This window comes from Sarcophilus harrisii, chromosome 2, assembly GCF_902635505.1.
Source record: "Sarcophilus harrisii chromosome 2, mSarHar1.11, whole genome shotgun sequence".
In the NCBI taxonomy this organism is placed as follows: domain Eukaryota; kingdom Metazoa; phylum Chordata; class Mammalia; order Dasyuromorphia; family Dasyuridae; genus Sarcophilus; species Sarcophilus harrisii.
Window position 1 is genome coordinate 335,845,337 of NC_045427.1, and position 212,319 is coordinate 336,057,655.

General features: G+C 33.6%; 2 protein-coding genes across 6 annotated transcripts; one reads left to right on the plus strand and one right to left on the minus strand.

Annotated features, from left to right (window-relative positions):
• Nucleotides 1–41,602: 41,602 nt before the first annotated feature.
• Nucleotides 41,603–144,965, plus strand: ATL1 (atlastin GTPase 1). 3 transcript variants are annotated; one of them, XM_031952922.1, is made up of 15 exons: nt 41,603–41,793; nt 57,747–57,816; nt 74,075–74,322; nt 90,552–90,686; nt 91,705–91,809; nt 93,825–93,875; nt 99,435–99,491; nt 113,960–114,052; nt 119,677–119,815; nt 123,667–123,794; nt 127,378–127,434; nt 127,658–127,729; nt 128,322–128,753; nt 134,509–134,523; nt 144,090–144,965. In XM_031952922.1, the coding sequence occupies exons 3-15, from the start codon at nt 74,158–74,160 to the stop codon at nt 144,198–144,200; spliced, it is 1,560 nt and encodes a 519-aa protein (XP_031808782.1). In that variant the 5' UTR covers nt 41,603–41,793; nt 57,747–57,816; nt 74,075–74,157; the 3' UTR covers nt 144,201–144,965. The 3 variants fall into 3 exon arrangements, with proteins under 3 accessions (XP_031808782.1, XP_031808780.1, XP_023358998.1); XM_031952920.1 differs by lacking the exon at nt 57,747–57,816; XM_023503230.2 differs by lacking the exons at nt 57,747–57,816; nt 134,509–134,523.
• SAV1 (salvador family WW domain containing protein 1) lies at nt 144,563–199,408 on the minus strand. Of its 3 annotated transcripts, XM_012549253.3 has the most exons (6): nt 198,913–199,408; nt 192,471–192,914; nt 178,092–178,359; nt 176,490–176,633; nt 172,436–172,486; nt 146,962–147,096 (listed from the first exon to the last, which is right to left on the minus strand). In XM_012549253.3, the coding sequence occupies exons 1-5, from the start codon at nt 199,004–199,006 to the stop codon at nt 172,441–172,443; spliced, it is 996 nt and encodes a 331-aa protein (XP_012404707.1). In that variant the 5' UTR covers nt 199,007–199,408; the 3' UTR covers nt 146,962–147,096; nt 172,436–172,440. The 3 variants fall into 3 exon arrangements, with proteins under 3 accessions (XP_003756463.1, XP_031808783.1, XP_012404707.1); XM_003756415.4 differs by lacking the exon at nt 172,436–172,486 and having other exon boundaries at nt 144,563–147,096; XM_031952923.1 differs by lacking the exons at nt 172,436–172,486; nt 198,913–199,408 and adding an exon at nt 198,339–198,906 and having other exon boundaries at nt 144,563–147,096.
• Between the last annotated feature and the right edge of the window lie 12,911 nt (nt 199,409–212,319).

Consider the following 212,319-nt stretch of genomic DNA (forward strand, 5'->3'; position numbering starts at 1 on the left):
CTCTATCCACCTGGTTTGAACAGGCCTGGCCCAATCTTTTGCTTTGGTTAGTCAGCCAGCTTGGAGATAGAGACAAATGAATTTTACTCTGCTGAATTATTTAGATGATCGTCTTTACTACAGAATAAAACATTGATGAGGCTACTTTTGAAGTGCTTTATTTTGGTAATCCTATTGCCCAAAAGAAGCTGGTGAGATTTTCAGGTGGAGCCTGCCTCGGAGGCTGGGGGAAGGGGCAAAAGAATGGAGGGGCATGAAGACAAATATGGGGGGAAAGAGAGAAGGAATTTACAAAAATTAATAAATAATCAATCCACCTCTGCCAGTCCTAGACAACATGTCAGCAAAACTACATGCTCCATGAAAATGATTATGTACATTGAGCAAGCAAAATAAAAACACAGTTTTTGTCCATTAACAGATCTATTAATCTAATACTATTTGAGAGTAAAGGAATAGACTAAATCCTCATGTAAAAATATATGCTTCTTTCAGAACATAAATTCTCTTTACCATATAAACACATCCTGTTTTTAAATTCCAGCACCTTTCCATAAAAATTAAAAAAAAAAAACTAAGTTACATCAAAATTCAATTTCAAATCAAAATGTTCAGGTAATAATTTTCAACTAATAGGAGATCTTGTCGACTTCTTCAACACACACACACACACACACACACACACACACACACACACATACACACACCGAAAGACAGACATACCTCAAAGGGTTATTGGCAGAAATAGGGCAGATATCAAACATTTCATTGATGCTGTTCTCATCTATGTATTTTTGTTAACAAACTGATCATGGCATCCATATCGTCATAATCTAATTAGCTTACTCTGAATTAAAGCACCCTGTTTTAATCTTTTGCAGATTCAAAATGCTTAGTTCTCTAAAACAGCATTTAGGGTGGAGCTTAACCATCTTCCCTTTGCTTTCGCAGATAGGTTGTGTTCATGTATAGATTGATTTTCCATGTTACAGAAATGTTGTAGTGGTATATAATAAATCAGTCTCTTGAACATTCCACCCATTCCTTACAAATCTCAAAACATTAATAAAGTAACCTGCAATGCAGATAAGACATTGGAAACAAAATCATAAGGGAAAATGGTAAAGGTAGTGGTTTTCTTATTACCTGGTGCCTCTAGGGGGGAAAGAGGATCGTAATAATACTTTCTCTCCTTGGGTACAATAACAGCAAGGTGGTTCCAGGTGGTTTTCAGCGTTTTCTTCAGGTATTGTTGGTCAATCCTCTGTCCTTTGCCATAGCTCAACATCCGCATCCTAAGGAAGGGAAAGGACTGCAGCTGTCTCTGCCGCCGACGCCCGCAGCTGCAGCAGCCGCCTGCTGCCGCCTTTGCTGCCTTCAGGTTAGTTAGGTGGTAATCCGAACAGATAGCCCCAAAGAAAGGAGCGGTTCAGCGTCTAGGGAGCAGGCCAAGAAGGGCGGCTGCACAAGCACATTCACACACAAGCACGCACGCACACACTCACTAACATGCACATACACATACACATGAGCGCGCGCACACACACTCTCACATACACTCATACACATACGCGCGCTCACGAAGCACAGAACTGCATAGAGGAGGGAGGAAGCACTGCTGCTCTCCTGCACAATCCTCTTCCGTGCACATACAGAATCACAGCAGAATTAAGCGTCTGGAATACATAACATTTTGTTCACGTTTCCCAAATCCATGTAATCCTAGAGCCAGGGACATTTGGGGGGCGGGAGAAAGGAAAGAGAATTGTGTGTAAACGTTTATAAAAGCAATTTTGAATGCAATATTCAAGACCTCCAGTTTAAAATGGCTGAATTTTTGGCAGCAAATTTTGTGAAAAACAATGTACGTCTTTCTAAATAAAACCATGTAAGTAAATAATGTAGGAAACAAACTGGGTCAAAAGATCCTCGATTCGTCTTAAAATAAATCTGTATTGTATTCTTTCAATCCTCGGTATAAAGCTGTCAATTCACACACACATAGCTCCGCAGCAGATGCTAGAGTCTGTGATGCCAAAAGAATCTAGATATTATCTGATTTTCCCCATAATCCAAGCATCTGTCCGAATAGTCGATTTAAAGTACTTGTTTTGGATCAGGCTAATCAACAATATCTATAGATATGTACATACACACAGCTATTTTGGGAAAACTGAAGGTCAGGCAAAGGGAAGATTATTAATATCTTAAGATTTCTTTTCTTTTGTATGCTTCCAAAAGATTTTTCTTGTCTGCTCCACCCCGATGCAATTGTACTTTCATTTTTTTTCCTGATATAACTGACCTTTTCAAAATACGTGGGTTGCGTTCATAACCTCAAATTCTCAGAAAGATCTCCAGTGATCTGTCTAGAGAGAAGCCATTCACAAGCACCAAGAAAGGAAAGGGAAAAAAAAAATTCGCCCAAACCTCCGATATGTCTGCACCAATTCTCCACCTTCCCACACTCAGCCTACACACAACGCCTCTCCTGCTTTCTCCCGTTCTTAAAGCGAGTAGGTGTCTAAAGCTGAGCTTCCCCAGCCCTTGGCAAAGAAGAAAGCTTGCTGCAAGATGCTCCTTTTAGTTTCTTGGTCTACGCTGGATGTCCGAGCCATCCTCCTCCCTGTGGCGCACTCAAGCAGCTGCAGCTTTAGCGGGCTGAGCCAGAAAAACTGTGTTCCTCTCTGCAGCATGAAGGCGGTTTTGCAGACTAGCGTGCTACAATTAAGAGCCCCAGCTCAGTCCCAGAAGTTGTCTTCTCTGCAGTAAAGGAGGTGAAGCAAGTGACCAAGTGGTGGAAATGGGAGGAGTAAAATCAAATCTCAACTGCATTAGCCCTTTTTTAGTTTGCATCCCTCCTTCCTCCCCTCCACCCTTATGCTGGGAATGTTAAAAGTGCCAAATTCTAATCTCTAAATCCTTAGAAGAGTGGCGTGAAAGTATTAGAGGATAGAGCAGAGCGGGTAAAATAAACATGTACTCCCATTGTCATTTCTTTTCAATTCCTTAGGAAAGAAATTATTATTACTATTACTGCCCTTCGGTAAAGTAATGTTGCTCCACCAGGGTAATGCAGGGTATCAGTATCAACAAAAGGAACAAAGGAGCGGAAACTGGGATTGAAAGAGAAGAGGAACGTAAGAGCAAGCACGCAGAAATATTCTAGTTTTCTCTCTTTTTTTCCCTTTAAAAACTAGAAGGGATTCCCCCAGTTTCGATACATCACAGATACCCTGCTGTTTCAAAAAAAAAAAAAAAAAAGAAAGAAAGAAAGAAAGAAAAGAAAAGAAAAGAAAGAAAAAGATAAAGCTGGTATAGTAAAATAAGGTCATATGACCGAGGATAGAAAGATTAAATGTTGGAAGTGCTCCTTAGACGATGGTCAGGTTGCAGTTAGCAACAAATAAGGGATGGAAAGATGTACGTGAGTTGAAGGCTCTATCTGGTACGAAAGAAGAACCGCGGAGACTGTATGGAATTCCAAGGTACAGACACTTCATTTACCCCCACTTTTCCTTTTCCTCTTCTCTTCTTGAAATCACACCTTCCTTCAAATGAAATTTACAAAAGCTAAAATTAAGAAAGCTTAAGCAAAAGAAGGGGAAAAAAATACTCGCGGGTCATTCATTTCGCTATGGGATAGAAAGAAGTCCATCTTGTTTGCTTCAACCAGGCTCTTCAAGGTTTAAAATTTTCCCTCTTCTATTTCTCCCCAACAGGTTCACAAAGGAGACGAACTGTTTGTTGATCGTCCTGCCAGTGAACATGCCACTAAATTCGAAAGACTATAGTAGAATATGGGTTTGAAAATCCGGCTAGAGTCAAAGTTGAGACTTGACTCTTCAGATACGCTCCTTTGAATGGGGTCAGCTCTTCATTTTACAGGTTATTTATTTATTTTATTTATTTATCCCGTTATTTCTCGCAGTTAAGGAATCCTCTACCAGTCTTCTTTCTTCTCACCCATGGGGGGAAAAAACCAAGATGCAATTTTCACAGCTGTCCCTTTCGGTATAGAATGAAATAAATAAGATATAAATAATAAGTATATAATATAAATAATAAGATATAGAATGAGATAAATATGACTGTCTTAAATAGAGAACAATGAACTCTACTTTTGCCCTACTTTGTCCCAAACTCTCTAATCCATCTTCACAATCCAATCCCATTTTTGGTTCATATTGGTGAGTAGCGAAGATGACCAATCTTAAGTTACTTTGCAGAAGTCTAGGATTAGAAAGATATGGGTCTAAGAGAAGGGAGTGAAGGAGAAGAGCGTGGGAATACCAAAAAGATTAAGTTGTAGGGAAGCCTTACCCATCCCACCATTCCACTCTATTAGTCAAGCTGGCTTGCAGAAAGGGAGTCTGCAACTAAAAAAAAATCTAAAGAGAAAAGCTAAACTCTCCACTAAGAAACTGTCTCCGTAAAGAACTCCGGAAAGAATGAGGAAGGCTTTTCCCTGCAGCAGTCTCAGAAATCCCTTGGTAACAACACTTGTTTCCAGTTTGCTTTTACTGGAGAACTCTAAACTGAATTGAGAGCAGTCCTCCTAGAACCAGTGGGAAAGTGGGGACTCGAGCCTCAGGAAAACGAGACAATGAAGTCAGAGAATATTTCCTTCTTTATTTATTTTAAATTTAGCTACTTCCAAGATTTCTTCTGGAGGTGACAAAGCTGGGTCAAAATATTCATCCTATTAGTTCAGAGCACACACTTCCCAGCATTTTGAAAAGAAGAAAGCTATGATGTTGAATAGTATAGTGTCTCATTTGTAACCTTCCTAGCTGGAGTAGATGAATAACAGAGGGCCAAGAGGAAAAAGACTGTAATCAGAAAAAACAAGAGATATATTAAATCTGAAGTCTTAGTTTCCTTTTATGTATTTATTTTTCCAATTTTTGTTTTGATAAAAAACAATGTGGGTGCTATTGGTCAGCTGGGCTTGAGAATAGGAAAACTTTTCAGACTATCTTGCTTATTGTAACCACAAAAAATATGAAAAATTATAAATATGTACACATATATACATTCATAGTCTGAGGGGATCAATGATGAGGATTTGTGGTCGTAGGATTTTCTTATTTTTACTTAAGGATTACTATAATTAAAATCTGGTTTTACTGTTTTCTCCTTTAATCAAAAATAACCCTGTGAAAAATGTCCTCTATATTACAGGTGAGGAAGCTGAGGCTAAGTTATCTGCTCAGGATCTCCTTGCTAATGAATATCTAAAGTAGGTTTAAAATTCAGAGATCTTTGACTCCTTGCTGAGCCATGCTACAACATAGAGTTGCCAAATGACTAAGAAAACCTGAGACAGAGCATGACTTTCTAGGAACGTAGATTGGTGAGGTATTTGGAAGGTATAAATCTGAAGGAAATTTTTGAAATGTTTAGTAATCTCACAAACAATTTCATGTTTTAATATTTTAAGTATCAACCTCCTAGGTGAGCAGAAAGTGATTAGTTTTCCTTTTTTAAACCTTTGTTAATGAATTAATGAATCTTTTGTATTTTAAGCCTTTGTTTGTGGTGAAGGAAATAAAGATCTTATACTTGATATCTACTTCTTTGTACTTAGAGTAACTTTTAAAAAGTGAATCTGTTAATTTTTCAGGGAGAAACTCTAGACTGGAATCAAGTCTCAACTTTGTTTTAGAGATTTTCCTCAGAATGCTACTGTGGAGCAAGTCAAAATGCAAAAAGGAGGGTGAGTAACATTAATTTTAATAATAATACTATCAGCTCCAAATTATGTAACCACATATTGCAGATCAATGAAGAAAATTTGTTAAAACAACTTCATTCTTAAACCCAGATTGTATTAAATAAGAACAAAAAGTAAACTCTACTTAAATCTGAAGAGCAGAAACCTGAAGACATTGAAAATGTTCACTTAACACAAGCACAAAGAGATGCTCACATAAAAATGAAATAAAAACCAAAAATAGTGCTGACATCTAGGAATGATTTCGAAAAGGAAATGGCACACTTATACTGCAATTTTAAAAGGCCTTTTTTTTAATTTGTTGTCATGAATTCAAATAATAAACCAATCATGCCAAAACAGAGATATTTTTAAAAGCTATTATCAATTATAATCATAATGAACAAATACATTCTACTACAATATGTAAAAATGTGAAAACTTTTAGAGACTAAACTGAACAGAAATATAGCTTAAAATTTATAAAAGCAAATAGATACTTTAGGATAAATACCTATTCTTGGGGGAAAGAGATAAAAGAGAAATTGGACATTACTTTTGACAAATTAAGCATCTATCCAGCTGCTTTCCAGGAAGACATGGATTGTGCTTGTTTCAGTTTTTTGTTCTCTTCAGGTTTTGGTAAGGCTATTTTTTGGGAATCCTGAGGTTCCCTATTCATTTCTGGTGTCAGCAGCCCAAGATTTGGTAATCAATGGCAATGACAATAACTAGGTAAATTAAGTCGTGATGGCAATGATAAAAGCAGAAATGAAAAAAAAGAAGAAGAAAAAGAGTGTCTTGATCCTACTTGCCTTCTAATGGCCGATTATCCTCTTCTTCCCTCCTTGCACTTCATAAAGTTTCTCTTCATTTTCTGCCTATTCAAACAGTAGAAATTGTGTTTCCTGAGTCATATATAAATAGTAAAAATAGGTGTCCTATTGTACCTTAAATCTTTTTTCATTTGTATTAGAACTGAATTTTAAATAAAAGAAGATAAAAGAAGGAATCAAAACCAAAACAGATTGACTAAATGTGCATGTATGACATCATTATATTTTGTGGCAGGAATTTCATACAATAAGATCTCTTTTATGTCCTAAATGACCAGATTACGTCACTGGTCAACCAATGACATAAAAAGGAATACCCATATTTGGTCAGGATCACTAGTAGACATGTCTTCTACCACAAGAACTCTCTGAAAATGACAAGAAGAAAAGTAATTCATCTTTTGGAAACTTTCTTCAACCAATTCAAAGTATTATTTGGACTTGAAGAGTACAAAAAGCCTTTATTTGTGCCAAAAAATAATAGAAGTGTTTGACCTTGAATATGGACATCAAATTGGAACTAATGGATTAATATATTTACAAATATTTTGGTTTTCTCTGGCTTGTCATGCAGTTATTCCAGAGTATAATGCTAAGGGAAAATCTCTAAAACAAAGCCAAGATGAGAGGATTATCCTAATTCCTTCACTTGTATAAATTAGCCAAATTTTTCCATGATAGATATTGAAATCATCCTGCAAATTTAGCCACTTAAAAGAACATCACTTATTACCAAGTTACAAAATAGCTATGTTCCAGTTACTTTTTCCAGTTGGATGGTAGGAAATGATATGCATCTAAAATAAGGGATAATCACTGAGATGAATCAATTTAGGATATCCTCACTGCTTATCCTTATCAAATGTCCAATAAGCAACATAAACTTTGATCTTGACATTTGAACAAAATTATTGTTGAAAAGACTTTGTGAAAATGAATGCAGACAAGATTAGAAGGGAAGCAATAAACTGGGAAAACATTTTTACATTCAAAGGTTCTAATAAAGGCCTCATTTCTAAAATATTTAGAGAATTGACTCAACTTTATAAGAATTCAAGCCATTCTCCTACTGATAAATGGTCAAAGAATATGAACAGACAATTTTCAGATGAAGAAATTGAAACTATTTGTAGTCATATGAAAAAGTGCTCCAAATTGATCAGAGAAATGCAAATTAAGACAACTCTGAGATACCACTACACACCTGTTAGATTGGCTAAGATAAGAGGAAAAGATAATGATGAATGTTGGAGGGGGTGTGGGAAAACTGGGACATTGATAAATTGTTGGTGGAACTGTGAACAGATCCAACCATTCTGGAGAGCAATTGGAACTATGCTCAAAAAGTTCAAATTGTGCATACCCTTTGACCCAGCTGTGTTACTACTGGGCTTATATCCCAAAGAAATCTTAAAGAATGGAAAGGGACCTATATGTGCAGGAATGTTTATGACAGCCCTCTTTGTAGTGGCCAGAAACTAGAAACAGAATGTACATCATGAATGTCCAATGAATGTTGGAGAATGGCTGAATAAGCTATGGTATATGAATGTATAACTGTATAAATATGTATACATATATTGGATTTAACATATATTTTAACATATTTAACATGTATTGGTCTACCTGTCATTTAAGGGAGGGGGTGGGGGGAAGGAGGGGATAAGTTGGAACAGAAAGCTTTGCAAGGGTCAATGTTGAAAAAATTACCCATGCATATGTTTTGTAAATAAAAAGCTTTAATAAAAAATAAAATAAATATAATAATTTTTTTAAAGAGTTTGTGAGCTCTTAGGAAAATAGAGTTCTTATTTTGACTCCACATAGTAGAAAGGATACATATTCTTTTCAAGGACAGATCTTGAAGAGAGAAAAAATACTTTTGGAAGAAGCCAAAATGTAGAGGAACTTATCACTCTAGACAATTGGAAAAATTTTCCCTTGAATGAATTTGGTAGTCCCTCTGTCTTTTGAGCTGAGATATCTAACGTCCAGCATATTCTAATTGTATAACTTCTTTGATTTCTATTTGCTAACAGCTTGGATAAGTGGATTCATGTGCTATTCACTATTGTAATGGCTTTTGTACAATTGACACTTAATGGGAAAAATAAAGTTTTCAGAGAGTGCACAAGAAAAATAGCTTACATCTAAAATTTTCCTTTAAACTAACATTAAGGGGAAATTTCACAGCAAAGATACCGTAATGGTTTGCATTGTCTTCTCCACCTCATTTGGCAGATGTGGAAACTAAGGTAAATAGGGTTAAGTGACTTGCCAAAGGTCATACAGCTAGTAATTGTCCAAGACTCAGATTTTCCAGATTCCAGTTCTGGCTCTATATCTACTACATTATCTAGTTGCCCCATTTGGACCAGGCTCCAGGCTCCAATTTCTTACTCCCCTCTTTTCAGGGATCAAAATATCCCCTGAAGAGGAGTTGGCAATATTCCAGAGACATTTATTTACACATGCAAATACATACTCCTCATAAATAGCCTGCATTTTGACAAACTCTTATAAACATATAATTTATAAGGGAAACAATACACACACACACACACACACACACACACACACACATACACACACATATTTACAAATGATTCTCTGAATACTTCATTTCATTCCAATATTACTAAATTACTAGGGCTGGCCTGAATCAAACCCAGCTAAGAACACTATAAAATCAGAAGTCTCCACTGATTTATAAACATAGGGAATATCTATTTTTTCTTTGCATAAACAACTCTCTTCTATATCTTCAGCTTTCCATTGTCTTTTAATTTTTTTCAATTTTGAGTTCAGAATTCTCTTCCTCCCTTCTCCTCTAGCTAACATTTCTAGTAGAATAATGAATAATAGTGGTAATAGAGGACATCCTCATTTGGTCCCTGATTTTTTTGGAAGGCATTTAGCACATCCCCATCATAGATTATGCTCTAGATAGACACTACTCATGATATTAAGGAAAAATTATTTTATTCTTATGCTTTCTAGTATTTTAAGAATAAATATTGTAGTTTGTCAGTTTTTCTGAATCTATTAAGATGATAAAATTTTTGTTTTTTATAATTTTGCCCTGATATAAATCCCACCTGATCATAGTGTATGATTTTGCTATCTTTGTTATCTTTTGCTATAATCTTCTGGATGGTATTTTATTTAAAATTTTTGCATCTCAAAGAATATGAACAATTTTTAGATGAAGAAATTAAAGGTATCTACTCATATGAAAAAATGCTCTAAATCTCTATTGATTAGAGAAATACAAATTTAAACAACTCTGAGATACTACCTCACACCTATAAAATTGGTTAAGATAACAGGAAAAGACAATGATAAATGTTGGAGAAGATGTGCATTGTTGGTGGAGTTGTGAAATGATCCAACCATTCTGTAGAGCAATTTGGAACTATACTCAAAAGGCTGTAAAATTGTGCATACCCTTTGATGCAGCTACTTACTGGGTCACTTCTGGTACTACATCCCAAAGAGATCATTAAAGAGGGGGAAATGATCTACATGTATAAAACTGTTTACAACAACTCTTTTGGGGGTAGCAAAGAAATGGGAAATGAGTAAATGTCCATCAAGTGAGGAATGACTGAATAAGTTATGGTATATGAAAGTAATTGAATATTGTTCTATTCGATTTTGTTCTATTAAAAATGATCAACAGACTGATTTTATAAATGCCTAAAAAGATTTACATGAATTGTTCCTGAAACATACTGGGTTGTAGTTTATTCTTTGTTCTCAAAGAGGAACATAACATCAGGGCAGTGATGCCATGACATGCAAATGAATTGGATTTAAATTATAAATTGCTGTGCAAGGTCACCTGCGTCATTTCCCCTCCAGAACCATCTGTGTCCAGTGGCAAGATAGATCTGGAGATCTAGACATGGCCCTGAATGTAATGGGAGACCTTAGCCTTTTTAAGCTAATGTTTTTAACAGGTCTCAATAGGACTAAGGCTATACCCATTCAGTGGTTAAGGCTAGATAACAATTGAGTGGTTTGGACATGAAGGGTGGTTTCATAAGCAAATTAGTAGAGCATGGAAGAAATAAGCTATAAGACCTATTGATAGAATAAGATTTAATGATGAAAAAAGACAGAGTTTGTGGAAAATAAAATGTACAATTTTGATCACATAAAATGCAGACATTTTTGCACAAATAAAACCAAAATAGCTAAAATTTGAAGAAAAATTGGGAAGTTGGCGGGAAGGGGAATTTGAAGCAAGTTTCTCTGATAAAGATCTCATTTCTAAAATATATAGAAAACTGAGTTAAAGTTATAGTAACAACAACCATTCCTCAGTTGATTAATGATTGATAGACATGAACAGACTTCATAAAAAGAAATCATTTATCAGTACTCATAAAAAATAGCATAAATCAGTATTAAGAAAAACAAATTAAAACAAGCAGAACCAGGAAAATGTTGTGCACAGCAACAGTAAGATCAACTATGATAAACTTAGTTCTCAGCAGTTCAGTGATCCAAGGCAATCCAATAAACTTTGAATGAAAAACAACATCCAATCCAGAGTAAGAACTATAGAGATTGAATGTAAATCAACACATGCTATGTTCAGTTTTTTATTTCTTCTGATTCTGTTTTTCCCTTTTTTTCTGATTTTTCTCTCTCAACATGAGTCATATGAAAATATGTAAAGAATGAATGTACATGAATAAGCAAAAAAAATGCTGTTTTACATGTAACTGGGGAAAATAGTTTTTTTTTTTAATGAAAAAAATTTGCATGACTATTCTTTAGGAAAATGAATCTATATCTGTGTATTTCTCATTTTTATTCTTTCTAGGATGAGAATCATGTTCCTGTCATGAAAACAATTTTTGGTAGGATTCCTTCTTTGCCTGTTTTTCCAAATAGTTTATATAGTATTGGAATTTTTTATGTTTGATAGAATACACTTGTGAATCCATCTTTGGGGCCTCTTTATGCCATTTTTTTTTTCCCTCGGACAGGTTATTTTAATATTCTATTTCCTCTTTTATTAATCTTACCAATTTGTATTTTTGTAAATATTCACTCATTTCATTTAGAGTGTCAGATTTATTTGGCATATAATTGGACAAAATAGTTCATAATAATTGCTTTAATTCTATCTTTTTTTATTCTGGTAATTTGGCTTCGTTTTTTTCTTTTTGGTTTTGTTCTTTTAAAATCAAATAAACTGATGGTTTATCTTGTTTGTTGTTTCTTTCCAAAAAACCGGGTCCTAGTTTTATTTAGTAGTTCCATAGTTTTCTTATTCAATTTTATTTTTTTATTATCAGAATTTCCATTTTGGTCTTTTTGGGGGGATTTTAAATTTGTTCTTTTTTGTTTTTGTTTTTGTTACGTGGCCAATTATTGACTTTTGTCTATTTTATTGATTTTTCACTGTTATGGCTATATTCCATGAATTTTGATACATTGATTCATTGTTGCCATTTTCTTTAATGAAATTATTGATTTTATTCTATGATTTGTTCTTTGATCTACTCATTCTTTGAGATTAGTTTCTAATTAATTTTAATCCCTCTTTCCATGATCCTTAATTGAATGTAATTTTTTATTGTGTTATAGTCTGAGAAGAATGCATTTAATATTTCAGCTTTTCTGTATTTTGGTTGTAAGGTGTTGGGTTTTCTTTATGTCCAAATATATAGCAAAATTTTCTGAAAGTGTCAGGTTTCTATGAACTTGATATAAGGTATGCTGCTTTCTACTCTATTCAATTTTCTCCAGAGGCCTAGTGTTTCTAATTTTTCTAAAATTCTATTCATTTCTTTATCTTATTTCTTATTTATTTTATTGTTGGTTCTATCTAGTTTGGAGAGGAGGAAATTGAGGTGTCCCCATCAGTATAATTTTGCTATTTTCTCCTATAATTGAGTGATATGTGATGAAGTCTTCTCAGGGGTAAATAGATTTTTATGCCAGAAAAGTATCTCTCATTCGGAAGGGCACAGCATATACTGTACCTTGCCTTATAAATCAACTGGTTTTTGACAGCTAAAGACCAAAACTAAAAAATTATCAAAACCTCCAGATTTGAAGGGAAGGGGGTCATTACCTCACCACCTGGTGAGATATGTTATAAAAAGCATTATTTTCTTTGCTTTTGTGCTGGGGTGGAATTCCATGAATAAAGTGTATCTCCTGAGACCTAGCAGATGGGTTAAAGAAGAAGAGAGGAAGGATAATTTGTGACACTACCTATGGTGCTTGGAGATTGTCCTTTCTCAAGAAAGCTAATAAACTTTCCTTTTCACTGTATTTATCCTAAGGTTCTGGAAATATTGGCAAGAATCTTCACAACCCACACATAATTAATTTTAACTTTTCCTGTAAGAATTTGGACATTCCAAGATTTGGTATATATATATATATATATATATATATATATATATATATATATATATATATATTTAGTAGGGTGCATATACATTTAATAGTATCACAGTTTCATTATTTATGGTACCTTTTAGCAAAATGTAATTTCTCTGCCTATCTTTTTTACTTAAGTCTATTTTACTTTTTCTTTGTTTGAGATCATGATTGCTACCCGTGCTTTTTTTAATCTCAACTGAAGTATAATAGATTCTATTCCAACCCTTATCTTCACTCTCTGTTTTTCTGGTTCAAGTATGTCCCTTTTCCCTCCTATTTGTCTGTTGCTTAAGAGAGATTTCTATATTCAACCAAGTGTATATATTATCTCTTTGAAAGTGAGATGTACACATTGCCTGTCATTACCATCCATTTTCCTTGACACTGTACAAGCTCTTCCTTCTATGTCTCTTCTTTGTGAGATAATTTTCCCCATTCTCCCTTTTCTCTGAATGTATTTCTCTTTCTCACCCCTTCCTTTTTGAAAGATCATTCTATAATAATCAACTCATACTACTGCCATCTGTTTCCACATAGTCCTTGCAACTGCCCTAATAATGATTAAAAAAAATTCTTAGGCATTACATGCATAATTTTCCCATAAAGAAATGTGGACAGTTTAGCAATATTAAGTCTCTTAGATTTCTCTTTCATGCTTACCTTTTTATTCTCTTGAATAATGTGTTTGAATTTTCTACTTGGCTGTCTATGTGTGTTTGTGTTTGTTTTTTCATCAGGAATGCTTGACATCCTTTCATTAAATATCCAAGTTTTCCCCTGAAATATTTTGCTCAGTTTTGCTGGGCAAATTATTTTTTATTTTAATCCTACTTTCTTTATAATTTCTTCCAGAATATTATTTCTATATATTATTATGTATATATAATATTGCATATGTTATGTGTAATATTATATATTATTTCTATATATTAAAACCAACCACATAAATTTTGGATATATAGTGAATACCTGATAACTGACACATATCAATATTGAGGTTGCATCATTAAACCACCCTGCTCTCCTGTGGACACAAGTATGAGTACTATTTTTTACCTTGGAACTTTGACCTAGAAGTGCATATGAGCAAAGAAATAGGGTTCTGCACCCCATGTTAGCAAAGAGAGCCCAATAATCTCTTTCTGATAAGTTGTCCTATTCTCTTACCTTCTCTGGTCTGAAAGTTCCTGATGTTGCTGCTGATATTGCTGCAGCTCCTTTTAAGACCTACTGCTAGTGCTATTTACCTGCATGTGCTCTGAGGCAGTCCCACAGATTTTTCTGGATGATCTCCTAAATTGCCTTGGATTGGAAAAATGTCACACCAGAAACTTTTTGTTTTGTTTTGTTTTTGTTGTTGTTACTTTTGTTTATAATTAAAATAGAAAGACAGAAAAGGAAAATTTTTTAAAAATTGTCACGTGCCCATGTGAATATCAGAGGTTTCAAAAAATATAACAAATAATTTCTGTTTCAAAAAATCCTACATAACAATAAAAGATTATATATTCATAACTGCCCATCTTTTCTTTGATTCCTAACACGTTATTCAAAAGAATAACCTCTCTGTGGTGCACTTTTTAGCTTTATTCTTTTTTTCCCCTTCTACCTTCCCCATGTCCCCAAGCAGGCTACAGTTAATCACTGGTATATTTATATATGTGTGTGTGTGTGTGTGTGTGTGTGTGTGCATATATATACATACACATACATATATATTCACCCACATACAAATCTCTACTATCACACATGCATACATATATATATATATGTATTTACACATATGTAAGCATGCATCTAAAGCAATATTTACATGACTGACATATAATGTAAATTTCTCTTGATTAAATCTTTAAGTTTGACTTTGTCTGAGATCAATACTTAATTAGTATATATCCCAGTCCTACTTTTTTTCTAATGAATTCTTTATTATATCCTGATCTTTATTATAGTATTTGTGCATATCTCTTATTTCTTGTTTTTGCTAAGGACTTCTATTTTAATTCTACTCCTTAACTTGCCTTGCTAATACTTAATTCACCCATGGATCACTCTCTTATCTTCATCCCTCTCTTTATCCCTTTTCCATAAATCTCCATACCTTGTCCCATTGCCAAAAATCTACACATCTTTCTATAGCCCCCCCCCCATTTTATTCTCTTCTTCTTTTATTTTTTTAATAGATTTTGAAGGGTGCAAGGTGTATATATATTTATATATGCATACATGTATGTATATATGTATTGTTTCCTATTTTACACATTTCTGATGTGCGTGATGTGAGTAAGTTTTCAGGACTACCAACTCTCTTCCCCCCTCTGTATCTATTCTTTCTCTGCACCTCATTCATATAGCATAATTACTATTTTTATCTTTTCTTATACAGTTTTGCATTTTAAAGTCAGATCATTCTTAACTCTGCCCCAATCTTTCCTTTGAGCTACTCAATTATTGATGTCAATCTTAAATATATGGTATATATTTCCACAAAACAAACATAAATAATTTGTCCTTGAAATTAATCTTGAATGTTGTCTCTTATATGTTAAATTTTCTATTGAATTCTTTGATTGAGACAAAGTCCTAAAAATCTGCAAGTTTATTGAATGCCTACTTTTTTTCATTCAATATTATGGTAGTTTTTATGGATATGATATTTTTGGCCACAGGCCTACTAATTTTGATTGTTGATATATGTTATTACAAGCCTTCTGGTCTTTTATAGTAGTTAATGATAAATCCTGTACAATTCTGATTATAGTTCCAATTTATTTGAATTGTTTTTGCTGTTTATTTCTTATAGAATTTTCTCTTTGATTTAGGGGTTTTGAAATTTAGCAATATTATTTCTATGTGTTTTTCACAAAGGATCTCTTTACTTTTACCTCATGTTCTATCATTCCAGGACAATTTTTTTTATTATTTCTTCCATTATTGTGTTGAAATTGGTTTTTTGGTCATAACTTTCAGATAGTCCAATAATTCTTCTATTTTCTCTTCTTGATCTGTTTTTAATATCTTTTGTTTTTTTTATAAGATATTTCACATTTTATTCTTTTTTTAAAAAAAATTCTTTATATTTTGTTTGGTAATCTCTTGGTCTTTTATGCTTCACTGCCTTCCCCTTCTCCTTCTAATTTTCAAAGAATTATTTTAGAATCATACTCCTCTTAGAGACTAAAAAAATGATTGCCCAACTTCAAGGCTGTCCTAAGACATGTCTGTCTTTCACTTCAGCTTGCACACTAGAGGTGCAGGAATAGCTCTCAAACACCTTGCTCCTTCCTTTCTGCAAAAGTGAATCAGAACTGTGATTATATTTACTTGTGCCATATGTGGGTCACATCTACACATTTAGGAATCGCTTCTCCATACACACTCACACACACACATCTTATATATAAGCTACAAAATATTATATCATTATATATCAAACCATTATGAATTGATATTTTATTGTCTTCTCAAATTTTAATCTTGTTGTTGTTTTGTCTCAGTCATTTCCAACTCTTCGTGACCCCATTTGGAGTTTTCTTGGTAAAAGTACTGGAGTGGTTAAGTCACTTGTCTAAGGTCACACATTTAGTAAGTGTCTGAGACCAGATTTGAACTCAGTTCCTCCTAATTCCAGCATTGGCACTCTGTTGAGCAACATAGTTTCCCCCGAGGGCAGAAATAATTATTATACATAATTTATATGCATAAGATAAAAAAGTAAAACAGGCAAATTATTTTTATTAATTTTCCTGTAGTCGATCAGGTACTTTGCATTTAAGATTCTGTAAGAAATTGTCTATCAGAAAAGAAAAAAAAATTTGTAGGAAATCCCTTTACTCAATTGTACGCTTTTCAGTGTTCAGATTCTGAATTTCCCCATCATTTTCATCAAAGCAATTTTGATGTTTGCTAATGTTCTGGTCCAAATAAATAAATGCAGGGTAGTAAAACAAACCTCTGAATGCCAGCCACTTCCTTTCTGCTCCACTATTGCCAACTTAGTGTTGACTCAACTTTTCTTCCAAGTTAGCCACAAATTGTTTTTGCCCAGAGAAGTGTCCTAATCTATTGATATTGAGTTTTGGAATCACAGCTTTGGTTGAATATGAATATTTAGCATAGAGAGACTAAGTTTATGACCAGCCCAACACTCTGAATCATTCATCGCCTTCTTCACTTTCACATCCTGTCTGTCTCTTCTCCTAATAATGATATAGTCTATTAAAAGTCGGTATTTGCTGGAAGGGTACATTCACAAAGTTTGCATTTAGGTAAATTAAATATAGTGTTGATAATAAAAAAAAAATCATGAGTTGCACAAGTCTTCAGACATAAGTGACCGTTGCTGCTGTTGTTTCTGACTCCATTCCTCCCAAGAAATGCATGAATATTCCATATCTGGTAGTCTCTGTTTACTCTTACATTAAAATCAATGTCTTAATGTTGAGTCTCCAGGTCTTCATAAAAAAAATGTTTCTTATACTTCATCAGGGTTTACCATGGTGGAAGTATATGCACTGATGATGATGGCATGGCATTTTCCTGCAAGTGGCAATCACATTATTATGAGCCTGTCATTCACTCCTTTTGGTAAACATTCAAGCTTAACTGAATTTAGTTTTAGTTGCAAAATCTGTACCAACTTCACAGCCTTCCCTTGCACTGCAACCAACTTGAGGGAAAAAAATGTGTATCCAGCTCTGATTTGAGTAACCTGACCTTTGCCTGAAAGTCTGGTTTCACTTAGGGCTGCTATTTGGATGTGACACCTACTGAGTTCTCTCACAAGAGTTGTTCATCTTTCAGGTTTATTGGATTTCATGTTGTTCATAAACGTGTACACATTCCATGTATTGATGATAAATGGAGTCATTTTTGTAAAACTTCTCTACATTTTTGTATGGTTCAACCACAGGATAAGATCTGAGCCCCTCCATGATAAGCAGGCCAGGATAAAGTGAAGCAGACAATTTTAGGGCAAATTTTTCTAGGCTCATTCCCACTCTCACGTGATAAGTAGGGCTGTCTTTTTAAAAGTCTGCCCAGACTCACAGGGAGCTGCTGAATCCCACTGCTCCTTCAGTCTGTGAGAAGAAGATCCTAAAGTCTAGGAGGCCTCTGTGCAGGGTTGTGACTACAGCTCCCATTGGCTTTGTATGTGCAGCTTCATTACTTGCCTGTCACCACAGAATTTTGGCATAGATAAAGATAGTAAAAATGGTATGGTAATATCTTTGGATTAATGCATAAATGTATTTAAGTAAGACAGAGTTTCATGGAATCATTAGCTCTGCTAATTAGCTCTCTTCCAAAGTCATCAAAGTCCATTGGCAAAACAAAATTAACTGCTGGTGGCTCAAGATGCAGCAAATAATTTTGGCATCTTTGATATCCAAGCAGTCTCTAAACACTCCATAATACTAGCTTCATCCACTTTCATGGCCATTAAAATAAATTGTTTTCATCTATCCATTATAGCAGGGGAAGTCTTTACATGATTGGGGTAAACACCTCCTAACTCACCAAAGAGTTTGAGACCCTTTGATTGTCCTCAACCCAATTTAGCCCATCTACTGAAATGGTTTACCATTATATATGCTTTAGCTTCACTACGAGTTAGGGTTCAATGGCAGGTGGATACCAAAAAGAGATAAGCAATCTTTGAAAGGGGGTTGGCAACCCTCACACCAGAAGTGCTAATCTTTCCTGAACACACTCTATATCGACATCTTCATACCATTTACCAGAAGTCTGGTCTAACTAATCTATTACATTGATGAAAAAAATAACATGTGATTCCCTTTAAGGCATCAGATATCATCAACCTTCTTCACTGACCACACAGGATTATTTTAAGGGAACCTAGAGTCATGAGGTACAACTACTGTCCTTTATCATTAAGTTCAGCAAACTAGTTAGCCAAAAATTGAATCAAATTCCAAGCTTTTGCAGACTCCTTCAGGAAACATGTTCTGTTTGCCTCAAGCTAACTGTGTCAAGAAGCTCAAGATATGCCTACAGAAGAGATATGCCTACAGAAGAGATTTCAAAGCATGAGTGAAAAGTTATCTTGTAACAATTCCATTTGGGTCAAAGATCACATTTGTGTATTTCAGGCAACATTATTGTACATCGTATTGCTTTCTTCTTAGGAAATTTTTATAAAAGTTTTCTTACAGGCATTTCTAGAGGAAGATACAGGTATTAGAGATCACGGAATAGATCAATAAAGCGAAATCACTGCAATAGCAATTAGTATTGTAAGACAGTTTTTTTCAAAACTTCCCAAATTTGATCCTGGCAACCAAACTCAAATATCTTAGTCCGATATCTTTTTATGTTTAATCTCTCCAGATTTTCCCCTAACCACCTAATACAATTCAGGTGCTGAGTAATATTTAAGTGTTTAATCAAATACATATGTACAAAATTCAATTAAATTCCATTTAAACAACAGCTTTCTTATTCTATTAACTTGGATTTAGCTGTGTATTTTATGAAGTTTTCTGCTCCTGGGAAATATTTTCCCTTGAATATTCCATGTCTTTGACCATTATCCATGAAGAATCTAGTGAAAAGAAAGAAGAACATGTAACAAAATTAGTACTATTCCTTCAAGTCTGAGACTAAAGTCACAACAGATTGACTTAATAGTATGATCACAGGTAAAAGTCATAGGATGTCTTTTGGAAAAACTAGTCAAGCAACAAAATTCTATACATCCTTCACAGCAGTCTCAGAACAACCATATTTTAAAATATTCTTCACATAAAGATTATAATATACCTTTCTTTTGGTTCTTCTAGGACATACTGTTAGTAAGTTTTAGATATAAGAATATTAGGTCAAGAATTAATAAAACAGAATATGAAAAATGAAAAATAGAACAGAACATGAAGCATCTTATAAGAAAAACGAAACATCTGGAGAATATATCTACAACAGAAAATATAAGAATAATTGGACTACCTGAAAGTTGTGACCAAAGAAAGAACTTTGACAAAATAGTGCAAGAAATAATGAAAAAGAATTTGTCCTGGAGAGATAGAACACAAGGGGAAAGTAGAAGTAGAAAAATGTCCACCTCAAAGAGATACTTTGTAGAAAATACATAGTAATATTATTGCCAAATTTTGAAGCCCTCAGATCAAAGAGAAAATTTTGCAAGAAATAAGAAAAAAACAATTCAGATATGCTGGAGCTACAATTAGAATTATACAAGAACTTATCAGCAACCACAATAAAAGACTGTAGGTCCTGGAATCATATGTACTAGCAATCAAAAGAACTAAATCTATAGCTAAAAATATCATATCCAGCAAAATTATCCATAATATTGAATGGAAAAAATGAATTTCTGAGTGTGTGTAGATATATATGAATGTTGTTTTATATATGTATGTAAATAGATATATGTATATGTGTGTGAGTCTTTGAATGGGCAGGAATGTATATGTATATATGTGTATGTGTGTGTAGATATGCATATATATATATATATATATATATGTATGTATGCTTAACTATAGTTAAGGCTATAGCCTGCTTAAGGGGCAAGGGGAGGGGATGAGAAAAGGAGTGGGGAAAGAATAAAGTATAAAAGTATACAGCAGAGAACAAAAGAACAGATTACAAAGAAGCAAAGACAAGATGGACACTCATGAATATAACTTCTTCTACTATTATATATCCTTTCTTGAACTGGATATTTATTGTTATATATTTTGAAACCTCCTTTAATGTTCTACTAGGCACATAACAATGTTCTGTTTTGTTTTGTTTTGTTTTTTTCTTTTTTCTATCCTTTTTTAAAAATAAACAGAAATTAATAAAATGAGAATGCTCCCTCAAGTATTACTTATTCAATATCATACTAAACAAATTACCAAAGAATTAATTTATAGAGCTAGGGGGAAAATGATAACAAAATTCATGTAGAGGAACAAAAGGTCAATAATATTAAGGGAATCAATTTTTAGATAGAAGGAAGGGGTTTAGCTGTGCCAGATCTCAAACTGTACTGCAAAGCTACAATCAAATTAGTACTTGAATATATACTATATATATATAGTGATATAGGTGATCATTGGAACAAATAAATTACACAATTTATTTTTTTTTATTTAATAGCCTTTTATTTACAGGTTATATGCATGGGTAACTTTACAGCATTAACAATTGCCAAACCTCTTGTTCCAATTTTTCACCTCTTACCCCCCACTCCCTCCCCCAGATGGCAGGATGATCAGTAGATGTTAAATATATTAAAATATAAATTAGATACACAATAAGTATACATGACCAAACCGTTATTTTGCTGTACAAAAAGAATCAGACTCTGAAATATTGTACAATTAGCTTGAATTACACAATTTATACAGAAGCAAATAGGCACAATAGTATTGTGTTTATAAAAATAGTTTGACAGAAACCAAGCAGGTTAATGCATACTTCATTATTGTACACTAAAATTCATACTGTATACTAAAATAAGCTCCAAATGAGTATACAGCTTTGACATCATGAGGCAAATAGTGGTGCATAACATAAAGGATTGGATCTGGAGTCAGAAAGATCTGAACTTAAAACCAGTCTTAGACTCTTACTACCTTGGTGACCTTGGGCAATTCATTTGACCTCCCAGTAACTGTAAAATGGGGATAACAATGGCACTTACCTCACAAGGAAGATCATTGTGAGAATCAGATGACATAATATTTCCAAAGAATTCGGTACATTGTCTTGCACAGAATAAGTACTACATAACAATATTATTATTTAAATTAGTGGAACATGAGAAAAATTATCTGTCAGATCTATGGATAAAGGAAAAAGTCATAAATAAATAAAAGAAATAGAAGTTCACGTGAGATAAAATAAATAATTTTGATTGCATAAATTCAAAAAGATTTACACAAACAAAATCAAGGTAGCTACAATTAGAAAGACAAATTCTCTCAAATAGAGAAGAGAGATTTTTGCTGCATGTTTCTCTAATAAAAGTTATATAGGAAAGTATTTCAATTTAGAAGAATAAGTCATTGTGGAATTAATAAGTGGTCAAGGATGTAAATGATCAGTTTTCAAAAGTAGGCATGCAAACAGTCAATAACAATATGAAAAATTCTCTGAATCAGTGGTATCAGACTAAAATAAAAATAAAACCCATTAAATTGATCATAAGAATATTTGAAGACCTCATATTGACTTAGAACAGAACTTCTTAAACTTTTTCTACTCACAACCCTTTTTCACCCAAGAAATTTTTATATGACCTGGGATATACAAAATAGGTATACAAATTGAACATTTCCTGACAACAAATCATAATTCTGTGACCCCCACCTTTATTTATCAGCTCTCATATGAGGTTAAAAAATCACAGTTTAAGAAGCTGAGACTTAGAAAAACACATACTAACATTATCTATGTTTTGCTACATTTTTATTTATTTTATTAAATATTATCTAATTACATTTTAATCTAGTTCTGGCCACATTTTGGAGTATTGTGGGCTGCATATGGAATAGAGTGGCCACATGTTTGAAATCTCTATTGTAAATCATTAATAATTACATAAATGCAAATTAAAACTACTCTGGTATATCACCACACACCAATAAGATTGGAAAAGTTGTCCAAAAAAAAAAAGGAAAAGGAAAAACATGAAAGAGAGCTGTGTGAAAATAAGTACATTAGTATAGTGTTAGATACTGGCAGAGATGTGAACTAGTTAAATTATTCTAGAAAGTAATTTGCTATTAAGTTATCAAGAAATAACCAATAACAGATCTATATACCAAAGAGATCAAAGACAGAGGAAAAGGACCAATCTGTACAAAAATATTTATTTCAGCTATTTTTGTGGTGGCAAGAAATTGGAAACTTAAGGAATTCTTGTCAACTGGGGAATGAGGGAAAAAGTTATGATTTATGAAGGAATATGATGGAATATTATTGTGCCATAAGAAACTAAGAGGATGTTTTCACAGAAGCCCTGGAAGACTTTTAAAAACTTTATGAAAACCAGGATAACTTTTCATATAATAATGACAATATTCTAAAAAATAATTTAATAACTCAGATTAGCACAATGACTAAACACATTATCTCTATTTAGAGAACTCAAACTCAGAGTTCATATTCAAATATATTTTCTTTCATTTCTTCAGGGGTGAAGAGTGTGAAACAGCTAATATGGGGATTCATCTTGTACAACTATACATATTGGTAATGCATTTTTCTTTTCTTGCCTTCTCAATGGTGGTGGAAAAGAAGGAAGTGAATTTGAAACTAAAAATAAAATTGAATTTAAGAAATAAGAATTTAAAATGTTTCAAAGAAAGAGGCAGTGATAAGAAAATGATAATGATAATTCTGAAGATAATAACACAAATGAAATCACAATACAGTCAACAAATTATACTGTAAAATATCATTATTTTAAAAACATTCATTTTAATATGCTCATTTGATATTTTCTAATTAAATTGACTTGAAAAATATCAAAGAACTAGCTGTGTGATACTGGACAAGTCACTTAACCCCGATTGCCTCAGCAAAAAAAAAAAAAAAAAAAATGAAAACAATTTCAATAATGTACAAATATTACTGACCTAAGAAATTTGCCAACTTTATTTATAAGAAAATTCAGCATCTAATTATTTTTACAGTGTTGTTTGATGTAAAGCACTGTGCTAAAGGCTTCTACAAATATCTAATTTGATCATCTCAACAACTTTGCAAGGTACATTATTATTGTACCCATTGTGTGGGCTGTTTGAGAGGACTAGCACTACCACTATCAGGAATATTTATTAACATTTTAGGTCTATTTAATTCATCCAACTTTTACCTGGGGCTCCAAGAAGATGAAGCCTGCATAGCAGCCAGCCTTAAGTACTAGATTGAGAATAACAGACCTTTAGAAGGATGTCTATCTCAAGCACGTGTAGATTTTTCCCTGGTAGAGAATAGTAGATAAAAACAATTTGTTCCAATAGATATGAAAGCAACTGAAATAGGTGCTGTGGAGCTTTTAGAGCTTGGTCCAGCATTGAGAATGTCAAGGTCATCTGGGTGCAAGCCAGGCCATCTCCAGTCACCTTGAATTTTATCCTGCCGCTGGACTTCAATGACTCAGGAAGAGAGAGAGTGAAACTGATGATTTTATGCAGCTCTTCCTCATTTAAATACACTTCACTCACAAATCAAGATATCACCTGTGATGGCATTAGTTTTCTTTGAAAACAAAGAACAAATAACTACATTATATACCCACTTTACAGTTGAAGAAACTTAGACAAACAGAGGTTAAGTGACTGGCCCAGGAAATATAGCTATTAAGTGTCTGAGGTCAAATTTGAACTCAAGTCTTCCAATCCTAGTGCTGAGTTCTCTAAAGGGCCATTATCATCTTGAAAGTAAGTATATTATATACCAAATTCCTTCTACCAGAAATTATATGATATTATCTATTTAAAAAATAAACAAAGCTACAGCAATGTTTTCTTATCAATATACAAAACAAATAATTTCTTCTTTTAGAAGCACTTGTTACCCAAAAAAAAAAAAAAAGTATTCAAACACATTTTATACAAATTAATTATATACATATTTATTACACTAGGTGTCACTATTTCACAATTTACAGTTAGAATCTGAAAGCCTGAGAATTAAAAAACAAAATGAAAAATAAGGAAGACTTTCTTTTACTTCTCTTCCCAACTAACAAACAGAAAGAGCTACTCTTTCAAACTCCAACTACTTCCCAGGCCCTTTTAGTGAGTCAGACACACAGGTCACACACAAAAATTTAAAACATGAGCTTCTTAATGTGTTAGGGAATATAGATTCTACATTCCCTTTTAAATGAAGGAGAATGAAAAAAGTGAACAAATTATTTGAAATATATTTCTAGTTAAAGAAAGATTTTCTAACAATGGGAATTTTCTCATGTAGAAGGTCAGGGATTAAGGTTCCCAGTCTTCCATGTGACTAAAATTGTCAGGGTTGTCTTGCTGCATACTTAGAACAAACAAAAAGATATTAAAATGCACATGACTGTGTAGACTTTTCTTGTAATCTATACCAAGGAACTAATATCCATATCCAGGGCATGTTATCTTTAGTGTTCAGTTATAATGCCTAATGCACCTAAATAGTCATTTATTTTTGTGCTTCTCTTATAATACAACACAACCAAGATACTAATTTTCTGCTTCAAAGCCTATCATCAGTCTTCCCTGATTCCTAGATGATACTTGCTGGTTCTTTTAGGACAAATGGATTTATAATTTCTTTTTTGGTACTATCACAAACCTAATTCTATGTTTCCCTCTTTGTTCCCTAGATTAGCATAACTTAAGATATATTCCAAATGACTCTTAAATTCTGTATGATATAACTAAGTACTCCATGAGAAAATATGATCTAGTGGTATTTTCTCCTATAATGCATTAAATAAGTTTCATGTTGTAGTAGTTTATCTACTAAAGGCCCAGCCTTAGATTCAAGAAGTCTTCAAAGTTTCTAAATGCATTAAGAAACTGTATGAGCATGAACAGTTTACCTAATCTCCTAACAAGTCTCAAGACTACAAATCTAGAACTATCTATAAAGGGAGTGTCCATACTAGGAATCCCCCATACAAATAAAATCATAAGTTTAAATTGCTTTCATTTCACGAAATGTGGAAATTATATGTCAGCTACAATAAACCTAGTTACATATGGATAAGTTCATTGTCAGTAGACAGATTGCCTTATGATGAATTTTTCATTTATGGCTAACAAGGAAAAAATATGGGACTTATTGTTTCCACTTTTTCATTGAATGTGACAGCATGACAGAAAACTTTGAAAAGGATGCTAACCAGTAGAACAGATTAGGTACACAATTTAGAGAAGCAAAGAAATCTAGCGCCTTAGTATTTTCATTTCCTCTTGCCTTCCTCATTTCTTCCCAATTTTTTTTAATTTTAATTCCTTAAAATTAATTTATGCACTTTCAGTTTCAAATTCAGTTTTAAGACTGTCTATAAATGTTAAATTGCATACTATACAATATAACATAAATATTAAATTGCTATTCCAAATGTGTTTGATGATTTATAAGTGGAAATAAAGGAGGTATTAAATAATATTAATCTTAATGCTCTAGCCATATGAAAAGACAAAATGAAAAAAATGCAGGTAAATTAAAGAAAGTTCTCTTTGAAATGACCTTGAAGAGAAAAAAAATTATGGAATTTATTTTATAGTGCATCTAAGGAAATATAAAACATAATTTCATTAGATATTTATTTATATCTATTATAATGCTTATAGTAACCATTTACAAAAACATTGCCATAAAAATAATTGCATCTCTTTCACAAATACCTACTATCAATTATAAAGCAGAAAAATTCCATCGTAAACTTTATAAAATTCTCAAAATTAACTAAATATTTTTTATTTTCAATTTTGCTTAATTTTAATTTTTAATTTTTAATTTCATGTTTAATTTTCAGAATTTCTATTTTTATATTTAGAGTTTATAATTTGTGGTTTCCTAGCATTTGTAATGAACTGCATTCCCAGTTCATTAATATCATTCACTTTTTTTCTCTTGTTTCTAATAAAACTGACTCAACTTTATAAGAAGACAAGCCATTGTCCAACTGATAAATAGTAAAAGGATATGAATTAACAATTTTCAGATGAAGAAACGGAAACCACTTCTAGTCATATGAAAAAATGTTTTAAATCACCATTAAACAGAGAAATTCAAACTAAGACAATTCTCAGATTGTCTGAGAGGATAGCAAAAAATAATGATAAATATTGGAGGGGAGGTGGGAAAACTGGGACACTAATAATCCCAAATTTGAGAACAGGATGTGTGGAAATCATGTTTTATATAATTTCCCCAATTACATATAAAAAAAAATTTAACAATTATTGGAATTGGGTTTTTGTTCTGAGTGTCTAATTCTATCCCCCCCTCTCCCCTTCTGAAATGACAAGAAATTTGATATACATATGCAATCATATAAAACATTTTTGATATTTGTCATTTTGTGGAAAGAAAGACAAAGAAAAGAAAGAAAGGGAAAAAAAAGGAAAATGGGATGTTTTGATATGTATTCAGATGACATCAGTTCCTTCTCTGGAGGCATTTTTTTCATCTTGAGTCCTTTGGGATTGTCTTGAATTATTGTATTGCTGAAAATAGTTAAGTCATTTTCAGTTGTTCATCATATAGTACTGTTGTTATTGTGTACAATATTCTCCTGGTCTGTGTAGAGACAAACTATGGTTCATAAATTTCCCAGAAAACTACAAAACTAGAAAGAAGAAAGAATAAAATTTTTATATCTTTTTTATTATTATTATAGTTTTTTATTGACAAAACATATTCATGGGTAATTTTTCAACATTGACCTTTGCAAACACTTCTGTTCCAACTTTTCCCCTCCTTCCCTCCACCTCCTTCCCTAATTATCCTACCCATAATTATGAAATGTGTTTTCTAAGCAAGGGACCCATAAGCAAAATGAATATGTTCTATGATAGATAGTTTTGGTGGTAATTGCTGCATTCCTGGATTTAACTAGCATTGCAATACCATATCTTAAGCAGATCTCACCTATAGTACAAACAAGTCTCTTTTTTTTTTTTTTTTTTTTTTTTTTTTTTTTAATTTAATAGCCTTTTATTTACAGGATATATACATGGGTAACTTTACAGCATTAACAATTGCCAAACCTCTTGTTCCAATTTTTCACCTCTTACCCCCCCCCCTCCCCTAGATGGCAGGATGACCAGTAGATGTTAAATATATTAAAATATAACTTAGATACACAATAAGTATATATGACCAAAACATTATTTTGCTGTACAAAAGAATCAGACTCTGAATTATTGTACAATTAGCTTCGAAGGAAATCAAAAATGCAGGTGTGCATAAATATAGGGATTGGGAATTCAATGTAATGGTTTTAGTCATCTCCCAGAGTTCTTTTTCTGGGTATAGCTAGTTCAGTTCATTACTGCTCCATTAGAAATGATTTGGTTGATCTCGTTGCTGAGGATGGCCTGATCCATCAGAACTGGTCATCATCTAGTATTTGTTGAAGTATATAATGATCTCCTGGTCCTGCTCATTTCACTCAGCATCAGTTCGTGTAAGTCTCTCCAGGCCTTTCTGAAATCATCCTGTTGGTCATTTCTTACAGAACAGTAATATTCCATAATTTTCATATACCACAATTTATTCAGCCATTCTCCAACTGATGGACATCCATTCAGTTTCCAGTTTCTAGCCACTACAAAAAGGGCTGCCACAAACATTCGTGCACATACAGGTCCCTTTCCCTTCTTTATAATCTCTTTGGGATATAATCCCAGTAGTAACACTGCTGGATCAAAGGGTATGCACAGACAAACAAGTCTCTTGAGAGATAAGTGGATCAGCATAATAAAGATGCATGTTTAAAATCATTCTAGACTATACTTTATTAATCTCTAAAAAGTGGGCATTCATTTTGCATGAAAAAAATCATTGAGTAGAAGTCTCATCCTTAGAGGTATCAATATGGTGCTATGAGCACCACATTGGATTATCAGTGTATTCAACTTTTCAACCTCTACCACTCTCCTCAGGTAATCAAAGAGAGTGTTCAGTTCAGCAGAAGACAAATGATGTCTATTATGGGTGCTATCATATCACAAACAAATATTTATGTGAGAAGAGATTGACAAAATTCTTCCTTTGGTCTTGAACCCAAGAAGGGCTCCACTGATTGTCCACTCCTATCCCCTGTAGGACCCAGACTACATAAACAGATTGATTGATACTGCTAAAAATCAGGGTCAGTCAAAAAGTACTTATTAAGTACTTACTTTTTGCCATATACTGTACTAAATGCTGGAGATAAAAAGACAAAAATAGTCCCTGTTCTTGAGGTACTTACATGTGTGGGGTGGTGGTGATGGTAGTGGAGACAACATGTTAATTTTTAAAATCATGTTTATAATTATTATAGCTTTTTATCGACAAAACATATGCATGAGTAATTTTTCAACATGATCTCCTGGGTTACAAAGAATTTTAAATGACAAATAGAGAAATTAATATTTGATCCTAGAGATAATATTGAGTGTACAAGTAGGGGATGACATGGTCAAATCTGTGCTTGAGGGGAAAAAATTACTTTGTCAGCTGAGTGGAATATGGGTTTGCAGTAGGGGACACTTGAAACTAGAAGAATAATTAGATAGTCAATTGGGGAGTGACTAAATAAGTTGTGATATATGAATGTAATGGAATACTATTGCTCTATAAGAAATGATGAGCAGATAAATTTCAGAAAAAGCTGAAGACATGAATTTGATACTGAGTGAAGTGAGCAGAACCAGGAGAACACTGCATGTAGTAATGTGTGATGATTAAGAATGATAGATTTAGTTCTCAGGATTACAGTGATCCAAGACAATTCCTATAGACTTTAGATGGAAAAATCCAAAGAACAATGGAGACTGAATGAAGGTCAAAACATACTATTTCCTCCCTCCCCTGCCCTTTTTTTTTTTTGTTTGTTTTTAATCTTTCTCATGTTTTCCCCTTTAGATATGATTTTTTTCACATGACTAATATGGAAATATGTTTTAAATGATTGTTTATCTATAACTTATATCAAACTGCTTGCTTTCTTGGGAGGAAGAAAAGGGGGAGTGGGGAATTGGAACTCAAAATCTTACTAAAATGAATTTTGAAAACTATCTTTTATGTGAAATTGAAAAAATACTATTAAGTGGGGAAAAGAATTATGTGGTTCCCCACATAAGAATAAACATTTATTAAATACATATTTTTATTATAGCTTTTTATTTACAAGATATATGCATGGGTAATTTTTCAGCATTGACAATTGCAAAACCTTTTGTTACAATTTTTCCCCTCCGTCCCCCATCCCTTCCCCAGATGGCAGGTTGACCAATACATGTTATATATGCTAAAGTATATGTTAAATACAATATATGTATACATGTCCATACAGTTATTTTGCTGTACAAAAAAGAATCGGACTTTGAAATAGTGTACAATTAGCCTGTGAAGGAAATCAAAAATGCAGGCAGACAAAAATAGAGGGATTGGGAATTCTATGTAGTGGTTCATACTGATTTCCCAGAGTTCTTTCACTGGATGTAGCTGGTTCAATTCATTACTGCTCTATTGGAACTGATTGGTTCATCTCATTATCGAAGAGACCCACATCCATCAGAATTGATCATCATATAGTATTGTTGTTGAAGTACATAATGATCTCCTGATCCTGCTCATTTCACTCAGCATCAGTTCATGTAAGTCTCTCCAGGCCTTTCTGAAATCATCCTGCTGGTCATTTCTTACAGAACAATAATATTCCATAACATTCATACCCACAATTTATTCAGCCATTCTTCAACTGATGGGCATCCACTCAATTTCCATTTCTGGCCACTACAAAGAGAGCTGCCACAAACATTCTTGCACATACAGGTCCCTTTCCCTTCTTTAAGATTTTTTTGGGGATATAAGCCCAGTAGTAACACTGCTGGATCAAAGGGTATGCACAGTTTGATAGCTTTTTGAGCATAGTTCCAAATTGTTCTCCAGAATGGCTGGATGTATTCACAATTCCACCAACAATGTATCAGTGTCCCAGTTTTCCCATATCCCCTCCAATATTCCGTATTATCTTTCCCTGTCATTCTAGCCAATCTGATAGGTGTGTAGTGGTATCTCAGAGTTGTCTTAATTTGCAATTCTCTGATTAATAATGACTTGGAGCACCTTTTCATGTGGCTAGAAATAGTTTCAATTTCTTTGTGAATTGTCTGTTCATATCCTTTGACCATTTATCAATTGGAGAATGGTTTGATAGAAACAATTCTCTATATATTTTGGAAATGAGGTCTTTATCAGAACCTTTGACTGTAAAAATGTTTTATCAGTTTATTGCTTCCCTTCTAATCTTGTCTTTATTTGCTTTGTTTGTACAAAAACTTTTCAATTTGATATAATCAAAATTTCCTATTTTGTGATCAATAATGAGCTCTAGTTCTTCTTTGGTCATAAATTCCTTCCTCTTCTACAGGTCTGAGAGGTAAACTATCCTATGTTCTGATTTATTTACAATCTTATTCTTTATGCCTAGGTCATGAACCCATTTTGACCTTATCTTGGTGTACAGTGTTAAGTGTGGGTCAATGCTTAGTTTCTGCCATACTAATTTACAATTTTCCCAGCAGCTTTTGTCAAACAATGAGCTCTTATCCCAAAAGCTGGGGTCTTAGGGTTTGTCAAGCACTAGATTATTAAAGTTATTGACTATTTATTGTCCTTTGAACCTAATCTATTCCACTGATCAATCAATTGTGCCCAACTATTCATGATCCCACTTGGGGTTTTCTTGGAAAAGACATTGAAATGGATTGCCATTTCCTTCTCCAATTTATTTTATGGATGAGGAACTAAGGCAAATAGGGTTAACTGTCCTACCCTGGGTCAAAGAGTTAGTAAGTGTATGAAAACGTCTTTGAACTTGGGTCTTCCTGACCTGGCATTGTTCCCTCTAGCTGTTCAATATATGCTAAGCCCCTTGCAAAATGCTTCACAAATATCTCATTGGATCATCAAAAGGACTTACAGAGTAGGTGGTATTATTCCTATTTTTCAGTTAAGGAAACTGAGGCATGATGAGGTTAACTGACTTGCCTAGGGTCAGTCACATTGTTAGTAAGTATAAAGGCTGAAAAACTTAGGTTTTCTTCCCATTAGGCCCGTCACTTTATCTCCTTTTGTCAGCTAATAGTCTATCAATTTTATGTTTCATTAACTATTTTATAGTTTTTTATTTATGCACTTTTTGTTTTTAACTGTATTAATCTCTTCTTTATAAAAATTTTCATTTTATTGTTTAATTTTCTTTTAAGCATTTTTAATTACCTTTTTACTTGATGTGTTTTTTCTCTATTTAATGAAAGTATTTAAAGATAAAGATGTTTTCCTATGGACTTTTTGACTGAATACCCAAAAGTTTTAAAACATTGTTTGCCTTCATTGTTATTTTCTTTAATGAAGTTATATATTGTTTCTATAATTTGTTTGTTCATCTACCAATTCTTTTTATTTTATTTTTTCCAAATTTATTTTATTTGAAGAAACAAAATAAGCAAAAAGAAAAACAGAAAAGCAATACAAAACAAAATGAAACAAAACAAAGTAGAACATTATTGGGTGCCCAGCAGAATATCAGGGAGGATTTAAAATATATAACAATTTAATTTAATAATTAATACAAATTTAAGAAGGTATATATATATATATATATCAGTAGAAGAAATTATATTCATGACTGTCTATCTTTACTTCCTTGTAAATTGTTCTTTTGTTCTTCACTACACACCTTAATTACTTTATTCTTTTTCTCCCCTTTCATCCCCCCTTCACTCCCAAACATGCTATAATTAAGAAAGGATATATACATATATCCTTTCTTAATATATAATATTGTATAAATATTATATAATAATGTATAAATATATACACACATATATACACAAACACATAAATACACATATCTCCCTTTCATTCCCCCCTTCAACATTCATTTTTGTAAGATTTTGATTTAAATTTTTTTTTTATCTTTTTCTCCCTTCCCTTCCTTTTCCCCAAGGTAGCAAGCAATCTGATATAGATATGTGATCATTCACAATTAAGCTACAATTAAGAAAAGATTTATATATACATATATAGATATATACATACATATACACACTCATATCCACACCCACATACCTCAGATACATAAATGTCTTTTCTGTCCCTGCTAAATTTGTCATTAAATTCTGCTCCATTACTTAACCTCCCCCCATTCAGGGATCCTTCCCTTGTCTTCTTCTCTCACCCTTTATTTCTCCATCCATCCATCCCTCTCCCCACTATTATAGATTTTGGAGTGTGCTATACCCTTCATGATATATATATAGGAGACTGAATATGTAACAGAGCATATTATATTCATCTTTTTTGTTTGATTTTTCTTTCTCATGGTTTTTCACTTTTGTTCTCATTTTTTAACATAATTTATATGGAAATATGTTTTTTAAATGATCACATATCTATATCAGATTGCTTGCTACCTTGGGGAAAAGGGAGGGAAGGGAGAAAAAGATAAAAAAAAAATTTAAATCAAAATCTTACAAAAATGAATGTTGAAAACTATCTTTACATGTGATTAGAAAAAATAATATGCTATTAAAATATTTTTAAAGAGAAAGAAGCAAAAAAACACAAATTAAGACAATCTGAAGTACCACCTCACACCTATCAGATTGGTTAAAATGACAGAAAAAGAAAATGATAAATGTTGTAAGTAATGTGGGGAAACTGGGATACTAATGCATTGTTGGTGAAGTTGTAAATTGATCCAACCATTCCAAAGAGCAATTTGGAGATACTCCCAAAGGACTATCAAACTATGTGAGGTTTTTGATTCGATTTTGTGCCATCACCATTGAGTCTATAATCCAAAGAGGTCATAAAAAGGGAAAAGGACCCACATATGCAAAAATATTTATAGTAGCTTTTTTGTGGTGACAAGGAATTAAAAACTGAAGGGATGCCCATCAGTTGGGAAATGGATAAACAAGTTGTGGCAGATGAATTCAATGAAATACTAATTGTTCTAAAAAAATTTGATGAGCAAGCAAGTTTCAGAAAAACCTTGAAAGACCTTTCTGAACTGATGCTGAGTGAAATGAGAACTAAAACACTTTACACAGCAACAGCAACATTATGTGATAATCAATTATGATAGATTTAGCTCTTCTCAATAATAGAGTGATCTAGACTTCTAACAGACTATCCATATCCAGAGAAAGAACTATAGAGACTTAATGCAGATTGAAGCTTTCTATTTTCACTTTTTAAAATCTTTTCTCTCTTCGTTTTTCCCTTTTATTCTGATTATTTTTTCACAAAATGACTAATATGATAATATTTTCAGTTTGATTGTACATGTGTAACCTATATCAGTTTGCTTGCTATCTTAATGGAGGGAAGAATGAAAGGAGAGAGAGAAAAAAATTAAAACTCAAAATCTTACAGAGATAAATATTGAAAACTATCTTTATATGTAATTGGAAAAAATATATAATACTATTAAGAGAAAAATAAAATAACCGCAGACAATATAAAATATTTGAAAGTCTATCTGCCAAGACAAACCTAGGAACTATATGAATGTAACCATAAAGCAAATGAAGTCAGACCTAAACAATTAGAAAATATTAATTGCTCATGTTTGCTGAATTAATAAAATTAAAATTAAAATTCTATCTAAATTGATTTTCATATTCAGTGCCATACCAATCAATCCACAAAAAAATATGCCATACAGAAAAATAATAATAATAAAAAAATTTGTCAAGAACAAAACATTAAGAATATCAAGAAAATAAGTGAAAAAATGTGAAGGAAAGTAGCTTAGTTGTACCCTATCTCAAACTGCATTATAAAGTGGTAATCCTCAAAACAATAATATACTGGCTTGAAAATAGAGTACTGAAGCAGTGAAATAGTTTAAGTTTACAATAAACAACAGTAAATGACCATAGTAATTTAGTGTTTGATAAACCCTAATATACAAGCTTGGAGGATTATAACTTACTATTTGACAAAGACAGCTATGAAAAGTGGAAAACAGTTTTGTTAGAAACTAGTTATAGAGCAACATTTCACACAATATACTAAGATAAAGTCAAAATGGGCACATGATTTAGGCATAAAAGGTAATATCATAAGCAAAGGAGAGGAGTATGGAATAATTTACCTGTCAAACCTATAGGAAAAGAAAGAAAATGCTCTAATTCACTACTGATTAGAGAAATGCAAATTAAAACAATCTTGAAGTATCATTTCATCAGATTGGCAGATTTTAAAGAAAAGAAAAATGATAAATTTTGGAGGGAATGTGAAAAAATTGGGACACTAATACACAGATAGTAGAGTTGTAAACTGATTCAGCCATTCTGAAGAGCAACTTGGGACTATGCCCAAAGGATTATAAAAGCTGTGCATACCCTTTGACCCAGCAATGTCACTTATTGAGTCTAAATGCCAAAGAAATCAATAAAAAGGGAAAAGGATCCATTTGCACAAAAATATTATCTCTTTTGTTGGCAAGAATTTGAAGTTTAAAGAATGTTCATTGAGGAATGAATGGCTGAACAAGTTGTGGTATATAATTGTGGTGGAATACCATTATGCTATAAGAAGTGACAGGCAGTATTATTTGAGAAAAATCTGAAAAAAAAATTGCATGAACTGATGTAAAGTAAAATGAGCAGAATCAGGAAAACATTATACACAATTACAAGAATATTTTACAGCGATCAACTGTGAAGGACAGGTATTCCTATCAATATGATGATCCAAGACAATTCCAGAGTACTCATGATGAAAATTCTATCCTTCTCCAGACAAAGAACTGATGGAATCTGAAAGCTGATCAAAACATATTATTTTTCACTTTCTTTAGTTTTTCTTTTTTTTGTCTGCATTTTCTTTCACAACACGACTAATAAGGAAATATGGTTTTTATGATTATAAACCTATGTTTATAATCTATATCAAATTGCTTACATTTTAGGGAGAGGTTTGGGGAAGGAGAAAGAGAGAATTTGGAATTTAAAATTAAAAAAAAAAAAACCTTAAAAATTGTTTTTACATGCAATTGTGAAAGTATAAAATATTTTAAAAACAAGAATGACCAAGGCAAGAAAACAATCAGTGGGATCCAGAATAGGCTACAAACATGGAAAGATCTAAAAGTAGACTATCCAAAAGTCTCTCCTCTTGAGACCTTTTGACTATGACAGGTTAATGTTTCTGGTGATCTCTGGTCATAAAAATCAAATTGACTGCAGTCTTTGGGAGGGACCAAGAAGTGGCTAGAATAGCAATAGTTAAGCTTCTGGAACAACAACTTTCCCAAGGTGAAGACTTATTATGCCACTTTTTAAAAGTAGTTGCTATGGATCCAACCATTCTGAAGAACAATTTGGAACTATGCTCAAAGAGTTATCAAACTGTGCATACCCTTTGATCCAGCAGTGTTTCTACTGGGATTACATCCCAAAGAGATCTTAAAGAAGGGAAAGAAACTCACATGTGCAAAAATATTTGTGGCAGCCTTTTTTGTAGTGGTAAGAAACCGGAAATTGAGTGGATGCCCATCAGTGGGAGAATGGCTGAATAAGTTATGGTATATGAATGCTATGGAATATTATTGTTCTATAAGAAACGATCATCAGGATGATTTCAGAGAGGGATGGAGAGACTTACATGAACTGATGCCAAGTGAAATGAGCAGATCATCATTATACATTGCCACAAGATTATACAATGATCAATTCTGATGGATATAGCTCTCTTCAACAATGAGATGATTCAGACCAGTTCCAATGATCTTGTGATGAAGAGAGCCATTTCACACTTTTTGTTGTTGTTTGTTTGAATTTTATTTTCTTTCTCACGGTTTTCCTTTTTGATTTGATTCTTTTTGTGCAGCAAGATATTTTATAAATATGTATGTATATATTGAATTTAACATATATTTCTACCATGTTTAACATATATTGGACTACTTGTCATCCAAAGGAGTGGGTGGGGGAAGGAGAGGAAATTGGAACACAAGGTTTTGAAAGGGTTAATGTTGAAAAATTATGCATATATATGTTTTGAAAATAAAAAGCTTTAATAAAAATGCCAATTGCTTATGTGGTAATGGGATATAGTTGCTACTAAAGAGATAATGCAGAGTCTCATAATCACTCTTAGTTCATAATTGGGTCTATTGTGAATCTGGTGTTTCAAGACAATTTCTTTATAAAATGGACAGGAAAAGGGAGTCTGCAATTAAGAAATGGACATGTGATTTTTACACATTTTCTGAGAATCTCTGATATTAATAACCTTCACAAAAATTTGGCAACTATGCCAGAGACTGAGTCAAAACCCTGGAATCATGCCCTCTCTTCTGGCCCCAGGAGGCCCTCACCTATTCCTCAGGGGACTTGGCATTTGAAGGATTTTGTTTTTCCTGTTTGTTAATGTTTCCATCTACTACAAGAGGCACATAGAATTCAGCAGATACTAATGCAGTAATAATAAATTAATCAATAAATATTTATGAAATGTACCAGCCACATGCTAATGTCTAAAGATACAAATAGAGGCAAAAGACCATTCCTGTCCTCCAAGAGCTTACAACCTAATCAGGTAGACAACATGCAAACAAATATATACAAAACAAACTATAGGGGATAAATGGGAAGTAACAAGAGAAAAGGCACTAGAGTGATGAAGAGAACCATCTACACCCAGAGAGAGAACCATGGGAACAGAGTATGGAACACAACATAGCATTCTCACTCTTTCTGTTGTTATTTGCTTACATTTTGTTTTTGGCTTTCTCAGTTTTTCTTTTTCTTCCTTCTTAATCTGATTTTTCTTGCACAATAAGATAACTGTATAAATATGTATACACATATTGGATCTAGCATGTATTTCAACATATTTAACATGTATGGACTACTTGCCAGATAAGGTGGGGGGAAGAAGGGGAAATTTTACAACAAAAGGTTATGCAAGGGTCAGTGTTGGAAAAATTATCTATGCATAAGCTTTGTAAATAAAAAACTTTATTTAAAAAAAGAGAGAGGGAAGGCACTAGAATTAAAAGGATTTAGGGAAAACTTCCTGTAGACAGTGGAGTTGCATTTGGGACTTAAAGGAAGACCAAGTTTTAGTAGTCAGAGCAAATAAAGGAGAACATTCCAAGCATAAGGAAGTAACCAGAGAATGCCTGGATTGAAGAAAAGGACCATGAAGATGAGGAGGATGAAGAATTTGAACCGTCCAAAGCCATAAAATGGGAGCAGCACCAGACAAACAGGACTCTGAAGATTCTGAGGATGAGGATAGTGGTGAGGATGAAGAAGATAAAGATGACTCTGAAGAAGCTATACCTGCCAAAAGGAAGATTGCTTCTGTGAAAACTGCCCCTGGGTAGGCTGAAAAACTCAAGGAATCTGAGGAGAAGGAAGAAAGTGAAGATGAGGAAGAAAAAAGATAAGGAAGAGGAGGAAGAAAAGGACTTCAACTTAGAATTTTTTTTTTTAAAGGTGCAAAGGGGGCTATGGAAGACTGGGAAATTGGTAGAAATAAAGTAGCTCTGGACTGGACCAAGCCTTATAGCTTTGAAGGGTAAAGGAAGCATCATGGCAGCTGATGGTGGTTGTGGATGCTTCAGTGATCAAGAAAATAATAGAGGATATCAAGGAGGCTTTAATGGCAGAGGCCAAGGAAACTTTGGAGGTTGTAATTGTTTCTGAGAGGGTTGAAGAGGAAAAGGATATGACAACCCACAAAGGAAAGAAGATGAAATTTAAAAAGCTTCTTTCCATTCTTTTCCCCCCATCATTTTTGAAAGGGACTTTGGGGATTTTATCATGGCATCTAATCAGTGACAGAGCCTTCTGAGGACATTCAAAGTAAACATGCAGTCTGGAGGTCATCTTGGGGGGAAAAAAAGCCTAAATAATATTTCAAGGGAGAGAGTGTATTGGTTTTGGGTGGATGAACATGGGTGGGATGTGAGAGTTAAAATTATTGTCTGTGGGTTGTCCTGAATTTATAATGTTATATCCATGTACAAAATAATATTTTTCCTCATAAAAAAGAAAGAAAATGACTAGAGCTGAGAATGAAATGCCTTTTCAGAGGAACATGTCAGGGGGATCACTGTCTACTGAATTGAAGAGTACAAGTCAGGGGAAAGGATGTAAGAAGACTGGAAACATCAGTGGGTTTTGAATTTTGAAGGATTTTGAACACTTCATGAACCCAGAGCATTTTATATTTAATCCTAGAGACAAAAAAGAGCCACTGAAGTTTACTGAGCAGGTAACATTGTATACTCTAGTAACAGTGAATTAAGGGTCCTGACACAATCATTCCATTAACTTCTGTTCTAGTCTGCATGGGTGGCTTGTGAGAATGCCTTGAGGGATCAGGTAGAAAAGATTATCTACACTGACTCCTAAGCAGTGGTCATTGTTCTGTCCTGCGGAAAGCATTACTGAACAATCAAGAATTTTACCCTTTGGAATCAAGACCAGTCAAGGAATGTTTGCCGATAAATCCCATTGCATGCAATTGTTTGTAGGGTATGTTAACAACCATCAGTGATACCATATGCTAAACAATTAAGTTGGAGCTGTTATAAAATAATAGAGATTTTAGCATGAATATGGATGTTGTGCTGATAACATATCCATGAGAGCATGTGAGTTTGTAAGGACATGGAAGGATAAGGCATAAGGATATTCCTGCCCATCTGCCTTCTTTGTGCTAATCAAAACACCTAATGTGCGTATAGAAGAAAAGTGTTGTATCCTTTTTGCAAATGTTTGCTTGTTAGGGCAAAGTGATACTCCATTTGTTAATGCTCTATGACTTATAAGTACCTTGTTTCATCCCAATATCAAACTTGAACTCAAAGTGTACTGACATTAAACTTCACCTCTCAGTCCTCCTTAGAAGCTGCATTGAGTGCATAATCATCTGCAAACAACGAGTCAGACACCACCTCTCCCTCCACTTTGGTTTTGGCTTGTAGTCTTTACAAGTTGGTGAGATAACTGACCTTGATGCTACCTTTATCCTCACTGAAGGCATCTGACAACAATGCTGAAGCATGGAAGCAAGCACAAACCCCTGCTTCACTCCATTGGTGACTGAGAAAGTGCAAGAGCATTATCTACCATCCAAAACCCATGGAAGCATGTCATCATGAAACTGATATATAATACTGATGAATTTTTTTCAGGCAACCAAAACCCAAGGTATACAATGATAGATTTCCTTCTCTTCAAATGCCAATTCCAGATTGAACATTTATAGCAAATGCCAAATAAACCTAATTATCCACATTGATAACAAAACTAAAATCAGAAAAGATATATGTATGTATTTGTGTATGTTTATGTAGAAAGATATATAGAAGAACACCATATTCTCTCTTGTCTCGCTGTCTTACCAATTCCATCCCTCAGGCAATCATGGAGTACCAACCATTCTCCACCAATAAAGAGACTGTATAGCCAAGGGTTACCTAAAAAGCTATGTAAATATTTATTAATATTTAAGATGTATCTTTCCTATGATTCCCTTCATTCTACATTCTAACCTGAGCTATTAATCCAGGATCTTCATTAAATTTAGCCATTTTAGAAAACATAAAAGATTTTTCTGTTCATATTCCATATTCACATTCATACTCCAAAGAGAGTAAGAGATAATTGATCTGTATCTGAATAGTAAAATGCCCCATAATTATGGAATATCTTCAAAGGCAAATAATTCACATAAGTTAATTTAAACACTTTGATTTACGTACATATTGTGCTCTGATTTAAGTGATTAAATAGTCACCAAGAATTTTCTGAATTTGAAACTTTAACAATGCTGCTCTGATTACCTGTTTGTGTTTTCAAGTCTTTGTATTTTTTTAAATTGTAGTTTTCATCACAAGACTTCAGGCTGGAACATGAGCTAAAAACTCTTTAAAGGAAAAGATTATAGCATATTTCTTAATATCCTCAAAGCACAAAGATTTTTGTAAATTCTTGGATGAATAAACAATTTCTGTATTTTCCTTATCTTCCTACATGTTTTTAATTAATTTAGTCATCTTGAGGAGAAAAAAATTAACTTTCACTTCATTGGAGAATAATATGCCCATCTCTAAGTGGTAACTGGAGTTTCAGTTTCTTCTCATCTCAGGCCAGTAATATTTTATTCCAAGGAGATAATTTGCTCACATTCAAACTCTCCAAATTGAGCTATTTAATAAAAAAAAAATTCCCTTTTCACTAATTTTTGTGGTCTTTTTTAAGAAATAATTTTATCAGCCATTCCCATCTTTGTCTTGACAAGCTATATTCAAACTCTACAGTATTCTTTTATTTCAAAAAATGCCACTACAAATCTAGAAAAAAAATTCTCAAAACATTTTTAGGTGTTAAATGTTGAATTAGTAAGGATGTATGTGTTTTTCAAACTTCCTTTTATCCTTGTCCAAAGTAAATACAGTCTGGTTCTTAGGTAAAATAAATGTATGTAAATGTAAACTGAGGACCAAAAAAAGAATTAAAATGAAAGCAATTTGGCTTCATGATAAAGCATACAATATTTGAACTCTGTGAGCACGTTGCTTGGTTTTGTGTATTTGGATATTTGTGAAAGAGTTATTTGTATTTCTCTGAACATTCAATTTAATGAGTTTTATTAGCATTGTGTGAATGTTAGGAGAGTACTAGTTCTATGGATTTCTTGTTCAAGCAATGTGTGACATGAAAAGGAGAAATCACATTCAGGTGTACTTGTGTGTGTTTCACTGATAATGGTCAAATGCATCTTCTAATCACTCTAAGTATTGATATGAATTGGCATAGAAGAGCCTCATATTGGCGTTTGTGAGAACTCCAGCTAGTGATGTTGAGCTCCATTTCCATCCCTTTACATCTCCTCCCATTTCCTCTCAACCCCTCCCTACTAATGCGTTGCAACATCTTCAGACGCAGAGAACTGCATCCAACCAACGGTGACTCCCGAAGCTGCAACCTACAGTCCAGGGCACAGCCAGAGTTATCAGAAAGAAGACCGCCAGCAGCAGCAGCATCACCACTACTAGGTGTATCGCTATGGCCAAGAATCGCAGGGACAGAAACAGCTGGGGTAGGTAGCAAACAGTACTTTCTCCCTAAAGCCTTACATGGTCTCAGAATTTGTTATTTTCTAACCAGTGCTTCTAAAATGGAGAGGGAAGAAAACCAAAACCTCTCTTGGCTCCAGTTGTTGTATTACAAGGCTAGGCGAAAGCAGTTAAGAGCACCTGCTGATCGCCTTTTAAATGGACGAATTATGGCTGAGACTAAATCCTCTCCCGCTCTCCCTCCATTTCGGCATGGCCTAGTATAAGCTGCTGCTGCGTCTAGGTGTAAACCTACAGTTCATTCCTTCCCGTCCCAATGCAGTCCCAGCATTTGAACAAACGGCTCTTTCCCGGAGGTCTTATGAGATATGCGCGGGATGGACTAAAAGAAAAAAATCAATGGAGACTAAGGGAGTGGAGCGGTAATGGTGTCACTGATCAAAAAGAGATGAGGAATATTGCAGCAAGAGAGCAAGCAAGCAGACCCACTTTGGGCCTACAGCTTTCAGTGCACAGTCTAAGTCCTCTGAGCCTTAGCTCCCGGGGCTGCGGGATTTGGGGCGGGGTAGAGGAGGAGAAAGGAATGCAAGGGTACAGAACAAGGTTACTAAGCTTCTAACTGTAATGGCAAAATAAGAAGCTTGCAATCTATCATAGATTGGAGCCTATAGAGAAGAGAGAACGTTGCTAAATCTCAGGCAATCTATTCTGTTCCAGAATGTTTCCCCCAGGGGGTGAGGAGCTTTTAGAAAGGAAAAGAACAGCATCTTTCTTTCATTCCTGCTCCCCTCCCCCATCCCCCACCCCCTGGTCTGACACCCTGGTTTTAGACTGCTTTGTTTCGCGATTTTCCCCTGCAAGATACTGAGCTCGTGATTCAGAATCGGACTGGGAGGGGTGAAGGAGAGAGGAAGAAGCTTAGCGGGCTCCCTCTGTTAAAGGGTGGGCGGGACTCTCACAGGCAAACAGAGCCACTGCAGTGATGGCAGAGAAAGCCGAGCCCCACCCGATTGATGCTCCGGAAGCGGATAATGCAGTTTTGTTGCCGACCAAGAGTTCCTACCTTTCCTTTGAAGTACCTGATAAAGGCAGCTGCACTAATAGAGACAGCTGATTCCTATAAAGCACTGTAGCCTTATGTCACTATGACAACAAAGGAGAGTATTGTTTTGACTATCGGATAAAATTTTATTTTTAATTATGGAAAGTTCATCATTTTGACAGGAGACCTAAGTTTAAATTTATATTTATTATTAAATTATTAAATGTATACATGTGTGTGCGTATGAGTATATAATTATATTTGTATATATATGCATATATACATAAAAAAACTACATATATTTATATGCCTCATGTATCTTGTGCTTCTGATTTTCCTCATAGATACAACATATAACGTTCTACTTCTATAAATTGGGGCAAATCTGAAAGGAATGTACTGAAAGTCAATGTGTTGGGAAGGATCTCAGGAATATAATATGAAAACACTTGGGCCTAAGAATAACCAATTTTATCCTTAGAGAGTTCTTTTATTGCAGTAATAATTAAGCATCTTTCTAAACTGCTAAAAATCTAGTGGCTTTTTATCAATATTCATACACAAGAACATCGTGGATACCTTATTCTCCTTTGCTTCCAGGACACTAATCTTTCCCAGTTATCTATTTGCCCAGCTGGATCAGCATCCAGTTTGAAGCTTCCAGTAACAAGTATTCCTTCAGGCTCAGTCCTCAAGTTGTTTTCCTTTGTGGTCTCATTGGCTTTTGTAAATTAAATCATCATTTTTCTAGATTTATTTCACGTTACTATCTATTCCAAACTGAAATGCTTAGGTCCTTCGAAGTTGAATTCTTATTTTTTGTTTCTCATGTTTACCTTAAATTTCTTCCTCATGTGTGCCTCTTGAATCCTAAACTTCTTTCAAAGATCCATTCAGGCTCAACATCTTTTACAAAACCTTTCATATTTGTTCTATTAATTATTGCTGACTCCTATTCCTCAAATTATTCTGTATATAAATGTAAAATTTTCAATTTCATATCCCCAATGTCTGGTACTAGGGATTATGAGAGGGACTCGCTGCAATATTGCATTGGCATGGGGATCTTGATTTAGAAATTTCTTCTACCAGTGCAAATCAGTACCTTTTCTGCAACTTCTAGAGTTGCTGTGACACTAAATGATTTGTCCAGGATAACAGTTAATATACATCAGAAGCAGGACTTGAATATAGATAGGTCTCTCTGGCTCCATTGCCAGTTCTCTACTAACCAATTTTCTAATTAATAACTTGTGGTTGTTCAATTAAATTTTGTACAACTCTTTGTGACCCCATGGACCATAATACATATACATATGGGGTTTTCTTGGCAAAGAAAACTTTCTCCAGTGCTTCATTCACTGAGTCAACTTGTTGTCTCCTAATAGTAGTTAAGAGCTCCAGGCCTGGAGTTATTAAGAACTGATTTCAAATCTAGCTTCAGACACTTACTAGCAGTGTGACCCAGGATATGTCATTTAACCTCTTTGCCTCAGTTTTCTCAGCTGTAAAATTAGCTGAAGAAAATGGCAAACCACTCCACTATCTTTTCCAAGAAACCCCCAAAAGGGATTACCAGGAGTCAAACACAAGTGAAAAATAATTAAACAACAACAATTAATAATAACAATTATAATTATTAACTAATAATTAACTAATAGTTAACTGATGTACCAAATCTATACTAAGACTAATGTTGTTAATAATAATAGCTAGCATTTATATAGTTTCATTTTGTACCCAGTGCTTTACAAATAATGTCTTATTTAATCTTCAAAATAACCCTAGGAGGTAGATACTGTTATTATCTCCATTGTGTAGTTGAGGAAACCTAATCAAACAAAAATTATATGACTTGCCCATAGTCACATAAGTTTCTAAGGCTGCATTTTAATTTAGGTCTTCCTGTCTCTAGACCCACCTTGCTGCTTCCAATTCCATTACATGCTGCTTAACACTTGCAGGTGTTTAATAAATGTCCATTGAAATTAAATTAAGTTGCATTTATTTTTTCAAAAGATTTTGTTCCTTAAATGTTGAGTTCCTTTAGATAGTTTTGTTTCTTTGCAATGCATAAACCTTGTATAACATATGTTCTTATTCATGTGACATATGTTCTTGATACCATTGTGTTCCGCTAAATGTTTGGCTTAATGATTCTGTTTGTGGGCAGACTAGCCTTTTTTTCCTTTGCTATTTCCCAGAATATTATGTCTGAGCACTTCACTTCTGTTAAAAATTCCTTAACATAGCACAGTCTTACTTTCTTAGAAGAATTATTCAAGGCAGGCATATATGCTTAAGAACATGAATGTGCCCATGTATGCTAGATGAATTCATTTGTGTGTGTATATATATATGTGTGTGTGTGTGTGTGTGTATTTATATAAATAGCTGTGTGTATAGATTACTTGTACCCTATTTCAAAGTCCGATTCTTTTTGTGCAGCAAAATAACTGTATGGACATGTATACATATATTGTATTTAACATATACTTTAACATATTTAACATGTATTGGGCAACCTGCCATCTGGGGGAGGGGGCAGGGAGAAGGAGGGGGAAAATTGGAACAAAAGGTTTTGCAATTGTCAGTGCTGAAAAATTACCCATGCATTTATCTTGTAAATAAAAAACTATAATAAAAAAAGAAAAAAAAATACCCGTATGTAGATATGTATACACACATAAACAAAATATACAAACATTCTCTTAACAGTGAGGGCAACAACTGTTTTTAGAAATTTGTCCACGTCACAATGAGTTTATGCAACAAACACAGTAGGTGTCAGAGACACGATTTGAATCCAGAGTTTCCTGATATGAAGACAAGCTTTCTTATTCAGTAAGTCATACTTTCTCTAGTGTATATGTGTAAATGTGTAGATGTGCATACATTCCTAAATTTCTATTAGAATGATTATTCTTCAGCAACTGCTATAGACACAGAATAATAATTGTAGGATTTTGTCATGAAACCTTATGAAAATATTTATCCCCCATAATTGGTGCTGTTTTCAATTAAAAATAAGTGGGGTTTTTTTTGTTGTTGTTGTTTTTTGTACATCATGGTTATTTCTCAATTTATGCCCCCACTCTCACATTTAACTCTTCCTTGTAACAAAGAAAAATACTTAATAACAGTCATTATATTGAGATCAAAAACCATATGTAATGTTCTGTCCTTGTAGTCCTCCAAATCTCTGAAAGGATGAGATCTGCCTGTTTCATCATCTCTTTTGCAAGATAATGAATTTTCACTTATTCAGAGTTTAGCTTTCTTTTGGTAATATTTTAATTTTTTTTTCCATGCAACAAGCATTTACTTCAATCAGTCAACATTCACTTAATATACACTGTTCCAGGTACCATTCTAATTATTTGGGACATGAACACAAAAATAAAGCTTCTTGAGGAGCTTATGTTCTGTCAAGGAAAAAAGAGTGCACATATAGAAGCATATGCCATAAATATTGTTGGTAATTTGATATTTAACGCTTTATACAGAAAGGTACTACTCATAGCTAAGGGACAAGAAAAGACTTTATGTAGAAAATTACAGTTAAATTGACCGTTGAAGTTTTCTAAGAAACAGAGATTAGGAAGAAATGCATTTCAGGCATGGGTGACAACTTGTGCAGAGGAAAAAAATGTAGGATATCAGGTGTCAATAATCACAAGAAGAACAGTATAATTAGACCATAAAGTTCATGAAAGAGAATATTATAATTAGCTTGGAATGAATAGGTTGGCAATGGGTTGTGAAAGATTTTAAATACAGGATTCTGTATTTGATCCTAGAAGTAATAAAGAAGCACTGGAGTGTATTGAGTAGAAGAATGACACAGTCATATCTGTGCTTTAGGAATATGCTTTGGACAGTTGTGTGGAAATGAATTGGAGTGAATAGACATTTGAGGTAGATTTGAAACTTCTTGTTGTCATGTATATTATTCTGTTTTGTTCATATAAATATCATGTTTCTTGGGATTTTTCACACTTTTTCACTTCATATGGCATAGAACTGCTTCATCATACCTCAATCTTTGGGCACTTACTTTGTTTCCAGTTCTTTGATACCACAAATGCTACTATTTTGGTATTTATTAGATTTTCATTTCTATCTTAGGTCTCTCTTTTGGGCCCAGAATACTTATATTACAGTATACTTATGTACCTGACTTCTCACTGATCTTTCAAAATGAATTTTTCCACTTTTTTCTAGTCAATTTTGCCTGTTTAAAAGTGTGAGGTAAAGCTATGCCGTTATTTTAGTTTTTAATTTTCATGTTATTAATTATTCAGAGTATGTTTTCATACAATAATGTATGTATCTGCAATTTTCATTTTGAAAACAACTTATTTCCAATTGATAAATGATCAAAAGATATACTTTGTACGCAAAGGGTTATAAATTCATGCATATCCTTTGACTTAACAATACCAGTACTAGGTATAACCAAAAAAAGATTTTTTTAAAAAAAGAAAAAGATCTATATGTACAAAAATGTTTGTAGCAGCTCTCTTCTCAGGACAAAAACCTGTAAATTAAGGGCATGAGAATTAATTGGGTTCATTCAGTTGAATTGTGATATATGATTCTTGTGGTATATTATTGTTCTATGGGAAATAATGAGCAGAATGCTCTTAGGAAAAAAAAAAAAAAACCTGGAAAGTCCTTCATGAATTCAAGTAAAATGAAATGTATTCTATACAAAATATTAGCAACGTTCTGAGATGACCAGCTGTAAATGACTTTGCTCTTTCCAGCAGTACAGTGATCCACAACTACTCTAAAGGACTTATGATGAAAAATCCTATCCATACCAAGACAAGAAACTGTGTCTGAATACAGACTGAAGTATTCTCCTCTTTCTCTCTCTCTCTCTCTTTTCTCTCTGTCTCTCTGTCTCTGTCTCTCTCCTTCTGTATCTTTATTTTTCTTGAAGGTTTTTTTTTTTTTTTTTAATTAGGGTGAGAGATGTGTTTTTCCTTTCAAATATACAACAAAGTTATCATGTTTTTTAAAATAGATTTTTATTTACAAAACATATGCATGGGTAATTTTTCAACATTTACCCTTGCAAAACTTTCTGTTCCAAATTTCCCCTCCTCCCTACCTCCTTCCCTAGATGGCAGGTAGTCCAATACATGTTAAATATGTTAAAGTATATGTTAAATACAATATGTTCAACACAACTCGTAAGGAAATGTTTTGTGTAACTTCACATGTGATATCTTAATAAGGGTTGGGGGTGGGAATAAGGGAGAGAATCTGGAACTCAAAAGTTTTAAAAACAAATGTAAAAAATTGTTTTAAATATAACTGAAAAAATATTAAGTAAATAAAGATATAAAATAAAATAATGGAAGCACTGATAATGCAAGACAAATAGTATTTTAATTTCTTTAAATTTAAATTTTACAATAAAAAGATATGTACAAACATTAGTTCAGTTGCTATCTCTAGCCTAATTTGCCCATAGTTCTTAGGTGAATATGTTGAGCAGACCTATGAAGAAGCAAAAGATTCCTAAGAGAATGAGGTTCTATATATATCAAAGAGAGGAAGGAAAAATATTTTTTGAGTTCATTCAGATATAGCTTTCAAGCTTTCTATCCAGACATAGAAATAATAACTTAAGGAAAAAGTATGGGAAAGACACTGTATTCAGTCTGATTCCTGATTAATTAAATGAACTATAGTGGAAACCTAACATAATGGTGAAACCTCTGTCCCTTTGAATTCATGTTCCCTACAGATTCTGGGATTTCTGAAATTGTAAACAATATTTTCTTTTTTTTCTTTGTAAACAATATTTCCCTCCAGAAAACAGGTTTGGGGAACTTTTGGTTTAAATAAAAAATAAATTCAAAATTCAAAAAAAAAATTTAAAAGAAAAGTTGTTCTTTTGACCATTTATCTATTGGAGAATGGCCTTTGGTTAATTTGGTTAGATATCTTATTTTTATCAGTAATAGTTAATCCTTCCTTATATTTTCTTTTATTCTTTCTGTTTTGATTTTGTTTGTGCAAGAAAATTCTGTAATATGTAATAAAAACTGTTTTGCTATGTTCTCTTGCTGGTCAATAATTTTTCACCCTGGCTACAGTTATAAAATGTACCACCTTCTATTCTTCACTTATATCTTTATAATGTGACCTTTTATATTCAGGTCACATTTCCATTTGCAATATGCTATAAATTGCTAATCTAAACTGCCATTCAAACTGTTTTCCAATTTTTCCAGCAACTTTTCATCAGAGTTACTTGCCCAGTAATTTGTATCCTTAGATTCATCAAACACTGGGCTAATGTTTTTGATTGCTTCTGCTTATTTATCGAGTATATTCCACTTCTATGCTTTTTATATCCTAATTAGTACCAAATAGTTATTGATATTTTATTATAACAATATATGCCCTATAACCATAAGAAAGTTTAACATATTTAGAAAGATTTGGATATTGGTAAAGTTTTGAACCCAAATCAAATAGGCAAGAATATAGAGTGAGTTATTTCTTCACAGCTAGTATCCATACTGATGGAAGAAAAAACTATTGCTCTTCATTTTATTCCAGCTCTGCATGAGTGAAATGATAGAAGAGACACAAGTAATCTAAAAATCTAGAAAAGAGGCAGAATCCCTCCTCCCAAAAAGTCAAGACATATGAAAGACAGAAAATATTAAAAAATTTAAATATTCAAAAGGATTTAAAGGAGAAAGTTGATTTAAGTATAGTTCAGGAGAATGATGACAAAACCTCACATTTGTAAAATTATCAAAATATTTTTATAAATATCTCTTTTGAGCTACACAACTAACTGGTGAAATGGTCAGGGACAAGATGGGCATTAGTGTTATTTGACAGATGAGAAAACAGATCTAAAGCGCTTCTAACATAAGTAAAGAGACCTGTGCATGCGTGCTCTACTCTAGCAGCAACTTACTCTCAAAGTCAATTTTCTTATTCCCCTGGAAAGTCCATCTCTTTCTAAAAAACTATAGTTGGAAACACCCATCCCTCATTCCCTCAACTCACACCTATCTCTGAAAAAAAGAAAACATTAATAAACTTAAGCAACTTATATGAAGTCACATTGAGTATGATTGGAATTAGAATCCTGGTCTTTTGTACATTCTTTTCCTTTCCATTGCCTTTCTGTAGAGCATGGTGGTAAAAAACAGAATTTCCTAGAAGCCTAAATTAAGGTGGTAGTTATTGGAAAGATTTTGAATCAAGAGACTTGAATTTTTATCTAGTCCATGTCACTTGTTAGCTGAGTGACTTTGTGCAAACCATTTATTCTCTCTGGGCTTGATTTTCTTTATCTATACATAAAAATAAGAATCATTAGAAACTTACTATGAAGTTATACCCATATATAGGAACTCTTTTATACCCATATATAGGAACTCAAGAGAGAATCACAAAGTTTGGTTCATGACTAGAAATCAAAAAGTATAAAAAGTCATACTTTATATGTGCAGTGTACAATGTAAATTGAGTATGCAACAGTTATTTATTTCCTACACACAAAAGAAATGTTTAAGAAGGGGTCTTAGAAGCACAAACAAGCAATATTGTTATATTATCTTGGGAGGTTGAGACTTAAACACCAAAACAGAATGCAAGTTGTTGGGCTGACTGCTAAATTGTTTCACCTCAATTATACATTATCTCTGGACAACTGCTACAAAGTCCATGTCAATCTAGGACTAAGGTTTGTCCTCCTTTTCATGATCATTTTCTATAAGAAACATAGAGTGACAGAATATTCATCCTCCTACCAGTAAACTAGAACTGAGAAAAACAGAACCTTCATACAGCTCAAACTAACAAAGATACTCTATATCTGGATGTATCCATCTTGGTATTACTATTTGATCATCTATATTCAGGAAAAGGATAGAAAACAAAAGAGGCAGCTAAAGTCCCAAGGCCTAGGCTTGCCTACACCAATACTTCTGCTTAGCTGTCACATACTTTAAAATAACTGTATTGCCATGGTGAAAGAAGAATAGTCCCGACTCCAACCTCTAATAAGAAATACATGAAAGAAGAACTTGCTACCCATTCCAGAGAATCAAAGAGAAAGAAAAGTAGGGGGACACAAAAGAAGGAAGGAAAGAAAAAAAGAAAGGTATTTTTCCCTTTTAATTGTTATAGCATCCCAGCCTGCTATCTTTATCATACTTTTTGATGGGAAGAAACAAGGGACCAATGTTTTCTGCATTGTTTTAATCACTAATTTATTCAGTGTTGTGTTTCCTTCAATATTTCCAAGAGCTCTCTAAGAATACAATTCAACTCCTCTCCTCGTTGCATAAATTTGGACTAGATGATCTTTAAAATCCCTTCAGTTTATAAATTTTGCCCCTATCATGGTGTCTATGAGAGCAGATAAATACAATAGATTTCATTTTATTAAGTTATAACAATATAACTCAGTATAACAAGAATAAGAAAAATGATTATATAAAACTGAATTGTTATAATTTGTTTTCTAAAAGAAATGTTTTTAAGAAAACCATATGTTTATAATTTAACAAGATAGGAACAAAATTTCTATATATATTGATCATAACACCATCTAATCAATTGCTTTGCCCCTGGCCCATGTGATGAAGATAAGAGGCAACAGACAATAAGGTATTAATGTCTTAAATGAGGTTCAAAGAAGAGTTTTCACTTTGCCAAAATGTGGCAACATCTTGATTGAAATGTTTGGGTAGCTTGCCATTGAGTGGATGAAGATTATCTATACCCTAGTGTCATATAAAAAGCAAATTTATCAGCTACATAGTCAGCTAATACAAAAGATCTATAAAGAAGAAGATATTTGACAGTAAAGAAGAGAACCAAGAGAGAGTTATTCCACAGAGTTAGAAGTAGAGTTGCAGTGAGGAGTAGGTCCAACAAATCTAACAGAGGGAATTGTCCAGTTTACTGAAAAGGGAGAAGTATAAATACACCATAGAAAAACAAAGGACTGGAGTTCTGCAATAGTGGATAAATGAAGTGGTTCAAAGCCTTGTGTATTCCTCACTACAGTAAACTGGTGTTCACCCGTCTTCTTACTGATACTATTTATATCTGTAGGAAAGTATGCTTCAGAGTTATGTGGGGAGTGTTTGTAGTTACTGCTCTTACTACATCATCTTAGTAAATGCCTTTGCTTTGGGGTAATTGTATATGGTTATGCAAAATATAATACACTTACCTTGAATAATACACTTATTTCTGATGCACTTTCAGTTCATCACATCTCTGTAAAGGGGTTGGAGGTATGTTTCTCTATCAGTCTTTTGAAATCATAATTGGTTGTTACTTGATCAATGTTGTGAAGTCTTTCAAAATTATTTTCACTATTGTGTGTAATTCATATAAATTGTTCTCCTGGTTCTCCTTACTTCATGCTGCATAAATCATATATCTTCTCATGTTTCTCTAAATTCATCATATTCATCATTTCTTGCAGTACAATAATATTCTATTATATATTCATATATCACCATTTGTTTGTTGTTGTTCAATCATTTGATTGTGTTCTACTCTTTATAACCACAGAATCAAACCAAGAGAATGAGAATGGCCAAAGAGCTAATAGCTAAAGTTGTGTTTGCTAATGCTTTTTTAAAGCATCCATAGATCTGTCTACTTAGCCAAATGAAAAAGTTTCTCCTACCACATAGTTAGCAGAACATATCTAATTAAATAGGCATTCTAGTCTCTTACATATATTAAATAACACCAAAGTTGTTGTATGTATATGCCAGACTCCCATTACATTTTAAGGAGACTTTTTCCAATTTCTCCTGCTAAATTTTCCTAGAAGTATCCAAAAAGGTGGATGATTTTCATGAATCTATTCACAAAGCAGGTTATAAGTAATTACATAATTGTTTAATTTATTTTTTAGTTGAATGCTAGGGTTTTCCAAGGAAATCAACATAGAAAATTTTACTTTCCCTTTGTTTATACTTATTCCTTAAATCTTTTTCTTGCTTTTTTGCTGTAGCTAGCATTTCTAGAACTATTTAAAAAAAAAAAAAGTGATAACGCTAACAGTTTGTTTTATCCAGCCTAAACATTTTAAAAATCTATAGTTTTTCTCCAATACAGATAATGCTAGCTCTTGGCTTAAAATTGATTCTTTTTACCTTATTTAGAAAGTATAAAGTTGTTCCTCTGCCTTCAAATTTTTTTTCAACATACATGATATTATATTTTCTCAAAATTCTTTCCTACATTTATTGATCTGATATAAATTTTGTTTTCTTATTGATATTCTGTTATATTTATACTTCTATTAATTTGAACTAATCATGAATTCCTGATGTAAATCCAACCTAATCCTAGAGCATAATCTTTTTAATATGATCCTATAAATGTTTTTTACTTAATGTTTTTGCATTGAGATGTATTAGTCTATAGTTTTTTCTCTGATTTATTTAGATTGATAGAATTCCCTGCTTCACAATTTTTGCAGTATTGCTATTGCATTATTACTATTGGAATTGAAGCCGGTTGTGCTCCTTTTAAGAAACTGTATTTCCTTTTGATCTGTGATCCCTTTCAGAGTCTCAACCATTCCTGAGGAAGGCAAATCCCCCCCCAGATAAGTTATCTTTCCAGGATGCCAGGGCCTTTGATTCAATTAGAAATTCTGGTCAAAAAGCACCCCTTTGAAGTGTTGTGTTGTCAGTTTCAATAGGAGATCCAGGCTACCCCAGCCTCTACTGGGTCTGACCTGCTTGGGCTATCCCAGCCCCAACCAAGACACCCAATATAATAGCTTCCATCAATGAAGGTCTTTTGTAGATGGGCCTAGATAGCTCACTCAGCTATCAGGATCCTCCTGTCTACTGAGAACTGCAAAACTCCATTTCCCCAAAGATCTGCCACTAGAGAAGTCAGTCTCTTAGTAAACTGGTTTCTATCCAACAATAAACTTTCATTTTGCAACTAATAATTCAGAAACGAGTGAATTCTTTCACTCCTAAAACCTGTGGCCAATTTAAAGGGTATTTTTAACAACTCTCTTATAGCCAATAACCTCTAGACCACCAGGAATCTAGACCACTCAAATTGCATCAGAATGATTTTTGTTGTTGTTGACTATTTGATAGATTTCCACTTTAAAACTCATTTGGCCATGAATTATTCTTTTTTCCTTGAGAAGTTTATTTATAGCTAGTTATAATTTCTTTTTTTTTTTTTTTGAGATTTGATTATTTCAAATCTCTCTAGTCTATGATGTTAATTGGGGTATTTTATATTTTAAAATATATTCATCTGTTTCATTTAAGTTAGCAGTTTTATTGCTATATAATTAGGCAAAATAGTTGCTCATAATCCCTAGTTCTTCCTTGTGAATGTTCCATTTTAATTTTTATTTTGGTATCTGAGTTCCTCTCTTTTTAAAAAATAAAAATTAGGTTAGGTGATCGTTTTTTCATTTGACAAAATAGACAAAATAAATCGGAATCTTTTTTTTAATCTTAGCTATTTAATAATTTTTAATGTTCTATTTTGTTTAACTCTTTATTGATTTTCATAATTAGGATTTTTGAGGTGTTGCTTTTTTGGTATTTTTAAGTTCATTGATCTCTCTTTCCTCTCTTTTGCTAGTGGAAATGTTTAGAGATATAACATTTTCTTAAGGACGACCTTTGCTGTATCCTAAGTTTTGATATATTGTTGTCTTATTATTATTTTCTTTGAACAAATTATCCATTGTTTGTATGGTGAAAGTTGAGTTAAAGATCTTCACACATATACCAGACAATTTAAGAAATAAAAGCCAAGAGAGGACCCTAAAATTTTAAGGAACCTATTTATGAAAAATTAATACTTAGCTTTTGTTTTGCTTTTAGGATTATCTTTGCTATTTTATCTGCTTATGCTCTGGGTTCTTATTGAAAATTTTCAAACTTTTAATTTATTTCCCCAATATGTGAATGAAAGCATTCACTTTTAGAGGAGTTTTGTTGATATTTCATTTTACATTAGAAATTTTTTACATATTTTTCTCATTTTGTGAAAGATCTCATGTAACAAAGTAAAACAATTTATAATTAATAATGCATTAAATTCATCTGAAAGTTCATGCAATATTTTATATTTGTAGCATCTCCTTCCCATCACTCTAATTTTTAAAAATTAGCACCACTTAATATACCTTTACTCCTTTGAATAAAAAACAATTTTTAATTTATTCAGTCCTTTCTTAATTGATGGACTTTCTTTTAGTTTTCAGGTTTTTTTTGCTACGACAAGAATAGTTTGTATAAATATTTTTGTTCACACAGATCTTTTCCTCTTTCTTTGATCTATTTTGGGTTTCAACCTAGTAATCATAGTTGGGTCAAATTCAACACGTGCTGTTGAATAATTTTTTTTGTATTATTTTCCATTTTTGTCATCTTTGAGGCTCTGATAAATAATCAAATCTTAGACTTGCACTAATTTTCATTTCTCTTATTAGTTATTTGAAGCATTATTGTTTTAATATGACTGTAAATAGCCAGGCTTTCCCCCCTTGAATTGTACCTATTTTTATCCTTAGACCATCTATCAGTTGGGAAAGGGTTCTTTTTTCTTATAAATTTGAATGCAATTTTTATATGTTTTAGAAATAAAACCTTTATTAAATAACTTGTTGCAAAGATTTTCCCCACTAGTTTTCCTTTGACTTTATTGGATTTGTGTATAACCTTTTAAATTTTGCACAATCAAAATTATGCATTTCCATACATCTTTCATGGTTCTTTAAATCATGAATTTTTATTCGTATTCACATAACTGAATAGGTAATCTTTTTCATGCTTCTTTAATTCTTTATGATGTAAGAATTTTGTCTAGATTAGATAGTCACTTGATACATAAGGCTTATGTTAATATAAGGTATAAGTTACTGGACTCAATTTATTTTTGCAGGTTTGCACATATTTAACTATATCAGATCAGTTGTTCTTAAGGAGAAAACATTTGGAACACAAAATGTTACAAAAATTAATGTGGAATATTATCTTTGAGGCTGCTATATGGTATAGTGGATAGAGTACCATCCCTGGAGTCAAGAGGAACTGAGTTCAAATTTGACCCGAGACACCTAACAGTAGCTGTTGGGCAAGTCATTTTAACCTCAGGTAACTTGCTTTAAAAAAATTATCTTTACATATATTTAGAAAAACAAAATACCATTGAGAGAAAAAAATCTATTTTTGCTTTCCATTTTTCTCAGAAGTTGTTGTCAAAGAGTGAATTCTTTTTTCCCAGTAGCTAGAATCTTTGTGTTCATTGAATACTAAGGACCTGATTACAATTCCTTCTATATAGTTGTATACCTTTTCTGTTCCACTACTCAATGTTTTTTCTTTTATATTCAGTACCATATTGTTTTAAGAATTATTGATTTTAGTATATTTTAATATCTAGTTTACCCTTCTTGTAATTATTCCATTTGAGATCCTTGATCCCTTTTTTCATCCAAGTGAATTTCTATAAAGTTCTGTAAAGTAATTCTTTGTTACTTTGTTATACTGGCATTGAATAAATAAATTAATTTAAGTGATATTGAACTTTTTTACTACTTGGCTTAACCTGTACAAGACTAATTAATATTATTCTAATTGTTTAGACCTGTCATTATTTCTATAAACAGTTGTTTAGAAATATATTTATGTAGTTCTTGAGTATGGCTTGGAAGGTTAATTCTCAAGTAACCTTAAGTAATTTAAATGGACTTTTCGCTAATGCTTTTTGCTAAATTTTATTTGAATTATATAGTTAATGATTTATATGTATTTATTTTATATCCTGTAAAATCACTGTATTTTTTACTGTTTAAATTAATTTTACTTGATTCTTTGGGGTTAAATATACTACATATTACCTATAAAATTTGATAATTTTGTTTCTTTATCTGTGATTATTCCTTAGACTTCTTTTTCTCGTCATGTTAATAGTATGAATTTTCAATATTATGGTAAATAGGCATACTGGCATTTAACATACTTGTTTCATCCCTGACTTTAATGGACAGGATTCTAGTTTATTTACAATACAAATTATCTTGGGGATAGTGGATAGAGTTCAGGGCCTGGAATCAAGAAAACTAAATTCAAATTTGGCATTAGAGACTTACTAGCTGTATGGTCCTGGGCTATTTGCTTCAGTTGTTTCATCTGTAAAATGATCTAGAGGAGAAAATGACAAATCAATCTAGTAACTTTTGTCAGAAAACGCCAAATGGGGTCATCAAGAATCAGACACAACTAAATAACAATTACAAAATTTATTATTTTAAGAATAAGTCCATGTAGTCCTGGGTTTTTTAGTATTTAATAGTAATAATATTGTATTCTATCCATAATTGTTTCTGTATCTATTAATATAATCATGATATTTGTTGTTCATTTTCCTATTTTACTTTTTCCTAGTTAATATATTAAAACCATATCTGTGTCATAAAACTCATAAAAGTCATAACTCATTTCCATTGTTTTCAAAACCATTTTTCTTTGAATGATAAAATTCATTTGTGAATTCCTCTAATCATGGAGTTAATTTGTACTTAAAAGTCTATAAGATCTTCCTCTAAAAGAGGATAATATTTTTCATCATAATTTCTTTGGAATTGTCTTGAATCATTGCATTGGTCGGAATAGTCAAGTCACTCATTACAATATTACTATAGTATTCACCTTATTCTGCTTCCAATCATAAAAGTTTTCCCAGATTTTTCTCAAACCATCCTACTTGTCCTTTCACATAGCTCAATATTACAATTAAATGTCACAATTTGGTCAGCTGTTCCCCAGTTAATGAACATTTCCTCAGTTTCTAATTCTTTGCCCACAAAAAGAGGTGCTATAAATACTTTTGTACATTTATGTCGTTTTCCTTTTTTTCTGATGTCTTTAGGATACTACTCCCTTATATTAATGTTGATCAATGCTCCACCTAACTGAGGCCTGAAATCTGCTCTCCTCTGGTAGGCTTTTTAAATTTTCATTTATTTGTTTGTTTGTTTATTTAGGCAAACATTTAATATCTCTCACAACTACAGCTTTAATGTATTAATAATAATAATAAAAATTAATAACATCAACAACAACAACAACAACTCATAACAAATATGTAGTCCAGCTCCTTTTCAGGTCATAGGTTTGTTTTTCTTTTTTTTTTTTTTTATCATTTTCTTTTTTATTTTGGACTTGATGTAAAACACAAAATAAATATCATTTCCTTAACTAGTTTAAAACAAAAAAAGAAATCATCATCTCTTCTTTATATGGGTAATTAACACTATGTTTTCTGCAGTTTATTTCTACCTACCTTACCAATGTCCATTGCCTTTGGATGTCTTATAATTATGATTCCTTGGAGATTGTGGTATACATGATGCAGAAGAAGATTAAATTCATTAAGAATATGACATAATTTCCAAGAACAATTCAATACAACTTATTGTCTTCTTCCTACTTAATTCTGGTACTAGTTCAATATCCATCCAACTATCTTTCCAATATATATGCGCTAACAAATCCATCCAGTGGATTGTTCATTGACCAGTCATGATCTGAACAAGTATTCTTCATCTACTTGGAGTTTTTCAAATAGACAGTGTCTCTTTTTAGAAATTATGGCTATCATTTAGATAGTCGATATTCTACAGCTTTATGTAATCAGAATGTCATCCATAAACAGGAAAATCTGGAAGAACCCACCATTGGTAAGGAATCCCTCTCCCATTTAGAATCTAGGCTAGAAATCTTTCATGATAGTAAAAATATATTTGGCCACCAAACAAAGATGTCTTTATTTTGTCTCAATTGATATTAGTAATCAGAGAATCATGAACTAAATTTAATCTTATTAAATTTGTCAAGGAATCTCAGAAGAGAGCCTTTAAAGCTGAATTTTGTTCTAACATATCATGGGTTTTTTTTTAATACCACTCAAAAAATAAGCACATTGGGATACAGTCAGTCTCTGTATTTTTCAATTGGTGACTGAAAAAATAGGATCTGTTGTAGAATATTTTTTGAGAAAGTATGCCTGTTGCTTTCTCATTAGTTTCATCAAGATTGCCTTTAGATATGTCTAAAAACTATTCTATTTTTATTATTATAGCTTTCTATTTACAAGATAAATGCATGGGTAATTTTCTAGCATTGACCCTTGCAAAACTTTCTGTTCCAACTTTTCCCCTCCTTCCCCTTACCCCTTCCCTAGATGGCAGGTAGATCCATAGATGTTAAATATGTTAAAGTATATATTAAATACAATATACGTTTACATATCCACAGTTATTTTGCTGCACCAAAAAAAAAAAAAATCAGACTAAGACATAAGGTAAAAATAACCTGCATCAAAAATGCAAGCAGACAAAAACAGAGGAAGTGGAAATGCTATGTTGTGGTTCATACTCATTTACCAGAGTTCTTTCACTGGGTGTAGCTGGTTCTCTTCATTATTGAACAAATGGAACTGATTTTGTTCATCTCATTGTTGAAGAGAGACATGTCCATCAGAATTGATCATCATATAGTATTATTGTTGTATATAATAATCTTCTGATCCTGCTCATTTCACTGAACATCAGTTCAAATAAGTCTCTCCAGGCCTTTCTGAAATCATCCTGCTGGTCATTCCTTACAGAAAAATAATATTCCATAACATTACCACAACTTATTCAGCCATTCTCCAATTGATAGGCATCCATTCATTTTCCAGTTTCTAGCTACTACAAAAAGGGCCGCCACAAACCTTTTGGCACATACAGGTCCTTTCCCTTCTTTAGTATTTCTTTGGGATATAAGCCCAGGAGTAACACTGCTGGATCAAAGGGTATGTATCGTTTGATAACTTTTTGAACATAGTTCCAAATCACTCTCCAGAATGGTTGGATTTGTTCTCAATTCCACCCAACAATGAATCAGTATTTCAGTTTTCCCACATCCCCTCCACCATTCAGCATTATCTTTTCCTGTCATTATAGCCATTCTGACAGGTGTGTAATGATATCTCAGAGTTGTCTTAATTTGCATTTCTCTGATTAATAATGATTTGGAGCATCTTTTCATATGGATAGAAATAGTTTCTTTTTCTTCATCAGAAAATTGTCTGTTCATATCCTTTGACCATTTATCAATTGGAGAATGGCTTGATTTCTTATAAATCAGAGTCAGTTCTCTATATATTTTGGAAAGAAGGCCTTTATCAGAACCTTTGATTGTAAAAATGTTTTCCCAGTTTATTGCTTCCCTTCTAAACTTGTTTGCATTAGTTTTGTTTACACAAAAGCTTTTTAATTTGATATTATCAAAATTTTCTATTTTGTGATCAATAATGATCTCCAGATCTTCTTTGGTCACAAATTCCTTCCTCCTCTGTTCGTGTTTCTCTCTTCTTTAAAATAATAATAATAATAGTTCTCTCTTTCTCGGGGAGGTTTTCTGGAGGCAGCCTTAGTTTCAGTTACAAGTAAATAATTACTCCAAAATTGCAGCCAGCTGATAAAAGTTCAGATCTTTTATTGTGTCCTTTAATATAGCCCGGTTAGCTCAGGCCTATCTCTCTGCTTGGTTCCAACAGCTCTTGCAGCTTTGTCCTTGGCTTCTGCCTCTGCTTTCTTCAGCCTCCAGCCAGAACCAAATTGGAAGATGCAATGAATCTCTCTTGCTTTGAAGATAGGGCTTGTGGGCTTCCTCCCAGAGTGCTCCTCCCCGACCCCAGTCAATGTTCTGGAGAAATTCTTTTTAAGCTCTAAGAGCTTCCTCCATATATATATATATGATCTCCCAAAGGTTAACTCCTCCTTCTGGAGGCAGGGCATAGTTTATTTCTTAGCCAACACCAAATGGTTTTGGTGACTGCTACTTTATAATATAGTTTTAGATCTGGTATAGCTAGGCCACCTTCATTTGATTTTTTTTTTCATTAATTCCCTTGAAATTCTTGACCTTTTATTCTTCCATATGAATTTTGTTGTTATTTTTTCTAGGTCATTAAAATAATTTCTTGGGAGTCTGATTGGTATAGCACTAAACAAATAGATTAGTTTAGGGAGTATTTTCATCCTTATTATATTCACTCAGCCTATCCAAGAGCACTTAATATTTTTCAATTATTTAAATCTGACTTTATTTGTGTGAAAAGTATTTTATAATTTTGCTCATATAATTTCTGACTTTCCTTTGGCAGAAAGATTCCCAAAAATTTTATGCTATCGACAGTTATTTTAAATGGAATTCTCTTTGTATCTCTTGCTGTTGGATTTTGTTAGTGATGTATAAAAATGCTGAGGATTTGTGTGGATTTATTTTGTATCTTGCAACTTTGCTAAAGTGGTGGATTATTTCTAATAGCTTTATAGTAGAATCTCTGGGGTTCTCTAAGTATATCATCATATCATCTGCAAAGAGTGATAATTTGGTTTCCTCATTACCTACTCTAATTCCTTTAATCTCTTTCTCAACTCTTATTGCCAAAGGTAGCATTTCCAATACAATATTGAATAGTAATGGTGATAGTAGGCAACCTTGTTTCACTCCTGATCATATTGGAAATGGGTCCAGTTTATCCCCATTATATATGATGTTTCCTGATGGTTTTAAATATATGCTCCTATTTTAAGAAAACTCCATTTATTCCTATACTTTCAAGTGTTTTTAATAGGAATGGGTATTAGATTTTTATCAAATGCTTTTTCTGCATCTATTGAGATGATCATATGGTTTTTGTTCATTTGGTTATTGATATAGTCAATTATGCTAATAGTTTTCCTAATATTGAACCAGCCTGCATTCCTGGTATAAATCCTACTTGGTCATAGTGTATTAACCTGGGGATGATTTTCTGTAATCTTTTTGCTAATCTTTTATTTAAGATTTTTGCATCAATATTCATTAGGGAGATTGGTCTATAATTTTCTTTGTTTTCAACCCACCTGATTTAGTTATCAGTACCATATCTGTGTCATAAAAGGAATTTGGTAGAAGTCCTTCATTCCCTATTTTTTCAAATAGATTATATAGCATTGGAGTTCATTGTTTTTTAAATGTTTGGTAGAATTCACATGTAAGTCCATCTGGTCCTGGGGATTTTTTCTTAGGGAGTTGATTAATAGCTTATTCTATTTCTTTTTCTGAAATGGGACTATTTAAGCAATTTACTTCCTCCTAGGTTAATCTGCGCAGCCTATATATATATTTGCTTTTTATTTACAAGATATATGCATGGGTAATTTTTCAGCATTGACAAAATTGCAAAACCTTTTGTTACAATTTTTCCCCTCCTTCCCCCCACCCCATCTACCAGATGGCAGGTTGACCAATACATGATAAATATATTAAAGTATAAGTTAAATACAATATGTGTATACATGTCCATACCGTTATTTTGCTGTACAAAAAGAATCAGACTTTGAAATAGTGTAAAATTAACCTGTGAAGGGAATCAAAATTCAGGCGGACAAAAATAGAGGGATTGGGAATTCTATGAAGTTCATACTCATTTCCCAAAGTTCTTTCTCTGGGTGTAGCTGGTTGAATTCATTACTGCTTTATTGGAACTGATTTGGTTCATCTCATTGTTGAAGAGGGCCTCGTCCATCAGAAATGATCATTATATAGTATTATTGTTGAAGTATTTAATGATCTCCTGGTACTGCTCATTTCATTCAGCATCAGTTTATGTAAGTCTCTCCAAGGTCTTTCTGAAATCATCCTTCTGGTCATTTCTTATAAAACAATAATATTCCATAATATTCATATGCCACAATTTATTCAGCCATTCTCCAGTCGATGGGTATCCACTCAATTTCCAGTTTCTGGCCACTACAAAGAAGGGGCAGCCTATATTTTTGAAGGTAGTCATCCATTTCACTTAGGTTATCAAATTTATTGGCATAAAGTTGGGCAAAGTAACTCCTAATTATTGCTCCAATTTTCTCTTCATTGGTGGAAAGTTCTCCCTTTTCATTTTTAAGACTAATAATTTGATTTTCCTCTTTTCTTTTTCTAATCAAATTTACCAAAGGCTTATCTATATTATTAGTTTTTTCATAAAACCAACTCTTAGTTTTATTTATTAATTCAATAGTTTTTTTACTTTAAATTTTATTAATTTCTCCTTTTAATTTTAGAATTTCAAATTTAGTATTTGATTGGGGGGTTTTAATTTGCTCTTTTTCTAGCTTTTTAAGTTGCAAGCCTAATTCATTGATCTTCTCTTTCTCTATTTTATTCAAGTAAGCCTCTAGAGATGTGAAATTTCCTGTTGTGTGGCTCAGAAATGGTGAGAGGTCACCATTTAATTTAAAAAAAAAAAAAAAAAAAAAAAAAGCTGGAGAGATCCCTAGAAGCAAAGCAAAGTTTATTATAAGTTTTCGCAAGATCGGGCATCCCACCCATCGAGCAGGCAATCGAAGGGAGGAGGCACCTTCTGGGGGAGCAGGGTTAACACTTTAATCCTAACATAAATACCACTCCCACCACTGACCCTCATTCTCATTGGCTAAGGGTCTTATATTCTAAATGTGGGAACTACCCAAGAAATTAAACTTGACCAATAAGTACATAGTTGCCCATATTTGACTGAAATAGGGATAAAATGATGTCATGGGAGTATAGCAGGAAAGGGACTCAAGTATGCCCTTGAATCAATGCTCAAAGACCTTCAGGCCTACTCCACTTCTGAAGTAGATAAAGCCTTATTCAATTTTTACAACTGTCTTGAAAGATCTCACCTCATCTTGTTCAATCCCCTCTCTTATTTATACACTAAGATCTCTTCAAATTTTTGTAACATAACTTTACATTCTCTATCTAATTCCTTATCCCCTTCTGGCTCTTGTCAATCTTCTTGGGGCACTGGCTTCCACCCTTTTAGCATCAATCTAACAGACCCTTCAGTTTTCCCTTCCAACCTAATCATTCTGGATAATGAGTTTTGGACTATTCTAGTTATCAATCAGATCTAGTGCTTTAGCTGTCTGATTGGTGATAATCTTTACAACTGCTTGAAGTCTAATTATCCTATTCAAATATATATTGGGATTCTAGATTCTTGAGCCCAAGTGGTTGGCCCATACTCTTTAACTATTCTTTCTGGGGGCCAGGTGTCACCCCAACCATTTGCATCTCTAGTATGGGTAATGGATGTATCTAAACTCTGCATCCCTCTTTCCAAATCATCATACAACTGAATCCCTAAGATTTGTCTGACTGTTCAGGAAGAAAAAAAAAAAATGGCCTTATTAATCCAATAGAACAGATCCTTGTCCAATTAAGAGGTATGTGAGTACACTGTGAGGTCAAGGTGAAATTCTTAGGGGAAAATATGTCAGCTCCCAAATAAGTGAAGAGATGCAAAATAATAAGAAGAGTGATACATAGAGAATTACAATGCACTGAGTTCAGAGATTATGTTCCTATTCAGTGGCGGCCCTTTCTCAAATGTAATTTGAGGTTTCCCTATCTTCAATTGTCCACTCCAATCAAGATGGTGCCACAGGTCCTTTTGTTCTGGTAGTGTATCCAGCCTTGTTCCTGGGTCCAAATTGCAGTGTCTGAGGTCAGTATCACCTGGTAGGGTCCATCCCAGCATGGAATTAACTTCTCATCCTTCCAGGATTGGATCAACACCCAATCTCCAACCTGAATTCTATGAACAGGGAAACCTAGAGGAGGAATCTGAACTATTAACCCTTTTGTTGTAGTTCTTGTAAATGTTGTACCAATGATTTAACATATCTCTTAGGAAATACATCCTCTGTCCCTAAAATGGGGTCCCAGTTTCCCATATGATAAGCCTGGAAAGGATGACCATACAATAATTCACAAGGTAAAAGCCCAATATCTCTACATGGCTTGGTTCTGATTCTGAACAGAGCAAGAGGAGTTATTTATTCCAAGGTAGTTGGGTCTCTAAAGATAATTTAGTCAGTTACCATTTTATTTCTTGATTCATCCTTTTTACTTTTCCAGAAGAGAGAGGATGCCAAGGGGTGTGAAGATCCCAAGTGATTTTGAAAGCCCTAATCAGATTCCGCAATACTTGGGCTGAAAAATGTGTTCCCTGATCCAAGTCTATCCTCTCCAAGATTTCATATCTGGGAATAATTTATTCTAATAAGACCTTACTTACTGTTGAGGCAGTTGCTCAGGTGGAGGGGAATGCCTCCAGCCATGAGGTCAGATGGTCCACTATGACCAGCAAGTATTTGAGGTAGCAGCTCAGTGAAGTGCATTTGCATGCTTTGGAATGGTCTGATTCCCAGAGCTCGTCCCCCTTTTGGGATTTGGCATTGAGCAGCCTTGTTAGTCCTTTGACAAATGAGGCAGTTGTCCACCAGTTATCAGGCCATAGCATATAGGCCAGGGGCATACCTTGTCAGCACATTATCACACAGGTTTTGGACAGCCCAGTGACTGCCCTGGTGCAGTTGAAGGACCTGCCTCATACTTGATTTGGTCAGTACCTCTCTGCCATCAGGTAAGAGCCATCATCTTTCTGAGTTCTCAACTGCTCCGAGCATTGAGGCCTTGTCTTTTTCCTTCTGGGTAAAACAGGGAGAGAGCAGACTAGAGGGAAGTACAGGTATCAAGGCCATTATATGACTAATCTCCTGATCTCCAGCTCCCTTGGCATCCTCATCTCCTAATCTATTTCCCCTTGCCTCCAAAAAATTTCCCATCCCATGTTTTATTGCTACATTCCTAGGAGCCAAAATGTTTTCCAGTACCTCTCTGACTAATGTGTGGTGGACTAGTTCTTTACCCTTACTATTTACAAACCCTCTTTCTTTCCAAATCCTTCCAAAAACATGCATCACACCCCAGGCATATTTTGAATTAGTGTATATGTTCTCATCTTGGTCCCTCAATAATTTCAATGCTTGATTTAAGGCATACAACTCACAAGTTTGAGCTGACCAATAGGCAGGTAGACTGCCCTTGGTAACAGTGGAAATTTTATCTCCATCCACAATAGCAAACACATTTTTTCCTTTTCTTATCTACCATTCTAGAAGAGCCATCTATAAACCAATTTACTCCCTCAGGTATTGGCAATTCTTGTAAATCCTCTCTTACTTTTGTTTGAAAATCAATTAACTCTAAACAATGATGTTCCTCTTGGGGGATGGTTCTCTTCCAGGGGACAAAAAGGAAGCAGGATTAAGATTGTGATCTTGGGTGATTAGTAGATCATTCTTTTCTAATAGTATTGCCTCATATTTCAAAATTCTGGAATCTGGGAGCCATCTCCCAGCCTTCTGAATTAGTATTGTCCTTACTTGGTGTGGGATACTTACTATAAGACTGCCTCCAAAAGTGAGCTTCCTACTCTCTTCTACCAAGATTGCAGTAGTAGCTACTGCTTGTACACAGGTCGGCCATTCTTTGACTACAGTTTCTAATATTTTAAAAAGGAAAGCCACTGGTCTTCTCTGCCCCCCTCTTATTTGAGCAAGAACTCCCGGAGCCACTCCATCCTCAGCATTGACAAACAGGTGGAAAGGTTTTTCCAAGGTGGGGAGAGCCAGTATAGGTGGTGAAATTAACAAATGCTTTAAGTCCTCAAACTTCTGATCACTCTTGATCCCACATGATAGAATTTGGACTTTCCTCTAGCAGGTGCTTATACAAGGGTTTTGTGATAGCAGCATAAGAATCTATCCATGCCCGACAATATCCTACTAACCCCAGAAATTTGCGTAGCTCTTTCTTTGTCTTAGGTTTGGATATGTGTAATATTCCCTCAATTCTGGAAGGGTCCAATCTCTTGCTGCCTTCACTAATCCAATGTCCTAAATATTTTACCTCCCTCTCCACAAACTGTAATTTTTCTTTTGATACTCTAAACCCCAATCCTCCCAGGAAATTTAATAGATCAATGGTAGTGTCATTCTACTGGGGTATATGCTGGGTCCATGTGAAATCAACACGATTTCTAGTTTAGTTATTAAATCCCTCCCCAGTAAGTTGACTCCTGCTTCTGGGATAAGCAGAAATCTGTCCAGTGTTTCCCTTTCTCCCACATAAGGCATGGTCATAGATACAAGAAAATTTTCTCTTTTAACCCCAGAAATCACCAGGTTCTCCTTAGATAATTTAACTCCCTCAGGCAAACAGGTCACTGAAGACCTCAATGCTCTTGTGTCCACTAAGAACACAAGAGTCTCCTGATGGTGTCCCACCCTTAAATTTACCAAGGGTTCTGGGTGGGATCTTTCAAGAACTCCTGACTCCTCTAATCTTCATCAAGCACAACAAGGGAACATATCTGCTGTTCCATCCTCTGCTGGGGGCAGTCTTTTTCTATATGTCCTACTTTTTGACATCCCCAACATCTCAAAGGCAGCAAGTCTCCTGTCTACCTCTGTCTCTTTTCCTTGACTTAAGGAGAGGACTTAATTCTATTAGCCCCTCGGGGCACGGGAGGATTTAATTCAATTAACCCACCCAGACCTCACAAAGGATCATTTGCTTCTTTAAGGAAGGAATTGGAGCAAATTCAAAGAGATATCCAGGTTTTGTTCAGTTGTTGTTGTTGTTGTTGTTCAGACTTTTCTGTGTTCTTTACTATTCCCTGCACTATCTGGACTAAGATTTTGGCTTTGTGCTTTTGCTTTTCATCATCCCTCCTTACACCTTGATGGCCTCCTCCAATAAATTGGAAAGGCTCCTATTATTACATCCTTATACTTTCTGTAATTTCCTACTGATATCTAGCCATGCATTGGTTACAAAGTGCAGTTTCAATGTATCTTCTGCTCCTGGGTCATCAGGGTCAAACCCAGAGTACTTCCTCATGCTATCTTTTAGTCTATTCAGATAGTCAGCTGGTGACTTGTTCTTCCTCCGAGTCAGCCCAAAGGCCTTTTTCATGTTCTGTGCCTTTGACACTGCATTTCAAATTCCCCCTGAGAATTTTCCACTGAGAGAATTATCAGTTCTCTAAGATCCCTCATACTTCCCCAATGTACAGTTACTGTGATCCCAATTAGGATCTACTAAAGAGTATTTCTGTACAGCTGAGACTACCCCTGCAGCTAGAGTTTTCTCCTAGAGGGCTTCTCCTATCCCACTCCTTCATAGTTGCACCTCTAATTAGTCCCCTTGTAATGCTGAAGAAACTGAGCAAGAAAGAGATTACAGATCAATTCAAAAGTTTATTAAATGGAGAGAAATACTGGGACCAATGGATCCATGTTGATCCCAGGGCTAGACAAGACTATCATCTCAAAGAGTCTAACCCTGAGTATCAAGTATCAGGGCAGCAAGCTTTTTATGGAATCAAAAGAACAATGACATAATGGAGGGACCTAGGTGGGGATACCTAATGTAGCAAGGTTACTGATAGTCTAATGACATCTAAAATGGATAAACCTTTATCTTGTCAAACATTAAGAAGGAATGTCTACAAAACCTTTATCTCAAACATTAAGAGGGAAAGGTTATAACCTAAGGCAGAATAACTAAATAGGATAATTGGAGGAACTGGGTCACCACATTAAAAGGGAACTTTGGCATAATACCCTCTCCTCTTGTGAGAAGAGAGAATTCAAAATAAACTTAAGTTCTCCCCAAGTAAAAAGATTAGGGCCCAGAAATTGATCAAATTGCTCTGCTAGCCCTGTGGGATCTTCTATTAAGGGCCTTGTTTCCTTCTTAAAAGCCCTGACTTCTGTGGTACTTAGGGGAGCATTCACATATCTTATGCCTCCCAGAGCCAAGGGAACTTCTCTTAAGGGACACAATTTAGGACTTTTGCATTAGGAGTTTTGGTTTCTAGAAGAGGATAATTTTGGATATCTCTTTGAATTTGCTCCAATTCCTTCCTTAAAGAAGCAAATGATCCTTTGTGAGGTCTGGGTGGGTTAATTGAATTAAATCCTCCCGTGCCCCGAGGGGCTAATAGAATTAAGTCCTCTCCTTCCCTTTCAGATCCGGAGGCCATGGTTTCCTAAAGTGGAGCTAAATTATTAGAGCCCAGGAAAGCCATTGTCCAGCATATACTGCCTCCTCTGTATTAACAGATTCTTTACTATTAACATACCAATTTAGTTTTTGGCATACCCAGTCTTCAAGGGAGCCACACTTAGGCCAAATGGTGCCTCCACCAATATCTTTGTCACCCCAGACAAAACAACAATACCTTATCATCTTTTTCTTGCTTTTTCCTTTATATTTTGGCAGTTTGTTCCAGTTACTTAATTTATCTCCCAAGGGATTATCCACCGGTATTTCTGATCATTTTTCTCATTTCTCTCTGCTAGGGCTGACTGGGACTGGGCCACACCCATTGAATTGGGATGAAATCTAAATTCCAAAATGCCCAAACACATCAATTGTCGCCAATTGACCCCAGTTACCTAAGAAGGCCTGGCCTATCCTCTAGAGTCTGTAACTTAACTCAAGGGGCCCTTAGGTTTTCCAAGCAAATTGTTGACGTGTCCTCCACCAAACTGGTCAGAATTTTTACTGTGGAGTTTCTCCCTTTGCTTTGCCTTGAAGTTTCTCTACTTCAGACCCACCTTATCTTGGGGAGCAAGGAGAAGTCCCTGGATGCTGGAGGGCTGCCTAAATCAGGGCAGGGTGCCAGCCCACTAGCACCCAATATTTTGCCTACTCACCAAGTAATGTGATCCTGGATGAGCCCCCAAAACTGTGTGGCTCAGAAATGGTAAAGAATCGTTATTTAATAAAAAAAGTTGGAGAGATCTCTAGGAGCAAAGCAAAGTTTATTATACATTCTCACGAGATCGGGCATCCCACCCATCGAGCAGGCAATCGAAGGGAGGAGGCACCTTCTGGGGGGAAGGGTTAACATTTTATTCCCTAACACAAATACCCCTCCCACCACTGACCCTCATCCTCATTGGCTGAGGGTCTTACCTTCTAAATGTGGGAGCTACCCAAGAAATTGAACTTGACCAATAAGTACATAGTTGCCCATATTTGACTGAAATAGCGAGAAAATGACATCATGGGAGTATAGCTGGAAAAGAGACTTAAGTATGCCCTTGAATCAATGCTCAAAGATCTTCAGGCCTACTCCAACTCTGAAATAGATGAAGCCTTACTCAATTTTCACAACTGTCTTGAGAGATCTCACCTCATCTTTTTTTTATTATTATTATAACTTTTTGACAGAACATATGCCTGGGTAATTTTTACAACATTATCCCTTGCACTCACTTCTGTTCCGACTTTTCCCTTCCTTCCTCCACCCCCTCCTCTAGATGGCAAGCAGTCTTATACATGTTAAATATGTTATAGTATATCTTAGATACAATATATGTTGTAGAACCAAACAGTTCTCTTATTGCACAGGGAGAATTGGGTTCAGAAGGTAAAAATAGCCTGACAAAAAAACCAAAAATGCAAACAGTTCACACTCATTTTCCAGTGTTCCTTCTCTGGGTATAGCTGCTTTTGTCCATCATTGATCAATTGGAACTGAGTTAGATTGTCTCTTTGTCAAAGATATCCACTTCCATCAGAATACATCCTCATACAGTATTGTTGTTGAAGTGATCTCCTGGTTCTGCTCATTTCACTCAGTATCAGTTCATGTAAGTCTCTCCAAGCCTCTCTGTATTCATCCTCTGGTCATTTCTTACAGAAAATAATATTCCATAACATTCATATACCACAATTTACCTAACCATTCTCCAATTGATAGGCATCCATTCATTTTCCAGTTTCTAGCTACTACAAAAAGGGCCACCACAAACATTTTGGCACATACAGGTCCTTTCCCTTCTTTAGTATTCTTTGGGATATAAGCCCAGTAGTAGCACTGCTGGATCAAAGGATGTGCACAGTTTGATAACTGGGGGCATAATTCCAAATTGCTCTCCACAATGGTTGGATTCATTCACAACTCCACCAACAATGCATCAGTGTCCCAGTTTTCCCGCATCCCCTCCAACATTCCGCATTATCTTTTCCTGTCAATCAAGCCAATCTAACAGGTGTGTAGTGGTATCTCAAAGTTGTCTTAATTTGCATTTCTCTGATCAATAGTGATTTGAACACTCTTTTCATATGAGTGGAAATAGTTTCAATTTCATCATCTGAAAATTGTCTGTTCCTATCCTTTGACCATTCATCAATTGGAGAATGGCTTGATTTCTTATAAATTAGAGTCAATTCTCTATATATAATTTTGGAAATGAAACCTTTATCAGAACCTTTAACTGTAAAAATCTTTTCCCAGTTTGTTGCTTCCCTTCTAATTTTGTTTGCATTAGTTTTGTTTGTACAAAGACTTTTTAATTTGATGTAATCAAAATTGTCTATTTTGTGATCAATAATGATCTCTGGTTCTTCTTTGGTCACAAATTCCTTCCTCCTCCACAAGTCTGAGAGGTAAACTATCCTATGTTCCTCTAATTTTTTATGATCTCATTCTTTATCAAATCCTTGGACCCATTTTGATCTTATCTTGGTATATGGTGTTAAGTGTGGTCCATGCCTAATTTCTGCCATACTAATTTCCATTTTCCCAGCAGTTTTTGTCAAATAATGAATTCTTATCCCAAAAGTTGGGATCTTTGTGTTTGTCAAACACTAGATTGCTATAGTTATTGACTATTTCATCCTGTGAACCTAACCTATTCCAATGATCAACTAGTTTATTTCTTAGCCAACACTAAATGGTTTTGGTGACTGCTGCTTTATAATATAGTTTTAGATCTGGTACAGCTAGGCCACCTTCATTTGTTTTGTTTTGTTTTTTTTTTTTCATTAATTCCCTTGAAATTCTCAACCTTTTGTTCTTCCATATGAATTTTGTTGTTATTTTTTCTAGGTCATTAAAATAGTTTCTTGGGAGTCTGATTGGTATGGCACTAAATAAATGATCTCACCTCATCTTGTTCACCTTTATTACCACTTTGGCTGCATTCCACAAATTTTGGTATGTTGTCTCATTGTTGTCATTCTCTTGGATGAAATTGTTGATTGTGTCTATGATTTGCTGTTTTACCCATTCATTCTTTAGGGTGAGATTATTTAGTTTCCAATTACTTTTTAGTCTATTTGCCCCTAGTTTTTTGTCTAATGTAATTTTCATTGCATCATGATCTGAAAAGAATACATTTACTATTTCTGCTTTTCTGCATTTAATTTTGAGGTCTTTATGTCCTAATATATGGTCAATTTTTGTATAGGTTCCATGAACTGCTGAGAAGAAAATATACTCCTTTCTGTCTCCATTAAGTTTTCTCCAAAGATCTATCATACCTAATTTTTCTAATATTCTATTTACCTCTTTAATTTCTTTTTTATTTGTTTTGTGGTTTATCTAATTCCTAAAAATTATTCTTATAAAAATTTATAGGAAAGAAAAAATAGATATCAGTTGGTAGTTATTAATATACTTTTAATTCTTTTTAGGTAGTAATATCTTTTGAGTTTTTCCAGTCATTTAGTATTTTTCCTTTCAAATATTTTGACAATTGATCCCTAAATGCATTCAGAATTATGTAGCCAGAATGAACCCATGCTATGTTTTCTTGATTCAGCTGCACTGACTATAATTTAAGTAATAACAACTTTGAATTTTCTAGTTCTTCTCTCCTTAGGTCATTCATATGAAGCAGTGTTCCCTGACTGTTAATTTCATGAAGTCACATCAGATCTCCTATTGTGTCTGTTTTCTTTCCATTGTGCTCTATCTGTAAATAGTAACAACAGCTACTTAAGTTTCTGAATACCTTTAGGAAATTAAGCATATGATAATTCCTTGAGGACATTAAGTATATGACTTTTCCAAAGATATTTTCCTATTGGGCTTGTTGGGAATGTTAATTCTCATTTTAGCATCCATTTTTAGCAAAAACTGCTAGAATTGACTTCCTTTACTTCTACCAGCTACTTTTGTGAACTACTTCACATTTCTAATAACTTGGTTCTTCTCACTACTAATCAACAATTATAGCGTACCAAATCTCTTGACTCAGTTACTCCTATACCATAAGGATGTTATAGTTCTCATTTCTCCCATTTGAGATTTATTTAAATAATGTAATTATGTAAATTGATGCCTTAAATGTATTCGAATTTCATCTCTTGTAAATCTTTAAAAAAAAAATCTCTTCTACTTTTTCCTGGATGTGCTCCATTCTGAGGGCACCTCTTACGAAAAAACTCATTTACAGAAAACCTTTAAGAAGGCTTTTCATGGCCAGGGAGAACACAAGCTTTTTTTGGGTTGACTAGATCTATTGCTAGCCACAATGGAAATATTTAGTCTTGCTACTTGGAGCAAATTCTAATGGGAATAATCAGAAGGTGAAGACATAAAAGGGAATTAATCTGTGTCCTTCCTTCAGAGACACTCTCTGAATTCATTTGCCAGAAAAAGAAAAAAGAACCTTTGAGAATGCATGTCATTGGGAATATAGGTATCCAGTGGAACTGATAATATTTTCTGCCTCTTACCCTGAAAGGCTAAAAATCCCTGAAAATTGTAATCTATACTTTTCTTGTGTTCTTTTATTTCCTCTACCACCTCTCTTATAACTCCTCTCCTCTCCCCATCCCAATCCTCTTTTTTTCTTGTGAATGCTACTTCTGTGTTAGACAATACAAGTTAAATAAATTTTGACCAGGTAGTTCAAAGTGAAAAGTATATTTTGGGGCTTGTCAGAGATCAGACAAGTAAGTGAGTACACTGAAGAATAGCTATGGGAGTCGGTCAGGATTGCTGTAAAGGCAAGAAGACAGGTCAATTATCTAGAAGTGGATAAAGAGCTCAGTGGCTGAAGCTCTTCTGAATCCAAGAAACAGAGCATAAGTTCCCATTTTAGCCTTTCAGGACATAGATCCTTGAGTCAAGCTAACATCTGAATTGTTAATCAAGATTTAGCAACTGATGGAAGATCTTGTTCACTTTCTCTTAGACAGGAACCTCTGAACTTGTTTTTTTCATTTTCACTTTGCTTGACTATGCCTTCTTTGAACAGAGACTAGAATACCTCATTTTGAGCCTTGCTTTAATATTCAATGAAACCAGAGTTTACTTGCTGTAATCAATGTAGTATCAGAAAGATCAGATAGGCCATATTGAGGAATCAAGTTTAGAAATAATATATGTGTTCAAACTCACTGCTGTCTGAATGGAGGTACTCAATGCCTAAAAGTACAGAGCTTGGGAGTTATCAAATGGTGACAAATGCTATAGAAGATCAACACATTCATCTGAATCCTGTTGATTTTTCTCTTTAACAGGTGGGTTTACAGAAAAAGCTTATGAATGGAGCTCAGAAGAAGAGGATACCTTGAAAAAGGCAGGACCAGTTCAGGTCCTCATCATGAAAGACGATCACTCCTTTGAATTAGATGAAATTGCACTTAATCGTATCCTTCTGTCAGAAGCTGTCAGGGACAAAGAAGTTGTTGCTGTTTCTGTGGCTGGAGCATTTAGAAAAGGAAAGTCATTTCTCATGGACTTCATGTTGAGATATATGTACAACCAGGTATGATAAGAAGTTTTCTCATTTGAGATATATGTAAAGCAAAATATGATAAGAAGTTTTCTAAAATATTTTCTTCTTCTACAACTGAATACTTTTGAATGAATGTTGTACCTTTTGGTAGAGAACAAATTCAAAACTGAAAATTTTTTAGAAAGAAGTTTAAATCATTTGGCAAAGAATAGAGTCCAAAACAGATGGGGCCCCCACATCTCCCAATCTCTGAAGTTTTACATTATGTAAAATTCAAATGAAGAAACAAGGAAATAGTAGCTGATTGGCCAGGATGGAGGCAATTTCTAGATAAGATATGAGCTGTATAATGGGAGAAAATTCCTTACGTCAGTCTTTGGATCTAACTCTCCTGGAAGGGTTTTTTGAGATCAGCATAACCTGGAGTCCTGTATTAAACATTAAACAAATTAAACAGAATAAAGTTTCCTTTTTTTTCTTCATCTTGAAAAGTTCTACTTTATTTACAATCTACCATAGCCAGACTTAAGCAACAACCTAAGCAACAAGTGAATGTTTTTAACCATGCAGGGTTAGGTTCAAACAATGCAATAAAAATTTTCCACTGTTTTCCCTTACTGGGGATTTAGAGCCCAACATTCCTGTATTAGAAGCATAATTATAGAAGTAGAGAATTAAACTAAGCTTTCAAAGGAAGTTCTTTGAAATGACCCAAGTCAGTGGAGGCATCCTTTCATTATTCATTTTATCTAGAGCTTGGTAGAATTCCTTTAAGGAGTGATAGGATCCATACTGGTGGCAAATGTTCCCAACATTTCACAGCAAGGGGGATCAAATTAAATAAGCAGCAGGGGCTAAATCAGAGAACTTAGAGTTGCACCAGGAAAATGTACTACATAATACAGAGAGATTTCTCAGTCATTGAAAGGATACATATGTACACAAGTATCAAAATAATTTTTTTAAAGAAACATTCACAATCTCTTGCTTCCTTGAATGTCATGGAAGTTGAATAAACTTAGTCAAACAGAATCATAATCTCATGCATCCCCTACGGAAACAAATCAGGTTACAGACTAATCCACTTTCATTCAAATCTTATTTCATCTTGTGTCTCAGTTATCCCATGTAGCCATCTGATCTTTTAAAATATTATCCCTTAGAAATGCTGGATTAAGCCTCATTGGAAGTTTATTAATTTTGGTTTTTCCAGTAGCTAGTTCTGATGAGGTTAGTGGCAAGTTCGAGGTTCAGGTAACCAAATGATGAGGTTAGTGGTTCCTGGAGTTCAGGGAACCAAATGAGGAGGTTTGGCTCCCCTAGATTCCCCTAGGATATGTCACAGGGTAGGGAGTTGTGGAAACCCCTTCTAGAGGTGCAGAGGTCCTTTGTAAAAGAATTTATGAACCTAAAAAGCTAGAATGGTAAAAAGAAGTGTATTATTGGCATTGGGAAGTCAGCTTTTGCTATGCATGAATAGAAAAACTGAATTCCTTGGTAGCAAGGTCCTGACAGAGAAGTAAAGTTTCTAGCAGAGAACTCCTTACAGAGAGGTATAAAGTCTTGTTAGGGAAATAGGTGAGAAAGCTAAAGAGAGGGTAATGCTAAAAGAGAATATCATTTCAGCAAGCAGAGGGTTCCTGCTATGCCAGGGTGAGAGGGGTTCCTTGGCATGACATATTAGGTCCTCTGCAAGGACCTCTGCAAGCCAACCCTAAGTTGGATCATTTTATGGCTAGAAGCTGGGGGCAGTTTTTGATGAGGGCTAAGTGCAGCCTGGGCTGGAATCAGAATAGAAAATCTTGGAATTGAATGAGTGTCTCTGGACACTGAACATTACTTCAATTCAATGGGGTTAGAATCTCCAACTCGCTAAGTAGGAGTGGTACTCAACCAGTCTCACCTAGGTAACAGAATACTTGATTCCCTGGGGTGAGTCTTTCGCAGAGGCAGGGTTCAAGGAGAATTTCTCCTTCAAGGAGCTTTTTAAGTGCTTTATCTCATGGCTCACCAGAAGTCAGAGAGAGAGTTTTGGGGCTCCCCTCATCAGTTCATGTGATGAAAACCAATTTAAAGCTTGTGGAGTTAACTTGTTCTTTGTTCATTTTTCTCAATAGAAATATCTGAAAATCAAATATATATAAATATATATGTATATATGTTTATATATATCTACATATGTGTATATATTCTAATTCTTAGAAAAATAAATCAGTATTTGTTGCTTTTCTCAAAGTGAAGTTTACTACTCCATTATCATATATTTTTGTTTTATTCCTGCTTTCATAATATGTATTATCCTCATGTTATCCAGAAATAATGAGATACTTTAAGGATATAATCTTATGCATAAATCTATAACTATTAGTAATCACAGATTCAAAATAGTAAAATTAAAAACAGTAAGATCTATATATTTGCATCCCATTATATTAACACAGAGATGCTGTGTTAATAGCAACAAGAGTCATCAAATAATAAAGTTTTACAGTTCCCTTGCATTATTATATAAATTTACTAAAAAGGGAAGAAGAAATTTGATTATAAAATCAATACTGTCTCTTCAAGGGCATAGCTTTCCCTGACAGGATAACATAACAGAATAAAGCTTCCTTTTTTTCTTCATTTTGAAAAGTTCTACTTTATTTACAATCTACCATAGCCAGACTTAATCAAGTACAAAAATGTGTTGTTCAGAAAGGAAATAACAGGGAAGCTGGATCAAGAAACTTATATCACCACATATGCAAGGATGTCTTCTCAATTTTCCCAGCTGCAGATATCCACCTATTACAGTTCTCAGATTGTCAATACCACATCACATTTCCCTTAACAGGTAGATATTGGCTTACTGACAATTCAGACAATCTTACCTGAAATCAAAACTCTGAATAATAGCAAATTATAGTACTAAGAAATTTTTTTCTCATGTTGTTTGAATGATAGTAAACAATAAATATAGGTGAGGCTTTATTTTATCCATCCTTGCTATTTTATATCTATCCTTGAACATTATAAATTAAGAATAATAGTGTTGGGGCAGCTAGTTGGTTCAATGGATAATGGATAGAGCACCAGCCCTGAAGTCAAGAGAAACTGAGTTCAAATCTGGCCTCAGAAACTTAATTAACACTTCCTAGATGTGTGACTTGGGCAAGTCACTTAATCCCAAGTGCCTCAGCAAAAGAAAAAAAAAAAAAAAAGAATAGTTCTACACCAATGTTGCAAAAGTGTCTCAAAAGAATTTGTAGGCTTGAACCCATCTCCTAGTCAAGGGGCAAAGTTTATTGAAGTAAGATTGAATTGAAGCAGATTGAATTGTAAGGGAATTTATTAAAGAAACTGAAGCAAGAACATACACTTATACAGCTTTCAATCATAGATATGATAATTTTACAGCCCAAGGGTAAGGCTAGGGAGTAATCTCCAAATAAATTTGATTATCACTGACCAGATCATCAGTCAGCAGACAGACTGGGTGTAGGAATTTCCTGAAGCCAGAAGCTATCTGACTTAAGATATCTGGAAATATCAGGAAACTCAGTGGTCTGATTCTGACCACTCTGTGGCTAGATTCCAAAGCCAGCAGACCCAGGACCACTGGACTTTAGAACTGAAGCCGCTCAAGGTCGGGGACCACAAAATCACATTACATCATCCTCCCCCCCCCCAAGCAGTCATCCCCAAATTCATTTAGGACAAAGGGGCAGAGAGCTATAGGGATAGGGACCCAGTAGAGGTCCAGACTGAAGAGGGGAGACAAGATGGTGGCAGCAGCATTTGGTGGGGTGCTGAGCGTCAGAATCAGTTAGCCAATGGTATTCAGGGTGAACAAATAGTTGGAATTTCATAGCTTGGAACCTGGAGGAAACAAATCTCACAAGTAGGTTAAAAATGCAGGCGCCAAACATGAGCAAATGAGAATAATTAAAAATGAAGTCTGTATAGGGTTTAGTAGAAACCCTAGCCAGGAATCCCACCCAGAGGAAGACTGGGGGGAGGGAGGGAATGAGATTTCCATGAATTTCTTTCATCCAGCCTCTTTTCTCTAAGATTCAGTAAGAAGCTCAAACTTCCCTGAGTTGTTGATATACATACAGGGCAGGGTTCTAGTCAGAGGCATTCCTTTTAACAGGTTCCTCAAAAACACTGAAGTAGAATGAAGAACTCATTCTACAAAGAAAAGCATATCCCTTAGGTGCACAGATGGTACCCGAGGTCAAGTAATATATTAGCTTCCTGGTTAGTTGTCCCCAAGGATGATTATAATTTCATGACATTCTATAATTTGGAATGTTAGTTCTCAGGAGGTTATAAAGAAGCTTCAAGGCAAGTGCTGTGGAAGCATTATGAGTGAGTTTGCCAGGATAATCTCAAAATGGATACCCTGCAATTATTTCTCGGGATGATCTATAGTCATAGGTACAGCTAGCCTTTGACCTACCTATACAGCTAGTACAGGTTGCCCAGGTGAAATTGCAGCAGGTGTGAGAGGACTCGCTTGCACCAACAGTAATGGTGATACAAGTCAATGTCCCATCTGGGATGTAAACATGGCCATTATGGGCCACTGTGACATCTACTGTACCTGTGATATAGATGTTGCAATATGTAGGTATGAGATCTTTTCCAGCAAGAAAACAGGTTAGAATAGTTCTCCTGGGGGGTAGCTAGTACAAATGGAGTAGCACCCAGGATGGAGGACATTTGGGAATGAGCCTTTGCAAAAAATGCATTAGGTCACATCTATGGGTTACCTCGAGAACGTTGATGGCATTTTCTTGAGAGTTTGATTCATTTTCTCCATCTTGCCAGAAGACTTAGGAAATCAGGCAGAGTGGAGGTGGTAAGTGATTTTAAGTGCCTTGGCCACATTTTGAGTTACCTGAGAAATGAAGTGAAGTAAAGGCCAGGCCATTGTCATTCTGCAAGGATCTGGGCAGACCAAATTGAGGTATGATTTCTTTTAGCAAGCACTTTGATACCTCCTGAGCCTTCCCAGTCCTGCAGGGAAAAGCTTCTACCCAATTCGTAAAGGTATCAACAAAGACCAAAAGCAACTTGAAACTTCTGCAGGGGGACATATATATAAAGTCTATTTGCCAGTCTTCCCCTGGGTATGTGCCCCTTCTCTGAACAGGCTTGGGGGAAGGAGCACAAACTGGGCAGGGCTGGCAGACCTGTCAAATTGTTTCTCCCAACTTGAGTCCAGTAAAAACACATTTCAAAAGGGATTGAAGAGCATTTCTTCTCAAGTGGGTAGCTTCGTGTAGGTCAAAAACAAGTTTCCACTGACTTGCCTCTGGGATTAAAAGCTGGCCTGAGAATTTTTGAAACCAACCAAAAGGAAAAAGAATGTATCCCCTTTCTTCTGTCATGGCTTGTTCCTGTGAGCTATATGAAGGGGTATAAGAATCAGGGAGATGGGAAATGAAAGATGCCATCATGAGGGACAAATGGGCAGCAGCAACAGCAGCTGAATCTGCAAACTTATTCCCTTTGGCCTAAAATGAATTTCCCTTCTGGTGTCCTTTACAAAATATGACAGAAACCTTTCTAGGTTCGGGGACAGCTAGCAATAGCTGGAGAATTTCCCTTGCATTTTTGCTGGAGAATTTTTGCTGTCAAAAGGCCCCTTTCTTTTCATATAGCCCCAAGAGCATGCAAAATATGAAAAGCATATTTGGAGTGAGTATAGATGGAGAAGATTCCCTTCCCAATTCCAAAGCTCTAGTTAGGGTAATGAGTTCAGCTTTCTGGGCAGAAATTCCCGGGGACTGTTAGCCTCCAAGGTGCTATTGAGGGTCACTATAGAATAACCTGCCTTTCCCCATTTTCAAGAAAACTAGACCCATCTGTAAACCATTCACCATCTGGGTGATCAAGGGGAATATTCCTCAAGTAGTCAGGTCTACTGGAATAGACATAATTTAAAGCTTCCTCACAATTATGAATAATGTTACCTGACTGAGTGTTGTCAGGAAGCAGAGTGGCAGGGTTGAGTGTGACAGACCCAGAGAGTCAGGTTGGGGGTGTCTAGCAAGAGAGCCTGACATCTAGTAAGCCCTCCACCAGCAAGCCACTGATGCCCTTTGGTTCCAAAATGTTCTTAATCTGGTGGGGGTTGGCCTAGGGTGAATTTAAAGGCTTAGAAAGGCTGCGTGGTATCCACTGCTCTAAGATAGGAGGGTTGCCCCCAAAACACTAAATTTCTTTGAGAAGTAAACAGGTCTGAGTTTGGCCTCACCTTTCTTTAGGTAGGACTGAGGCCAGACAAGAGATCTGTTTACCTTTCAGGATCTTAACAGACTGATAAGACTGTGTGGGTCTTTAAACAAAGAACTGCATATCCCTGCCTGGGGGGAAGGATTGGTATGGCTTGCAGTCAGAGAAGCCTCTTGGGTGGGACTGCAGATCAAGATACCATCTAACCCATACTGGCCATATGCATTGGTGGGGGGGTTACATTCCCCTGGTTTTGCCTCAAAAAGAAATTGTGAGTCTTTCTGTAGGAAAGAAAGCATCTTTAAGATCTAGAGTGGAAAACCATTGTGTTCCCTGGGATCTGAGTGAAGATAGTTGCAGGGAGATTTAACAGGGAACTAAAAGCTTGTGTTTAAGAAATTTCTCAATGAGGGGTTGTAATCCCTCCCTAGACTCTAGCTTTATTGGGAAGCTATAGGGGAAACACTGGGATCCCATAAATCCTTTAAGACGGGGGTGGCAAGTGGCTCACCGAGGGATTCCTTGGTCCTTGACAGAGGATTCTACTCCTTCCTAGGTTTCAGAGGGAATATGGGAGGGCTTTGAGAGAAGCACAAAAAAGTTCATCTGAAGTTCTGAGAAGGGAAAATTGGGTCCTCAACTTCACCATTTAATTATGCCCCAACAAGGGAGCAAGAGGGAGGGCATAATAGGAAAGGAGTGTTTAAATAACAAGACACCAAACTAGCAGAGCAGAGGGGAGGTCTCAAAATGGTTCTTAAGGTTCCCTTCAATCCCCATTTTCCTATGGGGGGACAGACCAGTGAGACCAGAATGCTGGAACAAGGCAGAAAGAAAGGCCCCCATATCAAAAGGGAATTCAATGGCCTAACCTGTCACATCCAAAGTTGCCCTGAGTTCAGCTTTTGTGATGGAGTGAGGGGGAACCTGACCAAGTTCTAACCCTTAGGGGAGGGCAGGGCACAGGTGAGGCAACTTGATCCCTGTTGGCAGTCTCTCAGTGCCCTTCCTTTGAGGACAGTTGTGAGCCCAGTGGCGCTGACTGTTAATATCTAAAGCATGAACCCCCATGGTTCCCAGATAAGGCAGCAGCTAAAAATTGAGCCTGTTCTTTGTTTCTTGCTCTGACCCTGTGGTCTGCTCCTCTGCCACCATTTCAGTCTCTATTATTAAAGACTCCAAAAGCTGTTAATAACAGCTGAGTTTGGGAAGTTTAAATTCCCAAGGCTAACTTTCTGCAACTTCCTCCAAATATCTGGACTGATAAATAAAATGCATTCTGAGGACAGTGGTCCCTTCTGGAGAAATGGGGTCCAAATTAGTGTTATTTTTTTTTTAGAGCCTCTACAAGGTGCCCCTGAAAGAGGGCAGTTTTCTCCTCATGTCCTTGAGTAACTTTCCTAAGTCTTTCATAATTAGGGCAGGTTAAAAGATGATCCCTTTTCCCCTCCAAGGGTGGGCTACTGACTTAAATGATCAAGCAATTAAATTCAGAACTCAAAAGAATATCAGTTATAGCCCTAAGTTATAGCTGTCTCTAATGGCAATTGCATCTTAGGGCTAGATACATTATTTTTTAAGTTTACCAGGATTTAACATGTTTTATATGTTTAAACTTATCCTGGAGCAAAAGATCAATTATACTTATAAATTCTTAGTAAACACATTTCTTGTTTAGAAACTATAAATTCTAAACAGGCTTATTTCTCAGGATTGGTAATTCTTACTCTGATGGTTTCAAGAAAACTGTCAAGCTTACAAATTAAGGGGAATTGACAGAGACCCTAGGTAAGGGGCTAAGTTTGCTAAGCTGCCCACCCCTGTGGTGTTCTTTTCTTTTTTATAATATAATTGTTCTCTGTGGGAGCAGGTTTCTTGGGGAGGTTTTCTGGAGGCAGCCTGTTCAGAGTAATAATCACTTCAAATACAGCCAGCTGATAAAATCCAAACGTTTTCTCCTTCCAAGTTTTATCTCTTTCCTTGAACCCGGTTAGCTTTCTTAGAGGTCTATCTCTCTGCTTGGTTCCAAGAGCTCTTACAGCTGTCTCTGAATCTCCAGTTCTCAATCTCAATCTTGGTTCTGCTCCTCTGGATCCTTTGTTCTACCCGACTGCAGCTTATCAATCTTCTGAACTGACTAACTTCCCTAACTCAGCTCCTTTTTATGCTCTTTTAGAGGTGTGAACTCAAAGGTTGACTCCTCCTCTGAAAGAGTGGGATTGTGGGTTTCTGACTTGTGAATCTCATACTGAATACTGACTTCTGAATCTCCCAAAAGTGTGAACTTCAATGAGTACTTAAATACATTAGTGAGCTAGAGGATTTGCTAAATTAGGCAACTGACATTACTTTGTAAGGATTCTAACACACCCCAAGTATTTTTAGTGGTTTGGTGGGCTGTGCCATTTGATACCTCCCCCCATTCTGTGAAGGGGGAAAGGAGTTCACACCTCATACTTGGAGGTAAACTGAAAAGGCTTAACATGATGAAATAACTCAAAGTAACTTAATTAACAATTTTAGAATTTTCCTAAGTAATAGCCAAAAGCTATTATTATTATTATTAGCTGTAATCTTTATTTCCTTAAATAAGTTTCCCTTTTATGTCAGGGAGAAAACAAGACAATTCTTAAAATTGATAGAATTTTTTTTAATTGACTCACTAATTTTAGTTAATGAGCCTAGACAAACTGAATTACAATTAGGTTATCTACCAAAAAAAACATTTCTCTTTTGTGAGCCAGAAAAAGGTGTCAGTTTTTACTAACAGGGCCCTCAGAAGTCTGACTCTAGGTAACTAGAGTTTTAAAGTAGTGGCAAACTGCTTTTCTGTTTTCCTAAAAGTTGCAAAACTCTTCTATTAACACTATCAGTGAAAATAGATCCCTTTAGTGGGCTTTCCTTTAAAATTACTTAGAAATCATTTGTCTGTTGGTCACATTAAAAAAAAAACATAAAATTATCAAATATGAAGCAATTATATCCATAAATCAGTTAACATTCATATGGCATGTTTTAAAACAATTATATAAAATAAAGCAGTTAACATTCATATAGCACATTATATAAGCGCTTAACAACATTTTTTATTTCTCTTGACAAATTAGAAAACTGGCTAGAGATAAAATAATTTGTCATAAACTTCATAGCTAATATATATCCATAATTGAGACAGAAAATGGTCTTACTAAATGCAGAAGCTGACTGACTTTCTGGATGCTGTCAGGGGTACCCAAATTCTTCCCAGGCAGTTCCTGGACAGAACTTGCTGAAAGCTGGGGTGACTGGTACCAGGGCTCAGGGAAAGCTAACCATAGAGTTTGACTCTCACTCCCCCAAAACTGGGGTGAGGACATATTTGGGCAAGATTGTGTGGGATTTTGCTTCCCCTATTTCTACAGGTGATGCAGAATTTGAATTTCCCTACAATTCTGAAATGAGAAGAGTTAGCAAACAGAAAGACTTGGGCTATATTGATCTTGCTAGCAATCCCCACAACCAGATGGGTTGTTTCAGGAATTTTTTTTTTTTTTTCACAATTTTAATCTAGTTCACAGAACAAATATCGCACAGACATTATACACAGAGACACAGACATACACAGAATGACACAAAAGAAGACTGTCCCAGCTTTGCCAAAAAGCCACAAAATTTTGCCAAAAGCTATCCAATAGCATTTCTGTCTTCTCTGGAGTCCTGGAGAAGATGAAAGAGTGACAAAGGTTTCCTAGAAACATTTTCTCTCTTAGAAAGTTAATAAGATTTAATAAAGTTAATAACAATAATAATACATAACAATAATATAAAATAACATTAACAAAATATGAGTTATATAATATTTATATAATTATACTTGTATATCTTTATATGATATATTAATAAGATATAATAACAATAAAAAGTTAACAAATCAAACCTGAAGTTTCAGCCTTGAAAATCTGGCAAGTCCCCAAAGAACTTCATAGGTAATTTCAAAGTCTGTGGTATATTCCCAAACAGAATTATTGTTATTGTTATTCAAAAAAATATACCCATTAAATATTTAATAAATTATTTCAACTATAAAAATAGTCTCTACCAAAAAAGGAGTTAATTTTCAAATGATATAATTGTATCACTCTCTGAGTATCATTTTTTCAAATTAACAGCATTTCTTCTACAATAATTTCCTAAAAATCATAATAGAAGAAAAATTAGAAGCTTAACAATCATAAACAATATTGTGGGTTTTTAAAACATAGTATAAAACTTATTGCCAATTAACATCAATTTGATTGAATGCTCTTTCAAATCATCTTCCATAAAAAAATTACTTCATCCATCTATTGATTTGGTATTTTATATCAATTGTATTTCTTATTCACATAGCTTCTAAGCATATTGCCTTATTGATAAATATCAATTGTATTTTGTGTTATGGCTTGATCTACCTATAGAGAGACAAGCATCATAATTATCTCACTTTAAATGAGAACACATTTTAATTTTGTTTTAGAACAAATTCAGTCAAATCAAATCTAGATTTACAATCATAAATGATATCATTCAAAATCTCAGTTTTTCCTAGGATCATTAGCTACTAGCATCTCAAATTATAGAGTACATTGCTTTCAGTCCCAAAAATTTATGTGTCAGTCTCACATTCTCATATCCTTCTTAAAATACTCCAGTATTAGCAGTCATCAGAACCATTTGGTACTGTCTAAGAAATAAGAATAGGTTAGGTACATAGGACAAAATAGTTAATAATTATAGCAATCTATAGTATTTGACAAACCCAAAGACCCCAGCATTTGAGATAAGAACTCACTATTTGACAAAAACTGATGAGAAAACTGGAAACTAGTATGGCAGAAATTAGGCACTGACCCACACCCTAAATCATATACCAAGATAAGGTTGAAATGGGTTCATGATTTATACATTAAGAGTGATATTACAAGCAAATTAAAAGAACATAGGATAGTTTATCTCTCAGATCTGTGGAGAAGGAAGAAATTTGTGACCAAAGATGAATGGGAACTCATTACTGAACACCAAACAGATAATTTTGATTATATTAAGTTAAAAAGTTTTTGTGCAAACAAAACTAATGCAGACAAGATTAGAAGGGAAGCAATAAACTGGGAAAACATTTTTACATTTAAGGGTTCTGATAAAGGCCTCATTTCTAAAATATATAATTGACTCAAATTTATAAGAATCCAAGCCATTTCCAAATGATAAATGGTCAAAAGATATGAACAGACCATTTTCAGATGAAGAAATTGAAACCATTTCTAGTCACAGGAAAAGGTGCTCTAAATCACTTTTGATCAGAGAAATGCAAATTAATACAACATTGAGATACCACTATATACCTCTCAGATTGGCTAAAATGACAGGAAAAGATAATGACAAATTTTGGAGGGGATATGGGAAAACTGGGACACTAATATATTTTTGGTGGAATTTGAATGGATCCAACCATTCTGGAGAGCAATTTGGAACTAAGTTATCAAATTGTGCATACCCTTTGACCCAGCAGTATTTCTACTGGGCTTATATCCCAAAGAAATCTTAAAGAAGGGAAAGGGACTCAGCCCTAACATCAAGTCCAAAGTCAGGAAGTAAGCTGGAAAAATGGCTAAGCAGAAAAGGAACTCCATTATAATAAGCTATTATGACAGAAGGGATGTTCAAGATACAAATGTAAAAGAATGACAACAAAAACCTTTCATGCCAAGACACATAGTAAAAGAGAGCACAAACTCAATTATAATTCCTGGAAGAGATGAAACGAGTTTAAAAATATTTTTAAAATAGAATGAAAATACTTGAGGAACAACCTGAAAGAGAAATAAGAGCTACAGAAGAATTGTGAAAGGAATTAGCTTGAAACAAAAGATGCAAAACCTTGCCCAAGTAACAAACTCCTTAAAAATTAGAATAGACCAAATAGAAACCAATAACTCTATTACATAACAAGAAACACTTAAAATGAAATAAAAAAGTTGAAATAGTAGAAGAAGATGTAAGGTATTTCATAGCAAAAATAACTGACCTGGAAAAGAGACTGAGAAGAAAAAAATAAAAATCATTAAACTAGCTTAATTTCATGATCAAAAGAAGAGCTGAGATATCATATTTCAAGAAATCTTTAAAGTAAATTGTAAGAAGAAAACTTAAAAAAAAGATAGCTTAGAACCAGAGGGACAAGTGGAAATAGAAAGTAAAGAAAGATTAGAAAAAAAGTATCTCATAAAATCAATATACACAAGCAGATGTCTATTACAAATAAACAAGGAGAAAGAAGTGGGAATGGGGGACCATGACACAACTGAAACTCGTTCTCTCTTGAGCTAATAAGAAGAAGGAAAATACAAATATGCATATATATATATATATATATATATATATATATATACACACACATACACACACACACACTCAGGAATATACATGCACAAGAATGCGCACACACTTCAGTATAGAATGTCTAATGTTGATTTTGAACACAAATCATCTTACTTCAGACCAATATTCTTTTTACCATACTATACAAGTAAACAACTCTGATAACGTGCTAATTTTCTTTTATGGTATTTGGCAGAACTTAGAGAAAACCAAAAAGATATAGAATCATAGTGCTGGAAGAGATTCAAGTTGTAAACTAATGGCAACTTTTGTTTGTATTGGAAAAAAAAAAAGCATTACTCTGTTTTGAATTTGATAATAAGGAGATTATCAACTTCAAGCTAATGTTTTATGCCCTCAGACATTAATTAAAAGTACTAATAGATATTTCTAATTCAGATGAATTCCAAAGGACTTCATTTGAGGAGTGGAGGGAGAATGCAGTTAGTATGCTTCCACAAGAGAATCTAATTTTAGTGTCATATCTATTACTTGGGAGGTGATAAACCTTACACTAAGGCCTTTGGAAAATAGAACCATGACTATCTCACCATCCTAGGACTCTCCACCCTTTCTAACAGGGAAAAGCAGTGTCCTGTATGAGGGTTGCAACTAATCCTGAAGTCAGAGGCGATAGAGTCTAATGGAGGAGCAAGCCCAAGAAAGTCAAAGAATTGACCATTTCAGGAAAGATACTGTAACAATGTCAAGTACAAACTCAGTATGGACCATGTCAAGCAGAAGCAATTTGCCCTACAAGGAGACAGCCAGTTCATCACTGATGAACTTCATAATGTCTGAACAGAGGAAGTACATGAAGGACCTGTAATTCCAGAGTTGAGTTAGTTGCTTTAATTATACCTGTATGTGCCTCATTACTATTGTACTTTTCAGTTTGTGCCCATATTGCCTGCTATAATAATAATTATTTTAGCTATTACTTATATAACACTATGTTGCAGGCACTGTGCTAAGCCATTTATAGTTATCTCACAACTTTGAGCAGTTAGATGCTATTATTATCTCCTTTTTAAGATGAGGCAAGCAGAGGTCAAGTGACTTGCCCAAGTCAAACAGCTAGTAAATGTCTAATGCTAGATTTGAACTCAGGTCTTCCTGGCTCCAGATCTTGTGCTCTATTTACTGAGCCACCTAGCTGCCTCAATTCTACTGCCTTAGATTTGCTACTTAGTATGCCCCACATTTTTTTAAGGATTTGTTTCACACCTATGTCATTTGAGTAAATGCCTTTGATAAAAACTAATTGAATCTGCTTACTTATTTGTAACAGTAATCACACTTGTAGTCAGGTGAGGGTTCATGAGTTATGACACTAGGAGTGCATACCCAAAATCTGTGCACTAGAATCCTAAAATTAAAGTTTAGTCTTTGCGCTCTGGGGAGCCAACTTGCCAGTGCAAGTACAAGCTTGAGAGAATAGCCCAGAGGCTAGATTCTTCCTCTAATTTCCCAATTTATGTCATTTATAGATCTTTGGTTTTCTCTTAAAGATGATTCATCCCTTATGACCTTCATATCACATAATTATAGAATTTGAGAGTTGGAAAATAGTTCAACATCATCTAATTCAATTTTACTTGAAAGGAACCCCCATTATAAAATACGCAGAAAACCATCATCATACCCAGTTGGGAATAAGGAAGAGAGTAACTTACTCTACTTTATATATTCCATTCCAGTTTTAGACAGCTCTACTTGCTAGCATTTTTTTCCTGTCATTAAGTCTAAATTTTTCTCTTTACATCTAATCTTTGCTCCTAGTTTTATCTTCTAGAACTAAACATATCTAATTCCTCTTTCTCATGACAGCCCTTCAGATAATGTGTTGTTGTTGAATGTCTTTATGACCCAATTTGGGGTTTTCCTGGTAAAAATACTGGAATGGTTTGTCATTTTCTTCTCCATCAAATACTCTAGTTGGAGACAATTATCATGCCTTGCAGAATCTTCTCCAAGTTAAACAAGCTTATATTAAGAATCAAAGTCCTTCATTATCCTGATTATCCTCCAGCTTGCCAGTGTCCTTTTAAAATCACAGTGCCTAGAACTGAACATAATTATACCAGATGAACTGTTATCGGGGAAGAGTAGATTTGGGCTATCATCTCCTTATTCCTGGAAAATATATTCTTCTTAATATATCCTAAGGTTATGTTAGTATCTTTGTCTGCTACATCACGCTACTGATTCATTTTGAGCTTAAACTACACTGAAGTTCCCAAATCTTTTGTAGAATAACTATTATATCATTATGCTTACCCTACCTCATGATTGTAAAGTTGATTTTTGCAACCAAGTTCAAAACTTTACATTTATCCCTACTGAATTTTATTAGATTCATCACACTACTTCAGGCTATCAAGATTCTTTTGGATCCAATATGTTAGCTATTTTCTTCCAGTTTTGCATCATTTGAAAATTTGATGAGATCTATACCTTTTTTCAAATCATAGATTAGAATGTTAAACAGAACAGGACCATGCACAAATTCCTAGAGTATTCTTTTGGAACCCCCCCTTCCGTACTAACATTGATCCTCAATTCTGAATCATTAGTGTCTATTTGATTACATTATCATCTAATCTGTAAAGGAAATGAAGTTAGATCTATTCTTTTTTTCATTTTTACCCCTACTAGAAAAATGTCTATTCATTCAGAATAAATTCTTACATTAACCATGTCCAGAGGAAGAAAGAGAAAAGGAAGGAAAGAAGAATGGAAGGGAGAAGAGAGAGAGAAAGGAAGGGAGAGAGGAAAAAAGGAAGGAAGAAAAGGAGAAAGGAAAGAAGGGAGGGAAATAGGAAGGGAGGGAGGAAGAAATAAAAATATTTGAGAACAATTAGGTAATTAAACTGTTGATATTAATTGTAGATATATGTATTCATATATTTTAGTAAATAAAGGAGAATGAGAAAAGGAAGACATGATTTATTAGAGTGAAGAGCTCGAGCATTAAGTATGATGTGTGAAAAAAAGTAAATAGACCTACCTGACTAGAGTGGAGATTAGTATTGGGGAGTAGTAAGACATAAGTGAAGCTGGGACAAATAGGTGGCACTGGGCTCAGAGTTAGAAAGACTAAAATTCAAATATGCTTACTAGCTGTGTGACCCTGGGCAAGTCACTTGATGCTTAATAGCTATATGGTCTTATGTAAGTCAATTAACCCTTGCCTGCATAAAACTAGAGAAGGAATGGTAAACCACTCCAGCATCCTGGCCAAGAAAACCTGTCCATGAGGTCATGAAGAATCAGACATAATTGAATAACAAGGAGAATGTAAGGGTGGATAATTAGAGTGGAGTTATTGTGGAGATAATAAAAATAAATCTATTTTAAAAAACAACAATTCAGTCTTTTCAGTCATTTTTACTGTTAGACAAAATTAGCAAAGTTCACTGAACTTTTAAGTTTAGAATGAATTTTTAGTAATATGTTCTCCTAGCAACTAAAACCTTTTTCTGAGCCAAAGTGCTTTCCACATTAATGTATACATATGTGTATATATTGTTGCCAAGCAGCAAGTCATATAGAGTAATGATGATCCTGGAATTTTATTACACAGAAATTGTCAAGTGGTGCCTGTTTATAACTCATTTGACTTTATTACTTCATAGGTATCTGTTGATTGGATTGGAGATTACGATGAACCATTGACAGGGTTTTCTTGGAGGGGTGGATCTGAACGAGAGACTACAGGAATTCAGATATGGAGTGAAGTCTTCCTAATTAATAAACCTGATGGCAAAAAGGTATAAAACTGATCTCTTAATAGTAAGTAATATTTAGTTGTAGCAATTATCATTTTTTGTCCTGAATTTTTAGATAGCCTAGTTCTATAATGAGCGGCTCCTAAGAGATAGTTATATCCTCTTTATAAAATCCTAAGAGATTGTTGACCCCTTATATAGGTTATATCAATATGTATTATTATCAATTGGTTAACTGCTGGACTCTCCTATGATTGCTTTAGTTAGTGTTTGTGACAAGTTGAGTATTATTAATCAGCAAATATGGATCACATAATTAATAGTGGTAAAAACAATTTTACCACTGGAACATGGAGCACTATTATTTAGGCCAGGACTTCTTAAATTTTTTCCACTCATGACCACTTCTCATGCAAGAAATTTTTGCACAACTCTATCTTGAATCTGAGTCAAGGTGCTTCTGGCAGCATTTGTGTGTATGCACAGTGCAAAGTGCACAAATTGTATATTCAGAACCAAGGTTGCAATGAAGTCAGCAACACAGGCAAGCCCTGCCATAAACACATGGAATTCATTATGTGTTTGATTGTAAATTAATTTTTGGTCACTGTATTCAGAAACATTTTACTGTTGCCAAATTTTCATAACTCAACATAGCATCATGACCATAGTTTAAGAACTTTGATGTAGGAGACAGGAAATGAACATGTAAACTCAATGATGTAGTGCTTTTCTAGATTAGAAAACTCTACCAATGCATGGCAATACCCTTTATGCAACCATCAGTTTTAGAACCTTGAGAATGTAAGTGATTTTCCCAGTGCAATATATGGTAGTTATCCCTGTCCTGAAACCAGGCTGCTGTACACAAGAGCTAGGAAAATTGTGGAGCACTCTCTTGTTTTACAGATAGGAAAACTGAGATCTAATTAGGCTAAGAGACATGATCAGCATATATCCTTTGACTCCAGAATGCTTTCTGCTGTTTTACATTGTCCCCCTCCCCCTTGTAATATTCTACAAATGATATTAAAAATGTGCTATACTTTTGTGGTTGCAGGTTGCAGTATTATTAATGGACACTCAGGGGACATTTGATAGTCAGTCAACTCTAAGGGATTCAGCCACAGTATTTGCCCTTAGCACTATGATCAGCTCAATACAGGTAACTCAGGAAATAAATTTATTGTATTGTATTTCTTTAAATTACTGTACAGAATGGCTTTTCAAATGCACATCATTGTGAAGAAAATAGCTAAAATTTTTATAATATTGGTTCATTTTACAAAATCGGTTAGTGTACCAATCTGTCAATTTTATAAGATCCAGTAACATTTTTTGTTTTTCAATCTATTTAAAAAATTCAGTATTAATAATGATTCTTCTCAAAAAGATGGCAGTGTTTACAATGAAAGATAATTTTTTTCTACTTAAAGATTATGCACTTAGTCATATTGAATGAAATAGCATATGCAGGTGCTGTATCTCTCTTTGGGCAACCTCCCCAGAAGGTAGCAACTGCTTATACAGGTTTTAGAATAATAGGTAGCATTTGAAGTTCTTATAGGTTTAGAAAGTGCTTTACAAATACAATTTCATTTTATTCTCACATAAACTTTTTACATATGAGGAAACTGAGGCAGATAAGTTAAGGTACTTGTCCAGGGTCACATAACTAGTAAGCATTTGGGGCCACCTTTAAACTCAGCTATTCCTGACTCTAGACCCAGTGCCCTATTTTCTGTGGGTCACCAAAATTGCATTCTTACTGGTTGGTTCTCACAGCATGGATGCTATCTATCACTAACTAATTCCAGTTATTGTTCATGAGTCCCCCACTACCTGCCAATAGACACAGTGAGGTCAAAGCAAAAGGATTTACTAATATGACATAATTAGAGCAGGAATTTAAAAAAAATTTTTCTTCTCCCAAAACCAGGGCACACTTTCTAACAAATGCACAAAGCATTTGTGGGAAAAGAAGGCCGAAACCTAGAGGGCAGTGATAATAAAACTCATGTGTAGGAAATACACATAACCAAAACTTACAGTTACTATACTAATGGGCCCAATGACTTTTTTCATTTTATGCAGTTTTTTCTGTAGCCCAGCTCTCATTGTGCAGACCTAGCTCTCTCTTGAACCCATAGCAGGCTTCCTTCTCTGCTATTTCTAAAACCTACATTCTCTTTTAAGTGATGATCATTATGTATCCAAGCCTATAATTTTCATAAAGTATTGTTTGAAGTTTACAAGGTTTATACAAATGTTCCATGCCTTCAAATTAGAATTTGAAGTGAATATATAGGTGAATCCATTTTACATGGTATTCAGAGACCAACAGAATTCCCAGTGAAGTTAGTAATGTAGTAATGAGGTTACTTTTGGTATGTACATTCATACAATTATGCAATAAGTGACATTGACATATATTTTTTCATTTAGTTTCTTTTTATTTTTTTTAAATTATAGCTTTTTATTTTCAAAATATATACATGGATAATTTTTGACATTTACCCCTACAAAACTCTGTGTTCTAATTTTTTTCCCTCCCTTCTCCCACCTCTCCTCCAGTCAGCAAGTGATCCAATATATGTTTAACATGTGCAATTCCTCTATACATATTTCCACAAGTATCATGTTGCACAAGAAAAATCAGATCAAAAAAGAAAAAAATGAGAAAGAAAACAAAATGCAAGCAAACAAACAACAAAAAGAGTGAAAATACTATGTTGTGGTCTACATTCAGTTCACACTGTCCTCTCTCTGGGTACAGATGACTTTCTTCATCACAAGACCATTGGAACAGGTCTGAATCACCTCATTGTTGATGAGAGCCATGTGATATTTTTTAAAGAAATTTTAAATATAGATGACAATTCAGAGCATGTTTGAAAAATCTTTTTCTATTAACCTTCTGTGTTTAGTGGATTACTCATTAATTTGGATTGGTTAAATTGGATTAATAAAAACATTTTATTAATCCATCTCTGAATGAGGGGTACTATGTATATAGAAATTTTTATCAGTTATGATACAGAAGTTATCTTATGTCATAATCTGACACTTTTTAAAATCACACAATGATCTGTGACAATTGAGTTATGCAAACAAACAGAAGAATACACAATAAATATTCAGGAAATCTAGTTATATTCTCTTTTAAATTTTATCTTTAAGGTATACAACTTATCTCAGAATGTACAGGAGGATGACCTTCAGCATTTACAGGTAAAAATGAAAGAAGGAGGTAATGAGGGAGGAAAAGAGGGATAGAGAATGGGAGGAAGGAAAGGAAAAAGGGAGGGAGAGGCAATGGGGAAAAAAGGAAGGAAGGAAGGCATTGTTATGAATATTCTTGTACAAATAGGTTATTTCCCCCCCTTTTTTAAATTTCTTTCAGATATGGACCTAGCAGTGGTGTGGTTATACATAGTTTGATAGCCTTTTTTGGCATAGTTCCAAATTTCTCTTCAGAATGGTTGATCAGTTCAAAATTCCAACAGTACATTAGTGTCCCAGTTTTCCCATATCCCCTCCAACATTTATCATTTTTCTTTTCTGTCACATTAGCCAATTTGATGCATGGAAAGTGGTACCTCACAGCTGTTTTAATTTTTATTTCTCTAATCAATAGTGATTTAAAACATTTTATATGACTATAGATAGTTTTGATTTCTTTGCCAGGCAGTTTCAGCCTGTTCATATTCTTTGACCATTTATCAATGGAGAATGACTTGCAGTCTTAGAAATTTGACTCAGTTTTCTGTGTATCTGAGAAATGAGGTTTTATCAGAGATATTTGTTGTAAAATTGTTTCCTAGTTTTCTGCTTTTCTTCTAATTTTCATTGCATTAGTTTTCTTTGTGCAAACACTTTTTAATTTTTTGTGAATTAAGATTACCCTTTTACCATCTTGTAATGCTCTATCATTTGTTTATCCCTTGTCATAAATTCTTCCCTTCTCCCTAGATATGATAAGTAACTATTCCATGCTCTCAAACTAATTTGCTTATGGCATCATCCTTTATATCTAAATTATGTACTCATTTTGACCTTATCTTGGTGTTTCTGCCTTACTCTTTTCCAATTTTCCCAGAAGTATTTGTCAAATAATGAGTTTTTGTCCCAAATGAAAAACTAAATTACTTAGGTCATTTACTATTGCGTATTGTATATCTAATCTATTCCAACGATCTTTCTTAGTACCAGACTTTTTTTGATAATTGTCACTTTATAATACAGTTTGAGATCTGATATAGCTAGGCCACTTTCACATTTTTTCCCACTGATTTAGGAGATGACTTTTTAAAAATTTCTTCTATGGGATTCCATAATTTTCCTTCCCTCTATCTCAACTCAGTTTCCATTGGAGGTTAAACATATCACTTGCCTCATCAAGGGAAATATTTCTTTCCCTTTCACCTTTAGTCAAGTCATTAAACGACACTAGTTGGGATTTTGTTAGTCACTGACTTTTTTTTTTTTTTTTTTTTTTTACATAAAACAGCTGAAATAACACCAAAATTCTAAGGGCCAGAGTCAAGGTAACAAAAGCATAAACACTTGCCAGTTTGAGATGGCAACCCAGGAGAAAAAAATCTTTTTTTCTCTCTTCCCTCTTGAGGAACACGAAACAAGCATCTTATGATTCAGTTGATTAATAAGCAGAGGGAAGAAATAATCACCAGGACTTCTCTCGACCTGATCTCTCCTGCAAGTTATCAACATGCTGTTGAGTTCTCTTTAATCACTTGGAGAGCTACCACTCTCCTATAGCAAGCCATTAACTAAATCCTAGGATATAGGACCCATAGTAGTTGGACCACTTTGACCTCCTACTCCCAGGCCATCTCACTCCTCCATAGTGTTCGATAAGAGTGATTATTTCTGTTATCTTCCTTCTTGCTGTTTCTTCCTTACTCTTTCTATAAGCCTTTGATCAACGATGCACAACATACCCCTGAAACTTGGAATTTGGACAAACCATCTGTCCATCAGTCAAATGTCTCTGCTTGATGTAGGTGTATTATATGTAGATTATAAGTATATCTAATCACAGTTCCTCTCTGAAGCTCTAGCTATTCATCACCAATAGTATATTGGATATTTCAAAATGATTATCTTGTAAGCATCCCATCAAATGTTTATAATGTAATGCATTATCATTTTACCCAAACCTACTCTTTTATGGATCCCTATTAATGTTGAAATTCCTATCATCCTTTCAGTCACCTAGATTTATAACAATTTTATCTTTGATTCCTATCTTTTATTTATCCATATATCAGTTGCCATATCTTACTTACATCTCCACATCTTTCTTTCCATTCATACAACCATCATCCTAATTCATATCCTCATTATCCCTCCCTGAATTAATTGAATAGTTTCCTAATTGATCTCTCTGTTTCAAACCTTCTTTCTACAATGTGGCTTTCACAGTGGTTAAAATTATTTTCCTAAAGTATAGGTTTGATCATTGTTCAATAAATGTTTGTGCTTCCTAGCATTTGTAGAATTAAATATAAACTTCCATTTTACATTTTTGCCATTTCATCTCATTACTCCCCTTCATACATTTCTGGTCATACTGGCTTACTTGCTGCTCCTTGCATCCATCTCTGAGATATCACCTGGCTGAAATTCTTGTTTTTTACTCCTCTTTGAATCTCTGATAACCTTCAAAATATAAGTTAAACATGAAACTTTTTGTCTCACTACCTTACTTTTCCCCTTCTACTCAAGATTCTTATTGTATGTATGTGTGTGTGTATTTCATCTTGTTCCCTCAATTCCTGACACATAAATAGTTAATAAATGCTTGTAGACTGATGTGAGTGTGAGAAAAACCATGAATAAATGAGAGAAAAAAACTAGCTATTGAAATTGTGCAACATGAAGTAAAGTTTTAAGCTCAAATATTGAATAATTGGTATAATTTTCTCCACTAAAATCCTCTGAAATTTCATTCTGGCATGGAGGTAACCAATCATTTCTGGAGGATGGTTGGTTGGTTGTTGTCCTTTATGCTCAAAGAGGACCAAAATGACATCACTATGCAGAATCAAGATACAATGTTTCCAACTATGACTCTACCACAGGTTGGGCACAAATAATTCCTAGGAACATTTGGAGTGGAGATGTTTCTAAATTTATGCATCTCACATTTCTTTTGAACTATTGCAATTCTGCTTTGCTCATAGAACACAGAATCTTCTTTGATGTGGGCACACTATGCTGGATGGTTCTATGGGAAACCAAAGAAAGCCAGCGGCAGTGTGTAGCCTTCAAGGCTACAAGAGGCAGGAAGAACAGACTACTCCTATGAAAAGGATCCTGGATGGTGAGAAAACCCCAGGGTTTTCTTGTAAGTACCAAGAAATGGCAGCAAGCCCTTAACCATACCAGCACAGTGTTGACCAGATCATCTCAATATGCAGGACTCAGATTGGGATGGCCCAGGTCTGGGACTGTGAAATCTGAGAAACTATAGAAATTCAAAAGATCAAGAGCTCAAAGATCCAGGGGGAGTGAACAGTATCTTGGGAGAGGGAGGTCAGCATAAGACTCCAAGAGACCTAAAAAACATATGAAAAAATGCTCATAAGTCAATAATGTTAAGAGAAATGCAAATTACAACAAATTTTAGAGTCTACCTCACATCCATCAAATTATCAAAAATGACAAAAATAGGGAATGACAATTATTGGAAAGAATATTGGAAAGATTAATGTACAACAATGCACTATTGGTGGAGCTATGAACCAGTCTCAACGTTTTGGAAAAGAATTTGAAATTATACCCCCAAATTCACTAATTCTCCATAATCTTGGATCCAAAGATGCCACTACTAATATAGCAGTCAATCAATAAATATTTATTAAGTACCTACTAAGTAGTTCTAAGCACAAGGAATATAAAAAAGAGGCAAAAGGCAACATCTGCTCTCAAAGACCTTAAAATCTAATGATGTAGACAGCATGCAAACAAATATATGCAAAGCAAGCAATATAGAGTATAAAAGGGAAAGAATTAACAAGAGGGAAGGCAATAGAATTAGAAGAGCTTGGAAAAGGCTTCTTGTAAAAGACACAATTTTATTTGGGATTTTGAAGAACCTAGGAAAGACAGGAGGTAGAGTCAAGAAAGAACTTTTTTAGACTTGGAAGATTATACCCCAAAGAGATCAAAAAAAGAGGAAAAGAGCATTCAAAAATATTTATATTTGTGTTGTAATACTGGAGAACTAAAACCCATCAATTATAGAATGGCTAAGCAAAATATGGCATATGAAAGTAATGTAATATTACTATACTCTAAAAAATTATTAAAAGCATGGATTCAGAGAATCTCAGGATAAAAAGTGAATCAGGAGAATTATTTGCACATTACAACAATGTAATCCCCATATTGTAAAGCAAAAGAACTTGGTTTAAGAACTTTGATTAATATAATAATGAATCACACCATACATCCTTTCCTTCTCTTAGTGATGAGGTGATAGAACATAAGTTCAAGAAGAGATAGACATTTATAGTAACAACTATTATATAACTTATAAATTCTATTATGCTTTTGATATGTGGCAGGATTTTTGTGTTGTGATTAAAAGAGTAATGATATTAATGCAGAAACAAAACAGAAAAGGAAAAAGAGAACATATAGGAAATATTTTTAAAATATCATAAAAAGGGAAGAGAGAGGCTATTGTTGAAAATGTCTTGGTTAATTTGTTATATAATTTAAAAACTAAAATTTCATTTTTTTTTTCTTTTTTCTATTCATTTAAAAAAGTACTGGTTTCTTAATATTTGTTAAGATCACAATAACAAAAGTAAATAATAAAACAATATATACATAACATTATAAATATAGGGGTATGGATTTTTTTTAAAGTCTTTTATTTTGGTCAGTTGTGTCAGGAGGAACTGAACTCAGATCTGGTCTCAGACACTTAACATCTGTGTGATTGTGCAATAAAAACCCCAATTGCCTCAGCAGAAAAAAAATCTTTATTTTTCACATTATCCTAGTTTTCCCTGTTATATCTCACTCCCTCCCAAAAGCATCCCTATAACAAACAGCATTTTTAAAGACAAAAATAAAATAAAATAAAAAAGGAAAAAAATCAATATAATCAATACATGGAAAAAGTCAGAAAACATGTGTCCTGTGCAAAATCTTTGGACCTCCTACTTCCACAAAGAAGTGGTTTTTGTCCTCTCACATCTTTTTATTTGACTCAAATATGATTTTTATAGTTTTGCTACATTTATTTGTGTGTATGAAGTTCTTCCCGTTTACATTGATGTTGTCATTGTGAGCAATTGTTTCCTCAGTTCTACAGAAATCTTCATCAGTTCACTTAGGTCTTTCTATGATTATCAATATTTATCATTTCTTATAGCATAACAATATTCCACTGGATTTTTGTATCACATTTTAGCCCTTCCATAATAAGTGGGCATCTACTGCTTTTTCAATTCTTTGCTCTCACAAAAATAACTGCTATAAATATTTTGATATATATAGAGATCTTTTATTAATGACTTCCTTGGCATATACGGCAATATTGAAGTGTCTGGATTGAAGGGTACAGACATTGACTTCATATAGATAAATATAAAATGTGTTATGATTATGATAAACATGTAACATATATATATTTATAAAATAGGAGATTTGTGTGTTATAAAATAAAACTGGACAGGAGGAAAGATTATAAAAATAGAACCTGGCACATATTGAAATATATCTGTATTTATTTTGTTTTTTTCTTCTCCTCAGCTTTTCACTGAGTATGGCAGACTGGCCATGGAAGAAACATTTCTGAAGCCATTTCAGGTGAGTCTGGGTATGAAAATGTTTTATTTCCTTGATATATCAAGTGTATGAAATAGTCAGAAAGGCTATGTATAATCTACTTATGATTTACTTAATAATTAATATAATTTAAGTACTATTATAGTGTCAATATTAAAACCATTATTTCTTGATTTTTTTTCTCTAGTTCCTTTTCATCTCTTACTATCTTGATTTTATTTTACTATTCTTGATATAGTTTCCTGATCATTTAAGTGGTACAGTGGATAGAGCACTGAACCAGAGTCAGATGTGGACTCAAGTTCAAATCTGGCCTTAGACACTTATTAGCTGTGTGACCTAGGTAATTCATTCCATCTTATTTGTCTTCATATCTATCATATATAAAATGGGGATAATGAGAATACCTATCCCCCCAACATTGGGGATCAAACGAGATAATATTTATCAAGCATTTTAAAATCTTAAAGTTATATAAAAATGCTGATTATTATTACCATCGTTATTATTTTGTATCAGAAGCAAGTAACAAGTAGGAAACAAAACCAGAAAAAGAGAAGATGGCTACCAGAAATCTTTGACATAGGTCACAGTATGGACAAACTGTTCCAAGTCTAAAGATAACTTCTGATCTTAGCAAGAAGTAACATTACTGTCTTCCAGGATGCATTCTATCATCTAAACTCAACCAGCTATAATTAAAAATTGAGTAATCTGCCAATCAGTGAGAAATATCTATTATCAGAAAAGAAATTAAAATATTTTAAGAAACTGTAATTTGTTAGGAAAATTGAAAACTAGCTCTCAAATAGATATAGAAATGTAGGACAAATGGCAAAGCTGGATGGGAAATTTATTTCAGCTATTTAAGTTAGATGATTTCTAAAGAAAAAAAAGGAAGGGGAAAGAAGCAAACATTTAATACGTACGTTCAATATGTTTATTGCTAAAATAAGTTTGCTAAAAAGTTTACAAATATTATCTTATTTGATCCTCACATTAGCTTCATTTTTATAGTTGAGGAAACTGAGGCAGATATGGTGACTTTAAAATAAATCTAAAAACTGATTTTTGAAATAATAAATTGAAAAATGATTAGCATTTCTAAGCTAAATAAATGTTGTCTGTTAGTATCTTGAGAGAAAGAGGAACATGTAAAGTTTTATGGAGATGAGACAAATGAAAAGTAATTATTGTCCTAATTATCCTTCAATTTAAATTGTTTCCTTTTGATTTTTTATTTAAATTTTTTCTGAGCGTTTCATTTTGGTTGACATTTTGTTTCTGGAAATTTTGTTATGAATAGGACTTGGTTCTGTTTTCATTTTTCCTTTTTGCTTTTTTGCCATTAATGATATTTTTGCTTTTAGTTTTACTGTATTAACTCATATTCTGCTTAATTCTGTTAAATGATATGGGTTCTCACTTGCCTTCATTTGATTGGTTCTTATTTGATTGATTATTCACTTAAGCACCTAGGTGGCATAGTAGATAGAGCCTTGAACTTCCTGACTAAGTCAGGAAGGTCTGAGTTTAAATTTAATCTCAAACACTTATATCTGTGTGACCCTGGAAAAGTCCTTTATCTTCTCATTGTTCGGAATAATTTCTAAAAAAATAATTTACAGAGAAGGACCTGATCTACATTGGTTGAGAAAATTCCTCATCAGAAGTCCCTTGCACAGGAAGGCTAGATTAAAATAAAACAATTAAATATTTAGTGTATCATTAATATAACATATACTTCAGTTTCTGTAACTTTTATAAACCTTAAGGATCCTACTTTCACTGATGAATCATTTTTTTAAGCAAGGATACAACTCTTTTTCACTTATTTTTATAATGTTAACTAGCCTCAATCCCAAATCCCAATTATGTTCTCCACAATATCAAATGTCACCGAATAGTGCCCCACTCTTTTTTGCCCCAATATGATCTAAACAGTTAACATAAATTAGTTTTTAAAGAAATATTTACTAAGAAAATATTAACAGAAACAGAAATAAAAGTCACATCCCACTAGAACATGACCACAATTTTCCCCTCTTGGAGGTCCATGTTATTCATATCTACCACATAAACAAAAGCCTATTAGCTGTTGTTCACAGACCTCCAGATCACTCTCCTTTCTTCCTCAATGAATTAAGTATATGGGTCACAATTTTTCTCTCGTCTCCAACTCTTATTCTCATACTAGAGAACTTTAAACATACACATTTATTATCCCTCGAACACTGTAATTGCTCAGTTTCTCAACCTTCTTACTTCCCATGACCCACTTTCTAGTTGATCTTGCCACCACCCTTAAGTACATCTTCTCCATGTTCCATAATTCCAAAATCACCATATCTGATCACAGATTATAGTTCTATGATGTCCCTCTGACTTCCTTTATGAAGCCCGGCTCTTTGTCCACACTATAATCTCTAATCTCCATGGTCCCTCAATTTTCTACCAGTTCATTCCCTTGACTAAACTCTCTCTCCTCTTTTCTCCATCTTGACCTTAGTTGAACTGATTCAATATTATATTCTTTTCTTTCACCTAGCTTCCATACTTATATTATACCCTGCCAAGTTTTATACCTACTAATGTGCTGGTAAATGAAGTTGGAAAAAATCATCAACCATTCTGACTAGGTCCATTACAAATTTTTGTAGCACAACTTCAACCGGGCTCTCACTGCCATTAGACAATTTTTTTACACCTTCCTTATCAACTATTATCCTACTCTCCACAGTAGCTCTTCCAAATTTTTTCATCCCTCCTCAAACCTTCAAAGGTTCCCCCCTCCACCCTCTCAATTAATAACTTTTACTTATGTTTATAGAAAACACTGAGGCTATTCTCTATGAATTCACTTTTTTCCACTCTTCATCTCATATCATTCATATGTCTTAGGCCACAATCTCCTCCTGAACACCTGTCTCACATAATAAGTTGTCTTACTCCTTACTAATGTCCTTTCTTCTAACTGCATAAATGATGCCATTCCATTCAGTCTCATTCAAAAGATGATTTCTTCTGTTATCTCAACTCTTTCATTGTTTTCTGGGTACATCTTCACTGCCTCCATACAAGCTCATTTCCTCTCTACTCAAAAAACCCTCACTTGGAGATTTCCAATGCCAAGAAAGTAAAGTGAAGAAAGAACCCACTGAAGCCCTGCCAAATTCCCCTCCAAACAATTAGAAAATTACATCAGAATTAATCTAGGAGCAGGGAAGCAATTTACCAGCATGGCAGGAAAGGGCTAAGTTACTGGGGCAGGAGTAGAGTGAGAACAGGCGATCCAAGAGCACTGCAGCAGTCAGCTTCACAGTAGGGACCTGCAGCAAGATTCCAAATCTTGACAATCCACCAGCAAGGTCCCACCTCTTACAAAACAATATCCAAACGAAAAATGAGTAGTGTGTACAACACAGTAAGATCCCACCCCAGTGACCCCATACCCAACACAAGTCATCAGTGAGGCCTTGACTCCATTGATGACCAGTAGGGAAACTCCACCCTGGGTAGGCCAACAGAAAGATCCCAACCCTGGGACCCACCAGCAGACAGACCCTGTTTCCATAGTAACCCAGCAGCAAGGCCCTACCTCTGGAGCAGGTCAACAGCTAAACACCATACCCAGGGAAGAGCAGTACAAGCTATTAGGGAAGCCTACCCTCCAGATAAAGCAGATAGGTAAACCTCGAAGCCCAGTGAAAGCCAGCAGTAAAACCAAAGCCCTACTACAAAAAATTTGGGATAATACTAAATCAGAGTCCAATTCTCACATAAGAACACTAAGTCCCAAAAAAGGTGGAAAAAAAGAACTAAAAGTTAAAGTTTAACTTTAGAAAGTTACGTAGTAATAGGGAGGATCAAGGCATAAACTTAGAAGAGAATAAGTGTCAAAATAACTAATTTGAAGCCTCAAAGAAAAATATAATTTGGGCTCAATCCCAAAAAGAAATCTTGAAAGTGCTTAAAAAGAATTTCAAAAAGCAAATTAGAAAAGTAGAAAAAAAAATTGGGGTAAGAAATGAGAATCACGAAAAAGAAGCACTACCATAGGAAAAGATGTACAAAAATTTACCGAGAAAAATAACTTTCTAAAAATTTAGAATTGACTAAATGGAAAAGGAATTACAAAAATTCATTGAAGAAAATAATTCCTTAAAAATTGCTCAATGCAAATGAAAACTAAGGATTCTACAAGACAATAAAATACAATTTAAAAAATCAAAAAAATAAAGTAATAGAAGAAAATGAGAAATTTCACATTGAAAAAACAATTGACTTAGAAAATAGATGCAGGAGCAATAATACAAAAAAAATTATTGAACTATTGGAAAACCATGAATAAAAAAAGCCTAGAAAACATTTTCAAGAAATTATCAAACTGCCCTGATATATTAGAATAAGAAAGCAAAAGCAAAATTGAAAGAATCCACTCATCACCACTAGAAAAAGATCCCAAAATGAAACATTTCTGTTTCACAGGAACATCATAGCTAAGTTCCAGAGCTCATAAATCAAAGAGAAAGCATTGCAAGGATCCAAAAAGAAATAATTCAAATATCATGGAGCTATAGTCAGAATTACACAGGATTTTGACAGGTTTCACATTAAAGAATCAAAGGGATTGGAATATGACATACTGGAAAGCAAAGAGTTTAGGATTATAACCACTTATCAAAAAAAAATTGAACATAATCTTTCAGTGGGGAAATGGACAAAATAAATAACAAAATAAAGGATTTTAAAGCATTTCTAAATATAAGATGAAAGCTGAATGAAAATTTTGAACTATATGACTGAAGGGAAACAAAAAACGATTTTAAATATGTGTGTGTAAATATGGCAGGATAAGATTTAGAATTCTTAACAACTTTATTACTATAATGGTGATTAAGAGTATGATATATATATATAGACACAAGATGTGGATATAAGGTGACTTTGATGGGGATATATATATATATATATATATATATATATATACCCCCCAAAAAAATAAAGAGGTGAGAAAGAAAATTGCATTGAAAGAAGAGATTAGATTGGATGGAGTAAAAAATAAAAGTAAAATAAACATAAAAGAGTCATTAAAGAGCTATTATAATGGAAGGGAAGATTGGGGGGTTGGCAAAGCTTAAACCTCATTCTCATCAAATTTGTCTCAAAAAAGAAATGACATACAATTCAGTTGGATATAGAAATCTATCTTACCCTACAAGGAAGTTAAAAAGGTACAGAGATAATAAAAGAGAGAGAAGGGACTATAAAAAAAGGTAGGATATATTGGGCAAGGCAGTGATCAGAAGTAAAACAGTTATGAAAGGTGAAAAGAGGAAATAAAGGCAGGGATGACCAAGTGAAAAACAGCATGGAAGGAAATACACAATTAATTATCCATAACTATAAATGTGAATGAAATGAACTCACCCATAAAATGGAAATGAAACACAATTAATTAAAAGACAGAATCCTGAAATATGTTTACAAGTAAAGGGCTAGAGTAAATTTATTATGCCTTAGCTGAAGCAAAGAAAGCTGGAGTAACTATTGTGATCTAAGGCAAAGCAAAAGCTAAAACTGATCTAATCAAAAGAAATAAAGAAGGAAACTGCCTCTTACTAAAAGGTACTATAGACAATGAAGTCATATCGTTACTAAACATACATGCACCAAATAGCATCTAAATTTTTGAAGGAGTTGAATAATTTGCAGAAGGAAATAAATAATAAAATTATATTAGTGGGAGACCTCAACTTTCCCCTCTCAGAACTAAATAAATCTAACCAAAAAATAAATAAGAAAGAAATTAAGGAGGTTATCTTAAAATGATATTTCATAAGGCAAAAAAAAAAAAAATAGGCTTATAATCAAGAAAAGTTACCTAGCAACACAGTATAATCCTTTTGGGGGAAATGGATGCTTAATGAAATAATGGACCCCTAGAATAGACCAATACCCCAAATGAATGTCAGCTCAAAAATTTTAAAGACAATGTTGGCAAAGAGGCTATAGAACTATAAAAAAAAAGTGATCATAAACTATGACAAGTTGGATTTATACCAGACATGCAAGATTGGCTTAATATTGTGAAAATTAAAAATATAATAGAATATAAAAATAACAAGAAAAATAAAATCCTGGTGATAGATGTAGAAAAAATTTTCCACAAAATAAAACATCCATCCATGTTTTTAAAAAAACTAGATAATAAAAGAATAAATGCAATTTTCCTTAATATGGTAAGTCCTATTCTAAAGCTAAGGGCCAACCTTATTTGTAAAATCAACTAAAGACCATTCCTATAAAATCAGCAGTATCACTATTTATTATTTGGTAGAGTACTAGAAAGGCAAGTGATAGCTAAAAAAAAAACTCAAGGAAAAAATGAAGAAATAAAGTGTATGCAGAGAAAAAATAAAGTTACCTCTTTTTGGCAGATGATATGATTATTTACATAGAGACTGCTAGAGAGCAAACTAAAAACTAATTGAAACAGTTGTTTCAACAGAGTTGCAGAATAGAAAATAAATCCAAATAAATTATCATTCTTTTTGCATATTACCAATAAAACTCAGGAGGAATATGTAGAGTTATTTTATTCAAAATAACTAGATAATTAATAAAATATCTTTAAGCATACCTAATAAAACACCTACAGGAATTATATTGATTTAAGCAGAAAATACTCTATAAAATATGACATCTATATTAAAGTCTTTCTTTAATTCGAGAAATGTTCATTATACTTGATTAGGCAAAAACCAATATAATAAAAATGACACTGCCACTTCATTATTTATCCAATGCCTTACCAATTAAAGTACTCAAAGATTACTTTCTAGAGCTAGGAGGAACATTTTTTAAAATTCATTTGTAATAAAAGATCAAAAATCTCAGTGGAAACAATGAATAAAAGTGGCAAGGAAGGATACACACTAGTACCAAATTTCAAATTAAACTAAAAAAAAGTGACTGTCAAAAGTATTTGGTATTAATTGTCAGAGAAAGAGGGGGGGGGAGAGAGAGAGAGAGGAGGAGAGAGAGAGAGAGAGAGAGAAAGAGAAAGAGAGAGAGAGAAGAGAGAGAGAGAGAGAGAGAGAGAGAGAGAGAGAGAGAGAGAGGAAGTCAACCATGGGATCATACACAGCATACTATAGTATACTATATATATATGTAGCATATTATAGTACACTAGTTCACTATATTCAATTACTTTGGCTATTTATATAAGGACTCATTATTTGATTTAAAAAATCAAATCAAATCAAATCAAAAGTGCTGAGGAAACTAGAAATAGTGAGCAAAAATTGTTTCCCAAAGAGGACCAAAAAGGCATCATTAAGTTGGAGTCAAGGTAAAATTGTCCAACTGTGGCTGATCAGACCAATACAAGCTTGGAAGCTCCACCTTGATAGAACACAAATAGGTCAAGAACATATAAACATTTGGAGTGGAAATGGCCTTAATTTGCATATTACATTTCTTTTGAGCTACTATAATTCTGCTTCACTTATAGAGCACAGTGTCATTTATGATTTGAGCATGTCATGCTGGGGCAGTCCTATGCCAGTGTCTCCTATGTGACACAATACATTCAAAAGTTCTTTAGAGAAACCTTGAGTGTCATTGTATTACTTCTTCTGACCACCTGTGAGCACTTTCCTTGTGTGAGTTCTCCATAAAATAGTCTTTTAGACAAACATATATTTTGAATGATGTAGCCAGCCCAACAGAGATGTACTCTCTGCCAATAGAGTTTGAATGCCTGGTAGGTTAGCTCAAGAAAGTACCCCAGTTTCTGAAATTTTATTTTGCCAAGTGATCTTCAGAATCTTCCTAAGACAATTCAAATAGAAGCATTTTAGTTTCTTGGGATGGTACTAATATATTGCCCAGTTTTTACAGGCATACAACAATGAAGTCAGCACAATAACTCTATAGACCTTCAGTTTGGTAGGCAATTTAAAAGTCTAGTTACCTCTTCTCTCCCACACTTTCCTTTTGAGACTCCCAAACCATTGGGTTAGTTTTGCAATGTGTGCATCAACTTCAGTATCTATGTACATACCTGAAAAGTGTACTTCCAAGGTACATGAATTAAAATTTCTCCATTTGCTATAACCAATACTACCACATATTGGTGGTGTGGTGCTGGTTGAGGGTGAACCTATGTTTTCTTGATATTTATTATTGTCACAAGCAGCAGAGGTTCTATCCATTTTTGTTTCATCTCAACTTTAGAGGTTGCATTGAATGCACAATTATCTGTAAACAAAGAGTTGTGCATCAAATCTCCCTCCACATTAATCTTGTAGCTTTTTCAAATTAAATAACTTACTATCAGTACAGTAATTTGTCCTCATTGAAGTCCTCTAATAATATTGCTTAAAAAATATCATGCTAAAAGCATGGGAACAAGCACATAGCTTTGTTTCACTCCATTGATAACTGGAAAAGTGCAAGAGTATCCTTTATTATCCATAACCCAGCTAGTATGTCATCATGAAATTGATATGCAATACTGATGAACTTCTCAGGAAGACCAGATTTTTCCATAACTTTCCCAATTCCTCAATGCTGATAGTATCAAAGGCCTTACTCTTTGCTCCTAGAATTGTTACTGGAGTTGTCAGACAGTTGTTCCTCAGCTTTTTCTGAATGTACACTAGCTCTCTGTAGATAACCATCTTCCAGGAAAAGGAGGCCTATTCAGGAGGACTCTGGCAGGAATCTTGCTAGCAATGATTATCACAGAACAAATCATTTCCTTTACCTTTAGAGAAATGGATAACGGAGGCATCCTTGAACTCCTGGGGGATAACTTCTTATCACTTGGCAAAATAATCCAGAAGATTTCAATTAGTTTTTGTATGAACAATTGCCTTACTGCCTTGTAAATCTCAACTGGAATAGAATCAGAACCAAGTACTTTGTCACATGAGAGGAAATGGCATTCAAAACCTCTTTATCATTTGGAAGTTCAACTAGAGAGGGATTGACTTCAATCTGAAGTATGTGGTCAACAGATTCAGCATTGATTCATGATGGTCTTTTGAGAACACTGGAAGTGTTCTGCATATGTCTCCAGGATCATGTCTTTATTACTAATCAGTGTGACTTCATCAGCACTGAGTGGTTGAGATTCAGGATAGGTCTTTGGCCCATAATTAGCTTTCAGATAATCAGAAAAGCACTTTGGAGTGTTACTATCAATGTAAAATTGAATTTCATCTGCAGTGCTGTACATCAAATTTCTGAAAGCTCCTTTTCTGTTCCACTGTTGTGAATGTATTGGCTCAGCTTTCTGTCCAATTTAGCAAGGAACTATTCCTGCTCAAAGAATCAAATAATTTGTTAATATTAAAGTCTTCCAGTAGTTGTCTTACTTTGGGGCTACCACTTTCTTAAATATGAATATTTAGCTTGGAGAAAATAAGTCTATGATTAGTTCAGCACTTTGCCACACACATTACCTTTATCACTGTCATATCCTATCTGTCTCTGTTCCTTACAATGACATAATTTATTAGATGCCAGTATTTGCTGTGAGAGTGCATCCATCTAGTTTTATTGTAGTAGGTAAATGGAAATGAGATACACAAGTCTTGAGTAGTAATTGACTGTTGTTGTTGCTCGTTCTGACTTCCCTCCTCCCAAGGACTCCTTGACATGTCTAATAGTCTGTATCTACTCTTGCATTAAAGTCATCCAGAATTATAAACTTGTCTTCTTTTTGGCACATTAATGATAAAGGTCTCCAGATCTTCATAAAATCTTTCTTTGACTTCATCATGGTTTGTTATGGTAGGAGCATCTACACTGATGATTGTAGTATGATGCTTTTCTTCAAGTGGCAATCACATTGTCATGTGCGTGATGTTTGCTCCTTTCTGAGAGCTTTACAAGCTTGTTGATTAGATTAGTTTTGATTGCAAAATTTTCTCCAGCTTCATGGAACTTCCTATCATTGTGACCATGTCAGAAAAACACATATTTATCTCAGATTTCAGTAAGCTAGCCATCATTTGCCAACCTAGTTTCATTTGGGATTGTTATTTGGATCCCACATTGGGACTGGATGTGATGCCTGCTGATTTCTCTCACAAGAAGACCTATTCATCTTCCAGATCCAGATATAACACTTTATATAGTTTCTTGATAAGTGTTTTCCTTTACTTCTGTAGATTATATGGACAAGTTTGTTTTATTTGCTGGTTATTATGTTGTAATTATTATTATTATAAAAAAGGAAAAAAAGAAATTGGACACAATAATGTGTCCATAAACATGTATGCATTTCATGTAACAATGATGAATGGAATCATTTTTGAATTTTTTTTTTTTTGTATTTCAACCACAGAGTGAGATTTTTACTTGCCACAACAATTAGTTTAAAATGTACAATTCTTAGGGCATTTTTTCTAGGCTTTTATTCACAGTAGGAAGTGAGCAGTGCAGTTCTTAAAAAGTTGCTCAGATAGCCAAGGGGCTGCCGAATCTCACCACTGTTTCCAATAAGAAAATAACCCTATAGTTTCCTGTGTTGAGGGTTTTGACTATAGTTCCCATTGAATCTGCACCTGCTGATTCATCACTTGTCTGTCATCATAGGGCTTTGAAATAAATAAAAATGATAAAATGGTATGGGTGATTTCTTTTGATTTGCACATAAATCGGAGTTAAGTGAAGCAGAGTTGTGTGAAGTCATCATCTTTGCTCTCTTCCAGGGTAATCAAAGTCTAGTGGTAAGACAAAATCAAGATGACTGGTTCATGAACAGTGGATGACATGTCTAACCAAGCTCTAAGTGCTCCACAATACCTGCTTTAGGAGCCTTCATGGTTATTTGGAGCAAATGGTTCATCCCTTTCTCTCACTGAAAGGTTTGAAAGCCTTGGTTTATTGGGTGTGATCCCTGCACATGTTATAGCTCCTTGGAACTATATGTTAAAGTTGGGTGATTCAGATGGACATCAGAGGTGGAAAGTAACCCTGAAAAAGACACAGCAGCCCTCATAAATGAAGTACTAGTCTTCCCTAAAGACACTCTGCAGAAATTAAATATAAGCCAGTACCTGACATGATATACAAGATAAGCTCCAAATATATGATTTAGATTTAAAAGGTTATATCATAAACAAAGGTTCAAAAGAAATTACGTTTTAGGTCTATGGACATAAATTTTAACCAAATAAGATAATAACAATTAAAATGGATAGTTTTGATTATGTAAAATTTTTTGTACCAAGAAAAGTTTCCATCTCTAAGATAGGTAAAGAACTGACTTAAAATTTCTAGAGAAAGAGCCATTTCCCAAATGATAAGGAAGGGCAAAAACATTTATTAAGCATCTAATATATGCCAGGCACTGTGCTAAGCATTTTACAAATATTATTTCATTTGATACTCTAACAAACTCTGGGAAGTAGGCATTATTATTATTATCCCTGCTTTACAGTTGAGGAAACTGGAGAGAGATTAAGTAAATTGCTCAGGGTAAACCCAAAGAATAAGTTTCAAGGGGTCATATCTGAACTCAGATTTTTTTGATTCCAGACTTAGCACTTTATTTGGTGCACTATTTAGCTTCCTTTAATAAATGGTCAAAATATATGAGCAGGCACTTTTTACTGAAGAAATGTGATATATCAATAGCCATATAAAGAAGTGCTTTAAGTCACTAATAATCAGAGAAAGAAAATTAAAGCAATTTACATTGTTCAGATTGGCAAAGATAAAAATCAAGAAAAATGCTAGTCAAGTTGTGAATTGGTCTTGTCATTGAGAAAAGTAATTTGAAACTGCCCCATTAGTCCCATTTCAAAGCTTCAAAATTATCTAAGAAAAGACACTCATGCATAAAAAACATTTTCAACAGCTCTCTACGTTATAGTAAAATCCCAGAAACTGAGGGGATACCCATTAATTATAGAATGAATAAACAAATTACAGTATATGAATACAATATCTTATTAATGTTCTATACGAAATTCTGAGATGGCTGCAGAGAAACCTGAAAAGATTTGTATGAACTTATAGAGAATGATGGAAAATAATTCATACAATAACAGCAACATTGTAAAGACAAATAATTAAGAGATCTAGGAATAGATTTCCTATCCCACCCCCCAATATAGAAGAGAACAAAAGAAATATCAGAAGGAATCTCAATCAAACAGATCATTTTGAAGTTCCATGAAGGATTTAATCTATACAAAAAGCACACTTTATATAGTTTCTTGATAAGTGTTTTCCTTTACTTCTATAGATTATATGGACAAGTTTGTTTTATTTGCTGGTTATTATGTTGTAATTATTATTATTATAAAAAAAAGGAAAAAAAGAAATTGGACACAATAAGATTTGATATTTTAAGTGAAATGGATGAATTTTTTTTAAATATATAAAATACTCCAGATTAACAGAACATATGTTACAAATCTTTTCCTTTTTTCTTCAGCTTGTAATACTCTTAACATTTTTATCTTTTAATGACTTTGAGGTGACTTTGCTAGTTTGTTTTTGTTTGGGGGGGCAGACCTTTTTCACCCTTTAAGTAGTATATTGTTTTTCCAATTGTATTTAAAGACTATTTTAATATCTTGTTATAAAATTTTGAGTTCCAAATTTTTTCCCGTCTTTATTCCTATAATGCTAAGCAAGTTGACATAGGTTATATATGTGTAAACATGCAAAGCATATTTCCATATTAGTCATGGTATATAAAAAGAAGCAGAATAAAAGGAGGAAAACAATGAAGAAAATAATGAAAGTGAAAATAGAATGCTTCAATCTGCCTTCAGCCTTCATTAGTTCTTTCTCTGGATATGGATAGCATTTTCCATCATAAGTCTTTTGGAATTGTTTTAGATTATTGTATTGCTGAGAAGAGCTAAGTCCATCATAGTTGATCACAGTCACTGATGCATAGTCTTGTTACCATGTACATTGTTCTTCTGGTTCTGGTCACTTCACTTTGTATCAATTCATGTAAGTCTTTCCAGGTTTTTCTGAAATCATCCTACTCATCGTTTCTTATAGCATAATACTATTACAACTTGTTCAGCCATTCCCCAATTAATGGACATCAGCTCAATTTCCAATTCCTTTCACTACAAAAAGAGCTGCTATAAATATTTTTGTACATGCAAACCTTTTTCTCTTTTTTATAATCTCTTTGGGATACAGACCTAGTAGTAGTATTGCTGAATCAAAGGGTATGCCCAGTTTGAGTGTCAGGCCTTCTTTGGAATGATATTACCTTCCATTGCATCTCTCTGCTTTTTAAGACAATATTCCTCATAACAATCAATGATTCTTCATTAAATTTTACACATTGGCTTGTGGCTTAAATAAAATGTTTGCTTATGTGCTTTCTGGCATCTTTTAAAAATCAATTTACTTTGATTTAGCATGCTTATAATTAGTATTATTTCTGGCATCAGTTTCCTATTTTTTATTTTCAAGTACTTACATAGTTAATTCTAAATTAAATTTTAATTGTACATAATATTTTTCTTACATCTTTTCTTTCCTATTTATTATCACATTTGTCATAAGTCGTTTTCTGTCTGTTAAATATTGTAGTTAGCCCTATTTTTTGCAATGTCATTTGGTGTTGGCCATGCCAACTTCGTAGCAATTCTTTTTTTTTTTTTAAAGAAAATTTTTCTGAGAGAGAGATATAAGACCTCAGTATTTATAAGTCCTTGTGGAGAAAAATACTATCCATATCCAGAGAAAGAGCTGATTGTGTCTGAAAACAAACTGAAGTATATTCTTTCTTTCTTTTTTCTTTTACTTTTTTTTCTTGATTTTTTTCAAGGGGGAGGATTTATTTTTTCTTTCACAAAATGACTTTTATGGAAATATTTTGTATAACTTCACATGTGCTTTCTTAATGGGTATTAGGAGGGGGATACAAGAAAGAATTTGGGACTTGAAGTTTTAAAAACAAATTTTAAAACATTGTTTTAAAATGTAACTGGGGAAAATGAAAATTTAATATTTAATATATGGTCTTCAAGTCATTAGGATAATATTACTCAAAGACTGCCTTTCTTTTTCAGTAAGGTCACTTTGTTCTAAGAAATGCTTTGTGCAAAACCCAATCAAAGCTATTTGAATCGATCTATGAGAAAACTACCTTATTCAGATGAAGTTTCCTTCCTTGTATTCAGTTATCATTTTATTTGTGTGCAATTTATTGTTATCTGAATTTGGGATTTCTTATTTTCTTCTTAATTACTTGGTTCTGCCTTATTAAATGGACATATAAAGTGGGATTAAGAGTTTGTCCCTTATTTTGTTTGTTTGATTTTCTTTGTCTATTAAGTTTTTTATAATTTTTTTAAAATTCCATGCTTAAAACAAATTCAAAGACAATGCTACTGACATGCCTTTCAAATCAAATGAAAAAGGAAAAGGAAAAAATTAAAGTTTTTTTTTTATTAATTTAACTCTCTTCTTTTTTTGTCTTATTTCAGTCCTTAATATTCCTTGTCCGAGACTGGAGTTTCCCATATGAATTTTCCTATGGAGCTGATGGTGGTGCCAAATTTTTGGAAAAACGACTTAAGGTTTGTATATTCCTATTTTCATCAAACTTTATCAATGATTGTTAAGTTAACATTATAATTTTGATATGGTCCTTTATTTAAAACCTCATATATGCATACTCATATACACATAGACACAGACACACACACTAACACATAGTAGTTGATTTTTTTTTTCAAAATACTTCATGTTCTTATATATTTCTTTTCAGGACTAATTTACAGTCAGTGTTTAGTAATTTTTTTTTTAATTTTGTTATAGATATTCCATTTAGCCTCTTTCATTTCCTTAGACATAGAATCCATTTATATTTTACTTTGAGTACTCTTACATACTCAAATGAATCTGTAATTTCATGAATTTAGATGTACCCTCCAACAATGCAGATCAACACCCATTTATGACCATCTATGACTGTTCTTTGTAAATCTTTTTCATATCTTTCCATAAGTTTGCTACAGGAAAGTATATTCAATGTATTCTAGGTTTTTCTTACCTTCTCTTGATATTTTGAAGTTACTAGGAGAGCAAGTAGATTGTCCAATTGTTGATCATTTCTACATAACCAGTCCATATCCCTTTTTAATTATAAATTTTGTTGATATATGTATAATCTTTTACTCCAATTTTCTTTGTAGTTCCTCATTTATTTTATATTTCAGCCTGCTTATATCCATTATCCATTGCTCCATGAGTAATATTCATTTTCAGTACTTAATAATAAAAATAGCTAGCATGTATGTAATTCATACTGTGTGCCAGGAACTGTACTAAGAACTTTTCAACTATTATCTTATTTGATCTTAACAACCTTGGGAGGTAGATACTATTATAACCCCCACTTTACAGTTGAAGAAACTGAGGCAAATAGAGATTTAGGTGACTTGCCCAAGTCACACAATGTCTGAGGCCAGATTTGAACTCAAGTCTTCCTGGCTCCACATTAAGTGCTATATTCATTGTGCCACTTAGATGCTTAACATCTTAATTGAAATAACAATCAGAGAATAATACTATAAAAATGTCTTTGTTATGGAAATGCTGCATAAAATACAAAACAACTTTTAAAAGCTTTGGCTTCCCCTTTTTATATACATCACTACCCTCAACCTATTTTCCCTCTCTCCAGAAATCCTCCTATATAACAAGTATTTATAATCAAGAAAAACAAATCAAAATACTGGACATATCTAAGAAGGCTTTCTAATTCTGGACCATCTTGTCTCCAAGAGCTGTAAAAAACATTTCATCATTAGTTTCTTGGAGTTAAAGATGTGAGAACTTTTAACGGATTTACTTTATATCATTTATTGTTCTCTTGGTTATACTAACTTCATTCTATATAATTCTTTCAGTTTATATAATTCTTTCTATAATTCTCTGAATCTGTCATTCATTTTTTATTGAGAATAAAATTTATTATAGTTATATATCAAAATTTATTCAGCCATTTCCCAATTAGTGAGCATTTGTATTGTTTCAGTTCCTTGCCGCAACAAAAAGTGATGTGTGTGTGTATTTTTTTTTTTTTTTTTGCTTAGGCAATTGGGGTTAAGTGACTTACCAAGGGTCATACAGCTAAGAAGTGTTAAGTATCTGAAACCAGATTTGAACTCAGGTCCTCCTGACTTCAGGGCTGGTGCTCTATCTACTGCGCCATCTAGCTGCCCCCAAAAGTGATATAAATATTCTTGGATTACTTTTATTACACCCCTGAATTCCTTAGGGTACATGACTACTAGTAGAAGGATTTTAGCTGGGAAAAGAAGGAAACCAGGAAAACTAGGAGACGGGGATGAAGAAGGAGAAAATTCCAGGTATAGAAGATAGTTTTTGAAAAAGTCAGGAGATAGAGAAGCTTGTGTGAGAAAAAGCAGAAGTCAATGTTACTGGATCACAGAATATATGATGTTACTATAAAATGAGAGTGGAAAAGTAAAAAGGGACAAATTTATGAAGAGATTTAAAAGTCAAATAAAGGAGCCACTGAAGTTTATTGAATAGAGGAATAACAAGATCATACCTAAGATTTAGGAAGATGAATTTGACAGTTGAGTGGAGATTTAAAATTTAATTACTTTGGATCACTAAAGTTCTAATAGTGGATTTTCTGGTTACAAATTGTTTTCCAGAGTAATTGAATCAATTCACAAGTCTACCAACAGTGCACTAGTGTACCTATTCTCCTATAATCAATCAATAAATATTTATTAAGTGTTTACTACATACCAGGTACTGTATTAAGGGCTAGGGAAACAAAAAAGAGGCAAAAGACAGCCCCTGCCCTTAAGAAGTTTTCTAATGGGGGAGAAAAACATGCAAACAAATATATATAAAACAAGCTATAAACAGAATAAATGTGACATTCCAGAGGGCAAAGGATCTAAGATTATAATCAAGCATTACCTCCCAGCAAAACTGAATATTTTAGGGGAGAAAAATTAATATTCAATGAACTGGAGGACTTTCTAGAATTCCTGATTAAAAAAAAAAAAACAGCTGAATAGAAAATTTGACTTTCAAATACAAGACTCAACAGAAGCATAAAAATGTAAACAAGGAAAAGCAAACTGATACTTAAGCCAAGAAAAGTAAAAAGAGAGAAAGAAAATTGTAGATTAATTTCATTAATGAATATGGATGCAAAAATTCTAAATAAAATATTAGATAAAATATTATAATATATTGCAAATATTATATATTATGGCCAAGCACTATTAACATATTATGTCCATACTAAAAGTTAAAAAAAAACATGATTATATTAATAAATGCAAAGGAAGCTTTTTTTTTTGGTAAAGAACTTATTTCAGTAAAAAAAAAATTGAAAATTATAGGTACAACATATTTTTTCTTAAGTTGATTAAAAAACGTCTCTAAAATTTCCAATTATTTAAATCTGATTTTATTTGTATAAAAAGTTTTTTTATAATTATAATTTATACATTTATAACTTATTTATAATTTATAATATACTTCCTGGGTTTGTTTTGGCAGGTCTATTCCAAGATGTTTAATACTGTGTAGAATTATTTAAATAAGATATATCAATTATTTTGGGGGTTTTGTTGGTGATAAAAAAAAATGGTAATGATTTATGTGGATTTACTTTGTATCTTGCTACTTTGCTAAAATTATTGTTTTAACTAACTTTAATATCCAAATCCAATATCCATATATATTATCATATCATCTGCAAAATAAGATAGTTTTATTACCTCTTTCCTTATTCTGATTCCTTCTATTTCTTTTTTTTCTTTTATTGCAATTACTAGCATTCACAATAGAACAATAATATTGATGATAGTGGACATCCTTGTTGAATTAATAAATTCAATAATCTAGAAGCTTAGCCCCATTACAAATAATGGTTGGTAGATCCAAATATCTTTTTATTATACTATTATTCCATAAATTAATATTTTTAATTAAAAAAATAAAAATGTCAACAGATAAGAGAAATCATAAGGGACTCAATAAGATTAAACTGTTTCCATTCCTACATGATACTTGTAAGATAATGCTGGTGAAACTGAGGCAAGATAGAGATTAGAGAGTTTTTAATATTTTATTTGGATTTCTGAGAGGGAGAGATTGTGCTGGGGGCATGATGCCTCCAGGGCAGATGTCCAAAGCATCCATCAGCAATGTGAGTTCTCAGTGACATATTTATAGCTCTTAGCTCAGGTGGTTAAACAAAGGCAGGGGGTGGAGTCCAAACTCTGGTGACTGGGAATCTCCAGACAGGGGCCATCAATGCAGATCTGACAGGTTGCGGGGTAGAACCATAAATTCTTACAAACTGGGAGTTAAGGAGGTATCCAGCTTAGAGCCAGGAAGTCTGAAACTTAGAGTTATAAACAACGCCAAATAGGTATCTGAAATAGGACATCTGGAGTCTTATCTTCTGGAATGTCAGATCTCCACAGCCCTAATTATCTCAGTTCTAATGGGCAGAAAAGGAGTTGCAACCAGGGAAACTGAGGCAAAACAATTAAGGGAAACCAAAATTAGAAGGGAAGCAGAAAGATGAGAAAAAATTTTTTACAGACAATAATAAAGACCTTGTATCTAAAATATATAGATAACTGATTCAAATTTATAAGAATATAAGTCATTCCTCAGCTGATAAATGGTCAAAGGATATGAACAATTTTCAAATGAAGAAATTAAAGCCATTTCAAATCATAAGAAAAAATTATCTAAATCATCATTGTTTAGAGAAATACAAATTAAGACAATTCTGAGGTACTAACTCACATCTCTCAGATTGATTAAAATGACAGGAAAAGATAATGATGAATGTTGGAGGGAATGGGGAAACTGGGACACTAATATATTGTTGGTACATTCAGCCATTCTGGAGAGCAATGTGGATCTATGCCCAAAGGTCTGTCAAACTATGTATATACCCTTTGATTCAGTACTCACCACTGAATCTTCATCACAAAGATAAAAAAGGGGAAAGAACCCATCCATGCAAAAATGTTTATAGCAGCTCTTTTTGTAGTGGCAAGGAACCAGAAACTGAAAAGATAATGGAATATTATTGTTCTGTAAGAAATGATGAAGAGACTGATTTCAGAAAAGCTTGGAAAGATTTACATGAACTAATACTGAGTGAAGTGAGCAGAGCCAGAAAAATATTGTACACAGTAACAAGATTATGTGATGATCAACTGTGATGGACTTGATTGTTCTCAACAATGCAGTTATCCAAGGCAACTCCAGAGAGAGAACTGTGGAGACTAATTATGGATCAAAGCATAGTATTTTAATTTTTTGTGATTGTTTATTTGTTTTCTTTCTCATGGTTTTTTTCACCCTTTTGGTCTGATTTTTCTTGCACACCATGACAAATATGGAAATATGTTTAAAAGGATTACACTTATTTAATCTATTGCTCACTATCTTGGGCAGGGGGAGTCAGGTAAGGGAAGAAAGGAAAAAAAATTAGAACACAAAGTTTTACAAAAATGAATGTTGAAAACTATGTATATATTTGAAAAAATAAAATACTATTGAAAAATAAAAATAAATAAAATGAAATTACTGCAGATAAAATATTTGGGAGTCTACCTGCTAGGACTAACTCAAGGATCATATGAACACAACTCCAAAATGCTTTTCACACAAATTAACAGATATAAACAACTGAAGAAATATTAATTATTAATCTATAGGCTGGGCCAATACAATAAAATTTATAATTCTACCTAAAATTACCAGATTAGTGCCATAGCAATCAGACTACCAAGTTCCAGATGCAAGATATCACCAAATTCTTATTACCAATTCTCTCCCATAGTTGATTGTAACAATTAAAGACACAGTGGTATATAATTATGATGGAATACTATTATGCTATAAGAAATGACAATCAGCATAGTTTTAGAAAACTTGGGAAGACTTATATGAACTGATACAAAAGGCACAGTTAAATGCAATGGATGTGCCAGCCCCAACTAAAATTGGTTCATAAAGAGTCAAATCTAAATTTTCATCGTATCAGGATTTGAGTTTTTGTTTTGTTGATTGTCTTGAATTCAAAAAGTGATGCAGAAATTGTTAATAACGTAGATTAAATTTTAAATTGTGTTCTACATTTTCACCCTCAGTTAAATATCAAAATGGTTTATTTCAGGTCTCAGGGAACCAGCATGAAGAACTGCAGAATGTACGAAAACATATCCATTCCTGTTTCACCAATATATCTTGTTTTCTACTACCTCATCCTGGCCTAAAAGTTGCCACCAATCCAAATTTTAATGGAAAACTCAAAGGTCTGTAGTAATATAAACATGTTTATAGATTAAATTATAATTTCTACCTATAAGGCAACCTTCTTAGTTTTATTGCTACTTATTTTCACTGCAGTTGAGTTCCTTCAAAGGTAAGTAGACTGTAAAGTAAGAGACTGGAGAATATCAGTAAATCTGTGACCCATTGCTAGAGTCTTTATTTATGCAAATCTGCAACCAAGTTTTATTGAAGTTGTATGGTCACCAGAGATACAAGACTGAATGATATTCTACTTACAATTAATTAATAATCTTTGTTTTGCATCCAAACTCATTTGAGAAAAAATGTTTAATATGGTGGTTCATTTTCATCAAAAAGAGAAACTTGATACTTGTCAAGGAAATGTTACATAAATTGGCTAATTGTTGATGCACACAGAAAAACATTCTGTAACTAATGTAAACTTCTTCAAACAAATACCAAAAAGCCAAATTATTGAAAACAGTACAGGAAGATTTTTCTTGGGTAACATCTCTAAATGAACTATTCTTTGATAGAGGCATTATAATGTAATGTTCTAAATTTAAGATTCATAAATCTCCAAAAAAAAACATAATTTACTGTACTATACTAGATTGGTTACTATATCCTAGTAACCAGGTATAACATCTGTTTATGTTGTAATTGAAAGTGTAAAATAGTAATAATAATAATAACTAATATTACATAGTACTTACTACATAGGTATGAGGTACTATGACAAGCACTCCATATTATCTTACATTATCTTCATAACAACCCTGGGAGTGCTATTATTATCCCCATTTTGCACAAGAGAAAACAGGCAAACAGATTGCTTTGCCATAGTCACATAGATAGTAATGCTCTAGCTACTTTTCACTAAAAAGAACTTTTTCTTAATTTTTTTCCTTGGAAATCTAGAAATCAAACTAAACCACTCTATTCACATATTTGTTTTCTTATTGCTATGGTCTATTTGCATTGTACTACATGGAATTCTTCTGAAACAATGAGCATTTTGGAACAATTATTCTAAAATAATTTCTAGAAACACTTTAAAAATCATTCAAAAGACCTTGAAGCAACTAGAAGATATGATTATTATTTTTACTCTAAATTCAAGGATCTTTTTTCTCATACTGACTTTGCTTGAGCCCAATTCATATTCCACTTTGAGACTTCACATGTAAGCATTTTGCCATTGCCATTCTGGGTTTCTGTTTTCTTCTCTCTTACCATTGCAGCTTTCTATGATAGGGCTCTTCTTGCTTTTTTGATTATTCTTTAAAGTTGAACTTCGCTCCTGAAGCACAGGGGAGACTGTCTCAAGCTTATTTTCCTAAGGAATAGGGCTTTCTTCCATAGGGTGGAAGACATTACTGGTTTTCCCACTAGACTAGGTTGGCTTGGCCTACTCCTACTTCTTGCCCTGGGATGTGGTGGCTCACAATTTACCTTCTGCACTTAGATTGGAGATTACTAACCTGCTAAGCCACTAGCTTGCTGAGTAAGGACAAGAGACTTCTGCTGCTGGAGGCTTCCCATTAGATTATCCACAGAGTCTATGCTAGGCTATGCTCCCTTTTTATCCAAGTAACACAGATCTTTCCTGAAGTCTTGAAGTCCTTACAAAATATCTTAAGCTGGAAAATTGTTTCATTCTTAATTTTTGTGGGTTCTGTCACTCCAGAAACTATTTAGAGGCTTGATTTAACATTTTTTCAGAGGGAAACTAGAGAGAGCTCAGGCAACTCCTAGACTTCTCTCCACCATCTTTCTCATACTAACTTTGATAGACATCAGGATTCTTTGTTACCAGTATCATCCCTCTATAAGTACAACTTCCAGGTATCACTGGAACAAAAGTAACCAAAATCTCACTTTATTCTAAAGGCATTAGTTGGTCCTAAGACAATAAACATCCCTCTACTGCCCATTTTTCACTCTTCCATATTATTAAAGTTTTGAATGAAGACCCTAAGGCTATAAAATGATGAACTAAGGAATAAGCATGTCCCCATGGCCCAGATGAGTCCTTTCCTCTTCTGTCTTAAAGAGTTTAAAAATAAAGGTTATTAATGAAAATCATGTATAGCTTTTAAGCTCACTGGAAAAGAATTAAACTCTGGACACTAAGATTTAGTTCCCCTAAATGCTGGATATCCTATTCCTGGAATGAAATAATTATATAGATATGAAATACAAACATTTATAATTGATCATAAATATTTATAGGAAGCAAAATACAAAGAAAGCAAAATAAAAAATGATTTAAATAGAGTGCACTGAAATCATATGGAGACTTCTGTTAACAAATAAATACAGGGACAGAACTGGGAAGAGTAAAAACATTTCAAAGCTCTCCTCAGTTTTTAGTTTTTAAAGTGGTGATTGGAACTGACATCTTCAATCCAAGCCCCTTGTTTCAGTTAGCTGTTTCAGGTTTTTCATGCTCTGACAAGCTTTTCAAAGTCTCTGCCATTGTCCTCCTTTAGTCACTAACAGGCAGGCTGTGTGCTCTTAAACTCACATCCCTTGCGCTGGGATCTCTGGGTCAAAGGGTATAAGTATTTTAAATGATGACTTTACATATGAGAGAAAAAAAACAGTTGTTGGGAACATTTTTATATTAATTGAAAAGATCCTGTTATTTTAACTAGCAACTATGAAATGCAAAAACTCTAATGTAAGAATAGATACGCTGATACTGAGCATTTATGTAATAACTTCAGTATGTTTGTATTAAAATCTTTTTAAACAGGGAGCTTTCAGAACTAAAATGTCTATTTCTGCAGTGTAATTTAATTGATCAAAAAGTAGGGATAATTAAATTATTTTTGTAGGATTTCCTTTAGTTTTAAAGAGATTTTAACATTGTAATGTGTAAAAATATTAACTAGAATCATTATTCATGCCTTTCATGAATTAAAAAAAAGTAGTTACAACAGAATAGGCTAGTGAATAGGTCTTTAATGATGACCTTGTGAATTTACATCATTTTAACATGATAGTTTCATAAACTGATGAACAGAAAGTCTTCAAGACAAGAATATAAAGGAAAAGAGAAAATTACTTTCAGTTGGGATGTTAGCTTTCTCATAAAGTATACTTACTTATATGCTTATTCACTATTAAATATTTAAGAGAATGATGAATATGAATGAGAAGACTACATTAAAATTTTAAAACATACATTTACTTAACACAAGAAAAGTTAATAAATTTTAATTTACTAATATAAAAGTTAATTTTTTTAGAAAGCTTTCTATAGAAAACTAATCAATTTGGTGATATAGCATATACACATTGATATTGCTAATGAAATAGTATCATTTCAAGAAGAAGTCATTGAATTCCAAAATAGTATTGTGATACTAATACTGATAATATGGATGCACATAATCCACAAAATAATTTTAAAATAGAATTTGTTTTCGTACAAATGGACAATAATGTATTTCTAGAATATGTGAGCTAAAGGTAATTGTATAATAAGTATGGCAAGCAGATGTGAATATATAATTGGAATGGAAACAAGAGACAAAGCTGTGAAAAATTCAGATCCTAGACTGAGGAAGCTGATAATTCTTTAGTAAATCTGGAAAGAATTTCATGTAGGAGCTGGGATTTCAGTTCAATGAATATTTTTTAGTCACTTACCAATACAAGGAGATTTTGAAGATATAAAGACAAACATCACTGCCCTTGAGGAAAGGCAGTTTATTAGAATTATTTAACTTATTCCATTAGAGTTGCTTTACTTGAGGGAAAACAATTGAGAGTAAAAATTAAGTGGTAACAATGCTATTTTAGAGAGCATAAATCTGCATGGAATTTGTTTAAATAATTATGAATTTGCTTTTGCTTGTAGAAATAGATGATGAATTCATTAAGAACCTGAAAATTTTGATCCCTTGGCTACTTAGTCCTGAGAAGCTAGATGTTAAAGAAATCAATGGAAATAAAATCACCTGCCGAGGTCTAGTGGAATACTTCAAGGTAATTGTTCTTCAGTTCCAAAGAATTTGCATTTTCATACATTTGATGTGTTGATAAGTTTTCTTGATAATGTGAAGAATCAAGAGTTGTGTTGTAGAGATTTAAGAAAGAATTTGGGAGAGTGCGGCAGAGTTGTGGAGATTAAGAAAAAATTGGGGAGAGTGAGATAGAGTTAAGGAAAAAGGAAAAAGACTCCCAAAGAAAGTCTTATTTGTGAAATTAATTTTTTTAGAAACATTCCTAGTGTTGTTTTTTTATTCTTTTTTATTAAAGGAAATTTATAAATAATTTTTTAATTTATAAATATAAAAGAAAAATATTTATTACGTATTTATTATTTCTGCTCCTTCTCCTTTAGTTTTCATTTATGGAACTGAAAGATAAATATAGACCAATTTTCATCTTTCACATTTTTCTGAATTTATCCCAAGTTCAGTCTCTGGTCTTCACATATCTCAATCTCTCCAAAATCAGTTTCCCAAATTTGCCTCTCCTTATTTAGTTCAAGTTCTTCTTTCTTACTACTACTACTTTTTATACAGAAACCAGAAGTAGGACTTCATTCAAATCTCTGTTCTGCTACTAATTAGTTGAGTGATCTTGGACAAGGTACTTTATCTCTCTCTGGGTCTGATTATTTTCATTTGAAAAATGAAGGGATTGGCTTATTTAATAAAATTAATTTAAAAAGAGTTAATTGGGTCCTTAGCAATCACTCAGTTGAACCCCTCATTTTAAAAATCAGGAAATTGAGACAAAAAAGAAGTCACTTGCTCAGGGTCACAGTAGAATTGGGATTCAATCTCAGATCCTCTAATTCCAAATCCATTGTTCTTTCTAATACACAATCTTCTAGTTTTAGATCCCGTGATCCTCATTCACTAAATCACATATTGGATCCTCCTCTTTTTCTCTCCCTCCCCCCTCAAACTACAACAAGGAGGTGTTTATACTATCAATTCTTACAGGAAAAAAAAAAAAAAAGCATTCCAATGGTTTTTGCCCAGAAGGGGATAACTGATGTGAAATGAAGGAAAAGATTTACTCTGATCTATTAAGAATAGAATGACTAGTAGATGAAATAGAAATATATTAAACAACTCTCAGACATTGTATATTATGTCATAGATGTTTCTTTAAACTTGCAGGGAGAGAGATGAAAGAGCGTAGTCGATGTGTGATTTCACTGATGTAAAGAATTCCTCTATCAATGCACATCTGCAATTGTCTTGAAACAGAAAGTTCCTGTAGCATTAAGTGATTTGTCCAGGTTCACACAACTAATATGTTTCAGAAAACATTTGATTGAATCCTGATTCAATCTAGATCTTTTGGGCTCTGAGGTCAATTTTCTATTCAATGGCATGCTGCTTATTATATGCTTAAACTTTTTTTTTTCAATAAAGGATCTATATTAGATCATTTTTCATCACTCATAGTAATGTTGTTCAATCATTCAGTCCTATCTGACTGTGCATGACCAACTGTCCATGAGGTTTTCTTAGCAAAGATACTGGAGTAGTTTGTCATTTCCTCCTCCAGTTTTTTGCTGGCAGGAATAAAGCAACTTGCTTAGGATCATATAGCTAATAAGTGCTTGAGTTCAAATTTAAACTCTGGTCTTTCTGACTCCAGGTCCAGTACTGTATTCACTTCACCACCACAGAGTAGAAAACAGTCTAAAATGATAAAAACAAGAAATTAAACTAGTAAGGAGATTCTTTGCCAAAGTCCTAATATATTTTTATCCAAAGCTCCACAGTTGGACCACAAAATCATTCCACTCACAATGGTTGTGAATGTGTGGAGATTAACTTAAACCTTCCCATTTCCACTACTATCTATCTACAAGGTAGCTAAGAGGCTCAGTGAACAGAGCACCTGCCTTGAAGTCATCTTTCTGAATTCAAATCTGAGTTCAGACAGTTACTCGCTGTGTGACTCTGGGCAAGTCACAAATCTGTTCCATCTGTAAAGATGTAGCTAGAGAAGAAAATGATAGTGTCTTTGTTATACAATATCTTTTCCAAGAAAACCCCAAGTAGGGTCATGGTCAAACATAACTAGCTAACTACTAAACTTGGCCTACAACAAACAACACAATGATTGGGAAGAGTGGGCAAATACAAAATACTCTATTAGAAAGGTATACATTTAGGAGCAAGGCAGCTCATGAGTCACTTTGATGCAAGATGGGCTAACTGATGCCACATTTCCACTTGATATGTTATTTCCCTGAATTCCCTGGGCTTAGCCCTCATGGAGAACTGTATTCTCCACCACTTCCAACTTCCATCTCAACTATAATTCTAGACTGAAGCAAAAATAACCTTGATTCTTATTAAGGGTGTCATCTTTGAAACATGTTACTCCCCAACCAGGTTGAAGAACAGGGGTCATCTGGCCAAACTTAGCCTTTGGCTTAGTCCTTTAGTAAGAATATTAATTCTAATTTGTGGGGATTATCCAATATATTTCCCAAATATTTATCTCTGGAAGTCTAGGCCAAAAGCCAAATACAAGTCATTTGCATAATAATCACAGCTCTCAGGTTTTTATAAGCTAGAATTCTCTTCTTTCCCCCTCTTCCTTTCAGTCTAGAATTACAACTAAATTATTAATACCAATTCCTTTAGCAAGACACAATCAATTATTTTGCTTACTTAGATAAAGGCAAAAATAGCATGCTTTATCAAACAGTCAAGAATCCAAAAAGATCTTGAAGAGCTAAAATGTCAGGACAAATTTAATAAGATGTAATTTAATATGGATATATGTAAAGTCTTGTACATTACTTCAAAAATAATTTCACAAGTACAAAATGGGATAGTCATGGTTAGTCATTTGTATGAAAAATACTACAAACTCAGTTTTGTGATATGACAAACAAAAATCCTCAAGTCATCTTGCACTGCACAAAAAAAGGAGCATAGCTTACAGGAATAAGGTGATAGTCCCTCTATCTCTCCATTAGTCATACTATATCAGGAGTATTTTGTCTAGTTCTAAATATCACATTTTAAGAAACTAGAAAGCATTCAAAAGAAAGGTAATCAAGTAGTAAAGGGCCTTGAGTCCAGAGCATATGAGGATCATATGAAAGAAATGGAGATGTTTATACTGGAGAGTAGAAGACTTGAGTGGGGGAAGGTAAGACATGATGACTGTCTTTAGGCATGTGAAGGACATTCACAGAGAAGAAAAATTGGCTTATTCCACTGGGTCCCTCAGGGAAGAATTAAGAGCATTGGAGTGGAAGTTGCAAAGAGGTAAATATAATAAAGGCTTGGCCTCTGATACATTATCTCATAATTAGAATACCTTAAAAATGTAGTGCTCCCTCAAAAGAGAGTGTATTCCTCCTCAGTGGCTAGTTGATATTTTGATAGGTATTTAGTAATGGACATTCTTTTGGGAGTATGAGTTAAATGAGATTACAACTAAAATCCCTTCCAGCTTTAATATTCTATGATTCTGTTCAATAAAAAAGTTGAAAAGTCCTTACAAACATAATTTATAATTGTTATAGATGAAAGTATTTCATGACATTTATTTAAATATGCATTTTTATTTCATTTCATAGGCATATATAAAGATCTATCAAGGAGAAGAATTACCCCATCCCAAATCAATGTTGCAGGTAATTATTCAGTTGCCAAATAATGCAAACTTGTTTTAAGATACTTTAAATGTTATACTAACATTCATGATTGGAATTCATTGATGCTTAATATTATGGTCAAAAATAACTAATAAAAATGTCCTATAGAAAAAAATTAAGTTTATTTTCCTGTAGGCAAGGTTCTTATCATGTAAAATATATAATGTGAAATAAATTTTACATATTTATATTTTGTCCAAAGGCCACAGCCGAGGCTAACAATTTAGCTGCTGTTGCAAATGCCAAGGATACATATAACAAAAGAATGGAAGAGGTAAGAATAAAAATGCAATGTTTTGAACATACTTTTAATACAATAAATATTTCTCTCAGGTATTCCTTCTTATCCTTGTTAGTTGATAGTCAATAAACATTTATTAAGTATCTACTATATATCTGACACTGTGCTAAGTACATTGTGCATCATCTTATTCATCTATAGTCCTCCAAGTAAGCCAGAGGAGAAAATAATCTTCCTTGGTAGAGAATCCAAGGAGCAAATTATGTACAAACATATTCATTGATCAGAGTAGATCTAGCAGCACTATTAGAAAAACAATTTTAAAATGTCTTGCCTTACTTATCCCATAATTATTTTTCAATATTTATTCTTGTGTACAACAAATTACATATTAGTTATGTGAGGCATAGAATTTAAGGTCCTTTTATTTTTAGTGGTAAGAATTTTTGATAAAATCTGATTATTAGAAGGTGTAGTTTTCATCAGATCACTTTGCCTGTGAAAAGTGAACATTATAAGCCAACCTATATATGACAGTTATCATTCATGAATAGTTATATTGGTTTCTGTACATGTTTCTGTCCTGAATTTTTTAAAAACCCCAACCCTTTTCTACCTTTTGTAGATCTGTGGGGGTGACAAACCATTTCTAGCACCCACCGACCTGCAGAACAAACACCTGGAACTCAAGGAGGACTCAATAAAGTTGTTCCGTGGGGTCAAAAAGATGGGTGGGGAGGAGTTTAGCCGCCGTTACTTGCAGCAACTGGAGAATGAAATAGATGAGCTCTACATACAATATATCAAACATAATGACAGCAAGAACATCTTCCATGCAGCACGCACTCCAGCCACATTGTTTGTGGTTATCTTTATCACCTATGTCATTGCTGGTGTGACTGGATTCATTGGTTTGGACATCATAGCCAGCCTATGCAACATGATCATGGGACTGACTCTTATCACTCTGTGTACCTGGGCATACATCCGCTATTCTGGGGAATACCGAGAATTGGGAGCAGTAATAGATCAGGTGGCTGCTGCCTTGTGGGACCAGGTAGGATTATTTAACTTATATTATTGGTTAAAAATTAGTTTTCTCATTTTAATCTCATTTGTTTCCAAAAACATTGACCATGAGCTATTCTTTTACTTGTTTATATTTCATAAAAGAGACAATGAGGAATAGTAAATAGAGAGCTAAACTTGATGTCAGGAAGATCAGTGTTCAAGGCCTGTGCCTCATTCATGGTTGTCAGGTAATCTATCATTTCCTCAGATAGCTCTTTAAGGCTACAAGTTACAAATGAGTAGATGTGGATTGGTGGAGAAAGTTTCCTACCCTAAATTGCCCATATCAATGAAATCAAAGGTCTGGTTCAATTTACAGCACTGTGAGAAGATTCAGTGAGACCGATGGATCCATTTTATAAATGAGGAAACTAAAACATAGAGAAGTAAAATCACTTACCACATATTGCTGGACTATACTACCTGAGTCTTTGTCTTATTGGTCTATTCATGACATGACAATCCCCTCTTGCCTCCTGCAGCTTTTTAGAGTAACACTGACTCCGAATTTTAGAATTAGAATTGAGCAATCAGTATATTAAAACCTCATTTTGTGATGCCTAGATAACTTAAAAGATGTATGTTACAAAACTAGTGACAGAACCAAGACTAGTACCAGAGCCTCCTGACTTTCAGAAGTACTTCTTTTAAATCACAGACCTTTATAGATGGAAGAGACTATAGAGGTTAAGTCTGGTACCATAAACACCATATTCTGGTACATGAAATCAGTTTCATATTATTGTGATATTTTCTTTGGCGGTAGGGGTGGAATAGGAGAGGGAGCAGGACATGTGATTTTGTTAGTGTAAAGATATACAACAGTTCTGTAACTAATAATCTTGGAGAAATGACAGGAGCATTGCAAGATTAAGTAATGTGATCAGGCACATTCAGCCAGTATATGTCAAAAGCAGAATTTGAATCCATGTCTTCTTGACTCAGAGGCCAGATATATATAAATTGTACAATACTAGAGCTCTGTTTTTAAACATTTACGTTATTATTAACCATATAGTGAGGCAAACAATACTTTATAGTAATGAGGGATTTGATATTCTATGCATCTTTAATTCATGTTTAATCAACTTTTTTCAGAAGCCCTTCTTAAGTTCACCATCATTTGACCAATTCATCATCTTTCTTTTAATTAAGTATTTTATGTATATATTTTAATTATGTATTCCTTAGATGATTTCCTTTACATTGTTTCTCCTTCACAATTCTTTCTTTTTAATGTGTCTGCTCAAGACACATGTTCTGAAAGACCAACTCTATGAATTCTCTTATCAAATCATAACCTGGACAATAGTTACTATTATTCATCCACATTTTTTTTCCTTTGTGGATACCAATTCATTCATTCAATATGTATTTATTAAACATTATCTATATGAAAGGCACTGTCAAGTACTAAACATTTACAGACAAAAACAAAATAGTACTTGCCTTTAAGAAGATTACTTTTTTTGAGGAAATAAGATAAACTCTTTTAGGTTCTTTAGTGTTCTGGGGTTTAACAAAATCATTATAATGCCATCTGCATATAGGAGCATTTGGAGGAGCATCTGGAAGAAAGACCTCAGCTTCTTTACAGAATCATTCTTCCATTTGGATTTGACACACATCCTCAACAGCATCAACATCTTTGGCAAGCATGTGTCCCCCAGCTATTTCTCATAAAACCACAGAATTTTAGAGCAAAAAGAGGGTCTAAGTATCCATCTAATTCAGCTCCTTTCCAAATAAGAATCCCTACTATAACATACTCAACAAATAATTATCTATTTAAAGACTTCCAGTGAAGTCCCTTTCATATTTTCATATTTTCATATTTTCATATTCAGTGAAGTGAACTCCCTACCTCCAGAGGAAGCCAATTACACTTTGGGAAAGTATAAATTTTCTAATTTTTAAGAAGCTAGCTCTTTATTACTTCCACTTTGTGCTCTTGTTTCTGTCATCTAGAGTTAAAAAAAATTAGGTCTGAAAATTCCCTATAAAAGCTTTTCGGATAAATGAAATGAAGTTTCCACAATCCCCTGAGTCTTCTCTTCTCCAAATTAAACATGCCCAGGGTTTTTTCAGTAGCTCATTATAGGACATAGGCCTTCAGGCACTTCACCGTACTCTTCTGACTCTCTTCAGCTTATTAATGTCCACATTGAAATGACATCTAGAACTGAACACAATACCTTATTTCTGGAAATCTTTCAATATGTTTCATGACATTTGCTTTTTTAGATGCTATACCATATGAATAGATGTTACAGTAAGACTAAATTCCACAGGTCTTTTTCAGGTAAACTGCTGCTTAACCATGGCTCCCCCATCTGATTTTTTTTTAATGCACAAGTAGTAGGACTTTACTATTCCCTATTAAAATTCAATTTATTAAATTCAGCTTAATATTCTAGCCATCAAGATTTTTTTGGATCTTTTCTCTTATGATCTAGTGTTAGCCATCCCTCACAGCTTGTCATCAAAAAACATAATGAATACGGTATCTATATCTTTCTCTAAGTCACTAGCAAAAAGTGTTTTAAAAAGATAATACAGATCTTTGGGGCACTTCAGTGGAGACTTCCTAACAACTTGATAATTTCTCTATCTTCTCCAAAAAAATAGGGTAAGATACTTTTTCAAATGTTTTGCTAAAACTTAAGTAAAAACATTCCCTATTAGCTTAGTAACCAGTTCAAAAAAGAAAATATGAGAAGTCTGGCATAACATATTCTTGACAAAGCCATGATGGCTTTTTAATCATTGCTTCTCTTTAAAAATGTTCCATAACTCTTCAATGAATTACTTATTCTTTGATCTTTTTATTCCTCAAATAAAACATTCCAGTCTCCTGACTCACTATATTTTTATTGGCTGTCCGCCTTACAGGACATGTTTTCCTTCCTCATCTCCAATCTCTTACTTTTCTTCAAATCCCAACTAAAATCCCTTTCTTCTCCAATTCCTCTTAATTCTAATGTCTTCTCTTTTTTGATTATTTCCAATTTATCCTTGATTGTTCAATTATACACATATGCAATTCTCCCCAGAGCCCTATTAAATTGCAAGCTCAGGGCCAGATCCTATCTTTTTGTTGTATCCCCAAAGCTTAGTGCAGTTCTTAGCACACAGTAAATGCTTAATAAATGTTTATTTACTGATTCTGAGAGTCCTTCTAGTTCTTTACCTATGATTTTAGGATACCTTTGAAGTTTCTGGAGTCTAAATACCTCTAACAACTCTTGTTTCTTACTCCTAAATCATGTTTTTTCAACATAATTTTCACTTCCCCCTTTTATTCTTCTTCTTTGAAGCTACTCAGTGACTTTCTTGATCTATTTTTAAAATATCATAGAATTTCTCTAACTATTCAACAAGTGTTACTATATAAATTGTAATTCTTTTTATGTTATTCTTGCAAATGCTTATAAACACTGTAACATGAAATTAAGTTTCATGAATTGGTTTCATGTTTTCCTTAGATCCAGTGTAAAATCAACTCCTGCAGCACTTTTTTTTAACCTCTCTAAGGAGAACCTGTGTACCATCCTTCTATTTAAAGTGTTCACTATGTGCCAAGTGTTGTGAATATAATTACAAATAAAAAATATAGCTTCTGCCTTCAAGAAGCTTATATTCTAAAATAGAAAACAACATATAAAAGAGAACTGAAAATCTGCATATGTGGGAGAGAAGGGTTTCAGTGGGATGAGAACTCCATGAAACAATGTGGAAAAAGTCTGTAGAGTCAGAATCTGAAAGGAATTGGTAGTGAGCGTATCATGGTACTTCCAAAATAAGAGGGAAATTGGGGTAGAGACAAAAAAATATTCTGGATTGTCAGGAACTGAACTAAGTTAGAAGTGCTACATTTCATTGCAAATTCCATTGGTCTTCTGTTTTTATTTATAATGAGAACACTGAGATTATTAATAAGTCAGTTCATCCAGCAGTACATATACTTTTTGGTTACTGAACAAGAATGTCACATTTATTTGATCTGGTACTAGAGTGAGTAAATATTAGGAAGAGAAAATATAGATTATTTTACACATACACACATTTTTTATTTAAATAAAAGCACAGTCTTTAAAAAATATTCTTAGGTAATTAAGAGAAAATCAAAAACTTGTACAATTTCTTCAAAAAATTTCAGACTTTTTCTATTTTTTTTAAGAGACACAGATGAAACAATTGTTTTTTCCTTTTCCTTTTGCTATAATTACCAAGTTTATATAAAGTAATTTCATGTATTTATTATGCAAGTTTAATTGGATTCACTTAACACAAAAAAAAAAAACAGCATTTTTTAGATGGTAAAAATTTTCCAAATAAATGAAAACAAGTATGTCTTCAATGAATGTCCCATACATTATCATACAAAGTCTATATAAGGAAACTATCCTCAAGAAACAACCAGTAGTAATCAGATTCTTATATTTGAATGATTTAATGGAGACTTTCACCATATGGTCAATATAAATAAAGAAATTATTCTTAAAAACTAAAAGAAAAGCAAAGAATACAGATTTCTGAAAAAGTAGCTGTCTGAAAAACAAAATGATAATTATTTTGCATTCATTGGTTGGAACAAACTAAAAAGATAAATGTCAATAAGATTTAATAATAGTTGTCTTAATGGCAACTGAAAAATAATAGGCAATCAAGTCACAATGATTTATCAAAAGATACCAGATGAATCCTTTGTGCTCAATAATTTAGACTATGGGGGCATATTCTAAAAAAACAAAACAAATCACTAAGGTTCTCCTTAGATGATATTACAAGATATTCTGGGGATAAATGGTTAAGAGTTAAATAACACAATCCTCCCTTAGAATCAGAAGTCAATTATATTGTAGTTGCTAAAGAATTACAAAATAATCAAAAGCATATGAGAAACTCTTACAAATTGGATTTTCTTTAGCTAAGTTTAAATCAAATGCAGTGGTAATACTATTATATATATACAAGCTATCACATAACTGGGCTTTGCTATCATTTGCTATTTTAGGACTATATATACACCACCATTACAAAACATTGTTATTTCCAAACACAGAAAGATATGAGAAGGTTTAGAAAACAATGAAAGAGTTACATAGGGCATCACAGGATTCCAAAGAAGTTTTCAACTCTTTGTATTTAGTTCACTCTCTTAAAATATCATTAATAAAGTTTGTTCATTTAATCTATTTTGTTTTTTTACATTTTTTTCACTTGTTTACTGAGATAATCCAAGTAAATTAATGACATGAATTGAGAATTTCCTGAGGAAAATAAATACATTCAATGCCCCTACAGTTTAACTGGATATAATTGAATAACTCTGGTTTCACATCAGGACAAAAGTACGTGTCAAAGTTATAGTAGTTTAAAAAAGAATTAAGAAGGCGTTTCATATTTATATTTATATGTGTATTAGAAAGTTATTAATTTGCAGTATCTTTGAGAGAACATGCAGCAATACAGAGCAGCAATAATTGTAACAATCTTTTTTTCTGCATGTGAATTTCAAAGTTCCTAGATTCTGTAGTCTATACTACATACATAACTGAATTCTTTAAATTATGCTGATAAATTATGAAATCAAATAGCAAAATCTTGGGGTTTTTTTTTTTCCTTTTCCAAAAGCTAGTATTGGGACAATCTATAAAGTACGAATATCAGTTATAAATAAAGCTAAATATATACATAGGTTGTTTTTTTTTTTCTCTTTTCAACTGCCTTTACCACAGGGAAGCACAAATGAGGTAAGTAAATTTTTCTTTTAAAAGCTTCTCTTCATACATAATAGTATTTTCTCTGCAACTATATTGCTATTAAAATACATCTTGAAGAAAAATGCTTTGGCATTTTTAAAGAGTTTTCCCTTCATTAATACAGAATGAAGTACTTACATTGAAGAGTTTGTTTTGTTCAACACTTAATTGTGAATGCATATAAAATTGCATTTTATATAAATTTTACATTAAATGTAACTTTTTCTTTTCATTATATTTAAGCAGAAATCTGGCCTGAAAATCAAATTCTCAATAGTTTAGCATATTTCTGTTGCTCTTTTATTTTTCATTGATTTTGCATTTTCAGAATTCCTAAGTTTTCCTGGTATACTATCTTCTGCTATATTGCTATATTGTGAGGATAATTATGAGCCTTGAAAATTAAAGACTGTTGGAGGAAAAATTAACCTAAAATGAAATATAAAATAAAAATCATTTATAATAATACTACTTATTTGAGTTATAGAGACAATCTTTATCAATACATTCTATAACTTTCTTGGTATTCCTCAGCTCTGATCAGGGTTTTATAAATCTAATTTTACCTTTCTGCATATGCAGGAGTCACACTTCTGAGTAAAGAATTTGACTCAAATTTTGACTCAAAAGTTAACCTAGAGAAAGGTGGGCTTCTCTAGTTTCATTTCTTTTAGAAAGTCAAGGTAGCCTGTGACTCAGAGGCTCATTATTCTCTCCTTAATTTTAATTGTTCATGTATGAAATTGTTTGTGCCTTATCACTGATACTAACTTTAATTTAATATCCACAGTACATCAATAAAAAAGTCTTAATTTAGGCAAACCCATTCAACAAACATTTATTGTTCTGTTAAGCACTGCATTCTCTATTGGACAAAAACAAAAATCAAGGAATATCTCAAAGAGTTTATTTATGCTTGAGGGCAAAAAGCATACATAAAAGCAAATAAATAGAAAATGTTTACCAACTAAAGAAGAAAATAATGTCATGAGAAATACTAAAGACTAGAAAGATCAGTAAAGGTTTCTTTGTGAAGTCATTGAAATGAACCCTGAAGCAAATTAGTAAAGAGACAAAGGGAAGAAAAGAAAGTATATATCTAGTTTTTTTTTCAGGTGATATTCTCAATTGAAATTTGTATTCCTAGAGTTTAACATGGTGAAGCACAAAGAAAGTAGTTAATAAATGCTTACCAACTGACTAAATGAAAACAACAATAAAAGACATCAAAATTCAGATTAAATACAAGGACCAATTTGCTAGATACATCATTCTTCTAAGAAAATAGTACTATAAGAACACAATGTTCAACATTTTCTGATATCATAGCATTGTTTTACTTAACTGATTTTGTTAAAAGCAAAGGAGATTATTGTTGTGTTTTTAAAAAGCATAAATTAAAAAAAAAAAAGGGGGGGAGAGACATAGATAACAAATGAAAATTATACTGACTGAATCCACTGCAAATTTATACAATGTGACCTCAAACGGGCCTTCACTAATTTCATTCCTTTTATACATCATCTCACTTACACATACTTACAGTTTTTCCAAATATTCAATCTCTTCTCAAATTTCTCAGCACTCCTCCAGCCCCAACTCTTTCAGTTGAGAAACTTGATATATTTCTTTAAAAAAAACAAAAAACACTGAGACTTCACCCACAATTCCCTCATTCCACCATCATGACTTTTGCTCTTTTCACCTGAAGAGTTGTTTTGTTGTTGTTGTTGTTGTTGTTGTTGTTGTTGTTGTTGTTGTTTGGTTTTGGGGATTTTTTGCCAAGGCAAAATACTCCTTTATTTGTACATTTAAATCTTCACTCTTTTCCATCAGACTGCAGCCATTTGTTGACAACTCCTTCTTATTCCCTCCCTATATTACTATCACCTAGATACTTTCTGCCACCAACTCATTCAAACTTATTTCACATCAAAAAAGTGACCCTTTCTTGATAAAGCTAACCCTTCTACATTCATATAAGTGATCAGTTTCTCCAGAAGATTGATCCCTATCATCCATACCTTCTCAAATCTCTCAGGACTCTTCCCATAAACTCCAATGTTCCCAGCTGACAACCTTGTCTCATATTTCACTCAAAAAAAATGAGATCATTCACAGAGAGTTCCTTTTCCACTCCTCATTTCATATCACTAAGGTGCTTTTTATTACTCTCTTCTCCTTCACCCCAATCTCACATGAAGGGAGATAACTCTTCTTGCCAAGGCAAACTCCTCAATAAGTACAAGTAATCTCATTCCATCCCATCTCCTCCAATAGATTTCTGCTCCTCCCAATTAATCTCACTGTCTTTTATCTTCAATCTGTCCTTTCCTACTGTCTGTTTCTCTCCTGCCCTCAAACATGTCCATGTCTCCCCCCATGCTAAAAAAACCTTTACTTTGATCCATCCTGCTGTCATCCTATATCTCCTTTCTCTTTTGTGCTTGGATTCCAAGAAAATGCTATCAGTAGTCATTGTTATGCTGGGTCCACTATTAAATTTTTATTTTTTCCCTACTCTCTAAACTCTATTTTCTAACTTTTAATCTCATCATTTACATGAAAACTACTTTCCCCAAAGTTACTAATGATCTCTTTAATTGTCAAATCACCTTTTCCTTAACTTCTCCTTGACCTTTTCACATTCTTAATAACCTTTAATCCTTGATACTTTTTTCTAAACTTTCATGACACTACTCAAGCCTAGATGTCTTTCTAATTGCTCCTTCTCAGTCTCCTTTTCTGGATTTTCAGCCAGGTCTGACCATTAATGGTGATGGTTCCCCAGAGCTCAGTGCTGAGCCTTCCTCTTTTCTCCCTCTGTACTGTGTCATTTAGTGATCTCATCAGCTTGTGTGACTAAGAGAGGTGAGTGACCACCATATAATAAAAAAAAAGCTGGAGATATCTGTAAGAGCAAAACGAAGGTTTATTATACATTCTCCCAAGAAGCATGTGTCCCTCTAGTCAAGCAAGCAATTGAAGGGAGGAGGCACTTTTGAAGACATGTCAAAAGTTTAAATAGTCCCTAACCCAAAAACCCCTCCCACCACTGACCCTCATTCTCATTGGCTAAGGGTCTTACATCCTAACCGTGGGAACTACCCAGGAAATTGAACTTTGGCCAAAAAGTACATAACTGCCCATATTTGATTGAGTTAGGAAGGAAATGATATCATGGAAGAATAGCAGTAAGGGTCAATGCCCAAGGACTACCTTCAGGCCTACTCCAATTCTGGGGTAGATGAAGCCTTATTTGATTTTCACAACTGTCTTTTAGAGATCTCACTCCATCTTGTTCAAGCTCATTGGGATTCAAATATTGCTTCTATGCTGATTATTTTTAAATCTACTTAAATGACCCAAACCTACCCTCCAGATTTGTATCTCCAAGTTGCCTATTAAATATCTCAATCTAGATATGGTCCTATACACATCTTAAATTCAACATGTCCAAAATTGAACTCATTATCTTTCTTCCTAAACCATCCCTTCTTCTGAACTTCCTTATTCTTGTATAGGACCCCACCACCCTCCAAATCACCCAGACTCACCAACTTAAAATGTCATTCTTGACTCTTTACTCTCCCCTCCTAAAAGCAATCTGTTGCAAGTTGACTTGAATCTAGTTGCCTAACATTTCTCAAATATGCCACCTTTTCTCTCTGACAATGCCATTTCTCTGATGTAGGTCCTCGTCATTTCATGCCTGTACTATTATGATAACTTGTTTAGTCTCCCTGCCTCAAACCTCTTTTCATTCCTATTCTATCCTCCACTCAACTGCCAAATTAATCTTTCTAAAGCATGTAAAACCATGTCTGTCTGTCTGTCTGTTTCTCTCTCTCTCTCTCTCTTTCACACACACACACACACACACACACACTCACTCAGTAAACTCTATAGGTTCCCTATGGGATCAAAAATAAAATTTTTTGACAAAAGCTGCCTCCAGTTTCATGTTAAAAGAACTAAATAATTCATATTCATGTATTCTGTGCTGTGATACTATCCACTTGGCTGTTCGTCCAAAAGATTACTCCATCTCCTAAGATTCCCAATCAAAACCATATATTTTACATTTAATAATGCTCTCTATCTTGTTTCATCATAAATTCTTCATAGATCTGACAAGCAAACTTTTCAATGTTCTCTAATTTGTTTATGGTATCATTCTTTATGTCTAAATCATGTACCCATTTTGATTTTATCTTGGTATTGTTCATATCTAGTTTCTGCCAACTGATTTTATAAATTTGCTCATAAAGTTCCTGAATTGGCCTTATATTGTCCACAATTTTCTTAAATGGAATTTCTCTCTCTCTTGTTGCTTTATTTGTTAGTAATATATAGAAAAACTGATAATTTTTCTGTTTATTTTTTATATGCTGCAACTTTGCTAGTTATTTCAACTAGTTTTTTAGTTGATTCTCTAGAATTCCCTAAATATTACATCATATCAGCAGCACAGAATGACAGTTTGTTCCATCATTGCACAGTCTAATTCCTTCAATTTCTTTTTCTGAATGATAGTAAAAATGGGCATTCTTGCTTCACCTGGACTTTATTGGGAAGGTTTCTGGCTTACCCCCATTAGAAATAATGCTTGCTAATGATTTTAGATAAATACTATTTATTATTTTAAGAAAGCTCCATTCATTTCTATGATTTTTTAAAAATAGGAATAAGTGTTGTATTTTGTCTAACCCTTTTTCTACTTTGAGATAATCCTATGATTTATGCTGTTTTTGTTATTGACATGGTATATTATGCTAATAGTTTTCTAATAATGAACTAGTCCTGCATCCTAGTATAAATCTCATTTGGTCCTAGTGTATGATATTTGTGATAGACTGTTGTAGATCTTTGTTAGTATTTTATTTGAAATTTTTGCATCAATATTCATTAAGAAAATTGGTCAATAGCTTTTTTGTTGTTGCTTTTGCTCCTCCTGGTTTAGGCATCAAAATCATATTTGTGTTGTACAAGGAATTTAGTAGGACTCTTTCTTAACCTATTTTCCCAAATAGCTTATATAGTTTTGAAATTTCATTTGTGAATCTATCTGGTCCTTGTGGTTTTTTCTAATGTAGCTTGTTCAATTTCTTTTTCCAAGATTGGATTATTTAGATATTCTATTACATCTTATGTTAACCTGGGCAATTTATATTTTTGTAGATACTTATCCATTTCACTTTGTTTACCAGCAAACAATTGGGCAAAATAGTTCCTAATAAGTGCTTTAATTCCATCTTCATTGGTAGTGAACTAAACTTTTTCTTGTCATTTCATTCATAGAGATAATTTGATTTTCTTCTTTCTTTTTTAAATCAAATTAATAGTTTGTCTATTTTATTGGGTTTTTTTTTCCATAAAACCAGCTTCTAGCTTTATTATTTTAATGGTTCCCTTACTTTCAATTTTATTAATTTCTCTTTTGATTTTAAGGAGTTCCAATTTAGTATTTAATTGCAAATTTTTCATTTGTTCTTTCTCTAGTTTTTCTTTGTATCATACCCAATTCATTGATATGTTTTTTTCTCTATTTTATTGATGTGAGCATTTGAAGATGTAAATTTTCCCTAAATACTATTTTGGCTGCATCCCATAAATATCAGGATGTTGTCTCATTGTAATCATTCTCTTTAATTATTCATTGTTTCTATGATTTCTTCTTTGACCCACTCATTTTTTAGGATTTAATTGGTTTCCAATTAATCTTTCATCAATATTTTTATGGCCCTTTATTGATTATAATTTCATGGCATTATGTTCTGAAAAGGGTATATTGAACATTTTTTTTTCTGCATTTGATTGTCTCTTTTTCTGTAGGTGCCATGTACCACTGAGAAAAAAGGTATATTCCTTTCTATTCCCATTCCATTTTCTCTAGAGATCTATCATATTTAACCTTTCTAAAGTTCTCTTCATCTCTTTAACTTCTTTTTTAATTATTTTGGTTAGTTAGATTTATCTAGTTCTGAGAGGAAAGTTTATAGGTGAATTCATCCTAATCACATTCAGTTATAATTACTGTGTATATCTCTCTATCATACTTTTTCCCTCTTTTCTCTCTTCTTTCAGTCTATTCCACCTCTCAAGCATTTTGCTTCTGACTAATGCCTCACCCAATTTTTTCTCCTTTCTATCAGATTCCCTCCTGCTTTTATACCCTCCTTATTGCTCTTTGGGATAAGAGAATTCTATACCCAACCTCTTTGATCTAATTATGATGACAGTAAAGATTCATGTGCTACCCACTCCTCTCTATAAAAGCTTTCACACACCTCTCTTTTATGAGATAACATAACACATTCTGCCTTTCCTTTTGCCCTTTTCTTAGTGACTATTTTTTAAGAGTTTTTTAATATCATTCCATCATAGTCAACTTTGTGCTCATCTATGTACACTCCTAATTACCCTAATAATGATCAAATTTTTAAGAGTTACAAGTATAATTTTTCCACGTTAACCAGTTTAACTTTATTGAATGCCTTATGATTTCTCTTTTCTAACTACCTTTTTATGTTTTGTCATATCTGAAAGTCAAATTTTTCTGTTCAGTTCTGGTGTTTTCATCAGGAATGCTTTAAAGTTCTAAATCTCATTAAATATCCATTTTTCATTTGCAGGATTATACTCAATTTTGCCAGGTTAGTAATTCTTGGCTGTAATTCTAGCTCTTGTGCCCTCTGGAATATCATGTTCCAAGCCCTCCACCCCTCACTACATCTTGTATGATCCTAATTGTAGTTCCATAATATCTGAATTGTTTCTTTCTGGCTGCTTGCAATATTTTCTCCTTAACCTGGGAATTCTGGGATTTGGTTATAAAATTCCAAATATTCAGATATATTTCATTCAGTTTGTCATCAGTGGATTCTTTCCAGTTCTATTTTACCCTCTGGTTTGAGGATATATGTACAGTTTTCCTTGATAATTTTTTAAAACACTTTTTAAAATCATTTTCATGGAGTTTTTTTTTTAATCATGATTTCATATAGTCCTATAACTTTTAAATTCTCTCTCCTTGATCTATCTTCCAGATCAATTTTTTTCCAATGAATTGTTTCACGTTTTCTTTTATTTTTTTTAAAGTTATTTTGTTTTTGTTTTTATATCTCATGGAGTCATTAACTTCTACTCAACCAGTTTTAATTTTTTAAGTTATTATTTTCTTCAGTGAGCTTTTGTACCTCCACTTCCATTTAGCTAATTCTGCCTTTTCAGGAGTCCTTTTCCTCAGTGAATTTTTGTACATCTTTTTCCATTTGGCTAATTTTATTTTTTAAGGAGTTATTCTCTTCAGTGGATGTTGTGGCCTATTTTGGTTCTTACAGTATTTTTTGACACTTTTATTATCTTCATTTCTTTTCCCACTTTCTCTTCTACCTCTCATTTAAGTTTTTAAACCTTTATGAGCTCTGAAACCTCTTTACATACATCTGCTTTAATGTTGTTTCTTCTGAGTTTGTGTTCTGATCTTCTCTGTCACCAAAGTAATTTTCTATAGTTAGGTTCTTTTGTTGTTTACTCATTTCCCAGCCTATTTCTTGACTTTTAACTTCATGTTAAAGTTAGTTTCTGCTAACTTAGCTAATAGGCTGGAGAGGAGATATCATTGTCTAAAGTTTTAGGATTTGTTTTGGTTTGGTTTTTATGTGCTATTGTTTTCAATTAGTTTAGATGCTTGTAAGTTTTCAGTTCTTCCAAGGTGGTATGATCTAAGAAGCAGTGCAGTTACTGCTGTCTTGGCCTATATTATGATCTGAGTGGCCATAAGCACTCTTCTTTACCCTGGAACTCTGTCCAGTGTCCCTGTTTCCCTGCAGGCCACATACTATCGTGAACCACTGCTCCTTTTTACCATGGAACTACAACCCAACAGAGTACTGCATCCAGTGCCAGCAAAGGATACTCTGTAATCTTCTGACCAATTGCACAATCCCCTTTATCATCTGTAGACTGAGAGCTCCAAAATCCACTGCTTTCACTTCAGTGTCGCCCATAGCCTGCTACAAACTTGCAGGAGCAAGTCCTATTCAGGAATACCTTTCACTTCCACTTCCAAATGGGACAGATCTTTCCTGCTGAATTTCTAATTGTCTTGGATTAGGAAACTGTTTCACCCTATAACCCTTTTTTGGTTCTGCCACTCCAGAATTAATTTTGAAATGTTAATTTAACATTGTTTGGAGGACAATTAGGCAGAGTTCAGGTGAGTACCAGTCTTTTACTCTGCCATTCTGGAACTCTAGGAATTTTTTCTGGCCACCTTATGCTTAGCATGCTCTCACCATCCTCATCTCTATATCATAGCTTCTTTCAAGTCCCAACTAAAATCCTAACTTCCATAAAGAGCTTTTCTTGACTTCTTCTCAATAGTAATTATTTCCAATTTACTCTGTCAATATCTTATTTTACACAGTTATTTTTATGTTGTCTCCCCTGTTAAAACTGTGTGCTCCTTTGAGGAAAGGAATGTTTTTTGTTTTTGTTTAATTTTTTGGTCTTTCTTTGCATTCCCAGCACTTAGCATTGTGTCTGGCACATAGTAGACATCCAATAAATGGTTATTGACTGCTTAGGACATGTTACTATATGGATAGTCCATTTGATAATGCTACCTAAATAATGCAGGAGTCATCAAGAAAGATGACAAATTTTAGCACTATTTATCAGTGATACTAAGTTCTGTGATAAATAGAAATTTTCTAAATAAGAATGTTATAGAATAGTTCTTTGTTATGAAACCCTTTGAGAAGTCAATGATAATTCAGAAGGCACTCTCTAATAATAATCCCAGTTTTATCTATATGGCCATATGCCAGGGTACATTTTAAAGGCATAGGTGACCTGTTTATCTAATGTGGTTATGATCTAATATTAGGCAAGAGAGCAAACACTTTGCTTCAACAGTCAGAATCCTAAAATATCCTGACAGGTTAGAACACTGGATCAAATCTATAAAGATGAAATTTAAATAGAAACATCAATTCAAAAAAGGAGCTTCACAAGTACAATACCACAGAAGCTTATATGGGCAAAATATTATTTGAAAACATTTGGTCATTCTGGCTTGAATTGAATTGAAAATATGGCAACTAAAAATGCTGATATGATCTCATATGATATTTGTGATATATCGTACATGAGCTTAAAAGCCTGAATCAAGAATTAAGAAAGGTATCCAGCATTAGGGAAATGATAGTTCTACTATACCTTGTCCTGGTCAGACCCTGTCCTGGGAATAGTGAGTTCTGTCCATTGGGGAAAACATTGGTAAAGCTAGAGACTATCTTAAGGATAACTATTATATATGGTGAAGAATCAACTAAGGATCAGTTGAGATAATTTTTCATATTTAACTTCATGAAGAAAAGACTCAGAAGAGATAATGATTGCTTGATCTAAGGAATAACTTGATTAAGATGTCCCAAAATGGAATGTTTAAGACACTAAAGAAGAACAATTATAAGATGTAATTATGTTTGCCTACTTAAATATTTAATAAAATTAACCATATTTTTCAAGTTTTTCTTTTGTACTTCCAGGCATTATATAAACTGTATAGTGCAGCATCAACCCACAGACATTTGTATCATCATGCTTTTCCTGCATCAAAATCAAATTCTACTGAAGAAGCAAAACAGAAGAAAATGTAATTCACAATTATAAAATAGGTGCATGGACATTTATCCACTAAATCATCAGAGTTACATGCATCCATGTACATATTTTAAAGTATTTAAGATTAAAACAAAAAGTTGAAAATTAATTGTTTCCTTTTTACTTAAATATTTAATAAGCAAATATAAGCATGGTTTCCCAGTTTTTCTGTAACATATTATAAGTTATATAAAATGTATTCTCTTATTAATACATGTGTTCCATTTGAATTTACTAATACTACTGGCTTATAATTATGTGTAAAAATGCTTATATAAATGTGTAATGGTATTGCTATAAGTTTCTATATGCTAATTTGATTTCTGAAGAAATAAAATAAAAATCATTCATATAAGTATTTGTATAAGCATATTATATTAATCCAATGTTTGATACATACTATTATCATTTTAGACATACTATAAACTGTTATTTTGATTACATTTTTCATTTGTTGTGTCAAAAACTATAGTTTTTTTTCTTTTTCGTGATTAAAGTGGTCCTTCTATTTGTCATAAATGAACAAAAAATAATTTTACAAACATATTCCAAAATTCCACTGTCTTGTAGTTCTTTTTCCTTCTAGAATAATATATAAAATGAATTCCTTACGAGTTTATTCTTTGACCAGGTTGTACTATTATTAAAGTTCACTTTCCTGAGAGACCGATTATGTCATTAGAGTATTTGAGAAGTTTGAAGACAGTATGATAAAGATTGGTTATCACAATTTGTACAATACCATTATATTTTTACAAAAACTGGATTTTGTTAAAAAATTTATTTTGTGATTTTTAAGAAATGTAGACACTTCCCATCTAAAGATCAATTGATAAACTAAAATAAAATATTAATTTTAATCAGTAATAGTTTAAATACAAACTTGTAAAATAAATATGTTGAAAGGCACAAGGTTTTAAAGCTTCCAAAGGAATTGATCATTTAGAACTGGATAAGAATTCATATTACAGAAATGTGTCCCCTGAGGGAAAGCAAATTATACTCTTATATTGCCTAATTTCTTTAAAAAAAAAAAAAAAAAAAAGAAAGAAAGAAAGAAAGAAAAAAGAAAAAAAAAAAGCTCTAATCCTAATTAGTTAGAACAATATGAGTGGTAAAAGAATTTTTAGGATGAGAAAGATCTTTAAAGTTTTTATGTCCAACATGTTACTATATACTATATGTTGAAGGCAATTGAAAAATACAGTAACATCACAATCTTCAGTGTCAGTGATATTTCTGATTATTTCAACTACTGCTTTACTAGTAAATTGAATTACATGAACTCAAGCAAACATACTTAAATTTCATAAAACTATAATTAAGAAGCTTTTCATAAAGTGAAAATCTTTTTTATAACAATATAGACTTATTATATGGTATTATCAATGCACATATAAGTGATAAAACATACTCTGAAAAAAAAACCTTTGAAATTTATTGACTTCTTGGGACTTATAAGGAAATGTCACATGAAATCATTGTAAGTATTGCACTAAACATGATCCTAAACATTTAGACAACTTATGGAAACAATAAAAAATAATTCAGAAGAATAGTTATATAATCTAAAAGCTTTATGAAAAATTCTTACAAGACATAAAAATGTCAAATAATTTTGAAAATATCTTCTTGCTGAATCCCTGCTCTTTAGTTTGATGGCTTAATCAACCTATCAACATATCAAGATATAAATCTACTATGTTTTGATAAAAAAAAAAAGACCACAATGATTACATTAAGCTAAATTGTGTTTCTGCAGCATTATACTAAGATTGGTAAAAGTGATGGACCAAATAGAGCCTTAGAATTCATCTTATCCAAGCCTGTCATTTTACAGATGTGAAACTGAAGTCCATAAAAGTCAAATGACACTCCCAACATCACAAAGGTAGCAAACTGCAAAGCCAGGATTCTATTCAGGTCTTCTTTTCTATTCTCACTGTCTCCCAGAGGTAGGCTTGTGCCTCAGGACACATAATAGTGTGAGATCCAAGTCCCTCTCCCTCTTATGCTAAAGAATGTTTTTGCAAGTAAACTGAAAACATCTTTAAATAAAGCTTTCTTGAAGTTTTTAAAGTTCATTATATGAAAGTTATAAATAACTGTCCCATTTTGACATGTTTTGTACTATTACATAGTAATTGAATTATCTTCATTATTTTAGTTTAATATATAGAGCTGTAAATATCTGTTATGTAAATATCATAACATTTGTATGTAAGCACACGCAAACACACACACACACACACACACACACACGCATACACACATCTGTGTATGTGTAATAAACTTGATTTTTCCATTGGTACTTCTCAGCTCTAAGAAATTACCAAATGATGATTTTTGTGTTTAATAATAACTGTTTGGTAGTGATAGTGTTCTTCATTATATATAACTCAATTTATAAAATTCATTTGGCAGTTTCCTAAACAACACAACTTTTAAAAGGTAATGTTAGAATCAACTGAATCAGCACTACCTGGCTCTCAAGGGAATAAGCTACATTTATTTCTTTAATCAAAAAAGGAGTGTTTTGCCATATAAATCCAAATATATACAGAATTATTTAATAGTGCAATATCAACAAAATGAAAGCTGCTTTTCTTAGCCAAAAGTTTTTTTTTTTTTTTAAGTGAAAACATTTTAAAGTCATTATAAAACTTCACAAATTTTCATTAAAAATTAGCTTAAAAATTTTTGCCATGTTGCTGGGCATACCACTGCTGTCTTTGCTTGCGGTTTTCTAATTCTGTCAGAAGAGCTTCTCTGTATGCTTCATACAATTTAACAATACGTTCCAGTTCCTTCATAAAGAGCAGCTTTAGCATCCCCTGGTATGTATCGAGGTCAGCAAGCTGGAAGAGTTCCCATTTCAGAATATGGTCATATCTGTTTTAAAAACATGTACAGCAATCAATATATAACCCTTAAATTATATATATATATATATATATATATATATATATTATTATTATTATTATTATTATATGAATTATTCTATTTTTCCAACAAAAAATTTTACAAGAATTACTAGCTTAGAAATATTGTCAACAACACAATGTCAACCACAAAAAGAGGATAACAACTACACTTAGTACTACTTCACTTTGACTTGTTATAGAGACACATGTTTTCCTCCAAAGAGCTTATATTTTATTGCCTCATCAAGGACAAAAGTAAGCTAACCAGTTAATCTGGGAATATAAAGACAAAAATAAAACAATCTCTACACTTGAGCTTACATTCTAGCAGAGGAAAAAATATGTTCACATACAGATATGGAGAGAAGATAGATAGATAGATAAAAAATCCCAAAGAAAGCAGAGATTATTTTACAATAGAAAATTAAGGCATAATAAATTACACAATAAGTTAGTAAAAGAATGATGATTTACACAAATAAATTGACAGTCTTAAAGGAAAGGTTCCTTACTGCAATTAAAAGTTACTACTGAGATGAACAAGTTATTTAAAAAATTCAATAATATATCAAATAACTAAATTTATCTATACAGCAACACTGTAAGATAGATGTTATTATTTCTGTTTTACAGATGATGAAATACAATGAGACAGCCCCAAAAGACAAGAATACAATATTAGGAAGAGACTGGTACAGTAATATCTCAGAAATTCAGATGCAAGAGCCAGCAAAGTCTCAAAGGAGTCAAAGTGATAAGTTCCATGGCAAGAGAAAGGGGAGAAAGAAACTGTGAAGTTCGGTGAAAAAGATAGTTCAGTCACATCCTGAGTCACCTCATAACGGGAGATAGAGGAGAGAGAAGAACTAGCTCAGCTACACACAATAGAAGCAAGCTCCTAAGCAGCATCTGAGTAGCCCTTAATTTAGCATCCAGCAAAAGGAAACAAGTCCAAATAATTCTCTCAGAGGGATAGAGCTACTTTTAGTCACCACATTCAGGAGTAAGCAGGATCTGTCCACACCAAGAGGAACTGGAACTTGACACAAGCAAAGGCCACCCAACCTAGACACTAGGATAATGAGATGAGCAAACTTACCACATACTCTAAAGAAATAAGAATAAAGAATATAAAGAATAAAGAATAAAGAAATAAATAAAGAAATCTGAAAAATACAAAAGGATTAAATTTCTACAAGTAACCCCCCACGTCTGAGTAGACTTTCAGAAGGGAAAAAAATGTCCCCAGACACAAGGATTACAACAGTATTTGGAAGAAATCAAATGAAATGGATCAGTAAAGAGCAAACAAGACTTGGCAGCAATTTTAATGAAGAGTTGAACTTGAAATATAATGTTCTAAAAGGCAAATAAAATTTTACAAGCAAGAATAATTTATTCAGCAAAATCTAATGTACTCCTAAAGGGGAAAGGAATAGATTTTTTTTTTTTTTTACTGAAATGGGGGTATACAAGCATTCCCAATGAAAACAAAAGCTAAATACATCTAAAGGGACTAGAGAGAATGAACTGTTAATATGCTAATAAAGGGACATGAATCAAATATCTTTTTAGAACCCTAATATATTTAAGACTCAAAGAGAAAGGCAAATATGATAGAGGGCTTAATTTTGGTTTTATTCTGGTTTAATGATCTTAGAGAAGACAGAAATGAAAAGAAAAAGAGATTATACTGGGATAGGAAAGATATAATAGAGGTAAATAATTAGAAGAGTATTTAAATTTGAAGAAAGTATGGAAGAAAGTAAGGTATATGCCATGAAAGTCAAGAGGAAGACTGAATGAACATTATTACATCCTACTTCCAACACATATACATACACACACACATACCCACATGCATATACTCCAATTTTATAGAACACTTCCTCTTTCACCATCTTCATGTTTGTTTAAAAAAAAAAAAAAAAAAAGGTGAGAACAAAGAGGGAAAAAAATTAAAAGACAGGATGAAAGGAAATACACAATTACCAATCGCAAAATGGAAAAGAGTAGAATTCATTGGAAACCACAAACAATATGCTGACACTTGAAAGATAAAAATTCACATGGATACATAATTAAAGGCTTCAATAAAACTGATTATGGTTCATCTGAACTCAAAAATAGCAATGATGATTTCATAAGAAGCTACAGTAAAGAGATAAGCAGGAAAGTAAGTATTACTGCTTACAGGAACCATAGATAATAAATCAAGGGCAATAATTGATAGTTATTAAATTAACGAAATGTCTAAGTAAGAATAGGCAACAAGATAATTGAAAAAGTTAATCAATTTGCAGGAGTAATATCATCAGAGTAGGAGACCTCAATGAACTTGTTTCCAACCTAAATAAACAAGAAAGATGGTATGGACTTGAACAGAATTTAAGAATAATAAGAGATGCTAAATCCTTGGTATTACTGAACAAAAATTTAAAGCAGTTCATTTCCTCAGTTATGCATGAAGGCTTTACAAAAATTAATCATGTACTACAGCATAAATAATTCACCAAAAATTCAAAAAAATAAAAATACTAAATGAATTTAACAATCAAATACCAATTAAATTTGAAGAAAAAGTTCAAAAGTAACCATGGAGTAGACAAATAATATAACTTTTTATTTTCAAAATATATACAAAGATAGTTTGCACCACTCACCCTTGCAAAACTTTTTGTTTCAAATATTTCTCTCTCCCTTCCCCTCCATCTCTCCCCTGAACAATATATATATATTCCAATATATGTTAAACATGTAACAACATAATTCTAAAAAAACTGGTAGGTCAAGAAATGTATCAGAGAAACAATAGATGTCATCAAAGAAAATGACAATAATGAGAAAATATACCAAAACTTATGAGTAAAACAGTTCTTAGGAAAAAAATTAATAATATATAATGCTTTTATCAACAAAACAAAGAACAAATCAATAAATTAGGCAATTTTTAAAAATTTATACAAATAAAAAATCCCAAAGTAAACAATAAAGTAGAAATCCTAAAATTTATAGGGGACATTAATAAATTTTTAATGGATTAATAAACCAGCATCAATCTGAAAAAAAAAAATAATAGTTCACATAATTTTAGAAGAAAGGAAAATATTTAATACAGAAAAATGAGAGGGAAAGGAGATTTCATAAAAATTGAAAAGGAAATTAAGGAAATTATCAGAAATTCTTTTGCCCAATTATGTCAATAAAATTGAAAACAGAGTATATGGATAAATACTTTGAAATATAACATATAATATATAAATAAAAGAAGAAATATATTGGAATCCTTACAAAATGTTAACTCATTAGAGTTGATAGAGACAATAATTATATAATTTCCGCATGGTACTTAGCAAATTCTCTAACTCACCAATGTATTTAAGTACTCATTGGAGTTCATAAGTATGGGAGATTCACAAAGTTAACTTTATAACTTTGTGAATTCACACCTCTCTTAATCCCTCCCTCAGAGGAGGAGTCAATCTTTTGATTGACCCAGCATAAATAAAGCTTCAGTGAGCCAATCAGGGCAGTTCAGGAGAAGCCCACTCTCAGAGGTTCGAGCAGATTCACTTTATCTCACAGCTGTGGAGGCTGGGTTCCTGCACTTCCCCCACTGAGACCAAGGCTGGTCTAAAAGACTTTCCAGAAAGCTGCCCAGCCCCAGGCAAGGAGACAAGAGATTCATTCCATTTTCCACCTTTGTGCTGGCTGGAGGCTGAAGGACAAACCTTTGAATTTGGAGACATTCAGAGGGAGCTCTAGGAACCAAGCAGAGAGATAGGCCACCAAGAAAACTAACCAGGCTATTTTGGAGGAAGCAATAAAATATCTGAACTTTTAACACCTGGCTGCAATTCGAATGATTATTAGTTGTAACTAAAACTAAGGCTGCCTCCAGAAAACCTCCCAAAGAAACCTGCTCTCCCCCAGAGAACCATTATATTTTAAAGAAGAGAACACCACAGAAATACACTATTTAAACATTGTAATATTTTTAAAAATAAATTGAACAAGCCATATATTAACTCCCTCAAGGGGTGTAAACACTTCAGGACCATATGAACTTAAATGTGAATTCTATAACAAATTCAAAGAATAATTAATTCCAATATTATATGAACTGTAAGCAATAATAAGCCAATGGTAACAATATGGTCTTGATACCTGATACAGGGAAAAACAAAACAGACTACACCAAATGGACACAGATACAAAAAAAAATAAACAAAATATTTGTAAAGTGACTAAAACAATATATTAGACTATCTAACCAAACTGAAGCTGGATTTATGCAAGAAATATTGAACTAATTCAATCCATGACTATAAATATAATAAAGCATATTAAGTATATCAATAATATAGATAACATCATTATATAAATGAATACTAAAAAGGCTTTTGAAAAAGTCCAACATCTATTACAATTAAAAAAAAAAAAACAAGAAGTTTAAGAAATAGACTTTTCCTCAATATCTTACTAAGAATATCTTACTAAAACCAAGAATGAACATTATATGTGATGGAGATAAGGTAAAGATGTTTCCAACAAAATCAAGAATAAAAGAAAGATAGCCATTACTGCCACGTCAATTTAACACAATATTAGAAAGTCTAACTAAAGCAATAAGTTCTCTTGAACTACAGGGAGGAAAGAATAAGGAAGGAGTAAATAAAATTATTGTTTTTTAAAGTCAGTTATGATGAGTTAGATAGAAAACCCTAAAGAGTTAACTAAACATTATTTTAAACAATAAGTTCAATAAAATTGAAGGACTTAATATGAATTCTTAAAATCATCATACTTATATATTACTAATAAAACCAAAAGAAAAGATAGAACAGGAAATTACAATGAAAACAACTACGAAAGGTACAATATATTGGGGAGTTTAGCTACCAAACTACTCAGCAACTATACAACTATAAATTATTCTGTATAGAAATACAGAAGGATCTAAATGGAGAAAAGGCAAAATGAGCCATTATAATAAAAATGACAATGCAATATAAATTAATTTATTCAGTGATATGCCAATCTATCAAGGATTATTATTATTACTCATAATAATAAAATTCATTTAAAGGAACAAAAAGTAAAAAAATCTTAAAAGTAAAAAGTGAATAAAGTGGGAAGAAAGGTGATCTACAAATACCAGACCTCTAACTATTCTATACTATCTCTAATACTAAAAATCAACAATTTGGTGCTAGATTAAAAAAAGAAAGAAAAGGACTGAGGAAGAAAGCAGAGAAAGACAAAGACAGACACAAACATGGAGATCCAATAGTAGAACAGATTAAGTATTCAACAGAGAAGTGAATAAATAGAGTAACATCAAATTTGATAAACTCGAAAGATCTCAGATACTAGGATAAGAACTCACTAGCAGGGGCAGCTAGGTGGTGCAGTAGATAGAGCACCAGCCCTAAAATCAGGAGGACCTGAGTTCAAATCTGAACTCAGATAATTAACATTTCCTACCTGTGTGATCGTAGGCAAGTCACTTAACCCCAATTGCCTCAGCAAAAAAAAAAAAAAAAAAAAGAATAAGAACTCACTACTAAACAAAAACTGCTGTAAAGTGGTTTGGAAGAAATTGGGTAAAGACTAACATCTCACACTTTATCAAGATCCATCTTTGTATCTTTATAAAAAATTAAATGGGCAGTTTGGGTTATATATGGTTTTACACATAACTAATTAAGTTAAAAATAAGAACAGAAACTGAAAACTGAGGAAAACATTTTTGCAACAAATTTCTCTGAATAAATTCTCCTATCCAAGATATATAAAGAACTGATTCAAACATATAAGAACCATTCTAGTATCTGATATAATATGAAGTAAATTTCAAAAGAAATATAAATTAACAATCACCATGTGAAAAAAAATACTCCAAATCACTTAATTGATTCTGAGGTTATAACTCACATTTATCAGAATGAGAAACTTGAGAAGAAGAAGAAAATGGCAAAAGATTATACTAAAACAGGCATTTCAATAAATGCATGAGTACAGCAATCCAACAATTCTGGAAAATAATTTGGAATACTGTTCCAAAAGTCACTGAACTCTATCCTTTGACCCAAAAATAACCAAGAGGCCAAAGAAAGAGAAAAATAACCTTTCTGGAAGTTCAAAATAGGAAACTAAGGGGATCCCTATATGTTAGGGAATAACTAACCAAACTGTGGCATATAAATGTAAAAGAATATTATAATGTCATAAGAAATCAAGAATTAGTTTGAGAGGAATCTGAGAAGATAGCTTTGAAGTGATGAAGTGATAGGTAGAAAAAAGAATTCAGACAATGAGAAAACCATTATAAAGGAAAATAATTTTAAATACTTTTGAAAAAATTAAAATGATTCTATATCATTTTGTAATTTATTGTTTTGTAATTGATCCTATTCTATCTCAATGCCCCCTTTTGTATGACTGCTCAAGCTTCATTTTTTTTCCCTCTGCCTATGAGCTAAGTTTAGAAGCTCAGTTCTCAATTTAGTATTTTTTCTTCAGTTACACATAAAAAGTTTTTAGCAATTCTTTTTAATACTTCATAGTTCCATAGAATTCCATATTCTCTCCCTTGCTCTTTCACCACACACCCCTGATTTGAGAATGCAAACAATTTATGTTATACATGTGTAGTCATGAAAAACACTTCCATTAAAGTCACACTGTCATTGCTTTATTTTTGCTTCATCTTTTATCTTTGAGGGACACTAGTGGACACCAGACAGTCTGGCCCACTATCTCTAATCATATAAATGATCTCTGATACTCCCATCTTTTTGAGGACTTAATACGTTTTGTTGTATTCCATACAGTAAATAGTTGTAGTATAGTCAATGAAGCACATAAGTAGATGTTTTTCTAGAACTTTCTTGTTTTTGGTATGTAAGGACACACACACACACACACACACACACACACACACACACACCCCTGTGTCTATTCATCCAGTTTCTGTTTGGCTGTCTCTGTCCATCTGCAGTGCTATACAAATCACAATCAATGATGTGATCAAACAATGGACATTTCTTAATCACAGGAGTTCAGTTATCCCTCCAAGTTAATTAAAAGAAAACTTGCTATCCCTCATATCCTCAGCTTCTGGGAAAATACCAAAACATCTGGTATAATCTTTTAAGTCCAAAAGTAGCTCTAAGAGATACATTGCCCTTGAACTGTCTTTGTATCATTAAAAAAAAAGTTTTAGATAATCACTAACAAACCTTTGCAGGCACCAGGCAATCTGCTAACTTAACCCACTAAAGAGTATGCAATATGCAGATGTACATACATATATGTAAATATATATAAATCAATCAAGCATTCCTTTAATGGAGAAGGATGGTTAGTAACCCCACAAGAATCCTAGCTCTCTGTTCTTGATGTAACCAATCATGTTGATCTCACCTCCAAGAGCATCTTGGATGAATTCAGGATGAATAGATAGACAGACACAGGTGTGTGTGTGTGTGTGTGTATGTGTGTGTGTGCCTGTGTCTTTACATACCAATCCTACAGAAGGATAATGCCAATGAATGTTCAAATTACCAAAAACTTGTCTTCATCTCACATGCTTGGCAATACGTAAATCAAGAATTGATTTGTGAAAGCTAGTTTTCAAAAGGAGGAGAAAGTAAAGACCAAACTGCCAAAATTTGCTAAATATGGAGAAAACAAGAACATTCTAGAAAAACATCTACTTTTGCACTTCATTGACTACACTACAACTATTTACTATATGGATTACAACAAAATGTGTTAAGTCCTCAAAAAAAGATATGAATATCAGAGATCATCTTACTTTATCTCCTGTATGAGGGTCAAAAAGTAACAGAACTGAACATAGAATAACATATTTATTTAAGAGTGAGAAAGCAACAGAACAAGGCTGTTTGTTGCCACCTTATTTAACTTATATGCAGAGTATATCATGCAAAATGCCAGGCTGAATAAATCAAAAGCTAGAATTTAAGGTTGCTGGTCAACAATATCAAATATGATGATACCAAAAAGATTATTAAGAAGAATCTTGAATGAGAATGAAAGAGGGGAGTATAAAAAGTTGGCTTGAAGCTTAACATTTTAAAAAAAAAAACTAAGATCATGGCAACTAGTTCCATCACTTCCTGACAAGCAGAGGTAATGAAAGCAATATTGTATTTTATGTTCTTGGGCTCACAATCACTGAAGATGGTGACTGCAGCTATGAAATTAAAAGGAAATTATTAGAAAGAAAGCTTTGGCAAACCTAGACAGCATACTAAAAAGAAGAGATATTACCTTGTCAACAAAGATCTCACAGTCAAAGCTATGATTTTTCTGGTAATAATGTATAACTGTGAGAGTTTGACTACAAGGAAAGCAGAACACTGCAAAATTAGCACTTTCAAATTGTGGTGCTAGAGAAGACTTTTGAGACTCCTTTGGACAGCAAGATCAAAATAGTCAAAACTTAACAGTAACCAAGAAAGGAATAAATAAATAAAAATTAAAATCATTAAAAGAAAAAACTAGAAAGAGAAAGATACCTAGGGAGCTGATCATTTTCTTTGCAAACACACAAGAAATGTAAATAAATCTAGGAACAGAAAAAATTAATTTAAACTATTCTTTGGAAAGACAAATACTGAACTAAATTTTAAATATATTAACTACATAATAAGACAGGACTCCCTGTCTTACTATATAATAAGACACACATTTCCCTCAGTCAAATTGGAAAAGACCCTAATGTTGGGAAAGACTGAAGGCAATAGGAGACGGGGATTGGCAGAAGATAAAATAGATATCGTCATGGGAGCAACAAAAATAATCTTGAACAGACTTCAAGAAATAGTGAAGGAAAAAAAGGACCATTGAGGTTAACCAAAAGCTGATGTGACTGAACAATAACAAAAAGTGTGCATACATTTTTGTATACACACATACACACACACACATACACACTGTATTATATGAATTTTTTTTTTTTTTTTGTTAAATGAGAAATGGCAATGAAAGGAAGAAATACTACAGATTTGTAAAAAATAAATTTGCAAATCATTTTAAAAAGAAATTGATAGGAATCTAATTAGGGCCAATTCTATCCCACCAGAAGCTAACTCAGAAAGGAAACAAAAAAAATTAAAAGAAAAATCATTAAGGTGAGAAGAGAATGAGATAACTTTAAGGTACAGCCCCAGAGATAAATCCACAATATCAAAAATGGAAAAATTAGAAAGTAGCAATAGAAGAATATAAGGGGGAAGGGACCACTAAAACATAGAAAGATTTCAGGAGAAAGAAAATTTAATTAAAAATCGAGAATAAAATCTCAATATTAAACTTCTATAGATTAAACAAGGAAAAGACTAGAACCAGAAGAAAATTTGAGTAATAAGATATCTAAAATGTTGCAAACATCTCTTAAATAATAAGCTCACCAAGAGATCATGAAATCACAGTGTGACATTCCAAAATAGATTAAGAGTGAAATGACATTCCTGAGAGAAATCATTAGAAGGGAACAAATAGAAGAGTTTATGGACTGTGCAAAAGAAATAATTTAACAGGATGTAAAAACAAATTCACTTATGATAAGGTATTCTAAAGAAACCAAAAAGAAAACCGATTGTGAATAAAAAATATAGTAAAGAAAATTAAAATGTGAACATGAAATAAAATGAATATAAAGTGAGGGACAATCAGAAAGATAAGAAATAAAAATAACTATTAAAAGAATGTACCTCTCTATAAGCAGGCATACTGATCTCAAAGACTAGATAGAGAAAAATAATTTAAGGATCACAGACCTCCCAGAAAAAGACAGAACACTAGACCTAGATTCAAGAAGACAAGTTCAAATCCAGCCTCAGACCCTTCCTAGCTGTGTAACATTGAAGAAGTTATTTAATAGTTTTCTCAATTGTAAATGGAGTAATAATAGCACTTACCTTCTGGAGTTATTATGAAGATCAAATGAAATAATATTTATAAAGTGCTCAGCATGGTGCTTGTCACACAGTAGGCATTAAACAATTCTTAATTTTTTCTCCCAATTTTTCCTCAAAACATAAAAAAGTCAATACAAAGGAAAAAAATGGCCAGAACTTATGAATAATGAAAATAAAACAGCAATCAAAAATTTAAAAAAAAACTCCATAGAAACATAAGAAAAATAAATACAGTACTGAAGAAGAAAAAAAGAAAAAAAAAAACTGGACAAAGACATCCATGATGCTTATGATTTTCTTTGCAAACACCAAAATAACATACATACAAAAAAATGCAAGCAAGTATAGGAACTAAGGAAGACAAGAGTAATAGGGGGAAAAAAATTATCTCCCATTTTTTTAAGACATCTAGAGATTAAAATAACAATCACAAGAAAATTATAAATAGAAGCATAACAGAACTTAAATAAAAGACCTGCTGGTAGAACAGGCTTTATGTGTGAATTCACAGTTCGTTACTACCTATTTTCTTCCATCCTATTTCTTTCTATTTATCCTTCTTTCTTTTTATCCTGTCCCTCCACTAATGTCTATTTTACTTCTGACCACTGCTTTCTTCTATCTGTCCTCCCTTTAGTTAGCACCATTCCCTTTCTGTTAACTTCTTTTCCCTCTTACTTCCCTGCTGAGTAAGACAAATTTCTTTACCCAATTGAGTACATATTCAATTGTATGTGTATATATGTATAAATGTCTATTTCCATATCTGTATATTCCTTCTTTGAGCCAATTTAGATGAAAGTGAGAGGGCCAAAAGTGAGGAAGGATGTCAAGGGTACAAAACCCTAATTCAAGAATGAATACTAGGGAGAATCTAAGAAAATATCAGTCAGTATAAAAAAATTACTTTAAGCCTAGAGATCTTCCAACAGAAGGAGTAAGTCATAAAAAATAACTTAAAGTGAAGACTGAAGCTAAAAACATTTTTCCATAGGGGCTACAAGAATAATTATAAGCAATGAAATATGAATTTAAAAATAAAATTAAAACTCTGGAGAAAAGAATTTGCAGAAGAATAAATAGCTTAGAAGAAAAAGTAGTAAGTAAACTTTACCCCCATAATGAACTCCATGAAAACTAGAATAGACAAAACAGAAATTAAGAAGTCCATAATCCAATAAGAAATATTAAGAGTAGGAAGACTTCAGTCACGTAACACAATAAACTGGTTAATTTTTTTCCAATCCTCTCCAAAAAAGAAATAATGTACCAAAGATAAGTTGTTTCAGTGGCTTTCATTACCTACACACCAGTGACTTAATAAATGTTTATTGACTATATCCAAACGAAACTAACAAAACTGAGACCCTAAAAGAAAAATCCTATCAATAATAACTACCCAAATTTTCAGAAGACCACATAAAGATGTTCAATACCTCATTTTTAGAAAAGAAAATACAGCTGCAAATAAACACCACAGAAAAAAAACTTTGCTCTGATGAATTCATAAGAGAATTCTACCAAATTTTGAAGAGTGTTTAGTACCCACATTTCATTAATTATTTTCAAAAATTGAGACAGCACTCTATCAGAATTCTTTTATGAGAAAAATACAATTCTGTTACTTAAACCAGGGGAAAAAAAAACACAGAAGGAAAACTATAGCTCAATATCATTAACATCTATATTTAGCAACTACTAACATATCTTGGATACTAGACATATTTTAACAGAGAAATTTAATGCAAAGATTTCTTTCCAATTTGAATGCTTCTCTTCTAATCAATTAGATTTGTCGATTTTCTGTATACAGAAACTTGTCAGTTTCACGTAATTAAAGTTTATCAAATTACATCTATATCCTGTTTGGTTAAGAATATCTCTACATATAACTATCATCTATTTCTCTTTTTTTTTAATAGTCGATCTTAAGCTTATGTATATATTTAGAATGTATTTTGAATTAATATAAGGTGTTGATCCAATCTGAATTCTGATTTGATAGAAGATAATCATAAGCCTATTGCAGTAATCCATGTGTGAGCTGCTGGCTTCGTGAATAGGACAGCATGAGTTTAAATCCAAACTCAAGACACTTTCTAAATCTGTGACCTGGGACAAGTCACTTAACTTCAGATTGCCTGACAAAATAGATCTACCAGAAAAGGAAATGGCAAACCAGTCCAGTATCTTTGTCAAGAAAATCCCAAATGGGGTCACTAAGGATAAGACATGACTGAAAAGTATATAGGCTGAACCAAAATGATAAAAAGAATAATACCTCCCTAAATTAATTTACTTATTGTAATCAACTGCTAAAAAATTACTTTCTAGAAAAAAATAAAATTTATCTATGAGAATAGAAGATAAAGAATATCAAAAGATTTTTTATTTCCCAATGGAGAGAAAAAGGATCAGATCTCAGGCTATAAAACATAACTCTAATTGTTTAAAAAAAATTATACCACGTAAAAAAGGGATTATGATGAGAACTGATTAGGTATATAAGAGTAGATTCACACAGCAACCTAGCATTATTCAACAAAACTATAGGAAAACTGGCAGAAAAAAAACAATCTGGCAGAAAGTAGTTACAGACCAACATGTCACATCATATATCATATTACCAGATAAGCTTAAAGTGGGCACATGGTTTAGGCATAAAAGATGACATAAACAAACTAGTGGAATATGGGAGATGTGGGTGTTGTATGAATTCTAGGAAGAACATATACCAAAACAAGAGATGGAGGGGTGAATGGTAAATTTTTACACAAGAGGTAAAATGGAATATTTTGACTACATAAAATTAAGATGTTTTTGTATGAACAAAACAATGCAGTAAAAATTAGAAAAAAATGTAGAAAGCCAGGAGAAAATTCTTTGTAATAATTTTCTGATAAAAGTTTCATTTCTAAGTTAATTGTGGAACCAGGTCAATTTAAAAGAATAAAAGTCATTTCCAAATGATAAATAGCCAAAGGTTACATTAAGTATTAGAGGAAGAAATTTAAGATTTAAGATTAAAAAATACTCTAAAATCATTAATAATTAGATAAACAAATTAAAACAACTCTAAGGTAACATCTCACACCCATCAGATTGGCCAAGATGACAAAACCACAAAATAACAAACCCTGTAAGGACTAGGAAAAAATAGACACTCTAATTCACTCTTGGTCATATTGTGAATTAGTTTAGAAAGCTACTTGGAAATATTTCCCAAAGTTCTTAAACTATGCATATACTTCACTGTTATGAGCCAGAACTCTGAACTTGAAACAAAGGTTTGAAACAAAGTGCTAAGTCGGTGGAATTGCTAGACGCAATGATTATTTAGCATAGTATTTAACAGTTCATGTACTTAGTACTGACTATAGTTCTACAAGATTCACACCTTTCATAAGAGACCATATAAGCTCAGACAAGCTCAGCCAGAATCAGAATGAAGACAAGAGAAGTGGTAGCAGGCTGTCCTCATTCGCTTCTCCACTGAAACCAAGATCCAGAAGGCCTCCAGAAAAACTAGCTGAGCCCCAAGTGAAGGAGAACTAGGGAAGAAAGAGACCATGGTGGCAGTCCTCCTGCCTCCCCCACAGAAACCAAGACACATTCAGGAGGAACATTCAGCTCAAGAAGCTGGCAGAAGCAGAGAAGACAAAGTACTGGTGGCAGGAGCTTAAGCCCAAGGAACAAAGGAGAGAGATAGGCCTCTAAGAAAGCTAATCAGGTCCCAGGAAAGGAGACAAGACTTGGAAAGAGACAATAAAGGATTTGGACTTTAACCCCTGGCTGCATTTGGGGTGGTTACTGAATTGAAACGAAGGCTGCCTCCAGAAGCCCCCCAAGAAACCTGCTCCCAGAGAATATTACATTTTAGAGAAGAATATTACACTTTACTACCCTCCCCCCATCCCACCCCGTGACAACACTACTAGATTTAAATTCCTAAAAAGATCAAAGAAAGAGGGAAAAGACTTACCTGTAAAAAAATTTAAAAGTATTTATAGCAGTTTTTTTTTTTTTTTTAAATTACCAAAGAATTAGAAACCAAGGGGTTGCCCATCAAGGGGAGAATGACGAATCAAATTATGGCATATGAATGTGATGAAATTTTATTGTTTGTCCTTCGTGCACAAAAAGAACCAAAATGACATAATATCAGAATCAATGTACAGATGGCTGAACATACCAATATGAGCTTAGAAGGCTCCACCATACACAAGTCAGGTACAAATAATCTACATAGAGAGATGTCTTCAAATTTACACATCTCACATTTCTTTTAAGCTTCTGCAATTCTGCTTTGCTCATAGACCAAAAGCACTTCATTCATTGCAGACATGCTAGACTGAATGATCCTGTAGCAGTTTCTCATATCTCCTAATCAATATTAATGTTCTTGAGAGTGTCCTTGTAGCATTTCTGATGACCAAGTGATTGTCTGCTTTGTATAAAGACTATTGTTCTGTAAAATAGTCTTTTAGGCAAACATACATTTAGCAACTGAACAGCATAGTCACCCATTGTTATTGTTTGTGCTCTCTGATGAACAGTTTGAATGTCTGGCAATTTAGTTTGAGAAATAATCTCAAGTGTCTGGTATCTAATCTTGCCAGATGATTTTCAGAATCTTCCTTAGACAATTCAAGTGGAAGCAGTTCAGTTTTCTGCCATGGCACTGGTAGATGACCCAGGTTTCACAGGCATACAACAATGAATCAGTACAATGATTCTGTAGACCTTCAGTAGCATATTATAAGAAATGATGAAGAAGGTTTCAAAAAACTAAGAAAATCTGTACTGAACTGATGCAAAATAAAGTATGAAGAACAAGGAAAGTAGTTTACAAAACAATATTGCAATAACAATAAAATCTGAAAGACTTAGAAAATCTAATACAATAACCAATATAATTCCAAAGGATTAATGATAAACATATTGTATCATTTCCAGGTAGAGAGCTGGTATTCTCAGATGAATGACTAAAGCATATTTTCTTTTCTCCTTCCTTCCCTCCTTTTTTTTTGTGTTTTTGGATATGGCAAATAGGGAATCTGTTTTATATAACAAAACATTTATAATGAGCTTTTTCTTGCCTTCTAACAGGGTGGGAAAGGAAATGGGAAAGAAAGAATTTGGAACTGAAAATAAAATTGTACTTTATATAGAAATAGGCTAAGACTAATTGAATTATTAAATTCAAACAAAAAAGAATAGTGTGAAACTATGCAACAACAAAATGCATACTCATCATCCCTTACTCTTTGATGCAGTGCCATTTGGCCTCCTAGGTATTGCTCAAACAAAACATTCTATCTTCTGACTTTTTCACTGGCAATTTCAAATGCCTAAGATGCTCTCCTTCCTTATCTTTTCTGGCTTGCTTCAACTCAACAGCTAAAATTCTATCTTCTCCAACAAGCCTTTTCTGATCCCCTTAATTCTAGTCTCTTCACTCTGTTGATCACACTTCCACTTTATTTTGTAAACACCTTGTCTGTACATAGTAGTTTGCATGTAGTTTCTATCATTAGACTGTGAGCTCCTTGAGAGGAAAGGCACCTCTGGGGCTTAATGCAGTACTGCACTACTGGACATATAATAGCTATTTAATGTTTATTAAATTTAATGTAGTCTGCAGACTACAGAGCTGGCAGTATATCTAGCATTAAGATAATTAGAATCCTCCAGCCTCCTCCAAGCCTAAAACCACTTGGATATAAAGAGTAGCTTGACATCAAAAGCACAGTTACTATTATATCACAGCATTTTCATAGGTCCATTGTGGCATCTCAGTTTCTGTGGAAGGATTTGGAAGGAAAGATATACTATAAGTTTACTAATTACTAGGGAAAGAGTAAGCAACTTCAGTTAGTACTTTTAATGGTTGCTTATGGGTAACCTCTAAGTCAGGTGATATGGTGTTCATAAAAATCTCAATATCAGGTTCTCAGAGTGATAAGAGATGGAGGACAAAGTACAATGCGATAAAAGCTCTTTTCACCACATATAGCTTGTTAGAAAGATAGATAATATACATCAACTATATAGTAAATTATAAGGAACTGAATAAGTTGTTATACTAAAGCAATCACTGACTTTGTAAACATAAACATTATGTACCTAGTAGGCCAGGCCCCCAGTAAATAATATAATTGATGACCTCATTAATGTTTATTTTCTCTATTCCCTTGGTTGAGATTAGTTCAAATAGGTTAACTTTTATAATCTAAAAAGAAAATCCAATGGCTTACTTTACTCTTGAGTTTGGTTGTGTTTTTTGTTTGTTTGTTTTTGCTGAGGCATTTGGGGTTAAATGACTTGCCCAGGGTCACACATCTAGGAAGTGTTAAGTGTCTGAAACCAGATTTGAACTCAGGTGGTCCTAGCTTCAGGGCTTGTGCTGTATCCACAGTGCCACGTAGTTGCCCTTGAGTTTTTTTTTTTTTTTAATACATTCTTCATTTGGATATCCCAATGGGTTTCATTTACCAAATCTCCCAAAAGTCTTCTTTTAAATTCAAGAATTTGAAATTCTTTCAAATGAGACCCAAAATAGCCTACAGTTCTGGAAGATGTAAAGCAGAATATTCAATCGTCTCTTCCTTGGGTCCTTATGAACCTATTGAGCCAAAGTGTAATGCAAGACAGACCAGTGGATCTTAATGTAACAAAAGTAAAAAAAGTTTATTAATTTTATGTTACAGCTAACTTTAAGAAACTAAAAGTTGGTGAACTATAGTATGAAAATGATAATAAAACACTTCTCCCTTTCCCAATTATACACATTTTTAATGGGTGTTTTCTAGCCTCTTTAATAGCTTGAGAGATTTTGGAAATGATAATAAAATTGAATTTTTTAAAAATTTGATTTAATTTCTAATATGGCAAATATTGGTAGCTATAATCCACATGAATAACAAATATTTGGAATCTTAATTTTTAAGAATGAAAAGCAGTCCTGAGATTAAGGTTACAAATTGCTTCTTTAGGGATCTAGGAACAGTGTGGTAGGAACAGTATCTGCCATGTAGGTTAGTTTAGTTTAAATATTTTCTTAAAAGATAGAGGGGAAGCTAGGTGGTACAATATAGTGCACCAGCCCTGAAGTCAGGAGGACCTGAGTTCAAATCTGGCCTCAGACACTTCCTAGCTGTGTGATCCTGGGCAAGCCACTTAACCCCAATTGCCTCAGGAAAAAAAAAAAGGAGAGAGAGAGAGAGAAGCTATCCCTAAAACAAAATTGAAGCAAGGAGTCTGATGCTTTTTAGACTTGAAAGGTATGTCCCACATCCATATTAGTTACCACACCTTCCTGACCACACATTTCCAAATGGAAGTGAGGAGGCCATACCTCCTTTAACCAATGCTAGATCCTTGTCCTTATCCTATCTTTTCCCAATTTTTAAAAACTGTTAGATAGGCCATGAATGTCTCATTTCATTCAATTCCACATCTCATGCACCAGAGCAGCCTGAATCAAGTTCAGCATTCCTGGGTTGTACTTAATTTGGGATTCCTTCAATCTTTTTCTCAAGTTCTAATAATTCTTTTATTAGTTTTCAATATAAACAATCCAGGGTCTTTGATCAGATTTTATCTTTCCTCATTTTCATTTCCAGGTCAGTTATTGTTACCAGATACTTCAAGTTTTTCCCATCTTTTGAATTGTTTTAATATATTTTGCTACCTAATTAAATCACTGACTTCTGCTTGTTGATTCTTTTTCAAGTATTCACTATTTGGATGAGGTTTCCTACATTCTTTTCTAACCACGTGTACAAATTTCATTCTGAAGTTCCTATTTCAGTTCATCCTTTATCTCTTCTAGTCACACTTGGAGTTCTTGGAAACAGACTGGGTTTTCCCTTGAGATCTACTTTAAATTTTTTTAATAATTTTTTTTTCTCCTAGGTTTTCTTTTCCCTTGGAACTCTCAACTCATTGCATTTCTTTACTGAATTGAAACTTTTTTCCTATTTCTTAACATCATCTTTATTAAAAAAAAATTATTTTAATAATAAACTTTTATTTTTCAAAATGCATGCAAAGACAGTTTTCAACATTCACCCTTGCAAAACTTTGTCTTCCAAATTTTTCTCCTCCCTCCCTTATATGGCAGGTAATCCAATATAACTAAACATATGCGATTCTTCTAAACCTATTTCCACATTTATCATGCTGTACATGAAAAATCAGATCAAAAAGGAAAAAAAAATGAGAAAGAAAAAAAAAAGTAAGCAACAACAACAAAAAGGTAAAACTGCTATGTTGTGATCCACATTCAGTTCCCATAGTCCTCTTTTTGGATGCAGATGGCTCTTTCCATCACAAATCTACTGGAATTGGTTTGATTCACCTCATTGTTGAAAAACTCCAAGTTCATCATAGATGATCATCACATAATCTTGTTGTTGCTGTGTACAATGTTCTCTTGGTTTTGTTTCCTGAATCTCCATTTTCAGTTTCTAGATTAGAGCTTAGCATCAAGTCCAGGACCTTTGATTCCCCACAAATTGTTAGATCCAGCATTAGATCTACTTTATGTTTAGATCTACTATTATGCCTGAGTAAAAGTTGGCAACATCTAAATTAAACTTTTTCCTATTTTGCAATCTGAAACTTGCTATCCTGACGCTGTTCTGGATTAGTAGTTCTGTTTTAGCCCTTCTCATTTCTTCCCATTTAGCCCCTAGTATAGAGCCAGATCTTATTGCCTTCTGTAATCTTTGTTTGAGATCCAGAACATTCAAGTCCCTGGAGGTGAGACTGTTCATAGGCCTAGTATCCTTCAATTCTGAAACTAGTCCATGGCTTCAGGTGACCTTTGTTGTGGTCAGAACAGAGAAGTGAGACTTTGAGTCACAGACTTCCTAGTGTTTCTCTCAGAAGGTCAATATCATGTTTTGTTTTGTTTTCTTATTTTTATCTTGCCACTGCATGCCAAAGACTCTAGAGAAGAAAATGAGGCTGATGACTTTGCATAGTAATGCCTTACTTAAATCCAATTCATAAGCAAGTCAAGAAATCACCCTTGTGATGTCATTGATACTCTTCAAAAACAAAGGATGAACAACCATAAATGTAGACATAATAAAGACGATGGAAAAGTTGATGGTTTTAAAGACACTGGCTTGAGTTCATCAGCCAGTTTGTCCTACCTCCAAGACCAATTTTTTTTTTTTTTGGGGGGGGGTCTGAGGCAATTGGGGTTAAGTAACTTGCCCAAGGTCACACAACTAGAAAATGTTAAGTGTCTGAGGCCAGATTTGAACTCAGGTCCTCCTGACTTCAGAGCTGGTGCCACCTAGCTGCCCCAAGACAAAAATTTTTTAATCCATTGTAAGACCACATCCCCAACTGTCCCCTGATTTTTGTCTCTCCAGTTATCCCCCAACTTTGTCCATTAAGCATTCTTCCAACTCTCTCCTAACTTTGCCTTTATCCTTCCAGCCTTTTATCCAACTCCTCCCTGATTTTATCCTTCAAGCTTTCTCCCAACTCCTCACTGATTTTTCATCTCCCTAATTTTATTCTTCAAACAACTCTCCAGATTCCTTCAAAATATTCCTTATTTCCCCAATTCTCTCCTGGTTTCTCCCCACTTTCTGTCTATAAAAATCTCCCCTCCCCAAAGTATGGCACAAAAATTAAATGTGGATTTTGTCCATGACCTTTGCTCATCAATAAAGGAATCAAGAAAAGCAAGGAGAATGCCTCATTGTATGATTAGTCACAATCTTTGCGCCTCATCTTTGTTCTCTAAAACTTCATCATGTGACCCCATTATCTGGTGCTTCAAAATCCACTAGCTTCCTTCACCAAAAAAGGAGGTCCCCTACACTTTATTTATTTATTTGGTTTTTGCTGAGGCAACTGGAATTAAGTGATTTGCCCAGGGTCACACAGCTAGAAGTGTTAAGTATCTGAGAACAGATTTGAACTCACGTTCTGACTTCAGGGCTGGTGCTTTATCCATTGCACCACCAGCTGCCCTGGACCCCCAAATTTTAAGTCCCATTCCTAACACAGCAGAACCATGGTGAAAATGCAATGCAGGAGGTTTCCTACCTCCAAGGCTGGCTGAGCTCTTAGCATAGCTTGATGTTATCTGATTATTCAGGAATACTTTGAATCAAGTTGCTTTGTCATTTCTGGGAGTAACCCACTTTTCTGGAATGCTAGAACAACTATGAGGATGAGACAGGAACCTTCTAGCCCTCTGAATTCATGCGTGCCTTCTCAAAAACTGTAAAAAAGTTTGGAAAAAGCATAATTGCTTGTGTCTCTTTGTAATGATGCATGGCCACCATATTCTCTAGTGGATAAAGATGGCCAATACTATTATATTACAATTGGATTTATACTGCAGTCAGGAAGGGAAGTACTCTGAAACATCTTATGTTTAAGCTTTTATGACACTTTTTTATGGTTCTCCCAAAGACTTTCTCTCAGGCAATTCTGAACTCAGAAAAATTCTGATCTCAGAAAAAACTGCAAAATTCTCTTGGCCAACCCTCCTTTTAAACCCTTGCCAGGTATAGATAAAATGAGGCAAGAGCAGGGACTGGATATTTTCATATTTCATCCTCCATCAAGAACCCAGCTCTCTCTCAAGACTTTCCAACTCTAGATTTTCTATCCCCACCCTATTCCCAACCTATTCCTACTTTCCTACTCCACCACTTCTAACCTTCAGGTTTGAGGATAGCTGCCACCTGAGGCACCTGGGGCCAGTAGTGATGTCAGCTCTTCCTACTGGACCCTTATATTCAAACTTGGCTCATAATTCTCTCTTATCTCAAGACCTTCTAAGCTTTTGTCAGTTCGAAGTCACAGCTCTAGAACCTCCCACTACTACTTTCTGAGACTCTTGTGTCTCCTGAAGCCTGATACCAGGGAATCCCCAGGAAAACTTCTCATGTTGTCCAAGTTCAAGTCAAACCTAAAGACCCCATGGGTACTTTCCACCAGCACTAATATTCCTTAAAGCAAGAGGCCATTACTGGCCTTCAATCCCTTATTAATAAATTCCTTGAGGGGCAGCTAGTTGGTACAGTGGATAGAGCACCAGCCTTGAAGTCAGGAGGACCTCAGTTCAAATCTAACCTCAGACACTAAATACTTCCCAGCTGTGTGACCCTGGGCAAGTCAATTAATCCCAATTGCCTCAGCAAAAAAAAAAAAAAAAAAAAAAAAGGTTCCTTGAACATGGACTTCTCACCCCCTGCCCAGCCTGAAATACCCTGATACTTCTGTCCTTAAACCAAATGGAGAGTATTGGATAGTATATACCATTTGGGCCAGGTCCCTGAAAAGACCTGCTAGTTTATAATCTTACATCTTAAAAGATGCTTTTTTCTGGATTCCCCTTCACTAAGACTCCCAAATCATTTTATATCATTTGAAGGAACCCACAATTCCAACAAATTACCTGGACAGTGCTGCCCCAAAGATTCAGGGACAGCCCCTATTTATTTGGCCAAGCCTTAAGCAAAAATCTTAAAGTCAATTTAACAGTCAGCTAATTCAATATGTGAATGATAATTCTTATTTGCAGTCCTTTTTGGGAATCCTCCATAAAAACTACTACTGATACTCTGAATTTTGGGGGCTTTCAGAGGCATAAAATTTCACTTCTAAAGGTTAAGATTGCCACCTAGAGCAATGACAGAATGAAAGGCTCCTTAGAGCACAAATGAGAAGATCATAGACTCTGTTTAGTCCAGCTGACCTGATTTAAAAGAGGACCCTCTGGACAATCCTGATGAGCTCTGGTTAACAGATGGCTCGAATTTCACAAAGGAAGGAGCTTGGAAGACAGGATAAGCTGTGGTTAATTTTCACCACACTATAGAATCACAGGCCTTACCAAGGGACTTCTGTTAAATAGCTCTCACAAGAGTCCTTCTACTACTTGGAAAAAGGCTCAGTATTTAAACTGATTCTAAATATGCCTTCCATGTACATTTATGGTACACCATAGAGAGAGGATTGCTAACATCTAAAAACTCCCCCTGTTAAACATGGCCCTGAGACAGTACAGATGCTCAAAGTTCTACATGATCCCAAAGAAGTTGCAGTTGTATTCTGTAGAGGGCATCAAACAACTCTATAGCGGCAAAAGGAAATCAATTAGCAGATGCTGTAGCTAAGGTGACTGCTGAAAGGTCAGTAATTATGTACCCCTTCGTGTTCCATCTCATACCAGATTCTACCCTCTCTTGTACAAACAAGGAAAAAGACTCTTATGAGTCAAGGGGGTAAGCTTTGTCCTCCTCTGGATCTTATATTTTCCTAATAGGAGAACTGCTCATCCCTTAATCCATTATGTAGAAATTAGTGCTAGCCTTCCACCAAGTTACCCACCTAGGAAAAAGCATCCTTGGCACACTTTTAAAACCCTCCTTCCAGGGGCCTAGCCTTTTAGAAAGCATTTCTCAAGTCTGCAGGATGTGTTCTATCTGTGCACAAACCAATCCTGAGGGAGCAGTCCACCTTCCCCCTCTCTAGAACCTGTCAAACAGCAAAATCCTGGGGACAACTAGCAGCTAGATTTTACACACATGCCCTCATGCATTTTCAGTATCTCCCAGTCCCATTAGATCCCTTTGCTGGTTTGAAGTTGGGTTGAAGTTTTTCCCTGTCATTCAGAGGTCCTAAGTCCTTGCACAGTGACAATGAGCCAGTCTTTACTTCTCAAAAATGCAACAGGTGGTCTCTTCCCTCTCTAACACTTACAATCTTCATTCTGCATGGCACCCTCAACTTTCAGGCAAGGTTGAAAAAATGAATCACACCCTAAAATGGACACTTACTAAATTGTCCACTGAAAGTAAACTAGATTGGGTCACACTTCTTTCCATTTCCCTGTTCAAAATCTGCATTGTACCTAGAACAGACACGTAACCAAGCCCTTTTGATTGCTGTATGGTAGGCCATTCCTTATCTCAGATATGCTAGTGGACTGAGCAGCACCAATTACTCCATTAATTCCGTCTCTAGGACAAATTGCCAGAGTATGCTAATACTTATCTATGAACCCAGATATTCATACCTCTCTAATCCCCGAAACTGTAAATTCAGGGAATCAGGTATATCTTAAATCTTGGAAGTCCTGACCCACTAGAGCCCAAGTGAAAGGGTCCTTATCAGGTCATTCTGACTACTAATATAGCTGAGAAACTTGAGGGCTCGCTTAGCTGATGTCATATCTCTCACATTAAGCCTGTTTTCATTCCCAATGCAGAGAAAATTCCACAGAAGGAGGAGCCAGGGCCACACAAGAAAAGCAGCACCTACTCCTATGAACCAGTCAAAGACTTGAGACTGCTATTCAAAAAGACATCTACCATCTGAATGCTGCTATGGAAAACAAGATACTAAGTTCTAGCCTCATTTGTGCTTAATGTCTTCCTTGTCTTTTTGTACTGTGTTAGGCACATGCACAATCTCGCTTCCAGGATATAACTCTATATTTCTTGCCATTAAACATTTTAATCTGTCCTCCAGTTGGTTATGCCCTGGGGTTTCTGGTTCTACTTAGACGTTTATGACCTTAATTCTTCCTTTTTAACAGGTCTAGGGAAATACTATCTTTTTTATTTTCAGAGTTTCCAACACTAATGTCTTTCTTCTCTGGAGAAATATATCTCAAGCTCTCCCATATAGCATGGGAATTAAGGACAGTTGGTATTTAAATGATCCCATTTGCCAAACCTCTTGTTCTTTACCACAGATAGTTTATAGCAAACAGGAAAAGAAAGACCTTTTAAGACAATTTGACTGGACCAGATATAGGCTCTGTATTTCCCAATGTTACCATGTTATTAACTTTCCAACACTGGCTTCCTGCCCACCTCAAGGGATGGCACTATTTGGGATGTCATGGTTTCAATGAGATGGGCAACCCTCAATACCTCCTTCTCATCCTCCATCTTAATACAGCCTACATAAGGAAAAGGAAGCATATATTATCAGAGTTGCCTCAGCGGGAATTTTGCTGACAAATATCACCTGCTAAATACTCACTGCAGCACTCCAGACCAACCAGACAGTTGAAACCTTGTGTCAATGGTCTAGGATCCTCCCCCAAGACCAAAATTCTTTAATTCTCTCTAAAACCATCTCTCCAGCTCTCCCTTGACTTTGTCCTTCAAGTATTCTTCCAACTCTCCCCTTGACTTTGTCTCTACTCTTCAAGCATTCTCACCAACGCCTCCCTGATTTTTTTTCCTTCAAGTATCTCTGAACTCCTTGTGGATTCCTTCAAAACATACCTTATTTCCCCAACTCACTCCTGGTTTCTCCCCCTTTCCATTTATCTATAAAAATCGCCCCCTCCCTAAGTATGGCACAAAATCATATTTGGATTTTGTCCGTAACCTTTACTCATCAATAAAGGTAACTTTTGGCAGGGAGAATGCCTCATTGTGATTAGTCACAATCTTTGTACCTCATTTTTGTTCTCCCGAACCTCTTCAAGTGACCCCATAAGGAAGAACATGAGTGCCATTTCTTCATGCTATATCTTCTGCCCAGTCTCCTGCTTTGAGAAGGGGAATAACAGCATTCTTTCAACTTACAACACTTCTTTCCTTCTCTTCCTGAATTACCTAAAATCCTGAGAAAACTTCACCCAAAGGCCAAACCCTCATGAATAATAAAACCCACCTGAATTCAATAATTAATAAACTTCCTCCTTTTCCTCCCATCATTTTCCCCATCTTAATGATTCTGAACCCCATTCAAATCATATCCTCTGTCCACCACTGCCTAACTCCTTGTGCTCTTTGTCCTGACTCTACAAATATCTCACACTGAAGCTATTTAAACCTTCCATTGTGCTGCCTTGGAATGCCTGCTCCACAGGCAACAAACTTCCTTTCATATTAAATATTTTCTTTTCTCAATCCTTCCATCTTCTGGCTTCCTTTAATGACAGAAGCTTCCTGACTTTCTTTTCCAGCAACAATATACTTTCACTCATTCCTTCCAACTCACCGATTGAGGAGGGGAGAAATAGAATATTCTTTGGTCCCTTTTGCCACTTCCAGATTCTCCCACTACCATCTTCACCAAAGTAAGATTTCCTCCTTTGAACTTCATTCAATGCATATCTATCACACTCAATCAAAATTCTCTTAACTACTATCTACAGATCTCTAGCATTTCTCATTTCCTCAATAAATTTAATGCCTGGCTCTTTTTTTCCTCAACTTCTATTCTCATAGTAGTAGCCTTTAACATGTATATTAATAATGTTCTTTAGAATGTTATTCTGATGAATCAAAGAATAAATTGTAGAAACAATAGAAAATTTCATCAAGGAAAATAAAATGAGAAACATACCAAATTTAATGAGATGCAGCTAAAGCAGTTCTGAGAGGGAAATCTATATCTCTAAAAGCAAAAAAGAACAAATCAATTAATCGGGCATGAACTAAAAAAAATTTTTTTTAATTTGAACAATATATCAAAAACCTTCAACAAAGCAAAGAAAATGGAAATTGTGATAACTTTTAAAAAGATTAACAAAACTGAAAGCTTAAAGTATTGAATATATAAAATTCCAAGGTAGTTTAAAAAAAAAACTAATAAAATAGATAATTAATTTAATTTTAAACACAGCAATTGAAGAGAAAATAATAGAAATTACCAGAGACTCTTTTACCCAAATAAATGCTACAAAACATAACTAAAGCAAATACTTGGGGAAATTAAAAATATCTTTATTAACAAAAGCAATGGACTATTTAAAAATTCAGTATCAGAAAAAGAAATTCAATCTTACAAATGAACTCCCAAACTCCATGGCCAGATGGATTTAAAAGAGAATTCTAACAAATGTTCAAAGAATGTTTCAAAGAAATTAGTGCCAATACAATATAAACTGCTTGAAATAAGAGTAAAAGACGGCACCCATCCAAATCTCATTCTATAGTGCTTAGATGGGTTTGATGCCTAAACCAGGGAAAGATGAAGCAAAGAAAGAAAAATCATTCTTGTGAACACTGATAAAAAAATGTTAAATATTAGCAAATAGGCTACAACAATATATTAGAAAGTTTGTACCTTATGACAACTTAAATTAATATCACAAATGCAGGGTGGGTTCAATATATAATATGACTTTAAAATAATGTAACATCTTAATAATATGGATAGTAAAAATGACTTTCATAGCTCAGTCTTCACCATGAGCCTGACTGAAAGCTCCATATCTGGCTCCTTAGAGATAATGTTAAAATACCTTAACATAGTACCACTCTATCATATCCTCTCCATTCTAGTCATTCTGAACACTCAGCTGTCATTGTACATACTGTTTTACATCCCTTACTGACCGTTTCCTCATTTCTATTCCTTCAACTCAACTTCCCACTCTAAAATTATCCAGCTCTTTAGCTGTGCTCTCTGGAATTCCTGCTCTATAAGTAATAAATGAATATGTAACCATAAATTTTTCCTTTTTTCACTACTTTCACCTCTGTACATTCATTGAGACCCAGCTTTTCCTGATTCCAGTGAAGTTTGGCTACTATTTCTGATACTGGCTGCACTTTCATTCATATTCCTTGACTAACTCATCTTAGTGGGGGAGTTAGACTACTTCATGATCCTCACTGCAATTTTCAGATTCTCTTTTCACCACTATAACTACATAACTTCATCTTCTTTGATGTTCATTCAATCCATATTTATCACCTAATCAAGATTTTGGTAGCTGCTACTTCCAAGATACTTTTCTTCCTTCAGTTCAGTTCCTGCCTCACAGTCTTTCTCTTCTTCTCAAATCCTACTCTCATTCTAGCAGACTTCAATATACAAATTGATACTCAAATATCCTCATCTCTGTTCCTCAGTTTTCTAATTTCCCAATAACTATGCCCTCCATTCCATCTTAGGGATGAGAGAGATGATCAAATAGTTGAACTTGCCTACAAATGTACCACTTACATCAGGGGTCCTCAAACTGTCCCTCAGACAGTTAGAGGGCCAGACTATAGTAAAAACAAAAACTTTGTTTTGTGGGCCTTTAAATAAAGAAACTTCATGGCCCTGGATGAGGAGGATAATCATCCTCAGCTGCCACATCTGGCCTGCGGCCATAGTTTGAGGACCCCTGACTTACATGTCTTATGTTATCTGATCATAATTTGCTATCATTTCACTTTTCTGTCTGCTTTCTAAACTAGTCTTCACCTAGCCTTCAGTTCTTTCCTAGGTTATCCCTGTTGCACTGGCTATATGTTTCCCCCTTCCTCATCTTGACTTCCTAGTGAGCCATTTCAACTCTACATTCTCTTCTCTTGATTTTATTCCCCCTTAGCCTTTCACCAATTTTTACCTACTAAATTTCAACCTTAGACTTAATTAGACCATCTACCACCTTCACTTCTATTCACATGCAACTGAATGAATATGAGAAATCCAAAAAAAGAAAAATCCTCAATTGGGTCCATTACAAATGTATGTTGCATAACCTCAACTGGGTCCTCACCACTGCAAGGTATTCTTTTGACATTTATCTTCCATTTATCACTGCAGCTTTTCCCAATCTTTTCATCCCTGCTCAAAACCTCAATGGCTTCTCCCCCTATTACTCTCTCAGTTAAGAATCTTATTTTGAAAGAATTGAAATCATTTTCTACGACTTCTCTCCTCTCCTATTTCATCTCACATGTTTTCCACTACTATCTCTTCCTTCCAACTTATCATATAAAATGTGGCCTTTTTCCTTGTTAAAGCAAACTTCTGTAATTCCCCTTTAACTGCTAAATGACCTATAAGTGATGCTCTTCATTCTAATAATGAACAAAAAAGTAACAGGAGACCCTGGTGTGATATGTCATCCACTGTACTCCTCTCTTATATACTAACAAATTTCTGTTGAGGGGATTTTCATCCTTCTAGTCTCTCAGGTTCAAAACTTTTGTGTCATCCTTTACTCTTCAATCTCACCTCACTTGATTACCTAATTTCTCCACTCACACAATCAATAACTAGATTTAGGGTTTCATCACCTCTCATCCGAAATATTCCAGTTGTCTTCTTACTGACTTACTGACCTCAGGTTTCGCTCCTCTCCAATCCATCCTTCTACACAGTTGACAAAGTGATTTTTTAAAACCTAGATCTTATTATCATTTAGTCAAATAACTAATTTTTTTAAATTTTTTTCATTTTTTTAAACATTTTTTAAATATTTGAGTTCCAAATTCTTTTCCCATACTCACTCCCACACTGAGAAGGAAAACAATATATCAATTTTATATATAAAATCAAGCAAAACAAATTTCCATGCTACTCATGTTGCCCCCCCTCAAAATGCAAAGAAAAAAAAAGTGAAAAAATATATTTCAAATAACACTCCTAGTTCATTGATTTTATTTTCGGAGATAGATAAAATGTTTCATTATGAATGGGTCTAATACCTTAGGAATTGTCATATGATTGTATTTGTCAGAGTAGCCAAGTCTTTTACAGTTGATTAGCTTTACAATATTGCTGTCCCTATGTACAATGTTCTCCTGGTTTTCTTCACTTTTACTTTACATCAATTCATGTAGGTCTTCACAGGTTTTACTAAAACCATCCCTAATCATTACTTACAGCATAATATTACTCCATCACAATTATATACCACAACTTGTTCAGCAATTCCCCAACTGATGTGTATCCCCTTAACTTCTAATACTTTGCCATCACAAAAAGAGCTGCTGTAAATAATTTTATACATATATATCTTTTTTCTTTTTCATTTTTTTATCTCTTTGAGATACAGACCTACAAGTGGTATTGCTAGGTTAAAAGATATGCAGTTTTATAGCCCCTCAGGCATAGTTCCAAATTGTTTTCCAAAATGACTAGACCAATTCACAACTGCACCAACAAAGTATTAGTACACCTATTTTTCAACATTCCTTCCAGTACTTGTCCTTCACACACACACACACACACACACACACACACACACACACACACACAAACACACACACCGTTCCAAATAGATTTTAAGTTCTTTGAAGACAGAGGATGTTTTGCTTTTGGTGATCTCTGCAACCTAACATAATACCTAGCACATAATATGTATTCAATAAATATCTGATTTATTTTTTAAAAATCAACAACTGCAAATGAATTTAATATTAATCTATAAATAAGTAAACAATAAGTACAAAGTAAAATATCACTTTATTTGATAAGATCAATGTTAACTGTCTTGGGCTACACTAAATCAAGCTTTCTTGGTGCCAATGATATATTTCTATACTTTGTGATTTAAGTCCTTATATTTACAAATATATTTGTATAATTTGCATCCCTAGAAATGTACTATGCCATTTGAACTAACCTTATCAAAAGATAAGGTTTTTATTTTCTGAAATACAAAAGTACTTACTTCATAGGAGCCCGAGCATAAACCTGAAGCCAGTCAGGGATTTCTGCTGAATGGTATGGATTTGCAGGTACCAGAAGGGACTGGTTTCTTTCAGCTTGATGAGGTTGATAAGTTAAAGGAGGAGGCTGATCATACCGGGGTACACTATAAAAAGAAATTAACATTTATTTTTACATATGCCTTAAATCAAATTTTAAGGCTATAAAGAATAACTACATTAATTTTAACTATATCTATCCCTATAAAAAGCTATTCAATGAGTTCCCAGTATAAATTTATTGAACTTTCCTCAGTGAAAAAGTGAATTTCTTATTAAAAGTAATCATAGATGTTTACAACAAAACTGCTTTTTTTAAAAAAAAATTTTTATTATACTTTTTTATTTACAAGATATATGCATGGGTAATTTTTTAGCATTGACAATTACAAAACCTATTGTTCCAATTTTTCCCCTCCTTTGCATGTTAAATATGTTAAAAGTATAAATTAAATACAATATATGTATACATGTCCATACAGTTATTTTGCTGTACAAAAAGAATCAGAATAACTGCTTTAAATGTGTTTTTAAATTTTTTAAATATTTTAGTCTGATAGATTTTTCAAACTTAATTGGTTGATTACATGATCCTAAAGGCCCTTTCAGCACTAAAGTTTTTTAATTGTATAATTGCTATATATACAAACTTTTCTAAAATGGCATATGGAAAAACTTTATTAAAGTGAGAAACTGTACAAGAGTTTTCAGTGGAAAGAATTTTCTATTTTAATATTCTATTTTAAATTTAGCTAACATCCTGTTAGAATTTAACTAGAAGTCTACTTGGGAGAATTTTTTAAAAATTTAAAGAGTAGAAAATTGCTATCTTCAGACAGGAAAGAATTAATGAGTACTAGCGTACAGAGCTGCCTTATAATGTTTGTAAAATCTTCATTTTTCACCACAGAGAAATTACTGGGGAGAAAGTGATAAATTATCAATAGATATTAGAAGTGTGAGTCAGAGGAAGATATGCTAAGCACTTTCTCAAAAAAAAAAAAAAAAACTTATGTAATATCTGCAATTAAGTAAATAAAAAAGACAAGACTTTAAATCTAGGTTAAAATGGCTATTTCCTTAGTGCAAGGAGGAGTACTCTACATAACACATAGTAATCTAAATGCTATTAGACAGGTGTTTTTCAGATACTTCTACAAGAGTCTGGAATAGTAAGATTCAATCAGAAAATTTCAGATCCCAAGTTTTCAAACCACTGAAAAGTAGTTAACAAGCAAAGTAATTTTTAAAATAAAACTTTCATTTTATTCTTAAATACTAAAAATAAAATCTTCATTTTATTTTCAAATATACTCTATAAATAAAGTTAGGGACAAATGTAAAATGCTACTTACATCTTACATTAAACTGCTTAAATGTCAAAAAGCTTTAAGGTAACTTAAAATACTTCCTTATATACAAATCACAGATTTAAGTACAACTATAACATACAATCATTCTGTATAAGAACATAAACACACACACAAACACACATAAACGCACACACACACACAAACACACAAACTGAACAAAAGAAAAAATGATAAGTATTACTGATACTCTACCTAGGAGCACATGGATGTCTATATTGTGCTCTCTTATTCAGATGATCTACATAATATACTCCAAATTCTGATGACTCAACTCGCTCCCATCCTGGAGGAAGTCCCTCTCGCTCAAGAGGATGGCTCCAATGAGTTGTGTTTGTGTTATGATCTATGTAGTATTTTCTTCCTCTGATTGTCCAGTCAACAGACCAGCCAGGAGGAAGGGGTATATCTTCAGAACTGTGATTTAAATTCCCTAAAGATGTGGTAACAACCTTCCCAATGGCTGAAAAAATAAGAAAATTAGAATGATGACATGTTTTAAAAGTAGGGGGAAAAAGTAACATTTTCACTGAGAAAAAGTGTCAGAATTAAATTCAGTATAAAATACTTTTCACACACCTAGCAAAAGTACCCATTTTTCTACTATGTAAAAAGTATAAAGAAGAAAAAACTTAAAGCAAAATTTTACAACTGTTTGTTCACTATTACTAAGTGATTGCCATTAATTATTTTTCCCCAAGCTCTGTGGTAATGTAAATTGCTATTAAAAGGGAAAATTCACTGGTTGGTATACTTTTATTTTAAAAGTTCTATCATTCTCTTGCAACACCTTATGATGACTTAATGATACTATATATGATCTTTAAAGTGCTTCAAAATTCTATGATTTATACTCCAAGAACATAAATAACAACCCTTCTATGTCTTGGTGAAATATAGTGGTTGAGGAAATTTATCATCTAGTGCTCAACTTTCCATCTTTCCAATTAAAAAAATTTTAGCAGTTTGTCCTCAGTTAACAAACAACAGAAATACTATTAGGTCTGTACCTTATAATCTGTCTCCCAAAATTTATGCTCAATTACACAGCTTTTGAGAACACAAGATTATCACTATGCCTTCCATACAGCAACAATCTGGACTTTCAGAATACAGAATATTTGACTGAAATACTTAAAATTAACAGCTCTGGATTACTCTAATAACCTGCTAACAGGTTGTCCTTGCACAAGTCTCTTCCAAATTGAGGCCATCCTCCACTCAGCTGCCAAAATGATTTTCCCAAAACACAATTCTGACTTATTCTATGCCTAAAATGTTCTCGTCCTCAACTCTGCCTCTGCTTTCTTGGCTTCCTTCAAATCAAATTCAAATTTTTTTTTTCAAAGTAAACTCTTACCTTCTAAGGGAAACCATTTCTGATTTTCTTTAAATCTAGTAGCATCCATCTGTTGATAATTTCCAATTTATTCTCTATATATCTTGTTTTTACATAGCTGTTTTTATGTAGTCTCCCTATTAGAAAACAAGTTCCTTAAGAGTAGCAATTGTCTTTTCCTTTTTTTGTATCCACAGAAGTTAATAAAACATCTGGCATTTAGTTGACACTTCATAAATTTTTAATGAATGATCAACTGGATCTTTCATTTCGCTGATATAGGAAACTTCCAAATAAAGAATTTTCCAATACCAGTGTAGGTTGGGTACTTGTTATGCAATTTATATTATTAAAGAATTGTATAAAGCACAAAGAAGTTAAATGACTTGTCAGGATTATAAAGCCAATGCTTATCACAAGCAAAACTTGAAGACAGGTCTCCCTGGCTTTGGAATTAGTTCCTCATCCATTATACCCCATTACCCTTGGCCAAAGAAAGAGGTCAGGCAGGAACAAGAAAGAAATGAAATAACATTGACAAATAATAATGCAATCATCAATATTTCAAACTGCACTATTTTCATCCAAGAATCCCCATATACTTTTAAAAATCAATGCTCTAAAAATAAGATATAAACAAAAATAAAATAAATAAAACCAACGTTCTAATTCCTAAACTTAAATTTTAATTAATTTCCTCAGAAAAAATCTAAAGTCAATGTCCACATATATCTGTGCATGAACAAGTATGTGTGTGTATATATACATACATATATGTCAAACCTAGTTTTATTTAAACATGCTCAGTCACAATTTCAATTTTATTTGTTAAAATCTTATTTCTATGTTATCCTTTCATTTATTCTTTACTTAAGGAGTTGTTTTTTTAAAACTTTCTAAATCTCAACTTCTACAACCACAAATTAATGCACTAGATTCCATGATCTCTAAGGTCCCGTATCCAACTATGAATCCTTGATTCTATTAATCCAAGGGTTGATTTGAAAAGATACTATGCCTTTGTAAATATAAAATTAAAATGGGTCTTTATCATTAAATTGCAATTATATCCATTTAAATATAAGCAGCTCTTGAAGAAGGTACTATTTTACCCATTCTTATATTCCAGGACTTTCCATAAGACCTAGCACATATGGAACATTAAATAAATGCTTGCTGACTTCCTGAATGGTTAACTTATAATGTCATCTAATAAGATCAAAGCCCTAGTTTCAATTAATGGGTCTTTACCTATTAACTAATTTATATATTATCAATTAATTGGTCTTTATTCAATCAAAAACTGTATTCTGTATCTGACTTTGTCTCTTAGAAAGGTATTTGGTTATAAGTAGAGGTGTAGTTGAATAGTACCAGTTTGCTCAGCATTTTATTTATTTTATTTTTAAAACAAAAAAAAAGGTGGATTAAGAAGAAAATTAATGTTTACACTAGAATCAGGAGCTTTAGCCCAAATCTTTTTTTTAAGTTAGTATATATGATTTGTTACTCTCTTTAAAAAATATACACCTAAAAGTGGTTTTCTAAAATTTTGTACTTGAGGCAGCTTTAGACACTTAACACATACTAACTGTGTGCCAAAAAACAACTGTGAGGGTAGAGGATAAAAAAAAAAAAAAAAACCACTTTATTAAATAAATAAATTAAAATTTTGTACTTTAGCTGAGCTCTACTAAATAAAATGGCGTAAACTTTGTGGGCAAATTCATTAAATTGGTTTTCAATTCAAACAAATAGGTGATATGAATATCTGCAGTAAAACCAAAATTAATTTTTAAAAACCACTGATCATTGTACATATATTCTAAGATGCTGATTATATATTAATTTCAATCTCTAAGGATCAATCAATAAGAAACCAACATTTTCTATCATATATTAAGTTTGAAAATTTCTAACAGTTTAAACAGGATGATTGATCAAAACAATCAAGTGGATTAGATTACTATGTTCTTATAGATCATTTATAATTTTTTTTCTTCTTGGCAAACTCATGTTCCCATTAAAAAATTTTATAACTATTTTGTACTATTATTGATTGGTGTTAAGATGCTTTTAAAGATACTTGATCTGGAAGACTATGGAAGTGGCAGTATGTTAGAACCAAGAGGAGATGAAACCAGATAACCCTGTAAAAAGCCAGTAAAAGTTTAAAAATGCAACTAAGAAGAATTATCTTTACATACTCTTTCCAATACAGGAATCAACACAAGGCTCACCAGAACACTAAGGAAGAGATTTATTAGCAGAAACCTCTGCTCTGTCGCAAAATTTAACAAGAAAACAGCCTTGAAGCCCAACTGCAAAACATAAGCTAGGAAGGTGGCCTAGGAGCTCTGTAAGACAGAAGGCTAAGGGGGAGACCTACATCATAACAGAGTAGCCCCAGGATGACCACCACACTCAGGATCACTCTATTCAGGAGTGCATGAACAAAGCTTGAACCAAGCACAGGACTACCTAACTAGATACTGAGGTTTCTGAAATGAGTAGACCAAACATTTAAAAACACCCTTGAAACAAAAAGAGTTTGAGTATATTCTATTATTCTTCAGCAGAAGTTAAAAAGGAAGAGGTAACAATCTTGATGTTAAACAAAGCAAAAATAAAAGAAGAGATAAACAGGAAAGCTATTTTTGTTGTTTTTCAGTTGCTTCAGTCATGTACAACTCTTTGGGATTCCTAATGCGGCTTTCTTGGCAAAGATATTGGAGTGGTTTATTATTTCTTTTCCAGCTCATCTTACAGAAAAGGAACCTGAAGCAGAGTTAAGTGACTTGTCCAGGGTCACAAAGCTAGTGGCTGAGGCCAGATTTGAACTGAGGAAGATTGAGTGTTCTTGACTCCAGGCTTGGTACTCTTATCCAATGGGCCACCTAGCTGCCTTAGGGAAACTGTATTTTGTTTAAAAAAAAAATTTAAAGTACCACTGAGAATGAATAGCAATACTGAACATATTGGCATAGTACCTAAATTCTTAAAAGTAAAATTAAATGAGTTACAGAAGGAAACAGTTTACCTCGGTGTACTCTCTCAGAAACCTAAATTTAAATATAAACAAGTAAGCCTCTAGAGAATACTGAATGAGACTTGAAAGGATTATATCTATTTTACATCTGTTGATGGCATAGTCACAAAAACTGACCATGGATTAGGGCCAAAAAAAAAAAAAAAAAAAAATCTAATAAATAAAATAAATAAAAGCAGAAATGTTAAGTGCATCTTTTCTGACAATAATGCATTAAAAATAATATTTAAAAATCAATTAGAAACTAAATAACAATCCTAACAAACTGCTAAATCAAAGAACAAAGACAAGAATAATAATTTCATTAAAGATAATAACAACAATGAAATATCATACCAAAATTAGTGGCATACAGTCAAAATAGTATTTAAGGGAAATATTACATTCTAAATGTTTACATCAATAAAAGAAGGTAAGAGTAGGCCAATAAATTGGGGATACAACTAAAATAAATAAACCAAAAAATTAAAAAACCCCAATTAAACATCCAAATTGCAAAAATCAAAGAAAAAATTAATAAAAGTGAAAGTAATTAAATCATTCAACAAATAAAACTAGTTTTAAAAAATAATAAAATAAGACACTAGGTAATTTGGAAATTTTTTTAAAAAAGGAAAATTAACAATATCAAAACTGAAAAAGATGAATTTGCAAACATGAAGAATTATAAAAGAAATAATTGAAAGTCATCTTACCAAATTAAATGCCAGAAAAATTAATAATCTAAATGAAATGGATAAATGTTTCCAAAAATATAAACTGCCCAGATTAACAGAACAGGAAATAATTCTATCTTAGAATAAACTGAATAAGCCATACATGAATTCCCAAAATACAAAAGAAGGGGGAAAAAGGACAAAATATGTTTCTAAGTGAATTCTATCAAACATTTAAAAAACAACTAATTCTAATACTACACACATTATTTGAAAAAAATAAAGGAGTTCTACCAAACTCTTTCAATGACATATATTTGATCTATATATCATGATTTACATGGAGAATCAAAACAAAGACACAAAAATATAGGTAAATAAATACTAATACAAAAATTTTAAACAAAATATTAACAAGGAGATTATATTGCAATATATCACAAAGATCACACACTATAACCAGGCATTGTTGTATAATAAGAATACAAGGATGGTTCAGTATTAGAAAAACTACAAGTATAAATGGTAATATTAATTAAAAAGACAATAAAAATCATATGATTATTTCAATAGATGCAGAAAAAGCCTTTGACAAAATACAATGCCCATTTCTGTTAAAAACAGAAAACAAAAGAATAAATGGAGATTTCCTTAAAATTACTAAAAATAGATAGTAGTATCTATCTAAAACCAAGAAGCATTATCTATAATGAGCTTATAAACTAGAAACTTCCAGAAAGATCAAGAGGGAATCGAGGATATCCATCAATGGTACTACTATTCACTATTTTGTCTGAAATAGATATGGCAATAAAATAAGAAAAAGTAGTTGAAGAACAAGTAGATGTTAAGAGGAAATTTAAAAAGTCACTTTTTGCTAATGTAATGATTTAGGAAGAGAACCCTAGAAAGTTAAATAAAAAATTAACTGAAATAATTAATAATGAGTTAAGTTGCAGAATATATATTAAAAAAAAAAACTCATAAGTCATCAGTATTGCTGTATATTACCCAAAAAAATTTCAGCAAGAAGAGATGAGAAAAAAATTTCCATTTCTAATAACTATAGAGTAAACAGCTTGCAAGTCTACCTGCCAAGACAATTATAAGAACTTTATCCATGCAATTATAAAACATTCTTTACAAAAATAAAGACATATCTAAATAATTGGTGAAACATTAATTGCTCATAAGTAATATTGATTCAATATGATAAAAATCACAGTTCTACCTAAATTAAGTTACTCATTCAGCACCAAGCTAATCAAATCACCACAGTAGTACTTTATAAAGCTAGAAAAAATTCAGATGCAAGAACAAGACATCAAGAATATCAAGGAAATAAATGAAAAAATGTGAAGGTCCTTAAGGCAATATTGGTAAAGCTGTGAACTGGTTCAACCATTTTGAAAAGCAATTTGTAGGAAATCTAATTCTGAAAGACTTAGGAACTCTAATCAAGAAAATGACCAATTCCAAAGGTTTCACAATTAAACATGTTACCCATCTCCAGGTAAAGAATTGACATTAAGAGTACAGATCAAAACAAATGGTCTTTTCACTCTTTTCTTATTTTTTTGGATAAGTCTAATATGGGAATTTGTTGAGTATGAAAAGAAAATAAAACTCAATGGAGCCAACAAGGTGATACAGTGGATAGAACACTGGGCTGGGTCACATTCTTAACTGACTTACTCAGGATCACGTAACCAGTAACATGTATGCCCATTTACTCAACTATAAAAATGGAAATATTACCATTAATCTGAGTTGTGGTGAGATCAAATGAGATAATAATCATAAAGTATCTAGCACAGTGCTTAGCTCATAATAAATCTTACATAAATGTTAACTTTTTACTATCATCATCATCACTTACAGTGAACTCAAAAGGAAAACAGGAAAGGAGTAAGACAAGGTGACACATTAAGAGTGAAAGCAGGCTAGGTGAAGGAAGACAAACTTAGAAGTTATATAGCAAGGTACATGAAAGGAGGATTAAAAGGAATGCAAGATTAAAGAACAGTTGGACTGGGTTGAGGGCAGAAGAGCTGAGCTATAATAGAGCAGAAACAGGTCATTTCTTTTATAAATCATAAATAAAAAAGTATAAGGGACTTAGCAAAACTACCTTCTAAAGAAAAAGCAAAAGAAGATAAAGGGAAATTTAATTAGCAATAATAACCATGAACATAAATGGGATTAACTCACTCATAAAATAGAAAACACTAGCTTGCTTTATTTATACCTCAGTTTTCTCATCCATAAAATGGAGATAATAGAAGCTATCTTGTACTTAGCACTATGCCTTACACACAATGTTATATAAATGCATAAATTATTATTAAGATTTATAAAAATGAGATGAAACAAAGCTACCATGTTTCAAATAAATTCAAAAAAAGCAAAGAGAGCAATGATTATTTCAGACAACATTACAGTAAATAAAAATATAATAAAGACATAAGCATAGGAATGCTATTATATTTAAGCACACCCTAACAAAGAAATACCAATTCTTAAAATGTACATAACAATAACATAGCATCTATATATTTGAAAGAAAATTAACTAAACTGATACATTATTGGTAACACTGTCAGTCAATACAATCATTTTAGAAAGCAATCTGGGTAGACAAAGTGACTAAAATTTCCAAAGATTACACTTAAAAAGACAGGAGAAACAGCACCATATACATCAAAATATTGGTGATACGAAAAAAGAATTCAAACATAATAGATTCCCATCAATTGGGGAATAGATAAACTGTGGTATCTATATGTAATGGAATATTACTGTGCTTTAATGACAAATGTGATTAATACAGAGAAACAGAAATGTACACATGGACTAATACAAAATGAAGTTTAAAAAATATGTTAAAATAACTACAATGATATAAACCAAAAGAACCAATAAACAATCAAAATTGAATGAAGCAACTACGTGTCCCCTCCAAATGAATAATTAAAAAAACAAAACAAAAAAAAAAAAAAAACAGAATGTCATAAATCTACAAAGGGTGAGACTTTCGCCAAAGAAGAGATATGAGAAAATACCCCCATTCTACACAGGAGATATGACACAGATTTTCTGACTTTTTAAAACTGCTTAAGTTTTCCTGATTTCTTTATATTTTTTAAAAATATTTTGTATATTTGATGGGGAAAAAAGAGCTGAAAGGATACTTAAGAAATATCCAAGATATTAAAAAAAAAAAAACTCCAACATATCAATAAAAATATTTTTATATGATGAAATAAATAATTTGAGGGCAAATCCAGAGGGTCCCTAAACCGATAATGTGTGGAACTACAAGAACAATTTATTCCATGGCAACATTATGGAGAGAAAAACAGCATTGAAAGACTTTAGAATTCTGATCAATGCAATAAAACACAAGTACCATCTTCACATAATGTGTCAAATTTTTCTGAGTCCCTGATTCCTTACCATCTTCTGGACATTATATTCTCAAATCATGTCCTTGGACTAGATGGACAAGAAATACGCTGGTACTACAACCAATAGGACTTTCTTGACATAAATCTCAGTTCTCAGCCACGGATAACAGAACTGTTGGGGTATCTTTCAAGACCCTGTCCCTTTCTTGTACTGATACTCCTCAAAGGTCAGATAAATAAGTCCTCTAGATTGAATTGTTTATCCTGGTTAAAATCCTTTTCTATAGAGTCCAACTTTGTTGGAAGTAGTTAAGAAATAAGATATAAACACCTACAAGTAGTTCAACAAGGCTGAGCTCCATAGGAGTTAAGAATAAAGGTACTACTACAATGACTTGCAAACAGTATGAGATGTTTCTGTTTCTGCCATAGCCAAGTAACTTATCCCTTCTAGGATGAAAAAAATGAATAACGAGGTATTTGCTCTAAATTCCAAGTTGTCAAGAGCAATAAATTGTTTCTTTAGAAAACAGAAATTGAGTTTCAATGGGGGGGAAAAAAGAATCTTAAGTGCCAAGGGGGAAATTTAAGCCCCTAGATTTTGTAAAGTGGAATAATATAACATCAACAAAGAAGGAAGTTTAAAAAAAAAAAAGTATATTTGAAAGTGAAAAAAACAAACAAACAAACCCATATACATGCAGACTCTTTCAGAAGAGAGATGCTCTGAAAAAGAATCCCAATTCAGGAACTAAAGGACAGATGAATGAAGCAAAAAAGACACTGAAGGGTATAAAAATAATATCAAGAGATACCCAAAAAGGAGAGGGTAACTCCATAGCAGTTGCAAAAAGGGAAAAAGAATTTTCACAAGAACTAAATAAATTGAAATAAAATGAAATTTAAAACTCTGGAAAAAAGAATTAAAAGAAATATGAAGAGCGTGAAAGGGAAAGTAGTAAATCTTATCCAAGTAATGAACTCCCTAAAAACTAGAATAATCCAAACAAAACTCAATGACTCCATGAGATAATAGGAAATGTTGGCACAAAATTGAAAAATTGAAGGAAACACAAAATACATGATATCAAAAACAACTGACCTGGAAAACAGGTCAAGGAGAAAGAATTTAAGAAACACTGAACTATCTAAAAATCTTTTTTTTTTTTTAAAGTCTTCACCCAAAAAAATATAAATAAAAATTATCCAGATTTTTAAAACCAGAAAGAAAGTGAAAAGGGATAATCTATCAATCATCTCATAAAAGAAAGCCTAAAATCAAAGAACCAGAAACAACCAAATTTCAGAGCTTCCACATTAAAGAAAAAAAAAAAATACTATTAAATGTCCAGAAAAAGAGTTTAGAGATACCAGCAGAATCACACAGAACCAGGCAACTTCTACCTCCCTCTGAAAAAACCAGGACATTTTGGAACACAATTTTCCAAAGGCAACACTATAGCCTAACTATAAGAATAACTAACACTAAGAATAACTTAGCCAGAAAAATAGATCTTTAATGGAATATAAAATGTTCAAATAAAAAGAGAAGAACCAAGAAGTGATACTGAAATACTATCTGAAGAGGGAATAGAAATCTAGAAAGGTAAGTGCATTTGAGTAACTGAAAGAATCTATATAATGATGCAGGCCTAATATTCAAAAAGGGAAAACCAGGGCTAGGAAAAAAAATGAATCCCTTAATGTTTTCAGAGTAGAGAGAGCAATTTACATAAGAAAAAAAGAGAACATGGGCATGGATTCTGTTGTCAGGATCAAAGTGAGGAAAAAAATAGAAGTTAAAAATAGTTTACTAAGGTAGAAAAAATAGGGTAGAACTTCATCAAAATCATCAGGAAAGAAAGCAAGGCCCAAAGAAGACTACTGGAGAGAGAACAGCTTCAAGTAAAACATACTCCCAGATTCTGAAGCAGGGATTAAATGGAGGAGGAGAGAGAGGAGGTGAATTCAATCAAAGGAAGTGCCTATCTGTTGAAGAATGAACAAACTGTATTATATGAAAGTAACAGAATATTATTATACTGCAGGAAATGATAAGAGAATATTTCAAAAAATCTTGGATAGTATGAACTCATGAAGACTGAAGGGAGAATCATGATAACAAGCACATTACTTATTCCCTCCAAACCTGAAGTGGGAGATAGGGGGCAAGAGAGTTAGCAATAGTTAAGCCAGAAAAAGTAGTCTATGGAAACATTTTTTTTTTAATGTCCAACAGAGAACAGAAATTCAAATAGAGACACAGAAAAGTGTAAAAGTCTTTTTAAGTAATGTGTGGCCAAGTCACATGAATAATTTAAGATGGGGGCTAGACATTTTCCATGACTTCTAGAACCTATCCAAAATAGAAATTATATGCCAAAGCATACTATGGAAGTTTAATCAATCTTCAACAGCTAGTTTGGCCATGGCTCTTCAGTAGCAAAAATCTACCAGGAGCGGCAACCCAGAAACACTAATTCTGCAAAGCTCAGTTAGGGAGGGTAGAAAGTAGAATTAAAAAGCTTAAGGAATATAATAACCCTGACGAGATCTAATCCTTAAAACTAATATTGACTGTAACTGCTATGATCATTTATTAGAAGGTAAGCAGGCAATGGTACAACATCTTATAACCTGATGTGAAAAAAATGTTATTTTCCCTATTTTTAAAATTTTACAAAATATCTCTAAGACTGTTTCCACTTTCCTTTCTAAGGTACTAAGTCCTTTGAACTTCTTTCTCATTTTACCTCAGGGAACATGATTCTTTATTCCTCTATTCCTTGACTTTCCACATATATGCCCATATTAATTGACATAAAAAAAGGGTAACCAAGGTTTTTTAAGGTTTTATCAACCCCAGGAAAAGATACTATTGTCTGGATATGTATGTATTAGTATTATATAAAGGTTTGCCAATTTATGGCAATGGAATTCACTCAAGCAGGATGATCTTTCTCAGTACTGATTAGTTTAAGGTAATTCTGAAAAATAAAATTACTATTGAAATGTGTATGATCAACTTCAATAGATTTAGTTCTTCTTAACAATACAATGATCTAGGACAATTCCAAGACACATGATGTACACCTGAAAAAATGTTACATTTTCTCTTAACAGAATATGGGAAACAAAACAAAAATCTAAGCTCTAACCAAAAAGGGAAAAAAAAACTGTACATATATGTATGTATGTATGTATGAGTGCATACATATATGTATTTATTTATTTTCCCAAGTTTGTGTGAAAATGAATTTAGCTGTTATCCAATTGTTCAAACTATTAAAAGTTGAGCACTTGATCAAATAAAACAAATTTACTATGTAAGCGAGCTCAGCAAATAACATTATATCTGGCATATAACTCAAAAAGATCAAAAGATAACATTTACATTAAAGCCTCTGTTTCCTATTTTAAAAAAAAGTTTGTTCATTTAACTTGAATATGAGTGTATGTATATACCTGCTATAATGAAAGCCCTTTTTCTGACACTCTTGATTGACACCTTAACGGAAATCACAGAGTGCAGAAATTCCCTTTAACTCCTTAACTACTTTGCTTTTCTATATGTGCTAGACATGCCACTCATGGCTTTGCCAATTTTCCAAAAATGAGGGAGATATTTTATTACTATCTTGGAGCAGAAACTGTAATTTATCATAAAAAGCTATTTAACTATCTGATCAACTAATAACTTAAACAACTATTGTACGTTCATTCTGAGGTGGAAGTTCCCTAATGTGACCAGAATATATTTTATTTCTAAAAACTCTGTATGTTGAGATTTAATGTATACATTTGTATGAGTGCCTATTCATAATAAAAATTTATTAAGTGACCTTGACAAAGATTTTCTTATATTAGACATTTAATTTTCTTAAGATTTTCTTAAAATCACATTATGATTTTAAGTGCTTACATTAAAATTTCAAAAGTACAAGGCAAATAGCCTTTAGATAAAATAATAATCACATAAATCTATATAAGTGCAATATTTATACATAAATATAACATAAAAATGGGTAACCGAGGTTTTAAGGTTTTATCAACCCCAGGAAACGTTATTCTAGTCTGGAAACGTATGTATTAAAGTTGAAATTAGTATTAGTAAAAAGTTGAAATGGAAGAATTATTGTGGATTATTTGCTTCAGAAGATAAAATTTTGACAATGAGAATTCAGCCCCATCAGTTAACACATTTATTTATCTACATAGGAAACAGAATCTTCTCTGAAAATACATATCCCAAAATCCAAACACATATATCTTGATATGCTGAGTTAATTAGTTCTAATAAAAATGTGAAAGATATTAATTTCTTAATTGTCAACTTCTAATTCTGTTAAGTTTTAGGGAATTTTTTCATGATTAACAGAGAAAATTAGAATTCTTATTTTATTATAAAATTTTAGTAGGAATCAATAAAAAATTAGAAACACATGTGTATATATATATATATATATATATATATATATATATATATCCCTTCACTAAGTAAAAAAAAAATCCATGCTCCAGCCAAAAGCATAAACAGCATAACCTGGGGCAAAAAGTTGTGCTGTGATTGGCTCTAAGTGACCAAAAGCTCTGGTTTTAGCTCTTCTGAACATAAGATCAACTAAATAACCAACAAAATTCTTTTTTTAGAATTTTGAACAGGTAAGGTTCAATTCATATTAGATAAGTGAGAAGGATTGAATGACAAGATGTATTCTAAAGCATATTAATTTTTTAAAAATGGATAGAGAGATAATACAACATATGAGTGAGAATAGAACAAAAGAGTTAGAGGCAAGAGTAGAAGATAGGTACAGAGTTCAACTGATTTAACAAAAGGGTCAAAATTGGGAAGAGTAGAATATGCCCAGAGCAAAGATGATGGCATGGGAAAATACAGAGCAGTAGAGATATTGGAAGTTAAAGTAAGGATGAGTAAGTTTTAAAAGCATTAATGTACAGGAAAAGGAAGAATGATAGAAGAATATAATTCTCCAGCCAGGGATCCTCAAACTTTTTAAATAGGGGGCCAGTTCACTGTCCCTCAGACTGTTGGGGGGCCAGATTATAATAAAAAAAAAAACTTTGTTTTGTGGGCCTTTAAAGAAACTTCATAGCCCTGGGTGAGGGGGATAAATGTCCTCAGCTGCCGAATCTGGCCCGCAGGCCATAGTTTGAGGACCCCTGCTCTAGACCATGAATCATTAATATCTTCCTATGAGATTGTTATATACTGGATCTCTGAATCTCTAAAAATGAAAATTTCCATGCCTTAGAGATTATAAGAAACTTCATGGGAGAAAATATCAGGTTAATATGCAATTCCATTAAAATTATATTGTGACACTTCATCATCACATGAAGTGTCTTAAGAGTTCTTAAAAGTTATGCCCAGAAGAGAACAAATGATTGCATGTCTTAACAAATTGTCTATAGTCTGAAGATCAAGGACAGTCAACAAGCATTTATTAAGCACCTACTATATACCAGACACTGTGCTAAAAACTGGACTAGCCTCACTAAGTTTAAAAGTTTATTGTAAGTGTGGGCATAGGGCAATGAATTTTTCAGCAACTCTTGAAAACCATTTACTAACTGGGAGAGGGGTTATGATTATGTGTATCGGGAAAGGAAGTCCCCACAGCAACAAAATAAAATATCCTTGGCTTATCAAAATGATGTCTCAAGAGTGAAGTTGGGGAGGTTAAAGGAGAGAAATGATCAAGTATCAATAGGATCTATAGCAGAGAAATGTTAGGAAAAGAAAGAATGGATGATGAAAAACCAAACCTTTCACTACTGAAAGTAAAGTGGTACTTAGCTCATCTAGGATTTCGTTTATATGCATGAGACAAAAAGTTGGGAAGCAGTAATACTAAAACTGTATCATATTACAATGAATGAAACTGAGTTTCTTTCAAACTTTTTCTGTGTTAAGGAAGAATGACGAATTACAAGGTTGATTAGTAATAATGAAGGATTAAATAGGATGATCTCCAAAAGAGTGCTTATTAGTTTCCAAAGTTCCTACCAAGTGAGCCCAGACCAGAATATCTACCATACTTAAAACAGTCAGGCAAATCAGAATAAAAACACACATGCAGTATTTGTACTTTGAATCACCTGACACATGCCTCCCCTGACTGTGTGGAATTCTTTGGAAGATATCACTGTTGTATTCATATCTGTAGTCTTCATGTACAGGATCTCCAGGCAACTGCCTCCTTTGACCACTGAAAAAATTATCCAAAAAATAGTAAGAGGAACTAGTGTCACCATTTTCAACAGCAGCATTGGTCTCCATTAAAAAACCCTGAGAAGAAGAACCATATTCCCGAGGGACATCTGCTAAACTCCTTGCAAGGTAGGAAGGTGCAGATAGTCTGTTGCTTTCTCTCCTCATGATTTCATGAGGTGGCCTCTGAATTGGAGTCCTAAGAAAACTCTGATTTCTGGAAACCACTCCATCCCCAGTAGCTGAAAAGGCATAAGTGCTTGAATCTGGAAGACAGATATCAGTTCGTCTTGGAATCGTCGGACCATGACGGATGAATGAAGGCATAAGATCTGTAATAACAACAAAATTACTACTTCAAAACATAGAAAGAATAGGCTCTAACAAGGGCTATTTGAATTGATTCACAAAAGCAAATGCATTATTTTAGTATATCAAAAAAATAATAATTTGAATTCTAAGAATCCTAAGAATTGGAAAGGACTTCTGAGATCATTTTGTCCACATCTTACTAATAGCATGAAATGCCCCTACAATATTCCTAACAAGTAATAAACCAATCTTTGCCTCAGCTCCAGGGAACCAAATATTTCCAGAAATAAACCATTCCAGTTTTGGAGAATTCTAAATGTTATAAATTTCTGCCACATAAGATAAAATCTGTCCACCAGTAATATCTTTCTTTACCCATCCCTTAGTCCTAGTTATATCCTCTGGGATCAAGAATCACAGAATTTCAGAAATGAAAAGACCTAACAAAGCCTTTACTTGACAACCTTTACCTGAAGACACAGGAGAACCAATAAGACCCATTATACTTTTGGATAGTTCTAAATGTGAAGAAATTCTTCCTGACCAACAAACCCAAATGTTTGCCTTCTAGAATCAAACAGAACAATTTTTCTTACTCATGTCCCTCCCAGCTTATGTTTTTTTCCTTCTTAAAGCTAAATACAACCAGTTCAAATTCTAGCTACAATTTCTACATATTTTTAATGTCTACCTTAATAATGACTTTCGTAGGGGCAGCTAGGTGATGCAGTAGATAGAGCACCAGCCCTGAAGTCAGGAGGATCTGAATTCAAATGTGATCTCAGACACTTAACACTTCCCTGCTGTGTGACCCTGGGCAAGTCACTTAACCCCAAATGCCTCAGCCAAAGAAAAAAGATCTGCATAAGCTGAGGCATCCAAAACTTAATGTAATACATTATATGTGTTCTGAACTGAGCAGAGTGCAGTGCGACTATCATCTACTTATTTCAAAAAACTATGCATTTCAATGCAATCCAAAACTGCATCAACTATTTTGGCTTCCACATCCCACCATTGACTCATTAGCTTTGTAGCCCATTAAAATGCCCACATATTTTAATAACTTCTGTCCAGTTATGTCTTCCCAACTTATATTTGTGAAGTGGTTTTTTTAAACCCAAGGGTAGACTTTACAATTAGATTCAAAAGATCATAGATTTAGACTGAAAAGGACCTTAAGATAATGGCTAATTATAATTGCCAACATTCCCATAGTGCCAAGCACTGTGCTAAGAGCTTTCCAAATATTACCTCATTTCATAAAAGATCATCAGGAACACTGTGCACTTAAAATAACCAAACTTTTCTCATGAAAAGATTTGAGAAAATGTACTTTCTATACTTCTTTGTAGAGGTAGGGGCCTAGATAGAAACAGATATGCCAATTTGTTGGTTTTGATGAATTTTTTTTAACCTTATTTCTAAAACTTTTTCAAAGGCTGACAAAATAGATATCAAAGTGAGGAAGAACACATTTAGTAATGAGGGTAATATAAAAATAAATGACATCAGTAAAAAATATGATATTAAAATGGATGGCATTAGGAATAGTAAAATAAAGAATGATTTCCAACTGGCAAGGGAAGTTAAGGATAACAAAAAGAATCTTTTAAAAATTATACTGCGGACAGATGTGGCACACACCTGTATTCCCTTCTACAAAGAAGGCTGAGGCTAGTGGAACTCTTATTAAACCCTGGAATTTTGAACTTAAGTGGTTCTTTATAGACTAAAGTGATCAAATGTCTAAACCCAATACCAATATAGTGAGCCCTTAGAAAGGGAAAACCATGGTGTCCAAGAGAAATTGGACTAACCAATATAAACCAACTTGGGTTACAGAATAGATCAAAGCTACCTTGCCAATCTCTAGTGGGATGAAGCCGGTAAGGAAACATGCCCTTCTTAGCTAGAGCAAAATAGAAAAATCTAGTATTAAAAGAAAAGTATTGGGGAAAATAAGGGGATTAAAATAAATATAGGATTGCTGCTCTAGTAAATGGAATAAATATAGCTGATGAGGGAAAAATCAGAGCTGCTCAGTTTTTGTCATGAAAAATCAGAAAGACAGAGCAAAAATAACCATCAATCAATAAGTATTTATTAAGTAGCTAATGTGCCAGGCAGTAACAATATTGGGCACTTGGGATAAAAATTAAAAATACCACATTATATTGCTGACTCATTTATAATCCATCAAAATCTTTCCCTGATCATTTTCAGACAAACTGCAATCTAATCTATTTCTTCTCCATCTTGTGATAAAGGTGATTTTTAAAAATACAAATGTAAATGACAGGAGCCAATGCAAGTAAAAGATGATACAAAGTGGGTTTGATTCACAAAGTTCTGTAGTAACTTTATAAAAACTCCAGTCTCATATCAAATTGTTATTAAATGCTGAACTAGTTCAAAAACAGAATCTGAAACAATGACCTGAAGGAAAGAAAAATTACAGTTCAACACAAATGTAAGGAGAATAATGACTTTCATAAAGTCACAACAGAATTTTTTAAAAGTTCAAAAATTATTATTAATTGAAAACTAAATTTCTGCTCGGAAAAATTTTTGCTTGCTTTTGAAAAAATTTATTATTAGAATTTGTTAACAGTCTTAAGCTTAAGTGCAGTTTAACATCAAATTAATAGTCTACAATTGGTTTGTGACTTATGAAGATCTGAAAAATTGGGCCTAAATGAGTGATAGGAACATTATAGAAAATAAGTCACAGAAATTAAATATCAGAAGCAAACAAACAGAATACAAAATTTATCAACTCAGAAGTACTCAAGTGATCAGCCAGCCTCTACTTGAAGAGCTTCAATGTTAGGAAATTTATTAATGTGGCTACCTGTTTCACCATTGGATAACTTCTTTCCCATTTCTTCTTTTATAATCTTCCTTATTGGAATTTTTTCCCAATGATCCTAATTTTACTTTTCTAATCACTCCCCATTGTGGGGCAGCAAATCAAAAATCAAAACTAATTGTAACAATGTAAGTAATTGGTTAATTATATATGATTATTATTTCATACATTCTTGAATGACAGCACAATAAGTTTATGTAACAAATAATAAGTTATTATTGAAATTAGACTGGTTTGTGAACCTAAGGGCCTGAAAAAATATACCACTATGAAAAATTACAAAATAATTTTAAAATCAAGTCTCACAACAGTATTAACCTTTAGACTCCTAATACTTTCTTTTACCTGATACACTTATTGAATGACCTTTATAAAAATAAGACTTATGGAAAATGTGGACAATTATAAAATTTTTTGCTGGTTTGAAGTTCATTTTAGTAAAAGTACTTTACAAAAATATTTTTAATATTCAAAAATATGTTCAAATGAACTAACTAAAAATACCTAAAATTTTCTAGGAATTGCTCATATACCAAATGAAAACCAGGTTATTTTGACACTTAATGCTGGAATAGTCATTACTTCAACAGCCAAAATCTCACTTGTAAAATCCCAATAAAAATGATTTTGTAGTTTTTTTTTTTCTGCTTTGCAAGGAGTATTGTTGTTGTTGAAAGCAACTGGTTAAAAACAATAGTATATGCCTTAGGTGAAGGTCTTACTCTCTGTGATGAAATGGATTAGAAAAAGCACTGAATCTTAAGTTAAGAGACGGGTTCAAACTGAAAAGGAGATTTATTAGCTATATGATAATGAAAAAATCGCGAAGTCTTGTTAAATCTTGGTTTCCTCACTTGTAAGAGATTATGATGATAATTGCACTATCTATTTCAGAGTTACTGTGGAAGCTTTATAAATCTTCAGTGTAATCTATCTAGGAGCAGAATAAAACATTCATACTAAGGGAAAATTCCTATTAATTACAGCAGAGGAGCCATAATGCTAATATTAGCACAAAGTAAATGACTTTTAAAGTCTAATTCTCCATCAGTTGCCAAATTTTATCAATTCTAACTCCCCAAAACCTTTCTTAAGCACTTCTCTACTAAGTTAGTTATCTACTTAATGCGGGACCTCATCATCTGAAAAATGAAAACAGCATCTTATGTGCTTCTTAATTGGTTTCTGACTGGTCTCTTCCCATTCTAATTTCTATACATTCATAAAATACAGGTCTGATCTTTTCTTCCTCTTTTCAAAAACTTCTGCTTGACAAACTTATCTAACCAACTATATCTAACAGCCTGCATACCATGTAGCTTATACAACCAGGCTCTCTGGTCACCTGCCAATCACCTCCTCCAATACTTACCCCTTCCACCTCCTGCTTTGGAAAGATACTAAGACAGATATCAAATCAGTGGTTTCTACTTCTGAAAAGGATATATCAATACAATAGCTCTAACCACTGACTCCTCACACCAAAAACGTGAGTGCTAGAAATGTCTCCTATTACTGAGGAGTGGGAAGACTCAAGTTTCCAGGCTGTTCTCCTTCTTTGAGAAAGTAGTGTATCACCACTACTTGATCTAAGATCTTGCTCCCTCCTCTGAATTCCCCAAATATATGAAATAACTCCCCTTTCCGTCAAGATCATATTGAAATTTTAAAATGTTTCTAAATTTTATATTTAAAGATAAACAAAAAACCTGCTGAGACCCTCCATATCCTAGTGAATCTGAATCACTGTTGGTCATCATCCAGAACCCAATCCATTCCCCAGTCCTAAATCTTCATTCCCATTCTCCTCAATCCCCACCCCCAAAGTCCCAATAAAATATCCATTCCACTGTGCCCTCTGGACTACAACAAACATGGTTTCATCTTAAATATTTTTCTTTCCCACTTCTAATATTCCAGCTCTCAATGAAATTTGGCTCCTTCTCTGATCACCCTTTCCAGATCAAGCTGAATTTTCATACATCCCCCTAGATTCATGGAGGAAGAATTAGAATATTCCTTATTCCCTACTATAATTTCCAGATTCTTCCTCCTACCAACATCAATCAGTAAATTATCTTCCTTTGAGGTCCAAACAATCCACGTTTACTACCCAATCAAAACCCTAGTAGCTGTTATCTATAAACCTCTAGGATACTCCTCTTCTTTCCTCAATGAGTTCAGGGTCAGATACTTTCCTTTCCAAATCCTGCCCTCATATTAGAATGCCTCATTACTGACTGTAATAACAACGAAATTTCTCAATCTATCAGTGCGCCATGTGCAAACTCCTCCAATTCCACTTAAGCCACACACAAAGACGATCATACTCTTTATCTTGCTATACATCACAAAAGAATCAATTTCCAGAACTCTGAAGTTCCCAGATCTGAGTATATCCAAATGGCTTTCCCCTCCTCCCTCTGCCTTCCGCCACCAAACCCTGCTTTTTTGTCTAAACAGCTGAAACTAGTTATAAACCACGTACAACTCAAACTTTTAGGTGGCTATCTCCCTGAAACTTCATAATCTGCATTATTAAATTAAGTCTGTAAGTGAAAATAATGCCAACATGGATATAGGGATACTCCTCTCCAAACGGGAAAAGTATTCTGATTGTCTCTTCTGACATGTAGTAAGTTTTAGTTAATTTTTAGAAAGAGAACGCTAGCAAAAATAAATAAATAAACGTAATTAAAAACAGTGGCTCTTAGAAATAAAGTCAAGGAGACGCAGGGAAGCAACCAGGCAAATCCCAGAGTTATACGAAGGCCTTTCCGTTCCTGGTCAAAAGTAAGGGCTGGCTGGTGACAGACACCAGGAGAGGTTTTTGCCGCTCTTGCTCCTGGTCATCCCCTTCCCGCCTGCCGCCGGCAGCCCCGAGTCCCAGGCCGCAAAATCGCCTAAATCCATCTCGGTCTTCATTCGCATGCTCTAAGGGCTCCTTCTCCACCCTCCCCGGGGTCGCAAACTCCCAGTCCTGCGCCCGCAGGGCGAGCAGAAGGGAAGCCTTAGGACCTCAGGCTTTAGGCCCAGATGGGACCGAAGAGACAAGGAACACAGCCCACACTTCACCGAGGAGGGCTCTGAGCGGCTCCGCGCCGCCACCACACCCCTGCCCCCTCTCCTACTCGCCAGGGACTCACTCCGCAGCAGAGGCGACGTTTCCTTCTTGACGTACTTCCCCTGCACCTCGGACGACTTGGACGCTTCGTTCTTAGTTTTTTTCCGGGACAACATCTCGTAGGAACGGTGCGCGGCTACCGGGTCCCTCCCAGGAGCCCGCCGAACTTTTCTAGCGCACGGAGCCTCTAGAGGTCTCCGCTCCGCTGCGCCCGGGCTCGGCTCCGCAGCCCACTTCCCTCCCTACTTTTCGCGAGTTGCAGTCAGTCGCCTGCCGCCCTAAAGCCCCGGCTACTCCGCAACGATCGCTGCATCTTACGGGGCTGCTAAGGATGTCGGCCACTCGGCACACTCTTGTTCGAAACTCCAAAGAAGCTCGACCGCTCCGGGGGGGGTGCCCAGGGCCGCTGGAAGGGAAGAGCAACCAAGGGAGGCCAGAGCCATGATCTGCAAAGGCTCGGCCTGCGCCCGGGAACCGAATCCACCGCAGCCTCCTGCGCCAGTAATTTTTCCCCGGAGGCTGCAGGGACTTCTGGGAAATTCTACGCAGCACGTGCCTCTTCCGCCAGTTCTCTGGAACCTCTAGCTAAAGAATAGCAAAGGGAAAACATTTACGGGCTTGGGTTGTCCGGGTCTACAGTCTAACGCAGTCTCGGGATGAAGCGGGGAAAAAAAGACCGAGAAGGGAAGTTCTTCGTTAAATTTCATTCTCAAAATCTAATTCCAGAGCAGCTGAAACCAAATCCGGTCCCCGAGGGGGAATTTTTTTTTTTCTTTAGCCCCTGCCCATCAAGGGCTAAAAAGACATGAGGGAAAGGGAGAGAGGATTGTATTGAAAGACAAAAATAAAAATAATTCCCTTCCCAGCACACATAGAACATAAGAAAAGAAAATGTTTATTCTTAAAGAAAATGTGGAAAAACAATCACCTATCACATGATCAACAAAATAGTAATTGCCTGATATAAATTGATATGAATTTCTATAGATCATAAATATATATTTATATTTAATAATTTTATAATATGTTATATATTAAATTATATGTAATAATTGCATATTTAATAATTTTATAATATATTATATATTTAATTATATATAATAATTACATATTTAATAGTTTATAATATATTATTTATAACAAATAATATTTATAATTTAATAATTTATATATCATAAGTATATAAAATCATATAAAATGATATAAATATAAAATTGAAAGAATGTTAGATTTTCATGCTTTTGATATGAGGTCTTATTTTAAAACCATGAGAAATAGTTTTGAGTATTTTAAAAAATATTTTAAATTGTATTCTAGTAAGGTACATGGTGCTTTAATGTTTTATAAAGAATAAAAAGTTAAACTACATACTTTATATATAAATCATATACTTTAATAAAGTAGAGACCCAAATTCATTTAATTTATAAAAGACTTTATTTTTAAAACAATTGATTCAAGAAAGTTCCGGCTATACATAACAAGATTGCACTGTCCTGTCAAAATGCAGTTGTACAGAGCAGAAATGCTTTAATTCACAATCTTTGTCAGAAAGTAGTTATTCAAAATTGTGTGTTGAAGATGAAATCTCTATTTTTTTTATTAAAATTGCAATAAAATATAATTCTTTTCTGTTCTTAATATATAATTAGATCTTTAGTGAGCCAGTTGACATCAACTGACAAAATTTTGTAAAATATTTGAAATGCTTAGATTTTTACAGTGAATTTCAAAAACAATCAACGAATGATATTACAGAGAAAAACAAAAACATGTAACATGTACATGTAACAAAAACATGTAGTCCTTTTTCAATCCCTTTTGAAGACTCTTGACCTTGATAATTTGTACCAGATTTCTTTCCTCTCTTCTGCCCTGGCTGTATCCTAGGTTAAGAGCATCATTAGCCTGCTTTTCTGTCATAGAGAACCTAAAATACTGACTCTTACTAACTGAAGTATTTCCATTGTTTCTTTTCCTGAAGAAAAGCCTGACTTAACCCATCTACCTAAGGGGACAAATCTGAAAAGGGTTTTTGAGACTAGAGAATTTTGTTTCTTAAATATTTCTAGAGAAAATTTAAATCCAACACTGGTTAAACAAAATGCTATTGCAAATGGAAAATAGCAATTAAAATAATTTTTAAAAAATTAAAGTTATACAGATTGGAATATACCAAAGAATGAACTAATGGTAATAAGATAATAATAATGAGATAACTCAAAGCATGACAGAAAATCCAATATCAATTAACTGCTGTTCCTTTTTCCTTCAATATTTCTCTTTTTTTTTTTCCTGAGGCAATTTGGGTTAAGCGAATTGCTCAGGGTCATATAGCAAAGAAGTGTTAAGTGTCTGAGATCATATTTGAACTCAGGTCCTCCTGACTTCAGGGCTGATGCTCTATCTACTGTGCCACTTACCTGCCCTAACGCAACTAGCTGGCTAAAGAAACTAATGAGTTTCTTAAATAAATTAATTCAGACTATTTACATGGAAAATCAAATACAAAACTGAAGTTTAAATACTTTGGGCACACAATGAGAAAATAGGACTCACTGGAAAAGACCCTGATGTTGGAAAAGACTGAAAAGAAAAGGAGATAGCAAAGGATGAGATGGATAGTGTCAACAATGAACATGAAGTTAGACAGACTTTGAGAAAAAACAGCTGATGGAAGGACCAGACAGCAATAGAGCAGCATACCTGTAATCAGGATATATTGGTAAACCAGCTTACCTTATGTGTTCGCAACTATACATCTCGCCCAAAGGTCTTAAAAAAAAAAAAAAAAAAAAAAAAAAGGCTCTGGCAAGCATTCCAACAACCTGAGTCAATTCATATTCTGCAGGGTTATGGGACAGAATTCTGTATTTAAAACAAGGATTCTTACAAGGTGCTAACTCAGTGGAATTGATAAAACAATGGTTATCTAGTTTAGCATGGTGATTAATAGTTCTCTAAATTCAGTATGATTGATTAATCTTACAACAAATAATGTTTTCCTAGTGATATAATGATTGGTTTATACTCAGTGTAGAGCATATAAACTGGAACAAACTCAGCCAGGGTCAGAGCCAGATTCATTCACTTCATCTCACACCACTTTGGTGGCTGACCTCCTACACTTCCCCGACTGAGACCAAGGCCTGTCTGGCCCCAACTCCAGGCCAGGAAACTAGATTATGAAGGAGAAGTACTTGGACTTTTAACACCTTACTATTCTCTTGGTGATTATTCAACTGAAAGGAAAACAGGTCCAGAGACCTCCAGAAAACCTACAACAACATTACACTGCAGCATGCAGAATGGCCTAGGCTTGGTTAGAAGACCAAATGGACCAAAAAATCAAAATATATATTGGAACCTCTGTTGTTTTTTTGTTTTTAAAGACAGCTGAAAAACCTCAATACCCTGCAGAAAATCATTGCTTCCAATTCAAGGTTACCTCATAGCTGTTTTGTATGTAGCTTCCCACTTACCCCCATCTCACTAGGAACTCCATTTTTCTCCAACATTTCTGCCAACTCTCTTTCTCTTCATCTCTTTTCAACTATACATTGACTTCACTTCTGTTTCCTTTATCACTCAGCCTGAGGACCTGGGTCTCAAGAGCTTATTTTACTTAACTCTCTAGAGAAAACAACAGCTTTAGATCAGAGATGGGGGAACTCCCACAAATAGTAAGAAAGTTCCAGGTTTATCCAATTACTGCTTCCAGGAAGCAGAGGTTAACTCCCTTCAAAAGGAACAGGCTGTGTGGGGATTATTTCCACCAAGGAGCTAGTGATTACAGCAAAAATTCAATCGGAAAACTGAAGAGTCCTTGGATGCTTCTGAAGACATAGTAAATGATGTAAATGATGCTTTCTGCAAGAGAGCCTCTCTGCTCCCTGCAACTTTCATAGACTAGGGGACCTCTCTGAAAACCTACTTTTATTGAGTTAACTAAATATATTAGCACTAAAGCCAGGAATGCTCTTTGTTCCTTTTAAAATAGCTAAGATGGGGATTTGTTTGTAATAGACCTCATAAAGATGATAAAAGAGAAGATGAAGGAGATGGGTTTGATTAGATTTATGCAGTCTTCCTTCCCCTCCCCCTGCCAAACCTTATGTCTATGAAAATGGTCCCTAAAAGATATGTTGTTAATAAGAAAGCAATTGAATGCAGGGTGTTGGAATCTTTACAAAGTGTTAAGCCATTAGAGTTGATAGAGACAATAATTATCTAATTTAGCATGGTTCAATATGATTGATTTGATCTTAGAAGGAGATATTTTGGGCCAGAACTTGAAACAAGGTACTAAGTACAACTGATTGAAATGATGCTTGTGTTCACACCTTTAGAGAGCTCATAGAAGCAAGAAATATTTAAGTACTCATTGGAGTTCACATGTTTGGGAGATTTCAGGGTTTAGAAAGAGATGTCTGAATTCACAGACCCCCCTTGAAGCTCTTAGGGCCAGAGAGCATGCTGGGAGATATCCCACAATCCCACTCTCAGAGAAGTAGCATAAATACAGCTCCAGTGAGCCACTCAGGAGAGTTACTTGGGAACATTCCCAGGGGTCTGAAAGGAGCACTCTGCGAGGCCCTCAGTCCGAGGCAAGAGAGATTCATTGCATCTTCCAACTTGGTGCTGGCTGGAGTCGGAAGGACAAAGCTTTGGATTTGGAGATACTAACACATAACCTACCGGAACAACCTGTATAAGCCCCTGAGTTATAGTCTTTGGTTGGGGTGACCTCGGAGTATAAAATAACCTCCGAATGAATATAACCTAGATTAATGATTCTAAGTGTAACAATACCAGTAATTGACCCATCTATTGATCAACGGAACAAGTTACCCCAGGGATAACAGCACAATCCTATTTGAGAGCCCATATTAAAAATTGGGGTTTACGACCTCGATGTTGGATCAGGACACCCAAATGGTGCAACTGCTATTAAAGGTTCGTTTGTTCAACAATTAAAGTCCTACGTGATCTGAGTTCAGACCAGAGAAATCCAGGTCAGTTTCTATCTGTAAATTCATTTCTCCCAGTACGAAAGGACAAGAGAAATAGGGCCAACGTCCCCAATAAGCCCTAGAACCAATATATGAATCAATCTAAATATACTAAATCAATTTGTATTTCTCCCCAAGAACAGGGTTGTTAAGATGGCAAGAGTTGGTAATTGCATAAAGTTTAATCCTTTACTTCCAGAGGTCCAAACCCTCTTCTTAATAAATGTTTACAATAAACCTTCTACTCTATATTATTCCTATCCTCCTAGCAGTAGCCTTCCTGACACTCATTGAACACACAGTGTTAGGCTACATACAATTCCAAAAGGACCTCCTACAACCATTCGCTGATGCAGTGAAACTATTCGGAGGGAGCTCTTGGAACCAAGCAGAGAGATAAGCCTGAGCTAACCAGGCTATATTGAAGGACACAATAAAAAATGTGAACTTTTATCAGCTGGCTGCATTTTGGAGTAATTATTTACTTGTAACTGAAACTAAGGCTGCCTCCAGAAAACCTCCCTGAGAAACCTGCTTTCTCCCAGAGAGAACTATTATTATTATTTTAAAGAAGAGAAAAACACCAACATTTTGGCGCCCAATGTGGGGCTGACCAGCCCCTCAGTGGATTTCAGTGGAAAAGCCTGCAATCCTGATTTTAGTGGAAAACCTCTGATCCTGAATCCAGTGAACAGTCTCCTCAACCCAGAAATTAGGGTGAGTACAACAAAAAAAATTTTGTTAAAAGAGTTAAAGTAGGATTTCAGCTAAGATGGGACAGATATTTAGAAAACAGCCTTCTGTTTCTGTCAAGGAAAAATGTTTAGAAACATTGTCAAAGTTATGGAAAGCCAAGATCTGATTATAATTTTGGAGCAGATTACTGAACTTTTACAAACTGTTAAGGAAAAATGCCCTTGTTTCTCTCTGGAGAAAGAATTAGATCTAGATGAATCGAAATTAGTAGGAGAGGATCTTTGTCAATTCTATAATAAAAATGGCCCTAACTCAATTTCTAAAGACATACTTAATACATATAATTTAATACAACTGGCTATAAGAAGTTATTTAAGTGTTAGAATGAAGAAAAAGAAAGTGCAACAGGGAGAGGTGCCAACTAAACTAGGTGATAAGCAGGAAAATTCAGATAAGAATGGAGTTAAGTACAATTCTGAGTGTGATACTTCACAGCAGGAGGAATTAGATCATGACCCTCCCCCATTAATTAACCCTTCATGGGTGGAGGAAGAAGGGGGAGGGAGAGAGGCAGAAACACAGTCAGCTTCTCCTGTAAAACAGAATATGACAAGATTAGAACAGGCATTAATTAAGGCAAAAAATGAAGGAGAAGATATATCTGATTTTATAAATGCATATCCTGTGATTAAGCTTGACCCTTCAGGTCAAAAGAGAAAGATACACTCCTTTAATTTGGAAAAAATTAAAGATTTGAAAAAGAGTTGCAATTTTTATGGGGCTAACATCATCTTTATGTGAAGATGTTGCAAAAATTTGTCTTATGAAATCTTAGCCCCGAATGATTGGAAATACATAGCGAGAACATGCTTAGAACTGGGACAAAATTTGGCTTTTCAGAGTGTATGAATTAGGTAGGATTCAAGCCCAATGCAATAGGCAAACAGGAACTATTGGACAAATCACTTTTGACCAACTAGCTGGTGAAGGTCAGTATACAGAGAATTCAGAACAGATTTATTATCCCATAACAGTGTATGAGCAAATTTCTAAGGCTGCAATAAAAGCTTAGTGTTCCCTCCCGGGACAAAAAGGTAGAGGGGAAGCTTTCACAAAAATAGAGCAAGGTCCCAATGAACCTTTTGCAGATTTTGTGGGACGTTTGCAAACAGCTGTAATAAGAACCATTGGAGACAATGCAGCAACAGAAATAATGACCAGACATCTGGCTAAAGAAAATGCCAATGAGGTTTGCAAAAGAATTTATGGGGACTAGACAAAGATGCTCCTTTAGAGGAGATCATAAGATGCTGTGCCACAGTGGGCACAAATGCTTATTATACCAAACTATGATGAACATGGAAAGACAGGGTCCCTCTTGGCAAGGGACTCAGAGAAATTCGTCGATGTTTTCAGTGTGGAAAAGTTGGACATTTGAGAGCTCATTGTAGATATGGAGATAGAATGAGAAGACAGGGGGAGAGAAAACCCAAAACTCCATGTCCAAAATGCAATTGAGGCTTTCGCTGGGCCTCTGAATGTAGATTGACCCAGAGAAATGAGAGGCAGGGCCCAGCTCCCAAGTATCAATTAAAGGACAGGTGGGGCATGATAGCAGCTGAAGTTACACCCAGAGAGTCTTTAGAAATTCAGGACTCTGATGTCATTAATCAACAGAAAAGCAATCAGGATTACAGTTGGGGAAAATACAGGCCTTTTAACCGAAGAGGGCACTATTCAGTGCAAACAGACAGTTGGGGAGAATATAGGACTTTTAACCAAACAGGGCAGTGTCCAGTGCAAACAGCTCCAATGTAATTACCAGATGATGAGGAGAAATCCCAAAAGTGGTAAACAGAAGGGAATTAGGTTAACTGCTTGGGGAAGAGGGTTTGCTTGTATCTCTACAGGAGGAGAAGGAATCAGATGGGTGCCAACGATCTGTATTGGCCTTGTCCATCAGAGAGAAACAGAAAAAGAGAAAAACCTCAAAACAAAGGAGATTTAAGAAACATCTGACACTGAAGGAGCATGGCTGACAATGAGACTGTTAAAATAACTTTTAAATCTTCAGGAATCATTGGATTTCTAACACAAGAAGAGACTGTTTCAAGTTCTTCAAAACAAAAAAGATTCAAGAAACATCTGATACTGAAAGAACATGGCTGATAATGAGACTGTTAAAAAAAAAAACAACTTTAAAATCTTCATGAATCATTGGATTTTCTAACACAAGATGAGACTCTTTCAGTTCTTGAAAACCAACAAGAATCATTGGATTCCTTGAGATGAAAAATTGTTGATGAGACTATTGCAGTACTTCAGAGCTCACAGGAATTATTGGATTCTTGGCACATTAACTAATGGACAATGGATTCCTTTGGGACTATTTTTAGGACTTATGGAGATGTATAATTTTGTATGTTGATTCATGTTATGAAAAATTGTTTACTTCAAAGCTTACAGGAATTATTGAATTCCTGGCACATGAACTAACGGACAATGGGATCCTTTTGGACTATTTTTAGGACTTATGGACATGTGTAAATTCTTCATGTTGATTCATGTTATTTATTAACATTACTACTAGCCTGTGTTATATTGCTATGTGCTATATATGCTAAGTGCATATGTAACTATGTGTAATGCCCCCCATATTGATGGATTTATGTACACCTTGTTTCATACTGTTTTAAGTGAGCCCCTTTACAAACCCGCTAATCTGATTTGATTTTCTATTTTCCTTTGGTGTTTTCATCTTTCTTCCTAAGATGTCAGGGAGGGCTGACCACCTTCTTTTTATGGTGTTTTCACTCCTTTTTTGAGCAAGGCGTGATCACCTTTTGGAGGTTCTCGCCTCCTTGAGAAGTCAGGGAGGTCATGACCACCTATGTTCTAAATCAAAAGAAAAGGGGAGATGTTGGAATCTTTACAAAGTGTTAAGCCATTAGAGTTGATAGAGACAATAATTATCTAATTTAGCATGGTTCAATATGATTGATTTGATCTTAGAAGGAGATATTTTGGGCCAGAACTTGAAACAAGGTACTAAGTACAACTGATTGAAACGATGCTTGTGTTCACACCTTTAGAGAGCTCATAGAAGCAAGAAATATTTAAATACTCATTGGAGTTCACATATTTGGGAGATTTCGGGGTTTAGAAAGAGATATCTGAATTCACACCTCCCTTGAAGCTCTTAGGGCCAGATATCCCACAATCCCACTCTCAGAGAAGTAGCATAAATACAGCTCTAGTGAGCCACTCGGGAGAGTTACTTGGGAATATTCCCAGGGGTCAGAGAGGAGTACTCTGGGAGGAATTCGAGGCAAGAGAGATTTATTGCATCTTCCAACTTGGTGATTGCTGGAGTTGGAAGGACAAACTTTTGGATTTGGAGACATTCGGAAGGAGCTCTTGGAACCAAGCAGAGAGATAGACCTGAGCTAACTGGGCTATATTGAAGGACACAATAAAAGATCTGAACTTTTATCACCTGGCTGTGTTTTGGAAAAAGAACACCACAGCAGGGCATGCCAGCAAACTGTAAAGAGAAATTCAGAACAAAAGGCTTTTCAGTTGCTCTAAAAAATGGGTAAAAAAATTTTTATCAGAGACCAATAGAAATAAAAAAATTTGCCTTCGCATAGCAAGAGAAACAGTATACTTTATTGTAGGCTGTCTCAGGGATATGTTAAAACTAGTTTTTTGGGGACACTAATACATTGTTGGTGGAGTTGTGAATGGATCCAGCCATTCTGGAGAGCAATTTGGAACTATGTTCAAAAAGTTATCAAACTATCCCTTTAACTCAGCAGTGTTTCTATTGGACCTATAAAGAGAGCTTAAAGGAAGAAAAAGAACCCACATGTGCAAAAATGTTTCTAGCAGCCCTTTTTGTGGTGGCAAGAACCTGTAAACTGAGTGAATGCCCATCAATTGGAGAATGGCTGAATAAATTGTGGTATATGAATGTTATGGAATATTATTGTTCTGTAAGAAATGACCAACAGACTACTGGGATTATATCCCAAAGAGATTATAAAGAAGGGAAAGGGACCTGTATGTGCACGAATGTTTGTGGCAGCCCTTTTGTAGTGGCTAGAAACTGGAAACTGAATGGATGTCCATCATTTGGAGAATGGCTGAATAAATTGTGGTATATGAAAATTATGGAATATTACTGTTCTGTAAGAAATGACCAACAGGATGATTTCAGAAAGGCCTGGAGAGACTTCAATAACTGATGCTATGGAAATGAGCAGGACCAGGAGATCATTATATACTTCAACAACAATACTAGATGATGACTAGTCCTGATGGATCAGGCCATCCTCAGCAACAAGATCAACCAAATCATTTCTAATGGAGCAGTAATGAATTGAACTAACTATACCCAGAAAAAGAACTCTGGGAGATGACTAAAACCATTACATTGAATTCCAGTCCCTATATTTATGCACACCTGCATCTTTGATTTCCTTCACAAGCTAATTGTACAATAATTCAGAGTCTGATTCTTTTGTACAGCAAAATAATGTTTTGGTCATGTATACTTATTGTGTATCTAAGTTATATTTTAATATATTTAACATCTACTGGTCATCCTGCCATTTAGGGAGGGGTTGGGGGTAAGAGGTGAAAATTGGAACAAGAGGTTTGGCAATTGTTAATGCTGTAAAGTTACCCATGTATATATCCTGTAAATTAAAGGCTATTAAATAAAAAAATAAAAAAATAAAAAATAAAAAAAAAAAGAAATGACCAACAGGATGATTTCAGAGAGGCCTGGAGAGACTTACATGAACTAATGCTAAATGAAATGAGTAGAACCGGGAGATCATTGTACACCACAACATCATTTTATACAACCATCAATTCTGATGAATGTGACTCTTTCCAACAATGAGATGATTGATGCCAGTCCAATGATCTTATGATGAAGAGCCATCTAAACTCAGAGAGAGGACTGTAAGAACTAAATGTGAATCACAACATAACATTCTCACTTTTTGTTCATTTGCATTTTGTTTTCTTACTCATTTACTTTTTTTGATCTGATTTCTCATGTACAACAAGAGATTTGTATAATGTTTATACATATTGGATTTAACATATATTTTAACATGTTTAATATATATTGAATTGTTTGTCATCTATGGGAGGAGGTGGGGGAAAGGAGAAAATATGAAATACAAGGTTATGCAAGGGTCTATGTCAAATTATCCATGTATATGTTTTGAAAATAAAAAGCTTTATTTAAAAAAAGGGGGAAAGGGGTTGTTCATTTTTCTTTTAGGCCATGGCATTTAGTCTATTGATTCCCCCAGAGCTGTTTTCCAGGTTAGTTTTCTTCAAAATACTTTTTCTTCCTTTTTTTTCAGTAACCTTTTTTTATATATATTTTTGTCACATTGATACATTGGCTTCGATTTGATCCATTTTAATTTCAGGAATTCCTTGGGCAACATTATGTACCTACACTGTGTGCCATGCTGTTAATTCCCTTTCTAATTTTCCTCCCTAGTCCTCATTTCTTTTCCATTTTTTTCTAACATTAATTTTTTAAAACACTTTTTTCCCCTAGGAATTCTAGTTGAATTTATACCTATGTCGTTTTTCTTTGAGACTTTATTTGTACATATTTTGGAGTCATTCTATTCTTCTACATTAATATGACTTGACTATCCCTGTCATCATAAAAGCTTTTCATGACTTTTTTTATTTTTTTTTATTATAGCTTTTTATTGACAAAACATATGCATGGGTAATTTTTCAACACTGACCCTTGCAAAAAATTCTGTTCCAACTTTTCCCCTCCTTCCCTCCACCCCCTCTCCTAAATGGCAGGTAGTACCATATATGTTAAATATGTTAAAGTATTTGTTAAATACAATATATGTAAATATATTCATACAATTATCTTGTTGCACAAGAAAAATCACATTTAGAAAGAAGATAAAAATAACCTGGGAAGAAAAACAAAAAGCAAGTAAACTAACAGAAAAAGTGTAAATGCTATGTTGTGGTCTACACTCATTTCCCAGTGTTCTTTCGCTGGATGTAGCTGGTTCTGTTCATTACTGATCAGTTAGAACTGATCTGGATCCTCTCATTGAAGATAGCCACTTCCATCAAAACTGATCCTCATGTAGTATTGTTGTTGAAGTGTATAATGATCTCAGCATCAGTTCATGTAAGTCTCTCCAAGCCTCTCTGTATTCATTCTGCTGGATATTTCTTACAGAACAATAATATTCCATAACATTCATATACCACAATTTACCCAGCCATTCTCCAATTGATGGGCATCCATTCAATTTCCAGTTTCTAGACACTACAAAAAGGGCTGCCACAAACATTTTAGTTCCTTTCCCTTCTTTAATATCTCTTTGGGATATAAGCCCAATAGTAACACTGCTGGATCAAAGGGTATGCACAGTTTGACAATTTTTTGAGCATAGTTCCAAATTGTTCTCCAGAATGGCTGCATGTATTCACAGTTCCACCAACAATGCATCAGTGCATGACTGTTTTTAGTTTGTTTACGCATTCTTCCAGCCAACTTTTTGAATTTGAATTTGATGTTAGGGCTAGGCTCTGTACTTCTAGAGGAAATGTCTGGGTTGTTTTTATTGCTGCTTTCTTGGGCAATATGGAGGGTTTGGGGAGCTATGTTATTCTGGATCTCAGTCAGTAGGCCTGAAGCTTTCAGTACTCCCAAAGTGGTCTCAGTGAGGGTAAACTCTGATTGCTGAGCCCTTGGTTTGAATTCTACAAGTTCATGGCCTGTGTTTGAATACTTGTAGATTGCTGCTGAATTTAGTATCAATCAATCAACTGGGAAACTTTACTGGTTTACAGTAATAGATTCCATGCTCTCCTTTAGGATTCCTGTCCTAATTATTTCCCTGTAGGTTTCAGGCCACTTACTTCCCTATGCAGTATGCATAGGCTGCTAGTATGCAGCCTAGAGTTCATGTTTTTCTTTTACACATGACCATAAAATATTTTGCTTGATTATATATAGATTTATAAAAGTGCCTATATTTTTATTGGAGGAAACCCAAAATATCAATAATTTTAAATTAAAAAAAAAAGTCTTGTGTGACAAGGCAAAGTTTTTGGCCAATGTAGTTGTTCAAATCATGATAACAAGTCAAATAAGTCTTGTCTATGTGACTACTGGCAAGTAATTTAACAAATAACCCTTTTTAAAGCAACATTTGCAATAATTATCAAACAAATTATTGCTTTAAAATATCCATATCAGATGCCAGCTCAGTTAAGAAAATCAACTGAACTTTCACAATTGGTACAATATCCTATTTACCCAAAGTCAGACAGGATATCTTTTATGTATGAAAAGACTGGTAGAGACCTGGTTTTAAATATCAGCTCTGACATCCAATACCTGTGTGAACATGGACAATTCTTTTACCTCAATTTTTTCATTATAAAATGGGAATAATTCATAATATCACATTCTTAATATCTCAGAGTTGTTGTAAGAAAAGTGTTTTAAAAACTTTAATGTGGTATATTAATGAGTTGTTATCCTCAAGGGCAACTTGACTAACATGCTTTAAGAATTAGACTTAGGGGGTAGCTAGGTGGTACACTGGATAGAGGACCAGCCCTGAAGTCAGGAGGACCTGAGTTCAAATCTGGTCTCAGACACTTAACACTTCCTAGCTCTGTGACCCTGGGCAAGTCACTTAA

What these genes read in the sequence shown, in the direction of transcription:
- ATL1 (XM_031952920.1), top strand. Translation starts at nt 41,760, where the DNA reads ATGGCCAAGAATCGCAGGGACAGAAACAGCTGGG. An exon ending in ATAAACCTGATGGCAAAAAG is followed by an intron (nt 90,687 to 91,704) that starts GTATAAAACTGA and finishes TTGTGGTTGCAG; the next exon opens with GTTGCAGTATTATTAATGGA. An exon ending in CATTTCTGAAGCCATTTCAG is followed by an intron (nt 99,492 to 113,959) that starts GTGAGTCTGGGT and finishes GTCTTATTTCAG; the next exon opens with TCCTTAATATTCCTTGTCCG.
- SAV1 (XM_003756415.4), bottom strand. Translation starts at nt 199,006, where the DNA reads ATGTTGTCCCGGAAAAAAACTAAGAACGAAGCGTCCAAGTCGTCCGAG. An exon ending in TCAGGGGAGGCATGTGTCAG is followed by an intron (nt 178,360 to 192,470) that starts GTGATTCAAAGT and finishes TTATTTTTTCAG; the next exon opens with CCATTGGGAAGGTTGTTACC. An exon ending in TATGCTCGGGCTCCTATGAA is followed by an intron (nt 147,097 to 176,489) that starts GTAAGTACTTTT and finishes TTTTTAAAACAG; the next exon opens with ATATGACCATATTCTGAAAT.